At 43.7% G+C, this 288,358-nt stretch overlaps 1 protein-coding gene and 1 pseudogene across 8 annotated transcripts; both read right to left on the bottom strand.

The window, feature by feature from the left end:
* Positions 1–55,833: 55,833 nt before the first annotated feature.
* Positions 55,834–231,637, bottom strand: LCLAT1 (lysocardiolipin acyltransferase 1). 8 transcript variants are annotated; one of them, XM_062209203.1, is made up of 7 exons: positions 231,520–231,636; positions 211,246–211,411; positions 152,925–153,093; positions 140,240–140,438; positions 123,131–123,277; positions 120,259–120,375; positions 55,834–59,662 (listed from the first exon to the last, which is right to left on the bottom strand). In XM_062209203.1, exons 3-7 carry the CDS (start codon positions 153,087–153,089, stop codon positions 59,160–59,162), a joined length of 1,131 nt encoding a protein of 376 aa, XP_062065187.1. In that variant the 5' UTR covers positions 153,090–153,093; positions 211,246–211,411; positions 231,520–231,636; the 3' UTR covers positions 55,834–59,159. The 8 variants fall into 8 exon arrangements, with proteins under 8 accessions (XP_062065187.1, XP_062065188.1, XP_062065189.1 ...); XM_062209204.1 differs by lacking the exon at positions 231,520–231,636 and adding an exon at positions 231,313–231,407; XM_062209205.1 differs by lacking the exon at positions 231,520–231,636 and adding an exon at positions 231,185–231,209.
* LOC133773115 (U2 spliceosomal RNA) lies at positions 149,462–149,573 on the bottom strand (annotated as a pseudogene).
* Positions 231,638–288,358: the final 56,721 nt, after the last annotated feature.

The following is a 288,358-nucleotide window of genomic DNA, read 5'->3' as shown; positions in this document are numbered from 1 at the left end:
CTTGGAGAATTAAAGGTGTTCGTTCACCCGTGTAGGAGCTCACGTGTTCGCAAGCATGCTCTGACCTTCCTGAATCTTACTTCCGGTCGTCCTTACCCAAGATCGCAGCTTTTGGTCCCCTGCAGGTGTGGTGCTGCTCTCTGCCATTCCATCAGAGCCAGAAAGCATGCTGCACACTCCCCTGCCCTCCACAGCCCGGGGACCTTCTCCCCTGCCCTCAGCCAGCTTCCTCACACAGAGTGTTCAGTGGGTTTGGAAGTAGAAAAATAAATGACCAAGCCCAGTTTCCTCTCCATTCTTCCTGTCTACCCGCCTTTCCATCTGCCCATCCATTGGGCTAGCTAGGTCTGAATCAGCTGTAGACAGTCACAGAATAGCAGTTCTTGCATGCCTGGCTTTGTGTGTGTGTGTGTGCGCATGTATGTGTGCAGGGGGGGATGTTTGCACAAAAGCATATGAGAGACAAAGCAGAGACAGGAGGGATGATTAGGAATGAGAGCTTTTCTTGGAGAGAAAGAGCTAGAAATTACATCCGCTCAAAAATATCCTGCCTCCTTCCCAGATAAATATAGCATTGTGAGTGGATGTGTCACTGAACAACCCTTTCAAAACAAATCCGGGAAGAGTCACTGGAAGAGGCTGCTGGTGCGGGCTCTCTCGCCCTGCTTGTAGGTCCTCCAGGGCTGCTCTCCCTCCCAGAGCTCCCGGGTCAGGGAGAGAAGGGAGGAGGGGAAGTGAATGTGCCCTGACCAAGCATCTGGAAAGGGAGAGTAGCAGGTGCAACAGTGCTCTGGAAAGTGACTGCTGGCCAGAAGTCCAAGGAAGAGCTCGAGAGGCCATTTCTCCACGTTACCGAGGAGTGACAGCAGAGGTCAAGAGGCCAGCCGCACAAAGCTGTGCTTCCCAGGTGTGTGGGTGGGGAGCAGGACTTAGCTCCTGGGATTACATTAACTGCTGGTACTGCACAGATACCTCTCAGCCAGGCACAATAGCTACAGCACCATGTACAAGTTGGGTATTAGCTTCAAACAGGCCAACATTCAATTAATCCTGCCAGCAGCCTTCTGAAGTAGGTGTCATCATCCCATTTTACAGATGGAGAGACTGATGACAGGGGTGCTTCAGTGATTTCTCTGGGGTCCCACAGCTGATCATGGCAGAGCTGGGCTCTCTCCTCCAAAGAGTAAGGAGGATGAGGGCCAGCACTGTGGCGCAGTAGGTTAATCCTCTGCCTTCAGTGCTGGCAACCCATATGGGTGCCGGTTTTAGTCCCGGCTGCTCCTCTTCCAGGCCAGCTCTCTGCTGTGGCCCGGGAGGGCAGCGGAGGATGGCCCAAGTGCTTGGGCCCCTGCACCCCATGGGAGACCAGGAGAAGCACCTGGCTCCTGGCTTGGGATCAGTGCAGCTCCGGCAGTTGAGGCCATTTGGGGAGTGAACCAGTGGAAGGAAGACCTTTCTCTGTCTCGCCCCCTCACTGTAACTCTACCTCTCAAATAAATAAATAAAAATCTTAAAACACAAAAAGGAGTAAGGAGGTCCCCGTGCCTTTTGGTGACTCCCCGCAGAGGAGAGCATTCCTGCTGGGTTCCCAGTGCAGACCTGCCTCCCAGCTCTGGTCTCTGAAGGGAAGCTCCTGGGTCCAATTTCCCATGTGAGCGATGAACCAGCAGACAGTCACAAATCCACCAGGAGGGAAGAGGAAGGGTCATTTGCAGTTGGAGCTTCCCAGCTGCTTGCCTCAGTGGGGCACCACTCAAGGCAAGACTCGGCACCTGTCCTTCCAGCTCAGCTCTGGGCCCCAGACCCCTCTCCTACTGACCAAGCAGTGCGACCTTTGACTCTGAGGCCTGATGAAAAGCTAACTTAACAGAAGTGTATTTCTCACAGTTTTGGACTCTGGGAGCCTAAGAGCAGGTGCCGGCATGGTCAGCTTCGGGTGAGGGCTCTCTTCCTGGCCACCTTCTTACTGTGTCCAGACATGGAAGAGAGAAGGCAGGGGAGACATCGAGTGAGTACAAATCTCTGGTATCTCCTCTTACATGGACGCTAATCCTTTTGGATCAGGACGGTACCCTTAGGGCTTAATTTAACCAATTACTTCTTACGAGTTCCCAACGCCCAAACAGCCACTCTAGGGGTTAAGGCTTCAGCATATGAATTTTAAGTGGCCACACACATTCAGTCCATAGTACCTTTGGGGTCAGATACACCCAGGGTCAGTTTCCACTTCTGCCCCTCCCAGCTCTATGACCTTGGGAAAACCCATGCCGTGTGTATGAGCTTCCTGCTGCTGCTGAAACAAATCCCTCCAAACTTTGTGGCTTAAACAGGACAGGTCAGCTGTCTCACGGTTCTGCAGGTCAGACACCAAATCACAGGGCAAGTCAGGGCACCAGAGGGGCTGTGCCCCTTCTGCTCTAGGGGAGAACCCATTTCCTTCCTTTCTCCAGCTTCTAGAAGCTTCCCATGCTCCACAGCCCCTGACCTCTGACTCTGACCCTCCTGCCTGCCTCTCCTGAGGACCCGCTCAGGCAATCCAGAAGAAAGTCCTATCTCAAGATCCCTGACCGAATCAAGTCTGCAGAGTTCTCTTGGTCACTTATGGAAACCAATGCAGATTTTCTGAGGAGCGGGCATTATCCAGCCTTCAGTGCCTGGATTTGTTTATTTGTTGAATGGGAGTGATCACCTGCTCTTCACAGTACTGTGGGAGGATCTGAGCTACTGAGTGCCCAGTACCATTCCTGGAAGAAAGATAAGGAGGAAGCCCTGAAGAAGAGGCCCCTGCTCCCCACCGCCCCTGTGTGGGGTTCATGTGGGATCCCGAGGCCTCGCCTGGGTCCTGGCTCTCACTGGGGGCATTAAGAACCCCTGTTGAAATAAGCTGATGGGTGACTCTGACCTCCCAAATACTATGCCAAGGCTGTTTGCAAATCGAAAGGCTTCTTGGGCAGCAGCAGGAGGATGCTGAGCAGAAATGTTCCGGGACATAAATCCCAAGGTATTTGTGTTGGGAAAGCTGAACAGAAAATCATTGCATCTGCATTTCCCTGCACTGGGGGCTGCTCGCCCCTCTCAGCTTTGGCAGAGACCTATGGCAGCCACCAAGTCTCCCTGGGCACAGATGTAGGGCTGTCACCTGGAAGGAGGAAGGGTAGCCCAGGCTCTCTGTCACTGGAGATGCTGTCCCTTCATCGAAGCCAGGCTCAGGGCCACATAGCAGGGGCATTGTCAAAGTGCCCAGATCAGAAGCCCTATCCCCTGTGAAAGAATTCAAACTCCAAAAGGGGTCCCGATCTTCACGAAGGACAACAGGATGAGCAGGGGCCTGGATCCCCTAGGTAGCACTCCTGATACCATTGGGTTCTCACCCAGCACAGTTTAAACCCATTGTTACCCAATGTTCTCATTAGTAAAACATCTTTCAGCACACCTCCAAGAACGTCTGTGTAGGTTATATGGCATAAATTACTGTCCAGAAGTATTATGCACATGTCAACTCTTTTCCAAAATGATAAGCACAGAAAAGTAAAAGGTTACAAATAAATATAAAGAGAAAGTCAACATTTCGATCCTTCATGCAAGCCAGTGAATTGACACGGCCCACTGTGGCGATCACTGGGATAAATGCCCTTGCACTTGCTCTTCTCTTTCCTTGAATCTGGCTTAGTCCTCTGTTCAGTTGACAGAGAAGGATATATCTCCCTGGCCAGGCAGGCTGGGTGTCTTGCTTCCCCCACCTACTTATAAAACTTCCCAAGGCCAAGAGCATTTATGTCTCTGATGGTGCACAGGATGTAGTGCACAGCTGGTGCCTGGGGTGGGCAAACATTGGCTGAGCACTCACTTTGATCCAGCTTTGTGGTGAGCGCTGGGGTTTCAAAAACAAGACATGGTTGCCAGTGTCTAGGAGTTGATGCTCCAAGGGAGAGATAGGTACACACATGCTACGTTTCTACTCAGTTCCCTGCATGTCGGGGCAGAGGTGTGCTGGGGACATGGAGGAAGGAGTGGTAATCACTCTTGGGGGAAGCGGAAGAGGGATCTCCCATGGAGAAGCAGGTGTTTGAGTTAGGCGCGAGGGAGGTCTACGCTATTGGAGGCAGAGGAGCACAAGTACATGGAGGCATGTGCAAAGGCCAGAGGCGTGAAACAGCCTGGTGTATACCTGATGTACATGGTCACAAGTGGCTATGGCTGGAACTTGGTGAGAAGGGCAGGGACTCACAGAGAGGTGGCCAAGAAGCTGGGCAGGAGGTGGCCGTGACAGTCCCAGGTGGGAAAAGCGTGTGGTCAGTTCTGCCTCTGTGACTCTTCCACCCTCCGGGGCCCGTTCGCAGTGGCTCTTCTCCGTGTAGCTTCAGCCCACTGGGCAGCTTTTGAGAAGGGAACTCAAGCTGTATAGGGAAAAAGCAGCTCTCCCAGCCCTCCTCTGTCTAGGGTGCTGAAGCAGCAAACCCAGGCCATGCCCACAGGGTCAGGGGCAAGTGGGGATCCAGGTGAGCAGCAGGCTTTGTTCACAGAGAGTGGCCACCAGCCCTGCAGGTGCCCTGTGCCACTGCTTCGTGAAGCACAGAGGGATGTTGCTTGGCTTCGATCTGAGAATCTCATCCAGCTCTGTATGGGAGACCCACTTTAGCCTCCATGGCCTTGCTTCTCTATAGAGAGCTGTGGTCCCCAACCCCCGTCTGCTCACTGAGGCGGGAGGCTACGTTCTTTAGCTTTAGGCTTAGATACTGGGCCAGTTTCCAGCACCTGGGACAGCTCTAAGCTGAGTGGGTGACTTCTCTTCTTGCTTTAAATGCATTTATGCAGGTGACTGTTCCAGGCCAGTAGAGGGAAAGTATGAAGACACAGGGCCCCTGAACTTGGAGGTAATGGCTACCCACGGGAAAGGTCCATAAAAAAGAAGACACGCCCCTCACCCCAGCAGTCCTCCATCCTGCACCATATGGCTTTGGGCCTGGAGAACTTTAGTGCTTGGCCATCTGCCTGGGCCCGGAGCCTCCTGGTTTGGGCCTCCCTGTGTGTGGCAAGTGCTCACAGGACTTGGACATGGACTTCTGAGTTACTTTCACTCCAGAGACCGGGAGGAGTTGAAGGTCCTCTGTCGCTGCCTCCCAGACTTGGTGAGAACACGCCTTACTGGGGATGCTGGGAGAGGCAGGAGAGAAGCTGGGAGGACCTGCAGAGCTGGGGCAGGAGGAGCAGGCTGCTCATGTCTTCCATAAAGCTCAGAGCAGGCTTGCTCCACAGACCCAAAGCTGAGGCTCAGAGAGGGGCATCTTGTGTGAGAGCAATTTGAAGCCGGGTTCTGAATAATCCAGACCAGCTTGAAAAACACAGGATGTCGAGGTGCTGCTGGGAGGCCCCCCCAAGCCACAACACACAGAGACCTGGAACAAAGTCACCCTTGGGGGTGGCCCGTTCAGTGCACCTGCTTTGGGTGGTGCCGGGGCAGGCTGGTATTGTCAAGGTCAGAGCCCCACCCTGGGGGATGCCTCACTGTGCCAGGCAGGCAACCGCAGCAGTAGGACCTGGGGGGTCTCCCTGTCCAGGCACAGGATGGCAGGACCCACCACACTGCCCAGAGGATTCCCTGAGCCCTCCAGGGCATCCTGGAAGGAGGAGGGAGCCCAACTAGGAACCCAGCTGGTCACAACGGCTTCCTCTGACCTCCGGGACCTGGCTTCAGCTCCTTACCTGGGCAAGGAACTAGGCTGTCTGCGTGTCCTTTAAGTTCAGACATTCCGGGCTCAGTCTGGGCTTGCTCACCCAGACCCTGTCCACCTGCCAGCCTGAGCCAGGAGCCTGCCAAACAGCCGGCTGCCCGGAGGTGATTCAGCACCCTGGGGGCCCTCTGTGAAGTCATGGATGAGTATGGCTTCCTTCCCAAGGGGACGAGGCAGGAAAGGCATATTTTGGGGGTTGTTCTTCCACCCTCTCACCACCATGGATTTGAGAAGAGAGCACCACCCTCTCTGTCTCGTGCCTTCTGTGGCACCCTGTGAATGAATATGAAACCACATCATTGCGGCAAGGGGCACAGCCACTCATCCAGAGATAGCTCTGTGAGGCTCAGCAGGCGGTCCCATCCCAGCCCTTTGTCCCTGACATCCTGTCATTTCACAGGGCCAGCACCTGGCGCATCCTGCAGGGGCTCTCAAGGGATCAGGGTGCTGTCCCCAGGAGGCCAGAGCAGGCAGGAGGGGTGCTCTGGTCATGGCAGGTTGCGTTAGCTCTCCTGCACCCAGAATGGAAGCTGCAGGTTTCCTATTGTGGCTTTTCAAGAGGGAGGGCCAGGCTCCAAGCCAGAGGTAATGTGGTCAAAATCTAGTGAGGAGAGAGGTGGAGTTGGGGTCTGCCCTGCGGCTCAGCAGGAATTGGAGCAGAGAGTGGGGAGAAAGGGCCTGGCCTGAGCCGGGCTGTTGTGCCAGTGGTGACTAGCAATGATGATCTGAGTGGTGACATCCGCTGTGCCGATCATTTTACGGTAGGGGCTCCGAGGGCCTGGGGACAGGGTTTAAGGAGCACGTGAACTTGGGTGGGAAAGCAGTTTACATCCTTGTTTTCACTATCCTTGGGCTGAAACAGCAGTTGCTGCTACTCTGCATGCAGGGACCAGACCTCGCAGAAGTCACAGACGCATATCCCAGCACAGGGCACTTGCTGCCACCGTCTTATCGTGCCACCCTGTCACTCCCTCCGAATTGTGGCGAGGTCACGGAGGGACATTGTTTACCACCAGGGGGAGGCGCCCCATGCATGCCTTTTTTATTTTTAAGATTTGTTTATTTATTTGAAAGGCAGAATTACAGAGAGACACAGAGAGAGAGAGAGGTCTTCTATCCAATGGTTCACTCCCTAGATGGCTGCAACAGCCAGAGCTGGGATGACCCAAAGCCAGGAGCCAGGAGCTACTTCTAGGTCTCCCACCTGGGTGCAGGGGCCCAAGGACTTGGGTCATCTTCTACTGCTTTCCCAGGCCATAGCAGAGAGCTGGATCGGGAGTGGAGCAGCCGGGACTTGAACTGGTACCCATATGGGATGCCGGCACTGCAGGCGGCGGTTTTACCCACTACGCCACAGCACTGGCCCCCTCCATCCATTGTTGAGAAAGACCAGGAGAGAGAGGGGTTTCTAGCCCTGAGGACACTTCACCTCCAGGTTGGGATTAAAAACATGAGCACAGACAGCTCTAAGTTCAAGTCCTCACTCCACCACTTCCTAGCTGTGTGGCCCTCCAATTCGGTTTTCCTTTCTTAATTAGGAATAATAATAGTCCCCCAAAAAAGGTGGCTTTGAGGATTAGATGACAGAATGCCTGTCAAGGGCTTAGGGTGATCCAGCAAAGCTGCTGCTGCTGCCCAAACCCTTGCCCGGGGGTAAGGTGTGCACCTGCCACAGCCTCCTCCCTCCTCCTTCCACCCCCTTCCTCTCCAAGCTCCCTGAGAGAGGCCACCTCATGCTGGTGGCTCCCGAAACATGGCTTCCTCCCAACCTTTCCAAACATGACACCTGGCACGCCCAGGCTGATTTAGTGGTGGTGGAAGCACAGTGACTCACGCAGACTGCACACTCTGAGGCAATTATGGAACCACCTAATAACTAGCGTGACATTTAGAAAGGGCCCTGGGGCCTTGGGATGACGGCTGCTGTCAGACCTGAGGGTGCTGTGATTTTGCACCTGTTCCAGGAAAGATGCCAGCGACAGGAGATTGTGACCCCGGGTTTGGCGGGCTCTCAGCGTCCTCAGCATGTGTAGACAGAGGCAGATTTACTGCATGAGCTCCAGGGCCCTCACCCACCCTGTCCTAGGTTTCCTACAAGATCTGTAAAACTCAGATTTGGTGGCACTTTTTTTTTTTTTTTTTTTTTTTTACTAAAGAGACCCTCAAAACTGTTTAGTCTCTGGACTCCACAAAACTTAATCCCTCCCTTGGTTTAAACACCAGCTGCCTCCTCCCCTGCTATTGTTGCCATCAAGGACTGGCAGATGGGTTAGGGGCGGAAGTTGTGGATCAGGGTTGCAGTGGGAAACTTAACTGAGTGACTGTTGGATCAGAGCAGAGCCTGGGACTTGGGCCATTAGGAAGTGCGAGTTCTCTGCCCTGCCACCTGGTGGCTGGGAGGCTTGGGCAAGCTACACAGTCAGCAGGAATGTGTGGGTGGCAAGCCTGGCCCACCCACAGCCCCAGGTGGGGGTGAGGGGCACAGGAGATGTCTGGGGGTCCAAGATGACAGTGGCGGTGACCACACGAAGCACCACATTCTCAGTTAAAAGGCTGGAGAGAAATCGGACCTCAGTCCCCACTAGTGGTGGGTGGAACGAGGTACTCAGTTTGTGCCTTTGACAACCGAGGGATGAAACTGGGAAGCACCAGATGCGCCTCCCATCGTTGGTAGGAGCACAGGTGGCAGGGAGGCCGGCACAGCCACCTGCCTGGACACCTGGAGGGCCTTGGTTCAACCTCTCAGCTTCCGGCCTTCAGGAGTACTTTCTGGGACAGGTGATGACAGGTGATGGAGGAAAGGACGTGGTGTGGGCCGGGACAGGAAGGGGAGGCAGGAAAGGAAGTGCAGAGCCTCATCAGCATCCAGGGTGGGCTCGCCATTGCTTCTGTCAAGGACCCCTCCCAGCTGGGCTCAGCCCCAGAGCACCCTGCTGCCTTCCCCTCTACTCCCCACTCCTCCTTGCATCCAATCAGTTGCTCGGGTCTGGAGTTCCCACCCTCAATATCTGTGACTTCATCCCCTCATCTCCCTTGGTACCGGCCAGTCACAACTTTCTGATTTGCACCACAATAGCAGATGCTGGGCCCTGGGCTGCCCCACACAGGAGCCACAGGTGCACCAGAACTCTGTGGCTTCTGCACCCGACCCCAGGGCCTGGCATAGGGGTGCTGGGGCCTCTACATCAGCACCTTGCTGCCCCAGGAAGCCTCATCTGATACTCCGAGGACACAATTCAAATATCCTCATTTGTTGCTGCTTCAGTGTGGGAAATTTAGGAAGCCCCTGTTTCACAAGTGCCCCTTGTGACCCGCTCACACCCATCCTAGGCACCGTTCAGGGTCATTTCCAAGGAGCCTGACCATGAGGGTGCAGCTGCCTTCGGAAGGGAAATCAAGATTCTGCACTATGTGAGAGTTACGGAAATCCACTCCGGGGCCTCAAGGCAGGCATAAAGACCCAGTGCCGGGGGCCTTCCCACAGCCTGAGCTGGGAGTTTAGAGGTTTGTAGAAATACGCTTTGGGGGTCACCAGGGAAGGGAGCTCCCCTCCCCTTCTCCTGGGGTTGTGGCTGTTGAACTGTACTGTGTAGAAACATCACCCACTGCACTTGTGAAAGATGGACCCCAGACCTCCTCACCCTGGCCCCGTTCCTGATCCCAGCATAAATGTCAGCCAGTGGGTTTGCCACAGACCTGGTCGTCTGCATTTCTAGGGAGGACACTGATTGTGGGCACAGGTGAAGCAGTGCTCTGATGGCCTCAGCTAACTGCAGGTTTCACCTGACAGCCCGGAGATGAGACACCTGCAGTGGGCAGGCATCTGTAGGAAAAAGCCAGGTCTCAGCCTGAAACCTCAAATCAAACACATCACGTGGCAAAACGCTCTATGCCTAAGGGATTTTAGAATGCAAGAAGTGTTTGAAAGGAAGACCATCTGGCCATCGAAGGCAACTTGGAGGAACCAAAAGAAGTTACTCAGACCTGACAGCATTCTTCCAGAACAGAAAAGCACATGAAAAAATAGGAAATGCAATCCTATAGATAAAGGAAAATCTTGAAATTTGGGGGAAAAAAATAATTGTGTATCATCTATAACCAAGGCAGCTGAGCAGGCGAACATTGCAAACCGTTCTGTAAACTGTGGCAAGATGGATGTTCTGCGAGGGACGTCAGGTGTGCGTGCAGAATGGTCACGGATTCCCTAGGAGGCTCCCAGAGTGGAGGGGACTTTGACCATGGTGTTCTTTTCCAGCGGGTGGGGGATGCTTCAGCGATAATCCCAGCCCAGCCATAACTGGGACCTATTTCTCCAGCTGCTGGCTCAAACCAGGCAAAGCCTGGTTCACAAGAATGCCAGGAGTGTGTCAGGCAAGTGGCAGTAAGCTTTTGAAATCCCTGTCACCTTGGGGCTGGCACTGTGACATAATGGGTTAAGCCGCCGCCTGCAGTGCTGGCATCCTATATGGGTGATGGTTTGAGTCCTGGCTGTTCCACTTCCTGCTCAGCTCTCTCCTATGGCCTGGGAGAGCAGTAGAAGATGGCCCAAGTCCTTGGGCCCCTGCACCCTCGTGGGAGACCAGGAAGAAGCTCCTGGCTCCTGGCTTCGGATTGGCCCAGTTCTGGCTGTTGCAGCCAGTTGAGGAGTGAACCAGCAGATGGAAAACCTCTCTCTCTATGCCTCTCCTCCTCTCTGTGTAACTCTGACTTTCAAATAAAATAAAAAATCTTTAAAAAAAAAAGAATTCCCTGTCACCTTGCAAGTACACAGCCTCTGTTCACCATGATCTTAGGTGGCTATTCGAACCTTTCAGTTGGCGGATACCTGCCATCCCGGTGAGTGGGTGCTGGGTGCTGGGTGCTCCTTGGCCTCCTTTTGCAGCCAGCGTGAACCATTTCATCACCGTTAGGAGCTCTGCATGGACGTGGAGAGGGGTAGGGAATCTGGGGACTGCTCTAGGTTTTCCTGGAATGTGGCTTAACACAGCCTCAGGAGTGACTGCAGGGGCCACAAAAGCTGTGGTCCTTCCTCTTTGTTCGAGGGGACATGAGAGGCCAGCAAAGCCCAGGAGGTGCTTCTGGGAGGTGCAGAATGGCTTCCTAGCACCTCCTTTGGGCATGGCTCACAGACACACATGCTCACTGACACGTGGGCCTTCATCCCTGGCATCCACTCGAGGTCTCAGGAAGAGGCCAAGAACCAGCATGGAGAAGCAGTTACAGAAGAAACCTGTTTTCAGCTTGTATGTGAGGCTCTGTATTAGACTGGGCTAAAATATCTGCTAGGGGAAGAAACTGGAAAGTGTCAATGGGGTCCTTTTAGGGGTGCACTGAATACACATCTTTTGGTCAAATGCAGATGAACGGGTGTGAAATTGACCATGGGGATGAAAACAAATATTGCTATCACAGATACTCTCTGCTATCCCATAAAAAGACAAAGTTTTTTTTGTTAATCCTGAATCTTATGAAGTGTTATATGATGCTTGGCTACATGTATACAAGGGGTAATGCCCAACCAGGGTAAATGCATTCAACCCTTCATGATTTAACATTTCTTTAGAGTGAAAGCATCCTAAACCCTGTCTTCCAGGTTATGTTAATAGAGAAATGTACAGCACGTTAACATCCAAAGTCCCCTACTGTGCAATAGAATCCCATAGCATCTACTTGTATCTACTTGTATCACATAGTGCCCATCAACCAATCTTTCTCTGTCTCTCCTCCTTCCCTCCCCAGCCTCTGGTAACCACCTCTGCATTTTTAACTTTGATGATGTCTGTTTTTTAGACTCAACACATGAGAGAGATCAAGTGGTATTTGTCTTTCTGTGGGAATGACCTCCAGTTCCATCTATGTTACCACAAACAACAACATCCTGTTTATGACTAATATTCCACTGTGTAAGTGTACCACATTGTCTTTGTCCATTAGTGGACAAACACTTAGGTTGTTTCCATTTCTTGGCTACTGTGAATGGTGATGCAATAATCATGGGAGTGCAGATGTCTCTTTGACAGACAGATGTCAGTTTCCTTGGGTATATATCCAGTAATTGGGTTGGTGAATCATATAGTAGATCCATTTTTAGTTTTTTGAGGCTGCTCCATACTGTTTTCCACCATGATTATACTAATTTACTTTCGTCACATCCTCACCAACATTTGTTATCTTTTGTCTTTTGATAACATCCAACCTTCCTGGAGTGAGCAGATATCTCATTGTGGCTTTGATTTGAATTTCCCTGGTGACTAGTGATGTTGAGAATATTTTCATGCACCTGTTAGTGATTGTGTATCCTTCTTTGAGAAATGTTTGTTTAGATCTACTGTGCTTGTTAAATTGGATTATTTGGGATTCTTGTTGTTGTTTTGTTGTTGTTTGAGTTCCTTATGATGTCTGGATATTCATTCCTTGTCAGATATTTTCTCCCATTCTGTGGGTTATTTTTTCACTCTGTCAGTTGTATCCTTTGCTGTTCAAAATTCGTTGTAAAATCACACTTGTCTATTTTTGCTTTTATTTCTTGTACTTTTGAGGTCTACCTAGAAAATCCTTGCCCATTCCAATGTCATAAAGTATTTTCCCTGTGTTTCTTCTAATATTTTCAAAGTTTCTGGCCTCACATTCATGTTTTTCATCCATTTTGAGTTGATTTTTGTACAAGGTGGGAGATATGGATCTAATTTCAATCTTCTGCATGTGGGTATCCAATTTTCCCAGCATCATTTATTAAGAAGACTATGCTTTTCCAGCGTATGTTCTTGTCCCATTTGTTAAAGATCAGTTGCTAAAGATGCACGAATTTACTGCTGTGGTCTCTGTTCAGTTCCATTGGTCTATGGATCTGTTTCTATGGCAATACCATGGGGTTTTCATTACTGTAACTTTGTAATATATTTTAAAATCGGGGGGAGGGGGGTGGTATTTGGCCTTCTGCTTTCTTAATAGCCAAGATTGCTTTGGCTATTCAGGGTGTTTTTACAGTTTCATACAAATTTTAGTTGTATTTTTCTTTTTGTGAAAAATATTCAGATTTTGACATAAGGATTACAATGAATCTGTAATTTTTTTTGGTAATGTGAACATTTTAATGATACTGATTCTTCCAATACATGAACATGGAGTATCTTTTCCTCTTGTGTGTGTGTCCTTTTCAATTTCTTTTGCCTTTTGTTTACAGTTTTTATTGTAAAGATCTTTCACCTCTGTGGTTAAGTTTATTTCCATTTTTTGTATATATTGGAAATGGGATTATTGATTCCTTTTCCAGATAATTCACTATTGGTTTACAACAATGCTATTGATTTTCGTACTGACTTTGTATCCTGAAAATTTGCTGCTTGTTTATTAGTTATCATACCTTTTTGTGGCATTTTTGCATTTTCTATATATATAAGGTCATATCATCTACAAGCAGTGACAATCTTAATTTCTCCTTTCCAACTTCGATGTCCTTCATTTCCTTTATTTCTTTCTCTTACCAATTGCTCTATCTAGAACTTCTAATACTATGTTGAATAAAAGTGGTGAAAGTGGACATCCTTGTCCCAGATCTTAGGAAAAAAGCCTTAAGCTTTTCCCCATCTTTATTATGTTGAGGCTGTTCCTTCTATACCTAATTTGATCAGTTCTTATCATGGAGAGATGTTGAATTTTAATCATATGCATTTTCTTCATCTATTGAAATGATCACATTTTTTTATTAAAGTAACAATTTATTGGAGACAAAAAATAACACTTCTATATTTCAATACACAGAGAGGATCTTATATAGTGAACAGCATAAACACACCCTTCCAGAAGAAAAAGATCTATTACCCAATTCGCCTGTCCTCCAGCAGGCTGCAATCCAATGGCAACTCATTGTCATCCCGTAAGAAGGTTAAGCAAACACTTATGTGAAATAACATCAAGGCACTTGCTCTGGTTAAACAACACACAATAGACAGCACATCCCTATAAGTCAGCAGCCTTGACAGTAAAGAAAAAGGAAAGGCAGTGATGGGAAAGACTGAACGTTTAATTTCAGTCCCCTATCGCCCTGACATTGTCTGGATTTTGTATCCAAAGTTGAAGGGAGACGAAGATGAGTAGCCAGTTAGAGATTGGCTGTCTGCAAACACTCACTTCCGAGAAACAGAAGCCATGGCGGCAGCAGGACCCAAACCCCGGCTTCCGTGGGATTGGCCTTGGGAAGCAAGGGCCTGTGATTCCAGGGATCTTACTATTTTAGGCATGAGGCAGGGAGTGAGGGACGAGAATCACCCCAAAACAAGTTTATCAAGCCTCAGTAAAAAACCCTTTGTGGCTTAGGCTACTCAGAAACACAGCATCTCTAAAACACAGTTTTCAGGGCCAGTGCTGTGGCTCACTTGGCTAATCCTCTGCCTGCGGTGCTGGCACCCCGGGTTCTAGTCCCAGTCAGGGCGCCGAGTTCTGGGTATTCCTCTTCCAGGCCAGCTCTCTGCTGTGGCCCAGGAAGGCAGTGGAGGATGGCCCAAGTGCTTGGGCCCTGCACCCGCATGGGAGATCTGGAGGAAGTACCTGGCTCCTGGCTTCGGATCAGCACAGCATGCCAGCCGTAGTGGCCATTTGGGAGTGAACCAACAGAAGGAAGACCTTTCTCTCTGTCTGTCTCTCTCTCTCTCTCTCACTAACTCTGCCTGTCCAAAAAAAAAAAAAAGAAAGAAAAAAACCACACAGTTTTCAGAATCCATTACATTCTTCCATTTTACTTCACTAAATTAAAGAATAAAATAAAATCACAAACCAAATAATTCACTATCCAGTATAATGCTTATTTTACTTTCTAAGTGTATGTAACATATTTACTTTAAAATTTCAGTAACAAAAAATTTTTTAAATAGTCCTTGTCAGGATAAAAATTACCTTATAAAAACAAATCTCCCTCATTCCCATGTCAAAATTCTCCAAGTTACTATAAAATTCTTTTCAAACTTTAAAATCTTACCTTTAGCATACAGTATTTCAACAGTATTTTACTTTATCACAACATAGGCTCTAAGAAACCAGCTGGTGTGTGATGCTGTCCTGCTGCATTTTAATTTTCATTGTAATTAGCACCCAGACTTTCTATCATCTCAAATCTTTACACAATAAGGAGGGTGAGGAAGACCAAATTAGTTTGAAGCCTAACAGTTTTCCAGATCCAATTTTACTGGTTTTGCAGTTTTTAAGCCCAGTTTTTTTTTTCAACTTTTATTTAATAAATTTCCAAAGTACAACTTTTGTATTATAGCAACTTTTCCACCCATAACCTCCCTCCCACCTGCAACCATCCCATCTCCCACTCCCTCTCCCATCCCATTCTTCATCATGATTCATTTTCAATTATCTTTATATACAACTTAGTATCAACTAAGTAAAGATTTCAACAGTTTGCACCCACACAGACACACAAAGTATAGAGTTCTGTTTGGGTAGTAGTTTTACCATTAATTTGCATAGTACAACACATTAAGGACAGAGGTCCTACATGAGGAGGAGGTGCACAGTGACAGGCCAGCATTTTGCACAGTTGGTTAAGCCACTGCCTGTGATGCCGACATCCCATACGGGCACTGGTTCATGTCTCAGCTGCTCCACTTCCAATCCAGCTCCCTGCTAAAGGCCTGGGAAAGCTGCAAAAGATGGCCCAAGTGCTTGGACGCCTGATACTCCTGTAGGAGACCTAGAAGAAGCTCCTGGCTCTGGCTTTTGGCCTGGCCCAGCCCTAGACATTGTGGCCATCTGGGGAGTGAACTAGCAGATGGAAGATTTCTCTCTCTCTTTCTCTCTCTCCCCCCTCCCCCTCTCCCCTTCTCCCCCTCTCCCCCTTTCCCCCTCTCCCCCTCTCCGCCTCTTCCTCTTTCCTCCTCTCCCCTTCTCCCCCTCCCTCACCCCTCCCTCTCTCCTTCTAACTCTGACTTTCAAAGAAACAATAAATCTTAAAAAAAAAAAAAAAACCACTAGAATAAATCAAACATCAGGGGAACGCAGACTAAAGGACAGAAAAATTTAAACAAGTTCTAAATCCTGTTACTCAAATTTTTACCATTTCGTTGATCACATAATTTTTGTCCTTCATTCTGTTGATATGGTATACTATGTGGATTTCCATATTTAAAAATATTTATTTACTTATTTGGAGGGCATAGTTAGAGAGGAAGAGAGAGAGAGAGAGAGAGAGAGAGAGAGAAAGAGAGAGAGAGAGAGAGAAATCTTCCATCCATGGATTCACTCCTTAAGTGGCCACAATGTCCAGGTCTGGGTCAAGCCAAAGCCAGGAACTGGGGGCTTCTTTCTGGGTCTCCTACGTGGATGCAGGGGCCCAAGTACTTGGGCCATCCTCTGCTGCTTTCACAGATGCATGAACAGGGAGCTGGATCGGAAGTGGAGCAGACAGGATAGAGTTATAGTGAGAGGGAGGGGGAGGGGGAGGGGGAGGGGCAGAAAAGAGATCTTCCATCCATTGGTATACTCCCCAAATGACCACAATGACTAAGACTAGGCCAGACTGAAGCCAGGAGCCCAGAGCTTCATCTGGGTCTCCTACATGGGTTCAGGGACCCAAGCACTTGGGCCATCCTCTGCTACTTTCCCAGAAACATTAGCAGAGAGTTGGATTGGAAGTGGAGTAGCTGGGACTCGAACCAGCACCTCTATGGGATACCAGTGCTGCAGACAGCAGATCAACCTGCTGCACCACAGCACTTGCATTGTGGTCAAAAAAGATACTCAATATGACTTCTGCTCTTTTAAATGTTAAAATTTGTTTTATGTCCTACCATATGATCCAACCTGGAAAATGTTCCATGTGCTATTGGGAGGAATGTGTGTTCTGTAGCTGTTGGGTAGAAAGCTCTGCAGATGTCTGTTAGGTCCAGCTGATGGCGGGGGGTACAATTTAACTTTGCCCTTTCTTTGATGGTTTTCTGTGTAGAGGATCTGTCCACTTCTGACAGTGGACTATAAAGTCCCCTAGTATGGTTGTATTGGAGTCTACCTCTCCCTTCAGGTCTATTCATGTCTGCTTTATGTATTTGGATGCTCCAATATTGAGTACATATATATACATTTATAACTGCAATTTCCTCTTACTTTGTTGAGCCCTTTCCCATTTTATAATGTCCTCCTTGGTCTCTCTACATTACTATTGATTTAAAATCTATTTTATCTGACTGAAGTGTGGCCGCTGCTCTCTTTGGGGTTCCATTTGCATGGACTACGTTATCCTGTCCTTTCGCTCTTAGTCTATGTATGCTCTTAGAGGTGAAGCATCTTGTGCACTTTATCTCTTTCTATATGGTGCCTGCCTCATTATGTTAATATACTGATTATAACTTCGTAGTCTTTATAATGAAGAGATGAATGATGTGCACACCTTGTTCATATTAAAGCATTGTAAATTTGTTTGCATACTCTGTCTCACTAGTGAATGTGGTACCTTGTGGTACCTTCTTACTTGTTAGCATCTCCTTCTTTCAGTCTGAAGAACTCCCTTTAGCATCCCTGTATCCCAGGTCTGGTGTTGATAAATTCCTCAGGTTTGTTTATCTGGAAATGTCTTCACGTTTCCCTCGTATCAGGAGGACAGCTTTATCCCACATGCTATTCTTGGCTGGCCATTTTTCCCTTAAGTACTTTGGAGTTCTCCTCTCCCTCCTTCCTGGTTCCTAAGATTTTGTCTGAGAAGTCTGCTGTCAGGCCAATTGGGGCCCCTTCATGTGTTAAGTGCTGATTTTCTCTTGAAGCTCTGGGAATCCTCTGTTCATGTTTGGCCTTGGAGATCTTGACTACAATATTCCTTGGAGCCCACTTGGTTGGGTTGAGTCTGACTGGGGGCCTTTGGCCTTCCAGTTCCTGGGGAGTACTGGGTGTGGGAAGTTCATGTTATTATCTCTTTGAATATCTTCTATATCCTTTTGGCATTCTCATGTCTCTCTTGTACCTCCATGTATCAATTATTTGCTGTTTTCATGCTATTTCACATTTTCTATAAGCTTTCTTAATTTCTGTTTTTTTTCTCTTTTCAGCTCCAACTGTATATTTTTAAATAGCCTGCCTTTTAGCTCAGTGACTCTGTTCTGTTTGATTATTCCACCAAGGAAGGTAATGCCTTCCACCACATTTTACATTTTGCTTGGTATGATTTTCAGTTGAAAGACTTCTGCTTGATTTTGTTTAATTACTTCTATCTCTCTCAAATGCTTCTGTCAGAATATTGAACCATTTCTGTGTCTCTTTAATGTCATCAGATTTCCTTAAAATAGCTGCTTTGAAATCTTTATCCAAACATTTGGAAATTTCGGTTCCTAGATGGTTGGTTTCTGGTATCTTCTTTGGTTCTTCAGGTGAGTCCATGTTTTCCTGGAAGTTCTTCATGCTTCTTGAGACACACTGTCATCTACACATTAAAGAATCAGTTATAGCAATCTGGCTTTGTTTGTGGCTGTCCTTCTAGAAATTCTGAACAGTCTGTTCAGTTCTCTGAGTCTATAGATGCCTCTGCCATCTCAGGACTAGGTAGCACCCTAAGTTGTGGTTTACTCCAGGTACCCCATCAATACATGTCTACTGATTTGGCCTAATAAAATTAGCCCCAAATTTGCAGTGGATGGGTTGCTCAGTAGAAATTGGGATAGACTTTTCCCACAAGCCTGTAGTAGGCTCAGCATTCCTTGTCCTGTGTCCCAGAATGTCAAATGCTAGATTTCACCTGGAACCCTCAACCCACCAAGATCAGTGCAACCTAGGAGTAGGAGCAAAGCCCATCCTGCTATGGCCTGTCTGCTGTTGGGGGGGGGGGGGGGCTCCCTGGCAGGTGCCGCTCCTAGAAGCTCCTGTGGTGCTGCCTAGGCTAGAAGACGGTTCAGCCAGAACCCTAGAATCCCCTGGACACTGAAGCACGTTCAGAGACTCTATCTGCCAGCAGTGGCCTGGCAACGGGAGCCACTTCCATTTGTCCAGTGCTGGATTTATCCACCTTGCAGTGAGTCCCCAGGTAGTCCTGAGGTTCCTTACTGTCTGCTCGAGGTGATAGGAGGGGTCATACAGGCAGGCTAGCCTCTCAGTTGCTCAGACCCTTGCTGCGTCACACCTGTGTCTTATAATAACCACTCTGCATTCTTGAGGTACCCAGCTTGTCTGAGGGCGGTGGTAGTGATACACCCCAAAACAAGTTTATGTCCCCAGGGCACAGGTTTCTACCTAATGGTGGGGCAAGCCCAGAGACTGCCCACAGGTACCCATCTAAGAACCAAAACCATTAGGATCTGCCCCGCTCAGAATTGGACCACCCAACCCAGCAGTGAGTCCCTCTGCTGTGGCCCCTAGCTGTCTTCCCAAGCTTGGAGCAAAGTGCTAAAGGCAGCCCCCTGGATGCCCAGACTGGCCCCAGGCCCATCGTACCTGGTTCCCATCATCACAGGTCCCTACAAAATACCTAAGGTTTCAGCCCAGGACACCCAAGGCTGGCAGTGGCACACAGCAAAATAAGTCTGTCCCCTGGGAGCAGAGATCTCGTACTGATGGCAGGCAAGTGTAGAGGGTCAGTCCGTGAGCACCAGTGTGGGGCCAGGGCCTTTGGGCCTCAGCAGGTTCAAGTGCTGACACAGAACCCTGCTCTGAGCCATGAGGCACTGCCCTAAGCTCCCTGTCCTGGCCTCTCCACAAGGCTGGAGTCCGGCTTTCCGGGGGTTTACAGAGGGTTGTTGGAGGCCGCTGACTGTGGGGGCTCCAAATACTCCCTGCACACGTACGGACCTGGGTGCTGAGTGCAACTGCCTTTTTTGCAACGGGCCTGGCACTGGGCTACAGTTTGCTTGGAGGCATCTCTTTGTTGGCCTACTTGGAGCTGGGGACAGTAATGCTTGCAATTTTTCAATGCAACTTTTCTTATGATTATAACAAAGTAGGGCACTCTGGTCTCTCCTCTGGTTTCTGTAGCTCTTGCAAAGGTGGCTTGATGTGTGCAGAGCTGTTCCCATTGGGGTCTCTGTAGGGAGTGGTCACTGGAGCCAGTTGCTCAGTCACCGTCTTGGACTCTCCTGAAATTTTATTTTCAATGTGCTATGTTACACTTTTATGCTTGGAGTGTTTATTGGTCCACATGGAGACTGCAGAGGGATAAGCAAGCATTCCCACAGGTGCACAAGGGTGCCAGGCAAAGAGTCTGGTGGACTATCAAAGCCAAGTAAGCCATTGCACCCAGCAGACAAGGCAAGCCCAAGTGTGATTCCAGGCTTCCACTTGTGCATGTAACCAGCTTTCCCGGCCCCAAGCACACCAATGCACCACCAACAGACTAGCTGTGATTCGGTGAGGCCTACAATGTGTCTACACTCTCCTTCGCCTATTTAGGAATCAGAGACTTGGTCCCTGAACAAAGTATGCTTGTGCTAAATATGCATACTGAGTCACTATGTACTGAGGAGAAAGTGAGGGTACAAAAGCACTGCAGCCAGAGAGGGCCGAGCAGGGCTGGCCGTGGGCACGGGAGGCTTCCTGGAGTGGACAGGACCCTGCAGGGCAGGATGACGGAGTGCATGGCAGAAAACCTTTTCCCATTGATTCCTTTGCAGTTCGCCAGTGCTCAGAATGGACCCCAGGACTAGGCCAGTTTGCTGATTGACTGGACAGGCACAGAAAGGGAGAGACCAAATCCATACCCAGGCCATTGCTGAAGTTCATCTCACAGGGGGAGACCCGAGGCACAGGGACCGCTGGTGGCAGGGTCAGGAGAGCGAGGGCCCCAGTGGCACTGCCCCCGTGCACACACATCTCTTCTAGCACTGGAGAGCCACCCTCCCTTCCCTGCTGGTGGCACAGCGGGATTGGGGCATGCAGGTAGCAGGTAAGGTTTTGTTCATTTCATTTGTTTGAACTTCTTCTCTGGCTTTGCACTGAAGGGGTGCGTGCTGGTGGCAGAGGTAGGACCAGGCCTGCCTTAGACTCAAGCGAGAAAGTCCATTTTCAGGGCCAGGTCCTTGAGCAGCACGTCCATGGCCCACCCACAGGATGTGTGACAACACTGTCCTGTTGCCACTGTGACAGTTGTCACAAGTGTCATGGCCTAAAGCAATGCAGGTTGTTGTTACTCCTAGGCCTCCCTGGGTGTCTGGGGGTGGGGGCTGTCTTCCGTTCTTGACTCCGAGACAAATCCACTTTCTTGCCTCTTCTAGCTTCTGGAGGCCACCTGCACTCCTGCCCTGTGGCTCCTTCCACATTCAAAGCCAGTGGTGGCACTCAGGTCTTTCTCAAGCCACACCACTCTGACCATCTCCTCTGTCTCCGTCTTCCGCTCCTAAAGACCCTTGTGATGACAGAGACCCCGCCCACCTGATCCAAAGTATAACGTCCCTAATGCACAGACTAGTGACTTAACTCTGTCCACAGCCTCGGTCTAACAGAATATATTGACAGATTTGGGGGATTAGGATGTAGACCGCATCGGGAGAGGCACTGTGTTGGCCGAGGTCCCAGGGTAGAATATACTCCATTTGACAATCTGTTGACTCAGTTTATAATTGTAAGTATTTCAAGTCGTACATAGTATGTGGCCTCCGTTTCAACTCTTGCCTCGGACCCCACACGTGGGAGGGGTGCCGTGGTGGAGCAGGGCTCGTCTCTTGGGTGCCTGTCACAGCAGCGCTCAGTAAAGCAGCAACGCCCTGGGCACTCATCTTTGCCCAGCAGTTTCGGTCCTGGCCTCCAGAGGAGCACGTCACCTTCCTTGTCTCATCCCTGCTTCTAACTCAGTTCTCTGACTCCCAGCACATTGCTCTCCTTATGGTGACGTTTCTCATCCCGATGGTAAAATTCCACTTCCTTTGGCTTTCTACATTTCCATAAAAAGGGTCAAAGCAGAGGAAAAACATCCTACTCCCTCCAGCCCAGTGGTGCAGACACATCAAAGGATGCCAGGCCCCTTAGGAAACCAGAGTGTGGCTTACATCATCCTGCAGCAGATTGCTAAGCAACTGCGGGATCAACATCTGTTGCCATGGAGATGCCACATCATCACCATTCATCAGGCAGAGCAGAGAAATGCATCAGGAGGATGAGTAAGCTGGGCCAGGCCAGAGAATAATGAAAACCTGATGGCCATGAGCTGAAGCATGGTATCAATGGAGGGAGAGGTGACTGGGAGAGCCGCTAGAATGAGGAAGAGGAGGAGGACAGGCCCTGGGTGGGGACTAGCAGGGGGTTGCTGGCCAGAAGTGGGCCAAGGTGGACATCTCCTGTCCCAACTCTCCCATGACACAAGAGAAGCCAGGAAGATCTCTGAGAGCTGCCCAGCTCTGTCCACTGGCCCACAGGTCAGGCTTGAGTTGGAGCCCAAGCCCTGTGCCTCCCAGACAGGCTTAAAAAGAAGGAAGTGAGGGGCTGTGCTGCCCTTGGACCTGTCGGTTCTAGGCAAGCTCAGATGGCTCTTGCTCCCGCCCTGGCTCTGGCCTGCTAAGCACACTGCCCTCTGGGAACAGTGGCTCCTGCTTACTTAAGACAAACTCTGTTGCTGGATGGTGTGGCCTTGATGTGGACATGGCAAAGGGGAACGGAAGGGAGTTTGCTTTCCCAAGCACCTGCTGTGTGCTGGCACCATGTTGCATTGCTTATTGCAGGCCCTCTCTGTTCATCCTCAAATTCTACTGTTAGAGCGTGAGCACCTCCTTTTACCGGCAAGGAACTGAGTTTCTGAGAGGCGAGGTGGCTTCTTCTATGTGATCCTGAGAATAGCAAACATTTAGAAGTCACCTGCTGCGTGCCAGGCATTGTCTGAAGCTCTTTGATCCTCATGCCGAATCTTAGGCAGTATATGGTTACCTCTCAGTGCAAGCTCAGGCTGCTCTGTCCCCTGCGCTCCTTGGGCCCCACCATCCACACTGAAGCTAACAGCACGGGAAGTGTGAGGTCAGACACACAGGAGGAGCTGATGATTAACTGGACACTCAAACAGGGATGGCCAGTGGGATGTTTGTGATGTCTGAGAGTAAGATACTGAGGAGCCAGCCATTCTGAGTTCGGAAATCCACCTGCTATGGTGGCAGCTCCTACTTGCAGACTCAGAGAGAAAGCCACCTCCCACCAGACACAGTGCCTGCCCTGCCTGCCTTCCCACGGGAGGCCAGAGCCTGTTTCTAGGCTGGACCGATGCCCACCAAGCATGGACCCAAAGTGAGCGTGGGTTGCTGGGGCTGCCTGATGAGAGAAGCCTCAGGTGGGTTCTGGGAATACATGACTGTCAGAGGCCCCTCCGCCATGGGGAAGAGGAGGACATATGGCAGGTTCCCCTGACACTTGGGAGTCACTGTGACCCTAAGATCAGTGCCTTCCTCTAGGCTGGAGATTTTCACAGGCAGAGGCCTGGTGGTGTGGCCTGCGCTGTCAGACCTCGAGCCAGAGATTCCATGTGTTCCTGGAAAGGAAATAGGACTGTTCCTCCCCTCCCCAGCTCTCGTCACCATCCCACCATCCAGATGAACACCCAGAAGGTCCCCAGGATGCATGAGAAGGGGGACCCAGGTTAGCAGGAGTGGGAGCCACTGTGGCAACTGGGACAACTATTGCAGCACCTGGCCCCAAAACAGGGTCTGTGGGTGTCCACAGACACAGCTGCCCTCCACAGGGCTGGGGGACTCAGCCACAGCGGGCACTGTGCAGAGCTGACCGAGAGCCCCAGAAAACCTCGTGCACATTTGTACAGAAACTACGGCACGATGGGCGCCAACAGCTGATGCGCACAAAGTGGGAGGGGCAATGATTTTTATGGAGGCTGTTGTCACAACAAAGCCACACATTCCAAGTGCTGACACCAATGAAGTGCACAAAGTGATAAAATTTATTGAAAAGTGAGAGTGAGCTCTCTCTTTCTCTCTCTTTCTCTCTCTCTCTCTCTCTCTCTCTCTCTCTCTCACACACACACACACACGTAAGCATGGTTTGCCCCCGACAAATGCCCAGCATGGGTGGTCATTGAGCCAGAAGATGCTCAAAAGCAGGAGTAGGAAAGGGGAGACAGAGTGCCTGAGCTGCTCCTCCAGCCGTGGTCCATGGTGGAAGAGAGAGAGAGTTCACCCAGTTTTCGGTCACTTTTTTGGGCTTGGGGCTCGTGCCTCCAGTTGTGAAGCTACCTGGGAATTAGATGGCACCTCCCCAAGTCCCATGTGGAGCTCAGTATCCATATCTTCATGGTGTCCTCTTCAGGTCACAGATGAAGCAGATGCATCCTGGGAAATGGGGTATTTTGATTGACAGGTAGAGGATCGAATTCCATGGGGGCTGTGACTTCTAGCTTAACAGACCTATCTAGCTGCCTGCGGTCCCATGTCTTGAGTCTTTGTTCAAGTTGGAAAAGCTCCTGTCCATCCTGTGAAGTATCAGTAGAGCGGCATGTGCCATTATTTACTGAGAGCATATCCGTTCAGTGTTTCTGCCAGTCTTTACCCGCACCTGTTCCTCTCCTTTGTACAGGAGTAAGATGGGTGGACTGATGGCTGACTGACTGCTAGGGTCATTCGCAAACAGAGGGGACAGGGCTGAGTTAGTTTTCTTATAACCCTATGCAGTCCTTTTCCTCCAGATACCCGAGAAGTTTGCATTGAAGTCCCTCTTCCCAGATGGATAGAGTTACGTGTCTCCTTAGTAATTTTCCACTGAGAGCACGACCTCATGATTGCACAGCCACCACCCACTGGCGTGTGTAGTGTAACCTCGTAGGTGAGCCCTTCTCTCACAGGCTCGTTAGAGAAGAGGTGGTTAGTTATCTCTGCAGGCTGTGGCAGTAACGCCATTTCTGAAATCTCCTGGGCAGCAGCTCATTGGCTCACTCACCTGCAAGTGTACTTCCTTTGCTCACGTGACTTCCTTTCTTCTGACGTCCCCTGCAGAGCATGACAGTCACTTGCAGATGTCCCCGCACCGCCTGAGGAGAGCTAAAATCTCTTTGCCGTATTTGGAAGGAGAGTTCTTTGCCTCTTTCTCTCCAGATTCTGCATGTGTGTGGGTGTGTGTGGAACACAGGAACAGCCTCTGGAGTCTGCCTGCATCGCAAATGCTTGGCCTTTTCCTAGTTGTGAGCAGTAAGTGCAGCCTTTTTAGCCTAGGTGCTAGAAGGCAGTGCCTGAGCATCTGTGACCTGCGTGATATCCACTGTGGCGATACTGGCTTTTCCAGCTCCTTCCTTCAAAAAGCTACTGCCCTCAGGAAACCACTTGGCATTTGGATTTTCCAGAGGTTCTTCATAGATCAGGCCTGCTGGAACACCCCTGCTGCTGGTGCCGATAAGCAAATGTCTTGTCCAGTAAGAGGACTCTGACGGGTACCCCATGTGTGGCCCATCCAAGTATTCCCTGCCAAACTTGGGGACATGCTCTACCTTGTACTTCAGTAGGACAATGGTCCAAACTGGGGTCTGCCTCACTGCTTGTTAACATCGTAACAAACAACTCAAACTTGGGAGCAGCTGACTACAGGGAAGTACTCAGGGTTGATAGCAAATACGTTCCAGAAGCAAAGGTGTTGGACACTTAGACATCACCAGAACTGGTGAGAAACACGCACCTCTTATATTGGATGTACTAAAGGCAAAGCGAATCTTAGAGAGCAAAGTTACCATCGACTTCCATGATCGTCAAGCTGGAGATCAGACGTTCTGCGTGGGAAGTTAGTACACAGTGACTCCTGCTGTCGGCTTAGCGAATTGCCACTTTCTACTTGTTAGTAACCACCCAGCAGTCCTGATGGGAGAGGCGTAGCCTCCGGAATCCTCAGACAGGGCCATGGGCAGAGTGGGAATTCTCCTCCCTTTGAAGGGGGCGATCTCTCTTTAACGACTACCTTTCTTGATGCCTGCCTTTCTTGCATTGCAGCATGGACCGTGGGGGTCCTCCATGCAGGGACATTCCTTGCTCCAGTGTCTCAGATTTCCACACTTGAAACCCCGATGAGGGCTTTTCAGCCCCACCAGATTGCCTCCTGGGCTGATTCTGAGGTACTGGGATCGAGGTACAGCCATTGCCTGTCCAGGAGCCTGCACTGCCTCCCATGATGGAGCACCCTACGGCTCTGTCTGTATTATCCAACACCTGCAATGCTATTTTTACCACCCAGCTCAGAGTGGGTGTCTTGGGTCCCACGGCCAGCTTGTGAAACTGTACCCTTAGGAGTGAGTCCATAGGAATGAATACAGAGTCATATCCAGATGAAAAGTCTCTCTCAACGTGGGAAGACAAAAGCGGACATGGCTCTGCAGGAGCCCAGTTCAGCCTAGACCTGTGACTTGAATACCTCGTATTAGATGAGATCCAGCATCCCATCTCCTTTTGGCACCCCAAGGTGGGGCTTCTTGCTCCAGCCCGCTTTGGCAACCCCCTTTAGGTGGATCTCTATATAAGGTGCATCATAATCAGGTGCCCCAATTATTTTTTAACTACTGCACCTAGGGTATCTGGCCATTAGGGGGCAGTGCTGTCACTAAGTTTTCAGCAAATCCAGAGGACTCAGTTGACTCGTGTACTCAGGACCTTTCTCTGGTACCTCCCCGCCCCCCGGAATATTTTGGGAGCCAACATCACCGCTGCTAGGGCCTTCAACCTCTAGGAGGCATTGATCTTCAAGCCTGGAGTTTATGCTCCAGGGTGATAGAACCCATCATTCAGAATTCAACTTAAACCCTGATACTTCAATGCCCCAAGTATTTTGGGGGGGCTTGTACCACCTAGTGACCTAGACCCTAGGAAACACTGAACCCCACGCATGGAGTCTATGCAGAGTAGTAACAGCATTTAGCCAAAAACAAACAAACAAACAAAAACACCTGTCATGCTTCCATCACAGCAGTTGGTGCAAGAATCCAAATTCCATTGTTTTCCACCGCCGACTGGCAGCTACAGCAACTGGCTTTATCCAAGCCATTCACTATTTGGTTTTAATTATTTATAAAAATTATCTTCCTATTCAGTGTCACTGATGAATAAAAAGGTAGGTATAAATATTGTGTGTATGTGTGCATATTATTTTTATAGTAAAATGCACAAATGTCTACTCACTCCAGTTTTCAGACTGTAGGCACACGGTTATATTATCTGTGAAAATGTTTCTTCCTGTCTGTTCCTTAGACTTTTATTTCTTTTTCTTATCTCACTGCTCTAGCGTGGACCTAGGATTCTTATCTCACCCCTGATTATGACAGGAGTCCTGGTGTTTCCTTGAGTATGAAGTTGCCTAAAGTTACGACTGGATATTGTTTGTTGAGTAAAGGAAGTTTTCTTCTACTCCTCAGTAGTCAATGATTTTTATTAAGAATGCATATTGAGGGAGGGGTTGCGGGTAGCACTGTGGTGTAGTAGGCTAAACCTCTGCCTGTGGCACCAGTATCCCATTGGGTTCCAGTTTGTGTCCTGGCTGCTCCTCTTCTGATCCAGCTCTCTGCTATGGCCTGGGGAGGCAGCAGAAGATGGCCCAAGTGCTTGGGACCCTGTACCCTTGTGGGGGACCCAGAAGTTCCTAGCTCCTAGCTTTTGGATCAGTCCAATAGCTGCCATTGCCACCATTTAGGGAATGAACCAGCAGCTGGAAGACCTCTCTCTCTCTCTCTCTCTCTCTCTCTCTAACTACATCTCAAATAAATAAATGAAATCTTAAAAAAAATATGGGATATTGGGTCATAACAAGTGCTCTTTCTGCATTTATTGAGATAGTAAAATACCATTTCAACTGTCCATGTAGTGAATTACATGAACAGATTATCTAATATTACATCATCTTTATATTCCTGAGCTATATTCGGTCATGAAATATTTTTCTAGGTATGAATGAATTTCTTTTAATTTTTTTTTTTTTTTTGGTTTGAAAAGCAGAGCTGCCATCCATGGGGTCATTTATCAAATGTTTGTAACAGCTGGGGCTGGCCGGAGCTGGTGTTGGAAACTCAGTCCACGTCTCTCGGGTTGGTAGCCGAGAGCAGTTCCTCCAGCCATCACCACTGTCTCCCAGGGCTACATCAGCAAGAAGCTGGAATCAGACTCCAGAGGAAGGAGTGAAATCCAGGTGTTCAGATGCGAGACAGGAGACCCTTAGGCAGCATCTAAACCACTATGCCAAGTAAACCACCCCAAATTAATTTCTTTATCTGCTATTTTGATCAAGATTTTTGCACTTACATTTTTTAACTTTTATTTAATAAATATAAATTTCCAAAGTACAGCTTTTGGATTTCAGTGGCTTTTCCCCCCTATACCTTCCCTCCCATCCGCAACCCTCCCAATCTCCCACTCCCTCTCCCATTCCATTCACATCAAGACTCATTTTCAATTATCTTTATATACAGAAGATCAATCTAGTATATATTAAGTAAAGATTTCAACAGTTTGCACCCACACAGAAACACAAATTGTAAAGTACTGTTTGAGTACTGGTTATAGCATTAATTTACATTGTACAACAAATTAAGGACCGCGGCTCACTTGGTTAATCCTCCGCCTGCGGCGCTGGCATCCCATATGGGTGCCAGGTTCTAGTCCCGGTTGCCCCTCTTCCAGTCCAGCTCTCTGATGTGGCCTGGGAGGGCAGTGGAGGCTGGCCCAAGTGCTTCGGCCCCTGCACCCGCATGGGAGACCAGGAAGAAGCACCTGGCTCCTGGCTTTGGATCGGCACAGTGCCGGCCGTAGCAGCCATTTGGGGAGTGAACCAACGGATGGAAGACTTTTCTCTGTCCTCTCTATCATTCTGTCTATAACTCTGTCAAATTAAAAAATAAATAAATAAATAAAGCCAGGAGCCTACAACTCAATCTGGGTCTCTCAGATGGGTGGCAGAAAACTTATTTTAGGCATTACCTGCTGCTTTCCAGGGTGCACAGGGAGCTGGAATGGGAAGAGGTGCCAGGATAATAAGCTGAACACTGGAACACTTACATTTTTAAACCGATGTTTATGAATTTCTGTTCTCTTTTACTGTTTTCTTGTTTTGGTGGAAGATTTTTCCAGCTTCATTAACTGAGTGAAGGAACTGATCTCATCTGCTTCTCAACTCTTTGAGAAAGGTCTACTGGGGCCAGCACGGTGGCACAGCAGCTTAAGCCATCACTTGTGATGCTGGCATCCCATGTGGGCACTGGTTCAAGACCCAGCTGCTCCACTTCCAATCCAGGTCCCCCCTAATGCACCTGGGAAAGCAGCAGAAGATGGCCCAAGGGCTTGGGCCCCTGCAGCCCACATGGGAGACCCAGAAGCAGCAGCTCCGGGCTCCTGGATTCAACCCGACATAGCCCTGGCCATTGTGGCCATTTGGGGGGGTGAACCAGTGGATGGAAGATTCTCTCTCTCTCTCTCTCTTTCTCTCTCTCTCTCTCTCTTTCTCCCTGCATCGCCTACTTTTCAAATAAATTTAAAAGGTTTTTTTTCTTTTTTTTTTCAAGAAAGGGTCTATCTAGTTCTGGGATTGTGTCTGGGAAGGAAGTAGAGCAGATAACCTAATGAGCCATCCAGTGAACGTTCCTTGTTTTTATAGGTAATTGTTTATTTAAATGCGTATTTGGGTTTTATAGTCCTCCTTGACCAATATTGTGTTTATATTTTCTCTGAATATGGCCTACTTTTTCTTTGTAAATATATTCACATAAAATTATTCATAATTCTTTTTAAAAATCTGTATTTCTGTTTTTATAATTGTGCACTCATGCCTCCTCTTTTTGCCTTGATAAATCTTACTGGAGACTTTTTTTTAAATCTTATTCATCTCTTCAAAAAACCAGATGTGGGCTTAATTGAGTTTCTCTAGTTTACTTTTATGTTCTGTTCTATTAATTTCCATTCTTGATGTTATTGCTTCTTTCTCTCTGCATTTGGATTTACTCTATTGTCTCTTTTCTTATTCTTAAATTTTATATTAATTCATTAATTTTAAGCCTCCATTATTTTCTAATATAAGATTTCCATCTTTAACTCATTGCACAACTTTTCAACATAATATTTTTTACTAAAACTTACAAAAATTTGCTAATTTCCATTGTGGTTCTTTTATCTGTAACTTGTTCAGAAATGTGTGTGTGTGTTTTCGCTTCCAGAAACATGAGATTTATGTTATTTTTTTCTTCACTGACTTCTGCGTTAATTATGTTGTGATCAGAGACTATGGCCAGCATGACACTGATTCTTCTAAAGTAACTGGGGTTTGTTTTGCTCATTCATAGTTTTGTAAATGTTCCATTGAGACAAATGGGTGATCGAATGGATGGATGGATGGATGAACAGGTAGACCAGATAGATAAATGGAGATAGATAGATAGATAGATAGATAGAATCATTTGTTCCAAGTGTATTTGAGAAGAAAATGCATTCTCTAATTGACAAGTGCAGAATTCTTCATGAACCTACTTAAATCAGGCTTGTTCCTAGTGGTGTTGAAATTCTCCATATCCTTACAGGCTGTTTATGATTTAAGAATTATGAGATGTGTGGAATGTGCTAAATCCAAACTCGCCGATGGTTTGGATTTGCCGAACGCTCTTTCTCATGCTCTCAGACTGTGTCTATTTTGTCCTGGTTACTATGGCTACATAGGATTGCTCTTTGTTCATGCGTCACTGATATATTTTTCCATCCCTTTACCCTTTAGAGTCTTTATTTTTTGTTTCTTGTCTACAGGATACAACAGAATTTTGTTCATTTCAAGCCAACAATTTCTATTTAGACTGGCAAGTTTAGTCCATTTACATTTAGTGAGATGTTTAATACTTTTTGACATGTGTATATACCTGTGGAACCACTACCACATCAAGATAATAAATACATCTGTCATCCCCCCAATATGTCCACATTTCCCTCTGTGATTTCTCCTCCCTGTTCTCCCTAACCCCTATCCCTGAGCAAACACTGACTTGTTTTCTACCACTGCAACAGTACTTCAAAAAGTTCATGGAAAATGAAGTTAAAAGATGTTTATTTTGATGCAAAAACAATTGAAATATTTGCATATGAGGGATGTTCAAAGTTTAAGGAAAATATATATTATGAAAAAAGCTATGCATGGATTTAAGAAAACTTTTGCACCAAATTAAATTTATCTTTAATTCTATTTTCCATGAACTTTTTGAAGTACTCTTATATAGATTAGTTAGAATTTTCTAGAATCTTATATAAATGTAATCATGAAATATATACTTCATGTTCTTCAGTTTCTACATTCATCATAATTATTTTGAGATTCATCCATGTTCTCTCCTTTTGCTGTTATCATTTAAAAGGCAAAGAGAAAGACAAGCAGGCAGACAGAAGGCTCTCTTTGATTCACTCCTCAAATGTCTGCCATTGCAGGGCTGGGTCAGGAAAGCCAGGAGCCAGGAACTCAGTCCAGGTCCCCAGGTGGGTGTCAGGGACCTAACCCCTTGAGCCATCACCTGCTGCCTTCCAGGTTGACCATTGGCAAAAGGCTGGAATCAGGAGCAAAGCAGGGACTTGAATGCATGCTCTCCAATATGATATGTGGGCATCTTCATTGCTGGACCGAACACCAGCCCTTCATTCCCTTTGACTGTTGAGTAGAATTCCATCTGTATGGTTATGCTCAAATTTGTTTGTCCAGTCACCTGCTACACACAGTTGTGTACAAGTCTTTGTTAGAGATATATATTTTTATTTCTCTTGGTAAATACTTAGGAGTACAATGGCTAAATCACATAACAGAGATGTATGTTAATATTTGAAGAAATTGTCAAATTATTTTCCAGAGTGGTCATACTATTTTATAGTTTCATGGGAAGATTCCATTTTTTTCTATGTTTTCATCAAAATTTGGCATGGTCAGTCTTTCGAATTTTAACTGTCCCATAGATGTATAGTGGTATTTCACTGTAGGGGTTTAATTTGCATTTCTGTTGTAGTGATTTTAATTGGCATTTACCTAACCACTAATGATGTTGAATATCTTTTCAGATGTTTGTTTGCCCTCCATTTATCTTCTTTGATAAATGTCAATTCAAACCTTTTGCCCATTTTTAAATTTAATTTTTGTTCCCTTATTACTGAGATTTCAGGGTCCTTTATATATTCTGTACACAGTCCTTTATCAGATTTAGTTTTTCAAACACTTTCTCCCAATCTGTGGCTTGTCTTTTCCATTTTTTAGTAATGTGCTTTGAAAAGCAGAAGTTTTTGTTGTGTGAAGTCAGATTCATTTTTTCTTTTATGGATTACATTCTTAGTGTTAGATTTTGTGAAAAAGTCTTTGCCTATTTGTATGTTTTCTCCTTGAGTTTATATAGGTTTAGATACTATGATTAGGTCTTTTATATGATTCTATATATAATTATACAGTTTTAGATATATAGGACCATGACCCATTTTGAGTTAATTTTTGGATATGGTATGATGTATGGATTAAAATTTGTCATATGCATATGCATATCCAGTTGTTCCAGCCCCATTGAGAAGCAGCGGCTTTACTCACTGTTCAGTTTTGGATTTTGGATACTCACTGTCTCTGAATCGAGCTCCTTACCATGACCTTCCACCAGATGCTTTCGAGAAAGACGGGGCAGGCAGAAGACCTTACATTGGTGGCAGTAGGCTTAAAATTTGGTTATCTGCTCCCATGGAAAGCCCAGCACAAAACTGCAGCCGGTTCCCAGACCCTGCTGTTTTCACCAGGAAAAATCCTGAAGACATTGAAAGAACAGGAAACCTGGTGCCAGGGAAAGAACAACTGCCCTGGATGAAGGCAGAAAAGCCATTTGACATTGGAGGAGATGTCGGACAGCCTCTGCTCCTTGTCTACCACTGAGTGGCCAACACAAACACAAACACCTCATTCCCAGTATTTTGCATGGATACAAAGCTGAGGCATCACTGGGGTTGGGAATGAGGCAGGAAGCTGTCTCCTGCCCCAGAGGCCTCACAGGTCCGAGGCAAGGTAGACATCATAAAAAGAAAAGGCAAGAATAGCAAAGACCAGGTGCATAGAGCCTTCCTGGAACCAAATCTAGTTCAGAAAACCTGAGTATCCCACCTACTCGTAAGGTGCACCTCGTAGATGCGAGTAACTGGCAGTAACAGTCTACGCTGGGGAAGCATCTGGAGTCTTTTCCATGGCACCAGCTGTGGGCAGCCTGTGATTGGCTGACGCTCAGCTATTTGTCACAAAAATATGCTTAGGTCAGTTGCAGTTGGTTTACATACCAGACTAGGCTGCATATACACTGTAGGAATACAAAGCACAGAGGCAGCCTCAGACCAAAACAGGGCCCAGAGAGGTTGCAGGAGCAGCTGGGAGAGCCAAGGCTGTACCCCGGTCTTGTGACCCCCAGATCAGAGCTTCCACTGTCTCCTGCCTGAGACCTGCTTGGCCAGGGGCTGGGAGGTCTGGACCCTGCTTAGGGTTTGCAGGAGGGGAGATTGGCAGGAAAGGGTGTGGGGGTGCCTTGGATTTGTATAGCTGATACAATCAATCATCAATCCTTGGCTCAAGAGGCCAAAAAGCCCAACTATGCAGGGTTTTGATGGGAACCCCAGGCTGCCTACTAGGATCACCCAGCACCCAGTAATGGTTGGAGCCCAGCTGCCTATGATACAGGCCTCTTTCTCTCAAGAACCCGATACAACTTCTGGGAGCAGAGGGGTCACAGCAGCATTCCCTAACCTAATCCAAGTGTGGATCCACCCCTGCAGCCCATAGGCAGGCAAACTCAAGGACAGGCAGACCCGCCATGTTACCCAGCAGACGAGAGTTACGGAATGATGTGATTAGTATGACCCACTTGTGAACCTTTCTTCTTGTTGTAAAAGCAGGAAAGAGAGAGGGTGAATGCCCCAGACCCTGTCCCCAGCCTCTGTCCAGGTCTATTACTAGTGTCGTGTGTGGCAGTCTTTCCAAGTTGTTCCATGTGTAAAACAGCACGTGTATGTACATACAGCAGTTACGCATAGACACGTGCACATTACACTGAGTTTGGATGGGAGCGTCCATCTATTTGTTCTTTTAATCGTTCAAGTGGCCCTGATGTTAAGGCTACAGGCAGGAGCGAATCCCAGGCCAGTCTCTTCAGTCTAGCATCCAGGGATGACACAGCCACCGTCAAATAACCTCACAACATAGGCATGATTAGGAACTGAGAGCCAACGAGGAGACACGTGTGGATGTCTGAACCCGGAGGCCTTGCATGGTGACAGCCACTGCTGTCCTCGCTGAAGGGACCATCACCAGCTCGCTGGAGTCTGCATGTCAAGGCCTAGGCCGGACACTCTCACTCTTGCCTGGGGCTGTCTGTGCCCCAGGCCCCAGGAGGACCCCCAGCCTCTCCTGGAGCCCAGCTCAGCTCCCCTCTGCCACTTGAACACCTCCACCTTCTGCCCCACCTCCTGGTCTTGAAATTCTGCAGTTCGCTTTGGCTCCGCCCTTTCGCTCCCTTGCTTTCTCCCAACCGCTGTCCCTTCCGGCTCTCCTTCTCGGCATCTTCCCAGGCTGCCCTTCTTTCCAACCCCTGGCTTCGCCACCGTCGTGTTCTCCCTTCTGCAAGGTCTCTCAGGAACCCCCTCTCTGGCCTCGCTGACTGCAGGTTGCAGTTTTCACTGCTCTTGGGATATTTCTCTAAACACAACTTGCAGCAATTGGTCCCCTGCCATTGGCATTGCTGGTGTCTCCTTGGCATAAAGCAGAGATCAGGAACCCACACCGTGAAGGGCAGGTGGATGACAGAGAGGAGCAAGCTGGGCATGAGTAGATAAAGGGCCACAATAGGGAATGGTGAGGACTGGGGCAGATTAGGGGATGCTTGTCCTGCTTAGGTGCAGCTACTACCACACAGTCAAGGGAGACCCCAAACTGCCATACCTTTTAGATTTTCCTAAGCTGTGAGAATGAGATCTTTAATTTATTCAAAAATGCTAACTAATTCATATTTTAAATATTCTGTGAATCATTTCCTTATTCCTGCCACTTGGGGCCTTTCCTGGTCTGAGTCTCACCAACAATTCCAGTGCCATCTCTCATATCAAATTTCCTCCCTCTGATGTTTAAAATCGTGCCACACTCCAGGACACCAGGCTCTTGGTCGTCCCCTGGGCAGACACTCCGTGCCCTCCCTAGCTGATGCTGTTCCCTGAACTGCATCGTGTTTTCCCTTCTTTCTTTCTATCTCTCTGTCTACACCCAAACCCTGCCCCCGTGAATGGTCACGTCACTGCAGCCTCCTCCAGTGGCACGGTGTGTGCTGCTGACACCATTCCTTGTCACGTCTTTCCACAATGACTTCCACGATCAAGCAACCCTCAGCTAAGGACCAAAAGCAAACTCATCCGATTCCTCAGTGGACTCAGATGATGAGAACTGGCGATAAAAATCAGGCACAGCTCCCAGAGGAGTCGTTGGAGGTGAGCCACGCGGAGTCTGTGCTGAGTAACCCAGCAGGCATGGCCACGTCGCATCAAGGCCACTGTCAAACGTCTCCACTGGCCCCCGATGGCACAGATAGGTTGGGAATCTGGTTTTTCTCTTCCTTTCTATGCCGTGCACCAGAAGGCCGGTTCAGTCATAAATCTGATAACTTTCCTCTGGAAAAAACCAAAAGAGTGAAGGAGTGCAGACCTCTCCCACGACGGCGAAGCGTGGGTTTGGGAATTTAGGTGCCCAGTCTTTGTGCACCCAGGGGCTGTCTCTTCAGCACCAGTTTCCTGGGTGCCCCACCCAGCTTCCCTGAGGCCTCGGGGCCCAGCTGGAGCAAGCTCGTGGTGCAGCGGAGAGCAGCCTTTGGCGGAGTTCTGAGTCACTGCTGAGCCTCGGCCTAATGCGCTTCACAGGCTGTGTCATTAGTAGCCTGGCCCACTCCTAACTTTGCACTTCCCCCTGGTTTATGGCTAAAAACATCTGTATGGAAAGGGGCCTCGCCAAAGTGTTTGCAGCTCCTTCCCGGCCCCTCCCACTGCACCTGAAGTGCTGGTCCCTTTCCGGCTGTTTACGACTGTTTGCTGTGGAAACGGCTGGATTCATGGCCCAGAAGGGAGCAGGTGCAGAGGAGCTGGGAGAGCAAACGCGCTCCTGTGAGTCAATGCGCCTGCTTCTCATTCTGACCCGGACGAGCTGGGAATGCGGGACAAACCAGCACGCAGAGCACAATAAAATGTGGCCTGCTTTGCCCGGAGGTGTGAGCTGGATGTGAAATGGTCTCCAGATGTGGGCCTGAGAGGCTGAGTTTCTAACAGTTTCCCTGGGGCGAACCCGAGAGGCCCTCACCAAGAGGCAGCTGTGTTTGTTTCTTTGTACACAGGCCTGGTCTTGTGGACCCTACTGCTGTGCACAGCTGCTGGTCCTTGCTTCCTGTACATGCACTGGCCTTGGCCATGGACACAAGCATTTAGAAGGACACAGAACCGTCCCATCCGGTCAGTTGCCCTGCAGGTCCCCCTTCCATGTCTGTGTGTGTTAAACGTTGAGATGAATAGGGTTATTGTGAGGAGTAGGTGAAAGGGCTTTGAGGAGCACTGGGGGGAGGGGCAGTATGCAAATTGGAAGCAATAAATTTGCTGATTATTATTTGTGGTGAAGAGTTATCAAGCAGAGAAAGACCAGCACCTGCCAGGGAATGCGCACATTCTAAGTCTTTGTTCAGATTTGTCAGCCAACAAGCTGTCTGTCTGTGCCTGCTGTGTGGAGAGCAGGAGACTAGGGTGAAGTCAAGGGTCCTCTCTGGCAGGTCCTTACGGTCTTGAAGGGGACACAGAGGAAAGGAGCTGAGGAAGGGAGGGAGCCGTGGTCATGAGGACAGCACACAGGAAGTGTGTGTGTGTGTGTGTGTGTGTGTGGAGAGTGCAGAGAGGTGTTGGCAAGCAGAGTGCAGAATGGGGGGCAGTGAATATGGTGGAAGGTTGAGGGGCAGAGACTGAGGCCCAAGAAGGCTGCCGCTCCCGACACACCTGGCCACACGCATGTGTCTCTCACAGTGGATGGCATTCCTCCTGTGTGGCGCTCCCTGAGAGGTCACGGACAGCAGCTGGCTGATGACACAGAGGTGCTCTGCTTTGGGGCCAGGGAGGTCCCATTGCTGACAGAATCACAGCCCAGCCAGTTGCAGGTCAGTGAAGGATTCCAGTGTCGTGGGAATCCCACTCTCCCAGGCCACTAGGGTTCAGGCTGGTACAAGAGAAAGGAGAGATTTCCTCCCAACAAATACGCACTGATGTCTATAGCTAGAGCTTCCAGACCCTCGTGTTATATATAACATAACCCTTATGTTATTTCTGTATGGGAACTGGGCATCTGCATGGATTATTCTATTATGCCTTCTACCCAAGGTAGGAACAGAGCATGCACAGCAAGTTGCCCAACTTCTCTTTGATAGTTAGGGATTGTTATCCATGTGGGTGTGAGTGTGTGTTTTAAGATTTAAGTATTTATTAGAAAGAGGGAGAGGGAGAGACAGAGAGATCTCCCATCTGCTGGTTCACTCCCTTGATGGCCACAACAGGGCTGGGCCAGGCAGAAATCAGGAGCCAGAAGCTGCTTCCGGGTCTCTCACATGGGTGGCAGGGGCCCAAGCACTTGGGCCATCCTCTGCTGCTTTTCCCAGGCCATTAGGAGGGAACTGGATTGGAAATGGAGCAGCTGGAACAAGAAGCAATGCTCGTACAAGGTGCTGACATCGCAGGCAGCAGCTTTACCTGCTACACCACAATACTGGCCCTGGGGCCCTTATCTTGATCAAGGTGAAGCATAAGTCTCTGACATCCCACGGCCCATCCCCCTACTCCTGCTTGTGGTACATTCCTTGTCTTCTCTGGAGGACCCCTCTTGAAGTTGAAGGGCCAACTTTCCATTGGGAAAGAGAATTTTTAATCCTGGCATTAGAAGGTTTAATGACTGCCTTAAAGACCCCATACCGAGTTCCCATAAGACCTATTGCGAGTTATGCAAATGTAATTCTTCCAGTTTCCTGCCATTCTCCTCATGCCAGAGTTCTTGGGGCAAATCCGCAGATCAGGCACTATTTGACCTGAGGCCCACATATCTAATGAGAAGCAGCTTCGTGGTTCAAACAGCATCCATGTTCTGGTATTTAATGGGCTTCCCAGCACTGCTAATAAAACCCAAAGAGGAGCCTCGTGTGTCCTGAACTAACTCAGCCAGCACAACAGTTGTTGGGGCAAATGAGGCTTGGAGTCTCCGGAGCCTTCTTGTTTCAAGCCAAGAATGGTACAGGCCTTGACTGGCTGCTTTTGCGATCAGTGGCATACTTTGGCACAACTGCTCAGCTGTGACGATTAACCCCGGGGACCATTCACATCTGAGGGAGGCCAAGAGCTTTTCCCAGCTCTGCACTTCCTCGCGAAAGCAGGGTGACACGGGGGCAGTTACCCCTGCAGAGCTGTGTGTGACTGTGATGTGATTCTGGGAGGTCAGCACCCTGCCCACGGTCATTGCAGCAGCCTAAGGAGGCACACACATCAGCCACACACCCCCAATCTTCCCGCTGTTTGCATATTCAGTACCAGGGACCCCTTTTCAGCTTTGGGGGCTGAAATGCAGCTGACCCAGGGTGATAAGTTAAGCACTACAAGCCTGGGAGGAACCCTTCTCAGGAAGGATGCAAGGGATGCTTGACAGGCAACTAGAGATCTCAAAGGAGCCCTTTCTCATTTCTATTGATGAATGGCCCATAGGAGAAGTTTGAGTCTCATTGACCATACAGCATAACAGATTCCACAATTTTATTTTGCCTGCTGCTTTCCTTTTTCAGGTTTTGTCGGTGCTTAACTTCACACCCACCCTATCCAACCATTCCTGTCTTGATTTTCTTCCACTGTGACCATCTTCCCCTTGCCTTTGCCCTTGTCTTTCTCATGACAAGGCCCCCTTCTCCAGGTTACAAGCTACTGATCAGGAATTCCCCGTGAGCACAGGCTCTCAGCATCCCTGGTGGTCTTTGGAAGTCTCCCTTCATTCAGTTCCATAGTTGTGTTTATAGAACGTTTAGGGGAAGAGGTGGTTTGACAGTTCCCGGAGCTGCTGGTGTGTGGCCTTGGACAAGTCACCTTCCCTCTCTGGTTGTCAGTACTAAGGTCAGCTTTGATTTGCTAATAATGATAGGAGGAGACACAGAGGAGGAGGGAGAGAACAGGAGAAGGTCACAAGAAAGAAGAAGTATTTCTGGGAGGCTGGGGGAAAAGGAAGAAGAAAGGGAGTTGGAAAATCCAACTCGGAAACCTGAGAAGAAATGAAGAGGAAAAGAAATGGTTCCCACCTTGATCTGCAGGGGCAGAGGGTTCCTCCAAGGCACTCCCCTGCCAGCGGGCTTCCTGACCTCCAGGTTTTGCTAAACAGGAAGGAACACTTCCCAGCAATGCACTTACTTCAGTCTGACTGTGGAATCCACTCCTATGCCCAGAGATGCGGCAGGCCATGTCTCATGACCCTCCTCTGCTGCCAGAGAGGCATGTGTGAGAGTCAGGGTGTGGAAACATGGCCTGGGGGAGCAGCGCGGGCTCCTGCCCCCTCCAAAGATGAGACCTCGAGACCGCGCTCGTGACTAGAGGCAGAACCCGGGGTGGACTGCATGGCCAGAGTCCTGGGCCAGTTCCTCCGCCTACCTCCAGAGACCTCGTATTTATGAGGGATCGGGCTTAGCCTTTCCACTGGGAAGGGGCTCGGAGGCACGCTTGCAGTTACCGTTTTCAAAGGTTCACCTGGGAAGTGAGCATCATCACCCCCTTTTGCAGGGAGGAAGCCGAGCTCAGTGACATTAACAGGTGCTCGAGTCTCGAGTTCTGCCTGGACAGGTTTTCGTGTCCTACCTCCTTCCTACAGAGCTGAACGGCTTCTCCGTGTCACACTCCACAGTGAACAGGGTATGCAGAGCTAAAGGAGCTAAAACTTCGGTCCTAAGTCTGAGGCACCGGGTATCTGAGGCCTCAGTGATTCTGTCCTTGGCTCTGGAGGTCCTCCAAGGCTGCTTTGCCTTGCCACTTCCCCTGCAGGTTATGGAGGAACCTGGCATGAGCCTGCCCGACCTGGGGGGAGCAGGATGTGCCCTAAGCTATGACTCTGGGGACTCCAGATGAGCCCAGGCGGCCTGTTCTGTGCCCAGCTTGCCTCCTCTTGCAGACTCTCTCCCACTCTGGCCTGGGAAAATGTATTTCCTTACTGCTGAGGGTGCTGTGCGATGATAGGTCTGGGCATCAGCAGAGGTTTTTCCTCTGGTGTGAGGACACCATGGGTGTGTAAGGTGAGGGTCCAAGATGCCTGCATCTCTTTCTGTGTGGGGTTTTTTTGTTTGTTTGTTTGTTTTTTTTTTTTTTTTTTTTTTGACAGGCAGAGTGGATAGTGAGAGAGAGAGAGAGAGAAAGGTCTTCCTTTTTGCTGTTGGTTCACTCTCCAATGGCTGCTGCGGCCGGCGCATCTCATTGATCCGAAGCCAGGAGCCAGGTGCTTCTCCTGGTCTCCCATGCGGCTGCAGGGCCCAAGGACTTGGGCCCTCCTCCACTGCCTTCATTCTCCACTGCCTTCCGGGGCCATAACAGAGAGCTGGCCTGGAAGAGGGGCAACCGGGATAGAATCCGGAGCCCCAACTGGGACTAGAACCCGGTGTGCCGGCGCCGCAAGGCAGAGGATTAGCCTGTTAAGCCACAGCGCAGGCCAATACTCTGTGTGGGTCTTTAAGGAACCAAAGTTCTGCTGGAGGTGATTCCTTGTGACCGTACAATGGTCGTAACTTGTGGTCCTGCGTTTCTCTACCTACTGCGTGGGACAACCAAGGGGGGTTCGTGGAGAGGCCAATGGAAAACTGCTGCTCTGTCTTGTTCCCTTCTCTGTGAGCCCATGGGCCACTCTTGCTCAGGAGGATCAGCAGTCAGGGTGAAAGCTATATGTGATGCCCAGATGGGACAAGCCAGCACTGGCCAGATGCCTTGCATCCGTCTGACACCCTTTGTACCCATGACGATCTCCAGATGGTAAAGGCTACTGCTCCACTTCTGTCTTCCAAATCTCACACCAGTTGCATTCGGCTGACTCTATATACCCTACAACCTGAAGGCATTTACAGAAAGGAATTCTGGGAGTATAGCTCGTGCTTAACCCAATCAACATGGTACCATCTAGCAAAGTGTCCTTTGGCAAGCTTCTTTCCGATGAGCCTTTGTTCCTGATTGTAATACTTATCTCACTCAGATTATTAGAATAAACGAGAAACACATGCAGAGTCTGGCATCCTCCACGTTCTCAGTGTATACTATTTTAATACTATAGAAGGAACCCATACATGCTGATTGGATGAGTGGATTGGAGCTCTTTGAAGAGACCTAGGGGCAGAGGAAGGCAGGAGCCAGAGTGTGAGAGCCAAGATGGATCTCTGTAGACCTCACATGAGAAGTCTGGGGCCAGAATAATTCTACAAAATACCCGTTAGGCATCATCTGGTCAGCCCAGCGCTGGGAATCAGAGAAAGAATGGGCTTGGGAGTCCGGTCCCACTTTGTATGCTTCCATTCACTCTTCCAAGGCCATTCAAGAGATGGGGCTATCCAAGAACAGAAAACCCAAGTGCCAGTCCCAGCCCTGCCACACTGCACTGTGCAGACCTAGGTAAATCCTTTATCTGCATAGTTTCCCTCGTACCATGTGTGCCATGACGTGGCAGGTGACATGGACCTCCTTGTGCCATCCCTCCACAGGGATCTGTGAATGTGGGGCAGAGGGGGCTGGGGAGGTCAGCTTTTCCCTCCTCTTGGGAAGTTCCTGAGACAACACATGTTTGAGGGAGAGCTTTGGTTAGCTCATAGCTTTAGAGGTTCAAAGTCCAAAAGGCATGGTGCAGATCTGTGGTCTGACGAGGGACTCATCTAGGGGAAGAATCCATTCGGTTCCACCACCCAAACCCCATCATTGGCTTAAGTTTGCACCCTCTTAATGCCATTAACTTACAAATTTAAGTTTAAACTCCTGCATGAATTTGGGGACCAAATCATACGTGAAACAGAGCTGGTTTGGAAAATTGACTTCAGACCTCTCTGGAAGGGAGTTATTCCACCTCATGGTCAAAGTTAGACCATGTCATGTGCATGTACAATTTCAGCTGTAGGAATCCCAAGTTTTAGTTGTAGGAGCAAATCTGAAATGTAAGATGGTAAAGGCACAGCCTATGCTAGTTACCAAAAGCATAAATCTTTTTTCATATGTATGTATCCTGTGTCTGTGTGTTTGCTTTTTGATTAACATGTGATACTTTGTACATTTTTATGGGAATAGCACAGTATTTCAGTACATGCATGCAATGTAAATTGATCAAATCAGGTAATTAGCAATTTCTATTTCATTATCTTTTGTATGTTTGGATTCGAATCGCTCCTTTCTTACAGTTCTTCACGCAGTGTGTAATACATTGTTGTGAACTATCGTTACCTCCCTGTGCTGTGGGGCACTAGAACTTGTTACTCCAGTCTGATGGTGTTTTGATGCCCATTGTTCCTACTCTCCTCTTCCTAGACTCCGGTAGTCACCATTTAAGTTCAGGTTGACATTTTAAAACTTCCACATATGATAGAGAACATACAATATTTGTACTTCCATGTCTGACTTATTTCTCTTAACATGGAGATCTCCAGTTCTATGCATTTCACTGCAAATGCCAGGATTTCATTCTTTTATGATTGAATAATGTTCCTATGTGTGTGTGTGTGTGTGAGAGAGAGAGAGAGAGAGAGAGAGATTCCTCTTATCCATTCATCCAATGATTAACACCAAGTAGATTTCCTATCTTAGCTACTGTGAATAGTGCTAGAGTGACTATGGGAGTGTGGGTATCTCCTTGGTATTCTGATTTCATTTCCTATACCTAGAAATGGGATAGCTGGGTCATAGAGAAGGTATGATTTTAGTCTTTTGAGGAACCTCCATAATGGCTCTTTTAATTTGCATTCCTATCATAGCATATAATGGTTTCCTTTTTTCTACGTCCTTGCCAGATTTTATTATTTTTTCTTTTTGATAATAGCCATTCTAACTGGAACAGGATGATATCTATTTGTGGTTTGATTTGCACATTCCTCATGGCTAATGATATTGAGCATTTCTCATTTATTTCTTGGTCATTTGTATTTCTTTTGTGAGAAATGCCTATGTATATCAATTACCTATTTCCTAAAAAGGTTGTTTTGTTGCTGGGTTTTCTTAGTTCCTCACATATTTGGATACTAATACTGTCAGATGAATGGTTTGCAAATATTTCCTCCCATTCTGTTGGTTGTATCTTCACTCTGTTGATTACTTCCTGTGCAAAAGTATGTTAGTTTGATATAATTCCATTTGTCTAGTTTTGCATTTTTTTTGCCTGTGCCTTTGGGGTCTTACCCAAAAAGTTTTGCCTATGCCAATGTTTTAAAGCATTTCCCTATGTTTTATTCTTGTACTTTCATAGTTTCAAGTCTTACATTTAGATGTTTGACCCATTCTGAATGGATTTTTGTACAAGGTGAGAAGTGGTGGTGGTGAAATTTCAGTCTTCTGGATCTGGTTATCCAGTTTTCCCAGCACCTTTTATTAAAGAGGCTGTCCTTTCCCCAGTGTATGTCTTGTCCTTTGTCCAGGGTATGTTTTTTGTTCTTTTGTTGAAAATAAGTTGCCTGTAGATGAATGGACTCACTTTGGGGCTGTCTGTTCTGTCCTGTTGGTCTATGTGTCTGTTTTCATGCCAGTTTCATGCTGTTTTGGTTACAGTAGTTCTGCCATATGTCTTGAAGTCAAGTATTGAGGTGCCTCCAGCTTCATTCTTTTTGTTTGATGACTTTGGCCAATTTGTGTCTTCTGTGCTTCCATTGAATTTTAGGAGTATTTACTTTTCTACTTCTATGAAGAATACCATTAGTATTTTTATGGGGCTTGCATTCAATTTGGAAGTGGCTTTTCATAATATTAATTCTCCCAATCCATGAACATAGGAGGTCTTTCCAATTTTTGCATCATCTTTGATTTCTTTCACTATTGTTTTGCATTTTTCATTGTTGTAATCTCTAACATCCTTGGTTAAATTTATGCCAGAGAATTTCTTTGCTTTTCCTCTCTTTTTCTGACTAGGATACACGGGGTTGCTCTTGTAATTTCTTTCTCAATGAGTTCACTATTGAATATAAAAATGTTTGTGAATGTTGATTTCGTATTCTGAAACTTTCCTGAATTCATTGATCATTTCTAGTATTCATTTGGTGGGGCCTGTAGGTTTTTCTAGATGTAGAATTATACAAACAGGGATAATTTGATTTCCTCCTTTAATGCTTGTATTTATTTTATCTCTTCCCCTTGCCTAGTTTCTCGGCTAAACCTCGGCTTCTGTGCTGTATTGTGCACTCCTTGTCTGTTATGGAGTCATCCCTATGATGGTCCTGAACTAGGTATCATTTCCCTATGTTTTCCATGAGGAGGCTTAAGAAGGCCCAGCAGCCTTGAGCTCTGCCCAGTGCAGGCAATAGACCCACAATGATGCTGGGGCTGAATCCCCGCCCCCATAAATGTCAGGAAGTAACTAGCATGCTAGCTTGCAGTTTGCAATGCACTTCCTCATACTTTATCCACATCAAGGGGTCAGGGCCAGGCCCCTGATTCTCACCTCCTGAGTGGCTGAGCCAGGGTCAAACCCACCTCTCTGAAGTCTACAGACGGTGCCATTAACTTCACACTCTTCCTCCCATGGGAAGGCAAGCAACAGCAGTTCTGCAGAAAATCTGATGCGGGACCACCTCCCATCGAGGCAATCTCAAGCGAAATACTTGAAGCCAGTCATGGATGCCACACCTGGGAGATGGAGGTCATGTACTGGCCCAGCTTCCCTCCATGATGGAATGCCTCGAGATTCAAATCTCGAGGATGGAAAAGGGTAACGGGTTTTTGTTGGTTTTCTGTAAAATTCCTTGCCAGGGTCTGGTCCCCTCCTGTCTGCACAATAGGCACGCCTTCTGCCCGGGACAGCTATGGGTGCACGATGGGTCTTGTGCCCTGCTCCCTGACCTGGTAGAGTTGGGAACATTTGGCCCCAGGGGTGAGCTGTGAGAGAATGCTGTTGACTTGTGCCACTGCCCAGGCCTGATGTGACGCTGCCCCGGGTAGAAGCCGCCCTTTGTGCAGCCTCACAACACCGTCCTCTGGAGGCCTGCAGGCCCCGTTCACGGCTCCTGTCCCCTGACCTTCTTTTCATTCAGCCATGAAGGATGACGCACTGGCCGGCCTCCCCTCCCCTTGGTATTTCCCGTCTCGTCTCAATAAGAGGATTGTGGGGAGGATTCCTGAAGTCAGTGGAGGGCACGTGGCCCGGCTGAGTGACGCGCTCCTGCCACGGAAAAACTGAAGACATTCAGACTACAGCACGTTTGCCTGAAGACAGGGAGGGAATGGGTAAGAAATCATGTGGGCATCTGGGGAAGGAATGCTCCTGGCAGAAGGAGGTAGGGGGCAGAGACTCTTAGGCAGGAGCATGCCCTGCCCCTAGCAACCCCAGGTTACCATCACACAGAGCAACGCTGCTCATCAAATCTAGAAACTATGACCGATGCAGGAATAGTAACTAACTTCAAGAGCAGGTGCAGATTTTGCCAGAATCCCACTTTGCATTTAGTGGTGGTGTGTCCTTCGTCTCCTCTTTCTTCAAGGCCTTGGTCTCCCCTTCTCGCTCACTTTCTCTCTCTCAACTTTATTTACTTATTTTTGAAAGTGTATTTTAAAGTCAGATATACAAGGAGAGACCGAGACAGTGTTGGTTTGCTATACTAATGCCTGCAACAGCTAGAACCTGGCCAGCCAACAACCAAAGCCAGTGCCTAAAACACCACCTGAGTCTCCCCTGTAGGTGGCAGGGACCCAAGTACTTGAGCCCTCACCTGCTGCCTCCCAGGGTGTGCAGTAGCAGAAGCTAGAACCGGAAGCAGAGCTGGGACTTGAACCCAGGCACTCTGATATGGGATGTGGCTGTCCCAAGCAGCACCTTAAATGCCCCGCCCTCTTGGTCTCCTTTTGTCTTTGCTAACCTTGACTCTTTTAAAATGTATTGGCGAGTTGCTTTACAAGATGCCTCTGAATTTGGGATTCTCTGAGGTTTTTCATGATTCGATTAAGGTTGAAGATTTTTGGCAAGGATGAGGTTGTACCTTTCGGGGGGTGGGGTGGGTGCAGGACGTCACGGTGTGTTAGCCTGGTGACACTGACCTTGTCCCTTGGCTAAGGTGGTGTTTCACAGCATTCATCACCAAACAGTCACCATTTCCCCCTTGTAATTGATGAAGACCTCACGGGGCGGTGCTCTGAGGCTGTGCGCACATCCTGTTTCTCATCGTGAACGCATTGACTCACTGAATGTACGATGCTGCAGTACTGATTGTGATTGTGATGAGTTGAGAGGCAGGGGGAGAGAAGTAGGGAATGCTCCTGTTTGCTAGTTTACGCACATTTACCCAAATGCGCACACTTGCGGGAGCTGAGCCAGGGCCAAGCTGGAACCTGGGGATGCTCTTTAGGTGGCAAGAACGGGTGGCAAGAACCCATTTACCTGAGCCATCCCTACGGCCTCCCACAGTCCGCCACGCGGAAAGCCAGAGTCAGGAGCCAGAGAAGGGATTCAAACCCAGGCGCTGTGCTGTGGGGGCCAAGCCTCTGAACCGTGAGAATGGACGCCCTTCTCCTCCAGTGAGTCTTGCCTGGAACAGCTTATTCCTGGGCAGTTTGCCAGGGGTCGCTGTTTCCATCATTTCTTCCACGTGCATCGATTGGAACGATACCATAAGGAAGACTGGTTCCCTCTCCCCATGTATTTATTTCTATCACTATGAATTGATGGGTATTTCCTTTATTCTGTGGGTTATAATCTATTTTTATCATTATTTATTTTTGTTGCTCAAATTGTTCCAGCTTTGACACTTGGGGTGCCTTTGGGTTGGCTCCTGGGTTTTTGCCACGTGCCACGTGGGGAACGCTTCTGAGTGCCGACACTGGCCCGCTGATATTCTGATGGTGGTTCTGGAGCAGAGTCAGCTCTCAGATTGGGTTGAGATCCATGGACACAGCTCAATGCTATCAGTTTGCAGAGGAGACAAGGCTGAGAGAGAGAAGGGGTTTGCTCTGAGTTATATGTTGAGATGGGAGAGCTAGGACTGTGGCCCTGTCTCCGCCCACTCTCCTCTCTCGTCCATAGCTCTAGCTGTCAAACCACACGCCAGGGAAAATGGACGTGCCAGGTCATGGTTCTGACAGTAGGGCCCCCTGTTGGCTCCCAAGACCTTTAAAGGGGCCCATTAGGTCACATTGCGTCTCTGCTCTTCCCGCTGACCGGGTGGTTCTGGGGGAACACTAAGGAACTGGCCCCTTTTCTCATTCATTCTCTCTCAAACGTAGAGTGGGGTGTTCCCGAGGTGACAGGGCACGTGGTATCTAACACAGTGACCACAGAATGAGACCACAGACTGTGAGAATTCAGCTGTCTTTCAGCAACCCAGACATTAATGAGACTGACGAAATGTGAAACTGCGCCGCACTTCTCACTAATTTGCTGTTTTGTTTTGGGAAATGTAGTTATTGTTTAGAAAAAAATGGACAACTGATGCTAATATGTCATAAGTTTATTCTTTTAGATAAATATACACCATGATAAGTACAGTTATTAATGCAAATTATATAATACATGTAATAAGTATATATTAAAATTATTAAATGTTAATTATGAAAATATTTAAAATATTTGTCACAGTGAGTACTGACAGAAATAACCCACAGTCCTCAGTCATTTTGAAGGGTATAAAGAGGCCTCAGGATAAAAACACTTCTTTAAAGAATGTTCTAGAAAGTTTACCTGCTTTTTCTAGAATATTCTGACCAAATGGGTTATAACAACCTAAAAAAGAAGACCTACCTCTGCCACCCTCCAATGCTTTGGGCACTGCTGGAATCTTGGAACGTTTCCATCACCCGTCTCCTTACCACAGTGCCTGCCCCCGCCCTCACTGGGCCTGGGTCCCACTGGGGTGCACAATGCCTGTTTCTCTCCAAGCAGGGAAGGAAGGTTCTTGATCACTTCCCAGAGTAGACAGGCAAGAGCAGTGCACGTGTGGGTTTCTGCGAGATAACAGGACAACTGAAGCCAATGAGGAAGCTAGGCTCTGAAGGGCTGTGACGTCCCCGTCGTCTCAGTGTGCTGCTGGAGCTCAGGGACAGCAGACGCTTCTCAGCCCTTCTTCAGCATCCCACGCAGTGGGAGCAGGGAGTCAGAGCAGTCAGGGCAGGGGAAGCAGGAGGTGTTTGACCTCCGGGGTCAAGCAGGGAGCTGGCAGGTGGATTTTGCGCTCCGATGGACGTGGGAGGGAACTGTTTCTTGTGCACCAGCTGTGTGTCCAGTGCAGAGAGGCACGTGGCCCCTGGAGACAAGGACAGAGGCCTCCTGGGCAGGCTGTGAGCGCCATGGTGAAGGGCTGCATGGAGAGAGCATGGAGAGAGCTTCCCTCCAGCAGGTGCCCCGCAGCCCAGCCAGGATTTCTTGCTGGCCACAAGCATGGCAGAACCAAATCTCCTCGTCAGACTTCTCCAGCCCGGTGCTGCGGGAGTCACCTGCAGGAGAGTCACCTGGGGAGGGTGTCTATCTCCCTTTGGGGGTGGGTGGGGCAGGTGGGCTGCTCCCGGCCGTAAAAGGCGTCCCAGGTGATTTCCATGCCCAGCCAGGAGCTGATCCTACATCAGTCTTGACCAGGTCTGCCAAATCCTCTGGTTAGGACTGGCCACGTAAGTCGTGGGCCTGATGCAAAAGGAAAATATTAGGGTTTCTGTTCAAAAACGACCCAGAATTTCAATAGGGGGATAGCGGAGCATTGAACGGAATGCGGGACCCTTCTGGGGGACAGGTTCAGTGCAGCTGCCCGGGTTGTAGCCAAGGTTTCCCCAGCAACCTCCTTAGAAGGAAGCAGGACTTCTCATCCTTGGTGACTTTCCGGCCTGCTTCCAGGCACGTGCAGCCTCCACGGGGTGAAGTCATCTCCCCAGGAGATGGTGGGCGGGGGAGATGGTCTTGGCTGCACCCCTCTGCTTCCCCGAGTGATCTCATGCTTCCTCAAAGCCCCGTGCCGGCTGTCATCTGGCTGCACGCCCAACCTCACATTTGTCCCTGGGCACCCACACCCTCTGAACAACCCATCCCCTGCCATAGCCCACTCCCTGCGCCCCTGGGGCCAGCCGGGGGAGCGGAGTCAGCCGCACCCACCCCTGGCAGGTGCTGCCCGTTATGGCGATTTCCCCGTGGTGGTTTCCATCATGTGGAATGAGAAGATGGATCCTTTCTCCGGCCAGCCCATGGCATGGAAAATTCCCGTTGTCAGGAGGAGGGGTGTAAAAACGGTTACAGGAAACAGGCTGTGGTCATTTTGCAACACTTTGCGGAAGCTGCACTGCCAGCCACTGCCTGTGACAGCCCTGGGCAGGGGGCCGGGGGTCATGAGTCCCCAGCCTTGCCTGAGCCCACACTGATGTCCTCTCTTATCTACCCTCTTCATTCTGTCCAGCTGACTCCACCTTCTGGAAGGTGGCGCTTCATCAACAATGTCTGGGAAGGAAGGAGTGTGTGTGCTCATGTGCCTGGATGCGTGTGCACACCCTGACAATCTCACCTGTGTGTGCTAAGGGCCAAGAGTAAGGCTTACTTATCTTTGCTCCCTCCCCGGTCGGTCCAAGGCCTGGGTCCCAGATTCAGCGTGCAGATAACAGCTATTTCCTGAATGACTCCCAGTGATAAATCGCTCAGCTTCCAGAACATCTAAGACCCGAGACAGATTTTATAAACAAGGAACAATCAGGGGCCTAGAGATGCGCAAGTCTGAGATTCTAGAACGGGGGCTCGGGCTCGTTGGCTACTCACTAGGATCACCTGGGGAGTGCTGCAGGCTTGGCGGGTTTAGGGTGCACAGCTGAGAAGTAAATCCGCCGTGGGGGTGGGCCCCGGGCAGGTTACAAAGCTCTGCAGGTGCTTCAGATACACTTGGTTGGTGAGCCCTTGCCACGGAGAGGTGGACGCCGGACCAGAGACCTGCTCCCGCATTCCCTGCTTCCCACTAACTTGCTCCCCCAAAGCAGGGGTGCTTGGGAGTCCCTGGCAAGGGACTTCCAGGGAGAATGTTTGGAGGGAGACTTTGGAGAGACCCCATTGGTGGGACAAGCGCCAGGAGTAACTCCGGTTTAGCTGAGATTTCCCGGCCCTGCTGAAGGGCTGCTGCTTTGCCTGGAAGCCCCAGGGCAGGCTGAAGGGGAGCAGCCCCCTCCAGCAAGGTCCCTGAGCCCCTGCAGAGCCCAGTGGGCAGACACAATATGGTGGGAGACAGAAGGGCAGAGGCTGCTCCTGGCACCGAGACCACCGGGCTTCGGCCGAGCCGCTGCCTGCATCAACATCGGAGAGCCGGCGTCGGGTCTGCGAAAGCAGCCTGGAAGCTGCTTGCTCTGAGTGATGCGATCCTTTGCGTCTTTGGTAGTCACCAGGCCATCAGGGAGAGATACTGCGTTCTCACTCCTGGAGCTCCCAAGCTTGCTCTGAGGTAAGCCGTGCCTCTTCCTTCTGACTGACTGATTTCACTTAGCCTGTGTCCTCCGGGTTCGTCCATGTAGCACAGGTAGCGGGATTTCCTCCTTTTCTAAGGCTGAGCTGTGTTCCATTGCGTCTGCATGTGCATCCATTCGTCCGCTGATGAGCGTTTGGGTTGCGCCCTGCTTTGATGGCTGTGCTGAATGCTGCTGTGTTAACGTGGGGGTGCGGGTGTCTCTGAGATGTGGATTTCATTTCTTGTGCGTATACTGCTTTATCCAGGGGAGGGACTGCTGGATCATAGGAGAGTTCTAGTTTTAATTTTTCGAGAAACTTCGGCACTGTGGCCACAGTGGCTGTGCCAGTTTACATTCCCACCGACAATGTGAATGGGTTCCAGCAGGTTGCAGTTTCTGTACATCCTAGCCGATCTTTTTGTTCATACTAGCCACCTAACACGAGTGAAGTTGCGTCTCGTAGTTTTGACTGCATTTCCCTGGGTGATTGATGTTGAGGACCTTTCTCTATGGCTGGCCATTGGAATGCCATCTTCAGAGCGGTGTCTGCTCAGTTCTTGTCTATTTGCATTATTTGGTTTTTGTTATTGAGTAGTTATTGCATATTATTATCAGATGTGTGGTTTCTAAATATTCTCATTCCATCGATTGCCTTTTCTTTCCATTGTCTATTTTCTGATTTCATTGCCTGTGCTTTTGGTGTTATATTGATGAGATCATTGCTAAGACCAATGTCACGGAAATTTTCTGTGTCTTCTAGTGCTTTTAGAGTTTCAGGTTTTATTTTGAAGTTTGTAATCTTTTGAGCTAATTTTTGTGTATGATGGGAGTCCAATTTCCTGTTTTTTTTTTTTTTTTTTTTCCCATGTGGATATATGGTTTTCCTGTGCCATTTGTTGAATACCCTTTGCCCGGTGTATATTCTTGACATTCCTGACTGTCAAGGTATGGCTTTATTTCTGGGGATCTGGAACACTTCTATTGGGAGAAAGTTTCCTTCATGCATTAGTTAGCTTGAGACATAAATCATATAAGAAAGGAAGGGTAAATGTTAACTTATTTTCCTTTAGGTGCCCATTTTCAGAATAATTTAGTTATTTTGCATCATCCAAATGAATCACTATAATTTTTGAGTGTCATTAACTCTTGGCTTTTACCGTAGTTGTATTTAAGTCTACTTCAATTATTCTTATTATTGCTCAAATTGTGGACTAGGTATAGATCTCATTCTTTGAAGAAGGTGTGGTGTTCTCCAGGTTGCTTTTTCCACTTAGTACCGTGTTTTGGGAGCTAACATCCTGATCCATGGATGTATTTGTTCCTTCTGCCCCTAGAGAGCTGCAGTGAGCTCAATCATAGTTACACCAAGGGATAGTTAGCTTGTTTCTAGAATTTTATTCTTACAAGTAGAACTACAATGAAGAGTTGGTGCATGTCTCATAATTTTTTATGCCAGTGTATTTTTTTGGAATTGATTTCTGGAATAGAGATTGTAAGACACAGTTACTATGAGATCATGACAATTATGATGGATACTGGTGAAGTCTCCTCCACAGGGATAATTGGAGGATGGTGAGATCAGTTGGACAAGGCTTTTTTTTTTTTTTTTTTTGGACAGGCAGAGCGGATAGTGAGAGACAGAGAGAAAAGTCTTCCTTTTCCGTTGGTTCACCCTCCAATGGCTGCTGCGGCCGGCGCACTGCGCTGACCTGAAGCCAGGAGCCAGGTGCTTCTCCTGGCCTCCCATGCGGGTGCAGGGCCCAAGCACTTGGGCCATCCTCCACTGCCCTCCTGGGCCATAGCAGAGAGCTGGACTGGAAGAGGAGCAACTGGGACAGAATCCGGCACCCCGACCAGGACTAGAATCTGGGGTGCCTGTGCTGCAGGCGGAGGATTAGCCTAGTGAGCCGCAGCGCTAGCCAAGGCTTCTTGTGAGTACACAGTTTGAGTCAATTTTTATACTTTTAAGAATTCAGGTACTAATATATTTTGGTAAATTGTATCAATTAAAATTATTTTATTCTTGCTCCCCAAAATCTAACTTTCCAGATTTGGATTTGTGTCTAAATTATTGTTGCTGTTCTAAATGTATTTATTTTGAGACACACCAGGCCGGTGCTGTGGTGCAGCAGGTAAACCCGCCGCCTGCAGTGCCAGCATCCCATATGGATGCCAGTTATTGTCCTGGCTGCTCCACTTCCCATCCAGCTCTCTGCTGTGGCCTGGGAAAGCAGTAGAAGATGGCCCACGTCCTTGGGCCCCTGCACCCACGTGGGAGACCCGGAAGAAGCTCCTGGCTTCGGATCGTTGCAGCCATCTGGGGAGTGAATCAGCGGATGGAAGACTCTCTCTCTCTGCCTCTCCTTCTCTCTGTGTAACTCTGACTTTCAAGTAAATAAATAGAAATAAATCTTAAAAGGGAGACAGAGACAGAGAGATCTTCCATCTGCTTGTTCACTCCCTAAATGCCTGCACCAACCGGGACTGGGCCAGGCTGATGCCAGGAGCACAGAACTCCATCCGGGTCCCCCACGTGTGTGGCAGGACTCCTAGTTCTTGTGTCATCACCTGCTGCCTTCCAGGGTGTGCATTAGCAGTAAGCTGGGCCAGGAGCAGACTCAGGCTCTCTAATAAGGTATGTGGGCATCTCAAAGTGCATCTTAACTCGTAGGCCAAATCCCCCACCACTTATTTTTGTTTAGTTAAAAATTTCTACACTCTGCATTCCGAACAGGATGCTTTCTGCATGACTTCCAAGGAATCATCATTAAGAATTTATTGTGTAAAGGCCGGCACCGTGGCTCACTTGGCTAATCCTCTGCCTGCAGCGCCGGCACCCCGGGTTCTAGTCCCGGTCGGGGCACTGGATTCTGTCCCAGTTGCTCCTCTTCCAGTCCAGCTCTCTGCTGTGGCCCAGGAAGGCAGTGGAGGACGACCCAAGTCCTTGGGCCCTGCACCAGCATGGGAGACCAGGAGGAAGTACCCGGCTCCTGGCTTTGGATAAGCGCAGCACCAGCCGTAGCAGCCATTGGGGAGTGAACCAACAGAGGAAGACCTTTCTCTCTGTCTCTCTCACTGTCTACAACTCTCTCTCTGTCTCTCTCTCTCTAACTCTGCCTGGCAAAAAAATAAAAAAAAAATTTATTGTGCAAAAAGAACGGCTGGCCTGAACATTGTTTGGGATGAGAGAAATGATGACAGACCTTTATCTTGGCTTTCCAGAAGCTATAATCCAGCCAGGGTGATAAGACTGAAAAATGACTATAACACGAGATAGTATGCAGGCGATAGTACAGGTGAGTGAGAGCTACAGAGAAATATCAGCTACAACAAGAGCAGAAGGAGGTTTCAGGTTAGATTGATCAGGAAGAGCTTCAGAGAAAAGATGAGATTTGTCTGGACTTGGATTGGTTAAGGAAACTCTTTTCATACGTGAGGCAAAGTTGCAAGGGATCAGGTTTGGGCAAGAGTTACGCTGAGACTGACAGGGTTGGGAACGTGGGTAAGCTGGGCTGGGAGGCACTGGATCCACACTGTCCAACAGGAAGTCAGTAGGAAGCCCTGAGGGTTGTGGGAAGGGAGGTGCCGTGATAGAATCGGTGTGGTGAGATCAATGGCTCCAGCGTGGTGAGACTGCCTGGGGAGTAGGAGTTGCTGAGTGGACACGCCTAGGTTGAGACACTGTGGGTGTTGGGCAGAATGCAAGGAAGGGCTGCCCTGCCCCGCAAAGGGAAGCCCTGGATGGTGGCGGCACCTTGAACCTCCAGGAGGGAGGAGGAGGGAAGAGTGACGATCCTGAGCCTGCATCAGCCAACAGGGAGAGAGTCAGAGCTGCAGAATTTCCACTCCAACTCCTCAAAGGCAAACACACACAACCTGGATTAGCTCGAATCTGGATTAGCTGCCGACAGAAATTGGTGCACCGACTGTTGGTGAGCTTGGGTGTCCCCAGCTCAAGAGAGCCCCTGGGCTCCCAAACAGCTGCTGGAGTCAACAGAGAAGACGGCTGAGCCTCTTCAGGGCCTCTGTCCCTGGGCGGGCCTGGAGCCCTCTCTGGACATCATGTTCCTTGGCTCCAGCCTCCACTGGGAGATTCCGGGAGTTTTACACTTGGAGTGGACATCCGTGGTCATTCGGCCATCCAGTATCCATTCATCCTATTCTCAGAAACAATCTGATTTTTGTTTTAAAATTCGCCCCTCATCCCCAGCAGTCTGTATGTCAGAGGAACAAGCTCCAGCCCTGGCTGCAGGTGCAGGGAGTGACCCAGGGATGTAACCCACAGCACATTCGTGGGCAGTGATGGTCTGGGAGGGAGCACAGACCTGGATTAGATTCTTCTTGGAGAAGCAGTTTCTCCCTCTTTCTGCCAGGGCCCAGAGCAGTGCTGAGGGCATCGGGCCGCCACGTGGGTCCTGCAAGTTAAGTCACCACAGGCAGGATCTAGTGTAAGAATACTGGCATGACGAGTGCACTCACCCGGGGGGCTTCCCAGCCAGCATCTGAAGTACCCTCACCAGAAACCCACCTTGCAGACATGGCTGGAACCCCTCATATACTCCATCAGTGAGACCAGTCACGCTGAGGACAATGGGTGGCTGGAAAGGCCTTGCTCACCTCTCCCTCGGCTTAAATGGTCTAACACCAGTCTGCTGCAAGCCTGAGGCTCAGGCCTTGAGCCTGGCTGTCCTGGGGCCAGGTCCATGCTCTCCTGGTGCTGCACACCTATTTCCCAGGGGCCACGTGGGCCCCCCAGGAATTTCCTGTGTGTCAGTCTGGTTGTACACATTTGTCAGGTTTTGGTCAAGGTTTGCTTTTTTTTTTTTCCTTTTTTTTTCTTTTTATTTATTTTTTGACAGAGTGGTCAGTGAGAGAGAGAGAGACAGAGAGAAAGGTCTTCCTTTACTGTTGGTTCACCCTCCAATGGCTGCTGCGGCCGGCGCACCGCGCTGATCCAAAGCTGGGAGCCAGGTGCTTCTCCTGGTCTCCCAAGCGGGTGCAGGGCCTAAGCACTTGGGCCATCCTCCACTGCACTCCCGGGCCACAGCAGAGAGCTGGCCTGGAAGAGGGGCAACCGGGACAGAATCCGGCGCCCCGACCAGGACTAGAACCGGTGTGCCGGTGCCGCAAGGTGGAGGATTAGCCTATTGAGCCGTGGCGCCGGCCAAGGTTTGCTTTCCTAGTCAAACACACATACTCCTTGACTGTGAGGCGAGGGAGGGTGCACAGAGACCCATCTGCCCAGAGATCCCACATTTGGGGAACGACCAGATGGTCCCCAACAGCTGGGCTGGGCTGGGCTGAGAGATGGAGGAAAATCAAGTTCTGTTGACCGCGACTGAGCCTGTAATTTACTGTGGCCCTGGCCCTGTTCAGTTACAGAGGCAGGACTTGCTTTAGCCTAGGATTTTTTTTTTTCTTTGTCATAAACCTGGGAAAGGAAGGGCCCCAAAGAACCAGCTCTTTCTGAAAACTACATATTGTAAGGCTGTGACAAGGTGGGAGAAACTAGTTTTCACCACTCCAGCAAAAACAAAGTAACATACGCATGAAGTATTTAATTTACTCCACTTTATTCTGGGATGTAGGAGGTTACAGTAACACAACTCACAAACATACCAGTGGACGCTGAAAAACTAAGGCCATCCCGTGAGTCGTTTTTACAACTTGATGTTTTACACATAATGATCTTTTTTAAAAAAATCAATTACCAAAACCAAGATTCTCTTTTGAAAGCACGTTTGAGGGCGGTGCAGGGCAACTTTAGGGCCACAGCCAATCAGAAACTAACCTGTGGCAAAACCATTCCTTTGCTACAGCATGAATGGCAGCGCTGGGGCAATCGCTCGCTTCGCCCCCAGCGCTCCTCTCAGAGGGGCCTGACGGGGCGGCCCGTGTTCGGAGTCCACTGCCCTCCCAGCGAGTAGCAAAAAAGGAAGCTTTACCTAAAAAATGCGCTGCAGAACCCTCGGAGCAAGGGAAGAAAGGGACCTGTAACTAAGGCACTGGAGCACATTATTCGTATAAAGAAATGTAAACAAGTGAACCCCCACAGGCTCCCCGGTGAGCGGCCTTCCCGGAAAGGTGCACAGGAGGGTCTCTGCCAGGGCTTGGGAACGCCTCCCTCTCGGCAGCCTGCAGTCATGGCTGCCAGCATCCGATTTTTGACACGAGCCGCTCATCTCCAAGTGACTCGAGTGGAAGTTCTTTCCCTCTAACCTGTGTTTTCACAGCATTCACAGGCAAGCAAGTATTCTACTAGGATTCTTAAGTCATGGACTCGTTCTAACACTGATTTTTTTTTTTTAAACCTTTGACCATGTACTCTGAATTTTGGAGTTATCTGGGCTTGTTTCCAACAAAGACGCCAGGTCTGAGAACCTGTGACCTCATCAGTGCCTCTCCCTGTGGGTTCGCATTTTATGTGCACTGTAAATGAAGCACACCCACGGAGGACACTTCAGAGATGGACAGCACTGTGCACGAATCCAGAGTCTGCCTCTGAGGGCCTGACCAGGCGTGGAGCTGGAGTCACGTCTGTCTGCACCAAGACATAGCAGAGCTTGCTCAGTCCACAGTCACAGGGGGCAAGGTGTGGACGCGGTAATTCCTGAGGCCAGTCCCAACTCTTGAAGCTAAGGGAATTCACACCCGACACGTGAGGATCAATTTCAGGGTCCTAGGGTCAATCATTATCTGTACAGTTAATTTTTAAGACGCAAAGGGCTTTAAAACACAGGGAAAGAAATAATTGCCAATAAAAAAACAAAACTCACAAAAAGGAGGGACGCTTCTCTTTGGAGTTACCATTTCAAATTCTTTGAGTACAAAAGGTCTATCTCCTCCAGTTTGGGTGCTTTATGAGGGTGAATCTGGGCAGGTGAAATACGGTCTTCTTTTATCTGAGACCCGTGTTAGATGATCACAATGACGTTCCCTTTGGCGCTTCCCCAGGCACAGCGGACGGCCGCTGGGCAGGCCACACCTTGAGCAAGGAGCCTCATGAGCGTGCAGGGGCGGGGCTGCATCACAGGCACTCTGGGAGAAGGCTGGCTGTGCCCTCTTCCCCGGACAGACGCTATCCTGATGGCTCAGCTATTTCTGTGTTTAAATACAACCCAGGGAAGGCTCACGGACACTTAAAGTAGCTCTCTTATGAAGGGGAGGGAAAAAAGTTTTGTTTTTGTTTTTTTTTTTAAACCTGAAACACCATTAAGTAAAAGGGTGGCCTGGGAGCAGAGCTGCATACTAACTAATTAGTAAGCTCCCAGAAGGTTTAAAAACAGCTTGGGGAGACCATGTAAATGTGGGTCAGTGCATCCTGGTAGAAGCACTAGCTAACGCTTTGCAATAAAAACGATGTGTCGCAGTGTCCGGCCCCCGCCGTGCTTTCTCTGACTCTGTTCACGGAGTTCAGCTCACCAGTGTTGCCCTTCTGTGGCAAGGCAGGACCCACTGGCTGGGTAAAAGTCACTGACAAGCAAAAACTGAAGTGTGATGCATGCCCAGGGTACATACAACAACAAGTAGCTCTGGAGGTTGGCTTAATGCGGGAGTGAAGCTGACAGGTTTGCTAACAGCTGAAGGCTCTTCATTGCCTCTTAGGTTTGGCAGCCCTGACCACCATCCCTTTTATGGGAAGAGGGTGTGCGCAGCTCTGCTAGAGTAGAAACCCGGCCACAGGCTGCTTTTGGCTGAGGAGGAGACTGGCGCTACTGAGCCGCTGGGCTTCCCGCTGACTCCAAATGACAGGAATACTGAGGGGGAACAACGTGTCCAAAGTGGCTTTAAATATTGCGGCTGAAAGAAGCCTAACGCTGGAAAGAGAGATCCCTTACATCATTAAACAGGATGCGTTGTGGGGTTACCATTTTGGTTTTAGAATCTGTCACAGCTACAAAGGCTGAATCATTTAGGATAAATGATTTTTGCAAGCAATTTGCTGCCCCTTTTACAAGCAATTTGCTGTTGCTGTCTCTGCAGAAGTTAGATACCCATGCACACACAGAAGACACAATAATCTTCCTTTTTGGGTAGGTTTTAAAGAAATCTCAAAAAGATAGTTTCTTACTACAATAACAGCATGTTCTAAGTGTTTCTTTAAAAAAGTTTGTTACTTCATGAATACCATTTTTAACACCTGCCAACACGCTGTAAGGAAACCGCTAAGCATGCAAGATTGAGTGTAAGTGAAGAACCTAACCTGTATCAGTTCCTATCTTTTAAAGTTCAAGCTAAAGTTTCAAAGTGGAGAGCCTGTGGTTGCTCCCTGAGACATGTCCAGGTCTGAGTTTCCAGAGGAGAGAAGGGCACAGGTGGTCTTGTGATGGCTCCATCAGCACAAGGTATTAAGAAGAACGCAGGGCTTCCTCTCAAAGCATCTGATGTGTTTAGGGAGAAGATGGTTCTGCCTCTGATCTTAGGAAAGGATGGGCTGGGTCCAACTGGCTAGAAAGGAAAGAGGATGATGTCAAGGGAGGGGGCTGGGCGCTGGGGAGGACAGTGCTGGCCTCCAGGAGATGCGTGCTCACGCATTTCAGATCTGCCTGTGGTCTGGGGACTCCGTTAGGAAATAGGTTTGGGCCTTTAAGAAAAACTTATGTGTACCTTGTCTGTCACGAGCCTGATGATTGTTTAATAATATTCTGGCTGGAGTTATTTCACAGCAGTCACTCCCTGCTACATACGTAGTATCGAAATTACATTCAAGATCTAAAAAAAAAAAATTGTGTGTGTAGCAATATTTTCCCCACAAAATTAAGTGCAAAATATCTTTAACAAATCAGATGGTAGTAAGAAATATCTGACACAGTCATGCAAAAATGCATTTCGGTTTACAAAGGCTTAGAACATTTCCAAAGTATCCCCTGGCTCTTGCCCTGTGAGCCTTACAATCCTACTCATTTTTCTTTGAGTTTAAATGTGGCTGTTTGTGTAAAAAACGGTAACATGCAAGTTCGATGATCTCCAGTCCACCAAATATTCTCTCTTGCAGCACGAAGATCACAATGGTGATTATAAAATACCACCGGACAAGACTGTACAGGTATATGAGGAGGCACATGGCAGGGCTGAACAGGGTCCAATACAGTATAGACAGCAGCTTGACCACAAGGACCCTGAGCTCAGACTTGCAAGGGGGAACCAGACTCTGTCCAGTAAAGTAAAAATTCTTCTCCCCCTGATAGAAGGACCGCAGCCTCTCTTCTTTCTCCTCCCACCGCTTGTGGCACCAGAGCTGAAGGTCTTCCTTGGACGTGGGGAGGGTGTCTATCGGATGTCGGTGGACGTGAAAGTGGATTTCCTTGGGAAAGTTGCCATGCAGCAGGTGCTTCTCTGTTTGGGGGATGTTGTGGGGATATGCCACGGTGATGTCGTGGACAGCATCGAGGTTCCTACCTGGGTTTGAAAAGATGAAAACAGGGAATGAGCACTGATCAGTCTGGGCAATAGTGCAGACTCCCACTGCAGGGCAGAACCAAACCACTGAGCAGCCAGGACAGAGCACACTCCATGGACAAGGAGCTGGGGACTGGTGTTCCTGGGCCCCACCAGCCATTTGTAGTGTTGTTTTCCTTTTTTCTGCTTGCTAATTACCACAAAGACATTTAGAAGAAAATTATCCTCACTCCCAGAAATAGTGATTTGCCAGTCTGGAACCACAGGGATACACGTGCTAAGTCATAATGGACCAGGCTGTTGCTTGATGACACAGCTGGTTTCATGTTGTAGTGCCTCTTCCATCTGCAGACCTCACAGCCCATTCATTTTTGCCTGCCAACCATAGCCAGAATCCTTGTGCTATTTGCTGTTTAACTCCATCCACCTCCTCCCATTTTCGTTCTCAATGGAGAAACTAAGGCGTCCTGACCTCTGGCCACGTACGCCACCAAGCCTGATTCAGAGGGAGGCCCTTTCATTTACCCACCACTCTGCCCTGTAGTCAGTGCTTCTGCCTCCGCCTCTGCCCAAGCCCTGCCTGCTCGCTCATGGTTACTCACCTCACGCCTTGGACTGCTCTTCCCACTCAGCCATTCCACATCACTCTTTTTTTATTTTTTGACAGGCAGAGTGGATAGAGAGAGAGAGAGACAGCAAGAAAGGTCTTCCTTTTTGCCGTTGGTTCACCCTCCAATGGCCGCTGCGGCCGGCGCACCGCGCTGATCCGAAGCTGGGAGCCAGGTGCTTCTCCTGGTCTCCCATGTGGGTGCAGGGCTCAAGCACTTGGGCCATCCTCCACTGCACTCCTGGGCCACAGCAGAGAGCTGGACTGGAAGAGGGGCAACCGGGATAGAATCCGGCGCCCCGACCGGGACTAGAACCCGGTGTGCTGGCGCCGCAAGGTGGAGGATTAGCCTGTTAAGCCACGGCGCCGGCCTCCACATCACTCTTACATGTAATCGTGAAACGGTTATTTATAAATAATATTTATAAAGCAGTTATAAAGGGTTTATGCATACACCCCAGCCAGCCTTTCTCTTACAGGTGGTTCTTAATACTTACTGATCAAATATAGTACTGTGTTATTACAAATTGGTATCAAAACACTATGAAGAACTTTTCTTTTTTTTTTTTTAACTGATGTTAGTAAGAAATTAAACTGCTTCTTTCCTCTTGACTGATAGTAAGGGTGTGTGTGTGTGCACATGCATGTCCCTTGTGTGTTGCTGGCATTAAAATATTTACTACATGAATAACAATTTTGAGATGATGATGATGGTGTTGCCAATAGAAAGCTTTCTAAGAGAAAAGTTCTAGATTTATTGTGGTGCCAACCAAGGAGGGCTGTATAAGCAAACTTCCTGGGCACATATCCATAGCACTGTTCATCTGGGCCCTGAACACCCTAAGTAGGGACCTTCCCACTTACAACAAATATTCCAATTACTATTTCAGAAAACTGAAAGCAAACAAACAAAACAGAGCTAAAAACAAATCCCTCTGCCTTAAATCAACAGCCTTTTTCCTGAAAACTCAGATGTCCAGCTTTACTGCAAAGGGCTCTAAAAAGAGCTTTAAGCACCGAGGCTCCAAGCAGCCTTGCCCTCTGTAAATGCTCACCTGGCACTCCCCCGCTACCCTGTGTCATTTCTAGATGCCCATGGAGCTTAGACTCAAGTGCCCAGCGCAATGCCTTATGCTAAAATGCTTCCAGAAATATGTGTATGACCGATATTTTTATGGTCTACCAAGTATCTTCTCATTTAAAACTGTGAGATATAATTATTATTCTATACTGGGTTGCTACAACAGCTTAGTTAAGTAATTATGTTCCACACTTTATTATTTATAGCAAGCTCTTTGCATAATGCTTGGCACGTAAGTTCTTAAAGGTTAGCATCTACTACGACTTCTACATCTAGTGAGAATGACTTGTTCTATATTACATATTTTCAACTTGAGTTCTATGAATTCTTGATCCAGCAATCTTGGGGTGGAAGGCAACAGAGTATCTTAAAAACAGCCTGTTTGAAATTTGGGACTTTGTAATGTTGACGTAATTAAAATGAACGAGGCCAGCGCCGTGGTGCACTAGGTTAATCCTCCACCTGTGGCGCCGGCATCCCATATGGGCGCCGGTTCTACTGCTGGTTGCTCTGCTTCTGGTCTAGCTCTCTGCTGTGGCCCGGGAGGGCGGCCCAAGTCCTTGGGCCCCTACACCCACATGGGAGACTGGGAGGAGGCTCTTGGCTTCGGATTGGCGCAGCTCCAGCTGTTGCGGCCACTTGGGGAGTGAACCAACAGAAGGAAGACCTTTCTCTCTGTCTGTAACTCTGCCTGTCAAATATAAATTTAAAAAATGACCTATTTATAAGCAAGTACAGAACAACACTGCAATGTTCAATATGAAAAGACAAAGAAGTAAAAAAGGAACTGAGTTGATATTAAGCTTCCCATAAGCATCGCAGACTAAGAAATGTGTTCACTCCAAACCGTGAGAGGAGGAGGGAGCAAAAGGCATGCATGTGCGGAAAGGTGTCAGTCAACTGTCTTGTTGAATATTTAAACTTTACGTTCAGTAAATGTGTCCGGACAACACAAAGCCACAGGTAACTCTCCTTCTAAGTGGGAGAGACCCGAACGCTGCAGTAGAGGAGCGAACATCCCACATGGTCCCACTCAAGACCTCCTGGTCCATGGTCTCCAGCCACGGAGAGCCAGGGGAGCTTCCAGAGGGCAGGGAGTCAGTGTGACTTGCACGAGTTGACTCAGATGCAAGTCACAACAAGGGGAAGGAGAGTTTGATTTACCAATTTATAATAGGGTGAAATGTGTATTAAGAAAAAATAAGCTCCTACAATTAGGATTTATACTGCCTTTAAGTCGTTTGGTCTGAAGACAACAGACTTTTAAATATGAAAATTAAGATGGCTGCCATCAGTGAAAGCTATTTTAGAAAGGCTGCAATGCTGTTCAGATGGCTTAAATTACACATCCACATGATATCTGCCTGTCCTCTGCTTATTACCAAGGGCTTAGAATGTGGATTTGTTCTGTTGTGAATACTGGGTCTACTGTAAAGTTTCACACTTCACTGCTTGTTTCACACTCTATAGGAACAAGCACAGCTGCATGGATCCTTAGATGTTTCCCTAGAAGAACAAAGCTCTTGCTTAATATTTCAAATTTCATTTTTTAGTCTCAAATTAAGACTGAGGGAATTTTGAGCACTTTATCCATGTTTAAGTAACCAACATGAGTTTAAAAGCCATGACTGAATTCACAAATGTGTATTACAGAAGAGAGTGTCTCCCAAACCTATGACACTGAACCCACGGTTATCAGAAGATCCCATCCGTGGGAACAGCTCATTGGGAATAGGAGAGAGCCAAATCCGCACGTTTGTATATTTCAAAGGAACGAGCTCAAAGAAGCTTTTGTAGTCTCTCAGGGCACACTGGCGTGAAGAAAGCCTGGCTTGTCCATGACTGCTACAGAAGCCAAGCCAACTGTTCAATGATACACAGAGGAGTAGTTTTTTTTTTAAGCCCAAGGCTCTTTATGGAATAGGAATTTTCAGATACTTCTATTAATCAAGTTTATGTGGAGTATAACTTATTTTCTTTTTAATCTTTTTTTAATTAAATTTATTTCATATTAGCCAGATCCAAACTTCTAACTGTAACTGCACACCTTAGGAAAGTTGTTTGTCACTTAGGATGCATTTGTGTTCCAATAAAATGCTAAGGCTCTTGATCTTGAACACTGATTTTCAGACTTAATACTCCAAGAGTGACAGAAGTTGATTTAGTTAATAAGCACTCATTCCCAGTGCCACTTTGACACAGCTGATAAGGCATGACACTAGTCATATACTCTGAAGAACAGACTCCCCCCTCCAAAGAAACCTTTTATTTAAGGAATATAAACTTTATGCATTTCATAAGGACACCTTTAGGAATACAGTGATCTTCCAACCATTCCCACCCTCCTCCCTCTTCCACTCCCATTATCCATTAAGATCCATTTTTGATTAAATTTATACATAGAAGAACAACTGCACACACACACACACACACTGTTCCTCAACAGTAGAGACAAGGGTGTTCAAAATCATTGCATCTTAAAGTTAACTTCACTGGAAGAATAGACTTGAATGAGTAGATTCTGATTGATTACAGGGAAAGGGAACATTTTTATGCCAAGAGCCATTTGGATATTTATAACATCAGTGCAGGTCACACAAGATTATCAGCTTAAAAAAATCAGCCTGCTGTTGCCTTGGTAAGGCCAGCTGACCATTCCTGATTTAGACTACAATTACCAATTAGTAAGATAACCTTTCAGCTTCAAAACAGGAGGGCACACGTGAAGCACTTAAAATCAACTGTTAAAAATCAAGTAGTGCCATGTTTTTGGTTAGAGAACTGCCTTTGTTTTCATTTTCCCCTCTGTATTAGTTGAACACTTATAGCACAAAGAGGGGAGTCAGATGGTTCCCCATCACAACTCTTATCAGCTCTATGACCTCGGCATGTCCTAGTACCTGCTCTCTTAGGATTTTGTGAGGATCCATTGGAAGAACTTAGAGAAATGTGCTCAGAGTCTTGGTATTGTAGTCATTATTCCTCTAGACAGGACAGTTGCCTTTACTACTTGAAGTTGAATTTGTTTTGACTGTTATCCCTTGCCTTCCTTCTTTCTCTAGATTTCTTCTTTCTTTGGGAGAAAGAGGCACGTTGTGGCTTATTCTCTAGCATGCAGCCCACTCTTAGCACAGAAGCAAAGCTGTTGAGAGGACTGACCTGGGCACTATTCCTCCTTCAGCCCTTGGGCATTTTAAGCTAAGCATGGACAGTAAATTCTCCTATGGTATTCAGAGTTTGAATCTGATGATCTGTGCTCCAGTCACTGGCCACCTGCCCTTTTTTTTTTTTTTTTAAGTAAAAGGTATTACTCCAATCTTTTTCAGGGAAAGAACAATCCTGGGCTTAAAAATCAACTTTCAGCTAACGAGGTGAAACTAAAGATGGCATATTTGCTTATCTGAGCTAATTCTGTTCTTTACAGATATTTTTAGAGACCTCTATTTTCACATTTCTATGCTAAATCTGCTATTTCCATGCTGAATATCTCTTGCAATGGGCACTGGCTCTCTGGATCTTTAAAACAAGTTTAATTTTCTTGATAGGCTGAAAACATGTCAACATTTTCCACAACTTAGCAACACTGGTGCGTTAATAGATCCTCTAAGGCAAAAATGTGAATAACAGTATGCACATGCCAAGGCCAGAGTTTGAAAAAGTAAGTAATGACAAACTGAAATGACAGTTCTTGGAACTCTCCTATATAAAAGATGAATATCAGTGCCTAGTTATTAAAAGTAATTATCATGCCACCAATTTATTTCATGGATCATTTATAAAATTTAAAAAAGTCTAGGTTAATTAAGAAGGCCTGAAATATGAGTATTTTAATATACATAATGAATTAAAAATAAAAGCAAAAATAATTCTGCTACTGTATATTACGCTTCGTAGCAAGTGTCATAAACCTTGCCTTCTCCTGGATCAGGGAAAACTTTGATACTTCAAGGACATTTTATAAACAACAATAGCAGGCACCTCACCTCCTGAACAGCTCCTGTAGGCACACTGTGCTTTATTCTCTAATACCCAGTACCCTCCTCTGCCTGTATGGGGCTGAGCAGAGTGAATCATGACACTCCCCTCTCCCACCACAGACTGCTTCAGGAACACATTCACGATTCAGGTTGCCCTATGAGAGATCAGGGGGTGCGGCCTTTTCTGAGAATTCAGTTATATGCTATCTTATGGATTTATAACAGTTCCTGATATAGTAAAGATGTCTACCCTCTATCATATATGTTGAAAATGTTTTATACTAAATTTGCCACCTGGCCACGAGTGAATGTTTTATCGGATTTGCTCCATTTTCTTTATCCATTCCTGCAGGTTTTCTCCTAGTCAATCAGCAAAGCTCCTTCTTTGACAGATAAATATAAAATATTATTTTCTATATACTGTATTGTAAATACTCAAAATTTTCCTTCTGTTACAGCTTTTGGATTCCTGTCCTGTCTCCCTTGAACCCACATTGTATGTGTATTTTATATTTCCCTTTTAAATTTTTTTTGACAGGTAGAGTTATAGACAGTGAGAGAAAGAGACAAAGAGAAAGGTCTTCCTTCTGTTGGTTCACTCCCCAAATGGCTGCTAAAGCCAGTGCTGTGCCGATCCAAAGCCAGGAGCCAGGTGCTTCTCCTGGCCTCCCATGGGGTGCAGGGCCCAAGCACTTGGGCCATCCTCCACTGCCCTCCCGGGCCACAGCAGAGAGCTGGACTGGAAGAAGAGCAACCGGGACTAGAATCGGCACCCATATGGGATGTCGGCGCCACAGGCGGAGGATTATCCGAGCCATGGCGCCGGACCTCTCCTTTTAAATTCTTTTACATAGACATCACATTTTCTAGATAACTCCACTTTTTCCATAGTACTGAAATACCAACTTGGTCATACACTACATTTTCAAATATAAAGATAACTTGTCTCTCTTCTCTGTTATGCTCCACTGATGTCCTTAGTGACTCCCTATCTGGAAAAGCAAGTCTGCCATTGTATTCTGTGTCATACCGTACTTGGCTCCTCCTGGTCAACTGTATTGAATATTTAACTACACAAACTGTAAGAACACTTAATTCAACTCCAAAACCAATACCATACTGCCTGCTCTCCCCCTAAGAAAATCACATCTTCAAATTAGACTTGGCTTATAGTCACATTACCATTTTGGAAGAAAAGACATTTTTACACTGTCTTGTCATCTAGGAAAAGGGCATGTCTTTTATTTTCTTCTAATCAGATCTAAGTTTTCTTTACACAGCTTCTGCGAGTTTCTTTTACAAAGTATTCCTGAACAGTTCATAATTTCTGTCACTATTGTGAATTGATGTTTTCCTATTTCTGTTTTTAGGCAATTGCCACTAGAATAGAGAAAAGCTATTATACATTTATCTTGGAGTCAAAAAAATCAACTAGAATTAGAAAGAATTTAAGACTCATTTTGACTAATCAGCAGCAAAAACAGTTTTATGTTCAATTTTATTGCTTTCATTAGCATTGATTTAGTGACAAAATGGGCATTTTGAATTCAACCAAAATGTAGGTTTTAGTACTTTAGCATTTGTGACATTTACATGTGTAATATGCATACTGCAACAGAATTATATTTATTTTTTCTAGTTCTCATTAGGGAGTGGCTTGACTTTATCAAATATATTTTCAGCATATACTCATAGGGTCAATTTTTCTGAGTAAATTATTAATTGAACACCTGCGTGGGAGTTTGACCTAGATGTTAAGATGCTGGTGAGGACGTCCACACCCCATATCAGAGTACTTAGACGCGAGTCCTGACTCTGCTGCTGATGGCTCATATGGCTTTGGTCCTGGCCATTGTAAGCATTTGGGGCGAGAACCAGTGGATGGGAGTTTTCTGTCACTCTGCCTCTCAAATAAACGTTTTAAGTAAATGTAAACACATATACAACACCTGTATGAACCAGTCTTAGCTGTCGAATACTAAAAGGAAAAAAGGTCATAAATGCAAACAAAAATAATAAAATCATGTGTAGGCTTCAGGTTTTCTCCATTAAATAGATAACTGCACTATATAATTATAAATAAAGGAATTGAATAATTATCAATAAATTTGAGTTAGTAGATCCGTACAGACCGACACGTTCCTCAAAATTCATGGACATTTATAAAATGATTATTTACTTGGGGGCAAGATTTAGATATATTTTATGAAAATGGAGACTTTACAATTCATACACTCAAATAAAAATTTCGCTAAAATAAAATATATTCCATTCAAGTTGTTTTAAAGATAACCCTTGGATGAGAATGTAAGGGAAAATTCTGAACTACCTAATAGGGAATGACAAAGAGAATGTAAGGGATAGAGTCAGAGCTGTATGCAAAAGAAAAACTTCAGCTCTAACATGCTTCATTACTAAACAGGCCCAGCTACTCATCTTGGAAATTAGAGAAGAAATACAGAGAGGAATCTAACAGGAAATAGGAGAGGAAAGTTACTGGAAATAAAAAGTAATAATTATTTCTTGCCCCAGAATTAATTTACTTTTTATTTGAGTACCCAGGTATGGGCAGGCCAGCCTAGCAGCTGTACTCACATGCCATGTCTGTCTTCAACTCCAGGGAGTTTTAGAATATAAATTGCAAAGCAAAAATGGACAGCAATGAATACAACATAATGTGCTATTTAAGTAAAAGGATAGACAAAGGGTACTAGTTTTTAATTTTTTACAGAATTCCCAGCTCTTATTTAGTGTAACTGCTGCCTAAACCTGTGCATCTGTGGACTGCACTGTTGGTGACATGGATTTTTTGCAGCCAATTCTTTCAAAAAACTAATGCCTTCTTTGTTTTTATTATCATTCTTTAAAACAAAGAGGATGTGTTAAACTAGCATAACACATCAAAAAGTCATTGTGTGAATGCAAGACGACGAACAAAATATATTTCATTTGAGTGTCGGGCTCAACAAACTTGTAAGTGATTTCTGTCTAGCTGTTTTGGCAATATCTAACAGATTCAGATTACAAGTGTCAGCACATGCACAGTCTGCTCCCTTGTTGGCCTCTGAAGTGAAGGGGACTGGGAACTGCAGATGCCTTAGCACTGACTGAAGGCAACTGGCGATGCTGTGTACCAAGTGCCTGCTATGGGCTGGGCATTATTCATTCAGCAAGTCCTACGGTGCCAAACAGGGCTGTAGACGTTTTTGGGGTACACACATAACAGTAGAAGATCCTTACTCCTGTAAATCATCAGGTTACATGGTCACTTTTGAGTATCCTAACTCCCAAGATATTATCCCTCTGGTGCAGTGTTGACACGGCCACAGGCACTATGGGAGGACCACAGTTAAACAGCTCTAGACCTGTCTCCCATGCCTTTCAAACGGGCAGCTCTTTCTAGGAGCTGGCAGCTAGAGAGTGACCTAGGTTTGCACCCAAGCGTTGACCTTGAGCAAGTTACTTAACTCTCAGGGACTCAGAGCCTCATCTGCAAAGTGGGAATAACACTGTCCTTGGAGGGCTAGAGGAAAACAAAGGTGCTTCTTGCTAACCAGTGTGCAAAGGCAGTCTACTATGTTTAGTAGAGAAATGAATCCTGTTCTAAATGAGAAGACTCTGTTGTCTCTATTTAGAATTTCACTTAATCTTTCTTGTACTACATATTTTCATCTCGTAAGTGCATTATGAACACTATCTTGAATAGTTCTGTTTTACAGAAAGTATAAATGAGTGGAAATTATGTAATCTGCCTGTTATCCACTTATAAACAAAGCTTAATTGGCTGCTCCACAGATCTGGAAGCTAGGCCCTACCACCCACTTTGTACATGAGCAGAATCTCTAAACTATAATCTGGTAAATCTGGAAAATATCCAGTAATAGCAATATGGCTTACACCTGTAAAGATATGCCCCAAAGCAAAGTCTAATGTTGCTATTCCCCCTCATTATTGTCTTTGTGATTTTGCATGTAACAGTTACTGGCGATTTCACTGTTTTCTCCTTTGAGAAATAAGAAATTTAGTGAGGATGGTGTACTGTCAAGTGGGTGGGGGCAAGCAGTCCGACTGCAAAGTAAAAGCTGAATGCCTGTTGTGCTGACAGCTCTGTTCTGCCCTTGGCCCTCAACCTGGCCTGAATCGGGAGTCCTTCTGCTCTCAAGGCTGCTGTCATGCTGCCTTAGCCTTGTGCTGCACTTCCTGGATTAGCTTTCTCCTTAAATGACTCAAGAATTAAGTTATCTTTTTTCCATTACTCACAAACCAAAATTCACATTCAGTAAACTGGCCTCAGCTTGACTAAGGATTGAGGATCTTGCTAAAACAAGATTTTTCTCATCAACCAGGATGACTGCAACCCAGCTCTATGCACTCTGCGGCAGAGGCTTACTAATCTTCAAGACCTCCTGGAGCAGGGATGGCGTGTGGAGAGATTCCTGAGCCTGACTGGGTCTATTCTAAGACTGTCTCTCACTTCTGCCCTCTACAATAACCTCATACTCTTCTCCCTAAAACAACCAATTAAATGTCCTACCAGCGAATACATTTCATGACCTTTGTACTGTTTAGTAGATAACAGTCCGAATTCACTCTTCAGTTTTATACTTTACAAGACTTAACAAAACAGAGAGCAGTCATGGTGGTGGTAAAGGGATTATTCAAAAGTTCAAACAGTGAATTCTCAAGCGTAGGCCTCCTGTATGTCCAGTTCCCAAAGCAGCAATGCGGATTTGGGTTCTGTTAAGTGTATGTTTACTTTCTAGTAAGCTGTTGGGTTTTATCAGAAAGGAGAGGTCAGGAGTGATAATCTAGCCCGTCATTTCCTAAATAACTGCTCCATCGAAGCAGAAGAGGCTTGGAGACCAGTAAGGTAAACCAGGGAGTAAGAGACAGATTCTTTCTTTGCAAATACTCATTAGGAGATAGGGAGTAGTGAAAGAAAAGTGCTTCCACCTAGGGATCCATTCCAATGAACTGGCGAATGGATCTGTCAGGTAGGGCTACAGTAACAACCCAGAGACTGGTGACTTATACAATGAACACTTAGTTCTCCTAGATCTGGTGTCTGGTTTGAAGAGGCAATCACTTGTATCTCTACATAGTAGACAGCAGAGAGTGACGGCCTCGTTTGTTTATATAAGGGCTTATTTACAAGGGTTTCACCATCATGAGCTAATTACCTCCAAACGTATCTACTACAACATCACAACAGGGATTCAGGCTTTGACAAAACGATTTTAGGGGGACATAAACATTTATTCTACAACAACATAAAATAGCCACCTTACTAAGACGGAACTTTCTGTTCGATTTCAGTTACAGTGTATGGAGGGTCAACATCTGGTTGAGTAGCTATTGATGCTGAACTGTAAGCTGCAGGAACAATCATTAAGGAGGTAAGCGAGTACATATGCAGAAGGGTGAATGATCACCCCTAAAAGAATGTGCCCTTTTTGGACATAAGGTAGAAGGACAGAGATGATATCATACTTGGTTACTTATGGTCTAATTCCAAAGGGAATGTCCTTAGACAGAAAAGGGCACACGGAGCCACAAGAGGATGGAGGCAGAGGGAAGTTGTGCAGGGCAAGCTAAAGAATGCCAGGAGCTACCAGAAGCTGGAAAAGATAAGGGAGAATTCTCTCCTGGAGCTTTGGGAAGGTTTTGTGGTCCTGCCAGCACCATGATTTTAGACTTCTGGCTTCCAGAACTGTGACAATACAAACTTTCCATATACTTTTCAAAAATAAGTCTTATCTACTTGAAAGGTACAGTTGCAGACAGATCTTCCATCTGCTGGCTCACTCCCAAATGGTCACAAGCCCAGGTCAAAGCCAGGAGCTTCCTCCAGGTCTCCCACATGGTTTCCCAGGCACATGAGCTGGAAGGGAAGTGGGGCATCTGGGATACTGGTGTTAAAGGTGGCAGCTTTACCTGCTATGCCACAACTCCAGCCTTCCTATTGTTTTAAGTCACCAAGTTTGTGATAATTTTGCTGTAGCAGCCTAAAAAATAAATACAGTATAAAGAAACAAATGTTAGGGATTGCTTTGCTTGTAATCTTGATTCTGGGAAAAGAAACTTCTTCAAAAGTTTTATTATAGTTTTGACTTATAAACTGGTATTCTGAAAAACAACAGACTAAAAGCCTAACAGAGAGCATGTGCCTGCGTAGGTGAATGGCAGGTATCTATGTTGAATGTGGGGCACACATTTGATGGCAGTTACTGGCAATCACAGAGACCTGTTCCTGAGCTGAGGGGGGCAGCCATGGTTCTCAACTCCAGTGGCCTAGTAGTCTCTGGAGGAACTGGCTGAAAATAAGAAGTCCTGGGTTTGCTCCCAGAGATTCTCAATTATGTGGTCAGGATAACAGGCACTCCAGGGGTCATGATCTGATATGGAGGTTGGAGTGGGGAAACTGGGAGCAAATTGGGTGATGGGGATAGTTCTACATAGAAAAAGCAATGGGAAGTTGTGTTTTGGGGCTGGGCTCTCTGTGTGGACTTTCAAAACAGACACACCCTCTGGGAGGACTCATAGCGATCATCTTTCGTAAGTGATCACAGAAGGTGGCTAACATCATTATAAAATGTATTTAAAGTGAAAATCTGATGCTCTAATTCACATGAAAGAATTACTCAATTATAATAACTAGTTGCTATAACTTATGCTCATAATGCAAGACTGACTTAGGGCACTGAAAAGAGTGTATTCCCTACTTTGGGAGGTGGGAGAGCAATCTTGTTAGGTAGGAGTACTAACTGGGACAGCAAGAGCGTACAAAGTGACTGGGATTTGGGAGGGAATAAGTTGGACATCATAGTTTTGCCTGAAGGTCCGGGTGGCTTCTAAATTTAGCAATGAAAATCATTTCTTGCTGCATGTGACATACCCAACTTATTGACAGAATTATGTACCCAGGCTAGATTGATGAGAGACCCCGCTGACCTTCAATTCAGCCCAGCTGTTTCTTTTTTGCTGTTGAATTGGAACTAACCAAACATAGGTGCATGAGTACAGTATCAACCTCATTAGTACTAGAATGTCTAGTGAACTTTCCCAATCATAGAAACCTTCACCCGCAGAACAGTGGGGAGGGTAAGAGAATACGGTGGGCTGCACACTTAGAGCTGTGATCTTAGAACCACATGGCTGAGTAAGCTTCATATTACTCCATTTCAATACCAGTATTCACTCAGCTAAGGTTATACTGAATAGCAAGGCTTTTTTAAGCAGTATGTGAAAACGTGTTTCTCAGCCTTTTCCCTACTCCTAGCAGTTTACAAGGGCAGAGGTGCTCATTCAGGGATTAGCTAGGAAGATGTGCTTGAAAAATTAGCCTGAATTTCTCAATCCCACATATCTAAGGGCCACAAATGTGTGCGATGTTAATATGATAGCAGTTGTTAGAGTACGGGAAGTTTATCACTACAGTATGGCAAAGGGAAACAAAGTCGTACAGATTGAAAAGGAAAAGTAAAGCTACCTTTACTCTCAAATCATACAACAGGCTATAAAAAAATCGATTTCTGGAGTTTTGTGGCACAGTGGGTTAAGTCACTGCCTTAAGTGCTGGTTCAAGTCCAAGCTGCTGCAGTCCTGATCCAGCTCCCTACTAATGTGCCTGGGAAAGTTGCAGAAGATGGCCCCAGTACTTGGGTCCCTGTCTCCCATGTGAGAGACCTGAAGTGAGTTCAGCCTGGTCCAGCCTTGGTCATTGTGGCCATTTGGGGAGTGAACAAGGAGATAGTAGGGACATTTCTCCCTAACTCTGCCTTCCCAATAAATAAAATAAATTTTTTTCAAAAATCCATTTATTTATAATACCACTTATAATATCAAATTTATGAAATTCTTGGTGGTAAACGAACAACTATCAAACACTGTTAAGAGAAATTAAAGACGTGCATAAATGTAGAGGTATACCATGTGCATAGACTGGATGAATAATATTAAAATGACATTTATCCTTTAAATTGATCTACAGATTCAAAGCAATACTAATCAAAACTCCTGGTGTGCTTCTTTCTATACATTAACAAACTTTCTACATTTTATATAAAGGAATTAGGGTAATACAGCAATTTTTAGCTACTACCTGATTTTAGCTCTCACTACCAACTTAATGTGGCACACAAAGGAAAGCCAGATTATATAGAAAAATGAAACAGAACGGCAGAAATACACCCTGCACTTCTATGGCCAAATCATTTCCAATGAAATTTCTTGGGTAACTTAGTGGAGAAAAGATGGTCTCTTCAACAAATGGGGCTGAAACAATCGGATATATACATGTAACAGCAAACAGAGTTTGAGGTTTATCCCACATGCAAAAATTAACCTGAAATGGATTATAAATGTAAAAGCTTAAAAACTATGAAAATTCTAAAAGAAATTCTTTGTGACTTTGGCTAAGCAAACAAACAGAATAAAGTGGAGAAACTGTATTCATCAAAATTAACATGCTGACTCAGCGTGAGGCAAGATTAATGAACTGAACAGGCACAGGTTAGGAGAGAATATCTGCAATGCTTACAACTCAAGGACAACAACCCAGTTTTTTTTTTTTTTTTACAGGCAGAGTGGACAGTGAGAGAAAGGTCTTCCTTTTCTGTTAGTTCACCCCAATGGCCGCTGCAGCTGGCGCACCACGCTGATCCGAAGCCAGGAGCCTCTCCTGGTCTCCCACATGGGTGCAGGGCCCAAGGACTTGGGACATCCTCCACTGTCTTCCCGGGCCACAGCAGAGAGCTGGACTGGAAGAGGAGCAACCGGGACTAGAACCCGGTGTGCTGGCGCCGCAGGCGGAGGAATATCCTAGTGAGCCGCGGCGCCGGCCAACAACCCAGTTTTTAAAAATTGTTAAAAGACTAGAATTAACCTGTCTCCGAAGAAGACAGGTTTAATTAACACTGCTAGTTTTTAGGGAAATACAAACGAAAACTACAATAAGATAGGAATGTCTAATATTTGAAATACTGACAAAATCAGGTTTTGGTGAGGAGGGTGAACACCTGGAAGTCACACAGTGCTAATGGGAATGTATGCTAGTACGGCACCCAGCATGGACACAGAATGAGTTTGTTTCCAGTTTTAGGATGCGATCAGTCTATGAGTAGATAAATGATGAGGGAATACCACTGAGCAACAACAAGGAATAAGCTACTGAGAGATGCAGCACTATGGAAGAGACTTAGAAGCATTCTGCTAAGTGAAAGAAACCAGACGGCTACTATGTTATGTCATTTATGTAAAAATCTAGAACAGGCAAAACTAAGTGACAGGAAGGAGTGGTTTTCAGAGGGTGTTGACCACTAGGGGATACATGGAAGAACTTCTGGGAATGATGCACATTTTTGACTGGTTTTAGTTCTGTGATTTGAAACATTTTCCAAAGCATGTCTAATTGTAAACTTAAAATGAGTGTATTTTGCAGCAAGTAAATTCTATTTCTAAAAGCTGTTATTTTTAAAAGTTTCTCGATATTTGCCCTAAACATTTTAAATGATACTATATTGCAAATTTGTACTATGTGCAATAGTCTAAATATGGCTTTATGAAAAGCTGCTTGGATTCTCATCAAACCAAAGTATTTAAAGTTTGAAATAAATCCAAAAGTTATTCATGTGAACCATTTTTAATGATCCTTTTTTTGGTATTGGAATTTTATTGGAAACAGAATATTTTCCTATTTGTTCAAATAAACATTAATATATCCACAAGTTTTGCATCACTCACTCCTTTCCTGGCTAATGCACTATATAATTCTCTGATTAAGGAATTACTCTTAAGTACAATCTGAAATTTTAAAATTTCTGCCATCCTAATTTCTTTCAAGGCCACAAATAGTAACTACCCTATTTTCTTATCGTCTAGAAAGGAAGAAGGTTGGATCAGCATACTTCTGAAGCAGTTACAGATGATTCAATTAGAAGTGACCAAGAAAGTAACAGAGGTGATACAATATATCTGAGGTCAGTATTTTAGAAGCAGATAGCTCTAATTTGTTAGATTACCAGAAAGGTATCAAAGCTTCATTTTACCATACAAAGCACACACACACACCCTTGGCCCCGCCCCATCTCCACATCTCTTTCAATGCCTCCTGTAAAATTCAAAGCAAATATTATAATGACAGTGTGCCACTTAAACTGCTTAGTAGTTCAGGTTTGGAGGATCAACTGGTGTTTTTTGTCAATACTGTGATACAGAAACTCCTAACACATTTGGGAACTAGTTTAATATATGCCCTGCAACCTTCCTTCACTATGACCCAAAACAAGAAAACAACCCCTTCACATACTGCAGCAGTTCAATAGCACCGGGTCGGGTGACAGTAGTGTCAAAAATCACTTTTGTGAACAGCTTCTAAAGTCTCAGGCAGTCCCGTGGATGCAGGTAAGGCCACCTGGGCTGAGCAGGAGACTAACCCAACTGTCACCACTACTCTGTCTAGTGCCTCTCCCCATTCCTAATGTAGCAACGGGTCTCATTGTAGCTCTTTATATAAGTTTATCAACTAACTTATTAAATTCTGATGGAAACAGATTTCAAAAACTTCCAACTATTCACCTAGTAATCTGATTTAATCCTCTTGAAGTATTTTTTGCAACATATAATTTGCCTTTCTCAGATAAATTCATTACCACAGACCCATAAAGCAAATAAGCCAAGCTGAATTTGAATGCCCAGATGCTGAGGTTTTATTTCCTTTCACTTCACACATTTACATAACCCCTCTGGCTGCTGCAGGCTTTCTGGTTTGCTGTGTGCCCCAGAACAAGTTTAGGGAGTTGCTGGAAATGGAGGCTAATGGGTGTCCTTAGTGAAGTCCTCTCCATTAGCCAAAAGCAGGCCCCAGTTGCACTCAGCAATCATATTAATTTCTGTTGTCCAAATTATGCCCCATTTGCCTAGATTTGAGGATTTCATGTCCTTTTCTTTCAAACTTCCAATGCTTCCTTACTATCCTTTATTCGCATACTATATGAGAAAACAAAGAACTCCCATAAGCTCTGGCCACACCTATTATCACGTGAGTTCACACCCTTTACCTTCTCTTTACAGGGATCACTTGTCCATGTTCACACCTGCACCCATGTCCTCTAGCTCATCCCCTCTTGTCCACTCAATGAAGCCGCCCTGCAACACCCTTAAATCAGTTGCTCCTGTCTTGCCTCTCAACGTGTTATAATTTCTCACCTCTTGACCCCCACTGCCTTCAGCTATTACCCATTTCTCTGCTCACTTATGCAGCTATTTCACTTTGAGCAGTCTGTACTCACCATCTCAGTCCTCTCTCAGTTCCCTATTGAACACATGCCAGCTAAACCTTTGCCATCACCATACCACCAAAATTTCTCATTAAGATCACTGGTGACCTTCATGTAATCCACTCCACTGACTCCTTCCCTCCCGACTTCTGCATCTGGCTTCCTGCTACAATATTCTCTTGGCTCTTTTCCAATCTCACAAGCCACTCTTAAGTCCCCCTTGTTGGCAGCTTGGTTCTCAGGTCTCTAAATACTGACATGCCCCAGGACTGGGATCTTACTTTTCTTCATCTACTCTCATTCTCAAACTGGTCTCTTCCAGTCTTACAGCTTTAAATACCAAATAGGTTCTGATACCTCCCAAATCTGTGATTCCAGTCTGCTCTCCCATTCTAGACTCACAGATTTAATAATTTCACATCTCCTCCTGGATGTCTAAGAATCTCCAAGTGTAAACTGAACTGCTTCCTGGTTTTTCCTCCGAAACCTCTGCCTCGCACACTCTCGCTGTTCTTATTCCAATTCAGGCCAAAAGCCTTGCGATCATCATTTCCTCTCATTGTACTCCACATGCAAACCATCAGACAATCTAACAGTTTGGTCTTAAAATATATCCAGAATCCAGTTATTTCTTGCTAGCTCACATTGCCACCGCCCTCACTGGGGACTGCTGTGAAACCTTTCTAACTGCCCGTGTGCCCCCTTCCTCTAGTCAGCTGTGACACCACATCCCACCTGTGTCCCCCCCTCAGGGGCTGCCTGTCTCACTGAGAATGCCAAAACCCTGATGAGGGCCCTCACAACTGGTTACCTGTCTGCCTTCATGGCTGCTGCTGCTTCTACACAAAATGCTCTTTCTCCAAACTCACTTTTTTCAGGGGAATTCAACTACCCTCTTTGAAGGGGCAGGCTTCCCTCTTTCCTGGCTTCATTTTGTCTTCAGGCCTTTCCCATCATCTGACATATTCACTTAGTTATCTGTTTTTCCCTTGCTAAGGTGTAAGTGCCATGGCCTTTGCTATTCTATTCACTGGTGAGTTCCCAGTGCTTCTTCAATATCCGTACAATGAGTAAACTGATGAAGCAGAAAAGGGAGCTGAGCTGCCCTCTCTGGGTGCTTCTGCTTGGGAGCCAGCCTAAGAATAGCACCTGGTCTCACAGGCTGCAGCACAGAAGTGTGCCCTGGGAAACTGTCACTGGAGCATAACTGTGATGAATGACCCTCCAGACCTCGGGAGAGGAGGCAGACAGGAATGTATGCTTCTGCTCTCTGCAAGCATCAGGCATTCTTTTTTAAGCCTCAATGCTGCCATTCTCTATCTGTGCAATTGCAGCTATCTTACTGTTCAAGCCCTGGTGTTCTTTAGGAGTTGTCAGGCAAGCTAGGATAATCAAGTTTCAAAGGCCGCACTGGGAAGCCAAGGTCATGTGTTCGTGGTGTCGACAGCAGGTCAGGGAGCTAACAGCAAGGATATCTATAGAGTGCTTTGAGGACAGGAAGTTAGGGACCCATTCACTCACAAACAGGGGCCTCTTGGAGGCTTAAGGAGCTAGTGAGATTAGTACGTGCCTCTCTCCCCCTGAGGCCGAGATGAATTGTTTCCTAGTTATGGCATATTTGACAATGTTAAACACAATGCTATTTTTAAACTGACATTCTTTCCTGAACTTCTGGAATGTAATTCCCTGTGCTGTGTATCACTTCTCTCTGATAACAGAGAATTTCATTACACAGGCTGGAATGCAGCCTTATTATTAGTTGAAATATTACCGTAGATGCTAATCAGTTCTCAAGGATGTCTTTAAATAGAGCTACCCACCTCGTCACAGAAAGCCTTTTCATTCTCTTTGCTGTTTTTTTCTTTCCACTCATAAGACACATGGGAGTTCCACCAGCTTGAAAATAAATCCCAGAGCCGGCCTTTCCAGCAGTGCGGACAGTTCTCTGAAAGCAAACTGGCCGGCTTACCAAAGGGACATTCTGCTCTCACTACCACTTCTTCTCAGCAGGGTCTCTTTTGCAAAAGTGCCTGGTGTGTCACCAGAGCTGCACCTCCACTCCCCTCATTCTTTAATCACCCTCTCTGCTAAACACCTGGCTTTAACCCTTTCTTTGTGCTGTGCTGTGCCGCTTCCAGAAGCTGAAATCATGCCCAGACCCAGGAAGAATATCAACCTGACTCCAAAGCACCGTCTGCTTTCACCCTACTGAGGACCACTCCCACAAGACCAAAGGAGGGTGGTGGTGCAAGGGTGGGCAGAGTCAGCAACTCTCAGGCACCTGATAACTAGGGGTCCAGGCTGCAGAGGGGCCTCATTGGGATGTGGAATGCCACTGTTTACCTCCCTCCCTCCCTCCCTCCCCAAAACAGGAGCTAAACTATAAATAGGACAAATCATTTAATTTGCTTCATAATGGCCTTTGATACCACATAAAAGGACAGTATTTTCAGGGACTCTGTGCACCAAATTAGAATATATGCTTTGGTTTCCTATGATTAATTAATGTCGCTTTAGTCATATTCACACAGACAGCAATGCGAATTACCTTACAAGCACAGAATGGGGAAGAAGGAAGAGACAATAATAACAAAAAGAATTGGACAAAAGGTCAGAAGAAAAAGGCTAAAATTAGGAGGGAGCTTCAAAAAGACCATGGAAGATGGAATTAAAATACTGCTTTGGGGCTGGGGTTTGGCCAAGTGGATAAGCTTCTGACTGGGATGCATGTTGTAGTGTAGGTGTTCAAGACCTGGCTCCACTCCCAATTCCAGCTTCCTGCTAATGCATTCCCAGGAAGACAGCAGCAGGTGAGTTCAGAGGGTTGGGTCCCTTTCCCATGGAAGACCCAAACTGAGGTCTTCAGGATTCTGGCTTCAGCCTGGCCCAGCCCTGGCTATCACATGTGGGCCTTTGGAGAATGAACCAGCACATGGGAGCTCATATGTTTCTTTACTTCTCAAGTAATAAAATTTCAAAAACATGTATATTGGTGCATAGTTTTTTGTAACACACATTTTTCCATGAAATTTCTGAAGATTGTTCATATAAGGACACATAGTAAAATCAGACTTTAACCAAGTAAGGGAGGAATGTTGATGATGAAGAATGAAGTAAAAAGAGCCCAAACACATTCAATATTTAGCACATATTAAATGCCCAACATTGAAAGACGGAAGGACAGCAGAAGGATGGAAAAGGACAAGCAAGAAATAAGTCCAAGGAGTTGGAAAGTCGTAGTTATGTCCCCGGAGGCCCTTAATTCAGAAGACATACCTAAATATCGATGATCTCCTTGTTTCCATAACACGGAACTTGCAGTAAAACAGAAAAGGCACCATAAATGTGCTAAACAACTAGCTGGAATGAAAACTGATTCCCAAACCCAAGTAACACAAGAATGTACTAACTCTAAGTGCCAGCATTTTAATATAAAACAGAATCAGTGTATGGTTTCCAATGACAGTCTTTAGAGCACTTACTATACTCTTGGATCTAGCAGAGTGCCATCAGAGCCAGGCTTGCATACAAGATCCTAAATACCTGAGAGATTGTGAATATAAAGATAATCTTGATATTTCTAATTCTCTTGCAGTAAAAACAATTTCCACCAGACCTTGATATACAAGTGGATAAATCATGTTAAATTAAATCATTCTCTACTTGGGGAGCTATCTTAATCATAAAGAGATTTAATGAAAAGCCTAAGCTTATACGAATACTCTAATTATTACAGGCTAATATTTGTCCACAAAAAAGAATGTTTCAGGATTAGTCAGAAACCAGAAAAGCCAGAGGCACCAATTCAATAACAGAATGCCTAATTAAATGATAATGGAATCCTAATTATAATGTATTGCTTTGCCTTGCTGGAGATTTATTTAGCACACTCTATTTTACACAGTTCAGTAAGGAAATCTAAATAAAATGCAATTACTAAAAATAAAAAATAAATTAAAACTTTTCAAAAATATCACATGTAACAAAAAGTATAACAGTTAGGGGCAACTGTTGTATTACAGTGGGCTAAGCCACCACTTGAGACACAGCATCCCATATGGGTACTGGTTTGAGTCTCTGCTGCTGTACTTCCAATCCAGCTCTTCACTCATGTGCCTGAGAAAGTATTTGGAAGGTATTTGGGTCCCTACCACCCATGTGGGAGAGTCAAATGGGTTTCCAGGCTCTTGGTTTTGGCCTGGCCCAGCCCCAGTCATTGCAGCTATCTGGAAAGTGAAGCAGCAGATGTAAGATCTCTGTCTCTTGGGAACTCTGCCTTTCAAATAAATACATATATCTTAAAAAAAAAATTAAAGGCCGGCGCCGCGGCACAATAGGCTAATTCTCCACCTGCGGCGCCGGCACACCAGGTTCTAGTCCTGGTCAGGGTGCCGGATTCTGTCCTGGTTGCCCCTCTTCCAGGCCAGCTCTCCGCTATGGCCCGGGAGTGCAGTGGAGGATGGCCCAAGTCCTTGGGTCCTGCACCCGCATTGGGAGACCAGGAGAAGCACCTGGCTCCTGGCTTCGGATCAGCACGATGCGCCGGCCTCAGCGCGCCAGCCGCGGCGGCCATTGGAGGGTGAACCAATGGCAAAAGGAAGACCTTTCTCTCTGTCTCTGTCTCTGTCACTGTCCACTCTGCCTGTCAAAAAAAAGAAATTAAAGTGCAATGGTGCAGCAGGATAACACCCTGACCTGCAGCGCCGGCATCCCATATGAGCGTCGGTTCTAATCCCGGCTGCTCCTCTTCCGATCCAGCTCTCTGCTATGGCCTGGGATAGCATTAGAAGATGGCCCAAGTCCTTGAGCCTCTGCACCCATGTGGGAGACCTGGAAGAAGCTCCTGGCTTTGGATCGGGACAGCTCCGGCCATTGCGGCAATCTGGGGAGTGAACCAGCGGATGGAAGACCTCTCTGTCTCTACCTCTCTCTGTAACTCTGCATTTCAAATAAATCAATCTTCAAAAAACAAAAACAAAAACAAAAACAAAAACAAACAACGGAAGTCCTACTGAAGAAGGTATGACTACATGTACTAAATTGCATATAGAAACAGTTCTTGTCCTATACCCTTCCTAAGTCTATCACTGCCTTATGTACTGACCATTTTGTTAAGAAGATATGTATCCTCCACATCAAAGCTCTAAAAAAAGGTTTAACTGCTCACTAAACTGTGGCTACAATCATGATTATGGGTCCTGTGCTAGCTAGAGCTACCAGGGTCAATTCAAATCCATAGCAGCAACCTCTTGGTGTCAGAAGTTTAGACACTAGTAGAAATCAAGGCATAAATATGTGAATATTAGTAACACAGGAAGGGCACAGAAACTGACACAAAGCTGTAAGGCAAATGAAGTGAGTGTGATAGAAATGAGCACCATTGTTGAGTTCAGAGAAGAACAAGATCAATGTGGGCTGAAATGCATAAACAGCTCTGCATGCAAGCAGGCTACTCTGGGATAACACATGCATGAACCAGTTCCTTGAAATGTAGAAGAAACAGGACCTCCAATATGGAAAATATATTTAAAAGCATCAAATAGTTATGGAAAAACACATGTTTTTAGAAGTTAAAATAAAAGGACAAAGATGTAACAGAACAGAGTTGAAAACTATTCAGGGATATATGGGAACTTAATGTACAATATAGGGGACATCACAAATCCAAGGGGATCCACGGGGGGAAGAAGAAAAGGAAGCACTGGGTAAAAAGGAGTAAACAGTAAAATAACGGAGAACCCGTGCCCAAGACCAATAATGGTATTATTGTAATTTCTGAACCAGAGAACTTCACTATGTAATTAGTATTCTTAATTAACAGACTAGAAACACAATTTGAGCAAAAAAAAAAAAAAAACCCGCTTTAAATTAGCTTCTCTATAGCCTCAAATAAAGGCATATTGAAGAAAAAAAGTTTAAAATTTTGAAACAGGATGTAAAGGTAACACCCCAGTGCTATGGAACACTGTCTTGTCCAGGAAAACCCATTCTAAGCTTGAAGACGACAAATTCTGAGAACAATATTACTTAAATCTTTTGGGTTTTTATGTGTATCATTTCAGTTTTGGGTTGTAGGAGCACCTCTGCTGTGACCTCTCAGCTGTCCTTAACTCTCATGTATCACTCTATTATTTTATCCCCAAGTTGTCTGAACTCTGGGATTAAACACAACTTTTTCTGACCCCAGAGAGTTGTTGTAATGGACGCAGTGTCTTCATTCTGCAAAGTCCACAGTTCTTTATGTGCTCTTCTCTTACAGTACCTAGCATTCTTCTACTTTATATTAAGTGCTGCTATCACAATTCAGTTTCTTGGATTAGATTACATACTACTCAAGGTCAGGGTGTGTGTCTTTCTCACCTTTGTATTCTCCACATGGTTTTGAACACACTATTCATACAAATACCTATTGGGGAATGATTCTTCTGTGTTATGGAAACTAAGAAAACAGAAAGGAAACAACAGTGAAGCCAAACACTATGTCAGGTACTTTCTCCTATTATTTTATTAAATACTCACAATAACCCCATCAACTGAGTCTCGAGGCTTAAGACTTAGCTTGAGTAATTTGTCCACAGTTACAAAACCAGTAAGAGACATGGAAATCCCAGGTCCACTTGATTCCAAAGGTCTCGGTTTAGCGTCAAGAATTTAGCACAGGTGCTGGCACTATGGCGCAGCACGTTAACGCCCTGGCCTGAAGCGCCAGCATCCCATATGGGCGCTGGTTCGAGACTGGCTGCTCCACTTCCTGTCCAGCTCTCTGCTGTGGCCTGGGAAAGCAGTGGAAGATGGCCCAAGCCCTTGGGCCCCTGCACCCGCGTGGGAGACTGGAAAAAGCTCCTGGCTTTGGATCGGCACAGTTTCAGCCCTTGCAGCCAATTGGGGAGTGAACCATCGGATGGAAGACGGCTCTCTCTCTCTCTCTCTCTCTCTCTCTCTGTGTAACTCTGACTTTCAAATGAAATAAATAATTCTTTAAAAAAAATTAGTACTGAGAGACACTCAATATTTCTTATTTTCACTTTGGTAAACTGGAGATGAGACAGAGTCAGTGACTTTTTCAAAGAGTTTTAGGGTAGGCTGAGTAGAAGGACTAAATTTAGAAGCCAAGTTTCTTGCCTCATAGCTTTAGTTGGCTCTTTCCAGGGCATAAAAAGGCTGCAGTGAATTTTCTCAAATTATACTTCTGTATTCCCAAGAAACACAATTTTTAAACATTAAAACCTAAAATATAATTGGTCTTAATTTTCTAAATTTTTTCAAAAATGTTAAGTTTTGCAGCTAAAGCATTTTAAACAAAAATATATAAATTTTATTATACTGCAAATATGAAATTCTTTCCATTTCTGAAACACAGTGCAAGAAACCATCAATTAATGAACATACATTCACCTATGGTGGAAGAAACACACTGTTCTAATTGAGAATATGAGAAAGGATTAGGTTATGGGATGTTTTCTTGCCTATGGTTCTGAACTGGAGAAGCTTTAAATTACTATTCTAGGTATGATTATGAATACTTAATTATACTTAAAGAATTATTTCAGGCTGGCATTGAAATAATTAGTGGGTAAAGTGGCTTAGTGGGTAAAGCCACTGCTTGCAGTTCCAGCATCCCACATAGGGGCCAATTCGAGTCCCAGCTGCTCCACTTCCCATCCAGCTCTCCGCTGTGGCCTGAGAAAGCAGTAGAAGATGGCCCAAGTCCTTGGGCCCCTGCCCTCACATGAGAGACCTGGAAGAATCTCCTGGCTCATGGCTTCGGATCGGCTTAGCTCCAGCCATTTGGGGAGTGAACCAGTGGATGAAGACCTCTCTCTCTCTCTGCCTTTCTATAACTCTGCCTTTCCAATAAATAAATAAATAAATAATTCTTTAAAAAGAATTATGACTGAGTTTTTAAATGATTCCATCATTGACTTGTAATGAAATGATAAGTGATATGGTCTACCACATTCCTGAGGTGAGCTAGATTCTCTTTATTTCAGTGAATTTACGTTGCTTTGTGTAAATTTGCTATTTAATATCAATAAATATCCTTTTTAAATTAATTTATTTGAAAGATAGTGTTATAGAGAGATTTTCCATCTGCTGGTACATTCCCCAAATGGCCACAATGGCTGGAGTTGGTCAAATCAGAAGCCAAGAGCCAGGAGCTTCATCCAGGTCTCCCACATGGGTGCAGGGTCCCAAGAACTTGGGCCATCTTCTACTGCTTTCCCAGGTCATCACAGAGAGCTGGATCAGAAATGGAGCAGCCAGGACTCAAACCGGCACCCATACGTGATGCCAGCACTGCAGCCGGCAGCTTTACTCACTAAGCCATAGAGTCAGCCCCAATAAATGTCCTTTCAATAAAGTTTTTTTTAAATACCCAGCCTGACAGAAAAATTAGAGGTTCTAAGTGAGTAACGGGATGATCGTACATAAAGCAATATCCTCTTGGAGTCCACTCATCTCTTTCTGTAGTTTTATCTGTATGGTGCTACTACTGAACATGCCTGTGACTCCTGGGGGACACTGCCTTTTTTTCTGACACAGAAATGCTTTGTAGTTCTACAGCAGTTGGCTCAACCAGAGTCCCACGATGACTACAAGTCTCTCTGACTTGACACTCTTCACATCACTTTCTAGACGTAGTTTAACTTTCTTAATCACAGGTAATTATGTGAAAATACTGATCACACAGAGAAAATTAAGAAAGAACTTGGTGGAGCCAGTGCTGTGGCATAGTGGGTAAGGTGGCTGCCTGCAGTGCCAGCATCCCATATGGGCACCAGTTCGAGTCCCGGCTGCTCTGCTTCCAATCCAGCTCTCTGCTATGGCCTGGGAAAGCAGTGGAAGACTGTCCAAGTCCTTGAGCCCCTGCACCCATGTGGGAGACCCAGAGAAGGCTCCTGGCTCCAGATCGACCCAGCTCCAACTGTTGCAGCCATCTGGGGAGTGAACCAGCAGATGGAAGACCTCTCTCTCTCTGACTCTGCCTCTCTCTAACTCTGCCTTTCAAATATTAAATAAAATCTTAAAAAAAAAAAAGAAAACTTGGTGACAAAACTACCTTTGATAAGATTCACTCAGAAACACCGGCTTGGATATTTAAAATAAAAATTCAAATTCCATTCTGGTATCTTTCAGTTTAGAAAAATAGCCGAGGGTCAGAGGCCCTTTGCTTCGTATCCAGCAGCACATATAGCTCATCAGAGGCCTTAGAGATCCTGGCCTAAATCCCCAAGGTCAAAGTCAGTCTCACACTAAGCTGTCCCTGCAGGGTCTCTGAGAAGGTGTCATTCCTGATCCTAGTAGTCTTCAAAACGGCTTAAAAAAACTCATAGGATCTGCTCTAGACCTTTACAAGTATGCTTAAATGAGAACTAATGCTTGAGATGCCAAAAGTTGTCACAGACCTTAGGAATTCATCAGTGATTCACATGGGAGTAGGATGCTTTTAAAATCTGTTTCAAAAAAGTGGTTTTTAAAACTTATCAATTCACTCAGAAATTTTACTGTATTGTTTAGGTTTCCCGAGAATAATGTCTGGGGCAGCACAATGGTATAGTAGGCTGAACCCCTGCCTGTGCTGCCAGCATACAAAATGGACACCGGTTTGTGTCCTGGCTGCTCCTCTTCTGATCCAGCTCTCTGCTGGTGGCCCGGGAAGGCAGTGGAGGATGGCCCAAGTGCTTGGGCCCCTGCATACACATGGGAGACCTGGAAGAAGCTCCTGGCTTCTGCCTTCAGATTGGTGTAGCTCCAGCTGTTGCGGCCATTTGGGGAGTGAACTGGTGGATGGAAGACCTTTCTCTCTTTGTAACTCTCCTTCTCAAATAAATAAAGTGTAATTTCTAAGTATTATAAGACTTTTGTATGCCAACAGTCCTTAGTTTAATGCTTACTACAGATACTCAATATACAAATGAGTAGATAACTTAATGAAAAATGTTTAATTACAATGAAGGTGACTCAACCGTAACCACCATTTTCACTGAAGTATCAACTAGAGATATAAAAAAAACTGTGTCGTAACACAGAGACTCTGAACTTAATGTTGTTCATGACTACTTTGGTGTTACCTTGGACAATCAGTGGTAATGGTATGAGACTGGCCAAAAATTAAGGTATTTCCTTTCTTATTGCATCTGAAATATAAAACTAGTTATATCCAAAAAAAATCTCATGATCCACCCAATCAGGACACATACAATGGGGTGCTACTAATGAACTGTGATTTTAATGTCACTAAGGCAGCTAATAGTCCTGAGATGATACCTTGGACTATCATCCTGTGAACAGAACAATTTCAGGAACCCCTGAGAATTATGTTCATTTAAATACCTTTTAATGATTCAGAAATTCCTGATCAAATTCTACCCCACCCCGCCCCCCGCACACACAGACACACTCCTCTCTCCAACCCCAATCTCTGTGTTACAGAGGTTGAAGGAACATGAATGGCACCAGGTCATTGTTGGTGGGAACAGATCATGGATATCCTTTGGCTATGAAGACCTTAAATCTACTGAACTAGCCTTGAAGGAGTCGCATTTTTGGCATTTGTCAAAATTCATAGATGAACTATCTGATTTTCTACATCAAATTTTTGTGTGCCAACTCCTGGAACATTCTGACCTTGAGAATCTATAAGAACGGTGGCACTACTGAAGAAAATGGAGAAGCTGGGTAGAAAGTAACAAGTTTGGTAATAGACATATCACATTTGAGGTGACAGAGCAATATTTAAGTAAGATTTCCCAACCCACTTACAGGAGACACAGGTAGGCTAAGCCTCAGGTTGGTCAGAAGCATAGTTTTTAGAATCATTAACAAACCGATGATAGTAACAGTTATAAGCATGGGAATATTCTCTCAACTATAAAGAGTGAGGACTGAAATTTGGGAAAAGATTTTTACACAGCAGACCAGAAAAGGACAAAAAGCCAACAAAGGAGCCTAGGAAAGGAGAAAACAGTCACCAGGAAAATCAGCAGGATTTTCAGAGGAGAAACAAAGCCCAACATACTCAACAAGGTCCCGGAACAGTGCAACTCTTTCTATCTGGATCTGCTGTAGTGCAATCACTGTGGTTACTTAGGGTGTGCGGATTGGAACACTTTAGTTTCCTTGGCAGCAGCCTCTCGGTTAACTCTTTTGATTAACCTTCCCTTAAGGAAATCAGTCAGACTGCAGTATTTTTGAGAATAAAAATGCAAACCTGGTATTTAAGTTGGCATTTTGAAAATATAAGAGGTAAGTTAGAGGCCTCACATGACACAAAGCATTCTGTCTACCCATTTCTCTTTCAGGCACGAGATTTCGTTTTGATCATTCACTAAAACTGCTATTGCACCTTACTTTCAAGGTGCAGCTTTGAGTTAATTCTGTGAGGCTGAAATTTCCCTACATATCTAAATATTTTAAGTATTTGAACACTGCTGAAACACTAAAGCGATTCCTAAGAATAGCAATACACAGAGAAAATCTGGAGAGAGAAACTAAAATCACAACATGCAAATTGGTCTGTTTTAGAATAAATCTGCATATAGTGTCCTGCAGTGGTACATTTTACAAAGGGAATTAAAGCCATGAAATTAACATTTTAATGAAGCAGGCAGACTATTGACGTCAAGACTACTCACTGATTGCAGCTTCCAGGTGGCCTAATGAGATGAAAATGAAATTTATACCTCCAGCTAGTCTAAACTAGGGCTGTTTGGAGATTATGATTGAATTTAAATGAGAAAATACTGCTGTGTGCAAACATGTTTAGGCTAGAAAAGTACTCTTGGCAAACCTTGGCACTACGTTTAAACTAAAATACTTAAGGCAACACACACACACACACACACACTCACTTTGGTATAATTTTTTTCTAAAGCACTATCCTAAAACCCATGGGAAGTCACTTGTATTTTGGAAAACATTAGAATGACTCATCTTAATTGTATTACAGGTCCATCTAAGAATGAAAAAGGCGTTTTGAGGTCACCTGGTACAAGCTGCCACCTGCATGAACACTGTAAGACAGGGACACCTTGAGGCTGCCTTTTTAATCACATTTGAAAAAATGCTCTTATTACCTGAGATTTGAGGCGTAAATGTATACTCTTGGGACTCCCACTTTTTAGTCTCAGCCTGTCCTCTAAAAACAAACAACATGATAGCCTCATCAACTTCTGTACCTAACAATCCTTCAAACATTTAAAGCAGAGGTCAGCAAAGTACAGCCCATGGGCCAATTTCAACCGCACAGCCTGTGAGCTAAGAAGAGTTTTTATTTTTAATTTTTACATAGTTGGGGAAAAAATAAAGACTAATTTTATGACACACAAAAGTTTTATGAAATTCAAACTTCACTGCCCATAAATAATGTTTTATTGGAACACAGAGCCACTCATCCAGTTGCACTAGAGTGGCAGAACTGATTTATGAGAGTGACCGTGTGGCACACAAAGCCTCGACAGAAAAAGCTTGCCAACCAGGGATTTAAAAGACAGCTTTCAAACCTTCTCTTCATCTTCTGTTCCCTAAGCTGGGACGTCAGTTCTAAAGAACACAGAAAACATTTCTTGACTACTGGATGCCCTCCAATGTGTCCTTGTCGCCCGTAAGTTACTGAAGCAGAGAAGAGAGAGCTAAAGGGCCACACAGCTGTAGCTTAGAGAGAACATCATTTCTGCTCTCTCACGGTCAAGCTAACCCTGCCCTAACAGAAAGCTTGTGGGCATGTGTGCTTCATCTTCCTCCGTGGGAGACCAGCCATAGTCCTCCACTGTCTCCACACGGTCAGAATTCATGGTAAGTTCAATAATCAGTGTTAGTATGACATAGCTAAATAGACACAGTGGAATGGTGTCGTAGTAATTACATGTCTTTCTTGTTCCGCTGATCATTTCTTTGGGGTTAATAATTAACTAAGTCTGAATTCTCTATCAGTACACTTCTCCTTCCTCCATATCAAACACATCAGCCAAACTATTTGTCTCATCTCCTCAGACACTTCTCCCTGCTCTGATCAAGACCGCAGTGCAGACTGAAACCTCCCAGGCCTGTTGTGCAGCTGTTATCCTCGTCTCCCTTCTCCATACTCATCCTAGAGACTCCCTTCTTCTATTGTGTTCCTTCTTTCCTGAATCCGGTATCTTTCTCTGCTTTGATCTGCTACCTTATTTTGTTACATTATATCCTTCATTAGCTCCCTGAGACAGGCACAGGGGAGGTTGCTACAATGTTCAGTCTTCACACTTGACTGAGAATGTGAGCATATTCAGAATTCTTCACTGGAAACCATTTTGCTTCCAACTTGAAGGACTTCCTCCACTTCTTCTACCAGTGTTACTTTGGACAATATGATGTCATCCTAATTTTTTGACTTTGGAAGCTTCTAGGTTTTGCTGCTGGGGTTCTGAAATTCCATGTTGATTCTGACGTGTGACAGATCTTTTTCTTTCATTGTTTATGCCTCCATCTAAAAACTCGTGATTTCTTTATTTTTTAATTCCACAATTTCTTGAAGAATTTCTTTGATTATTTATTCCCTGGGGCAAAGGCTCAGCATTCAGGAAATGTTTTTTTGCATGTTTGTTCCTGGTTCTGTCCTGTTAGTCATGTGTTTTAGGTTTCGCCTATTTATTTTATTTCACTGAAACTGCATAACAGGCATATTCAGTAAAGCTCTATTATCCTAATTGACTACTGAGATGTTAAAAATACTGCCCAGGTCACAAAGCTAATAAGATATGAAATTATGATTCTAACTCAATTATTTCCAATTTCAAAGTCCATGCTATAAATCATGTTTCACTGTCCCTGAAAGAAAGCTGCACAATCCCCAATTCTAGAGATTTTATCTCTAAATTCCCATATAGTGTCACAAGCATTGGATGGGAAATCAGGGCTGACCTTACACTGAGCTTGTGTTATCTGAGGATCAATGTGCTGTCAAATAAAGGTTCCAAGTAGATGACCAGGATGCCAAAATTTTCCACCACTAGGCCACTCCTTTATTGTACAGCATTAAAATAAAAGCTGATGCTAACTAATTATAAAACACAGAAAAGAAGAAAAAGAGAGACATTAGGGAGAAACAGTGATTTATCAGTTTGTGAAAAGCTTTTCCAGAAATGAAGCCTCAAGGTGATGAGTTTGGACAAGCACAGGGTACTAATGGCCAGGGAAAAGCAGCAGAGATGGCCCGAGTCCTTGGGCCCCTTCCACCCACGTAGGAAACCTCATGGAGTTCCTGGTTCCTGGCTTTGGCCTGGCCCAACCCCAACCATCACATCCATTTGGAGAGTGAACTAGCTGATGGAAGATGTCTCTCTCTCTCTCTCTCTCTCTCCTATATAACTTGCACTTTCAAATAAATAACTAGATCTTTAAAAATAAAGTAGAAAAGAATGAAATGAAGAGGACTTCATGAGGATGGCACTGCAAACTAGGGTAAATGTTCCAGCTGCAAATGAGCACGACAAGTTCAAGAGGCCCTGAGAATTCTGGATGAGCAGAACGGAGAGAAGGTAAAGGCATCTTGTTAGCTGGAGTTTAGTCTGACACATAACTGCACTTAAGACATTAGAAATTTGAATGAATGATTAAAGCTTAAGAGAACTTCAGGATCTGCTGTAACGAACAGAGCATGGGCCTAATAAAAACACAAGGAATGGAACAGCAGGCAAAAAGGAAAGTGGTGTGAAGGGCTGCTGTGCACCATTAATAACATAGCACAGAGCAGTCTCAAGAAAGAAAACAAGAGGTGAGAGAGAGAGTTTCAGTGCTGAGAAGCAGGTGTGATACAGACAGCACAGTGAAAATGCATTTCCTTTACAGGGAAGAAAGAATACATCATAAATTTCTCACAAAAGGGCTATAATTAAAATTAATCTTTAAAGAACATCACAGAGAAAGAAAATAGGTCAAAGACAAAACCAAAAAGGTCAATAAACCATTATTTCTGAAGATTAGCATCACTACTTATTTTATGCTCTGTTAAAATATCTGAGGAGATGGGGTGTAGTGGGTTAAGATGCTGTCTGCGGTTCTGGTATCCCATATAGGTGCCAGTTCGAATCCTAGCTGCTCCACTTCCAATCCAGCTCTCTGTTTATGTGCCTGGGAAAGCAGCAGAAGATGGCCCAAGTGCTTGGGCCCTTGCACCCACATGGGAGACCCAGAAACATCTCCAGTGGCTTCGGTCTGTTCCAGCCCTGGCCATTGTAGATATCTGGGAAGTGAACCAGCAGATAGAAGATCGCTCTCTCTGGCTCTCCTCCTAACAATGCCTTTCAAATAAATAAATCTTCAAAAAAAAAAAAAATTGGGGGCTACACATTAAAATTCCAATATGCCATAAACTCCGTAGGTACCTTAAAAATATTCAACAAAGGGCCAGTACTATGGCATAGTGGGTTAAGCCACTGCTTTCAGCACTGGCATCCCATATGGGCACCGGTTCTAGTCCCAGCTGCTCTACTTTTGATCCAGCTTCCTGATAATGTGCCTGGGAAAGCAGTGGAGGATGGCCCAGGTGCTTGGGCACCTGCCACCCACAGGGGAGACCTGGATGAAGCTTCTGGCTCCTGGCTTTGCCCTGGCCCTGCCCTGGCCATTACAACCATTTGGGGAGTATACTAGCAGATTGAAAACCTCTTTCTCTGTCTGCCCCCCTCCTCCCTGTAACTTTGCTTTTCAAATAAATAAATCTTCAAACAAATTCAATAAAGTCTGCTTCATTGGTTTTTCTTATAAAAGTACTGCTTCATTTCAATTAGCAGAACTCCTTAGAGAAAAGAGATCACAACTTTGTACATTGTGCTGAGAAATAAGAGACTTTGCCAGATGCTGGTTAATCCAGCAGTAGTAACTGGTCACTTGGCAACTTAAAAACAAAACGGATTTGTCCTCACAGCTCTGGAGGCTGAAGTCCAAGATCAGGATGCCAGTTTGAGCAAGCTTCAGAAAGTTCACAGAAGAATGGCACTGAGAGGTACTGTGAATGCCCCGTGAGTATTTTTAAGCTCCCTCTTCTGCTGGGCTCCTGGTTCAGAGACTGTCGTCTTCCCTGTGTCCCCATTTAGCAGTAGAGGGAGGGCCTCTTTGGAGTCTCTTTATCACTCATAAGGTCCCTGGCCTCATGACCAGTCACCTCCCAAAGGCACCTTTTTTCCCCATTTGTTAATTTTAATTAATTTTTAGCAGATTCAATAGGAAACAAGTCTAAGAACATGATATTCCCCTCCTTCTATCCCTCCTTTCTTCTACCTTTTTCTTTAGTTTTTTGAGATAACATATTTTAAGTTTACATTATCATAAAAAGGCTTAATACTTCACTGAATAAGAAGTTTAACAAGTAAAAATCAAAAAGATGCTAGTTTAGTGGGAAATAGACAATGATTACAAACAACAACTGAATGTATAAATGACCATTTCACCTACATACAGTTTTTTTGGTCAATTAGTCATTCATAATTTCTTTCAATGAAATGCAACCAATGACAATGTAACATGTAAATATTTCCTGTGTGGTTATAATAATTAAGCTCATTTAGACTTTAAGCCATTTCCTCTCAACAGTTTATGACAAGAATAATTTTATGAAGATTGCAATGCAAATAATTATATATTGCATTTTTTTTTTTTACTGTTACCACAAATCAGGGGAAACATATGATATTTGTGTTTTGGGGACTGGCTTATTTCACTAAGAATAATGGTTTCCTGATGCATCCATTTTGTCGCTGAAGATAGGATTTAGTTCTTTTTTATAGCAGAGTAATATTCCACAGTGTATATATATTACATTTTCTTTATCCTGTCATTGGTTGATGGGTATCTGGGTTGATTCCATATCTTAGATATTGTGAATTGAGCTGCAATAAACACGGGCATACAGATAACAGATAACCCTTTCATATGCTGAGGCATATCCTTTGGGTAAATTCCTGGGAGTGGGATGGCTCCCAAAGGCCCCACATTCTAATACTATCCTATTGACAGGATATGAATGGGGCGGGGTGGGTGATATGCATTTAGACCATAGAAGGGAGATTTTCAAAAAGTTTCATATGGAGTTTGCAGACATTCTAAGATCTAAGTAGTAGTATATTTCAATTCTTGATTAGCTGGCTAGAGACACTCTTAAAAATGGGAAGTTAGCTTCCAATTAAATCATTCTGCCAATATTAAGTGAACAATTTTTCTTCAAATGTGACTATCTTTTGAAAGGAAAGTATAATCAGGGGATGCCGCTATGGTGTAGCAGATGCCGCCTGTAATACTGGCATCCTTTATGGGCTCCAATTCACGACCCAGCTGTTCCGCTTCTGATCCAACTCCCTGCAACATTTCAGGGCAACACTGAAACATAAATCGACAAAAGTAGAAGATGTAACTCTTTGTCCTAAAGGAGACTTAGATCAACTCATTTTTTAGTTTCCCTAAGAGGAGATTTCCAAGGATTGAGAACAATTTTAGAAAATAATAGTTTTATGGATATATTTACTAGAGTCTTTAGTTTAAAAGAAGGAGTAAGGGAAGTAAGTTTCTAAAACCAAACGAGCCCAGTGCCCAAGCTTTGTACTGAATGGGGGTATTCAAGGGAGACAGAAAAGCAGAGGAAGCTGAAGGACTGTCTGTGTTAGCTCAGTTTACTTCCTCAACAGCTGTGGTTACTGCCTCCGACAGTTAGACAGTTACCACAACAGTCAGAACTCGGCATCCGAGTGTAGCAGTGTTATAAGCAATTGTAAACAATGATAACCTCAATGTAAACATTAAAGAAATATACTGCTTTATTTATGAAAATAGTTCCCCTAAACAACCTTTCATGTATTCACCTTATAGGGTGCAACACAAATATTCTACTTCTTAAGTTGATGATGCTAACTTCAAAGCTCAGCAGCTAAAAATTGTGCTTAAATAATTAATAATTATGATGATGCATTTCTGGAACATTAAATGTGGTCCTGGTCCTGAGCTATGTGATTTATTTGTTCCTGACAATAATCCTGTAGGCAAAGGATTCTCATTTCACAGATGGGATAGAGAGAGTTCAGCAACTGGATTTCCACATTCCAATTTCGAAAGTAACTCAACATTTTTTCCCCAATAGCTGTAACATTTTCTAAGGATTGTAGAATTAAAAGGGGGGGGGGGTGATTTTCAGAACATTAAACTTGTAACCACACAGCAGCTTTGGTGTTATAAATCATATACTGTTGGGGCTAGCACTGTGGCATAGTGGATAAAATCGCTGCCTGCAGGTGCTGGCATCCCACATGGCCGTAGGTTCAAGTCCCAGCTGCTCCACTTCCAATCCAGCTCTCTGCTATGGCCTGAGAAAGCAGTAGAAGATGGCCAAGACCTTGGGACCCTGCACCCACGTAGGAGACCTGGAAGAAGCTCCTGGCTCCTGGCTCCAGATCAGCCCAGCTCTGGCCACTGTGGCCATTTGGGGAGTGAACCAGCAGATGGAAGACCTCTCTCCCTCTCTCTGCCTCTCAAATAAATAAATATATTATAAAAAATAAAAAAATTGTATAAATTATTTGTGCTATTTAGACAAATAATGGATGGCTTATTAGCCTTGGCAAGACATTTCCTTTCTGGTTCATTAGTGCTTACTATTTTTTTTTTCTTAACAGGATATTTAAAACACTTTTGAATTTTGCTGCTTTATTTGTGCTAAAATAAACTGATCTTTTTTTTTTTTTTGCATGCTCGAGTACTTGAGTTTTCCATACATACTGAATACATTTCCAAGTCACGACCTGCTGCTAGATCATGAATTCCTGAAACTTATTGAGTTTCAAATAGTGAAACACAGATAATCTGTTTTAACGTTAGGGTTAGGGGTTAGGGTTAGAGTTAGAGTTAGGGGTTAAGGGTAGGGTTAGGGTTAATTTCCAAGCCAAAATAAATTTGTAATTTGCTTATTCATTTCCCTCCTCCATGTAAAAGTCATGCCTTATTCACTCCAGAATATATATGAGGCCCACCTTCACATAAGCATGAGCAATAAACAGGCTTACTGTCTCTTTTGTAGGGCAAATCAAACTTTTGGTTCTTTTAAATTCAATCTTCTTTTTAGAAATCATGTGATTTCTCTGCCACCTATAAAAGCTGCTTCAGCTAAGGAATAAAGAGGCAACAGGTTTTTTTTTTTCCTATCAAAAGCCCTAGTTAGGGGCTGGCGCCGAGGCTCACTAGGCTAATCCTCCGCCTTGTGGCGCTGGCACACCGGGTTCTAGTCCCGGTTGGGACACCGGATTCTGTCCTGGTTGCCCCTCTTCCAGGCCAGCTCTCTTCTGTGGCCAGGGAGTGCAGTGGAGGATGGCCCAAGTACTTGGACCCTGCACCCGCATGGGAGACCAGGAGAAGCACCTGGCTCCTGGCTTCGGATCAACGCGGTGTGCCAGCCGCAGTGGCCATTGTAGGGTGAACCAACGGCAAAAGGAAGACCTTTCTCTCTGTCTCTCTCTCTCTCACTGTCCACTCTGCCTGTCAAAAAAAAAAAAAAAAAAAAAAAAAGCCCTAGTTAGAGCCATTTTAAGGTCAATGGTGGAAGTTAAAAGTAAAGAGCAAGCAAAAATTATTTTTAAGTCATGTTTTAAGCCATATCTTCTTCATCCACAAATGCAGTAAAATCACTACTAGTTTATTCAGATGAAGAATCTTTTTGTGCAGAAAGATCCAGAATTCTTTTTTTTTTTTTTTAAAGATTTTATTTATTTGAAAGTTAGACTTGGAGAGGGAGAGAGGGAGAGAGATAAACAGAGAGACCTTCCATTCACGGGTTCACTCCCCAGATAGCTGCAGTGGCTGGGGCTGTGCCAGGCCAAAGTCCGTAGCCAGGAGATTCTTCCAGGTCTCCCATGTGGATACAGACGCCAAGCACTTGGGCCATCTTCTGCTGCTTTTCCTAGGCCATCAGCAGGGAGCGAGATCAGAAGTGGAACGGCTGGGACTTGAACCAGCACCTATACAGGATGCTGGTGTTGCAGGTGGTGGCTTTACTTGCTATGCCATAAAGCCAGTACCCAGAATTCTTGTAATCACAACAGGTTCCAACATTTGTCTCTAGATAAAGCGGGACATGAAAATGACTTTGTAAATTACTTCCAATGCCCCAGAAAGGCCATGCTAAAGGTAGCTGTCCTTGAACTCCTCTTGCTCTCAAGGAACCAGAATTATCACTTCTCTTTCAAAACAACATAATTTCATAAAATAAAAATCTTAAACACCATATAAAAGGGAGAAATCTTAGTGGGAATCACTTTTAGGATGCCAGGTTTTATTACAAAGGATCACTGTAAAATTGGTTAAAAAAGGAAATACATAAAATTATCTTAGTTTTTTTTTTTTTAATTCAACCATGAGAAGGAAACAAATTATTTAAAAAATCATGCTTGTTTTTCTACCAAAGAAAAAAATTTCAACCTTAATGTTTATTTAAAAATAAAATCTTCAATTAAAAAGCAAATACACATTGGATGAATGGGAATGGCGTGGAAGTATCTGGTTTGTAATTAAATATCTGTCAAAGACAACACACAGGACAGCAAAGTCTGCAAGAGCAACGGCAGACTTAAAGAGAGCCATGGAATCCTGGGCAAAGTTTTATCCCTCAGAGTTGGATATTTTAATGACTTTGAAGAACAAAGATAAAATAGACAATTTTATTTTATTTTATTTTTTGACAGGCAGAGTTAGACAGTAAGAGAGAGAGAGAGAGAGAGAGAGAGAGAGAGAGAGAGAGACAAAGAGAAAGGTCTTCCTTTTCCGTTGGTTCACCCCCCAAAATGGCTGCCATGGCCAGTGCTGTGTCGATCCGAAGCCAGGAGCCAGGTGCTTCCTCCTGGTCTCCCATGTGGGTGCAGGGCCCAAGCACTTGGGCCATCCTCCACAGCAGAGAGCTGGACTGGAAGAGGAGCAACTGGGACAGAATCCAGTGCGCCAACCGGGACTAGAACCCGGGGTGCCGGCGCCACAGGCGGAGGATTAGCCAAGTGAGCTGTGGCACCAGCAAAATGGACAATTTTAAATATAAAATAATCTGTGTGCATACACATTTGCTTTCTGTTTTATTTGTTCTTAAAGAAGACACTCAATGTACTATTTAAATTTGATTCATCCCAATAAATCCAACACTTAAAAAGCAGGCATCCCATTGATACTCTTACAATGTGTGAATTACAGTAATAGGAGAAAGGTGTATTTTTATTTAGCTGATGCGTGACTTAGGTCTCCAGTGAGCAAGGGTTCCTCTAGAATTCTAGGTGATGGCAAGACACTGCCCCTGTTCTCTACTTCTGTCTTGACACGGCACCCTCAGTCACTCTCCTGGCTCAGGATAAACCTTTCCTCAATCCATCCAACTCAAAGTTAATAAAAATATCAGTGTCCGGCTATGGTGTGGAGTACTGCTGAACTGCTAAGTTTGGCCCAAGACTATTTCTGTGGTTGGATGATGAATATGGCCCAAAACTGTCTCAGTATACGGCAACCTGCAAACTACAAGCTCAAGAACATATTTTTATAACAAATAGCTGAGTCTCAGCCAATCACAAGCTGCCTCCTGATCAGACCACATCCATATCAGACAAATGGCGCATCACATCATACCCAAGTAAAGCAAATGCTGACTGCAGTCAGCCAGGTAGTTTCTGTACGTCACTCACTTTTCTGTGGCTCTAAGTATAACCTGCTCACTGTGGTAGACCAGGGCATCCAGAACCAACTTTCATCCAGAATGCTGTTTCATTTTAGAACCTTTTTCTTACGCAAACTCTGTTGAACGTAGTCCATCTCAGATTTTCAAAGCACCCCTACATTCTAGATGAACTACTGTGACTGCTCTGCTTACAACAAATTCCCAGGAGATGACAACATTTTATTCTCAATAAAATTAAATGTGTAACAATATTTCAATTGGAAGGCATTATATCATATTTAAAAAGTATTTCTGAAGCTGTCACAAGATATATGGCAGTAGGAAGTCCAAAGTGATCTTAATAGACATTTAGTTTCTGGAAAAATTGGAAAGCATGCCAATTTGCTAAAGGATCAGTCTGTCAAATAAACCACTTGAAGACTTACAAAATGTACTGTTTACCTACTTCTTGTCCAGCTATTAAGGTTGTAGCAATTCATAATGGAAAAAAAAAATTTTAACAAAATACTTCTGAAGATTCATTTGCTGGATTTCACTGAGCCTTTTATTAATTTGCTACTTTGGATCCAAAAGAGGTAGAGATATGGGGAGATTAAATAGTATGGGAAGAGAATGTGGCCTCAGAAAACTGGGATTTTGGTTCTTGGCAGCTCTTAACAGCTGCAAGATGCATTTTCATCCACTTCCCTCTCCCCACCCCATATGTATGTGCATAAATAATATTGTAGGAGGCTGTGTCTGAGGGCCAACCACAAGAGCAGAAAGTGGTAAAATCACAGATGAGAGCAGGGTGTTTGTCCCGAGGGACCAGGTCTGAATCCTAAAGAGGAATCTAACTGAAAGCTGAAGGAGTGCCTGGCAGGTGAGGCTTCCTTCAGGACAGACGCAGGACAAGACCAGAGAGTCAGGCTCACACGCATGGCCTTCATGGGCGTGAACTGATGTGGTCAAGGTGGACTACAGATCAGTCTTCAAGCAGAAGGCCAGAGTTCCTGAGATAGAAATAAATGGAAAGTACTGGTGGGCATTTGGAGACAGATGCCAGGCCAGAGGAGGCACCGACACAGGGTAATTTGGTATCAATATGATGCTTTCTGTGTCATTAGGCTAGGAAATCTGGGGCTAAGTGAATATACACCTGATTACCTTTTAATTATTAACCTTGTATAAAAATCAAATTGTCCCACTTCTAACAGAGTCTAACTATTTGAGTAAAGGGAGAGCTGTTTTTAAGAAGCTTACTATGAACAACTGAGTTCTTCATACCCTAGATATTGTTACAAAAGGGATGAGGTTATTAAACACCCAAGTTTTGCGTAACTCTTTCACACAATTTACTTTGTTTTCTCTGATAATTATTACTCTGCCATTCCACTACTCTTTTTGAAAAAAAAAATCATTAGATAATGAGACTATTTTTATAAACCTATATTACAAGAGGATTTCTTGACTTCAGAACTTCAAAAGATGAACTTAATACATCCAAGTCGGCATCTTTAGCTCCCAAGATTTTAAATTCAGCGCAGCTAATTTCTACTTAAAGTTGCTCTAGAGTGTTATTCTATTTCTGAGAAATTTTACAGTTACAAATAGTTACTAAAAATAAACTTTCAAATTATAGTAGCTGCATGAGAAATATGTTACATTCTGTATTTTCAACATGGTAATAGTTCTACCACATTTAAGTAACTACAAATTGCCCAGAAGTCTTATAAACCGAGAACCAAAGATTCCTGAAGTCTCAGAAAATCAGAAACACTCAGAGATGTCAGAAGTCACCCACTTCCATCCTCTTCCCCCATTCTTCCTCTGCTGCTTGCCAGGCAGAGAGGGCGTCCAGAGGCAGGGAGTGTGCATCACGGCCAAGGGCTAGGGACGGGACAAAGGGCAAGGGCTGGGATCCAGGAGACTTCAGAGTCAGTGAAATCCAGGGGGTGGGCGCCTGATGACAGAGGGTTGTGAAGTGATTGGAGGGAACCAACAACTTCTCTAAGAAGCCGGTGTCTGAAGGAGAATTAAAGAGCTAGAGGGGAGCTAGAGTAGGGGTGGGTAGTGCATGGAATTAAATAAAGCACCCTTGCAACTGTATCGTGTTTTTTGTTGTTGTTGTTGTCTTTTTTTTAAAAGATTGAAAACATATAAATTAAGTTAAATGCCAAGTAAGCCACAGCTTAAAGATACAGCAATGGTAGGGAAGGCCTGAAGAGTGGTAACGAGCAAAGAATGCTTACAGTTGGTACAAACAAGAATGTAAAAGCTGGCTAGGGAAACACAGAAAAACGGTCAGCTAGCAGTAAGAGTCCTGTTGAGATAAGTAACTCTATTGGATTAAATAGTGCCCCCCAAAATTCAGGCCCACAGGAACCTCAGCATGTGACCTAATTTGGAAATGGAGTATTTTCAGATGTAATTAGTTCAGTCACAATGATATACTGGATTAAAGTAGGCCTTACATCCACTCTGAGTGGCATCCTTAAAGGAATAGACATGAAGCAGGCAGAAGATTAAAAAAAAAAAAAAAAAAAAAAAAAAAAAAAAAAAAAAGGCTGGAGCTATGCTGCCACTGCCCAGGAATGCCAAGGATTGCTGGCAACCACCAGAAGCTAGAAGAGGGAAGAAGAGCTTCCTCCCCAGAGCTGTCAGAGGGAGCATAATCTACTGACAACCTTGATTTCAGACTTTTAGCTTCCAACTGTGACAGAATAAATTTCTATTGCTTGGAGCAACTCGGTTTGTGGTAATTCAGATCAAAACAGCAATCAAGAATTTATGGTGATTTGCAAGGTTGGGTGACTTTGTCCAGCAGAGCCCAATGCCAGTGCAGGTGTAGAGGAGGTAAGCAGCTGACAAGACCCAAGAACGCACCCCTGGGCCTGGTGCTGCAATGCAGTGGGTTAAGCTGCTGCCTGCGACACCGGCATTCCATTTGGACATTGGTTTGAGTCCTGGGTGCCCCACTTCCAATCCAGCCCCCTGCTAATCTGCCTGGGAAAGCAGTGGAAGATGGCCCAAGTGCTTGGGCCCCTGCACCCATGTGGGAGACTCAGATGAAGCTCCTGGATCTTGGCTTCAGCCTGGCCCAGCCCCAGTCATTTTGGCCATTTGGGGAATGAACCAGCAGATGGAAGATCAGTCTCTCTATCTCCCCCCACCCAACTCTGCCTTTCAAGTAAAATAAATCTTAAAAAGAATGTACCTCTGTCAGGTGTGTGGCACCCATGGACTATAGGACTAAGGTTTTGGGGGATACACAGAGTGTAATTAAGATGGGGGAAAAGAGTGAAGGCAGGAAGATGACAGAAAGAAAAAGCAGGAGGGCATCAAAGGAGAAAGATGGCGAGGGAATGAAGAACAGCTGCAAGGGGAGTGATTTACTGACAGCTGAGCATGTAAGAAATTACGGTTAGAGTGACATGTTTTAATTTAATGCTTAACAGGTACAGCAGTCTGAGAAGATAAGACCTAAAATACAAAGTAGTGTGGGATAACGGGGAGATGAAGAAAATAGGCTGTCTACTGTGCAGATGGTGAAATTACCTAAGAGGATGTCTCAACCAGGGTTAGAATGGAAGACTGAGCCAGCTGCTAGCTTCCTCTTCTCCAGTGACACGAAGGCTGAGGCAGAGGATGTAGGGAAGGAATGAATGGTCTGTCGATGGGTGAGTCAAAGTTGCTGTACTTGGATGGCAAAAGGGTAAATGAAACATACACACAGACACACACACACCCCTGCTAACTCCAAGGCACACAGAAGGTAATGAGCTATGAGATACACACACACACAGAGCAGGGCAGGGGAACAGGAACAGCTTTCACATGAGAGGACAAGAGGGAAGAAGTGTGGGGTCAGGAGATGGCTATATTTTAAAGGAGGTAGTAAGGCTGAGAGATGGAAAACACGGAGAAATGAGCTCATCACCTTGATGATCACAATTATTTCTTATTTACCTTATCGAGATGGCAACTTGGCTATTTCAAAAATCATTCTGATAGCTAAAACTCAATCCTATTCATGTTCTTTAAAGTGGCTTAGAGTTTTTTGAAACAGAGCAATATTGGTTTCTTATCAGGAAATTGGTTTTTCCTTCAGCAAACTTCCCTAACTCCCCAAATCACAGGCATTAAACAACACTGTGGGAAGCATTCCCATTGTTTCACTGAAGATCTTTATACCAGAATCTAGAATACTGCCAGTTTGTATGGATTCTACTATTCTAGAAGCCCAATGGCCACAAAGAAGATAAAAGCTGGAATGACTACCATCAGGGAAAGTTTTTTTCCTAAGCTGCATCAACAACTACAACTAAATTCTGCTATTTAGAAAACAAACTTTCCATTTATAGACAGCAAGAAATCCAGGAGGGGCCAGTGTTGTGGTGGAGTAGGTTAAACTACCATCTGCAATGTCGGCATCCCATATGTGAGCCGGTTCGTGTCCCAGCTGCTCCACTTTTTTTTTTTTTTTTAAGATTTATTTATTTATTTGAAAGTCAGAGTTACACACAGAGAGAAGGAGAGGCAGAGGCAGAGAGAGAAGAGAGGGAGAGGTCTTCCATCCACAGGTTCACTCCCCGATTGGCCGCAATGGCTGGAGCTGTGCTGATCCAAAGCCAGGATCAAGGAGCTTCTTTCAGGTCTCCTGCGCAGGTGCAGGGGCCTAAGGACTTGGCCATCTTCTACTGTAATCCCAGGCCATGGCAGAGAGCTGGATCAAAAGTGGAGCAGCCTGGACCCAAACCGGTGCCCGTATGGGATGCTGGCACTGCAGGTGCCGGTTTTACCTGCTATGCCACAGTGCCAGCCTCCAGCTGCTCTACCTTCAATCCACCTCCTTGTTAATGGCCTGGGAAAGTGGTAGAAGATGGCCCAAGTGCTTGGGCAACTGCTACTCACAGGGGAGACTTGGAAGAAGCTCATGCCTTCAACCTCGCCCAGCCTCGGCCGTTGAAGCAATGTGGGAAGTGAACCAGTGGATGGAATATTCTGTCTTTCCCTCTCTTTCTGTAACTCTGACTTTCAAATAAATAAGTAAATCTTAAAAGAAATCCAGGAAACTTTTCAGGACACTGTCAGGGTATGGTCAAATGCCATCACACTCTACACCATATAAAACAGTGATATTCTTTTAAATTTCCTTAAGATTGTGGCATCTGTATCTATCATACATATGCCTTGAGTGGATTTATTAAAGTCACTAAGAAGCCTTCCTTATTAATAAAGCCATTTTGGATGTGAACCAGCCAGCCGGAGCAGCTACTAAGAACAACAATAACTGCAGTTAACAACAAAGCTATTTTTGATAATGTGCACTGTGGGCATAGAAAAAAGGAATCAAGTGCAGGGTAGCCAACAGGCTGATAGTATGGAAAAGAGAGGTCCATGCATGCAACTACAATAAAAACTGGGGTTATCTTAACAGAAGCATGGTTAAGCTGCAAGAAGAACTCAGAGAAGGGAGAGACTAATTCTCACTGGCAGAACTGGAGAAGGCTTCCCAGAAGAGATGCCACAACTAGTAATGACCTTTATCCCTTCATCTTCCAGCACATTTCAAATGTTACAACATTATAATTTCAACAGGGGAAAAAACCAACACCAAAGCTAAAATTCTGTGTAGCTATCCAAAAAAAATATCAAATATAAGATATGGACCAATACTTAGGAGCCTGGAAAATCCAATGGATGGAAAATTGACAGTACTGGCAGAGACTACCACAGCAATGATGGCATTTGGCCTGTCAAGACTTCTTTTCTGAGGCTGGCATTGTGGCATAGTGGGTTAAGCTACTGTCTGCAATGCCAGCATTCCATATGGGCACCGGTTCAAGTCCTGGCTGCTCCACTTCCAATCCAGCTCCCTGTTAATATGCCTGGGAAAGCAGGGGAAGATGGCCCAAATGCTTGAGCTCCTGCCACCACAAGGGAGGCCTGGAAGAAGCTCCTGGCTCTTGGCTTCATCTTGGCCCAGCCATGGCTGTTGCAGCAATTTGGGAACTGAACTAGTAGATGGAAGGTCTCTCTCTCTCTCAGTCTCTCTCTCCCTCGGTAACTGTGACTTTCAAATAAATAAATAAATAAATAAAATTTTTTAAAAAAAATTTCTTTTCCTGCTTTCTCTGTATTTTATCCAGTTTATTAATAACACACTGGCCTTCACTAAACAATACTGTTGGAAAGATCTCAACAATTTCAGCAGACAAATCTGGCAGTTGAGGATTGTATCTGTTCTGAGCACCCCTTTTCTAGGTGAGATTATCATGTTTTAGCTTTATTTTGCCAGGGATTGCACTGGGGGTTGAGGTAGGAAAATCTAGATCCATGTATATGCAGATGAGCCAGTCACTGAAACAAGAAAAAAAATTCAAGTGCAGGCGCTTTAGGTCTTGGGTAGGGACAATGGCAGCCATGGTAGTGATGCAGAAGACTATCTTTGGATGGTCCTTCAGTGAAACAATGAGTTCCATTATGAGTTTACAGAAATGCAATACTTGTAATCCGTATTTCTTTTTTTTTGACAGGCAGAGTGGACAGTGAGAGAGAGAAACAGAGAGAAAGGTCTTCCTTTGCCGTTGGTTCACCCTCCAATGGCCGCCGCGGCCAGCGCATCACGCTGATCCAAAGCCAGGAGCCAGGTGCTTCTCCTGGTCTCCCATGGGGTGCAGGGCCCAAGCACTTGGGCCATCCTCCACTGCCTTCCCGGGCCACAGCAGAGAGCTGGCCTGGAAGAGGGGCAACTGGGACAGAATCCGGCACCCCGACCGGGACTAGAACCCGGTGTGCTGGCGCCGCAAGGCAGAGGATTAGCCTATTGAGCCGTGGCGCCAGCCATGTAATCTGTATTTCTATATCCACGATGGCAAAAGGGGCATAGGAAACATCAGAAAAACTTCTGGTTTAGGTCCTCAAATGAAGGCCAAATAAGTTCTGTAAATTCAAATTAGGATTTTAATATGGAGCTTTATTTTAAAAATAAGTCACAATCTTTTTCATTCATATCCAATGAATAACTGGTTATAACTATTGGCTAATTTAGCTTAAATTTGTGCAGGCCAATACTTTGGACAAAAACACCAAATAGCTAATAAGAGTATAAAATAAAACAAACTGCTTCATAGGAAAGAAAAATAGTCAGCAGAATACAAAGAGCTGAATTATTAAAAATCCTGAAGTCATGAAGAAGATGACCTTTATAAGAGAATAGCAATCTGCTTTAATTTATGGAAATGTTATGAGCCTCTAGCCAATGGGACTTAAGGCTGCATAACATTAAAAATTTCAGGCATGCTCCATCATACTTTGCGACATCTAACATTCTCATTTTTCTGTAATTGCTGCCTCTTTGATGTTTTCATCCTGAGTTTTCCTCTCCTAGCCAAACCTTGTAAGGTCAACAGCATAAGATGTTGAAGTTGGTACACAAAGTTCTTTCAACATAGAACAGTGAGTCACTGAGAGAGAAATGAAATAACAGTTCAAAAGGAAGTCTAACAGGAAGACATTTTTAAAAGATTCTTTGGATGTATGGTATATTACAGTGTTAGCATTCTATTAGAAAATCAAAGAGAAAGCTGTATAAATAAGCAAAGTTGGACAGCACACAGATTGTGCTTAGAATGTCCTAATGGCTGTGAGAAGGCAAGTAAGCCAAATACTAAATATCTTTTTTTTTTAAGAGATCTATTTTGTTTATCTGAAAGGCAGAATTACAGAGAGAGAGGGAAAACGATCTTGCATCTGCTGGTTCACTCCCCACATGCCCACAAAAGCTAGGGGGTTGGGGCAGGCTGAAGCCAGGAGCCTGGAATTCCATCCAGGTCTCCAATGGGGATGATAGAAGCCCAAGTACTTGGGCCATCTTCTGCTGCTTTCCTAGAAGCATTACTAGGAAACTGGATTGGAAGTGGAGCAGCCGGGACTCAAATAAGTGCTCAGATGGAATACTGGCACTGCAGGTGACAGTTTACTCTGTTGCACCACAACACTGGCTTACAACTACTAAATATATTGAGCCACCAAGTTAGGAAGACTACCTACGAATGCAATATATTTCACTGCTGTTGGGTAAAAGATGTTATATAATGCTCTCCAAGTTGATGCCTGTGGGTTATTAGGCTGGTAAGGAATACTGACAAACTTTACTTTCCTCTAAACATCACTGCTCTCTCAAACAACTGGTTGTGGTGGACATGCTCCACTCAACTACTCATTCAATATTTATTGGATAATTGGGTACCACTGTTCTAGGGAGGTGTTGGGTAGGTAAGGAGAAAGGAAAAGGGAAAGTGAAAGAAACAGAAACACCTACAGAACTATAAATTTGACCCAGGGGAATTTACAATCTAGCAAGGATGATACATATTTGCAAATTATGTAATTTTTAAGCATAATTCAAACATGGTAGAAAACAGGGTCAGGGTGAGAGGGAGGCACTGAAAGGACTTCCAGCCGAAGAGATCAAGAACTAATCTTCCTGAGCAGGGAATAAAAGAACAGGTACCTGGTCAAAGGCAGAAGAAGTGGGAGCACTGCAGGTGGTAGGAGGGGGCAAGCCACCGTGGTACACTGTAAAATCACCACTTTGGGTGGAGTCTGAGCTCAGACTTGATCTGTAAGTCAGCAGTACTTTTACTTGGCTTTAGTCAGCTTCATTTTCTCACTTGAATCTCACTAATCACCTTCATTCCCTCCGTAACTCACTCACTGCTATCACTCAATTCCCTAACCTCTGATCTGAGAGAGAACAGAGCCTTCCAGCACAGCCCCTCTCCCTGTCTTGACACTTACTCCCAAACCAAAAAATACTCATTCTCCACACTGCCTCCTGCCTCAGCAAAAGAGGAATCTTCTTCACTGTATTTCTCTTCATATCCCTTCTTAATTTCTCAGAAAACTGATCCATCATTAATCCTTTTATCTTCAGCTTTTCCTCTATTGAATCCTCTCAGGCTTTAAAAATACCCTACTCCCTCTTCATCCTTAAGGTGGTTTCTGGATCTGTTGACTGCTCCAGCTCTCTCCTCCTCTTCATCATAAAACTCACTGTAGGAGTCATCTCAACGTGCTATCTCCACTTACACACAACTTTATTCCTACAAAACTATTCTCTCAGGATCAAGAAGCCTTCATTGTGGGGTACCAGGTAAAGCTGCCATCTGTGATGCCGCCATCCCATGTGGGTGCTGGTTCGAGTCCTAGTTATTCCACTTCTAATCCAGCCCCCTGCTGATGTGTTTGGGCAAAGCAATGGAAGATGGCCCAAACACTCGGGCCCCCATTACCCATGTGGCAGACCCAGAGGAAGCTCTTGGCTCCAGCCTGGCCCAGCCTTGTCAACTGCAGCCATCTGGAGAGTAAACCAGAAAATGGAGGAGATTCTCTCTCTTTCTCTGCCTCTCTTCTGACTTTCAAATACATCATAAAAACAACAACAACAACTATACTACTCCCTCTCTTAGGGTCACCAAATATATTGTAGTTGCTGTACCCAAAGGACTCTTTTCAGATTTTATGTTCAAAGATGGTTTTGGTGTCTGGAATCCATATAAACTGCTGATAACTTAGAAAATGTATATCCACTTTGAGTATCCAAGTTTGCAAACAGGCTAACAATTGCTGAAACAGATTGATTCAGATCAAATCACTATTTGCAAATATAAAATTATGACCATTTGCAGTCATATATACAAAAGGCAAGATTTTTTTAAAAGTCTCAAAACCATTTGTAAAGACATAAATATGACATTCTTCCCTGATTTTTCCCCTAGGATATATAACTATAATTAGGATGGCTCGCACTCTACCTCTTACTATATGGCCTCACATATAATCTGTAAACACCTCATTAGTGGATCAAAGGATATGTAAAAAACATGATGTCTAATTACTGTTACTTTAAACTGATCATAAGTTAGAAATCTCAAAATAAGACAATATTTTGGGATAACCATGATGATGACAGAGCGAAAAGACCTTATTTTATCTGAAAACAAGCAGTACACTGCTTAGGAAGGTAATAAACTCTTTAAGAATACTAAGGAGGCCGGCGCCGTGGCTCAATAGGCTAATCCTCTGCCTGCGGCACCAGCACCCCGGGGTTCTAGTCCTGGTCAGGGCGTCTGATTCTCTCCTGGTTGCCCCTTTTCCAGTCCAGCTCTCTGCTATGGCCTGGGAAGGCAGTGGAGGATGGCCCAAGTGCTTGGGCCCTGCACCCGCATAGGAGACCAGGAGAAGCACCTGGCTCCTGGCTTCGGATCAACGCGGTGTGCCGGCCGCAGCGGCCATTGGAGGGTGAACCAACGGAAAAAAGGAAGACCTTTCTCTCTGTCTCTCTCACTGTCCACTCTGCCTGTCAAAAAGAAAAAAAAAAGAATACTAAGGAAGGAACAATTTACTCACCAGCCTTGAAATATTTATAAAGCCATAAATACTACCTTCACAGCTCCCACTACCCCAGATTCCTTTTATTTTTTACTTTATTAGAAGTGGACACTTCATGGTAACTAAGACTACCTCTCTCATTCACTGTCCAACGAGGCCAGTCTCCATTGCTACATGGAGAGCTAATTCTAACAGTTCTCTCCCAATTTCTTTACCAGCTCAAAGCCTATCATTTCTCAAGATCTTCAACTCCTTTTTAGGCACTACAGATTATAGACCATGAGTAATTTCCACATACTCCTACCTGCTCCCCTACTGAACAGAGGCAAATCATAGCCAATATGATAGACCTATTAAATGATACTTAAGAAGAATGTGCAAAATAGCAATAGTTTGTAACCTAGCTTGATAAAAAGTTTGTTAAGTAAACTCAGATTTGCTGCCCGAGAGGAAAGATAACTGCCTAGAGAAAGCTCACTGCCATTGTAAATCACCAAGAATGTAAAGCAGTAAGAAAACAGCACAAACAGGAAGCTTGCTGTAAAGAGATGCAAGACAGTCATTTTTCAAGTAAAATAGCAGGACTGGCATTATGGCATTAATGGAGAACACTGGCAAACCACGTAAGTGCTGGTTTGTGTTCCTGTTTCCCTTCTTCCAATTCAGCTTCCTGTTTATGGCCTAGGCAAAGCAGCCGAAGATGGTCCCTGCTACCCACGTGGGAGACCTGGAAGAAGGCCATGGTTCCTGGTTCAGCCTGGCCCACCATGGCTGTTGTGGCCATCTGGGGAGTGAACCAGCAGATAGAGGATCTTTCTCTCCCTCCCTCCCTCCCTCCCTCTAACCCTATATCATGTAACTTTCAAATTCATAAGTTTTTTTTTTTTATGTAAAAAGTAAAATAGCAGACTGAAGAGAATCTACACTGTAGACTGCTGCTTGTTAGATTATTATAATCAAACAAGGCCCTAACTTGAAAATGTACTTTACAAAGTAAAGATCAAAGAACTAATATAGATCAGTGGTTTAATCTTTCATTTAATTACCATTGTGGACCACAATGAAATTATGTGGATCAACTGGCCAATATTCACAAAACAAACTAAAATATGCATTTGTTGTATAGATGTACTTTCTGAAAAATGCAATGTTAATAATCTTTCTTTTCTTTTTTTTCTTTTTTTAAATTTATTTATTTTTTGACAGGCAGAGTGGATAGTGAGAGAGAGAGACAGGGAGAAAGGTCTTCCTTTGCCGTTGGTTCACCCTCCAATGGCCGCCGCGGCTGGCACGCTGTGCTGATCCGATGGCAGGAGCCAGGTGCTTCTCCTGGTCTCCCATGGGGTGCAGGGCCCAAGGACTTGGGCCATCCTCCACTGCACTTCCAGGCCACAGCAGAGAGCTGGCCTGGAAGAGGGGCAACCAGGACAGAATCTGGTGCCCCGACTGGGACTAGAATCCAGTGAGCCGGCGCCGCTAGGCGGAGGATTAGCCTGTTGAGCCACGGCGCCGGCCAAATAATCTTTCTTACCAACAGAAGAATCTTTGGAATTTATTCCATGTGATCAACTATAACAAAATTCTTGTGTGGAGGGAATGAGAGCCACTGAGGATATATACATGTTATTCTCCTAGATAACCTTGCTAGGGGCAGGCAGATGGATTAGAAAATGACATCCTTTCAACATCTTACAATACAAAGTACAGAGGAGTGAGCTTATGGCAACTGCACCAGGACTAGTTTTGGTCAGCTGACATTGTTCATTATATAATTTTTTTTAAAAGATTTTTATTTATTTTAAAGACAGAGTTACAGAGAGGTCTTGCATCTGCTGGTTCATTCCCCAGATGGCCACAATGGTTGGAGTTGCGCTGATCCGAAACCAGGAGCCAGGAGCTTCCTCCGGGTCTCCCATGTGGGTGCAGGGCCATCTTCTACTGCTATTCCAGGCCATAGCAGAGAGCTGGATTGGAAGAGGAGCAGCCGGAACTAGAACCAGCACCCATATGGAATGCCGGCGCTTCAGGTCAGGGCTTTAACCTGCTACGCCACAGCGCCAGCCCCTCATTATAATTTCTATATCTAGTTTCATGTTATTTTGGGAATTTTTTTAATCAATATTTATTTTTACTTTTTATTATCCTTAAAAATTATTAGAGGGTATGGCATTGTGGTGTAGCCGGTAAAGCCTCCACCTGCAGTGCTGGCATCCTACATGGGCGCTAGTTCGAGTCCTGGCTGCTCCTTTTCCCATCCAGCTCTCTGCTATGGCCTAGGAAAGCAGTAAAAGATGGCTCAAGTCCTTGGGCCCCTGCACCCACGTGGGAGACCTGGAAGAAGCTCCTGGCTTCAGATCAGTACAGCTCCAGCCATTGCGGCCAACTGGGGAGTGAACCAGTAGATACAAGACCTCTCTCTCTTTCTCTCTCTGCCTCTCCTCTCACTGTGTAACTCTTTCAAATAAATCAATAAATCGTTTTAAAAAATTATTAGAGGGGCTGGTGCCGTGGCTCACTTGGTTAATTCTCCACCTGCGGCACCGGCATCCCTTATGGGTGCCAGGTTCTAGTCCCGGTTGCTCCTCTTCCAGTCCAGTTCTCTGCTGTGGCCCTGGAGGGCAGTGGAGGATGGCCCAAGTGCTTGGGCTCCTGCACCCGCACGGGAGACCCAAAGGAAGCACTTGGCTCCTGGCTTTGGATTGGTGCAGTGCCAGCCTTAGCGGCCATTTGGGGAGTGAGCCAACGGAAGGAAGACCTTTCTCTCTTTCTCTCACTGTCTATAACTCTGTCAAATAAATAAATAAATAAAATTATTAGAGACAAAGAGAGCACACGCACTACCATTTGCTGGTTCAATTCCCAAATGTCTGCGTTGGTTCCTTCCTGGGGCCAAGGAGCCAGTGACTTAATTCAGATCTCTACATGAGGCATAGGAACCCAATTACCTGAGCCATCACTACTGCCACACAGGGTACACATTAGCAGGAAACTGGAGTCAGGAGTAAAGCCAGATTGAACTCAGTCACTCTGATGTACAACATGTTCATCTTAACTGTTAGGCTCATGCCCACTTGCCTCAATCAGGATTCATTTTTAAAAAGTGAAGGCATGGGGCTGGAGCTGTGGCACAGTGGGTTAACACCCTGGCCTGAAGCTCCGGCATCCCATATGGGCATCGGGTCTGGAATCCGGCTGCTCCACTTCCGATCCTGCTCTCTGCTATGGCTTGGGATAGCAGTAGAAGATGGCCTAAGTCCTTGGGCCCCGCACTTGCATGGGAGACCTGGAAGAAGCTCCTGCCTCCTGGGTTCGGATCGGTGCAGCTCCGGCCATTGCAGCCAATTGGGGAGTGAACCAGCAGATGGAAGACCTCTCTCTCTCTCTCTCTGCCTCTCCTCTCTCTGTGTAACTATGACTTTTAAATAAATAAATAAATCTTTCAAAAAAAGTGAAGGCACATGAACTTGGTTTGTATACACATGTATACACACACACACACACACGCAGACACCAGCAACGTTAGTGCTGTTTTAACATCACCTTGCAATACTCAAAACAAACATGAATTTATTATATGAATTTATTTTTTTAAATGTTAAGGAAAGGTCCTAACTGGAAAAAAAATGCCAAGAGTATTTTGAATAATGAAGGAAAAGAAAACTATAAAGAGAAAAGGGAAAAGGTATAGCCTTTATAAATAATGAAATGGATACATGTCCCGAGTAAAGGGGAAACAAGGTAAACCTTTTTTGGACAAACCCAGAAAAGTAATAAAATGCATTCACAATGAAAACCAAAAAGCAGGCATAAGCTCCTGTTAAGATGAATTTCTGAAGTCAAGGGTCTACAGAGTTTCGTCTTGGGCCAGAATTTCATCTTCATTGAGAATAAGTTTTGATTTTCATATGAACAGGAAGCTAAAGTGTATTGTTACATACATTTTGCACCCTCACCTGAAATGCTCTCCTATCTAAGAACCTTCTGAGGACATAAACATTTAGTCTTTCTAAGAACACTTTCCCCTGCCCCGTATGGTAGCCTTGCTACCTACATCCTCTGCTCCTGCTGTTTATCTCTCCGCTTTCCCTGGGAGAACACGCCAATGTATGTAACAATATGCTTTATAGTCAATGTACAGTCTACAAAGTCATCACTCAAAGGCAATTCCACAAATTTTACTTACAAAAGCTTCTTCCACAATTCTGACTTTTAAAATAAACATTTTGTAAATGTCATAGTTATCTGTCAGCATTTTTCAGCATGCTGCTCTTAAGAAAACAATATAAATATAACAGGACACTAATTTTTAGGCATAAGTAATATGAATGGGTAAAATACAATTATACAATTTTCACTCATCTATGAAAATGGTAATCTTCATGCTAATAACAAGCCATGTCTTTTGAGAATTTTTATTAATGGTGCCATAAGATCCCCTATCATTTTAACCCAGGTGTAACTTTCACAACAGTAATCATTTATGATAGCTCACTGGTGTTACAGAAATAGTGTGTAACCCTAGGGCAAAATTTTTCTTAACCATTTGCTAAGCATTGTAGCAGACAGAGAAAAACACAAAAGTCCTGACTATTTTCTGAGAAACATACAGGCCAGCCTCAGTTTGGAGGCAGGGAGGCCTTTAATTCATGTATGCGACCTCACCAGGCTTTTTAACTTCCCAGGAGAAACCTGCTAACAAATTTACTTACTGCTGAAGCCCTTGGCTGTGTACTTAACTTGTGATGTAAAATATCTAGAGAACTGGTGCTTTACAAAGAGCAACCCATCTCATTGTGAACTGACATGCGCTCAAGTCTCAGCGAGTAAAATGCTATTTATGGAGAATGCTCTGAAGGATATGTACTCTGAATCCACAGGTAGCCCCGATGTTTTGACCTTAGGGGAGACAGCTCTGTCTCATTATGCCATTGATCAGAATGGATGAACACTCTAAGGCTATGTGGAACAGCCTAAAAATGTTGTGATCCTTATTAATAAAGATGCTGCTGATGTCATGACAATGCACAATATTCTCTTTGTGAAGAACCAGGAGGATATTTCTCTCAAATCCTTCTGAGATGATACCATTCATTTTCCCTCCAAAGAAGGAGTCAGAAAGCCAGTATTTTAATCATACATATTTATGTTTGCCACTTTGAACTGAGACACAGCAGGGTAAAGAATTACATTGTCTGGCTCAAAAACAACTAGAGAGTTCTTTCTTACCTCCTAGGCACTATTTTGAAGGCTAGAGTGAAAAACAATCAACGAGGTAGATTCTTCTACTACATAGCCAGTGTAGCAGGAAAGCGTTCATACAGGCAACACTATCCAAGTCTAAGGTGACGGGGAAGGCTTCCCAAATGGACTGTCTCCGAGGGGACAGCACAGGCTGAAAAGGAGGAGCTGTACTGCAGCGGAAAAAGTGCAGGTGTGTGTGCTCTGGGAAAGACAGCATTTCAGCGAGGCCAAGACAAATGCCACCACTGGGAAGATGGGCGATAAGGCCAGAGATGGTGCAGTAAATCATGTGAGAGAGCGTCTATGATCCTGGGCTCTGTGAAACTGAAGAACGGTTTTTGCTAGGAGCAGACACCAATTTGCACTTCCTATATTCTAGATACTGTGTAAGAGCTTTACATTCAGGACCTCACAAAATCTTCATCGGAGTTCTAAGAAGCCCTATAAACGAGGCACTGTTACTATTCCTGTTTTACAAATGATGAAACTGGGCCTTCCTGAGGAAAAGTGACTTCTCCAGTCACTTTGCTAAACCAGGAAAAGCCCTGATTCTAACAAGGTCTCTGACTACAGTGCCTGAGCACGTAATTTGGTATGCTGACACCCTCAGTTAGGAAAAGGCTTGATGCTCCAGGATAGCGTGGAGAAAGGACTGAAGCAAGACCAGTGCTAGGAAGAGAGCTGAGCAGGTGAATGGTAACACAGAGACCCAATCAAGACAGCAGTGAGAATGCCAAGGAAAGGACTGATTTGAAAGAGATTTCCAAGTAGAACTGAAAGGCTTGTGAGCAAGGCAGAGGGGGTAAGCCAAGAATGACTCTCAGGTTTCTGGCTTGAGCAATGGACCCAGTGATACACTGTCCTTAAGAAAAAAGCTCTCCAGCCAGACCCCCAGCGCTGAGTAACCTTGGAATAGCTGTTTACTTCTCTGTCCCTCAGTTTCTTCATGCATAGAATGAGAATGGTAATAATGCCTCAACCCAGAATTAAATGAAGTACTTAGAATAATCCTGGCACATAAGCACTCAATGAACTTTAGCTTGGGAAGAGAGGAGGAAAAGCAATTGAGCGGGAATGACAAGTTCCATGCAATATATGGATATACTGAAGCAGAAGTGCCTGCAGGACCTCCAAGAGGCAGAAGGTACACCTATGGCCCTGAACTAAGAAAGGGCTTTTGGAATTACACCTAGGAGGCATCAGCACAGGGGTGATGAGCCAACAATCTGGGTGGTATGGCCCCTGCAGAATGTGTGGAAAGAGAAGAACACGGAACCTAGGGGAGCCTTATGAGGAACAGAGACATGAAGGGATGGATAGAGAAGCATCTGCACAGGAATCTGAGAAGTGGCCCCAGGAGCAAAGAGAAAACGAGAAGCCAAAGGGAGATGGACTATGAAGAATCAACAGTGCCAAATGTTGCTAAAAGCAGAAATAAGATACAGGTGCAAAGTAAGTCATTGGATTGAGAAATAAACCCTTTGCCCTTAGTGACCACACAATGTGGCCTTTACTGCCCTTCCAGAGAGAGGTCAGACCCTGGCAGCTAGTTACTGAAGATCTGCTGTGCTAGAAGTCCTATTCAAGAAGTCGGTCCAGCTGACTGTCGCCCACACTCTTGGAAGAGAATTCTTAGAGGAAGAATATAGTACTTGAAGGTTAGAGAGCAAAGCATTCCTGGCTTTAGCCTAGACAGACATAACCAGAGGCAAAATTTAGAAATTTTAAAGCACAGTTAAGAAAGGCCAATTAGTTCAAATACTTTAGCTTACATTGCATGAAGGGGATTCTGAGTAGTGGAATTTAAAAAGATGAGTACTGTATTATAAACTCATGGTCAAGGAACATGGAAGTAACAAAAACACTTAAACACCTGTCCTCTGGGAAGATGTCTATTCTTGAATCCCCAACTCACACAGCAACTCTTTCGTATCACTATTCTTATGTCTTTCTCTTATGTCTTTAGGACACTTGCAAGTCATATCTCTTAGAATACTGCATTATAATTGGGTTTTCTAACATTACAAATCTCAAGGGAATGGGTTTCCAAGAAACATTTTCTAAACAAATAAACACATTTATGTTTACATTACAGAGGTACTTTGTAAAAACTGATTATCAATTATGAAATGGAATAGCAAGTAGAAACCAGAAGCAGACCAGTGAGAAAATCAGAAATAGAAAAAAGGAAAAAGAATGATAATTCAAACCAACGGGGCCATTGTGGAAACATAGGAAGTGGGATGTCTTGAAATGTCTCCATGGAAGTATCAACAGAATTGGGTGGCTGAATGAAATGGGGCAGAACCTAAGAGTAAGATTCTTTTCAAAGATCTTAAGGAAATGTATACTTTTGACTCAGTAATTAATATTTATAATAAAAAATCATATTCATGCATATTTTGGTATTATTTATAAGGTGGAAAATTGCAAACAATCTTAATTGTTAATAAAACTAAATAAATAGCAGTCCCTCTATCAAACAGGATGTTATGTACACATTAACATGTTACTCTTGGAAAAACTTAAGGATGGGGAGAAAATGTCCGCAATAAATTAGCTAAATTTAAAAAAAAAAAAACATGACCTTAACAAGACAAGCTATATGATTTCACTCTCATTTTGTCTGACAAAAACGTGTACACATTGAATAGGAGAGGAAAACCATGTCGAAAAATGGGCATAGGATGTTTCTGAAAAGTGACTTGCAACACTATGGATGGGTACTTTTATTTTCTTTTTTATAATTAATTCTCCAAAACTTTATCAATAAATAATTGGTTCTTATACGTAAAAACAAATATTTCTTCTATAGAAAGTGAGCAAGTACTGAGAAAATCAAGTCATCAGACTACTAGATACTTGACAGCAAAAATGATGGATCTACAATTTGAAAGGACAGTTTGAATGTCATGTTTTCCTGTTCTGTTTTGATAATTACAGAAACAAAGAAGGATCTAATATAAGAATAAAAAAATAAAAATGGCTTACAAAAAGAAAATTTTTATCTGTATATTTTTCCATTTAAACAAAACTTACTAAAGTTTTAAACAAAACTTTTCCAAGAAATCTTGGAAAAAGCAAAAAAAGCCTACAAATAATAAATTTTGTAGCACTAGAATAGAAAGAACTGCAAACTTACTACACAGTGGAAACTGAGTGAACCAGTCTCCATGGATGCAGCGCAGGGCAAACTACGCTCCACTCAGGACACTGAGAAACACGTTTGAAGGTGGCTGGAAGGGCAGCGATGAGCCCAGAACTTCATCACCGAACAGATAGTACGAGCACGGACCTGAGTACCTACGTTTTTAAAAACTTCAACGAGTGATTCCAATGCGTGGGGAACGTAAAAACAAGCAAATAAGCACCTGGGCACAAATTCAGTGCCTGGCACATGACAGGTACTTGACAAATGTTAGATAGCTGTTTTTATGCACAAATGTAGGACTGTGATCAGTTTCCATAGGGCTTTAATTTCTCACTATATACAGTGACAAGATCTAGGCTACATGGAAAGCACAGAGGCGTTGCTAGGGGATAGCAAGGGTAGGAGAGAAAAAAACAAACAAACAAAAAAAACAAAGAAACCAATGCAAATGCCACTTACAGTCCAATGCAATGCCATGACATTTGAAGATTCAACATGAAGAGATCCCAAGGTCTCTGACATGTGATCAAATACAGTCATGCTGAGGCAAATGTGAGTAAGCTCTGCTTCAGGATGTCAGTCACAAGTCAACTTACTAGCCGCATTTTACAAAGGTTTTCTTATTTAATTTATTATAACAATCAAAAGATTTGTGATAACATGGCCTCAGAAGAAAATCAACTGCTAATCGGCAAAAATATCTGCAGAGCTGGGGAATGGGAAATATCTCAGAAAATACTCTAGCAAATATCTAAGGTCTACTATACACTCACATTTTTAAAATGTGAGAGTAAAATTTAATCCTATTTCAGAGAAACTTTCTGGCAGAGAAAAGCCAAAGGCTGGAGTCGATGGTATATAATGTACTCATTATTTCAAGTTTATCTGCCTCTCTTCCTGGCCTCCTAAAAACTGCAGTCTCTTAGGAAGGGTAACTGAAAAGCAATCGTGGGAGAGGCTCCCTGACCAGGATAAATGCCACAGAGAGCAGTGGCTCCTGCTGGCCACCTACAGTTCTCACTACAGCCACCACAGACAACAAACACACTGCTGATACCACCACAGGTATCAACAGGCAATGGTACACTAAGCACAAAGTCCAAGAAATTACAATGCTTTAATAATGACAATGAACACTGAGCTACCTATGACTAGTATACGGCTTTTATTTCTTAGCTAACCAACCTTTACAGAGCAAATAAGAGCTACAGTAGACCAAAAGGAGAGAGACAAATACATGATTATCTGATAGTTAAGTGTGTAATCTGGATGTTAAGTCAGCAATATTTTCATACTGAATACATACCAAAGAATTTTTTTCAGGTGTATTAGTCCCAATTACCCAGTGGTAGTTTATTTTTATTTCCTAGTAGGAACTTACTTTGTCTTTAATGGTTAACACTGGATTAGTAGAAAGATCAAATTCTTCATTTCTTCATATTTAGAATTTAGGCATAACAGCTGAACTTGAATTAAAATGTGGACTGTTTGACCTTCAATTAAAAAATTTATTTCAACTTAAGTGATGCTTATGAATTTCTGTTCTCTTTTACTGTTTTCTTGTTTTGGTGGAAGATTTTTCCAGGTTCATTAAATGAGTGAAGGAACTGATCTCATCTGCTTCTCAACTTTTAAAAATGTCTACTGGGGCCAGATTGTGGCATAGCAGGTTAAGCCTCCACCTGCCATGCCAGCATCCCATATGATCATCAGTTCGAGACTTGGCTGCTCCACTTCCAATCCATCTCCCTGCTAATAGGCCTGGGAAGGCAGCAGAAGATGGCCCGAGTCCTTGGGCCCCTGCACTCATGTGAGAGACCCAGAGGATGCTCCTGGCTCCTAGCTTCAGCCTGGCTCAACCCCAGCTGCTGATGCCATTTGGGGAGTAAACCAGCAGCTGAAGATAACTCTTTCTCCCCACCCCAATGCTGCCTTTCAAATAAATAAAATGTAAGAAAAATCTTCAAAAAGATGGTTCTCTATTAGTTCCTAGTGGTAGATGGGCACTCACTATAATTCAACTCTGTGTCAGGTTAGTTGTATCCACACAATTTCAAAAGCAAGCCAAATTAACAGGGACAATATTGTTGGTTTACCATACCAATGTTACTTTGGACCTCTGTGTACATCTCTTCAAAATCATGAATGTCTAGTAGCAAAGCAGCTTCAGTGTGGCAGGTTATATCTGAAAGCACATTACAACCCTAAAGGAACATAGTGATGTCATCTAGAGAAAGAAGTATGAGCTTAAAGCTTTTTCTAGATCTCTCAATATTAAGTACAAGCAGTTTTATAACAAGGTGGCAATTACCAGAAGAAAGTGACAATTTGTCCTAGATGTCACCACTATATAACACAGCTTGTTAGAAATCAGAGCAGAGAGCAAAAAACATACTAAAAAGAAGCCTTCATTAGGTGACTGGGCTTTGAATTACTCATGTAAAATTAACACTTCTGTATTATTTCTGCAGAGTTCACTTTCGTATTGGTATGAAGACATGTATATGGGTGGATATAAACATGTACATAAGCAGAACTATATTAAAAGACAATTGGTTTTTTTACATAACAAAAATACCCAACTGAAAACCTTTAAGTGGATGGGATACTGTCAAATAAATCACTTTGTTTTCCATATACCCTTGAATTTACATAGCCTGAAAAGAAGTGGAAGCAGTAGTATGAGCCACAAACTAAAAGTATTTGAATGAAGTTCTATCCTTGACTCACGTGACCTGTAAAGATTTATTAACAACTTTGGATGCCTGTTCCATTTAACTCTAAAATGGAGTTAATCAATCAACCAGAGTTACCTAAGTGGAATAATGAACGCAAAATTATTTCCTAAGCTGTAGAAGATTATAATGACCTAACATGGTGAGAAAATGATTATATTCTCAAATCCTAACAGCCAAATGCATGGGTAGTATAAGAGATAAGACATTTAGATAGCTTTGCCACTGAAGCATTTTAAGTAGGATTATATTAAGTATATGTTATTATTTTCAAAGATGAAAAAAGGAAAAGAAATTCTATTTAATAAAGATACCTCTTATATATCATATTTTAGTATGTGGGGCAAACATTATCTAAAATACAGTATCATAATTCTTATGATCAAACTATGAAATCATTGATTATTAATTGTGAAGGTCTATAGATAAAGTTTAATGACTTTTGCACTTTTATAAAAAAGTACACTTTGAGATGAGTGCTTACCTTCTCTTAGACGGTCTACCACAAAAGTAAAGCCTGTAGTTCTTGGATGTAAGACATACTCATATTTCTGAAGTCCATTCTTTTCAGCAAAATCATTACTTCGAGCCTTGCTATTTTCTAAACAAAACAAAAGCCCATTAGATGCCATTAAAGAGAAAGATATGAGGTAAGGGAATAAGTACAGAATTTCTTTGATACAGATGGCAGTTAACTGCTGCATAATTATGGACTAGAAATACTGAATTAAATGAGAAGACACAAACACTTTATAAGTTCCCGTATAACAACCCCATACCTATTTATTGGAATTATAAATTTTTTCTAATAAGACATTTTTAATGAGTTTTATAGTACTATCCTGAAATTCATACTCAAATCTTTAAAATCCTTTAAAAGATTTTATAAGTCAATATATAATAAAACCTAAAATACCCTAATCAATGAAAGGTTCCATGGCATACTCCTCATATACTAAAGCACAAAGTTCTAATAAAACAAAACTTGAAAACTAACAAAATATAAGGATCTAGACATCCAGAAGAAATAACCAGCAATCAAATACATCAGATGAGATTTTTTTAACCCAATAATTTAGGCCTTCAATGCAAAGTGAAATATTTGTCTTGCTCAAGCAAAGGGCATTCTAACATTACTGACCAGAACCCTACCACAACAGGATGGGCACATGATTAGCACATCATGTACAAACATCTGAACATGGTTTGGCTGAATATAGTCACAGAGTCAAGTTTATGTTCCAACTGTTGGCAAAAGTCTCTTTTTCCATTCCATGAGGTAACTTTACAAGTTCCAAGAAGAACCAAACCAATTATTCAGCAAATACATTTGGAAAAAGTAAAGTGTTCAGAAATTTGGCCTCCACCGCTGCGAGAGATCATGAAATTCTTTCTGATGACAGCAGATGCTAGAACCTGCGATCCTCAGCTGTACCCTGAAATTCACAGACTATTACTCCAAACCTAAAGAAAGATATGGAATAACAACTTTCCTAGCAGTAAATGTAAGACTACTGATTCCTCAAAACCTTAGAAACCATAGATGCATTCCACATCACTGAAGTACCCAAAGAACAACACTCCAATAGATGGTGTTACATCATTTTTTTTCTTCTATTTTAAAAGGTTTATTTATTTGCTTATTTATTTGAGGGTCAGAGTTACAGGGAGAGAGAAGGAGCTACAAAGAGAGAGATATCTTTCATCCGCTGGTTCACTCCCCAAATGGCTGCAATGATCGGGGTGGGCCCATACAAAGCCAGGAGCTTTTTCCAGATCTCTCACATGGGCGCAGGGGCCCAAGCACTTGGGCAATCTTTCTCTGCTTTCCCAGGCACAGCAGCAGGGAGCTGAATCGGAAGTAAAACAGCCAGGACTGGAACAGTGCCCATATGGACACTTAACCCCCGGCACCACAGCGCAGGCCCCAGTGTTACATTGTTTGTGTAACAAAGAAAATGAATCAAAGATTAATCAATTCCTCTTTATAAATTAAGAATATTCTGGGCATGGCACTAAAAGCAGTGTATATATTCACATTACAGGACTGCAAATGGGGTGAGGAATCCCAGAGGCAAGAATGCGTGATTGTTAAAGACTCTTTAGTCTGCTCTTTGAGTGTTTTTTTTCTCTTAGGACTTGGGCTATGTCTCGCCATTCCCTCCCAGCCTGCAGGGTTTCTGATGAGAAGTCTGCTGTGAGTCTAATTGGAGATCCTCTGAGAGTAATCTGACGTTTCTCTCTTGCACATTTTAGAATCTTTTCTTTATGTTTCACTGTGGTGAGTTTGATTACAACGTATCGTGGTGAGGATCTCTTTTGGTCGTGTTTACTAGGGGTTCTATGTGCTTCCTGTACTTGGATGTCTCTTTCCTTCTCCAAACCCGGGAAGTTTTCTGCTGGTATCTCCCTAAAGGCCTTCTAATCCTTTTCTCTCTCCATGCCTTCAGGAACTCCTAGAACCCGAATGTTGGGTTTTTAATAGTATCCTGTAGATTCCCAACAATATTTTTTAGATTTCTAATTTGCTCTTCTTTTCTTTGGTTTGACTGTATACTTTCCTGTGCTCTTCTAAGTCCAATATTCTCTCTTCTACCTCACTGATCCTGTTTTTAAGGCTCTCAAATGTGTTTTTCATTTGTTCTATTGAATTCTTCATTTCATTTTGATTTCTCTTCAATATCTCAATTTCATGTTCTACTAAACCCCTCGTTTCATTTTGATTTCTCCTTAAGATTTCATTTTCATGAGAGATTTTCTGTCCTGTCCTATATGGATTTATTAATTTATTTATTTGAAAGAGAGGCAGAGGCAGAGGCAGAGAGAGAGAGGTCTCTCTGGTTCACTCCTCAAATGGCCACAACAGCTAGAGCTGAGCTGATCCAAAGCCAGGAGCCAGGAGCTTATTCTGGGTCTCCCATGTTGGTGCAGGGGACCAAGGATGTAAGCCAACTTCCACTGCTTTCCAAGGCCATAGCAGGAAACTGGATCAGAAGTGGAACAGCTGGTACTTGAACCAGTGCCCATATGGGATGCTGGCACTGCAGGCAGCAGCTTTACCTGCTGCACCACAGTGCAGGCCCCAACGGCTGACATTTTAAAATAGGTTCTGAGGCTTAAAATATAAAGCTCTAGAAAAGCAAGTGTAAATAACAGGACCTCTTGGTGGTTGTCTTTAGTAAATTCGTTAGGCTGGCAACCAGGAGTTCTAGGTCTTGTGCTTCTGTCTGCCTAAGTCAGACCATTAATCTTGGTGGTATTCAGTTACTGCATCTGAGGAGCAAGTTGTTCAGACTTGATGATTTCTAAGTTTCTCCATGTTTTAAAATTCTTTGAACCAAATCCAAGCCCCTTACCTGTGAGATCAGTTCCTTCTGGGAATATGAGGAGCTGAAGTGGTTCACGGATATCACAAAAATAATCAACCATGTCTTCAAAATGGCTCTTGTCATCCTTCCACTTCCTATGAATGAAGATATAGGCAGCAGCCTGCATGGCCCAACCTAGAATCAATTTAACAAGTACTTATATACAACTCTATTCCCAATATCCACTAATCATTGAATACAATATTTTTCTTGGGGGTCTTACAATAAATTATTCACTATAATAAATATCTAATGAGATATCATAAATTCAACACTAACCTTGGATCAAATGAATAACACACAGACCAGAAAACATTCTTATTAAAGGAGTTTGGTAACCCTAGGATTTTTCAAAACTCTCAAAACCATCTTTCTAAGCCAAAACTATCTAATATAAAATATTTCTTAATAAATTCCCTAATATTTACCACTAACTCATCTAAGATTTAACAATCCTTTTAACCAAGCTACCTGTAAGAGATAATACTTGTTGTCAGTCATACAGTTAGAAAAAGACTGGTCTCTGGTCATATATATGAGCATATTCTTTAATACTTCTCTTTCTGGGGAACAGTGCTGTGGTGTAGCAGGTAAAGCCGTCGCCTTTAGTGCCGGCATCCCATATGGGCACTGGTTCAAGTCCCGCTGCTCCATTTCCAATCCAGCTCTCTGCAATGGCCTGGGAAAGTAGTGGAGGATGGCCCAAATGCTTGGCCCCTGCACCATCATGGGAGACCAGAAGAAGCTCCTGGCTCCTGGCTTCAGATAGCATAGCTCCAGCCATTGCGGCCAATTGGGGAGTGAACCAGTGGATAAAAGATATCTCTCTCTCTCTCTCTCTGTAAGATCTACCTCGCAAATATATAAAAAATAAATATTTTTAAAAAAACTTCTCTTTCAGTACTAGTCAGTCTGTAAATGCAACTGCTATTTTCAATGCCAACCCACTGTAGATTTTATGTGAAAGGAGAGGGAAATTGCACAGTGGCTCACCAGAACATACACTGTGATCACACCACTCTCGCTAGGGCAAAGCCACTTTGCTGATGAAGAGGGAACTCTGAAAAGCCCTGTTTCAGATGGCCATGCATCTCTGCCCAGCCAGATGACTTGAAATATTGTAGGAGATTCCTGGCTCAAGGCAGTCAATCTACAGTGTTGTCAATAGACCATAAAGCATGAGCCAAACACATTATCTAGGCCAAACCAAATGTTCTCTGAGAAAATTCCTCGGACCCTGGCGAGAAAAGAAAACTAGGTTGGTGGTATAATGGACAACCGAAAAGGAAGAGGCAACTGAGGCAAGACAAAGAAAGCACACTGTGGTAAAGGTCAAATGCTTTTGCTATTAAGCCAATCTGCCTAAAACCAGATTTGATTTGTAACAAAAGGTCTCAGTCTCCGTAAATGCTGGCTGGTCTACAGATCAATCTCTTGGATATCCACAAGAGCTCATCTTTCCTACTGCCATGAATGTTTATAATATACTCATTATTTCAGCAAAGGTGGGAGTAGTACTGGTTCACTGCAAACATATAATATAACTGAATAATATTAGGTGATATAAGATGAAATGAAATTAAAATTTCAGGGTTTATAACAAAGTTTTCTTGGAACTCAGTCATATTTCTTTGTTCTGTATACTGTCTATGGCCACTTCTATATTACAATGACAGAAAGAAATAGATATGACAGAGAAACTATGGCCCACACCAGAAGGTTTGCTACCTAACCCTTTACAGAAACAGTTTGCCAACCTGTGGATAGACCAATGGATCAAAATAGAAACGCCAGAAATCAATACAAGCATCTACAACCAACTTATATTTGACAAGGAGCTAAAACCAATCCCTGGAGCAAGGACAGTCTGTCAACAAATGGTGCTGGGAAAACTGGATTTCCACGTGCAGAAGTATGATGTAGGACCCCTACCTTACACCTTACAGAAAAACCCACTTAAAAATGTATTAAAGATCTAAATCTACAACCTAATACCATCAAATTATTAGAGAACATCAAGGAAACCCTGGAAGCTTCTGGCACAGGTAAAGAGTTCTTGCAAGAAAACCTCAAAGACACAGGCAATCAAAGCCAAAATTAACAAATCAGATTACATCAAATTGAGAAGCTTCTGTACTGCTAAAGAAACACTCAGGAAAGTGAAGAGGCATTGGACAGAATGGGAGAAATTATTTGCAAACTATGTCAACTGATATAGGATTAATAACCAATATTTATAAAAAGTCAAGAAACTCCACAACAACAAAACAAAAAACCCTTAGAAGAAATGGGCAAAAGACTTAAAAAGACATTTTTCAAAAGAAGAAATCCAAATGGCCAAAGGATGCATAAAAAAATGTTCAGGATCACTAGCCCTTGGGGAAATGCAAATCAAAACTACAATGAGGTTTCCCCTCATCCCCCTTAGAATGGCTTTCATACAGAAATCAACAAACAACAAATGTTGGTGAGGATGTGGGGAAAAGGGTACCCTAATCCACTGTTGGTGGGAATGTAAACTGGTAAAACCACTATGATAGAGTTTGGAGATACCTCAGAAATCTGAATGTTGACCTACCATATGACCCAGCCATTCCATTACTGGGAATGAAAATAGCAAATAAGAGAGTTATCTGCACCCCACGTTTATTGCAGCTCAATTTACAATAGCTAAGACATGGAATCAACTAAGTGCCCATCAACCAAAGACTGGATAAAGAAACCATGGGATATGTACTATATGGAATTAAAAAAAAAATGAAATCTGGTTATTTAAAACAGAATAGATGAATCTAGAAAACATCATACTTAGTGAAATAAGCCAGTCCCAAAAGAACAAATACCATATGTTCCCCCTGATCTGTGATAACTAATAGAGCACCTAAAAGAAATTCTGTAGAAGTGAAATTGATACTTTGAGAAGCAATGACTTGAATAGCCCTTGTCTCAACTGTCAAGGAAAAGTTTTTTTTTTTCTTTCTTCTTCATACTATTTGTTGAACTCTTTACTTTAGCATAGAGTTAATCATATGTGTATAAAGTCAATTGAAATTGTTCTCAGTAAAAAGAGTGGGGATAAGAGGGAGGGGGAAGCTTGTAACTGTAAAGCTGTGTAGTTCTGCATACATTCCTAAGGACTTACTTCTAAGGGTACAGTTTAAAAACTTGCCATGGGACCCTAAATCCCATTAAGCTGGGTGGTATTAATGCCATCTTAAATGTTAAAGTGATCATATTACGTGTACAGTTAACATACAGATAGGATTAAGTGTTAAAGGGATCATATAAATAATAACAAGTATCTGGCAATAATAATAGAAAGAATTAAAAAGTAGAGAGTGTTCCAACATGGAAAGCAGTTCACACAGCAGACTCATAGAATGACAATCGCTTTAAGTAACACTCTGACCTCAGAATCAGCCCTTAAGACATTCTGGTTTGGCTGAAAAGCCCAAGAGAGCATTTCAGGCATGGAAAGCCAAGATATTGAGGCAAAAAAAATGTCTTACATGAAGGATCTATGTGAGTGAGACCCCAGTGAAAAGAAGTGGCCACCAAACAAGGATGTGCTTTTCTCTGAAGGGAGGAGAGAACTTCCACTTTGCTTACCGCCTTGTCTAAATCCTGATGGAGTTTTTGGATTCAAAAGGCTTCAACAGCCTTGGCAGCTCATGTCAAGAGCCTCAGGTGATCATTAATGTCATATCTAAGAGTGTTAATTGTTGAATTAACAACAGTAGTCACTGTGGACTTAATTCCCATGTAGGCCCTCTGTTTTCAACGAGTTGTAAAATTAACTGTAAATCTTGTTCTCAGTTTGTGTGTGCAAACTGTTGAAATCTTTACTTAGTATAGAGTTGGCCTTCTGTGTATAAAGTTAACTAAAAATGAATCTTAATGGAGAATGAGACTAGGAGTAGGAGAGGGAGGAGGAGGTGAGGTGGGAGTAGGGGTAGGAGGGCAGATATGGTGGGAAGAATCACTATATTCCTAAAGGTGTACTTATGAAATTTGTACTCCTTAAATAAAAGGCTTCTTTGGGGAAAAAAATAAAGACTATATCCTGTTAGTCTTCCTCAAAGGATTTCTTTTGAAAAATGTTTTGAGTTTGCAATTTTCTTGAAATGATTTGTTTTGCTCTCAGTTTTTATGTCTGGTTTGGCTAAATGCAGAATTTGGGGTTCAAATCATTTTCCTCTCATAATTTCAAAGCTATTTTCCACAGACTGCTATAATTTAATGATTAGTAACAAGTCTACTATCAATTTGATTCACTTAGATAACCTATTATTTTCCTTTGGAAGTTTTATGATCTTTCTCTTTTTCCTTGGTTTCATAGAATTTCACCCTATGAATCTAAGTTATGGAACTTTCCTCATAAATTCTGCTCACAGGAGGTAAATGCTTTCAATATTTAAGCCTTTAATATTGGAAATATTTCTTCCAGGATGTAATACAATATTTTTTTCTCCTCTTTACTTTCGTATTTTCGGCATGGAACTTCTGTTAGATAGATGTTAAAACTTCTGAATCTGTCCTCCTACTCCTTTTATTCTGTCTCATTTGACATTGTGTTCAAGCAAAATTCCTTAGCTTGATCATCCAATTCACCAATCTGGTCTTCAGCTATGTCTGTCTTAAGAGTTTATTTCAACAATCTATTATTAATACCTAAGACTTGCAATTCTTTTTCATAGCAGCCATCTTTATGAATAGTATAATTAGAATAAAATGGTTATTACTGAATGTTTACTATATTGCCTGTTGCTATTTTAACATTATTCATTAATTCAATTAATTCTCAAACAACTTTATGTATTTTGTAAAATTATTACCCTTATTTTATCAATGCGGAAATGGAAGCACTTGGAGGACCAATAAACTTGAAAACAGGTATCACTATGCTTCAAATACAGGCATTTCAGTTTCTCCAAATCTGGTATTTTAAATCAATACACTAATTAGCCTCTGCAATGTAACTTGAAAATCTCCAATTTACATAGTCTTAACTGTCCTCAAGAATTGCTTATTTTTTAGAGATTAGACTTTCCACTTTTCAGTAGTAGACTTGCTTTAAAGCTTCTACTTTCTCAAATCTTTATTAATTCTTTACTGTCTCATTTTGTATTTTTTTCTAGACTGAACAAAACTGACAGGTAGAATGTTTCCATTCCAAGGGAGACTACGAATTGCTCTTGCAGGAAGTGAACACTTATGTTTGTTATACAACTTTCCTAATACGTGCATCTCTTCCCAAAACTCCAGAAGGGGAAGTAAATTGGCTGAGTGATTCAGTCTCTCAGTTCTCTCCTCTACCCATAAGCCTCTGCTTTCTCATGTTACATTTATATGTCACTGACATTTTTGAACTGTTTTCTTTCTTTAGCTTAGATGTTTTTCTTTTTTCCTCATAAAAATCACAGAAAAATTTTGCAAAATTTTTATCCCATTTCACTGGTATCAGCGCATAATCTGTCCATGTTTAAAGCAATACTCAGATCTTTCTTGATGTTGTTAAGATCCTGAAAACATATTTTTATGCTATTTCATACTTGTATGAGCTGATTAATGACATTGAAATCACCTAAAATTGGCCTTCTGTTTCCAATAGTTTTCTACCACAGGGCATTCTGTCTTTAACCTTGATTTCTCAAATGAGGACTAGGATTTTGGCAGATTTCTTTCTTTTCTTTTCTTTCTTCCTTTCTTCCTTCCTTCCTTTCTTTCTTTCTTTCTTTCTTTCTTTTTTTTTTTTTGGACAGGCAGAGTTAGACAGTGAGAGAGAGACAGAGAGAAAGGTCTTCCTTCTGTTGGTTCACCCCTCAAATGGCCGCTACGGCCAGCACGCTGCGCCGATCTGAAGCCAGGAGCCAGGTGCTTCCTCCTGGTCTCCCATGCGGGTGCAGGGCCCAAGCACTTGGGCCATCCTCCACTGCCTTCCCGGGCCACAGCAGAGAGCTGGACTGGAAGAGGAGCAACTGGGGCAGAATCCGGTGCCCCAACCGGAACTAGAACCCGGGGTGCCGGTGCCGCAGGTGGAGGATTAGCCTAGTGAGCCACGGCGCCGGCCTTGGCAGATTTCTAGATAGGATCTGTGGATGTCAGCATCGCTCTGCTTCTACTATCTTCTTTCTAAAACCCCATTTATGTTATCAGCATTGCCTTCTCAAAGCAGATGTGAGTAATCCCAAAGCATATGCAATGTTCAAACCTAGTCCATAATTTATGTCACAATCTAGTTTTCTTAGACTCACATTCCCTTTTATCAAGTTTTATGAGTTGGGCTTGAAAGCACTGTTTAATGTATTTTTAACATTAAGTATCCTTTCTCAATAAAAAGTCTATTCAGATTTTTTATCTTTCATTTTTAGTGTAGATGAATACAGTTAAAGGAATCATAAAAACATCTGTACTGCTTTCCTAGTACTCTAAAACCTGAACCTCAAAGGTAGATTCTACTATGGCACTATGAACAGGACATTAGCAGCAAAAAGCAATGTGGAAGAGACAGACAACTGTCTCCCTCAACAAGTTTCAATTCCGAAAAGCGGCCTTGGGTGCAACCAAGGAAATGCTACCCAAAAGCCTCATTTTGGATGAGAATAAGTAAAAGTATAAACAAATGCAAATGTTCTGTAAATATATATCACAAAGATCAAAAGAAAATACTATATTTATTTGTATATAACAATAGTTTGGCTATACAAATAAATCCAGAAATCAATTAACAAATAGTTTTACTTCTCAGAATTTCAATTTCTGCCAGGATACTAAATATTGAATAGACAAAGTTAGGGAAGATCAATCTGTCTCTTGAGCTCACATTACAAGTTAAGTATTACTTTCTACAGTCATCTTCTAGTTAATTTCTATAAAGGCTCCAACTTTTAAAAAAACGAATAGAGGCTTGCAATTCATTTTCTGCCCTTTTTCCTGCAATAATCCTGTTATAGTATTTTCTATATCATTAAGTCTTAAATGTGCCTATACTGAAATACAAGATAGAAATCAAAGTATAAACTATGAGCAAGCAATTGATATTCTACAGTAAACTTAACCCTAAAGTAATTTCAAACTTGAAAATTCACAAAGTGAAGAAAAATGGATATAACCACCCTTACTGCAAAATTTCACCAGACTCCACAAAGACAGAGATTCTTTTATCTACTTGTAGACCACAGACACTTCGGCTTGACATTAATGACATATGCATTTATGATGGCTTTCATGGGCAAAAGGTAAGGGTTCTGGGTTGAAATGACAATTTTAGGGTTCATTCTAATGTAGGATCAAAACTTATCTTTCATACTATGTGAAATTTGCCATTTGACCAATTTTCTACATAATCTACCATTTGAGATATTTATTCTCCTTGCAAAACCAATCCCTAAACTAAGTGCATTACTTACTCTGTACACTCAGAGGACTTTGCCTGAGAGACATCCTAGTCATACCTGCAATAAATGCAGGGCACAGAAAAAACCTACCCTCAAGATATCCATTCTGGGACTGGCCTTGTGGTGAAGCAAGTTAAAGCCCTGGCGCCAGCATTCCATATGGGCGCCGGTTCTAGTCCCAGCTGCTCCTCTTCCGACCCAGCTCTCTGCTATGGCCTGGGAAAGCAGTAAAAGACAGCCGAAGTCCTTGGGCCCCTGCACCCACACAGGAGACCTGGAAGAAGCTCCTGGCTCCTGCCTTTGGATCAGCACAGCTCCGGCCATTGTGGCCAACTGAGGAGTGAACCAGCGGATGGAAGACCTCTCTGTCTCTACTTCTCTCTGTAACTCTGCCTTTCAAATAAATAAATCTTTTTTTTTTTTTTAAAGATATCCACATTCTAAGTCCTGAATTGTGATTATGTTAGGTTACATGGCAAACAGGGAATTAAGGTTACTAATGAGGTATTTTTAAGATAGGGGATTATCCCAGATTCTTGTGGTGGGCCCAATGCAATCACAAGCATCCTTGAAAGTGGAATGAAAGAGGAAGATTCCTTGTCAGAGTGATACAATGTGAAAAGAGCTTGAGCATGCCCCGCTTGCTTTGAAATGGAGAAAGGGGCATTCACCAAAAAAAGCGGGCATCCAGTAGAAGTTGGAAAAGGCAACTGTGGGATTCTGCACAGAGTCTACATCAAGGAATCAGTGCTGCCAATGTCTGGATTTCAGGCAGACAGGACCCACCTCAGCCTTCTGACATGCATGAACGGTAACAGACATTTCTGCTGTTTTAGACTCTATCTGTGGTACAGGCAGCAAGAGGAAACTAACACAGGGCACACTCAGTGCCCTGATCAAGCTAATATCATTCCTCAACAAAAGGAACTAGGGCTCCTTGGAGAAGGGCTGAGCTGTAGACCTGGGGCAGGGAAAATACAACCTGGAGAGTTCTGTAGTACCAGAAAACAAATGAATGAAAGAAAAAAGATGGGAGCATGTCCAAAGCATACAGTTCTTCAAGAACTCTGAATGGCCAAACCTGAAACAATTTCAACAACAAAACAGTGGCAATACTGGTTATTGATGAGTACCTATAGGATAAATGATGGAATAAACAAGCAAAATGGAGAGAATGAACAAATGTTTACAGAACTGCAAAAAATACATGAAAAAATACAAAAAATACACCTCAATCCAAGAGGTGGAATCCCCATGAGCCCTTGAGTGTGGTATGTTATTGGCAACTGGGCCATGGGAAGGGGAAACAGCACTTCTGCAGCAGAGAGACCTGGCAGACATCACCTCAGATGAGTGCTCACAGGGAACACAACCAGGGAGCCTCATGTTGATGCCATGAACCTCCCCGATGAGATGAAAGTGCCTGCACCTCCAAGGTGAAGCCCACAGCACAGCGTCTAATCACGAAAACACATCAGAGACCCAAACTGAGGAAATTCTACACAATGTCCAACCAGCACTCTTCAAAAGGACCACGAGAAACAAGGCCAGACTATCAAAACAGGAAGAAGATTAAGGAAATCAAATGATTGAAAGCAATGTGGATCCCAGAACAGGGTAGAAACTTGGTGAAACCTGAATAAAGTCTGTTGCTTAGCTAACAGTTTTGAATGATTAATCTCTTTCTTTTGACAAACATACTGATTATGATGTTAGCATTAAAGGAAGCTGCATGAAGAAAACAGGGAAATTCTTTGTACTACTATTGTAATTTTCAATAACTTTAAAATTATTATTTTTATATAAAGCTTACCTAAGAATGTCAACTTGTTGATACAAAATTCTGCTTAATTAAAAAATATATAAATGGGCTGGCGCCGCGGCTCAATAGGCTAATCCTCTGCCTTGCGGCGCCGGCACACCGGGTTCTAGTCCCGGTCGGGGCGCCGGATTCTGTCCCGGTTGCCCCTCTTCCAGGCCAGCTCTCTGCTGTGGCCAGGGAAGGCAGTGGAGTATGGCCCAAGTGCTTGGGCCCTGCACCCCATTGGAGACCAGGAGAAGCACCTGGCTCCTGGCTTCGGATCAGCGAGATGCGCCGGCCGCGGCGGCCATAGGAGGGTGAACCAACGGCAAAAAGGAAGACCTTTCTCTCTGTCTCTCTCTCACTGTCTACTCTGCCTGTCAAAAAAAAAAAAAAAAATATATATATATATATATATATATATATAAATGATAGTGACTTACCTCCTAAAATCAAGACCTAATTATTCTTAGATGAAGTTCACTAACTATACCATGTACTTGACTGTAATAGTTGAAGATTATCATTAACAACATTTCTAATAATGAATCTGGCATGAATTTCATTGTGTAACAACAATTTTCAGCTACGTAAGATACCCCTGCCCGGTATTCATTATACAATAGTGTAACACTCAGAAATATCTGACTTCAAGTGAAAGAAAAACATTTCTGTAAGATTTATTATGATTAAAAAAAGGAAAAAAAAAGATATAGCTTTCCTTTTTAACAGAAAATTCATATATATATATATATATATATACACACACACACATATATATATAATATAACAGTCAATTCATTTCCCCCTTGGTACTTGCAGTGTTGTCTTTCTTCTTCAAATCATCATCTCAATTTACAGACACTTAACCATGAGATAAAGAACTGAATACATTGGAATCAAATTATCTGTTGAAATTAAGGTCAGCAAACAATGATAAGGTACACCCAAATCTCTCATCTATTTTTTTACTATTACCACCATGTACCACATTAGCTCCCTGCTAATGTGCCTGAGAAAGCAGCAGAGGACAGTCCAAGTGCTCCTGGCTCCTAGCTTTGGCCCACTGGCCATTTGAGGAATGAACCAGCAGATGGACTATCTCTGACTCTCCTCCCCTCTCTCCGTAACTCTGCCTTTCAAATAAATAAAATGAATCTTTAAAAAGAAAAAAAACAACTGATCACTATGAGATTTATAAGTGACTTTTAAAAAGCTCATGCAAAATGGAATTAAAAGGTAAGTTTGTTTTGGTGCTAAAATGACAATTTTTAATCCATGCATAGTTTTTTCCAATAAAATTAAATTGCCATGAACTTTCTGAAGATCCCTCATACTTTTGCTTCTCCATTTAGAACAAAGCAACTGAAAGCCTTAAAGCTTCTCCTAAATTATTTTACTGCTCTTAAAATCACCCTGTGATGAAAAGCATTCATTTTCAGATAATTTTAGAATGAAATTAACTTATGCAAAGGAATTCCTTAATTTTCTGCAGACCTGAATGTACCGCAAGTTGCAGAGGCAAAATATGCCTCCTAACTCCCATCTGGGCTGTCCAGCAGCCTGCAGCAATGTCAATCTGAACGTGGGCATTAGAAATGCTCCACATCAACAGGATCTGCAATGTGGGTACCAAATGTATTAACTTCAGTAAGTGATCCACTGGACAACCTTAAAGCCCAGAGCCATTTCTCCCAGCCAAGGACCCTGTCAACTTGCACATAGCTCAGGGCTTGAGCTTTGTTTGAAATTCAACACACACATTCAAAACAAAAGCCCAAGTTAAGTTATTTATATCTTAATGCCATTCTAAAAGAACTACTTAGCTCTCTGTGTAATCCCAGAATGAAGTATAATCAGGGTATGCTGCTGGGCACATGATTTAACTGAACTAAACCTTTCTTCCCATCAGGTACGCATGCCCTCTCAACACCCCCACACACACTTTTAAAAAAAGAAAGCCTTGAAAACTCAACTCAGCCAAGCAACTCTAGCAACTTAAACCACAAAACCAACAATTATACAAGAACTTACTTTTCCATTAGTGGTAGAATTGTTATGTATCTGAAAATAAGCAGAGATGTGTGTGGGTTCTAGGCAAAATAACTTAAATACACTTAATATGTTCTGTCTCCTACAATTCATTTGATGGTTTTCATAAAAATCTGATTCATAATAAACCTTCAATAAAATTTACTGAATGAGTGAATAAATCAATGGATACTTTACAGCCTGGTGAAAGGGGGAAAGCAAATTACATTCTGTTATAATAATAACAGAACAATAATCTAGAAGTCATAGAAACAACCTGGGTTTGTGTTCTCAGATAAAGCGAAGTCGAGCCCAAGGCTGGTTCAGAAGCCAGGCTTCACATTCTATCCCGCCACCCTTTGGCTTCCCAGAAGGACTTTCCCACTGCAGAAGCCCCAAGCAACCCTCACAGTAATAATAACCTACGGTCTTGCACAATGCCTAAAGGCTGAAAAGGAGCGGCCCAGTCCCTTATCAAGGAGGAAAAATCTTCCAGAGGCTCTCTCCCTCGGTGACAGCGGCTCCCACAACCACCCCTGCAGACAGCAGGCTGAGAAAGCCCGTATCAGGCGTTTTCATCCTGTCATGGGACTTGTGCAATCACAGGTGCATGGTTAAAATGAGCGAAACACTATCTGTGGCCTTTAGCTGTTTGGTAGTTCATGGGACAACACAGGGAAGAAGGCTGCTGTGAAACTTGCTAGGATTTAGATGCAATGGAAGCCAAAAATTAATCAATTCACTAAAGAAGGCCACGCCCCCAGAAAGTTTGCTGTGAGACTAACAGCAACAGTACAGTTAATAAGCAGCCAGGAACCTCTGACTAGAAGCCCCTTTGGAAATGAAGTCATGGCTGCAGCTTCAGATACACCTGCAGGAGAGACACCTTCTAGGAAGGCCTAAGCAGTGGTTCTTCAGGAGTTAGAGGCACTTCTGCCTACTGTAGCTTTCAAAATGAATGCCCTTGGCCACACCAAAGACAACGACAGAAGTGTCTGGAACATTCCTGCTACTGAGTTTTGTGGTGAGACTTCTCCAATTCATTCATCATATTCTTCCTAGCTGTGGAGCTGGACAGCAGCAGCAAATGTTAGTGAATTTTTCAAAGGGTACACCAAACTTTTTGGAGTAAAAGACAACTTGGCTTTGTTCTAATTTTAGTGAATGCCTACATAATGAAGGAGGAAGCTGAGTAGGAAATTTTATTATAAACTGTAAATATCACAACCAGAACAATATTTGTTCTCTGTACTTAATAAAATTGATATAGGCAGGCAGATGGGATTAAATCTATTAGACTCAAGAGCTGAAGACCACGTCTTCATCCAGCCCCTTTTTGTGATCTCATGTACCTGTACGTAACAACTCCCCCTTTTGGGGAGTGGTCTGGGAAAGAAATCCAGAAATCTAACATAGATTTATGCAAGGTGAGGACTAAATGCTCTACTGGCATTTAGTTTAATCCTAAGAACCAACCAATAAAGCAATACCATGTTTATTGACAATTTACAGTTGAAGAAACTGAGAGCTGGATTCAACAATGTGATCCAACAAATGTTGGAGTTAAATGATGGGGTCTAGCAGGGATGAGCGCAGGTGAAGTCTTAGGTCGCCAGAGTTAGTGGCAAGGCCTCAACTTCAAAGGACAAGGTGCATCAAAGTGTATCCATCTTCCACAAACAATATCCAAACGGGCTTCAGGACAGACAAGAATAACTCCTGTGGACACAGTTCACATCAAGTATTTGGGGTTTTTACAAACAACACACGGAGAGGAAATGGAGACACATTAGCCCTCCAGGGAATGTGAGTGAGGACCTGAAGTTGAAGGCTGACAAACCAAAGGACCAGGCAGTCAGGAGCTCAGCTGAAAACTGGAAGCCATTAGGAGAGTACGAGGAAATAGAAGAGTTTCATATTTTGAGAAAAATTAGATTTTGATCACTAATTGGAAAAGAAAGAAAAAATAATTTCTGTATTACATAGAGAGGAAGGAAATAATCTCCAAATTTTGTGCCAATTCTAAGATCCTATGCTTCTGGAAATCATTTTCTTAACAGTTAAAAATGAATCCTTAAAAAAAGAGAAAGATGCTTAGGCAGTTTCTCCTTTGCTATACAATGGATTAAGATCTTACTGGACAAATCATCCTTGAAGAAAACAATAAACTCTGGACATAAGAGGGAAAATGAAAAAGACGTCTATTTTGATATATTTTTAAAATTCAGTTTCTTATAAATTGCATTTTCCACGAAGATTTCCACATCAAACCTCCTAAACTATCTTCACTTTCAACTACTTTCCCTCTGATAATTTTTTTCTTATTTCCATTCTTTGTTCTCCTGAATTTCTATAATGCCCTTTACTGAATTTTCATTTTACTTTATGTCCTCTTAGGTACCTCATAATCTATTCTTCCTTTCTGAGTTTCTAGTCCCTTTGTTTTTTTACTCAATTTTACTGCCGAGATATTTTGTCTGGTTTTCTTGTCCATTACAATTCTATTTCTCATTCAAAGTAGGTTTTTTTAAACTATACTTGAATAGTGATTTAATTCCGTTTGGAGTGTTGCGCCACCATGTATTTTTTTCTTCTCTTCTACACAGAGATGTCCTTTCTGGACAGATATTTTGATACTAGTTTTCTGGGGAGTTTAAGATTTGGGGGGCCAGGGAGCTGAAGAGAAACTGCAGTTTCGTGGTTCACTTTTTCTTCCCGTAGCTCCTTAGTTTCCTTCCGTGACACACTTTTAAGAGGAGTGCCCTACCTATAATATAGGAAGGAATGCCTCTCTCGGGCTATCTCACCTGGTTATACTGTCATTCAACTCACTTTCCTATTTCCTATTCTCTGTGCTGTTAAGGAGGATGTCCCAAGCCCTGTTCAGTATTGTGACACCAGGATTAGTCTTGGTCTTTCTGGGGATGATTTCATTTGTGTTTCTCCTAAGTTGTCTGTGTTCCTACACTTAAGCTCTTTCCTCACTCTTAGTACCCACAGGTATGCAAAGGTGGAAGGGAAGAAGGAACTCTTTTGGAATTCACTTCTCCATGATATTCTTCTTATTCTGATGAAGAAATGGGTGATATATGGTTTAATTTTCTCTGCTTATTGATTTTACAAATTTTTGGAAGGGTGAAGAAAACCACATTGTAGTACTGTCTCCCAAAAATCTTAGTGAGAAGGCTTTTAAATACAGGTTCCATCTCTATCAGAAATGTATCTGTGACTTTAATTTCACTTTTTACTTTTTGTCTATGTCAGCTTTTTTTTCTTTTTAAGATTTTATTTATGTGAAAGGCAGAGAGACAGAGACAGAGAAATCCTTCATCTGCTGGCTCACTACCCAAGAGGTCACAATGGTTGGAACTGGGCCAGGCAGCAACTCCATCTGGATCTCCTAAAAGGGTGGGAAGGGCCCAGGCACCTGGGGGCATTGTTTACTGCTTTCCCAGGTACATTATCAGGAAGCTGGATCAAAAGCAGAACAGCAGAGACTCTTCAGCAGTCAGAATAGGAAGCTGGTATCACAAGCAGTGGCTCATCACTGCGCCAAAATGCAGGCCCCAGTGTTGTCAGATTTTGTCCGTTACATTTTTCTAAATGACTTTTTAGAATTTTACACATACTTTCAAACTCACTGGCATGAAACTACTGTAATATTCTGTTACTATACTTTATATAAAATCGATAATAAATAAAACATTATCATTCTTGCCTTGGTTTTTTTTTTTTTTTTTTTTTTTTTTTTATAAGACATCTATCAGTTTTTTAAAACACTGAGATCTTGGGACCAGCACTGTGGTGTAGAGGGTAAAGCTGCCGCCTGCAATGTTGGCATCCCATATGGTTGGCAGTTCAGGTCCGGGCTGCTCCACTTCTGATCCAGCTCTCTGCTATGGCCTGGGAAAGCAGTAAAAGATGGCCCAAGTCCTTAGACTCTTGCACCTGCATGGGAGACCCGGAAGAAGCTCCTAGCTTCAGATCAGCCTAGCTCTGGCCATTGAGGCCATCTGGGGAGTAACCAGCGGATGGAAGACTTCTTTCTCTCTCTCTGCCTCTGCCTCTCTGTAACTCTGCCTTTCAAATAAATGAATAAATCTTTTTTTTTTTTTTTAAGAAAAATACTGCAATCTCTAACACGCATCCCATCAAAAGATGAGGTCTAGGGGCCCGAGCTGTGGCGCAGTAGGTTAAGCTTCCACCTGGGTGCCAGCATCCCATATGGAGTCCTGGCTGCTGCACTTCCGATCCAGCATCCCTGCTTATGGCCTGGGAAGGCAGTGGAGGATGGTCCAAGTACTTGGGCCCCTGTACATGTGTGGGAGACCCAGAAGAAGCTCGTGGCTTCAGACTGGCCAGCTCTGGCTGCTGCAGCCATTTGGGGAGTGAATCAACAGATAGAAGACCTTTCTCTGTCTCTCCCTCTCTCTCTAACTCTGTCTCTCAGTAAGTAAATATTAAAAAAAAAAAAAAAAAAAAAAAAGAGGTCTACGCTCCTTCCCTAGAATCTCTGAGGGCACTGACTACTTTGTCCAATAACACATGGCAGATATGATGCTATATATGAATTGTGTGGATGGGCCACAAAACGTCTTGCAGCTACTTACTGGTTCTCCAGAGATGTTTGTTCTGGAGGAAGCCAGTTGCCATGTAAGGCAACTATATTGGAAAAGTGAGAAAGAGAGAGAAAACTATGAGCATGAAGGGAACTAAACCTCAAATACACTGAGTAAGTCGCCTACTACCTCCTTACTAGTCAGCTCTGAGAATAAGGCCAGTCTTTCGCCCTGACAAATCACAAGTCATCTCAGTCTGCTGAGAAAGGCAGAGTTCAAATAGGAAATGTTATAAAGGCCAACCACAGACGTAGATGTCATGGATGTACAGTGGAACTTCATAAACCCATATGTGAAATAACTGGTTTCGATATAGTTACAGTCTGTTCCTCACTGGGCAATTAAGTTTTAACATACAATGTCCAAATATTCCTACTTCTCTATCACATAGTCAACATGATGTTGTATTCTTAACCACTTAAGTAAACATTTCCAGGAACTTTAATATCAAAGTATATAAGCACAATAAAAAGACCAAAAAAGGGGGGGGCTAGCATTATGGTATGGCTGGTAAAGCTGCCACCTAGGATGTCGGCATCCCATACGGGTGCTTGCTCATGTCTCTGCTGTTCCACTTCTGATCCAGTTCCCTGCTAATGGCCTGGGAAAAGCAGTGGAAGAAGGCCCAAGTGCTGGGGGCTCTGCCAACCACACGGGGTACTCAGATGAAGCTCCTGCCTTCTGGCTTCAGCCAGGCCCAGCCCCGGCTGTTGAGGCCATCTGAGGAGTGAACCAGCATGTGGAAGATCTCAGTCTCTGTTTCTACCTCTCTCTCTGTAACACTGACTTTTAAAATAAATAAATCTTAAAGAGAGAGATGGATGGATGAGGGAAATTCAAAAAATAATCGCACCTAGTATAATGTTTGAATGTGAATAAATCAGTCAATTTCAAGCAACTTGAACACTCAAGGAACCAGAACAGACTGTCCTAAATTGCATTACATGCAAGAAAGTTACAGAAGTATTTAATTCATATCCTTCAAAGTGATGTTCATCAGAAAAGATATCTAATTCCTTGAAAATAGTTTATTTTCTCTTTCATAGTTGAGAGATTTCAAAAAATGATTACAATGAAGTCACCTATTATGACCTACGGAAAAAAAGAAACTGGTCTTGTTTTTAAAAAGCCTATTGAGGAAAACATCAGGATGGCTCTTCATATTTAAGGAGAGTTGACCAACTTCTTCTATACTTTTAGGATATATATAAAATAAACGAACCCTTAAAATGGTGCATGAAGAACCTACCAAATCCAGGAACACTTTTGAGGCTGGCTTTGAGGCAAATTTTCTCCAGCCTGAGGTAGCTATATCTCATCAGACAATTCCACAGGAACATCCAGTCCATTCTGGTACGATGGTTCATGATAATGACACTTCTTTCTCCAGGAACAAACGCATCACCTGTTATAATCACTTTTACACCAAACATGGTCTCCAACAATGCCTGAGGAAAAAAGATCCAGATTTTCAGCAATCTAAAGTTAAGATTTCCCACAGATAAAATTCATCATGGTGTATAAAAACTTCCTATGATTTCCAATATATAAAAGTATAGTGTGTCCCATGACTCTTGCTTCTATAACATATCAGAGGGGAAAAGTTAATCTTGAAGAATGAGACTATGAAGCACTATTTCTAATTTCAGTTTTTCTACTCATTTAGGTTTCTGGAAGTTTTCTGACTTTTTAAATGCCAGCTATCCTTGAAATCTTCAAGATATATTATTAAGTTAAAAATAAAATAGTTCAGAAGGTTTAAGTAAGATTTCACTGTCTAATTTTTAAGAAAAAACATTTGTATGATTTTATTTTCAAGAAATAGTCAAGAATTGAACAACAGGGATTGGGCTGGAGAAAAAGTTGAACTTTTCATTTTATACCTTTCTGTACTTTGATCTTTTTTTAAACAAAAATACATAACTGTTTGAACAGTATATAAAGAATGTGATAATTACATATCTACTAAAATGCCACAGCCATAGACCCTTCCAGTGTGCCTGGAACACTGAAGATGCACAAGCATTTGTTAGATTTATTATAGCAATCTTTCTGACGGCCAGGAACATAATACACTTAAAATATTCAGAAGAAAAGTATATTACAGACTGGAGATCTTTAAAGTAAAATAATAGACAAGAAAATCTGAATTATTTAAATTTCAAATTATTTACATGTATCAATTTATTAATATTTGACCCAACTATTAATGGAGGGAAATTAGTCCAAAGGCAGCTAAGGCAAATATTATATTGATCAAAATGTAGCAAACAAAAACAGTAGGAAATACTACAGCAATGAAAATAATTGAACTATAGGTATATAAAACAACACATAAGATAGACACAGGGGCCAGCGCTGTGGCATAGTAGTAGCTGCTGCCTGTGCCACTGGCATCCCACACGGGGGCGGTTTGAGTCCTGGCTGCTCCACTTCTGGTGAAGCTCCCTGCTAAAGTGCTGGGAAGGCAACAGGCTTGGGCCTATGCACCCAACTTGGGAGACCTGGAGGAAGCTCCTGGCTCCTGGCTGTGAAATGACCCAGCTCCAGCCGTTATGGCCATTTAGGGAGTGAGCAAGAAGATGGGAGATCTCTCTGTTTCTCCCTCTGGTCTCTCTAACTCTGCCTTTCAAATAAACAAATCTTAAAAAAAAGATATATACAAGCACAATGTTGAGACAGAAGCAAAACAAACAATAAAGCAAATATACAATGAATGGCCACACAAAAAAGAGATAAATATATTACATATAAATATATTTTACATAAGGATATAATATATATTATATAATTATATAAATGGTAAAATTACAAAGGTGATAACTATCTTACAAGTCACATTAATGGCTACTTCTACTAAAAATGAATTTTGATTAGGATAGGTGGCTTGCTGGAGCACTGGCAATGTTCTATTTCTTGACCTGGGTGATACCTGCACTTAAAATTACTCATTAAAGTACTCATTTGTGTTTTATTACCTTTTCAGGATAACTGTTACAATAAACAGCTTTAAAAAATAATACAATATAACATAATTAGTACTCAAAAACATAATTAAAAAGTTCAAAAAAATTTTAATTTAAGGGGCTGTCACTGGATGTACAGTGCCAGCATTCGATATGGGCACCAGTTCGAGTCCTGGCTGCTTCACTTCCAATCCAGCTCCCTGCTGGGGCTCCTGGGAAGGCAACAGAGAATGACCCAAGTGGCTGGGCCCCTGCACCCATGTGGGAAACCTGAAAGAAGTTCCTGGCTCCTGGCTTCTAATTGGCCCAGCTCCAGCCATTGCAGCCATTCGAGGAATGAACCAGTGGATAAAGGATCTATCTCTCTGCCTCTCTGTAACTCTGCCTTTCAAACAAATAAATCTTATTTAAAAATTTAATTTAAAAAGTACTAGAAAAACCAAAAGAAGTTATAAATGTTAGAAGGTGGGGCTGATACTGTGGCACAGCAGGTTAAGCTGCTGTCTACAGAGCCAGCATGTCATAAGGACACTGGTTCCAGTCCCAGCTGCTCCATCCAGCTCCTTGCTGTGAAAGCAGCAGAAGATGGCCAGGTGCTTGGGCTAGTGTCACCCACATGGGAGACCTGGATGAAGCTCCTGGCTTCAGGTCTGGCCCAGCCCAGCAGTGGCTGTTACAGCCATTTGGGGAGGGAACCAGCAGATGGAAGATCCCTCTCTTCGTCTCTCCCTCTCTTTCTGTAATTCTTAGTTCCAAATAAATAAATCAATAAATCTTTTTAAAAGAAGTTGTAAGCCCAATGTTATAGAGTCACAATATTAACATTCTAACAGAGGAAAACAAGATAATCTAAAGTATCTATAGAAATTCTAAGCGTTTCCATTATAAGTTACTTCTAGACTTTACACCTGGCATTTATATACCTGAATTTGCACATAGGTACTTTGCCAAAAACAAAATGCCTGTCCTTTTCTTTTTTTTTTTCTTTTCTTTTTGACAGGAAGAGTTAGTGAGAGAGAGAGACAGAGAGAAAGGTCTTCCTTTCCGTTAGTTCACCCCCTAAATGGCAGCCACGGCTGCCGCGCTGCACCGATCCGAAGCAAGGAGCCAGGTGCTTCTCCTGGTCTCCCATGCGAGTGTAGGGCCCAAGCACTTGGGCCATCCTCCACTGCCTTCCCGGGCCACAGCAGAGAGCTGGACTGGAAGAGGAGCAACCGGGACAGAATTGGCGCCCCAACCGGGACCAGAATCCGGGGTGCCGGTGCCGCAGGTGGAGGATTAGCCATGTGAGCCACGGTGCCGGCCATGCTGTACTTTTCATCAAATTTTCCCAAAGGTTCTTTTAACTGCTCAAATAATTATAATTCCTATTCCAAAAAGACTCTGGGAAGTTAAGAACCTATATGGAAGACTTCATAATAGAGATGATTATAGCAGAGTGCTCCAAATTGGACCCACAGCAAGAAATATTCTTTTTTCTACTTATAAATTTAAAGGGCCATCAACTACCAAAACATATCACTGAATTCTATGTCATGGCCCAGAAAATGTATGTGAAATCACTACACAGGTTAGTCTGGCTTACCTCCACTCTACTTTCAAATTATATTTACTGTTTTCAGTTTTTGCTAAGAACTGAAATGAAGAATTTCTTTCACATAATTGGTAGGAAGAAGAAATTGATTACTAATTGTGTGATATTATAAACAGAGAAGTGCTAAAAATCTTATAAAACCCAATCCTCAATTCTAACCCTTTATGTGCAACTTCTAACATTGTTTCTATGGATCCTAAACAACATTTTTGCTTCTCATTATGGAAAAAGCCAAAATAAAAATTTCAAGACCATTTGTCCAGGGGCATTTTCTTCTTTGACATCCAGCGTTCTATCAGAATATGTCTGATTATATGTGTCTCCATCCCTTTTTGGCAGTCTAGATCTCAAGCTCACATTAATCATGTTTAACACCAGACAAGACATATCTAGTCAACATTATATACAGCTCCTGCAAAGGCAGAATAACAAATACACTATAGAAAAATAAAGTTGTAACATCTATAAAGAACTCTAGAATTCAAATAGTCCAGATTCAAAAACCAGAAAGATATTATTCTCACATTTCTCTTATTTCATCTACTTTTAGCACAGAAGAAAATAGTTTCAGCAAAAAACTAGTAACTTATATAAAATTTTATAATATCTTATTTCTTCTATTGAACTATGAGTAACAGTCATCTGGATTTTCAGCTAATTGGTCAAAGACTTCTCCTACAATTAGAAATACAGGAGCAATTTCTGAGGAGCTTTTCTATGCCATTGTTCATCATCTCCAGATGTTGCACCGCGTAGGAACACATACAAACGGGCAAGGTTCTTCTCATGATCACAGAGAATCCATTTTGCCATCAGCCATCATTCCCCTTATTCTCATTCAACGTTCTGATAAATCCCTATTTAGTTGGACCTAAGAGTCACTCTGTGTAGCTGCTCATCTCCATGTCTGCTTTGCTTTTCCAGTTCATAGGCCCAGCTCCCTAAATCCCTAGCTATTTAACGTTTTACAATTCACTTTCTTAAGGCCAACAATGTAAAAAAAAATCAAACTCAGCAATCTATTATTGAACACTGTTTTGTTGTAGGGCTGGAATGCTATCAGCAGACTATGGACTAGCCATGTACCACAAAGTGGAAAACTTCAAAATGATCTCTAAATTCCTAAGTAATGATTTATGGTGAAAGGCCAGAATTCCAAGCAATTTTCATAATCCCAGGTAATGTTCTAAAATTGGACTATTGGTTAATAAGTCAAAATTTTGAGAAGCAAAAATTTCTCTCTGTATATGCAGAGTATGACTCTGGCAGTGCTGGTTATGCTGAAGAGAACTGTCCAAAAATGAGAAAGAATGAGGACACATACTTCCTAGTACAGACATGTTCAAAGGAAGGCTGAATGGTTACCTCCCCCCAGTCTGTTCTAGAAGGGATTTCTGCATACAGCAGTGGGAGAGACAAGGTAGCCTCTAAGCCTCATCTAAGATTCTAAAAGATACACTGCCATTCCTCACTTAACACTGAAAATGTGCTCCTTAAAAATATAAGCCAATGGGCTGGAGTCGTGGTGTAGTGGGTTAAGTCACCCTATATATGCACTGGATTGTGGCCACTTGGGGAGTAAACCAGCAAATGGAAGACATCTGTCTCTCCCTCTCAGTAACTATGCCTTTCAAATAAATAAATCTTAAAAATAAATAAATATGACAAAAACCCAGCCAGTAAAATCATTTTTTAATTTTTTTTTTTTGACAGGCAGAGTGGATAGTGAGAAAGATAGAGAGAAAGGTCTTCCTTTTTGCCGTTGGTTCACCCTCCAATGGCTGCTGCGGCCGGCGCATCACGCTGATCCAAAGCCAGGAGCCAGGTGCTTCTCCTGGTCTCCCACGCAGGTGCAAGGCCCAAAGACTTGGGCCATCCTCCACTGCCTTCCCAGGCCATAGCAGAGAGCTGGCCTGGAAGAGGGGCAACTGGGATAGAATCCGGCGCCCCGACCGGGACTAGAACCCGGTGTGCCAGCGCTGCAAGGCGGAGGATTAGCCTGTTAAGCCATGACGCCGGCCAGTAAAATCATTTTAATTCACAAGATATGAAAGAAATCATTTCATGATAATTTCTGTGAAGCAATAACTAGTTTAAGTACATTTATTCTCATTTATTTTTAATGTTTGGAACTGCTTAAAATAAAGCACACTTACAGAGCAGAAAAAACTAAATTTCATATTAAACTCCTTCTGAATTAAAATGATCTGCTCTACTACTGACTTAAAAAAAAATTCCTTTTATACCTAGCAAAGTATGAAATAAGGCACCAGTACTGTGGTATAATGGGTAAAACCAATGACTATGACACAGGCATCCCATACGGCCATCACAAGACCTAGCAAATGGAAGACCCCTCTCTCCTCTTTCAAAATAAATAAATAAATCTTTTTATAAAATGTCTGAAATTAAAAGTGGTAAGACACCCTTGACAGTTTTTCTACATTTCTTTCAACAGAACTTGTTCACTATCTCAAAATTGGAACATCAATTATTCAGTAACCTAACTATAAGGAATTCAACTTTTATCAATTTCTTAACTGAAAGACTCCCTCAGCCTGGTATGCATGACTAGTGAACCAAACAGGTGGGTAACAGATGTTTTTCAAATGTATACCAATTTGGCCGGCACCACGGCTCACTTGGCTAATCCTCCGCCTGAGGCACTGGCACCCCGGGTTCTAGTCTCGGTCAGGGCGCTGGATTCTGTCCCGGTTGCTGCTCTTCCAGTCCAGCTCTCTGCTGTGGCCCGGGAAGGCAGTGGAGGATGGCCCAAGTCCTTGGGCCCTGCACCCACATGGGAGACCAGGAGGAAGCACCTGGCTCCTGGCTTCGGATCAGCACAGCGCCGGCCGTGGCAGCCATTTGGGGGGGTGAACCAATGGAAGGAAGACCTTTCTCTCTGTCTCTCTCACTGTCTAACTCTGCCTGTCAAAAAAAAAAAAAAAAGCATACCAATTTAGTAAGTAGTACAAGAATAGTTGGATCATACACATATATTAAGATCCCAAGTGTTCCCAAGTCAGCTAATAAGGTCAAAGTCAGGAATGGTTGTAATCCATAAGCTGTACTTTGGAAATTAATATTCATTAAATAAAAGTTAAAAAAAAAAGTTAGGAATGGTTGAAATGATCCTTGAAGATCTCACAGGCCGACAACTCCCAAGACCTCAGCACACTATTAGTAGGTCCAACTCAGCTTTGTCCCAAGGCTGGACCACACTGCTATTTCTCCAGCTGAGATCTCGGGGTCAGAGCTGTGGCACAGGTGGTAAAGCTGCCGCCTGCGGTGCTGGCATCCCATATGGGTGCCGGTTCACAGGCCAGCTGCTATACTTCAAATCCAGCTTTCTGCTATGGCCTGGGAAAGCAGAGGAAGATGGCCCAAGTGCTTGAGCCCCTGCACCCATATGGGATACCCGGAAGAAGCGCCTGGCTCCTGGCTTTGGATCAGCCCAGCTCCGGCCATTGCAGCCATTTTGGGGAGTGAACCAGCAGATGAAAGATCTCTTTTTCTCACTCTCTGCCTCTGCCTCTCGCTAACTCTGACTTCCAAGTAAATAAAACCTTAAAAAATAATAATAAGCCGGCACCATGGCTCAACAGGCTAATCCTCCGCCTAGCGGCGCCGGCACATGGGTTCTAGTCCCGGTCGGGGCACCAGATTCTGTCCCGGTTGCCCCTCTTCCAGGCCAGCTCTCTGCTGTGGCCAGGGAGTGCAGTGGAGGATGGCACAAGTGCTTGGGCCCTGCACCCACATGCGAGACCAGGAGAAGCACCTGGCTCTTGCCTTTGGATCAGCGTGGTGCGCCAGCCGCAGCGCGCCGGCTGCAGCAGCCATTGCGGGGTGAACCAATGGAAAAAGGAAGACCTTTCTCTCTGTCTCTCTCACTGTCCACTCTGCCTGTCCAAAAAAAAAAAAAAAAAAAAAGCTCTCTTTAAACACAACAATCATACTCAGCAGAGAACAACTCATATTTCTCATTTTTCCTCACATGAAGCAGGGAAAATTCCTTCTTTTTTTTTTCTTCGTCAACTCTTCCCTCATCCATCTTAGTACATGGAATTAAAGTTGTATCAATAGATGTATGAAGTGATTATACTGCAACTGTAATACTACTAGTAGTAACAGCAATAGAGCCCATAAGCTGTACTTTGGAAATTTATATTCATTAAATAAAAGTTTAAAAAAAAAAAAAACAGCAATAGAGGTGGTAAGGCAATTATTGTAGACTTTTTCTGATGACTTGTCCAGTAAAAATCTACATTTCTTCCAGAGTAAGAGAGTTTGGATTATGTACACAGCTGTTCAAAAAAAAAGGACATTTCCAGGATTCTATTAAGCTTTTACCTGCTCTCGTCAATGGAGCGAGCAAAATGAGCATATACAACTTGCTATGGACTAGATACATGAGTCACTGGTCCCGAGGAAAGCACCTTGCTCGCTGCCTGAAGAAGTCAAATGTGGCCCAATCCAGGTTGGACCATGTTGAAGAGGACAGGATCCAGGTTGAGGCCAGGTGGGGCAGAAAACAGGAAGGCAGAGATCTGAGTCTCTGGACAGCATCAGGCCACAGAGCCACCTTGCCAACCTGGACCTGAGCAGAAACACAGCTCTACCTTATTCAAGCCACTAAATTTTGAATTGTCTTTGAAACAGCACGTTAGCCTATCCCCTAGAACTAACACGGCAAATGTTCACCGTGTAGTCACCAGATGCTAGGCATTCTGTTGAAAAGACGATGCATTCAGATCTCAGTCATCACAGCAAGGCAGTGTTAGTATTCCTTTTGATAGAGGAGAAGAGAAGCTTACGGAGATACTAAGCCGCTTAGTCAAGTTCACAGGACTAGAAAGGATAACGTCTATGCTGATAAGTACTCTGCTTATACTCACTCTTCAATGAAATCAGATGAGCTGGACTCTATCATACATTACAACTGTAATGATTTCTACCAATGTAGTAACTATAAGAAGACCCTCAAAACTCAAAGTTTTGGCAGAAAGGTTCAGCCAAAAACATGTTCACAGGTGACTTCTTAGAAATATGTTTAATTGTTAATCTTATGTGAAATGGGCAGTATACTTCTTTTACTCAATATAAATATCACATGAAGAGATGTCTGGTAAGAGAACAAAAGTGATTAGCAGTACCACAAAATGAATATTTCATATTAATGTTTGAAGGTTGCAAGCAAACACTGGACTTCACATTCTTAAAGCTGACTTTAAAATCTAGCTAAAAAGTCATGGCCTGGAAACCAACTTCTGTCCTCTGACAAAAGAAGTCGTTCAGTCAAATGAAAGCCAGAAATTAGTCAAGTGGTATAAACTTATAATCCAGAAAGACATTTTAGGTCGAGGACTACTCTGTTCACAAGGACAGAAATGCCATATGTCCTGTGGATCACTTCATCCAAGCAAAATGCTTGCTACATGACAGATGCTTAAGAAATAGTACTGGACATTGAGGGTCCTGCTGACTACTTTTACATTGCACCAACGTTAAAAAAACTGCCTTACAGAGTAAGAGGAATGACTTCTGCTTCTAGTTTTGACAAAGTAAAAGGAAATAGTCTTACCCAGCTGATTTAAAGGAAAATATGATCATATGAATGAAAAGATGAGGAATCTCAAGAAAGCCAAGGAACCAATAAAGAACCCAATGTAAATTCCAAACATTAAAAGTACATTATTAAAAAAAATTACTGGATCAATAAAACAGCATAATAGAGATGACAGAAGAAAGGGTCACTGAATATGAAAATAGATCAACAAAAACTACCCAACATAAAAAACAGAGGAGAAAAAAGGAGGAAAATGGAACACAGACCTTGTGACATGAGTAAAAATACAATGTATCTAAAAAGCGTGTAACTACAGTCCAAAAGGGAAGGAGAGAAAGAATAAGGAAGAAGTAACGTCAAGAAATAATGGTACCAAATTTCCCAATTTGGAAACCACAAACCCACTAAACTACAGACAGATCTACACTTGATCTTAGCCAAAAGGCCGAGAAGCTAAACTACAGATCTTAAGAATCTCATGAAACAAAGGAAAATAAATATTTTTTAAAATTACATGTAGGTTTATCATAATCAAAGTACTGAAAAGAATGGTATACAGAAATCTTAAAAGCAACTAGAGGAAAAATTACATTCTACACAAAGGGACGCAACATTATAAATGATGGTCAACTTTTCATCAAAACATTGGAAACCAAAGAAGAAATTTAGAATATGGAAAGAAAAAATTGCCTCCATTCCAGAAATTGTATCGCCAGCAACAATATCCTTCAAAACTAAAAGTAAAATGGAGTTTCAATTTAATTAGAACAGAATTCATCTACAGGAGACTTCACAACAAGAAAAACAAAAAGAACTTCTATATGCTGAAGAGAAATGAAACTCCGATATATAGAAAGAGCACTGGAAATGGAAAATAGGTAGATAAACACATGTATAAAAGACTATATTTTTCCTTAGTTTCTTTTAAAGACATGACTCAGTCAAAAAAATTATATTACTGTATTAGTTTCTTATGTAAGCAAATGTAATATACATGACAAGAACTCAAAGGATGAGAGAATAAATGGAGTACGTTGACACACGGTGCATACTGTGTGTAAATATTAACTGTAAATGGATGGCCCAAGTGCTTGGGCCCTGCACCCGCATGGGAGACCAGGAGAAGCACCTGGCTCCTGGCTTTGGATCAGCGTGATGCGCCGGCCGCAGCGGCCATTGGAGGGTGAACCAACGGCAAAAAGGAAGACCTTTCTCTCTGTCTCTCACTATCCACTCTGTCAAAAAAAAAAAAAAAAAAAAAAAAAAAAAAAAAAAAAAAAAACACCTGTAAATGGGCTGTAATTCACTAAGGATGCATTATGTGAATGTAAATGATATATATGTATGCATGCACACGCACAAATATACATACATAAAGTACAGCTAAAGAGTCAAAGAATTACAAAAATCATTCAACAAATACAAAACAGGAAAAGAGGATCAGAGGGAAAAAAAAAACAGATGTCACATAGAAATAACAGTAAAGTAATACAGAATAATCAAACTGTCAGACTGGATAAAAGAGTTAATCCCAACTATATTCTGCTGACATGAAACACACTTTAAATACGAAACCTAATAGGATGAAACCAAAAGGATTAAAAAAAGTTATGTCATTCAAACAGTAAATATAACAAAATTGGCTATATTAATAGCAGAGACAACTTTAGAAAGAATATGATCAGAGCACAAAGAGAAATATTTCACAATGAAAAAGTCAATGTATTCGAGTATCTATCAATCACCAATGCATATAGGCCTAAATGGCGAGCTTCAAAATATGTAAAGCAAAAGCGAGGTTAAAGAAATGAGACAAGGCACAATCATACTCAGTTTCAACACACACGCCATGCTACTGCATTGAAAGTAGGAATCCTATGGGGGAAATAAAATTATAGAAGATCTGAACACCACTATCAACTTTCTTGGCCAAAGTGACATGTTGAACACTGTACCTAACAACTACAAACACAAATTACACTCTAGAACTTTTAGAATGTTATGCCATAAAACCAATCTCAAGGGGTAGTCATTTTCCTGGACAATAAAATGATGCTGCTTAGGATGCTTGCATCCCATATTACAGTGCCTGGGTTCAAGTCTCAGCTCTATCTCAATTCCAGCTTCCTGTTAATGTACACCTCAGGACACAGCATGTGATGGTTCAGGTAGCTGATCCCTACCACTCACATGGGAGGTCTAGATTGAGTGCCTGGCTTCTGGAGTCCACCCAGCCCAGCCACTGCAGGTGTTTGGGGAATAGAGGGCTTGAATGTGCGTGTACACACACTCACACATACACACACACACATATTCCCACTCTCAAATAAAATATAAAATTTAAATTTCAAAAATCTCAATAGTTTTCAAAAGAGTGAAATTTTACCAAGTTTTCTGACTATAAAGTAATTAAACTAAAAAAGTAACAATAAAATAACCTTAAAACCCTTATATCTGAAAATTAAACTGCATAATAATAAATAACCCATAGATCTAAGAAGAAATCACAAAAGTAATACGAAAATACTTCAAACTAACCAGTAATGAAAAATACAACACCAAAATTTGGGGGATGCAGCTTAGAGAGAAAAGTGTATCTTCACATTAGAAGAGTATTATAAAATTAACAGCTTAAGTTTTGACTTTAAGAAGCTTAAAAAGGAGGCTGGCACTGTGGCGTTAATGGGTAAAAGCCGCCACGGGCAGTGCCATCATCCATATATGGGCGCCAGTTCTAGCTCCAGCTACTCTTCTTCCGATCCAGCTCTCTGCTATGGCCTGGGAAAGAAGTAGAACATGGCACAAGTTCTTGGGCCCCTGCACCCACAGAGGAGACCTAGAAGAAGCTCCTGGCTCCTGGCTTTGGATCAGCACAGCTCCAGTCATTGCAGCCAACTGGGGAGTGAACCAGAGGACAGATCTCTCTCTCTCTCTCTGCTTCTCCTTCTCTCTCTGTAGCTCAACTTTCAAATAAATAAATAAATAAATCTTAAAAAAAAAAGCTTAAGAAAAAGAGCTCACTAAACCCAAAGAAGGAAATAATAAATAACAACAATCAACAAAACAATAGAAAACAGTAGAAAAAAGTAATGAAGCTAAAGTTAGTTCTTCAAAAAAGTTAAAAGAACTGGCAAACTCCTAAGCAAGACTGCTCAAGAAAAAAGAGACTCTGGGGCCAGTGTCATGGCACAATGTGTTAGGCTGCCACCTGCAACACAGGCATCCCATCTGGGTCCCGGCTGCTTCCCTTCCGATCCAGCTACCTGCAAATGCACCTAGGAAAGCAGCAGAAGATGGCCCAAGTTCTCAGGCCTCTGCACCCACTTGGGAGACCCAGATGAAGCTCTTGGCTCCTAGCTTCTGCCTGGCCCAGTCCTGGCCCTTGTAGCCATTTGGGAAATGAACCAGTGGATGGAAGCTCCCTCTCTCTCTGTGTGTGTAACTTTGACTTTTAAATAAATAAATAAATCTTCAAAAGAAAAAGAATTGTAAAAATAACATTAATGCTATAAAATTTCTTAAATCTACCCCTGTAAGATTTGAGCATTTCACTCTAAGTAAATCTCAGTAATGTGAAAGTGAAGCAGAAAATTCTTGAAGTATACAGAAGAAACTTTTAAATCTGAATATGGCTTTTAATGAGGCTTTATCTAAGTCACAAATTATTTTTATTTCCAGAGCCTCTAGTTTTTACATTTCTCCCTTTTAAGTCTAACATGACTCTTATTTAAATAACAAGAAAGGCTTCTGTTCTTCTACAATCCAAGTTGACTCTAACAAAATAAAATCAGTCTGGTGGGAAACTTACCACAGGCAGCGTGAGCCAAGTTGCCACAAGGCGGTTGTTGATCCAGCGGTACCAAGATGGGTTTACAAACATCAAAGGTAAGAAAGGACCCAGCATGAAAATGCTTCCAAAAAAGCTTCCCCAAAACAGAGTGAGTATAAAGTAAATCCCTTTCCATGACACCATGATTCTGAAAGACAGTACAAAGATAGTTTATTATTATACATTTAACATCTCAAACTCAATTTCAGATGATGCATAATTAAAGGGCTAGGGCAAAAGCTCTAATAAAGGTTATGAGAGCTTGAGTTTCAGAGGTGCCCCAGCGTGCGCACACACACACACACACAAATGCCACAGGTCTAACAACTGCCAGTGCATTGGGAATGGACAGTCTCAACAGAGCAGATGTCTAACCTCTGAAAGAAAGTCTATTTGAAGAAGGCTTTTCTTAAAATTAGGCTATTAATAACATAAAACCATGTATTTTCTTTCCCAGAATGTTATCTAACACTAATTCTTAAAATATTCCAGAATTTTTATGCTACCCAGAAGTAGATGCAATGGGCAAAGAAGAGTGAAATGGCTTCCCAAGAGTACATCTAAAAGCAATAGCAATATAATACAGAGCACTAAATTTTTTAACAAACTAAATGTTAATTCTTTAAATATTAGCAAATACAAATAACATCTTTGGGCACTTTGTCAGTTTGAAAGGTTAAGTAGAAATCAGAATCCTCACTGGCTTTATTAAGTTATTTGCCACAGAATTATAGTTGGGAGGTCCTCATATCCAGAATATAATATTGGTATTTTAAAATAAATGGTTAGAAGTACAACTTGAAATGAGTAATTAAACATTTGATTTTATAACCTAAATTGTATTAGAGCAAAAACACGTTTTGCCTCAGGAAAGGAAAATTGTTGGAAACTCTGAAAACAACAATTGCCTTGCAACTTATATAATAAACAAGAAGGGCTGGTGTTTGGCCTAGCAGTTCAGATGCCCACATCTCATGTTAGCAGTCCCAGAGTTCAGTATCTGCCTCTGGATCTTTATTCCAGCTTTCTGTTAACACAGACTATGGAATGTAGCAGTGATGGCTCAAACGATTGGGTTCTTGCCACACAGGTAAGAGACCTGGACTGGACTGGGAGACTGGCTCCTGGCTCTGATCCTAGCCCAGCCCCAGCCCCGGCCCAGTTCCAGCCATTGCAGGCATTTGGGAAATGAACCAGCAGAGATGGGGAAGATTTCTCTCTCCCTCTCTCAAATAAATACGAATTTAAAAAATAAAATAAAGTAAAGTAGATATTCCAGGGATCAAGACCTCTGAAATTTTTAAAAAGAATCAAAATAGGAGGGCCGGCGCCGTGGCTCAACAGGCTAATCCTCCACCTTGCGGCGCCGGCACACCGGGTTCTAGCCCCGGTTGGGGCGCCGGATTCTATCCCGGTTGCCCCTCTTCCAGGCCAGCTCTCTGCTATGGCCCGGGAAGGCAGTGGAGGATGGCCCAAGTGCTTGGGCCCTGCACCTCATGGGAGACCAGGAGAAGCACCTGGCTCCTGGCTTTGGATCAGCACGATGCGCCAGCCACAGTGGCCATTGGAGGGTGAACCAATGGCAAAAAGGAAGACCTTTCTCTCTGTCTCTCTCTCTCACTATCCACTCTGCCTGTCAAAAAAAAAAAAAAAAAAAAAAGAATCAAAATAGGAAACAAATAAAATTTCAAACATCATGGTGCTTAAACAATAAAACAGGTTGAACCCCTTATCAATACAGAATCAAGTTTATGTATTGGGTACATTTCTAAATACCTACCTTTATGTGACAGTGTATCTACAAAATCCTTCAAAACAGAAACAGAATAAATCTTTGCTGAGAATTTTTTTTTTTTTTTTTTTTGCTAAACTCTAGATCCAAACTCAAGAGAAGTGGGGTGAGGAAGCAAAGGTGGAGAAAAAGACCTGTGAAAAGTAGCAGGCCCAGAGCTCACAGAGGGCTTCACACATCAATGTTCCCAGACATCCTCAACAGGTCTTTCTCTGAGGCTCAAGTCCTCTTCTTTGCATTAAGAGATGCTGTAGACAGCTTCACCCTAGTCTTTAATTTAAAGCTTTTCTTAACAGAAAAAAAAGATATTTCTAAATTAAGATTTTCAACTCCTACTCCCCTTTATACCTGCCCCCACCCCCAATCCTGCAGTGCTGCTCCTCAATTTGAAAACGCTGTAACTACTGTTCCCCGCCTGCAGTCATTAGCTAGCTCATCCCTAAACTTCCTGTGAAGCTGTACTTCACACTGTGCCCCGTGTAAGTGGTTATTCCCATCAAAGGCTCTGGCAAGCTTCTTTCTCACTTATACCAATCTCTGATAGAACGCAATTAGAAAATATAAATATAGTTAAAAGAGTTCAACCTCTAATAAAATCTTTTCATTTCACAGTGATGAAATTTAGACCCAGCAGAGTTAAAATGACTTTCCTCAGTCTACACAACAAGCTAGTAGCCTTGAGTCTGTTCTCCCAAGACTGCATTTGGTACAACAGTTAACACACCACTTGGGATGCCCGCACCCCTGCCCGAGTGCTTGGCCTTTAGCCCCGCTCTGCTTCCTGTGCCAGATGCCTCTTACTGTGCACCTTGGGAGGCAGCAGGGATGGCTGGGCCCCTGCCACCTGTGTGGACAATCTAGATTGAGTTGCAGGCTTCTGTCTTCAGCCTGGCCTGGCGCTGGCTGTTGCAGGCATTAGGGGAATGAACCACCAGATTGAAGATCTCTGTCTTTCTCCCTGTTTCTCTGCCTTTCAAATAAACAAAAAAATTTAAATATTTTCTACCCACTGCTTCTTAATTTTTAAACATACACTTAATCACAGATTTCAACAGATATAAAAGGACACATCACATGAACATGACAGGATTACTCAGAGCAAATTTAATCTAAAATTATGTTCCATCCTATTCCTATTTCTTCACTAAACTTCCAATCACCTGCTCATCTTCAGCGGTTCAATAAACACAGACAGGGATCTCTAATGTGTGTCAGGCACTGTGCCAGCTGTTTGGGAACTTGACACTACGAAGCTCTCACATACTTAATGGTCTCTCTATCTCTCCCTTAGGAGACCCTCGGTGACTCTGCTTTGAATCGAGTCCTACTCTTTACCTTCTCCCAAGTATCAAGGTTTTGATGGACAAACTAGGTAAAGAAAAAACCAACTGACAACACCGAGTGCTGAAATTAAGTAACCAGAACTCACATAACATTACCATTGGGAATGCAAGACAGCATAGCAACTCTAGAAAATAGTTTGGAAATTTGTTACAATGTTCAATCCTGAGTTCAATTCTTGGCACTGGCTCCTGACGCCAGCTTCCTGCCAGTGCAGATCCTGGGTGGCAGCAGGTGATAACTCAACTTAATGAGTTCCCGCCACCTGTGTGGGAGACGCAGATTGCATTCCTGGCTCCTAGCTTCCAGCTTCAGCCCTGGTGCAGCTCTAGCCTTTGTGGGTATGTGGGAACTAACCAGCAAAAAGCAGCGTGTGTTCAGGCTCATTTCCTTCTCCTTCTCCTCTCCTCTCTCTATGCCTCTCAAGTAAATAAATTTAACAACAACAACAACAAAAATGTTGAGTCTACGTTTACAATATAACCCATCCAGGACAAACAAAAACATGTTCTCACAAAAACCTGTACATAAATGTTTATAGCAGCATTCCTCATAATCACCACAAACTACAAACAACCCGAATGATGGGAAAGGAGTGACTGGATAAACAAACTGAAGCCTGTTCACACAGTGGAATACTATTCAGAAACAGGGACTTACTACTGATAACACCAGGTGATGGAAGGGATGTGGAGCAACCAGAACTCACATACACTGGTGCTGGGAATGCAAGACAGCGTGGCGGTTCTGGAAGCTTCATAAAATGCACTGTTGCCAAGTGGAAGAAGCCCAGCCTCAAGAGACAATAGGCCTTTAATGGACATTGTCGTGTAAGACATTCTGCACACAGGCAAGGCACAGAGCGGAAAACAGACCAGCGGCTGGCAAAGGTCAAAGATGGGGAGACGATCTGGCTGCTACAGAACAGCACAAGTGAAGTTGTGGGGGAGGAAGAGACCGTTGTTTCCTGATTGCAGTGGTGATTACAAGATCACACATTGGTCAAAAACTCAGAAAATGGGCAGTTTATGTTTTTTTTTTTTAAAGGTTTATGCATTTACTTAAAAGGCAGAGTTACAGAGAGAAGGAGAGACAAAAGATCTTCCATCCACCAGCTCACTCCCTAAATGGGCACAACAGTCTTGGCTGGGCCAAGACAAAGCCAGGAGCTTCTTCTAGGTCTCCCGGTGGGTGGCAGGAACCAAAGTACTGGGACCATCCTCTGCTGCTTTTCCCAAGAAATAAGCAGGAAGCTGGATCGCAAGCAAAGCAGCTGGGACTCCAACCTGCTGCAGGCCTTAGTGTAACCTACTCACCCATACACCAGCCCCAGATGGACGTTTTAAAAAGTGAAGTTTAGAGTGGATGTTTGGCTTAACAGTTAAGATGCAGCTCAGGATGCCTATATCTCATACTGGAGTACATGGCTCTGTTCCCAATTCCTTTTAATTGCTGTTAATGCTCCACTCCAATTTTACCTCCTAGGTGGGAGCAGATGACAGATCAAGTAGTGGGTCTGTGTGGCCTACATCAGCGACCCAGACTGTTCTGAGCTCTCAGCTTCAGCCTGGCCCAGTCCCAACTTTTGCAAGCATCTGAGGATTAAATCAACAGATGGGAGCACATGCGTGTGCATGTGTATGTACTTGCTCTCTCACTCTCTTGAATAAAACAGGTAAAAGTGAAATTTACTGTTTATAAATTAAAAAACGAATTTAAAACTTAACTTATGTGAGATCAACTCTGACAATATTCACTAGGCTTTTAGGATTTGGAAAATTCTATATTTCAATTTTAATAATATCTAAAATTTATCTAGCTTTTAAAATATGCCAGGCAGGGCTGCTGCTGTGGTGTAGCACCAGTTCAAGTCCTGGCTGCTACATTTCCAGTACAGGACCCTGTTAATGCACCAAGGAAAGCAGTAGAAGATGGCCCTGGTCCCTGGCTCCTGGCTTCAGATCTGCCCAGGTCTGGCTGTTGTGGCCATTTGGGGAGTGAATGAGAGGATGGAAGATCTCTCTCTGTGTCTTTTCTTCTCTAACTCTGCTTTTCAGATAAACACATAAATCTTTCAAAAATAAAATAAAATATGCCAGGCACTATTTTGTGTACTATACATGCATGAATTGGTTTAACATTCAAAACAAGCCTATGATGCAGCTATTTTAATTACTATAATTTTATATATGAGAACATTGAGGCATCAAAAGGCTAAGTAACTTGCTCAAGGTTACACAGCAAATAAATGGCATAGCTGGGATTTGAACCCAGGTAATTTGGTGTTAGATTCCATTATCAATTTAAAATGCTATACTATGCTTCTTTTTCAACAATATATTCCTTTTATAAATAAACACACATTAAAAAATTGTCTATAAAACAAAGATGCTATAATTATAAACCAAAATTTTAATATTTTGTGTAAAAATTAATGTAGAAGTTCATAGGCAGGTTTTTTTTTTTTTTTATTTGACAGGTAGAGTTAGAGAGAGAGAGAGAGAGAGAGAGAGAGAGAGAAAGGTCTTCCTTCCATTGGTTCACCCCCAAAATGGCTGCCACAGCCAGCACTGCGCCGATCCGAAGCCAGGAGCCAGGCGTTTCTTCCTGGTCTCCCATTTGGGTGCAGGGGCCCAGGCACTTGGGCCATCCTCCACTGCCCTCCTAGACCACAGCAGAGAGCTGGACTGGAAGAGGAGCAACCGGGACAGAATCCAGCGCCCATATGGGATGCTGCCACCGCAAGCAGAGGATTAACCAAGTGAGCCACAGCGCCAGACCCTGTTTTTTTTTTTTTTTTTTTTTTTTAAAGATTCACTTATTTTTTTGAAAGTCAAAATTACAAAAAGAGATCATCCATCTGCTGATTCACCCCCCAGATGGCTGCATCAGCTAGCCCTAGGCCTGGCCAAAGCCAGGAGCTTCATTCTCGTCTCCCACATGGGCACAGGAGCCCAAGCACTTGGGCCATCTTCTACTGCTTTCCCAGACCATTAGTAAGCGAGATGGATCAGAAGTGGAACAGCCCGGATATGAACCAGCACCCATATGGAATTCCGGTGTGGCAAGCAGCGGCTTTACCTGCTACGCCACAATGCCAGCCCGCTAATGTCTTTCTTATCTTAATATTCCCAGTACCTAGAACCAGAACGCATTGCATACCAAAATGTGGGAGACAGCAAGAAATGGAAGTGGCCAACTTCTGCCAGAAGAAAGTTTGGTTAAATAGCTGGTAAAGTCAATCTTATAAAATTTAAAAATAAAAAGGCCACATCTTTGAATAGTAATTACAATGCTGTCATTTATCATCATTTTGTGTATTTTTTGTACAATAATAATCGATTTCATTCAAAAAGAAGCCATTTGGAAAAGAAATAAGCATAATTTTAAAAGCAGAATATCCATTATATTGGCAAATACAGGAACACAAAAGTAAACCATCTTAAAAAATCATGCCTACTTCAAGTTTAACCTGACAACATTTTCCCAAACAACCACTTTCCCTTCAGAAATTAATAGGATATTCACCAAGCCTAGTTACTCCCTCGTTCATAATGTTAGTCTTGATTCTGATGCATGCTCATGGTACCTAACCTTCTAGAGTTTCTAAGATTACAATGTTAAACAAAATGTAAGTCCCAGCATATAATAAACCAAGACATAGCTCACCTAGACTTTTTATTCAGTTTCATGTATTATTCCTAGAGTATGAAAACATGGGAGGGTATTTCCTGACAAGATCTAGTGGAATCCATTGAGGATACCTATAGTCCCTTGCTCAAGTAAGAAACACATTTGGCCGGCGCCGTGGCTCAACAGGCTAATCCTCCGCCTAGCGGCGCCGGCACACCAGGTTCTAGTCCCGGTCGGGGTGCTGGATTCTGTCCCGGTTGCTCCTCTTCCAGGCCAGCTCTCTGCTGTGGCCCAGGAGTGCAGTGGAGGATGGCCCAAGTGCTTGGGCCCTGCACCCCATGGGAGACCAGGAGAAGCACCTGGCTCCTAGCTTGGGATCAGCGCGGTGCGCCGGCCGCGGCGACCATTGGAGGGTGAACCAACGGCAAAAAGGAAGACCTCTCTCTGTCTCTCTCTCTCTTACTGTCCATTCTGCCTGTCAAAAAAAAAAAAAAAAAAAAACCACATTTTACTTCATAGAATTTTTATTTTAGTCACCAAACAAGCCAAGTGTTAACAAGTAGCATTGCTCTTACAGATTAATGGGGAAAGCAAGTATGCAAAACAAATTAGTGCCACTCACCGTGATGCACACTGAACAGAGAGGTAAAATGAAGTATGTGATAGGTATGGGGGGAAAGGGAAGATGAACTCTGTTAAGAAGGATTAATGAAAGCGGTAGCGTCTTGGGAGGATGAGTAGTTGTGGGGGGCTAGACAGAATATTTCAGGAAGTAAAACAAAATGGCGGTCACAGAAATTTCAAACAGTATGGCTTCATCAGGGAACTCTAATTCATTAGATATTATTGAACCATGGGGTACATACACGTAGAGGAGCCATGGGAAAATACAAGGGCACAGGCCCTGGAGGAAAGTGTCCACACTAGGCCAGGACAGCCAAGAATACCACCTTTAGTAAGTAAATAACATGGAAAAGTCCCCAAGGCATACAACTCCTGTTTTGGGATAACTGCTAAAAATAGTATTATATACATAACAAGGATTCAATCAGCACACAGACTTCTTTGTTGACAGCCTTCTCTGGACTTTAAATCAGACAACACAAGGGACTTGTTGGAAAAAATCCTGGGACTGAGAGATGCTGGTATCAGAGAGGTTTGTAAGCCAAGAGCAATAGAGCCCTCAACAGCAGCTCCAACACTCAACAGGCAGATGATCACGACCACTGTCCTACCCCAACATCACATCCATCAAGTGAAGAGGCTGGGAACATTCCCAGAGGCCTCTGTTACACAGACATTCTGCAGAGACACGGCCTTTCAAGCACCTCAGACCTGACAGGCACTTTACAAAGGGCTCGGGATGCTTACATATTTGAGTCAACTATTCATGAACAACCCACAGATTCATGACATGAATGTAATCTGCAACTTTGTGGAAACTCAAAGTTCAATTGTGAACCCTGTAAAGGTGACGACAACAAACAATTCAGATAGTAAGGACTCTGGCCAACTGCCCAGTATTCTAATCAAGAAGGGTCTTTGTTCTATTCTACTTATTTTACAGGCACCTCTTGGGAGAAGCAATATGCTACCAAGGATTTGTAAATCTGAGGTTCAAAGAGGACCTTCCTATATGTATCCCTTATTAATGTCAAGTGTGACTCACTTGTTCAAGCGTTCTCACTGAATCTAAACAAAACCCCCAGAAGTTAAGTATTGATTATAGTAGCGGTACCCAGAGGTAAAGAAACGAGGGATTTGTTTTTCTTACATAATAAGTCTCTGACACCACTGATACAAAAAAAGGTGAGAAAAAAACCTGTAACTAGGGGGCTGGCACTGTGGCTCACTTGGTTAATCCTCTGCCTGCAGCGCCGGCATCCCATATGGGCGCCGGGTTCCAGTCCTGGTTGCTCCTCTTCCAGTCCAGCTCTCTGCTGTGGCCCGGGAGGGCAGTGGAGGATGGCCGAAGTGCTTGCACCCGCATGGGAGACCAGGAGGAAGCACCTGGCTCCTGGCTTCAGATTGGCGCAGCACCAGCCGTAGCGGCCATTTGGGGAGTGAACAAACGGAAGGAAGACCTTTCTCTCTCTCGCTGTCTATAACTCTACCTGTCCAAAAAAAAAAAAAAGAATCTGTATCTAGAAAACACTGTAGAAAGAGTTCAAGATTCAGAGAAATGGAAAATTTAAAGGGCAAAGAGTAAAAAATAGGTAATAAAGGTATATAATTAAGCATATTGCTTAAGTGATTAAGAAATTCATTTATTCATAAGACTAAAAGTCAATAAAGTGCCCACAAAACCAACCACATTACACTGATGTTATACTTCTTGCACTCTACCCCGCTGACTGGGGAAGCTCTCAATTTCCTCATGATTTTTCAAAAAAGCAGAAAAAGGAAAAATTAACTTATGCTTATTTTTATATATATATTTATGTTTATGCTTATATATCTAACAAGAGTATGGCTTTAAATAACTTCACTTATTTATATATTTATTATAATTATATGTTAAATATTAATATAAATCAAAATTCATTTTAAATTGGGCAAATTTCCAATGAAAAACTCTGACTTGTCCTTTGTAAAATATGGTCACTAATGACCATAAATAATAATCAAGTATCATTTCCTTCTATTTTAACAGAAAAAATAAAAATATTTAAGATATTTAACATTAGCAAGGCCTTAGGGGCAAAGCTGCTTCTCTGTTCTCTACTAAGTCGGTAAATGCTGTAAATGAATACTATGTGATACAGCAATATCTGACCAAACAGAAATGTGTATATTTAACAATTCTATTTCAAGAACTCCACCATGCAAAAATACTCATGAAAGTGCACAAAGGTAGGGGTACAAGGTTGTCCCCTTAAGTATTTGAGATAGGAACAAGGAGAGATAATACCTACAGAAAGGACAGTTTATAGTACTTCTATATGATGAAATACTAAGCAGCCATTCAAAGGGATAAAATGACTCACCATCTGATATGAAAGAATGCCTGTGATGAGTTATTCATTAAATAAATAAAAATCAACTGTAAAATATTATAGATAGCATGATCTCAGGTTTGCCTTCACAAAGTGTGTACGGCTGATGGTGTATGTGAATACAAGGACTGATTTCAACAGATGGACACAGTAATCCCAAGATGCCTCAGCAAAAAGGCTGCCTGTAGACAAACAGTGTCTCCTCAATCCCCTTCCATCCTTCTCTAGCCTCCAAAGGCTTCTCCTTGACGCAATCCAACTGAAAGTAAGAGGACAGGATGGTGCCATCTCACAGGTCAGTCTCCTGGGACAGAGAGCAGAGAGCAGACCTACAGGCAACAGAAACATCTGACACAACACAAGGAGGTTACAACATCTTTTCTGCAACTTCACTGCCTTTTTTAATTATATGCACATTATAGAGTGGTAATCCTGGGTTAGTGTCATATATACTCATATTTTTGCTCTTATTTCTTAATTTTGATAATAATTAATCTTTCAAAAAGAACAGAAAATAATCATTCCAAAATTTAAATAAAACAAAAAAAGTTTACAAAGGTTCAACAAGATTAAAGGAGGTACCTTTCTCTGAAGGGAGGAGAGAATTTCCACTTTGCTTATGGCCCTGTCTAAATACTGATGGAGTCTGTGGACTCAAAAGGATTCCATAGCCTTGGCAGCTCATGACAAGAGACTAGGTGATCACTGACATCATAAATAAGAGTGTCAATTGTTAAATCAACAACAGGAGCCACTGAGCACTTGCTCCCTATGTAGGACCTCTGTCCTTAATGAGTTGTGCTATGAGAATTAATGGTAAAACTTGTCTTCAAACAGTACTTTATACTTTGTATGTCTGTGTGTGTGTAAACTGTTGAAATCTTCACTTAGTAAGAGTTGGTCTTCTGTAAATAAAGATAATTAAAAATGAGTCTTAATGAAGAATGGGATGGGAGACAGAGTAGGAGGTGGGACAAGAGTGGGGGTGGGAGGATGGGTATGGGAGGCAAGAACCACTATATTCCTAAAGCTGTACCTATGACATTTTTATTTATTAAATAAAAGTTTTCTTAAAAAAAAAATAGTGGGATAAGGGCTGGCACTGCAATGTAGTGGGTAAAGCTGCCACCTGTGATGTTGTCATCACATATAAGCGCTGGTTCATGTCCTGGCTGTTTCACTTCCAACCCAGCTCCTGCTGATGCGCCTGGGAAGTGCTTGGGCCCAAACACCTACATGGTAAACCTGGATGAATCTCCTGGCTCTTGGCTTCAGATTGACCCAGTTCTGGCCAATGAGACCATTTGGAGATGGAAGATTCATTCATTCTCATTCATTCATTCATTCTCTCTCTCTCCTATGAAACTCTTTCAAATAAATAAATAAATCTTAAAAAAAAAAAAAAAGTGGGATAAACTGACTGCTATGGTTTGAGCTCTCCTAAGGGTTCATGTGCTGGAAGTTTGGTCCTCATGTAGCAGTGTTGAGGTGATGGAACCTTTAAGAGGTGAAACTTAGTGGGAGGGGGTTAGGTGACAGAGAGAGACAAACCTAGTTCTCAGCAAGACTGGCCCCTACTTGTCCCCTGATTTCCTACACCGCCAGATGTGCTTTCCTCCCACATCTCCCAGCCATGGTGCCGTCCACCATGATAAGAGGCCTGGAGGGGTCCCTCACCAGAGCTGGTGCCATGCTGTTTCGACTTTCAGTCTCCAAAATTGTAGGTTATATAAATCTCTTTTCTTTCTAAGGACCCAGTCTGAGGCACTTTATTACAGCAACAGAAAATGGACTAATAAAGTAACCATCTACACAGTAAATCGTGACTGCTGATTCCTCAAACTGTTTTACTATCTGGGCTTTCCATGGCTGGCAACATGATCTTTAGTGGTAGGTCTACAGAGCTGGAAATGCTCAATAGCTGTGCCATCCAACATGGCAGCCACTTACCACACACAGCCACTGAGCACTTCTCTGGAGAACCTGACCAGGTCATGAGAAAAGACAGAAATAGGAACACTGGGGGATTTCCTAATAAAAGAGTCCACCTAAATAACCTCACAGTGAAACCCAAAGTTCATAAGCCTCACCTACATGGAAGCTTCTCATTGGCTTTTTAAGTAACCCATTTCTTTTTTTTAACTATGAGTAGATACTGGGAAATATGAGAAAACTCTCTAACATGACATTAGAGACTAAAATAAGTAGGGAAAAAAGTATACTTGAAGGAGACAAACTATTCAGGCAGAAAAAAACCTCAAAGAAAACCATCTTTAACATTTTCAGAAAGACAAAAATATTCTGCATCCAAGAAACAAGAAAAACATGTTCTTGTGGGAAAATAAGATGAAAAAAAATAAATATTCAGAAAATAAAGAACTACCATGGAAGTTTAAAACACCAAAAAATGTTTATCAAAAACTAAAAACTCAGTAAAAGAATGAAAGTAGAGCTACAAAAATCTCCCCACAAGCCACGCGGAAGATAAAGAGATGGAAAACAGAATATCAGAGGCCAGAGGCTAAGAAAGAAGGTCCCAAAATTTAATAATGCTCACACAAGGTCTACCAAGAAAGCAGTGAGAAACTGAAGGTGAGGAAATCAGCAGCAAATAATTCAAGATTCTTCAGAATTGAAAAAAATGGTATTCCAAATTAACAGAGTACACAGAAAGCCAGGATAATGAATGAAACTGACACTCAAAAAAAAAGAATCATTAACTTTCAGAACCGAGAAGACAAAGATCAGTCTACAAAATTTCTAGCAAGGACTGGCTTTGGACTTCTCAGCAGCAACACCAGAACCACAACAATGCCTACAAAATTCTAAAGAAAATTATTTCCAACCACTCCATCCCTCATTAGGATAGTTAGCATACAGACACTACCATACCTACAAGGTGTCAAAGCTAATTCCAGCTCCAAAGGTTGAGGATGCAGGAAACAAAGAATCCAAGGGAATCACAAAGATGAAGGGAGATTTCAGGATGACAGAGAAAACATTCAAACCAAATTAGGGGAGGGTAACCCTCAAAGACCCTGAAAGCTGTGTCACCAAAATCTTTCTGACCCAAGAAGAGAATGCTCACGTAAATTCGGCACAAATTCCAATCTGCACTTGGCTTGTTGCCCACATGATAATTCCTGCTTTCCCTTTTTACATGTGGCTTCTGGGTCAACTGAGGACTCTCATTCTATCTGTCCTAAGTACTCTGTTTTGACCCACCTCTGAGAGATGAGAGGGCCTGGTGAGTTCGGTAGCAGAAAATACATTCCCACTGGACAGCCAGCAGACTCCTTGATGGTGATGAGGGCTCATTCGTGTATGAACTTGCCCACTAGCTTCCTCAGAACAGGATGTGATTCACTCTCTGGAAACTGAAGTCAGACTACCACCCAGAGACTCTATGCTTCTGGCGGCCTGCATCTAATGCTTGCTTTTGAAGTTTCATAAAATAAAAAAATTACAAATTGTTTAAAGATACATTCAGATGGTGCAATTTTAAAGAAAAACAAGAAAATTACCAACATATAAGATTAGCAGCTGTGGGGGACACACCAGGGCACTTTTCAAGTAGTGCTCTATTTTTTAAATATTGTGGATAAATATATGTTCACCACCAATGATTTTCAGACTATCAACAGCCTATCTGTGCACATACCATATACCATATACCCTTGTAATTACATGGTACATTCACAACAACAAAAATGTTTTTAGTTGGCTGGCGCCTTGGCTCACTTGGCTAATCCTCCACCTGCGGCGCTGGCACTCCGGGTTCTAGTCCCGGTTGGGGCGCCGGGTACTAGTCCCAGTTGCTCCTCTTCCAGTCCAGCTCTCTGCTGTGGCCCAGGAGGACAGTGGAGGATGGCCTAAGTGCTTGGGTCCCTGCACCCGCATGGGCGACCAGGAGGAATCACCCGGCTCCTGGCTTCAGATTGGCACGCAGCGCCGGCCATTTAGGGGAGTGAACCAACAGAAGGAAGACCTTTCTCTCACTAACTCCACCACCTTTAGTGGAAACCGTAAAGGAACATAGCTTTCACTTTTTAATGTAATTTTACATCACTATTTAAAAAAAAATAAATATATATTATTCTATAATTAAAAATGTTTGAATTACAAAAATGTGAAGAACACATTAATCCACAATAGGATTACTTCACTGTTATAATCTCTAATCAAATAGTCTAATTAAATACAAAACCAATCCTTAAGAGTCAGTTGAGACAAATGTATTTTCCAGTATTACTTCCAAATAAAAAGCAACATGTTGATCTTGATTTAAATGACAAAAGCAAATATTTAAAATGAAAATGTGAACATTAATGGCAATTGCTGCATATAAATATGCATATGTAATAGTCATTATTATAAAATGATCACTTAGCAATGAAAATAAGAATGTTTTAGCAGAAAGCTAAAACAATCATAGCTTGATTACTGGGATCACTCTAACGATGTTCATTGTTCAGATAGTTGAAGACAGATACTCTTTATGCACTACTCCTCTTACAAACGTCACATCCAGGCAAAGTCACACTGATTTAGGTTTTCTGACAAACGTAAGTAAAATACTTATGAACTGATTAGCTTCTTTTCAGTCCATAGGTGTGTGCTCATTTGCACAGGCCCTTCCGATGAACAAATCTGCAGTTTTCTTTAGGCTCCTGTTAGGGAGTTTGTATCTGGTCTCTGTGTGCCCTGCAAGGGCCTCTGGACATGTTTTTCAGAACTCAGTAGCATAAACACCCTAGTCGTGCCTGATGAAATGGCATGCTGCTTTATTCCCCCAGTGAGAATTGCATTTGTTTTCCTTTGGAGTCTCCAAGGACAGAAGGCTCACAGCTAAATTTAACATTCAATTCTAGAAACAAAGATCATGGTTATTATTATTGCTTTCTCCTCTTACAATCTTTTACTTTATTCTCAATGGCATCATCACATAGTATGTCTTTTATTAGAAACCATTTTATATTCTTATAAGAAGCAGACTATTAATTTAAAATCAACTAAGCAGAATATCACCATTAGTGACCTTATTCATATTTGCTTATTTTATTAATTAAAAAAATCAAGGCTATAAAAGCATGGTATCAGAAAACCATTAGAAATTTTCATTTAGCAATTTATATTAAAAATATTATGATGCTGGTACAGAGGCTCTCAGCTGCTGGAGCCCTGAGTTGTGGGCATTCTCACCCTCCACGTAGGTCCCCTGTGTCCCTCCAATTTGCATAATGTCCTCTGCTGTTTTCTCCCTAACTTTTCCCTGAGACTGCACTCTTTCTAGTTTTTTAAAACAGTTTTCTCCTAGACTAGAGCAGCAAGCTCCCTTCCTACTCCACCATCTTAACCCCCTTCTCTGTATAACCATTTTTTGTGAATATTATTGAAATGTACAAACTGAAAAGTACATACATAAATTACAAGTGCACAGTTCCGTGAATTTTTACAAAGCAAATACATCATTTGTAGCCAGCACTCAAATCAAAAAATGGAGCATTATCAGACCCTTACAAGCCCCCTCTGGTGCACCTTCTAGTTTACTACTGCTGTGCCGCACCTCCCAGTAACCATGATTCATCCATCTAATGTTGTAAAGTAATTATAGATGGGGCTAGTGTTGTAGTGTAGTGGATAAAACTGTTGCCCAGGCCGGCGCCACAGCTCAATAGGCTAATCCTCTGCCTGTGGGGCCGGCACACCGGTTCTAGTCCCGGTCGGGGCGCCGGATTCTGTCCCGGTTACCCCTCTTCCAGGCCAGAACCTCTGCTATGGCCCGGGAGTGCAGTGGAGGATGGCCCAAGTCCTTGGGCCCTGCACCCACATGGGAGACCAGGAGAAGCACCTGGCTCCCGGCTTCAGATCAGCGCGATGCGCCGGCTGCAGCGCGCTGGCCACAGCGGCCATTGGAGGGTGAACCAACGGCAAAAGGAAGACCTTTCTCTCTGTCTCTCTCTCTCACTGTCCACTCTGTCAAAAATAAAAAATAAAAAAAAAGAAAAAATACACAAAATTGATATACCACTGACCCAACTAACCAAAAAAAAAGAATAAGAAGACCCAAATAAAAAAAAATTAGATATAAAAAGGAAATGTAATAACAGCACAGAAATAAAAAGAATCATCAGAAATTACTACAAAGAACTGTATGCCAACAAACTGGGAAATCTAGAAGAAATGGGATAGATTATTGGACACATATGACCTACCTAAATTGAACCATGAAGACACAGAAAACCTAAAAAGACCCCTAATCAAGATGGTAACTGAATCAGTAATAAAGACCTTCCCAACAAAGAAAAGAGCCCAGGGCTGGAGGGTTTCACTGCTGAATCTATCAGACATTTAAAGAACTCCAATAATTTTCAAGTTATTCAAAACAATTGAAAAGGAGGGAATCCTCAAAATTCTTTCTACAAAGCCAGCATCACCTTAATTCTTAAACCCAGAAAAGCAGCAACAGAAAAAGAGAACTACAGACCAACTTCCCTGATGAACACAGAAACAAAAATCCTCAACAAAATTTTAGCCGATTGAATTCAACCACACATCAGAAAGATCATTCACCAAGACAAAATGGAATTTATTCCTGCTATGCAGGGATGGTTCAACATTAACAAATCAATCAATGTGATACATCCCATTAACAAAATGAAGAATAAAAACCATATGATTATAAATATAGATACAGAAAAAGCATTTGATAAAATACAACACCTTTTCATGATGAAAACTCTAAGCGAATTGGGTATGGAAGGAACATTCCTCAACACAATCAAGACAATTTATGACAAGCCCACGGCCATCGTCCTATTGAATGGGGAAAAGTTGGAAGCATTCCCTTGTCTGGAACCAGACAAGGATACCCACTCTCACCACTGCTATTCGATATACTCCTGGAAGTTTCAACCAGAGCCACAAGGAAAAGAAATCAAAGAGATACAAACTGGGAAAGATGAAGTCAAACTATCCCTATTTGCAGATGACATGATTCTATATATAGGGGATCCAGAAGACTCCACCAAGAGACTACTGAAACTCATAGAAGAGCTTGATAAAGAAGCAGGATATAAAATCAATACACAAAAATCAACAGCCTTTTAAACATAGACAATGCCATGCTTGAGAAATAACTTCTAAGATCAATCCCATTCACAATAGCTAAAATAAAAATCAGATACCTTGGAATAAATTTAACCAAGGATGTCAAAGATCTCTATGAAGAGTGGGGGGCTAGCGCAGTGACGCACTAGGTTAATCCTCTGCCTGCAGTGCCGGCATCCAATATGGGCACTGGGTTCTAGTCCCAGTTGCTCCTCTTCCAGTTCATCTCTCTACTGTGGCCCGGGAGGGCAGTGGAGGATGGCCTGGGTGCTTGGGCCCCTGCACCTGCATGGGAGACAAGGAAGAAGCTCCTGCTCCTGGCTTCGTATCAGTGTAGCTCCAGCTGTGGCGGCCATTTGGGGAATAAACTATGGAAGGAAGACCTTTCTCTCTGTCTCTCTCTCTCACTGCCTGTAACTCTACATGTCAAATAAATAAATAAAAATTTTAAAATATTTTTTAAAAAGATCTCTATGATGAGTACTAATAAACACTTAAGAAAGAAACAGAAGACACAAAAAAAGGAAAATTTTTATGTTCATGGATTGGAAGAATCAATATAATCAAGATGTCCATTCTCCCAAAAGCAATTTACAGATTCAATGGGATACCAATCAAAATACCAAAGACATTCCTATCAGATCTATAAAAAAAAAATGATTTTGAAATTCATATGGAAACACAGGAGACCTCAAATAGCTAAAGCAATCTTATACAACAAAAACAAAGCCAGAGGCATCACGATATCAGACTTCAAGACATATTACAAGGCAGATAATTTCAAAACAGCCTGGTACTGGTACAAAAACAGATGGACAGACCAAAGCAACAGAACAGAAATGCCAGAAATCAATACAAGCATCTACAACCAACTTATATTCGACCAAGGAGCTAAAACCAATCCCTGGAGCAAGGACAGTCTGTCAACAAATGGTGCTGGGAAAACTGGATTTCCACATGCAGAAGTATGAAGCAGGACCCCTACCATATACCTTACACAAAAATCCATTCAAAATGGATTAAAGATCTACATTTACAACCTAATACCATCAAATTATTAGAGAACATTGAGGAAACCCTGGAAGCTTCTGGCATAGGCAAAGGGTTCTTGGAAGAAAACCTCAAAGACACAGGCAATCAAAGCCAAAATTAAGAAATCGGATTACATCAAATTGAGAAGCTTCTGTACTGCTAAAGAAACACTCAGGAAAATGAAGAGGCATTGTACAGAATGGGAGAAATTATTTGCAAACTATGCAACTGATAAAGGATTAATAACCAATATTTATAAAAAGTCAAGAAACAACAAACAAACAGCCCTTAGAAGAAATGGGCAAAGTACTTAAAAAGATATTTTTCAAAAGAAGAAATAAATCCAAATGGCCAAAGGATGCATGAAAAAATGTTCAGGATCACTAGCCGCTGGGGAAATGCAAATCAAAACTACAATGAGGTTTCCCCTCACCCCCCTTAGAATGGCTTTCATACAGAAATCAACAAACAACAAATGCTGGCGAGGATGTGGGGAAAAGGGTACCCTAATCCATTGTTGGTGGGAATGTAAACTGGTAAAACCACTATGATAGACAGTTTGGAGATAACAGAAATCTGAATGTTGACCTACCATATGACCTAGCCATTCCACTTCTGGGACTTTACCCAAAGGAAATGAAAACAACAAATAAAAGGGTTATCTGCACCCCCACGTTTATTGCAGCTTAATTCACAATAGCTAAGACTTGGAATCAACATAAATGCCCATCAACTTAAGACTGGATAAAGAAATTATGGGATATGTACTGTATGGAATAATACACAGCACAGCGATAAAAAAATGAAATCCAATCATCTTCAACAGAATAGATGAATCTAGAAAACATCATACTTAGTGAAATAAGCCAGTCTCAAAGGGGACTGGTCCCCTGATCTGAGATAACTAATGGAGCACCTATAAGAAAATATGGAGAACTGAAATTGACACTTTGAGAAGCAATGACTTAAACAGTTCTTGTATTGACTGTCAAGGAACAGGTGTTTTGTTTTTGTTTTTGTTTTTTTTTTTTTTGTCTCTTCTTCATACTATTTGCTGAACACTCTACTTAACATAGAGTTAATCATATGTGTATAAAGTCAATTGAAACTAGATCTCTGTAAAAAGTAAGAGTGGGAATAAGAGAGAGGAGGAAATTTATAACCATAAATTGTATAGTTCTGCATACATTCCTACAGACTTACTTCTAAGGGTACCATTTAAAAACTGCCATGGGACCCTAAATCTCATTAAGCTGAGTGGTGAAAATACGTAACCATATTACGTATTGAAGTGATCATATAGATAGGATTAAGTGTTAAAGAGATCATATAAATAAGATCAAGTATCTGGTAATAATAAAAGAATTAAGGAGAGAATGTTCCAACAAGAGAAGCAGTCCACACAGCAGACTCATAGAATGATAATCACTTTAAAAAGCACTCTCACCTCAGAATCAGCCCTTAAGGCATTCTGGTTGGGCTGAAAAGCCCATGAGAGCATTTCAGGCATGGAAAGCCAAGACATAGTGGCAAAAAAAAATGTCCTACATGAAGAATCTCTCTGAGAGAGACCTCAATAGAAAGAAGTGGCCATCAAAGAAGGATATACTTTTCTCTTCTGAAGGGAAGAGAGAACATGCATTTTGCTTATGGCCTTGTCTAAATCCTGACGGAGTTTGTGGATTGAAAAGGTTTCCATAACCTTGGCAGCTCAAGTCAAGAGCCTTGGGTGATACTTACCTGGCAGGGGAGACACCATGATCAAGAGCCTCAGGTGATCACTGACATCATACATCAGAGTGTTGATTGTTAAACTAACAACATGAGTCACTGTGTACTTACCTCCCATGCAGGATTCTGTCTTCAATGAGTTGTATTATGAGAATTAACTGTAAAACTTGTTCTCGAACAGTTTGTGTGTGTGTGCACAAGTTGTTGAAATCTTTACTAAGTATAGAGTTGGTCTTCTGTGTATAAAGTTAATTGAAAATGAATCTTAATGGAGAATGGGACTGGGAATGGGAGAGGAAGGAGGGGGTGGGGTAGGAGTGGGGGTGGGAGGGTGAGTATGGTGGGAAGAATCACTATATTCCTAAAATTGTGCTTATGAAATCTGTGCTCATTATAAAAGATTCCTTTAGAAAAAAAATGGTTATATACATAATAATATAAACTGATACTTCATAAACAATCCAGTTAGATCTATGTAGTTTACAAGAGGAAAAACACACAAATGGTCAATAAAGAAATTTTCACCTTCACCTATTTTCAAGAAAAATGCAAACAACAAAATGTCAATTCCCCCACCATATTGGCAAAAAAGACTTGATATTCTAAAAGTCACTGTCAGTGTCCTTGTCTTCACAGCTGGGGGAAGGATAAAGTGGTCTTGGAGGGTGAGCTGGAAAGCAGCTACTGCAATTCTGAATATGCCTGCTCTCAGATTCCTGCCTAGCATCTATCCAATCAAGCCCTCAACTACATGTACAAAAATGTTTCACTGCAGCATTGCTGGTAACAGAAAAAAAGGAGAAACATAAATGTCCACTGACTTCAGAAAAGCTAAATAAACTGTGGCACACCCACCACCCTGAAGCACTATGATGCAGCTGCAAAGAACAAGGTCAAGCTATAGTTTCTAAAATGAGCAGCTCTCCAAGATGGACTCTGCTGACAGAAAAAAACCATTTTGGGAAGGGGGAGGGACAACTCTCCCTCTAGAACTCTGATCCCATATGGGTTATATAACAAACAGAAATCTGTCAAGGATGCCTGACAATGATATATATGGCAGCCTCGGTGGGATAGGGATGGGATAGGCTGTGACTGCAGATGGCAGGTAAAAGGAACTGAACCTTCCTGTAAGAGCATTTCCACTTGTCACTGACAGGGTAAAAGGGAAAGGCAGAGGAGAAAAGGGGGAGAGGACAAAGCAGCAGCTTAAGCACAGGCAAAATTATTCACTTGCCAGTAATTCCTATTCTTTCACAATCCAAGTAGATTAAATATTGAGGTAGAAATAATCTACAAATATGCTACATTTCAAGCTCAAAGTAAACATCTGCAAATTAAACACCATTGCAAACATAAATTAAGATAGGAATGATTAAAGTATCCTAGCTAACCTAAAACTCAGTGGCTTTAGCAAGCATCCTGGAACTAACAAAGGTCCCTAAAACCATCATTCCATTTACTACAGAGCATTGCTCTCTGTTTCCTTGAAGTTTATTCCTATGTTTTGTTTTTCCTCAAGAGTCATGGAGCTAACCAGTAAAATGTATCAATAAAGAACTAATTAAAGAGGCAGAGGAAGAAAGGAGTTCACTGAAACTAAGTTCATACATATACACATAATACTCAGTCTCTTAAGGATAAAATTCTAACAGAAAAGTCATTTTAAAAGTTACAAAAGCAGAATGGTCATTTCTAACTATACCCATGCCTACTTTAGTCAAAAGTGAGGAAAAGGATAAAGCTATCATATCTGTCTAAACTTACCAAGTTATTTCAATTATTTCAACAAAAAACAAACACCAGTCATTCCACAGACAATAAAATCTCATATATGTTCACTATCAAATACTAGCCATCTTCAGGCAAGACACTATAGAGAAAAGGAACAATTAGTCTGTGCCTTCCTATGGCATATCACCAAGGCTGGGAAGAGTAGAATGGATTTAAAGAAGGAAGAGAGGAAGACAGGGAGAAAAAGACTGAAGGAGGAAGACAAGAAAGCAAGCATATATTAAATGTCAAACTCATGAGAAATCAGTAAGTGTGACAGTTGTAAAATCTTTGAAGTCTAGAGATAGAGCTTTTGACATCTTTTGGTGTCACAGATCATTCCCTTGGTATACCAATGAAGAATGAGTGAATGGGGCTCACTGAGATGGCCACCTGTGACAAAGCTAGGTTAAGATTTTCCTTCTGGGACCAGGTGGATGTTCTTTCCATTAGAAAGGCATCACAGATGGCTATGGCACTGAGAAGCAATCAAGGTATAGACAAGGCCCCGACCTGGAGGAAGGAGAATACTCATTCAAGCTAAGACAAAAGACAAAGACATAAATAGGCAGACGCTTGAGTTATTCTTTGATACACACTGTATAGTGACTGGTGAGTCATGAGGGAGTTTTCCAAAGTTTCAAGATTTCTGTTGGGTTTTTGTTTCTTCCAAATCATTTCAAACAGTATGAATTATTAACAGGAAGATTTTTTAAATGAAATGTCATCCCATTTTTCTGCATAAATGGCAAGTACACTACATTTCCACATTTCCTGTTATTACACAAGGTTTCCTCATAAGATACAAAAGTTAAAACCACATACACCCACACCAAGTGAAACACCACCATATGAAACCATTTCAGCAAAAGCATTACACTAGCTAGAGTAAGCCTCCTAGCTCCTAGTTGTTACCTACAAGATAATCTTCCTTTCCAAATTACTTATATTATAGTCCTCAAAATGTTAAACACAGTTATGATATGACCCAGCAATTCCATCCCTTGATATAGATATTGATACCCAAGTGAAATAAAAACATATGTCCACACAAAAGAATGCAAAGGTATTATGTATGGATTACACACTATTCAAAATAGTCAAAAAGTAGAAGCAACTTTCATTTACAAAATAAATGAAAGTGGTGTATTTATCAGCCAGTATTCTACATCAAAATAAGAAATGAAGTACTGATACAAGCTACAAGATGTATAGAATTTGAATACGGTATATTGGACAAAAGAAGCTAGCCACAAAAGTCCACCTATTGTTACGATTTCGTTTATATGAAATCTAGAGCAGACAGCACTGTAGACAAGGAATAGAATAGCAGTCCCATGGGGCTGGGGACAGGGCAAAGGGGAAGTAACTACAAATAGTATAAAACTTGTTTGGGGGTTAAAAAAAGGTCCTAAATTTAAATAATGGTGATGTCTATAGAACTCTGTGAAGTGTCAAAAGTTATATGAATTGTATGGGATATGTGAATTATAGCTCAAAAGGAAGACAATTAATTAACTGAGGGATTACCAACACATGAATAACTAACCAACTCTATCCTGAAGTCATGAATATTGAAGGAAAAAAGTAAATTATAAATATAACTACTAATTTCTCAAATATTAGAAAAAGAAACATGCAAGTAAAGCCAGAGGACAGTAGGAGACCAAAATCTAAACAGAATGGAATCACCAAAAAAAAAAAAAAAAGACAGATGAGCCCCTCAAAAATGATTAGCAATGGCTGTTCCTGTACAACCAAACTGTGGATGACTGTCTTCCTCCCTCTTAACCCATATTTTCCAAGTGTAAAGAGTATTACTTTTACATGCTAACAATAACAGGGAAAAAATCTCAACAACACTTATTTCAAAGAGAAAAGTCAGAAGCCAGGATTTTTTACATCAAGAGGTTGGACAAGGTCCATCACTAATATATTATCAGTGAAGGTACAGTTAGCCACTAATGAGAATTACAAACCAGTAAAGACACCAATCCAATGTTTATCATATATAAAGAGTTGATATTCTGGCAGCAATCTTTTTCTCAAATAAAATTCCAGTGTATCTAGAAGCATCTAACAAGTCAATTCTAACAAAAGGCTTTCCTGCACAAAAATCACAATTCTTTGTATTATAATTCTTCAAAGCAACACAAACCAATCACATTATTTCTACTAAAAAAAAAACTATAGTTGTCATTATCTTTAAAAAAGTTCAAATTATAGAATAGTATAAACTGAATGAATACACCACTATTTTTCCAAATACAACAAATATCATTCATAATGTTTTTTTTCTTTTAAAAGACACAAGCAAAGTGAAGAAAAAACTTAAGTCTCTTTCTCTCTTGCAATCTATTCTTCACCCAGCAAAGAATAGTTTACCCATAAATGATTCATGCACTGTACTCAAGAGTTTGGCCCCCTAAAACTGTATCCTAAGTTATGTATATGGCTTTTTCTGTAGAGAAGATCCTGATGTTTATCAGAAGACTTCGTAACTCTTACGCAGTTAAGACACTGCTACTTTACAAAACCAACTCAACAGCAGCCTAAAACGGTTTTCCGCTGGAAACAAACTTGAGAAACATTCTCAACTTTAAAGAAATCATCCAGTGTAATTTTCAGTCATGAAATAAATTTGTCAGGTGTCTAGCCAATGAGGCAGAACTAAGGACAAATCATAATTTGTTACTATTCAAGAAAATAAGTTGGTAAGTTAAAAAATGATGAAGAAAACAGCAATAAACACATTAGTTACACACACATTACAGATCTCACTAATTTTATTCATGGTAGGTTGAGTTTTAAAATTTGGGGGATGTCTTATTATTCAAGGCCTCATAACATAGGGAAACAATTTTTGACTTTAAGCTTTCAGACTGAATTTCATCAACCCTGGATTTGGGGTCAATGTTACAAATGTTACAGAAACACTTTTTTCCTGATTTATCCTGAAAGATAATGACTGAGTTTCGATTCATGTGTAAAAGTATTTTTTGTGCATATAATAACAGGGTTAATATCTGGAACATCTGCTTTGCTATTAAAACATTACTTCTGCAACTCTTCTTTTCCCTAGACTAGCAAAATTCAAAATAAATAACAGATGGAGAATTATCCTAAAGCCCTCTCCATGTATTTTAAACTGTTTCATACAGCATGTTTTTAAAATTAACAAACAGTCCGGCATTGTGGCGTATCGGGTTAAGCTACCACCTGGGACGCCAACATCCCATATGGGTGCCAGTTCGAGTCCCAGGTGCTCCACTTCCAATCAAGCTCCCTTCCAATGGCCTAGGAAAAGCCACAAAGATGGAAAAATTGTTTGGGCCCCCACCATCCATGGGGGAGACCAGGATGAACCTGGCAATTGGAGCCATCTGGGAAATGAACCAGAAGATGAAAGATCTATCTTTCTCTGTCACTCTTTTAAATAAATAAATCAATCTTAAAAAAAAAATAAACAAAAACATAAAGGCAAAGTTAAAATAGGCACCCACCAATAAAAACATTATTTGGTAACAAAAGCTCATCACGGCTAAGAATAGCAATTGCTATTCACAGGATTTTTAAAAAATCATTTGTATGACCTACAAATATAACTATGCTATTTCATGGACAAAAGGAGGTAGTTTTCAGAACAGTATAATGCAATCATTACAATACAGGAGACATCTCTGAAAATTCAGTTAATTGAAAAAACATACTGCCTATAAAATCATATATCATGGAAATTCAGAATTCAAAGAGTCTTTAGAGATAATTTAGCCTAGTGATTGGCAATTCTTTTTTGGCCATAGAACCCTTTATTCTAAAATCCCACCAAGAAGTCCTATATGTAAAGCAAATAAAAACAGCAGCTCTTAGAGTTGGTTCCTGTCCTTCTCTTCACCTCTTCCTGGCCCTCTCCTCTCAACCGGGTGTCAAAGGACATCATCTGACCCCAGGCAAACAAACTCTTGTATCTCAGATGAGACAACAGAGATCCAGATTCACTTTTGCTTCAGTTCCTTTTCCTTACTGCTAAGGGAATCTCTTATCTAGACTTATTCTTAGTTCTCTTACAATCTTCATTTAAACTTAATATTCTCTCTCTCTCTCTCTCTCTCTCTCTCTTATGCACACACACACATACACACACATACAATTTTAGAAACTGTAACTCAGGGGACCAGCACTGTGGCATAATGGGTTAAGCCATTGCCTACAATGCTGGCATCCTATAATGGGCAGTGGTTCAAGTCCTTGCTGCCCTGCTTTTGATACAGCTCCCTGCTAATGTGCCACTCCCGATCCAGCTCCTTGCTAACACACCTGGAAAAGCAGTGAAAGATGGCCCAAGAGCTTGGGTCCCTGCACCCAACATGGGAGACCCAGATGAAGCTCCTGGTTCCTGGCCCCGGCTTGGCCCAGCTTTGGCCACTGCAGCCATTTGGGGAGTGAAACAGCAGATGGAAGATTTCTCTCTCCATATTTCCCTATCTGTAACTCTGCCTTTCAAATAAAATCTGAACAAAAAAGATAGAAATAGTGTAACTTTTTTTAAAAAGATTTATTTAATTTACTTGAAAGGCAGGGTTTTTTTAAAAAGATTTATTTATTTATTTGAAAGTCAGAGCTACACAGAGAGAAGAAGCGGGGGGTGGGGGGGTCTTCCATCTGCTGGTTCACTCCCCAAATGGCTGCAATGGCCGGAGCTGGGCTGATCCAAAGCCAGGAGCCAGGAGCTCCTTCCAGGTCTCCCATGCAGGTACAGGGGCTCAAGCACTTGGGCCATCTTCCTCTGCTTTCCCAGGCCATAGCAGAGAGCTGGATTTGAAGTGTAGCAGCCGGCCTATGAACCTGCGCCCATATGGGATGCCGGCACTGCAGGCGGCGGCTTCACCCACTATGGCCACAGTGCTGATTCCAATAGTGTAAGTTAAGAGTGTAAGATTTAGGCAAAAGGAGAACTTGGCTAGAGAATCTGATGCAGATAACTTGCTTGAGTTTTTCAGAGGGTGTTTCTAGAACACTCCAAAACAAGTAAATCATGATATTGAAATATAGGCTATGAGAGTGTGTAACAAGGGCTGTGTGCTTCTCTTGGATGCTTCCTTGACTACATAGTGGTAAAAGAACTAAAATCGAAAAGTTTTGGTTTGGATTTCATTTTTTGTGCCATTACTGGGGACTGAACACATGGAGATAGGAGCTGAAAAGAGGCATGTATGTGACATTCCATGTCGCCAAGGCAGGCAGTAACTTCTTAGATCCAAGGAAGTAACATAAAGATTCACTTTAGCAACTTCGTAATAATATACCCACTAAACAGCATTAAAATAGGATGTTTTTTTATAACCTTCAAAAAGGAGGATGCTAGGCTTTAGCAACACTAAACCACTGTATTTGCATATCACACATGACACAGCTCACAATCACTTTCCCTTACACTCTCATTTGAGCTTGTGGCAACACGTAAGAAAGGAAAGATGAAAATTTTATAAAGAAATAATAGGCTCATGTCCGAAGTCATAAAACCAGAAACACAGGAGCTCTAGAAGTGTGTCTGAATCCGCAGAAGCTACTCCAGAGTTACTATGCATGCATCCACACATCCAGGGGGATGAGAAACCCCATGAATCAAGCGACAATTCTGCGTGGGCAGAATCAGAGGCTCACAGTACAGCATGCTGCAAAAACACCCAGGTTTCCTGCAGCCAGCGAATTGGCAAGAGTGGCGCCAATGTACAAGCATCAAAGTAAGAATAATACAGTTAACCGCCTCATGTAGAAATGAAAAATGGTTTCATGTAAGTATTTGAAAAACTACAAAAACAGTTTTGTTCCTAAGTGCTACTAATAACAAATGTGTAATTCTAAGACAGCAATACCAAGTGCCATCCAACAATGCCTGCTCTGCCCTCTCATCTCTACTCCTGCTTTCTTCATCTACAGAATAAGAAGACTTGATCTAGATCAGCGGTTCTCCATGGGACAGCACTACACTTCACTCGAGCACTGTGGCTATCTGTGGGAGTTTTTTCCTTTCTATCTTATAGCATAATCATACTTCATACTCTATTTTCCATTATTTAGCCTTTTATTACAGCTTAAGAATTATATCAATTCATTTAAATTATGGGAACAAAAATTTCATTAACTAGAGAGAGTACTAAAGACACTTAAGAGAGTACTGGAAATACTTATTATGAAAGGGAAATTTTAAGTTGAGAGAATTAAGAATTCATAAATGAGACAATCTCAGAGGTTCTAATTGTATTATCTGATGATTCTATATATATTTTGAACACTAATAATAAGACAAACAACACTGATAAAGAGAATGCACATGATAATTTGTGGCAAGAACAAAATCTTCTGAATCTGCTTCTGTACTTTATTAAATAATTAAATTTGTAGGAAAGTAATTATATCCTATTTCTTCAGATGATATATGTCAGAACACTATGTACTTTGCTTTTACGAAAAAGCCAAGAATGTCGAGAAGAAAATCAATCTTATACTAGACTTATAAATACAAGTTCAAAAGGAAGCCCTAGGGTTGGCAAAGATCCAGCTCATGTAGCCCAAAAATCAATCTCAAAAATCACATTTTAGAAATCATTAAGATAAATAATTGAATATACTTCCCTCTACTCCCAAACAGAGAAATCTGGGATGAATTTCCCCCAAAAAAGATTCTAAAAAATTTATTGAAAGAAAAGGTGATTCTTTGAGGATCAATTTTCCCATGGGGTATGGGAAGATCCAGATATCACAAAGGCATGATATTCCCTTACTAAGCCATTCCAAAGTAAATGTAGACCATATTATTTATAAGATGCACATTTTTTGAATTGACAGAATGCCCACTACAGGCATTAGAAATGAAGGCTCCCCAAAAAGTTCATGGAAAAAAAGGTACTACGAAAAAACCAATGAATGGATTTCAATTTTTTTGTACCAAAATAAACTTACTTTCAATTCCATTTTCTCCAAACTTTCTGAAGTATTCTCACACAGATACACATATTTATGTACACATCTGTTTAACATTCATAGGTATGTACTTAATTGTTAAAATAAAATTTAATTGCCGTAACAACCTTCACAGTAGGTATTATTGTCCATTTTTACTTAAAAGGAACATGAAGTCAAAACACATTAAATAATACAGGGATTCCCATCAATCAGGACCACATGGAACAGTCTTTAAAAATAAGTTTAAAAGCCTTTGAGTGAGAAGAAAAAGTTATCAAAAATTACACAAACTTGACTGGGTAGAACAGTCCAACTAATATTCATCTACTGACTTAATACATCTAAAGCTATTTTTTAAGGTCCTTGGCGCCCCTATGTTCTAAATGCCTTCATGGGCATTATCTTATTGATTTTCCCATATTTTATCTTATTTGACAGCATAATTGAGATTATTTACCTGGTTTCATAGCTCCCATTAATCCATTCTATAAAGGAAGAAACATAAAAATTACCCATGTCCATTAGGGCTTAGAGAGGGGAAGTGCCCATAAAGGGACCCTATAATGCTGTATTCTGAAGTAATGAAATTAGTCTGTGTCCTCATCGTGGTAGGGCTTACAGAAATGTATACATATATCAACATTCAAAGACACAAGCAAAAATAGGAAAAAATCAGTTAACAAAAAAGTTTAATTGCATCTCCGTAACAGCATCATCTTAACACGTTTGGTAAAGAATATTCTTCCTGTCCTCCACTCTCCTTCAATGCCACAGTTACAGAGTAAGCTATTAGCTCATCAAACAAAATGACTTCGTAGAAATAGCTTAGTCCTTTGATAATTTATTTTTAAATGTAGGTTCCAATGAAAATAGCTGCGAAATAATCTTTTTTTTTTTTATTTGACAGAGTTAGACAGTGAGAGAGGGAGACAGAGAGAAAGGTCTTCCTTCTGTTGGTTCACTCCCAAAATGGCTGCTACGGCCAGAGCCACACCCATCCGAAGCCAGGAGCCAGGTGCTTCCTCCTGGTCTCCCATGCAGGTGCAGGGCCCAAATGCGTGGGCCATCCTCCACTGCCCTCCCAGGACACAGCAGAGAGCTGGACTGGAAGAAGAGCAACTGTGACTAGAACCCATATGGGATGCCAGCGCCACAAGCGGAGGATTAACCAAATGAGCCATGGCGCCAGCCCCCAAAATTATCTTTTTTAAAACATCAGTTAGTTCTGCTAGTCTATCAACATTTAAAAATTCAAATCATTATAACAAAATCAGACTTCAGCCAAGTTACTTTACTCAAGTTCCAGATTTCCTTATGAGTTCCATTACATGAAAGTCAATATTAAGTAATAAGAAAGTCTACATTAAGTCTCTATCCAACAACCATTTCAAAATCAGGAACGACAGACAATTTACTGAGTAGCTATCTCCATAATGTGCCGGCTATGGATGTATTCTCTTTAAACTGGCTTAATTCACTGGACAATCTCACCCCCTCTAGGAGGGAGGTATCTTTCCAATTTTACAAAGAAAAATATGAGGCTCAACAGGTTAAACAATGTACCCCAAAGGGCCAATAAGATAGTGGAGTTAAGATAAGCCAGAACTTTAAAATAAGAGTTTTAGTGTACCTCATAAATAAGGACATTAAGTCATGGAACACAAAATTTATAAACAAACTTAAGAGTCAGTACAAAACACTCATCTGTCATCTCTAAAAATGGACAAATCTCAAATATCTGCCAGTCTCAGATTATGCTAATAATTCATGCACTGGATTTAACTAGCAACAAAGAAAGTAAGCTCCTAAGTTTTTCTTATCACTAAGAACAAAAATATCTAGGATTTCAAGTGAAGAACATAACTTATTTATAATGCCAACATATAAGCAGCAACTCAAACAGAAAGTGTCATACACCCAAAGCTTTTTTTTTTCCCTCCCAACTTCAAACTTCTTAAGGAACTCAAACTCCTACTCCCAGAATTCAAGGTCTTCTATAGTCTAGACCCAAATTCATTTCCATAATTTCCCCTACTTGGCTTCCTAACACTCCCTCCAATCACAGCAGAAGTCTCTTTATGGCCCAAATTCAACTTACACCTCCTCATGTCTAAGCACTTCCTTCTATATCCTCTTTGCTCTGCTTACCATAAGCTGAATTTTCTCCTCCTATAGTAACCCTTTCTAAACTACTAATTCAAAATAGTTTCCTTCTTTTCCCAGAACTCGTACAAAACCTAACTGTCCATTTGCAATTACATACTGTTACTGTGTTGAATTGGTATTTACTTTATTATTTTCTCATTTCTACTGAGCAGGGACCTGTGACATCTTTTCTTGAATCAAGAACAGCATCTCATACCTAGGGGTGGCATAAAACATACAAATTTTCAAGTTTTGGGTTACAAATTAATTTAACACAGTTCTTGTGTTAGTCTGTTTTCCATTACAATAACAAAATACCTGAAGCTTGGTAATTTTAAGGAAAAGAGCCTTCTTCAGCTAACATCTCTGGAGGCACAGGCCACGGCTCTGGGCATAGCCCCCTTGGCTTACCACATCCTAACAGGTGGCATCTGGTGGAAGCACATCCAAGAGGGAGATCACGTGGCAAGACAGGAAGCTCTCTCAAGAACTAAGCAGGGATCCCATAAGAACTATCCAGGGGTCTCGAAAGAACAATAATCCATTTCAAGGACATACCCTCAATGACTTCCTCTGAGGGCCCATCTCTTACAAGTTTCATCACCTCTTAATGTCACCACACTGAGGACTAACTTCCAACACATGAATTGTTGAAGGACACATTCAAACCATATCCACACCACAGCAGTACAGAAACAAGGGTCCATCCACATCGTATGTACAGTAAAATATGTCATGCAGGTGGGCATTTGTCGCGGCAGTTAAGCTGCACTGGGGACACTGACATGCCATTTCGGAGTGCCAATGCTCAAGTCCTGGCTCTGCTCCCAATTCCAGCTTCCTGACAATGCACAATCCAGGAGACAGCAGGTGATAACCCAGTACCTGGGCTCCTGCCACACATGTGGAAGACCCAGATTAAGTTCTAGGCTCTGTGTTTTGGCCTGACCCAGCCATGGCTGCTGGGAGCATTCAGGAAGCAAACCGATGAATGGGAAGACCGATCTGTCTCAGCCTTTCAAACAAATAAAAACTCAACAAAGAAACGGGCATGTATGCTCAACTTAGATATAATATTGCAATTTGCTTTTCAGAATAACAACACTGAAAACATGCACTCATCTTTTTTTTTTTTTTCTAAATTAAAACCTAAATGGTTTCTTGGCAAAGAAAATTCTATAGTAAATCCTTGTATTTCCTTTCAACACCACTCATTTAAAGTTTATTAGTTATTATTTGGACATATACACTTCTGCCTGAAAGTCCAGGCAGACTTTCGATAACATACAAAACTTTATAACAGTAACACAAATCCAATTAACAGGCTGAAAATAAGGTATAAACAACCAACTTTATATGTGTTGACTATTAACAAAAATTTTTCATTTCTTAGGAAATTAAAAAAAAATCTACAAGCAAAATATAAATTACAAGCAGGCTCTAAAGCCACCTTCTAAGCTGGAAAAAAAAAAAAAAAAACAGCAGGTTGTCCATGTACATACAACTATACTAAATCAGAAGTCAGAAGTACAACAAGTCATAAGGTCTTCTAGCTTAACAGGCAACACAACACCAAATCTGGACCCAAATTGTATAATCTAAGACTAATTTCATTATTCACTATACTAACTATGAAGCCTTAAAAGCAAGTAACCTAACTTAACCATCAGTGATAAAAGTACCTACTTTATAGTATTAGTGACAGTATTAAATGAGTTAATATACATATAGTGACTAGAAGAGTACCTGGTAAATAGTAAGTGCCCAATAAATATATTACTACTACTAAATATACTACTGCTGTATTGTTTCAATTAATTTTTCAAACATACTTCACCTATAGCTGAATTGAAGACAGTATATCTACAGGCATACATAGGTTTACCAGGTTTGTGCTATTTTTCCTTTTTCACCAGATTCCTACCCATAGGAACCACACATTCATTTTCTCACATAGAACTCTCCACAACAGCCCTTCCCAGTATGACTATGACCCATATATATTTATTTTAAATCTTTTAGTTATATTTTTAAAAGTAAAGAATACACTTAACCCATGTTTGAAATTTTATCATTTTGACACATAACCTACATTATTTTTTTTTAATTTATTTGACAGATAGAGTTAGTGAGAGAGAGAGACAGAGAGAAAGGTCTTCTTTCCGTTGGTTCACCCCCAAAATGGCCACTATGGCTAGAGCTAGGCTGATCCGAAGCCAGAAGCCAGGTGTTTCTCCTGGTCTCCCATGAGGGTACAGAGGCCCAAGCACTTGGGCCATCCTCTACTGCCTTCCCAGGTCACAGCAGAGAGCTGGACTGGAAGAGGAGCAACTGGGACTAGAACCTGGCGCCTATATGGGATGCCGGCACTGCAGGCGGAGAAGAGAATTACTCAAGTGAGCCAAGGCGCCGGCCCCCATAACCTACATTACTAACAAAATGTTTTGCATATCACAGTGGCTGAGTTTGAGTCCTGGCTCCACTTCTAACCAACCTTCCTGCTAACGTGTGCCTTGGGAAGCAGCAGTGATGGTTCAAATACTTGGGTCCCTGCCATCCATGAGGGAGATATGTTTTGAGTTCCTGGTTCCCAGTTTCGGCCTGGCTCAGCACCAGTCATTCCAGCCAGCCATTTGAGGAGTGAACCAGAGAATGGAAGATCTCCCTCTCCTTCCCTCCCTGTCTCTGAAAACTCTGCTTTTCAAATAAAAAATAAATAAATTTTAAAAAGATTGGGGCTGGCACTGTGGCATAGTAAGTAAAGCCACCATCCACAGTGCCAGCATCCCATATGGGCACTGTTTCGAGTCCCGGCTGCTCCACTTCCCATTTAACTCCCTACTAATGTGCCTGGGAAAGCAGAAGATGCCCCAAGTCCTTGGGCCCCTGCACCTGTGTAGAAGACTTGTTTGAAACTTCTGGCTCCTTGCCGTCATGGCCATTTGGGGAGTGAACCAGCAGATGGAAGATCTCTGTGTTGTCTTTCCATCTCTCTCTGTAATTCTGACTTCAAATAAAATAAATATTTTTAAAGGTTTATAAAAAGAAATTGGATGCTTAAAGTGCTCCACCCAGATCCCTCATGTGGGTGCAGGGGCCCAAGGACTTGTACCATCTTCTTCCACTTTCCCGGGTACATTAGTAGGGAGCTGGATTGGAAGTGGAGCAGCTGCTACACAAACCAGTGCTCACATGGGATATCAGAATCACAGGTGGTGGCATAATCCACTGAGTCACAATGTTGACCTAAGAGTCTAGTTTCTCAAAACACTTCTGAGATTTATTTATAAGGAAGAGTTAAAGAAAGAAAGAGGGGCCGGTGCTGTGGCACAGCAGGTTAATGCCCTGGCCTGAAGCACCAGCATCCCATATGGGCGCGGTTCTAGTCCTGGCTGCTCCTCTTCTGATTCAGCTCTCTGCTATGGCCTGGGATAGCAGTAGAAGATGACCCAAGTCCTTGGGCCCCTGCACCCACGTGGGAGACCTGGAAGAAGCTCCTGACTCCGGATCGGCACAGCTTCAGTCGTTGCAGCCAATTGGGGAGTGAACCAGCAAATGGAAGACCTCTCTCTCTCTCTCTCTCCCTTTCTCTCTCTCTCTCTTTGCCTCTCCTCTCTGTGTTACGCTTTCAAATAAATAAATAAATCTTTAAGAGAGAGAGAGAGCAAGAACTCCCACCTGCTGGTTCACTCCAGAACTGGCCACAATGAACAGGGCTGGGCCAGGCTAAAGCCAGGAGCCAGGAGCCAGGAGCCAGGTGCTTCTCACAAGTCTCCTGGGTGGGTGCAGGGGCCCAAGGACTTGGGTCATCCTCCACTGCTTTCTCAGGCACATTAGCAAAAAGCTGGATCAGAAGTGGAATAGCTGGGACTCAAATCAGCAGCCATACTGGATGCCAGTGCCACAGGCCATGACAACCTGCTGCACCATAGCACTGGCCCCTGAAATACTTTTTATTTTTTTTTTTGACAGATGATGAAACCCAGAGAAGTAAAATAACTTAGTGTATCAGTAGGGGACTGTGTAAAACCTGAGTCCCAAGCCCTCCTACAATGACATTTATTCCTCTTCAATGCCAAACTACCACTAAATTAGCTGAAGCCTATGTTCAAATTATACTGGTTTGAATCCGAGCTTGGCTACTTAATAACTGTGAAATATCCAACCTATTATTTCATGATATGAACACAGGGGTGATTAGAGCAGTAACTACCCATCAAGGAAGGAGACATGAAAACTGGATGAGTTAATATCTTTTAAAATGCTTACAACAGCAACTGGTGCACAGTACACATACTTGGTAAATACTGGCCATTATTAGTTACTCACAGTAGACTGATAAAGTTATATTAAGACATCTTTGGATTTAGATACAAATGCTTCATCTGAAATCCAAGTGCGTGTGACCAGCTTTTTTGCAATGTTTTAGGCATAATGGCAAGTTTCCGATACACAAGCAACCAGACAGTCCTGATGGTTCTCTTAAGTCAGGCTGAGACCAAAGGGCCCTCTGACCCCTGCCTTCCACAGACATCCACTCTCAGCAGAGATCCTCTTCCCCCTTGGACCAGAGGAGACAGCAGGAGTCTGTCCTGCACCTTGCCTCTGTGGGGAGAGGCCATGAAGAAGCTCCACTTCTTGGAGTGGAGATCCCTCCCTTTATTCCACACTGGGAGTGGGGAAGACAAGATCACATTAAATTTCCTATTATTTTACTCCCATTTTGTAAGCTCAGTTGTCTCTGCTGAAAGACCACGCATGTGGAGACGGAAAATCCAGCTATCAGATTTACCTTTGAAACACAAAATTCATCCTCAATCAGATTAAGATACTTACCAAGGTCACAGAGCACGTCAGCAGCAAAGCTGGGCCTAGATCTAGAGACAGTCAAATGTTTTCAACTCCAAATCAAGATGAGGTCATCTGCTAACATCAGTACAATGGTAAACTGGTCAGGTGGCAGAGAGAGAAAACAGACTGAAAGAAAAGTTTGGACCGAAACTGTAAACATGGAATAGAATCTCAAGGCTCTCCTTAGGGTCAATGAGAAGCTGCCTGTAACAAGCAGCATTTTGTAATTTCTTGCAGAAAATAGTGATGGAATTGGAAAAAGACTGAGAAGAGAATTCAGAATTGCTTAGACTCCAAAACAAGCTTTGCACTCACTTGTTACACAACAGAATTCCAGGACTCCTGCCAGCTCTCAAACTCTCAGAATCTAGGAAAAGGGATCTAACTCCATGTGGCCTGGTTGGGTGGGAACCAGGTGTACGAAGAAGTTATTGGGTGCTAAAAAATATTTCCAGAGGAAAAATGAAAGATAGTATCTAGGAGTGAGAATCTTAAAAAAAGCAAGATCCCAGGGAGACAGCCTACAGCAGCCAGGCTGTTTTGAAGATAAATCATTACAAGGAAACAGAACGAAAGCCGGGTTCCAGGGTCAGTGTGTCAGACAATTGTCATGTTGGGATATGGCTGCAAAGTCAGCTGTCTCAACTTCAAATCACTCCCTACAGAGCACGAATCCAACACTTTTTCCTCCTCAGTGAAGAATGAACAATCATCTACTGTTTCTTTAGCAGAAAGCTAGGAGGATTGCACATAAACGACCAGATGTTAGTGTTGCAATTTTTAAAAACTTACAGCCAAAGCAATCTTGCACAAATTTACTAATATTCATAACCATCACTGTGTTCCAGAGGCTATGGGCCTAACTACAACACAGTTCATGAGACCTACTGTAATAACTACTACACAGCCAGCGTTTTCTACAGAGCGCAGTAAGGAAAAGAAGGGTTCTTCCCTGCGGAGATGCTAAAGACCCGCAAAACATGGATGGTTTTCTTATTAACAGGTTTATTCACACAGCAGAAAATGGTATGCTATAATCCACCTACATAAAACCCATTCCATTCACGCACACAGCTCAGGGGTTTTTAGTTTACTCAGAGCAGTAACCAACAAGCACGTGCATTTCAGAACACCGCTGGCCTGGGGGGCACTGTGTGCCCCACTGCTTAGGCTCTTTCTCCTACTCTTCTCTTACTCAGCTGGTTCAAGTCTCAGCCCAAAGGTCACTTTCTCAGGAGACCTCCCCTGATCATGCAATTTTTTTTATAACTTTTATTTAATGAATATAAATTTCCAAAGTACAGCTTATGGACTACAATGGCTTCCCCCCCACCCGCTCCCTCTCCCCTTCCATTCACATCGAGATTCATTTTCAATTCTCTTTATATACAGAAGATCAGTTTAGCATATATTAAGTAAAGATTTCAACAGTTTGCACCCACATAAAAACACAAAGTGAAAAATACTGTTTGAGTACTAGTTATAGTGTTAAATCACAATGTACAGCACATTAGGACAGAGATCCTACATGAGGAGTAAGTGCACAGTGATCATGCAATTGAGAACTTTTTTTTTTTTTTAACATTTTACTTATTTATTTGAGAAGTAGAGTCACAGACAGTGAGAGGGAGAGGGAGAGGGAGAGGGAGGGAGGGAGGGAGAGGAAGAGAGAGAGAGAGAGGTCTTCCATCTGTTGGTTCACTTCCCAAATGGCCTCAATGGCTGGAGCAGAGCCGTTCGGAAGCCAGGAGCCAGGATCTTCCTCCAGTCTCCCACACAGGTGCAAGGGCCCAAGCGCTTGGGCCATCTTCTACTGCTTTCCAGGCCACAGCAGAGAGCTGGATCAGAAGTGGAGCAACTGGGACTCGAACCGGCACCCATATGGGATGCCAGCACCACAGACGGAGGATTAGCCTACTGCACCACAGCGCCACCCTGCAATCGAGAACTATTAACACCAACCCCACAGAACACACTCAGAGCACCATTCATATCCCCCACCATCCTTCCACCTCACACCCTATCTTATTTTTCCAGACACTGATCACATTTAGCATCTCAAACATTGCATTTATTTTCTGCAAACTCCAGGAGGGCAAAAAGCCTTGCCTGCTTTATTTATTACTGTGCCTTGTCCCCCTCTCTCCAGGCCTACAACATGGCTTGCTGTAAAAGTTCAATGTTTGCAGAAGGCAGACAGGGAGTGAGAGGAGAGAAAAGGAGCAGCTGCTCCACTCCGGATTCCGCTATCTAATGCTTGTTTCCCATTTATTAAATTGTGGGTTTTCTGTAACATTGTCTCCTTTACAATGAAGAAAGCCTAATGGGAAAGTTAAAATAAATGAGGCGACCCAAATTCAACACTATTGTGGACCCTACTATCTCTGCTCTGAAGATTCGTTCCCAACTTCTCATTCCTTCAGGTTTTTACTAAGTTATCTTAGCTCTGTACCACAGGAAATACAAAAGAAAGAGAAGATAGTCGCTTACTTCCAAAGGCCTGCCGACCATCTAGGTGAGCAAGACATGTCAAATGCATACTGTCGTTTTGTATTTGACTTGAAAAAAAAAGTAGACAGCAAATACTTGCACCCAGTAAGTGTCAACAGACTTGGAGAGAAAGAAAAAATGATTTTCTAAGTGAACGAGAATAGTATGCAACCACTTCCTAAAGGAAGCCATGTTGTTAGAGTTCAAGTAACTGAGGTAACAAACAGGACCAAACGTGAAACACACTCCTGCATAGTTATTTATTGCCGACATAGCACTCACACGGTAAAGAAGGAGGAGAATGTTGGGACAACCTCCCACAGAGCATTCAGGAACTTAGGCGGCTTGTGCACAGCTGTGTATTCCCCTAGTGTAACCTCACGGTACACATCCGTCTGCCAGAAATTGAAGGAATATGGAGGAACACAACATCACTTCCTGTCACATTCCACCATCTAAAGCACAGTCAAGTGGGAAATGAGCACTCGCTCCCAGCTCAGAAGAAAAGGAATGCTAGTGACAGCTGGTAGTCCCTGCTGCAAGAAGGGTTTAAATTAACCAGGAAGGGCAGGTGGAATGTAACCAGGAAGGAGGAAACCATATGAACAAACCGGTAAGTCAAAGCCAAGCAAGAGTCTGCCAGGGTGAGAGGGCAAACTGACTAGATTCTAGAGACCAGTGAGACAAGGTAAGACTGGTCAGGGCCATGGTTCCCAAAGGCTAAACTGAAGATCCATCCTCAATATGTGTCCAAATTACTACCAGTCTACACTGAAGTGAGAAAAGCACAAGCTCATAACTTGTCAATAATACAAACTTAGTATTATTTTACAAATCAATTTTCTGTGACTTACATATAATGTCTTATAAAATGAAAGTCTCATGCTTTTTATATTAAAAATGTTTTAAAACATGTCAGTTAAGACCATTAACAGTATTTTCTATGATAACATTCTTTCTTGACTATTATAAATTCAGTCTTTACCCTGCAGGCAATAAGGATTGACTTCAACTTTCCAGTTTATTATATATTTTAATGCTTTCACCTTCAAGTTTATTATATATATTTTAATTCTATAATATTTTCTAACAAGCCTTTATTGCTTTTGGAAATTAGAAAAGACTTGCTCCTAAATATTCATAAAGAGTTTAAATATAAGAAGCAAGAGTTATCTGACAGTAAACAGAAAGGCTTATCAGCTCACATGTATAAAATATATGCTCAAAAAATTGAAAAAAATTATTTGACTTACCTGAACTCAATTTCAAGTTCTTACATAAAAATGAAACATATATGACAAATATCAAATTCCAAAAGGGAATTTAGGAAAGTAGTTAATTGGCAAGCTAGAAAACAATCTGCTGCTAAAGCATTAAGCAATTAAAATAACTACTTTTAGCCTAAAAATGGCATAATCTATCATTCCAATCATTTACTATAGGTTAAAGGGAGAAATATTTAGTTACTATTAAAAATAGTCATAAAAAAGGTAAAATGCTCTTTTTATTGAGAAATTCCAGCACCATCATTCAACTATAAGATAAGAAGAGTTTTATTGGAATAAAACAGTGTTAAATTTAAAGACTAAAGAAAGCAAACATTTAGAAACTGCTTCTGACAAATGGAAATATGAGCTTATTAAAAGCAGAAAGCTAATTCCTAGTATAATGAAACCACAGTTCCATGAAAACTGTTTCTTCTACCTTCCCTTCTACATGCCATTAATGTCAGGGGTTGAAAAAGATGATACTGCTCTGCATGCCTCCTTAGAAATGAAGAGAAAAAAAGCTGTCAGAAAAATTAAAATGCTGCAAATCCCATTTACCGGAAATCTGGTGTACTGCTTCGGTAAGTGCCAACCACGCATGTAAATGTCAGCCATACAGCTTTCCAGTCAGTTTAGAATTATTCAGCTAAGGGGGACCAAACCAAATGAAGTCAACCACGCATGGAAAACATCTGCAGATAATTTCTAAAGTTAATGGTTCCCAATAGTAGTATGTATCTCTTATCATAAAGCTTTCCATGGAAAAGATTCAAGTGTACTCTGCTGAAAGATCAGGCTGAGTTAAGTGACATTATTATTTTAAAAAACCACTACTACCACATAGCAATCTATTAATGTTCAGATAATTTAATTAGTCAGATTCTAAAGAACTTTCTGCTTCAGTAGAAGTTAGTGGATTTTCTAAAATTTGATATCACATACTATGAGCATAGTAAAAGATAAATAGAATGAATTTCAGGCTGCTGAAATTCAATTTACCATACATTTGGAAAAATAAAACCACATTTGATAAACAGTTTAATTTAATCATTTGAAGATGAAATCACTTTTTTTTCATTTACTTACTTTTTTTTTATTTAGTAAATATAAATTTCCAAAGTACAGTTTATGGATTACAATGGCTCCCCCCCCCCATAATTTCCCTCCCACTCCCACCCCTCCCATCTCCCACTCCCTCTCCCATTCCATTCACATCAAGATTCATTTTCAATTATCTTTATATACAGAAGATCGATTTAGTATATATTAAGAATGAAATCATTTTTTAAAAGAATGCCCAGTAAATATGTTACTAAATGTTATGCTCTCATACAAGTGTGTAAATAGTTACACGCCCTGATCATACTACCTTTAGTCACATTAAAATTTTATGGCTCTAGACAAAGAAACAGAAACTAGATTTGTATTAGGGATTTTACTGTGGACAACACAGCTCTTGCCCACAACACTCTTCTAGTGCTATTAACTTACAATTACAATAAAGTAAAACTGGCTAATAGCAAAACCAAGAGATCTATGACACTGAAACAAACACTAAAAATTTAAATTAAGAATCTCAAAACTAGGATCCCAGAGTATAATAAGTAAATAGATGAAAAAATTATTTTGGAATGAAACCTGTTCACCTCAGAATGATTGATTTTGAGAAGACTATAATACTCTAACAACTTTAAAGTATTTTAAAAATTCCTGTATGGCAAATTCCTACAGAGCCTTCAGCACATTCTACTGATTATCCTCAATAATTGGTACCCAAATCTGCAAAGTCAGAAAATGCATTTGAGTTTCTGAAGCAAATAAAGTCGCAAGGTTCTTGCTGTGAAGATGACAGGTCAGCAAGCAGGGTCATCTGGACTTGGTGGAAAAGGAAACTAATTTTCTTGGAAGACAATCTTAGAAAGGCAAGGCCCCCCACAGCGACTTCTCTGAAGCAGGATTCTCATTTGGATACAAATATAACTCAATTGTACAACTAAAATCTTGTCCAACACTCACTTTACCAATGGGAAAACAAAGTTTCCAACAGGGCTAAAAAGTTGACCCAAATCACTACTTTGCTCAGTGGCAAGCTTAAAAGCCATGTCCTCCAATTCCTAGTTCAGTGCTTTCCCACATGCTAACTGCCTACAGACTCCAAGACTTGAAAAGAGCAAAGCAGACTTCCTTTAAAGCCCATTAAGGGTTCTTTGTCTTAAATGCAAGTTAGCACAACGAGGAATCTCCAAAATTCCATTAAAATGTGCAAATTAATCTTAAAATGCACACACACACACACAGTGAAACAAATTCCAACTGTCATGGAGAAGGCAGGGGAAAATTACAAAAAAAAAAATCAATGAAAAGGGTGGATGATGCAGTAGGCCAGGTCCAAAGTGGGCAGGATCTAAACTAGGTCTGTCTTGTAAAGCCAATTTCTTACAGCTCAGTCAAAATATATGGATGTGCTTTTTCTAAAGCATTACTTTTAAATCAAGGAAGAGCTGTCATCACCCCTGCTTAATAGTATCTGTTGGACGTTTACTCTGCCAAGCACTCTGCTGCATTACCTCCTTTAATCTTCACAGCCCCATGGAGGCTCGCACATCATCTCCTCATCTGAAAGATGAGGAAACTGAGTACACCAAGGTTAAGTAATTTAACCAGAATCACAAGGCTCAATAGGCTGTATTTTCCAAAGATGGCTATAACAATACCTCCCATTCTATATATTCTCCTTTTTCTTAACAAACTTCTTAAATAGTGTGTTTCACAGGGGGGGAAAAAGTGATATAGCCAGAGTTCTCAAATATCCTGCACCCAGCTTCCCTATTAACACCTTACATTAGTACGTTCCATCTGTCACAACTAATGAACCACTACTATTTTATTTTTATTAACCCAAGTTTGTTCTTTTACCTAAAGTCCTTGGCTTTTACCTAACGTCTTTCTTCTGCACCAGGGGCCTATCAGGATACCATATTACATGGACTCACCATGTTATCCCAGGCCCTCTGAGCTATCAGAGTTTCTTGGACTTGCCTTGTTTTTGATCGCCTAGAAAACTGAAAAGCTGAGGCTGGACCTTCAGTGTGTCTTACTCCAAACAGGGTAGTTCTTAACCACATGCCCAGATAATTTCCTGTAACCCAAACTGTTTGTCCCTCAATCGTTAAACGTCTATGTGCTTATCAATGCAGTGGGCTGATGTGTCACTCTGGGAAAGTACATCCCACAGTAATATTCTCTTCTAGTAACTGCATTACTACAAAATATTCAAAAGGATATATGAATGAACTGTCATGGTATACATGCATAAGATCATGTAACTCTAAAATAAAATGTGAATCCAAAAATATAAGTAGCATTAATCCCAGTGATAGAACCAAGCAGGCTGTATATCACCCTATTTTTAAATAGCCATACATCCTTTCCACATTGTTATATAAATACATAAACTACAGACTTTTAAAACTAAATAATTCCTACTGGCTTTCATGTAATGGTACGAGTATTTATAAAATGTTATTAGATTTATTATACAGATTTTAGGATTAAGTTGTAGCCAGTGCTAATTATAACATGCCTGGAAAAAAAAATCTAACCTACACTGATTAAAATTCTATTTATAAAAGGAAAAATCTAAACCACAGAAATAGTGCTTAGTTTAGAACAAGAACATGCACATAACTGCCAAATTCAATCCCTATTTAGATGCCTATCTTACTGAAACACTGTAATTACAAGAAACCAAAATGAATTTTTAAGTGTTTCAAGATGAAATAGTCTTTGCACAGTCTTCAAGGCATATAATTACTTTCCTGAAAAGGTAAATACTTGAAGTTTTAGTTTATTATAATACTAACACTAGAAGTTAACACAGATTGAACATTCAATTTTACTCTAAAATGGGAACCACCTATGAAATTCATAATCCCTTAAATTAACAAATGTTAACCAAAGAAAAAATGATAATTGGGAATCAAAGGCCAAAGATAACTTCCTGTAACCACTTATGGATAAATCAAGCCCCAAGCTAACTGAATGAGTCTGTAAGACTTCCATACATGCATGTAGGGTAGCAAAGTATACATCTCAACTGGCAGAGAAATGCGTCATCACCATACACAGTCTCCACTTCTTCGCTTCCCATCCCCTCTTCTGTCAGCTACAGTCAGCCTTTTGCCTCTACAATTCCACCGAAACCATTCTGGCTAAAAAGTCTACTTCCATGTTCCCATGTTCAATGGCCATCTCTCTGTCTTCACGCTTCTTCTCCCCTTGGCAGTATTCCACAGGCTCAGCCGTCCCTCCATGAAACGCTATCCCCCCTTGGCTCTCAGGGGCACTCCCTCCAGAGCTGCTCTGCCCTCCCTGAGATCCCCTGCTGCTCCTCCTCTCCTGGGCCTCCAGAAGCTGGCACTTCCTACCACCCAGACACAGTCGCCTCCTAGGCTCTATCTTCTTCCTCCAGGTTGCCTTTCTGCTGATCTTTATAAACAATCCTCTCCTCTGCTCTCTACACTGACGGATGCATCACCTGACCCTTGGGTGTCTAGTAGTTTCCTCAAACTAACACACCCAAAGTCAACGTAAAGAATTCCACCTCCACCTGTTCCATTGCTCCCGGTGTTTCTTAATCTCAGTAAATGCTATCAGCATCCACCCAGATGCTCTTTATTTGGATTAAAAGTGTCAAATTTAAACACTAAAGAAAGTGAACTTCTAGGAACTATTTCTGACCATGATGATCAGGTTTCTGATCAGCCTAGAGAAGCCAACTTCACTTAAATGGACTTTAAAATAGTACTAAAAACACCAGTCTTTAACCACTATAAATAAAAACCTAACTTGGAATAATTATTTACAAACTACATCCTCTGTTCCAATTTCAAGCATTAACTCTCACAAGCTCAATCCCATCTCCATCTTTTCTCCCAAATTCCTCTGTGGCAGGCTTTTCCCTAATGTTTTAGTATCCCACACCAGCAATTCATTTTATGTTCCCAAATCCTGGGCCACAGAACTCAGACCGCAACAAAATCCCTCATCCCTATTCCTCAAATACCTCTTTGAGATTTTTCACTGCAAGAAAAAATTTTGGGAGGGGAGAGAAAAAAATAAGAAAAACAAGCAGGAGAAAATAATAAAATTCCAAGAAATCTTAAAGAAGTTATTCCATCTTCAACAAAAGCTACATGGGATCAAATAGGATTTTTCTAAGCTCTTACTTTTCTATGAAACATTCTTCTCCAGAGTCCTGGTCAGTCCTTCAAGACTTATAAAAATCCAAAACCAGGTATTTCTGAGTGTCTCTCCTTCCATTAAGAGAGCTTCCTATTTGATGTCTTCTCACATTTATTTTTACTGACATTCTAAATGCAACGATATGGTGGCACATGGATAACATCAAGTCTTCACCTAAGAGGCTTGTCAGCCTATCATGGTCACCATTAATCCATATACAAGTTACAGACTATACACAAATACTTTGCAGCAAAGAACTGGCTGCAAAAATGGATACCAGACAAGCTTCCAGAAATGAGAAAAATATTCCATATGTATCCCCTTGTTTTGTAAGGTTCATCTTATCTTTCCAAATAAGACTGAAGATGCATCCTGTGTTCTGCCTACACAACACTGACCTGACTACACCATAAACGGGCACAATCCAGACTATCAAAAAGTCAGCTCTAATTTGGTTCAATTAATTTCCTTATGCTTGAAGAGATCAAATTCCACGTAGTCTAGATCATGAAAACTGAAAGGACAAGCACTAAACTGGCCTTCAAATCCAATGAAAAGGTAGGTAAATGACTCAGAAGACCAAGAGAAACCTAAGTCACAAATACCCTCAATGGATTTTTAGGCACAGGAAGGAGCCTAAGGAATGTGCCTCTCTAAGTCTCAAAGAGTCTCAAAGTCTCTGTCTCAAAGAGTAAAATGTTCCAGGAAAATAAGAAGGTAAGATTATGATTCTGTCAAATAAGTCTTTAAAATAAATACCTAATGTGGGCCCAAAACTCAAACTGCAAAACTCAGGTACAAATTATTAAATATCAAACCATGTAACAATGCACCCAAAAAGTAATGCAGGGTAACCTGACACAGACACCAAACTAAGCACTTTACCAGAGCGCTCTCAACCCGTAAACAATTGAAAATTACCTTAACTTACCACTACCATTTTTACATAAGTTTCCACCACTTACTGGGTGACCTTGGGCATATTATTTAACCTCTCTCTCTGGGTCTTAACATCTATACTAGTGAAATAGTACTAAAAATAGGACCTACTTCAGGATTATTGTGGGGATTAAATGACAAATTAAACTATTTTGAGCAGCTCCAGGAACAGAGCAAATGGTCAACAAAGCTTAGCTACTGTCGTATTATTTTCTCCATATTGATGCTTAAGCTTCCTGAAATCATGTCCATGGCTGATACTACACAACCCCAAGCATCACTAAACAGCCAATTAGTGCTCCACATTATTAGTTGAGAACTAATCAAAACCTTAAAACTGAAGGAGATTTATTAGACATGTCAGTTTCAGTTAATTCAACAGTAACACATAGAGAGGAATATAAAATCATTTTTTGAAGAAATGTGCCATTTCCACAAAGCATATAGAAGTTATAATTTCTAGGATGTTCCTTCTGAAGATTGCATTATATGGATTACTGTCGCTGAATAATGTTTCTGAAAGGCTACTAGAGGACATCAAATATTGGGAGAAACTGTAAGAAAGAACCATTAAAAGGAAAGAATCATTCAGCATCTATTCTAGCTAATAGAGAAATATTGCATCCATTTGTGTAAACATGCATGCTAATTCAAAAAGTATTCTATTTAGATGTGCATTATAGTTTTAGAAAGAATTAAAATAAAGATTTTGATGAGTTAGGTCATAAAATCACAGTACTATGCTTACATGTTCTAGTGTATAATCCAGATTACTCTAAAGCCTGGGCGCTTTCCAAACCCATCGTATAGCCTCCCAATAATTTTATGTAATTTTAATAATTATATGTTTATAAAAGAAAAACATAAACGTCAAATAACATTTATTATTGCTCCTTGAAGCCAGACTCCAAGTCACCACTAACTACCCCAAAAGACTTAATGCCAAATGGAAAATTCTAAGACTAGAATGGGAAAATCCAATTCATGATCTTTGTATAACCAAACATTAAACTAAAACCAAATTATTTTTACAAGCTCATTCATTAACAAGATCACAGTACAACTCTAAGTTCATCAGGTACCAACATGGTCCAGATGCTTACTCATTGCAAATCACAGTAACATGCACAGGAAAACACAACTGAAAACCAGCACACCCATCTTCATCAGATTCTGCTCTATGGAAGCTATTTTACAATTCTGGAAGCCATAAATAACTGACATGCAAATTCTTTTTTAATATACATTTTCTATAAACTTTTTTAAAAATTTATTTACTTGAAAGTCAGAGAAAGAGTTGGAAAGAGGGACAGAAAGAGAGGGAGAGGGACAGGGGGAGAGAGGCAAAGGGACAGGGGGAGAGCCTCCATCCACTGGTTCACTCCCCAAAGAGTGTAAGTAGCAGACTACTTGAAAAGAAATAGGAGACACTGAGGCTTCAGCAGGAAGTCTTTACAATGCCATGGTTACGCACAATACCTGAATGCTCAGTTGCATTCCTACGGAAAAGGACTGAGCATTTCTTTATACATGTCTTTAGTTCCTTTGTCTCCCTTAAATGACTACATACACACATCTGACTGGATGTTCTCAAGCTATATAGGTATACAATTATGCAAGGGAACATCGTTACTGTTCATGTTTAGCTAGTTTCCCTTAATGGACCTAACATTTCTTCCCCATACATAGTAAGCTATACACTGACTGGCACTGGCTAGCACCATCACACCATGCGGACAGGCAGATGCTGAAATCAATTATAAGCAAGTAGACAGGGTTGCCTTCCATCCAAGATCAGCCCCTTCTCTTCCCCTGTGTCAGGAAGGCCCCCATCACAAGGCCAGCAATGGCAGGGATTAAGCCAGGCTGGAACTCAACCCAGGTCTCCCACATGGTTGTCAGGGACCCAACTACTTGAGCCATCACCTGCTGCTTTCAGAGTGAGTACCAGGAGGCGGTCAAATCAAAAGCAGAGCTGAGGGCGCCACGCCCTGGCGTAGCTGGTAAAGCCACCACCTGCAGTGCCAGCATCCCAAATAGGGGCCAGTTTGAGTCCCGGCTGCTCCACTTCCAATCCAGCTCTCAGCTGTGGCCTGGGAAAGCAGTGGAAGATGGCCCAAGTACTTGGGCCCCTGTATCCGCATGAGAGAGCTGAAAGAAACTCCTGGCTCCTGACTTCGGATTGGTGCAGCTCTGCCCGTTGTGGCCTGGGGAGTGAACCAGCAGATGGAAAATCGATCTCTCTCCCCCCTCCCTTCCCCCTTCTCTTTTTGCCTCTCTATAATTCTGCCTTTCAAATAAATAAATAAATCTTAAAAAAAAATTTTAAAAGGCAGAGCTGAGACTTGAACCCAAGGGCCTCTATATGGGATAATGGCATCCCAAGAGGTATCTTAACCAGAGTTTTATCCTATCAGCTACTGCATTCAATTGACTTCCCAGCCTCTCCTACCCAACAGACCAGTTTTGTCTCTATTTGCAATGTATTTCAACATTCCTTTCCTCCACATAAATTTGTGAATTATTTCATTGTCACATTTCCTTTGAGCCATTTATACCATTGGATGATACTCTGATTATGAGTTAAATAAATCCTTAACATGTTTTTTTATTTTTTATGACTGTATAAATCATTATACTCTGTGTAATACATTAGACAATAACTTTATTACTATTGTTAAGACACACCTAGATATCGATACAAAAAGATACTCCAAAGAGCAAATGGAAATCAGACTAGAAAGATCCATTTTCCAATGTGAATTGATAAACAAGCCTTTTGTTTCTGAAAAATAACTCCCTTGTGAGTTTCTCTGGTTTGTTAAGTCATAGCTCTGAGTGAAGTGCAGAGCTGACACCCAGACTGTGGATAACCTTGAAGTTGGTGAACTCCAGCAACACTAACAATCTGCTGCCCATTTCCCCTCACTATACACACTGTAATTCCTTTTAAAACAGTTACAACAACTGAGGAAGAGGGTCCAGTCCACAGTATAATTCACCACAGAACACATACTCACTCTCTCTCTTTCTCTCACACACACACGTAGGTAGAATCTGCTGTTTCTGAAAATGTCCAATACCTGTGACTATATCCCTACCCATCCACTCCTCCACAAAAGGAGGTAAATCACATCACTGAAGAATAAACAAACCCAAAAGCCTTTGCTGAGTTTCATAAATTCTCAAGAAGACAATTATGGAGACTTATAACAGGGAGAGAGAGAGAGAGAGGAAAAAAAACGTGTTGTCAACGAGGATGTTTTCAGATGAAACAAATTAGGATAAATGAGTGGCTTCCAAGCCCACTAGGATTTCCTCCAACTACCTGCTCTTTATCTGAAGGACACACACACACAAATGTTTTAATTTTAAAAAATCACAGATTTTGGTTCCTCTTACTAATAAGTGACAGACAACCTGCCCTCCTTATTCAGAGCTGTCTCATACATATTCATATTCACAAGAACACTGGAAAACATCTGTAGCAAAATGGAATTATAAGATACTTATTCTGGTGCAAAAAACTTGAAACATAAGTGTTTTTTTCACAGTACACATTTTCCATGAGGGTTTGGCGGACTCCCATATATAACTGTCTCTGATATATATTAAATCACATAAATGAAAATTCTTATCTTCCAATACCTTTCCAAGATGAAAGCTATCTTTCCAAGATGAAAATCTGTGCTCCTTTAACTGCTGAGGCCATGGATAAACTGTATCTAAATAGTAGATATATTAAGAACAAGAAATCATTTTATTGTTTTCTGAATTCCAAAGGGAATGGAGAAAAAGGTGTAATTAGTATTTATTTAATGCAAAGACAGTGCCAAGCAACACACTGGTCCACAGCCAATCTTCTCTCTTCCTCATCTCTGCGACGTGAAAGTCTCAGTGAACGCATTAGCTGAACATGGCACAGAAGATTCCATTACAAGGTTGAAAGTGTAGGGGGACTGGAAAGACTTACTGAGGCAAAATCATTCTAATAGAATTCTTGGGTTTTTCCTCCTAAAAATATCCTGGAAAAAATGAAAATTTCTGAAATGAACATGAAAGGTTATCACTTCCTATATCCCTGCAAAAAAAAATTCTGAAATCCAGCCTAAGAGAAATATTTTTCATAAAACCTATCTGAATGTCATTAAAATACCCACCAAAAAAGAAAAGTAACAGGATAGTTTACCAGAAGCAAGAATATGCAGTCAGACTCTAGGAGTACTTCCATTTTATAAGAAAAGAAAAAAGTTTCCATTTTTTCTAAGCAACCTCTGACGTAGCACTACTAAGCAGTGTAGGCCTGGGGGAAGGTTGGCAGGGGGTGTACTGGCAGAGGTATAAACATTTATCTCAAATCAAGACAGAAATAAACATATGAAAAATAAAATCTTAAAAGATTTAATCCATGGAAACTGTCCATTTTTACAAACCAGTGGTAAAAAGCAAAGTCTTGGGTAGCATTTGGCCTAATAGTTAAGACCTCCACCTGCATTCTGTATCAGGGTATTTCAGCTCCAGCTCCTGACTCCAGCTTCCTGCCAATGCAACTCCAGGAGGCAGCAGTGAATGCTCAAGTAGCTGCATCCCTGCCACCCACACGGAACACCTGTATTGGGTTCCTGGCTCCCAGGTTCCACCCATCCCAGTCCTGACCGTTATGTACATTTGGGGAGTAAACCAGCAGACACAGTGTCTCTGTCTGGGTCTATGTCTCTGTCTATCTCTCTGCCTCTTATTTAAACAAATAAAAGTGATGCCTTCAAAAGCAGCTGTAACTCTCAATTCCAACAAGTTCAGAAGGTTAAAAACAAAGAAAGCAGAACCTTCTAATCAACAAGGCCAGAAGGTGTTGTCTTCTTAAACTCCTTTTTCATAAGTGATTTCTGTATATTCTGGATCATGTAAGCCCTAGATATAAAAATTAAAATCATGTGAAAATGACTTTGATTCTCAATTTTTAGACTACTTCCTATAAACTGGCAAAAAATCTTACATTAACTTCTTTAAAGTTTAGCAATTAACTCCACATAGAAAAATTATAATGTTTTAAAAGAAAAAAAAGGGAATTTGTGAAAAACACAACACTAGGATCACACTCAAGGATGAAGGACTGAAAGCTCCCCCCCTAAAATCAGAACAAGGCAAGGACAACTGCTCTTACCACCATTACTCAACACCACACTAGAGGTTCTAGCCATGACCATTAAGCAAGAAACGGAAACACAGTTCATTCAAATCAGAAAAAAGAAATGCAACTATCTCAATTTGTACGAGACATGATCCTACGAATAGGAAATTCCTAGGAAACCACAAAAACACTACTATCAGAACTAACAAATTCAGCAGACTGCAGAGTACAAGATCAACAACCACAAATCAACTGTGCTTCTAAACACCAACAAAAACTAAAAAGGAAATTAAGAAAACAATTCTATTTACAATAACATAAAAAAGAATAAATATCTGGGAATAAACTCAACAAAGGTGGGTGAAAAACTCACACACTGAAAGTATAAACCACCACCAAAAGAAATAAAGAAAACCTAAAATATGGAAGTACATCAATGTTTATAGGTTGAAAACCATAATGCTGTTAAGATTGTAATACTACTCAAAGCAATCCACAGATTCAAAACAATCTCTATCAAAATCCCAAAGGTCTTTTTTTTTCTTAAGCAGAAAAACTCATACAGAATTGCAAGGAGGTCTATGTAGCCAAACAATATCAAAAAGGAACAAAGTTGGCAGATTCACACTTCTCAACTTCAAAATTTATAACACAGTTACAGTAGTAAAAACAGTATGCTACTGGCATGAGGAGAGACTTGTACACCAATTAAATAAAACTAAAAGTTCAAAAATACACCCAGGCATCTATGGCCAACTCATTTTCAACAAGAGTGCCAAGACCATTCAATAGACAAAGAGTAGCCTCTGCGACAAAGGGTGCTAGAATTGGACAGCCACACACCAAAAAACGAAGTTGTCTTCAAAGTCACACCAGAAACAAAAATTCACTCAAAACGGATCAACTACCTAAACAAAATAGATAAATCCTTGTAAGAATCTTCATGATCTCAGATTTGGCAAGAGATTCTTACTTAGATATAACATCAGTAGAAGGGGCAACAAAAGAAAAATAAACACATTGAACAACATCAAGACTGAAAACTTCTGCAGCTGGAAGACCACTATTAAGAAAGTGTAAAGAGAAACCAGAGAGTGGGAGAAAAATTTTCAAAGTCAGGGGTCTGGTTTCCAGAATATATAAAGAACTCTTACAATGCAACAACAAAAAGACAACTTTCAAAAATTGGCAAAGGACTCAAATAGACATTTCTCCAAAAAATATACAGAAATGGTTGATAAGCATGAGAAAGATGCTCAATGACATTACCTTTAGAGAAAGGCAAATTAAAGCCACAATGAAATACCAATATGTATTGGTGAGGATGTGGAAAATTCCACTTCTAGGAATAAGAATTGAGAACAGGTACTCCAAAAATTATCTGCATACCAATGTTCATGGCAGCACTATTCACGTCAGCCAAAAGGTGGAAACAATGGAACGTCCAACAATGAACGAATGAGTGAACAAACTGTGATGGCTACCTACCATAGAATATTACTTAGCCATTCAAATGAAGGACTGAAACATGCAACAAGGGATGAACCTTCGAAATATTGCACTAAGTGAAAAAAGACACCAAAGGTCCCATTCTCCTATTATTTGATTTCATTGATATGAAATAGAATAGCTAAATTCATAAAAACTGAAAGCAGGTAGGTGGTTCCCAGGGGCTGGAGAGAAAAAAGGAGTAACTGCTTAAATGGTACAGTTTCCTATGGATGAAAATGTCTGAGATCGGTGGGAGTGCTACAACCCTGAATGTACTAAACGTCTCTGATTTGTTCACTTTAAAATGGTCCATTTTGTGGTAAGTGAATTTTGCCTCAATCAGAAAAAAATCCATAGACATATCTCAAATGAATGAAACTAATTACAAATTATCTATTAAATCATGGTGGAAATCTCAAGTAATTTTACAGGGTAATTTCTGCCTATAGCACAATAAAATTAAGAATTATAATAAACTCAAAACGAAGAACCCTAATGATCTGGAATTTGTACACTTCCCTAAATAACTGTCGAGTTAATGAAAAATATTAAAATTACAACAATTGTAGTTCTCACACAAATGTGTACATCCAGATTAGCTAGGAGATTTGTTAAGAATAGAAGTGTTCGACCTCCCACCCAGAAATTCTCATTTGGTAGGTCTTGAGTAGGGTCAGACCAACTATATTTTTAATAAAGCCTCTATTAATTACAGTAATTATAGCTTATTATTAATAAGAACTCTAGCTGAGCCTGACACATCAAAAGTTTAGAATGCACATAACCAAATATTTAGAAAAAAAATAAAGCATCGAAGCATCATATATCAAAAGTATGGGATTCATACAAAGCTGTACTCAAATATACTGTCTAAAACAAACGCAGGCACAAGCATTTGGTGTGTGGCAGTGAAGACGCTGGTTGGGGCACCTGCAGCCCATATCAGAGTAACTGAATTCAAGTCCTAGCTCCAGTTTCCAATCCCAGGTTCCTGCTAGGTGCACCATGGAGAAAGCAGTGATGCCTCAAGTGGGAGGAGTCTCTTCCACCCACATGGGAGACCCAGATTAAGTCCCCAGGGCCCTGCTACACCATGGCCCAGCCAGGTGTTGCAGCATTTGGGAAGCAAACTAGCACTTGGGAGGTCTGTCTTTGTATCTCTGCCTTTCAAATAAATATGTTAAAAAATAAAATATTTGGCCGGCGCCGCGGCTCAATAGGCTAATCCTCCGCCTTGCGGCGCCAGCACACTGGGTTCTAGTCCCGGTCGGCACCGATCTTGCCCCTCTTCCAGGCCAGCTCTCTGCTGTGGCCAGGGAGTGCAGTGGAGGATGGCCCAAGTGCTTGGGTCCTGCACCCCATGGGAGACCAGGAGAAGCACCTGGCTCCTGCCATCGGAACAGCGCGGTGCGCCGGCTGCAGCGCGCCTACCGCGGCGGCCATTGGAGGGTGAACCAATGGCAAAAAGGAAGACCTTTCTCTCTATCTCTTTCTCTCACTGTCCACTCTGCCTGTCAAAAAATTAAAAAAATAAATAAATAAAAATAAAATATTTAACTTAAATATATAAACTAAGCGATCAAGTTAACAAAGGTATTATTAAAGAATACAGGAATATAGAAATATATAGAAATATATGACAGTAAAAATATGATTAGAAAAAAGAAAAACAGCAAAGGTTGGTGATGATGAGAACTAAAAATTCTGAAAAAACAAAGAATTCTCAAATAGACAAAAGCAGAATTGGAAAAGAAAATTATTTGTTTAGAAAGCACGAAAAGTAATGAAATTGTCAGCAAACTTAAAAAATACAACTTTTCCAGGCAACACAAAAGCCATCTATATATGGTTATTACATCAAAATCATCAAAATGTGGAAGAAATTTTGTTAATAAAAATTAGAAAAATTTAATTACAGCATTGGTCACACTCTACTATCCGTTGAAAACTATCAGATTTTGTAAAGTAGGAGGTAGGTTTTAACAAAATGCTACGAACTTGAAACACTTCCTGTTGAAGAGAACATTTATCTTTCATGCAGCTTCACGAACAGAACTGAACAGGCATTATTCAGAGCAAATCTCTAAAGAATCTACATGATTCCAAGTCATTCACTTTCCATATTTAAAAAACAGTCAAAACATTTCCCAATCAATTTCACAAACACCACTGAAGTTCACTTGTCATATTTCTTTTTTAAAGTAATTCGGCAGAGTGTTTAATTTGTTAAGAAGCAATAAATGACAGTCATTAGCAAAGGGCTGCCAAGACTCAACAGTTAGTAGTAGTAACGTAAGGGCCAATATGGTTACATCAAACTTTTTGGGTGTGAAAGGAAGATGACTACCCCCCTCCCCGACATCCCTCTTCTTAGGGTGTACGGCAATTCTCACAGTCCTAGAGGCCAAAAGCCGGAAATCAGCACCCATGGGCTGAAGTCCAGGTGTCAGAAGGATCACGCCCCTCTAAAGGGCCCAGGCAGGGATCTGCCTCAGGTGGCTGCAACTCCTGTGGCTGCTGGAATTCCTGGGCCTGTGGCCCCATCAGGATAATCACCGCCTCTTGGTCACCCTGCCCCCAAATCGTCTGCATATGTGTAATCTCCCATTGCCTCTTTCTAAGGATACCTATGACTGCCCACGCAGATAATCCAGAGCAACCGTCCCGACACAAGATCCTCTGTCTTTTTTGGTAACTAGGATTTGGATTGGGATCCCTTTTGGTGGAAAGCACTTTGCAGCCTACCATACGGGGCCACCCTAAAAAGTAAGCAAGTCAAACCTAATTTGGTGAGGAATCAGATCATCTTAGTCTCCAGATATTGCAACACAAGGTCACAGGCCTTCTGACCCCGGGTACTATAAACACGTTACTAAATCAACTCAGCAAACTATCACAAAGCACCTGGATTTGTCTCTCAAGCTTATAGGGAAAGTTTTGCTTACTGTGTGAAAAGAGTAAAAATCTCAAATTTTCTAGTCTCTCCAGAACTATCCACATGCATTATTTGATATGTAAACACAATAAAAACTAAGTTTTCTTTCTCTTCTATATTGGTAGAGAGGTCTTTTTGTTGGCAGGATCTTCTTATTACCACAACATACTTTACAGGATTGGGCAATAATTAAGTGTTTTCAAAAATTTGAGACAAACTACTTTCCAAAGGCACCAACTTATTTTTATCCTCTAAATCTTTCCAGACACACAATCTCCAGGCCCACTAGCCCTTGAATCTACTCCAGAACCAAGAAGTTTTCATTCCATAAAATCAAAATAAATTCCAGATGAATTAAAGAATTACATGCTAAATATAAGAGCCTCAAAGAATTAGAAATAAAATATAACAACAGGAAAAACAGGCAAAGAACCAAAACAGCCACATATGAAAAGGCTCACTTAAAAGTAACACACAAAGAATTTAAATTAAGGCAATGTGACCATGTTTCCCACTACTACTTTTTTGTAACTGACTGTGATACTACCTAGCAAAGGTGAATGTATAGGATAACAGGTTCTGTTCAACATACTACAACTGAGAGCATAGACAGACATAGCACTTTAAAATACAATTTGGTACAGCTGGTCAATTTCTAATGGTGTACATATTTACCCAATAATTTCATTCTGATATTTTATCCTACAAAAGTATTCACAAAAGAAAATATAAAATTGCTCACTAAAACACTGTGTGGAGGTAATAGTACAGGGAGCTGGCACCGTGGCTCACTAGGTTAATCCTCTGCCTGCATCCCATATGGGCTCCGGGTTCTAGTCCCGGTTGCTCCTCTTCCAGTCCAGCTCTCTGCTGTGGCCTGGGAGGATGGCCCAAGTGCTTAGGCCCCTGCACCCGCATGGGAGACTGGGAGGAAGCACCTGGCTCCTGACTTCGGATCGGCGTGGCTCCAGCCGTAGCGGCCATTTGGGGGGTGAACCGACGGAAGGAAGACTTTTCTCTCTCTCTCTTTCTCTAACTCTGTCAGTCAAATAAATAAATTAATAAAAAAGAAAGTAACAGTACAAATGTCCATCAATACAGAAATATCTGAATTATGGTATGGTCACATGATGGAATCTTATGCAGTCAGTGAAAAAATGAGGTAACCGGTACAAACTAACATTTTAGAAAGCTAGCTTTCTGAAAATAGGGATAGTCTGACTTCCTCCTTCCCGATTTGTAAGCCTTTGATGTCTTTTTCTTGCCTAATGGCTCTGGCTAAAACTTCCAGGAGTATACTGAACAGCAATGGTGAGAGTGGGAATCCTTGTATAGTTCCAGATCTTAGATGGAAAGTTTCCAACTTTTCCCCATTCAGTAAGATGCTGGCTATGGGTTTGTCATAAATTGCCTCGATTGTGTTGAGGAATGTTCCCTTTATACCCAATTTGCTTAAGGTTTTCATCATGAAAGAATGCTTATTTTATCAAATGTTTTCTCTGCATCTTTTGAGATAGGTTAGCTCTTGCTATAATCCCCCTAGGTGGACTCTGTAATCTCTGGTTTAATGTCACTAATTTATAGCTAGAGTTTTTAAAAAGGTCTAGAATTCCATATGAATACAATTTTGGCCTTAATTCAGATAAAGGTATGACATATTATCACCTGCTGTTTGTTAACGTGATGTATCACACTGAGTGATTTGCAAATGTTGAACCATCCCTGCATACTGGGGATAAATCCCACTTGGTCCAGGTGAATGATCTCTCTGATGTGTTGCTGGATTCGATTAGCTAATATTTGGTTGAGGATTTTTGCATCTGTGTTCATCAGGGATATTGGTCTACAGTTCCCTTTCTTTGTTGTATCTTTTTCTGGTTTCGGTAGTATAGGGTTAACCTTATGATAAGTAAGCTGAAAGTGGATCTTTGTAAAAATTAAGAGTGGGAATGGAAGAGGGAAGAGGAAGAAGGATTGGAGCATGGGCAGAAGGGAGGAGAAGGTAGGCAGTATCACTATGTTCCTAAACATGTATATATGAAGTACATGAAACTTGTATAACTTAAATACAATTTTTTAAAAAACAAATTGAAGCTAATGGCAATACTGAGGGATTTCAGATGAACAGTGCACGCAAGGAGATCATGTGCCCACAGATGGAAAACAACATGGCTAGAAGTAATTATCCATATAATCCAATCACTTCCCCATAAAATCCTCACCACTGCAACAGGGGATACTAGCTAAAGTATCATTCTGTGTACTACAAGACTCAAAGAAAAGCAAGTTACTGCACACAGCAGAAGGGCTAAGGGCTGAACTGTACAAAACCGTCCATTTTGTATTCTGGATTCCAAATAAAAATGTTACCTAATTTGTAACAGGGAGGGAAATGCTGGGTCTTGTTCCTTGACTGAAATGTACCATTTTATTTTCTAACAATGGAAAAATTATATAGTGTACTTCAAAAAATTCATTAAAAATAGAATTAAAAGATAAAGTGCTTGGATGCAAAAGAAATTCTAAAATCCAAGCATTTTTTCATTTTTTTAGAGATTTATTTATTTATTTGAAAGTCAGAATTCCACAAAGAGAGAGGAGAGGCAGAGAGAGAGGTCTTCCATCTGATGATTCACTCCCCAATTGGCAGCAACAGCTGGAACTGTGCCAATCCCTAGTCAAGAGCTTCTTCCTGGTCTCCCACGCGGGTGCAGGAGCCCAAAGACTTGGGCCATCTTCTACTGCTTTCCCAGGCCATAGCAGAGAGCTGGATCAGAAGTGGAGCAGCTGGGTCTCAAACCAGCACTCATATGGGATGCCAGCACCTCAGGCCAGGGCTTTAACCCACTTCGCCACAGTGCCAGCCCCAGGTTTTTCATTATACACATTTCCCATGAGCTTTTCGAAGACTCTTTTTTTTTTTTTTTTTTTTTGGACAGGCAGAGTTAGACAGTGAGAGAGAGAAAGGTCTTCCTTCCAAATGGCTGCTACGGCCGGCTCAGCCGATCCGAAGCCAGGAGCCAGGTGCTTCCTCCTGGTCTCCCATGCGGGTACAGGGCCCAAGCACTTGGGCCATCCTCCACTGCACTCCCGGGCCACAGCAGAGAGCTGGCCTGGAAGAGGGGCAGCCGGGACAGAACCGGTGCCCCAACCAGGACTAGAACCTGGAGTACCAGCGCCACAAGCGGAGGATTAGCCTAGTGAGCCGCAGCGCCCGCCAAAGACTTCTAATGCATGAATTTCAAAATATTTTGCATCAAATAAACTCATCTTTTAATGCCATTTTCCATGAAGTTTCTGAAGTTATGGAGCAAGCACAGAACAGGACAGAACACAATATAAATAGGAGCAACTAGGATCAATTCAAAAAGCTTCGTGTCCAGATACACAAAGCTAAAAACCTCAAGCCTGGAAACTATTACACAGACTTACCTAAAGCGTTTACAATCCTGCTTTCAGAAATTACGTTCAGTAGCTAGAAACTGCTGTGTTAATTGCCCATGGGTTCAGAAGTATCACAGCTAATTTTTCTCTGGAAAACACATCTCATCCTTTGTTGCCAGCTTCCCTGAATAGAGTCCCAACTCCGTCCTTCAGCCTGTGAGTAGGAGAAACGGGAGAAAAACAAGAGAAAGCAGACTTTGATGATAACGTACAGGGCTCAGCGGATAGTTCACTGTGCACACAGGTTACAATGAACCCACATTCAAGTTCTAACTGGTTTCATATACAAGCAACCAAGGCCAGGGAACTGTGCTGGTCACTGTGTTTAGGATGGGAATGCCAGAATGCGGTCACAGCCCACTGGGAGTCCCACCCCTACAGGCTACAGGGAGAGGGAGAAGTGAAATCTAACACAGGCTAGGTTGCTGGAGCTGCTTCTTCCTCACAGTAATACCCATAGCCAGAATATGAACAGCAAGGGCAAAATCTGAGCCCACATCCCAACCTCAGCAGGAATGGGAAAGGGACATCTGGGGTATTCAAAGTTCAATGATGGCTAGAGGAACCCAAAGACCTTCCTAAAGAAAGCAAGCAGACCTGATCACACCCTCCCTGCTTCCTACATCCTGACTTTAATGCCAAATTACAGGGACTGTTTTGTTTTCCATAAAACCCTAAGATATATTTGCAACGGGCAGGCTGCTATTTTTGTTTAGAGTAATTTCCTCATATCAAAATGAATGCTAGTTATAAATCCAGGTATCTACATATAAACTCCCTATGGCTCACAGGGTAGACTTGGCATGGAGGCTTGTATTCATTATCCTAATGTAACAATAGCCAAGAATGTCCTGGGCTTGAACCACTCCAAGGCCCCCTCCAATTACACAGGGCACAGTAGACCAAGGTCTTCCCTTGGAATACTGCTAATTTCTGGGGAACTTAAATTCTGGCCTCTTCTAACTAAACCAATTCACCCAAACAGGACTCCCACCCATCAGCACCTTTTTCCCCTACCCTTACAAAAAAGCCCATAAGTAAAACACTTGTAAACAGTGGAGATCTCAATTTAAATAACAGACATCCTTCCAGTTCCTCCCTCTCCTCAGTTTGCTCACCCAAAAACTGCCCTTGAAACTGAAAAGGGTTATTTCTCAATTAAGCAAAATCCAGCGCTTTCTGGTTCCTGCTCCCTGAAGAACATGTCCAAATCTGCCAGGTGCTTAGCAGCTAGAACCCTTCCATCTACCTAGATCCACTCTCCAAACGGGTTCACCGCAAAGGTGATGATAATTCTTTTACCCCTGTTAAGCTACACTACCAGCCCTAATGCTTCTCCCTAGTACAAAGCCAGGCAGGCAAGAGTTGGGCAATCAGTGTTCACTGAACTGAATTACCAGGCTGCTGTTCTAACAATGGCTTACCAGGTCAAACTCTCCATTTCCTTTCTCAGAGCAGCAAGGTCACCACTGCATATTAAAAATATCCTTCCCTCTGAGAGTAACGATTGTCAGCTACTTCATTTCATCCTTTCCAATTATTGCCAGTTAAACATGACTTAACAACTAAGTTAAAAAGCACCTTATTTTATTTATTTATTACATTTTACAGATTAAGAAATTAAGCCTCAGGATGGAAAATCATTGCTTACAGCATTCTAATAATAATAACAACAATAACAAAACAGATTTCTTAGAATGCATGAGGTGCTGTGTGAAGTATGTTACTTGAAATATACTTGGAAAGAAAATAGCACTGCATTCTTTATTCACAGTGTGTAAACAGGCTCATGTTTAAAAACAAAATTCCTTGGCCCAATCACAGTGATAGTAAATACTACCACTGGCATCCAAGCCCAGTGAGGCCTCCTCAGAATTCAAGCTGCTAAAGGATAACTGCAACAAACAAACGAAAGGATAACTTAGTGTCTCTCATGCAAATATAAAATGAGTATGTTTAGGATGTTAATTAATTCATTAATTAAGCAACTAATAAAATGTTCCAGAGCAGACACATATTTAGGCACTGAGGAGTATGGAAATGAATTTGCTTAACTGATACAAAATTGGCTTCTTCCACAGAAAATGTAAAGAAATCCATTGCACTTCATTCCAACATAATCCTAAAAGCAATGGAAGCTGCAGACCCCCAGAATCAGATACCCATGAAAAGTGCTCCAGACGACACTCAGTTTTCCACTGAAGACCCCCCAAATCCATTCAGTACATCTCAGGCTTTCACAAGTTTTCCTTACATACATTCCAACCATTATGCACAGTGCTTTTTTTCCTTCTTTTGGCTAAGGATCAACACCTCTAGGATCTCTGACAACTACAAGAAAAAAATTGAACTATCCTTCTCCATGAAACTAATTTTTCACTAAGACAAGTTTTCTCTACCACAAACTAAACCTGAATTTGGTTTTATTATGCATTTGTATCTAAATGCAGAAATAAATTACTTCACTGGATTGTCAGACCTTTAAGAGATTTAAAGCTAAAGAAGGTGTGGTTCTATTGCACAGTTTGAGTCCTCTCTGGAGAAACAAAGGTACAGTGACAGAATGGGAGAAAATATTTGCAAATTATGCAACTGATAAAGGATTAATAACCAGAATCTACAAAACATCAAGAAACTCCACAACAACAAAGCAAACAACCCATTTAAGAGATGGTCCAAGGACCTAAATAGACATTTTTCAAAAAAGGAAATCCAAACAGCAAACAGACACATGAAAAAATGTTCAGGACCACTAGCCATTAGGGAAATGCAAATCATTACCACAATGAGGTTTCACCTCACCCCGGTTAGAATGGCTCACATACAGAAATCAACTAACAACAGATGCTGGTGAGGATGTAGGGAAATAGGCACACTCATCGACTTTTGCTGGGAATGCAAACTGGTAAAGCCACAATGGAAGACAGTCTGGAGATTCCTCAGAAATATATATACTTATATTATATATAATATAATATATATAATATAGCCCTACCACACGACCCAGACATCCACTCCTCGGAATTTACCCAAGGGAAATTAAATTGGCAAATAAAAGAGCTATCTGCAGCTTCATTGTAGCTCATTTCAAAATAGCTAAGACAGGGAATCAATCTAAATGCCCATCAACAGAAGACTGGATAAACAAATTATGGAATATGCACTCTATAGAATACTACACAGCAGTTAAGAAAAAAAAATGAAATCTGGTCATTTGCAACAAAATGGAGGAAGTTGGAAAACATCATGCTGAGTGAAATAAGCCAGTCCCAAAGGGACAAATATCAAATGTTCTCCCTGATCTGTGACAACTGAATGCCTAAAAGGAAACCTGTAGAAGTGAAACTGACACTATGAGAAACAATGACTTGATCAGCCCTTGTCCTGTCAAGGAATAGCATACTATTTTATTCTTTTTAGTATTTTCTTTTTCTATTTAATAACATTGGCTGAACTCTTCAATTAACACACAATTATTCTTGGGTGTTTAAATTCAACTGAAAATTGATGCCTGTTAAAAATAAAAGTGGGAATAAGAGAGGGAGGAAATGTACAGTTCAGCCCATGCTCACTCAGACTTATCCCTAAGGGTAAAGCTAGAAACGTGCCATGGGACTCCAAATCCCATTAAGTTGGCAGGTACCAATGCCATCTTACTAGTTAAAGTGATCAGTCTTAGTTCATAATTGATCATGAAGATAGGACTAAGTGTCAAAGGGATCACATAAATAAGACCAGCATCTGCTAATAATAATTGACAAAATTAGAAAGGCAAGAATGATCTAACATGGCAAGCAGGATACACAGCAGACTCATAGAATTGCAAATGCCCTAAACAGCACTCTGACCTCAGAATCAGCCCTTAAGGCATTTGGATCTGGCTAAAAAGCCCATGAGAGTTTCTCAGGCATGGAAAACCAAGACACTGTGGCAAAAAAATAACCGAAATGAAAGACGAGTGAGATCCCAGCTGAAAGAAGGGGCCATCAAAGAAGGAGGTACCTTCCTCTGAAGGGAGGAGAGAATTTCACTTCGATTATGGCCTTGTCTAAGTAATGTCAGAGTTTGGGAACTCAAGAGGCTTCCATAGCCTTGGCAGCTCATGACAAGAGCCTCGGGTGATTACTGACATCATAAATAAGAGTGTCAATTGTTAAATCAACAACAGGAGTCACTGTGTACTTACTCCCCATGTAGGACCTCTGTCCTTAATGTGTTGTACTATGAGAATTAATGGCAAAACTAGTCTTCAAACAGTACGTTATACTTGTGTGTGTCTGTGTGGGTGCAAACTGTTGAGATCATTACTTAGTGTAGAGTTGATCTTCTGTATATAATTAAAAATGAATGTTAATGAAGAATGGGATGGGAGAGGGAGTAGGAGACGGGATGGTTTGTGGGTAGGAGGGTGGTTATGGGGGGAAGAACCGCTATAATCCATAAGTTGTACTTTTGAAATTTATATTTATTAAATAAAAGCTTTCTATAAAAAAAAAAAAAAAAGAGGAGGAAAGAAACAAAGGTACAGTTAAACTGTCACTTCCAAGTAACAAACCCAAAACCCAACTTTTTCAGTGCCTTACTGGCCAATTTACACCCTATGTCTTCTTCCACAGAAAAGTAACCCCAGTCCAACTTCTGTTTCTAGCAAGATCAAGCAGATAATATGGCTAAGGCCAACTAAATCCCAGGCCATATGTAAAGCCTAAGAAGCCTCTAAAAGTGGACAGGGCAGCAGACCGGCTAAGGAAGGACCTTGGGACCCATGGAAGGGGGCCCCCGTGAGTCCTGGGGTTGAAGGGTGGTTTCCAGCCTCACAAATAGCTGAGGAAAGCAAGAATGCAGAAATGCCAATGGAAGATGACAAAAAATGAAAACTCCCTGTTCTCAAGTCAAAGGACTGAAAAGAGCAGCATAACGAGCAATTAACCTGCATTCGAGCCAAAAACCACAGAAAAAAGCGTGGCCCACCCCTCCCCCAATGGCAAAGGCCAAGTAAGGTGCCTAAATGCCCACCTTCCTCAAGCTGCAACAGTGTCTCCTCACCTGCCTCCCTACTGTCCTCACCCCTCCTCCTGTACAGATCAGAGAAGGCCCGACAGTTCCTGGCCAAGGAGTCCTAAGATCTTGTCCCCTGCTCAGAAATGTTAGTAGAGACCACTGGGACAGCACAGATGTCTTTCCCATTGGGCCATAATGAGACACTTCTTCTCGCCCCCATGGGTGGGGGCAAGAGGAATGATGAGGTCTAGAGAGAACCAGGACTTCTACCCAGTAGTGTCAGCAAAAGCCACGCATGTCCATGGAAGCCTGGAGAGGAACAGAAATTACCAGTCCAGCCCAGCAGCAAGGGAGTCCAGTTTTGTGTGTCCATGGTCCAATTCCTCAAAAACACAATTAAAACTGACCTTTTGATCAGCCTGGTAAGGACATATTAAGTAAACTCAACTCAAATTTAAAACCTTCCAAAAAAGACATCTGACCAGACTGTTTCATTAGTGATTGCTACCAAATGTTTAAAGAAGAATTAACACCAATTCCACATAATCTCGCCCAGAAATCAGAAGAGGGCAAAAAAAGAAAGTTGCAGGCTAACACTGGAATATAGACACAAAAGTACTTAGCAAAGTGTTAAAAAAAGAATTCAAAAATATGTTTAAAAAACTTGAGTTTGTGGACGGTGCTGTGGCATAGTTGGCTAAGCCTCTGCCTACAATGCCGGCACCCTATATGGGCACCGCTTCAAGTCTCGGCTGCTAGGCTTCAGATCCAGCCCCCTGCTAATGTGCCTGGAAAAGCAGCGAAGATGGCCCAACTCCTTGGGCCTCTGCACCCACACGGGAGACCTGGAAGAAGCTTCGGCCTGGCCCTGCCCTGGCCATTGCGGCCATTTGGGGAACAAACCAGAAGATGGAAGACCTCTCTCTCTCTCTGCCTCTCCATCTGTCTGTAAATCTACCTCTCAAATAAATAAATAAATCTTAAAAAAGAAGTCTACCTCTAGTCTCATGGAACTAGTAAGTAAGTTCAGCAATGTTGCTGATACAAGATAAACATTTAAAAATAAACTATTTCAAAAAAGAATCAACAAAATGGGAGAAAAGCTTTGTAAATTGTATCTATCATAAAGGATTTTTATTTAGAATACTATAACCCAATAATCAAAAGGCAAATAACCTGATATAAAATCAGGTAAGGTAAATAAGTAAACACGTCTCCAAAAAAAAAAGAAAACATACAAATGCCCAATACATACAAGAAAGAATGCCTGATATCATTTGCCATGAGAGAAATGCAAATCAAAATCACAATGAGAAACCACCTCTCACCCAATAGGAAGACAATTTTTCTAGAATGCTTCTAACCAAAGACAGGAAAGGTGGGGATTGGGTGCAGTGGTTAAGCCCCCCACTGGGATGCCTGCATGCCATATCAGAGTGCCTATGTGTGAGTCCTGGCCCCACTCCAATCCCAGCTTCATGCTGGTGCACCTGGGACGCAGCAGATGATAGGTGATGACTCACCAGTTGGTCACTCAAGTGGGGTCCCTGACACTCAAGTGGGAGACCTGGATTGGGCTCTTAGCTCCCAGGCATTTGGAGTATGAGCCAACAGATAGGAGGTTAACTCTCTCCCTTCCTTCCTTCCTTCCTTCCTTTCTTCCTCCCTCTCTCTCTCTCTCTCTCTGTGTGTGTGTGTGTGTGCATGTATCTGCCTGTCAAATAAAATAAGTAAATAAAATTTTTAAAGATTTTTTTTATTTATTTATTTATTTGAAAGAGTTATATATAGAGAGAGAGACAGGGAAAGAGATCATCAATCCGCTGGTTCTCCCATCAGATTGTCACAACAGCCAAGGGTGGGCCAGGCTGAAGCCAGGAATCAGGAGTTTCATCCATGTTTCCCACATGAATAGCAGACAGATAGTAACAGGTATAATGGAGACCTGCATACACTGCTGGTGGAACTGTAAAATCATACGGCTACTACAGGGAACTCTGGCAGTTCCTCAAAGGGTTAAACACAGTAACCGCATGACCCAGCAATTCCAGTCCTGATAAACAAGAAAAGCAAAAAGAGACATCTACATAAAACTTCTACATGAATGTTCACAGCAGTGCTACTCTTAATAGCCAAGAACAATTTGTCCATCAACTGACACGTGCCTAAAGTCTGGCATAGCCATCCAATAAAACATTACTCGTCCAAGGAATTAAGTCCTGCTACCACATGGATGAACCCTGAAAACATTGTGCTAAGTGAAAGAAGTCAGTCACAAAAGACCACATGTTGTATGACTCCATAAATACAAAATGTTCAGAGTAGACAAATCTAGAAAGAAAGTAAATTAGTGGCTGTCTAGGGCAAAAGAGACTGAGAAGAAGAGAAGAATGAGGTGACATTGGTAAAGGATATTGGGTTTCTTTTTGGGGTGGTGAAAATGTTCTAAAGTTAATTGTGGGGACAGCTGAATAACTCAATGACTTTATAAACCACTGACTGTCAGACCTCCAGCTAATTTTTGGTAGAAACTGACAAAGTGACTCTAAAATTCATATGAACTTTTCAAGAGACTCAGAATAAACAAAACAATGTTGAAAAAGAACAAAGTAGGACTCACACTTCCTATTATCAAAACTTAATAAAGGGGCCAGTGCTGTGGCATAGCAGGTAAAGCTGTGGCATAGCAGGTAAAGCCACCGCGTGCAGTGCCAGCATCCCATATGGACACCAGTTCGAGTCCAGCCTGCTCTACTTCTGATCCAGCTCTCTGCTACGGCTTGGGAAAGTAGTGGAAGATGGCCCAAGTCCTTGGGCCCCTGCAGCCACATGGGAGACCTAAGAGAAGCTCCTGGCTCCAGATCCACTCAGCTCCGGCTGTTGTGGCCATTTGAGAAGTGAACAAGTGAATAGAAGACCTTTCACTCTCTGTCTCTCTCTCGCTCACTCATTCATTCTCTGCCTCTGCCTCTCAAGTAAATAAATAAATCTTGGAAAAAAAAACAAAAAACCTCAATACAAAGTAATAGTAATCTAGACAGTATGGTACTGCAGGAGAATACATATATAGATGAATGAAGAGAATGGAGATTTCACAAACAAACCTATGCGTCCCAACAAGGACACTGCTGAGTATTCACCCCAGTGAAGTAAAAACTTACATTCACACAAAATCCTGCACGCAAACATAAATGGCAGTTTTGTTCCTCACAGATGGAAACTAGAAATCACCCAGATGTCTTTCAATGGGTACACCCATACCAAGAAATACTAAGGATACTGAGGAATACTAAAGAAGGAAAAATAATAGTAAAAAACTGATACACACAACAGCTTCAATAACTCCCCAGGAAATTACGCTCAGTGAAAACAGCCAATCTCCAGCGTTAACTACTGTGTGATTCCACTTATACAACATTCTTCCAAGGACAAAACTATAGAAATGGGTGTTGTGGCACAGCAGGTTAAGCCACTGCTTGCAACACTGGCATGCTCTATGAGCGCCAGTTCCAATACGGCTGCGCCAATTCCAATACAGCACCTTGTTAATGTGCCAGGAACAGCAGAGGAAGATGGCCCACGTGCTTGGGCCCCTGCCACCCAAATGGGAGAGACAGTTCCAGGCTCCTGGACTCAACCTCTTCCAGCCCAGCCGTAGTAGCCATTTGGGGAATGAACCAGCAGATGGAAGCTCTATTTCTCTCTCTGTAATTCTGCCTTCCAAACAAATAAATACATCTTAAAAAAATAAAAAAGAAAAGAAATGCACAACAGATTAGTGATTAGCAGAGATCAGAGACCAGCTATGTGGAGCAATCAAAGGGCAACAAAAGGAATCCTGATGACAAAACTGTTCTGTATCTTGGTTGCATCAATGCCAACATTCTGACTGTAGTAACTTACGGGTTTCGTAAGATGCTACCATTGGGAAAAACTGGGTAAGATGTTACCACTGGGAAAAACTGGGTAAAGGGAAAAATAGGATCTCTGTATATTATTTCATACAACTTCTTGCGACTCTACAGTTACCTCAAAACAAAAAGTCTTAACAAGAAAAGGAATCTCTAAACACAGCTGTGTAACGAATCCATGTAAACATGGGACATGGCTATTGAAACCTTGGACAGTAATGGATCCCTCTCCTCTTAATTGCCAGCTTCCCTTAGCTGCCTAACAAATACCACTCCACAATAGTCAGCCTGCTATCCCATAATAGTTGCCTTCACTAAAACTTGCTGTCTTTTAGGGGGGTCCTGATAGAACCAGCTATATCTAAAATCACAGCTGGAGTCTATACAGAACAATTCCAGCTGATGGACAGCTTCCAGTTCATCATATGCTGAACGACACATGCACCCAGGATGGTTTAGAGGCCATCTTTGAACTTGCAAGGCCTGCGGAAGCATAGACCTGCTGTGGGACTTTCCACACCCTGCTTCCCTTCACCTGCTGTGTGCCCTCAGACACTTTTGCCCGACTTGTGGTGATTTGTTATAGCAGCCCTAGGAAACTGATATCAATACCCACCTATCTCCTAGAAATGTTATAAAAAACTAATAAACATATATAGAAAAAGTGCTTGCGAAGTTTGAAGTATAACTGCAAAAGAGAAAATTGGATAAAATTTTAGAGTTCTTAATTGAAAATAATACAACCTTTCTATTTCCTTAAGTGCAAAAGTAATTTAAATAAAAAGGGAAATAAACAAAGCTTTGGTAACTACCACATCCAACGCCTCCTGGATCAGCCCACCCAACAGCAAGAACTGCTTATCACACCAGCTCTAGCAAAGGGAAGACTCCAACCTAATTAACTATGACTTTTAATATATGTCTTCCTGGAAGGCAAGAGGAGTGGAATTGTACTGGCTTCATTACTATCATAAATAAACTCGGCAAAATAAGGTCACTTTGCTACTCCCTGAACTATTCTGGATTATTTCAATCTACTTCTCTAATCTCCTCCCATTCTTACAGAACAAAGCAAGCATAAATCTTCCTTTAACCAATTATTCTTAATGAACAACCATGCTGAAATACAACTGAAGTTCAAATATGCAGTTAATGTAACAAGGATCTTATCCCAGTAATTCACAAACTCCAGTTTAAGCACCTCATCACAAGATACCATTTTGAATTTGCTTACAACACAAGCAATAAACCTGTTAATAAATTTTCACTGAATTCCAGGATACAATGGAACATGAAAGAGTACTGAAAGAGTGCTAAACCAATCACAGTAATATATAAGATGGTTTCAAAAATAAAAGAAAGATATCTCATTTTAAATTCCCATACTATGGACAGACTAAGCAGCTGCCAAAAGCTATGTTCAGCATTGATGTTCATATGCTTTGGACATGACTGTGATGCAAAGCATACTCTTGTTCAAGTACTCAGCCCCTTCTACTTAAAGCCTCACAGGCCCTGTATAAACTGGATGAAAGCAGGTAACAGCGGACCCTGAAACTAGGCTGCATAGTTTCAAATTCATGTCATTTAACTTCTTTGGGCCTTTCATCACACATGAGGACAATAAGAGATTTAGCTCATAACGAAAGCTGTGAGGATTAAAGGAGTCAAAAATGTACAGCCCTTGGAACAGAACCTGGTATGTAGTAAGCATTCAAAAAAATGCTAGATGCTATCATTGCTATAATTACCGACTTAACAAAAGGCACACAGTGGTGAGTTCGGTCCGGCAGTTAAGACATCATTTGGGATATCCACCTCCCACAAAGGACTGCCAGGGTTCCAGTGCCCACTCTGTTCCCAATTCCAGCTTCATGTAAATACGCTCCCTGGGAGGCAGCCCACAATAGATCAAGTGGTTGAGTCCCTGCTATCCATAGGGGAGACCTGGACTGAGTTCCTGGGTCTGGACTCATAGGCCAGGCCAAGCCCATCCATGGGCGCTGTAGGCATTTGGGGAGTGAACCAGCAGATGGGTACCCTCTCTCTGCCCTTACCCTCAAATAAAGAAGACTTCTAAAAAATGAAGGAGAGGGTCACCATTACTAACTATGGACCTCATAACAGTTTCACAGTGGCCATGTCTACTTCTCATCAAAGAAAGCCTAGAGGTAATGAAGTCTCTTCACTGAAGGCATTGATTCACTGACACATCTCCCCCTCTAGACATTAGGCTCAAGGACAGAAAACATGTCCGATTCAATGCTGTCCCCATCACAAAGCTCAGGGTGGGCATGTAGAAATGTTCAAGCCACTCATAGGTACCACCATTTCTTCTCTAACAAGGCTACACAGAATAAAATTTTTAAAAAATTTAAGGAAAGTATTTGTGTGACAACAGTAGAAATGGGAAGAGCCATAGCTTCCTTCATGGAGATCCCTAAACACTGCTGTGGAAGAAGTTTCCAGCAGGTTAATGACCTTCTTCTCCCATACTCCTAGTGCCACAGAGCAGTAAGAACAGCGGCCACATCAAAGATGGAGGTACCTTCACTTCAATTATGGCCTTGTCTAAGTAATATCAGAGTTTGGGAACTCAAGAGGCTTCCATAGCCTTGGCAGCTCATGACAAGAGCCTCGGGTGATTACTGACGTCATAAATAAGAGTGTCAATTGTTAAATCAACAACAGGAGTCACTGTGCACTTACTCCCCATGTAGGATCTCCGTCCTTAATGTGTTGTACTATGAGAATTAATGGCAAAACTAGTCTTCAAACAGTACATTATACTTGTGTGTGTCTGTGTGGGTGCAAACTGTTGAGATTGTTACTTAGTGTAGAGTTGATCTGCATATAATTAAAAATGAATGTTAATGAAGAATGGGATGGGAGAGGGAGTAGGAGATGAGATGGTTTGTGGGTAGGAGGGTGGTTATGGGGGGAAGAACCGCTATAATCCACAAGTTGTACTTTTGAAATTTATATTTATTAAATAAAAGCTTTCTATTAAAAAAAAGAATGGCAGCCACGGTTCACGTCTCTCCCCTCTTTTTCTCCTATTCCCAGCTGTCACCCCACTTTTCCTTTATAACACCACTAGTAGACAGCAGGTCAACAACATACTACCTCCCAGCTCCACGAGTGCTCCCAAGGGAATGATTACAGACACTTAGAAACATAAAATGGATGCGACCTCTTATTTGAGATGAAAAACTAAGGGAAGCACAAGCATCCCTCTGCCCACTTCCCTAGAACAGTGACACCCAACGCAGATGAGGCAGACTGCAGGTGAAGGGGTTACTCAGCCACTGTCTGCATCCACTGGAGGCTGCCCCTCCGGCCTCAGGGGGCACTTCAGAGCCCTCTCGGACATTACCTCACCACTGCAGCAAGCTCACCAAAGGCTCTTCTGAGCTCCATTACACCTCTCAAAACCTTGCCGTCCAACCACCAGGCCTCATCACTGGAGAGCAATTAGAGTAACAGGGGAAAGGCCACACAGTGATGACTGTGTCTTAAAAAAGAACCCCATTTCAGAAGGATGAAAAAGAACTGATTAGAATTTTCCCAAAAAGAAGTGAAAATTATTGATTCACTTTCACAGTGCTATCATGTATTACGCTGCCCTTATGAAACTAGGCTACACTTACAACACTACACTAATTCTCAGGATCAGGAAATAATGGACTGGTTGGGGATTTGGGCATAATTTTAGGCCCAAACTATAAAACAGTACGATATGATAAGCTTGATTTCACATTTTCCTTTTGCAAGACAATTACATAAAAGTCATATTATAAAAAAAAAAAAATTTGGATTTTTTTGGATTTCATCATTTTGCTCTCCCTGGAGCCTCTCACACCACTTAAGTTCTTTCAAAGCACCTCTCATGATCATCCCCGCTGGTTTCCTCACCAAATTAACTTTTTTTAAAAAAATATTTTTATTTATTTATTTGAAACTCAGAGTCAGAGATAGAAGGAGAGGCAGAGTCAGAGAGAAAGGTCTTCCTTCTGTTGATTCACTCCCCAAACAGCCGCAACAGCCAGAGCTGTGCCAATCCGAAGCCAGGAGCCAGGAGCCCCTTCCTGGTCTCCAATGTGGGTGCAGGGGCCCAAGGACTTGGGCCTTCCTCCACCACCTTCCCAGGCCAAAGCAGAGAGCTGGATCGGAAGAGGAGCAACCGGGACTAGAACCCGCGCCCATATGGGACACCAGAGCCACAGGCAGAGGATTAACCTACTGCGCCATGGCACGGCCCCCAAATGAACTCTTATTAGAGCGTCTTTTAAAAAAATTAAAGTAGGGGCTGGCACTATGGCATAGCAGGTAAAGCCAACACCTGCAGTGCCGGCATTCCATATGGACACTGGTTGAAGTTCCAGCTACTCCACTTCTGATCCAGCTCTCTGCTTACTATCCTCACCCTGTCTTTTATGACCTTGTCTAAATATGATCAGAGTCGGTGAACTTGGAAGGCTTCCATAACCTTGGCAACTCATGACGAGAGCCTGGGGTGGTTACTGGCGCCATAAACTAGAGTGTCAATTTGTTGGGTCAACAACAACTTGCTCCTCATGTGGGATCTCTGTCCTTAATGTGCTGTACATTTTGATTTAATGCTATAACTAGTACTCAAACAGTATGTTTCACTTTGTGTTTCTATGTGGGTGCAAACTGTTGAAATCTTTATACTAAATTGATCTTCTGTATATAAAGAGAATTTAAAATGTATCTTGATGCAAATGGAAGGGGAGAGGGAGCGGGAGAGGGGAGGGTTGCAGGTGGGAGGGAAGTTATGGGAGGGGGAAGCCATTGTAATCCATAAACTGTACACTGGAAATTTATATTCATTAAATAAAAGTTAAAAAAAAAAAAAAAGGTGGGTTTCCATCTGAAGTAGTTTTTTTTTTTTTTTTTGCTACCAAAGAAAGTCAACTCAAATTAGGAAGTAAATTACAATAAAACAAGGGATCATTGTTACTGGGTGAGGGTGGAAGAAGGTGAAAACGTCCAGTCCATTTCTCATCTGCTCAGCCTTGCTTACCTGGGTGAGCCAGTTGCCTAGAAACTGGTATGATTAAGATCTGCACATGGATATCCTTAGCTGTCATTATTATTATTGTAGGTGGGAGACCTACAATAAGCCCCTGGCTCCTGGCTTCGGATCAGTATAGCTCCAGCCATTGCGGCCATCTGGGGAGTGAACCAACGGATGGAAGACCTCTCTCTCTCTCTCCGCCCCTGCCTCTCTGTAACTCTGCCTTTCAAATAAATAAATATTTTTTAAAAACTAAAGTATAATAAAGTACACAAATCTTAGGTGGACAGATTAAGTTGTTATATATGTATAGATACCCATATAACTACCACCCATCCCAAGATATGGAGCATTTCCAACACCCCAGAAAATGCTGTTGTGCTCCTTCCCAATCACAATACCACCAACACCTAGGAGTAACCACTAGCACCAGTTAGTGGTTGCACTTTTTTGAATTTCATTTAAATGGAATCGTGCAGTATACTGTCTCAGGTCTGACCCATAAAGTTTCTGAAAACTACCCTTACTGATGTTTGTATCTCCTTTACGGCCTTTGTAGTGTTTTAGTTTATAAATATATTACAATTTATCAATCCACTCTACTGCTGATATACATTGAGGTTATATCCAATTGGGGATATGAATAAGGTGTGATGAAAGTTATTTTACATGTTTTTTAGTAGATATACATATTCATTTCTCTTGGGTATAGTTAGGAATGGAATTACTGGATCATGGGTAGCAGGAGACAGTTTTCCAAAGAGACAGTACCAGTATGACAGCACAGAAGAGATGTAGTTGGTCTCCATTCATCCCAACACAAGCATTGACCATCTTCTAAATTTTAGCCGTTTTAGAAGGTGCAAAGGAGTATCTCAGTGAAGTTTCAGTTCATATTCCCCTGTTGACTAATAAAATGCATACTGGCCAATCAAATATCCTCCATGAGAAAGTGCCTGTTCAAGACGTCATGCATTTTTAAATTATTTTTCTTACTGATTTTACACACACACACATCCTGGGTATGAGTCCTTGGTCAGATATATGAATTGCAAATTTCTTCTTCCCGTATGTGTTTGGTTCATTATCTTAATGGCAACTTAAGATGAAGAGAAGTTCTCAATTTTAATGAAGTCTGAAAGCAAACCTACCAATCATTTTTATGGTCAATGCTTTCTAAGTCCTTCTCAGGCAATCTCTGCCTACTCTGCTCACGAGTTCGTTCACCTGTGCTTTTGGTCTGAGCAGGCCCCTGGCTGATTCCCGGAACCCTGCATCTTTGGCAAGGTTTTCCCTCTGACCTTGCATCATTTCACACCGCTTTCATGCTATGGTATCAGGTGCTGACAAAAATAACGTTATGAATTCAGTTTCAGTAATGATCAGTTTTACAACCAGAGAATTTAGCAATGATTACTTCTCTGTATTAAATGACTTCTGAACAAAAATCTAATGCCCATTATCCTAGCATTTCCTCTGAAACATTACTTCTTCCCACTCTAGTTAAACACAGTCACAAATAACTCCCTGCTTTATCCTTCTGCCTACATTAATTCATAATATCTCCAATTCCCAATCACATGGTTAACGAAACAAGCAAACCCCACTCTTTTCTCTGCTGGCCGCGTAGGCACTTCCCTCCCCAACTCTGTCCGTCTTCACACCCAACTGGCCGCACATTCCACTGTCAAAATGGGTGTGCAGTCTCAGCTCTGCTCTGCCACAGCCACTGCTCTGGGCCACTCCTGTGTGCCGTAGGAAAACTGTCCCTAACTGCTCTCCTTACATTCTGCCTCTCAACCTGTCACCAACGTCACCTCTCAAGAACGTAAAACTTGATGGTGTTCATCTAATTCAAACCTTTCTGGTCTCCACTGCCCCCAGGACAGGGTCGTCTCTTACCTGAGAATCACAGCCTGGCCCTCACTCCTAGCTGCTCTCCCAGCCACTCCTCCCACAGTCCGGTCTCACTCCTGGACAGCTGTGCACACTGCTCCTCCTAGCTTTCCACTCTGCCCTCCTTTCTCCTCGGCCTCCTTCCTCTCTCGGCCAGCCCACCTCGGCAGCAGCACAGTTCCCCTTAGAAGGTGTTCCCACAGCGCTCTGCACCCACAATTATATCTGAATCTTTATCACACTGCAGTAGTTAATCATTTGTCTCATTCACTCATCTGCAAACTGCTGCACTTGGGCTTCCCCTTTGAACTTCGCCAGGACAAAGTCAGAAATTAACCTTTACATCCTAACAACTTGGCAGGCTTACTGCACAAAGGTTCAGTGAATGTCCTAGCTACTTTTATTCATAATATCTTTTTCTCTATAAAGACTATAAAAAATAGTACAAGTATGACCAAGCAAAGAACCTAATCAAAATAATTTTCTTTTAAAAGTAACTTGGGGGAGCCGGCGCTGCGGCACAGCTGGCCTGAAGCGCCGGCATCCCTTGTGGGCGCCGGTTCTAGTTCCGGCAGCTCCTCTTCTGATCCAGCTTTCTGCTATGGCCTGGAAAAGCAGTGGAAGATGACCCAAGTCCCTGGGCCCCGGCACCCATGTGGGAGACCTGGAAGTAGCTCCTGGCTCCAGATCAGCGCAGCTCCAGCTGTTTTGGCCATTTGGGGAGTGAACCATCGGATGGAAGACCTCTCTCCCTCTCTCTCTCTCTCTCTCGCTGTCTCTGTCTCTCCCTCTCCTCTCTCTGTGTAACTCTGACTTTCAAATAAATAAATAAATCTTTAAGGAAAAAAAAAAAGTAACTTAGGGCCCAGCGTTGTGACATAGCGGGTAAAGCCACCGCCTGCAGTGTCAGCATCCCATATGAGCACCAGCCCAAGTCCCGGCTGCTCTACTTCCTATCATAGCTCTCTGCTATGACCTGGGAAAGCAGAAGAAGATGGCCCAACTCGTTGGGCCCTTGCACCGACATGGGAGACCCAGAAGAAGCTCCTGGCTTCCGATTAGCCCAGCTCCAGCCGTTGTGGCCAACTGGGGAGTGAACCAGGGGATGGAAAACTTTTGCCTCTCTGTAACTCTTTCAAATAAATTAATTAAAAAAAAAAAAAAAGTAACTTAGTAGGGCTGGTGCTGTGGCCTAGTGGGTAAAGCAACTGCCTGCAACGCCAGCATCCCATATGGGCACTGGTTTGAGATCCAGCTGCTCCTCTTCCAATCCAGCTCCTTGCTAATGTGCCTGGGAAAGCAGAGGATGACGACCCGAGTGCTTAGGCCTCTGCACCCACATGGGAGAGCCAGAGAAAGCTCTTGGCTCCTGGCTTCAGTCCAGCCCAACCCTGGCCATTGTGGCCATTTGGAAAGTGAACCAGTGGATGGAAGATTGATTGATCTCTCTGTGTAACTGTGCCTTTCAAATAAATTTTTTTAAAAAAGCAAATCTTGAAAAAAAAGAAAAAAGTAACTCAGTAAATTATTCTTTTAAAGAATTTATTAAGGGGCCGGCACTGTGGAGCAGTGGGTTAAAGCCTTGGCCTGCAGTGGCGGCATTCCATGTGGGCGCCGGTTCGAGATCTGGTTGCTCCACTTCCTATCCAGCTCTCTGCTATAGCCTAGGAAAGCAGCAGAAGATGGGCCAAGTCCTTGGGCCCCTGCACCCATGTGGGAGACCCAGAAGATGATCCTGGCTCCTGGCTTCAGATCAGCTTAGCTCCGGCTGCTGCAGCCATTTGGAGAGTGAACCAGTGGAAGGAAGACCTTTCTCTCTGTCTCTCCCTCTCACTGTCTGTAACTCTACTTCTCAAATAAATAAAAAATCTTTAAAAGACAAAAATAAAAAAAGAATTTAATAAAAACTGAAATCTTAATTATCGACTTAAGTTCCTGGCGGAATGAGTCACAACTCTGTTCTGAAATACACTTTCAAGTATATGCATCAAAAGTAGGCTGAATACAGCACTTAGAGTAATTACTAACCAGCACAGCATCAAGACTGGATGCAAAATGGAAAGAATCACAATTATTAGTGATACAACTTCAAGATAACAAAACAACTCCCTTGAAATTTTTATTCATACAGTTCCCCCACATATAATAAACCAGTATAATACAGGAAGTCAGTAAGCATGATGACTAAGATCTCAGGCCGGAATCACAATGAAAGCTTCGGGATTTCGGACAAATTTCTTAAACTTCCGTGTGCCTCAGTTTCTTCATCTGTGAAATGGAGAGGAAACGTACGCAGCCGGTGCTGCTGGATGACTGTGTTACCATGCACAAGTTGGGCTCTGGGTCACAGCACCGTGCAGAACTCGCAGCAACACAGGTTAACTACTGTCGCTGTCCTGTTAACTTTAGAAGACCTCTTCACATATCCTGTCTTTGTCCCCCTCACAGCAGGGCAACGAGACTGCTTGGACAAGGCTGCTGGCCCCTAGAAGCCACACAAAACCTCCATGCTAGGTTCAACTGACCAAGTCTCCGTAGATCTCGTCTGGAAGAGATACCTTTGCGTTTTCCTCATGGGCTGTCTCCAGCTGCCAGCAACAACCAGCAGAAAGACCTGGTGGAACCATGCCATCTGCTCCACCTTTGAGTAGGAGCCTCACTTGCCCAGAGCCTGGCACACAGTGGGCACTCCACAGACAGCAGCTGTTCACCACCCCACCACAGAGGGCTGCTGGGCTGTCTCTGTTCCAGAACGAGATGCTCCATAAAAATGGAGACCACCACTGAAAACTGGTATTATGCTTCTCTGCCACACAGTACAATGGCTAGAGGAATTTTTTTATTATTATTATTTGAGAGGTAGAGTTTCAGACAGAGAGGGGGGAGAGACAGAGAGAGGTCTTCCATCTGCTGGTTCACTCCCCAAATGGCCGCAACAGCCAGAGCTGGGCCAGACTGAAGCCAGGAGCTTCCTCTGGATATCCCATGTGGATGCAGGGGCCCAAGGACTTGGGCCATCTTCCACTGCTTTCCCAGGCCATAGCAGAGAGCTGATTGGAAGAGGAGCAGCCAGTGCCCATATGGAATGCGGACACCAGAGGCAGATGTTTAGCCTACTAAGCCACAGCGCTGGCCCCAACTATAGGAATTTTTTTTTAAAGTTTTTTAAAATGCAAATAGTTTGCTTTCCACTAACTCTCAAGAAATACAAATTTTGCAAAAAAAAAAAAAAAAAGGAAAAAGAAAGGAAGAAAAAAAAACACTTTCATCAAGACAGTTAAAAAAAAAGAACCGACACGAGTTATACAAGGGAACTGCAAAAAATTCATGGAAACATAATTAAGAGAAAAAATGTATTCTGCTGCAAGCAAAATGTGAAAGCCATGCATACAAGGACTATTCCAAAAGGCCATGGAAAAACGTGTATTATGAAAAACCTACACATGGATATCAAAACTTTTATCCATCAAAATAAACTTTTGATTCCATTTTTCATGAACTTTGAGAACTAACCTCCTATTGCAAAACCTGGTGTTTCTTTGCCCCGATAAGGGCCTGAAGTGAATGAATAAATACTTCATCCTGGTAACATCTTAACCAACACTATCTTCAGTATTTTCCTTGGGCTTACACCAAATGCCTACCCCCAGTTCCCTTTGCAGTCATGCAATGCCCAGCTACTGGAACTTCAAGGGCAGATGCAATGCTTCCGAGGGAACCCCACCTGAACCAGGTTAAGTACCAGGTGGAACGGTTCCTAAGCCCCATTTAAGTGCCCCATGGTTTCATTTCTTCTCTACAAATGGGCAGCTGGAGGCTAGGCTACAACCTGAGACCAGACTTGCCATCAGCCCCCGGCCAGGGCCCATCTTTCCTTCGGTGGCAGTGCCACGCCGACACGAACGGGCCCGCCTCTGGCACCGGGAGGACGCACAGGTAAGGAGGTGCCTGGCCCCTGCCCTGGACGGCGCGCCTCCAAGCCTTGCACGTGTCGGCCACCTGGGACGTCTGTGCACAGGGGACTTTAACAGGAGCAGCGCTCGAGCTGTATTGGGGACGAAACGGCTCCTCGACTCACCCAGGTAGGGGCAGGGTCCCCAAGCTCCTTAGGTAACCATCGGCAGGACAGCCGGCCCTCTTGCCCCGCGGCCACCTCGCCCTCGCAGACCCGGCTCGCGCGGCCCCTCGGCGCCCGACGCCTCTCACCTGAGCCGGCAACACCGCCACCTGCGCCAGGACCCCAAGTTCCCGGCCAAGTGTCCGTTAGCGGGGGCCGCAGCGCGGGGGAGGCCCACGGCTCAGGTGGAAGCTCCCGGGCTCCGGCTCCCCCTCCGCCAGCCCGGAGGTTCCCCCCGCCGCCGGCGCCATTTTCCTCGCGCGTAACCCGCCCCCCCGACAGGTCCAGCCTCCCACCTGTGACTGGCAGGAGACGCGGCGGGACGTCGCGGGGGGCGCGTGGGCAAGCTGCGGCCTCCGCGGGGGTCACAACCTGCGGCCAGAACCCGCCGCTAATTCATCCCGGAGCGAGGAGGCGTCCGGCCGTCGCCCTAGTAATGCGTCCCAGCAGGCTCGAACCTGATTGGCTGCGGGCGCCGTGACGCAGCGGCGTCCCCGGCTGCGTGGGAAGCCCGGGTGCCCTGCGCCCCGCCCCTGTCGCGCAGCCCTGGGGGACCCCGAGCGTGGGTCTCGGAGGGCTCCTTTAAAGGAGCCGCGCTTGCTTCCTCGCCGGGCCCGCAGGAGAGGCAGCGCGGGAGGGAGGCGTGCTGCGGGAGCGGGACATTGAGACATTTAAAAAAAAAAAAAAATCAGAATGCAGAGGAGGTCCTAGACCCAGGTCCCTGCGGTGCCTGGAATGGCGAAGTGGAAAACAAACCTGGGATTTAAGTTACAAGCCTAGATTCCATGCGCGAACCTGCAGGGCAGGTCCGGAGCGTGACCAGAGCTGGACAGCAGGCTGGCGCGGGCCTTCCCAGCGCGCGTGCCCGCCGCACCTGCCGCGGTGTCACCACAGCCCTCAGACCGTCGCCGCCCACGCGGTGTGTGTCTGTCCCCGGACCTACCCCAGCCTCAGCCCCTGGGTGGCGAGGCTTAAGCTTAAGGCCTTTTCCGTTTCCCTTCTCGTGGAACAGACAGCACAAAGCCACACACCACGCCGAGAGCCCCTGCTCCGTCCTGTGTCTGTGTGTGTCCCAGACAGGGTACAGAGAGGAGTGAGTGTGAAGACGGTGCCCGGTGCCCCTCAGCACAGAAGTGATGGCCTGAGGATAATGGCCCTGTGGATGTTAGCTGGGTAGCTTCAGTCAAGTGAAGTTGCGGCTGCGAATTCCCTGGGAGGCGAGGGTGCCCGTGTGCCTCTCCAAACTCAGCTTTTACGACTCTAATTTTGCTCAAGAGCTCTCGACAATTTCAGTCGTGCTACAGATTGCGTTGTCCAGTGAAGAGCAGCAGAACCAAAGCCAATTCTGCCTGTTAGCCCTGTGACTTCGACTTCATTTTATCCTTAAGACTGGTGAAATAAAAAGGTCTCTCGGTTGTTTGTGTTTGTTTTAATAACACAATTAGCCTGGCCTTGCTCCAGAGCCCTAGAGGGCCGCCCTGTGACTTCTTTTGGAACTTGCCAGAGGCTCTGCTGACCTTCCTGCTGCACACACACACACTTCTGCTATCAGGAGATGTGTGGGGTGATGTGGCCCAACAGGCCGGGCTGCTCCTACCACAGTGTGGGCCAGCTGCTGAGCCCTAATGCTCTGAGCACCTTCCACATCAGCTAAGTAGGTGGAGCAACTGGACTCCCAAGGGCAAAATATGCTGATTCCTAAGCCTGAAGGCATCACCTCTGTGTTTTGCTGCTGTCTTAGTGGTAGGAGGTGGCAGGTGCGCCTGGACAGAGTGTCCCACCATGCCCTAGATCCCTCACTGGGCCACTCACCTTCCAGATGAAGTCTGTGCTTTAGGTAAGAGTTGTACCAAGATTCTTTTTCTTTGTTTTCTCGTTCGTGATCGATGCTAACACAAGATTAGCACAAAGGGAACCTTGATAAAGGGTATGCAGAAAAAGCTCTGTACTCTTTTTTGCATCTCTAAGTCTAAAATCATACCCAAAATATTAAATCATAATTATCATTTACAGGGAAGGGCAAGGGGAGAGTGAGACAAGGAGAGATTAGTCCATGACTATGAAATTACAAGCAGATAGGAGAAACAGGTTCTGATGTTCAATTACATGGTGGTAACTACAGTAAATAATAATGGATTTTGTATATTTCAAAATAGCTAGAGGAGGGGATTTCAAAAGATCTCACCACAAGAAAAAAGGATGAGTAATGACATGATGGATATGCCAATCACCCTGACTTGGTCATTGAGTAATAACATATGCATGTATTGAAGTAGCTCCTACCCCAATGCACAATTATTACATCAGTGAAATAAATAACCTTGGCACAAAAAAGTATTATTTAAATAGATACCTTGGTACCTCCCAAATAAATTATTAAGTTTTATCAACCTAGAAAGCTCCTGAGTTTTTGTAAGGTTTACCGTCCCTCTGGGATGTATGTGTCTCATGGGGCATCCAGAGGGCTTGTACTTCTTGTTCATCAGATCCAACTAACAAGAGATTTCAGCGTGGCAGACCAATGCGATGCCAGATGGTTCGGGTCCCTTTGGAATACGTGATGCCAGAAAACAAGAAAACACATGGAGCCCTAAGCAAGACTACGAGCAGAATGCTGCCTGTCCATGCAACTGTTGTTTCCCCGGGTGTGGTGTTGCTTTTGTTTGCCGGCTTGTTGGCGAGGAGGTAGGGACAGCAGGTCCAGGGACCTGTGCTTCATCTTTGCTGAGGCAGTGGCTGTCCCTCCACAAGCTAAGGATGAGAGTGAAGGTTCTGTCATTCAGGAGATTGGGGAAGTACAGGGCCCACTAGGACAGACCTGGGCACGACTCCATTTATTATCTGAATCCAATGCGCTCCTACTCTAAGGCGGAGGAGAACATGAATTCTGTTGGTCGTAACACAGTCCTAACATCAGGGTGAATTTTATAGCAAAGAGGTTTATCTTTTCTTAAAAGATCTTCTGGATATCCCCACCAACATAGCCTTGTATTCAGCATCCCTCAAAACATCGGGGTATTCTTCTTTTCCCAGTCTATACTCGCACAAAGAAATAACCACAAATCGGTTTGGAGAAAGACTGAAAGAAATCTAGATACACTGGCTGCAGAGTTCTAGGTCCTTCCTCAGGGGCACAAGTCTCTCCATTATGATTTCCATCAGAGGGATGTCTGAGCCCAGCCTCTACTCATCCTGTCTTGATCTGTTCTGATTATATTTCAGCCATGCCCTTTCTGGCTGCCCATATATCTTGTCCTAGAAATACTGTGTTCTATTAGCCAGCTCCATAGGGTCAGGCCAGGTCCCCTGGTTGCGACTTTGACCTTCTTGTTCAGTATGGTAATTAAGTTGCCATTTGCTATGTTTTGAACACGATTTATTCCCTCTGAAACTCATGTTGATATTTAATCCCATCATGAGATTATATGAGGGTTGAGACTTGATCCATATGATATTTAGAAGTGATTAGGACTAGACAAGGTCATTAATGTGGCCCCCGTGATTGAACACTGGTGACTCTGTAAGGAAAAGGAAAGAGACCAGCAGGTGTAATTGTGAGCTTGCGCATGCGAACACACACACACGCGCGCGCGCGCGCGCGCGCGCGCGCGCTCCCTGTCTCTTGCCTTGTGACGCTCTGCACTTCCTCAGGACTCTGCCAGCAAGGTCATCACCAGATGTGGCCCCTCGACCTTGGATGTCCAGAACTGTCCACCAAAATAAACTTCTTTGGGGCTGGCACTGTTTGCAATGCCAGCATCCCATGTCTGAGTGCTGGTACGAGTCCCGGCTGTTCTGCTTCTGATCCTGGTTCCTGGTAATGCTCCTGGGAAGACAGTGTTAGATGGCCCGAGTGCTTAGGCTCCTGACACCTACATGAGAGACCTGGATAGACTTCCTGGCTTCTGACTTCAGCCTGGCACAGATCTGGCTGTTGTGGCCATTTAGGAAGTGAACCAGCTGATGGAAGATATTCTCTCTCTCTCTCTCTCTCTCTCTCTCTCTCTCTCTCTTTTCTGTCACTCTGCCTTTCAGATAAATAAATAAACTTTTTTTAAGAAAAGATAAACCTCTTTGCTATAAAATTCACCCTGATGTTAGGACTGTGTTATGAGCAACAGAACTCACTAGCACATCATTGCTGCTCACAGTTGCCCCTGCTTCTCCCCGTTGTTATCACGGAGTCCTGTGCTTTGACAGAATCTTGTTACCATCAGAGGACAGATACCATTGAGCTTCTTGGTGCCCCTAACTGGAGCCCTTATGAGCATCTTGATAAAGAGAATGTCGCCCCAGCCCTGCTGAGGAACACAGTCGGGGGGAGTGTTCTGGTCCTGTCTGGTGGATGCACATAGCATACATATTCCCTTCCCTGAGTTTTTGATTCCTACAGCCTCATCCTATCCTGCCAGTTTCAGCATCCCTACTTTATTTAATGTGGCCATTAGCCTTTCCCAGCTTCTAAGAACTATTCTAGCATTGTATTAGCACTGGTTCTCAGAGCGCTTGCCTTAGTATAAAATACTGTGTTGTTTGCCTCTTACTGGTAAGTTGTCCTAACCCAGGTTTGTATTGTCGCCCTCCTTAGTGCAACTCCTTCTAGATCCACACCTTGGCAGTTTTCTTGCTGCGAACCAGGTCCTGTAGTCCCTGAGGAACACAATCCTTTCTCTCCCTCTGTTGTCCCAGAACATCCCTGTCGGATCAAGATGGGATTTGACCCATCTTTGGGCTCTGTATAGTCCCCAAGAAAGACTGATCCCTGTCTTCCAGCAAGGTAGAGGCTCTCTTTTGCAGTTCCAGAAGTTTCGGTGGGATCCAAGGGCTGCAGGGTTGCAAATGGACTCAGATAGCTCAACCTCAAGTCTCCAGTGTCTCCTCTTTCCCTACCAAGGTGCCGCCTTTGGTGTTGGGGAGTTGCCTAGGCTGGGAATTGAGCCTCCTCTGAAATCCTACACCTCTCCCAGCTAAGGCCTACACCTAGTTTCCAACTCTGGCTGGGGTGGGTGATGAGAACTCTTTCAATGTGGCTAAAGAGGCCCTCAGACTCTCACCTGTTGCTTGCTTAGCAATGGCCACCAAGTCTGTGATCCTTAAAGTCAGCCATTTCTCCAGTCCTCCCAGAACCACAGGCTGCACCATCTGGTCCACCCCCTGTCTTCTGCATCTTCAGCTGGCTCCGCACAGGTCGTCAGCCACAGCCTAGCAGCACTACCAATACGCCACCTGCAGAAGCGATGGTGTGGGTCCTTGTGGCCACCCTGCCACTGGGGGCTCTATCCTCAGATTCCCAGCTTTCAAGTCTCATTCCTGGGCTCAACTCTCTTAGGGAGGCTTCCTGGAAACAGAACTTGAAGAAGAATCCTTTTTGTGACGATTTTTCAGTAGGATTTCTTTTATTATTATTTTTTTGAGAGGCAAAGAGGCACAGTCAATCTGATCACCTGAGCCATCACCACTGCCTCCCAGGGCTGCATTCGCAGGAAGCTGGAGGCAGAAGGCAGAGCTGGCATCACCAGTAATTCTTCTGCAGAAGTGCTCTCAGGAGAAGGGGAGTGAACAAAGCAGAAGATGTGGGCAAGAGAAAAATGAAGCCAGGATCTGGTCTCAGCTGGAGATGAACTTCACCTTGACCCCCTAGAGAGAATGCAGCATGAATTTCCCCACCAGCTGAGCCAACCTTGATACCAGGAGGGCATGAGGGTTGATCGTCTCATGTTCCTGTTTCCACCAGTTGTGGACCTCTGGCTGCCCAAGGCGAGGGTGTGAATCATTGTTTGGCTCAGAAAAACCCTCTGGAGAAAGAAGACATTGGTGAGCATCAGCAGCAGTGAGAGGGGTGCCCCATCTGGGATAGGCACGAACAGCACCCACGGCAGGCACGCCGTAATGCTAAATCCACTTAGCTTCTTAGAGTCCATTTAGGATTATACAGGAGGTCCTCAATAAGTCTGTGGAAAATAGATCTTATGAAAACTATGCATGAATTTTTGTAAAATTTGTTCCAAAATAGACTCAGCTTTTAATTTCACTTTCTTTTTTTTTTTAAGATTTATTTATTTATTTGAAAGTCAGAGTTACACAGAGAGAGAAGGAGAGGCAGAGAGAGAGAGAGAGAGGTCTTCCATCTACTGGTTCACTCCCCAGATGGCCGCAACGGGGCTGCGCGGATCTGAAGCCAGGAGCCAGGAGCTCCCTCTGGGTCTCCCACATGGGTACAGGGGCCCAAGGACTTGGGCCATCTGCTACTGCTATCCCAGGCTATAACAGAGAGCTGAATCAGAAGTGGAGCAGCCGGGACTCGACCGGCATCCACATGGGGTGCCAGCACTGTAGGCGGTGGCTTTATCTGCTGCGCCACAGCACTGGCCCCTAATTCCACTTTCCACAAACATTTGGAAGTATGCTTGTGCATGCCTAGAACCTCCACAAAGGCTACAGAGGAAACCAGCACCGCGCCTGCCTCTGGGAGGAGGAGCGAGACACCAGCACACCGACACATTGCTGTATCCCCTTGTGCACCCCTGGGAGTGTGCCCAGGGGCATGTATCACCTTCTGAATTTTCACAAGGAAGACATTTAAATCCCCTTTTCTGTACTGACACATGTAGGAGGGCATGTCAATCTGCCAGCAGGAGCCTTCCCGACCCCTATGCCAGTCCCTCAGCCTCGCCGAGCTGTTTGCCTTGGGAGCAATTTCAGGTGACAGAGCAGGGCACTCTGCAGTGCTCAGGGAGACACAAGCTGGAAACCCCAAGTTCTCATTCTTGTCGTGTTGGGGTGCTTACTCTGCAGTTGCTTTCTCCTCTTCAAAATGTGACAGTAGCGGGTGAGGTATGTGCTCAGTAAGAACAGGCCCCCGAAAAGGGCGCAGGAAGCCGCGGCCAACAAAGGTGGAACAGCTCTCTCCAGTGCTCTCGAGCAGAAAGGGCTTGCAGCCAGTGCCGGCCAAGGCCACAGACATTTAACTTGGGGCCCAGGGCAGCCCACATCTTGTAGTCCTCGGGCTCCCTGCTTGCAAAAGTCTCTATGACTGAGCCTTATCACTGGTAGCATCCATTATCCAATGAGATGCTGGAGTTCAAATGGCACTTGAAATAATTGATTTTTATTCCCTGAGAAGTAAGCTACATCTTAGCAGTTCGGGAGACTGGGTGCTGGAATGAATGGTTTGGAAGGAGAAGAAAATTTGTGCATACAGGAACCGCGGTGGCACCTGATCCTGACTGCTCTCTGTGCCCCCGGTGTTCTGCTGACCTGCCCTGCTCTGGCCTCCTGGCTGCCCTTTGTCTCCAGCAGGATGAAGCCAGCAGGTGGCTGTGGCAGGGCTCAGCAGAGTGGGCTGAGCAGCAGATCCCCCGGCTCCCTCCCTTGCAGGCGGCAGTGACTATACCCCACTAAGGTCACAGCTTCTTATCTACAGCTCATCTGGCACTGAGTTCTGGGGCCTTCTCCCTTCCTGTGTCCCTTCCAGCAGAGCCCTGTGTGACAGCCTCAGGGCGCTCCATTACCCTCCCTTAATCCCCCTTAATCCTGACTCCTTGTTTGCAAAGTCCTTTCAATTCTCTTCAGTCACCCTCTCTGGGCCAAACCCTATTACATTGCCGCACCAACATTTCACTTGGTCTAAAGAGGTTGGTTTTTTTTCTTTTTGTTTGTTTGTTTTGTTTTGTTAAATGCCAGAAAGTAAATTTAGAACCCTGGCAGTGAGCCCCTCATCCAATATAGACATAAACAGTTCCGCTGCTTCTCATTGCAAACCCTCCGTATCAGTAAGGAGCGCCTCCAGCAACAAGTGACAGTGTGGTAGCTTTCCATCACTGTCGCCAAATACCTGTGAGGAGCTACTTATAAAGCGAAGAGATTTCTCCGGGGTCACACTTTCAGAGGTTCACAGTCCAAGAGTGGGCAAGTCTGTCAGTTTGGCCGCCTGCTGAGGTTGGAGGACGATGATGGCGGGCAGAGGGACCGTCACACGGTGAGCCAGGGAGCAGAGAGAATGGCTGGGCCCCACTCGGCTTTTATAACCAACCCTCTTGTGGAATTACCTTCTGAGGGCAAACCCCTAGTGAGCTAAGGACCTCCCACCAGGCTCACCCAGACACCACGACCGGAATGTTTCCATGCTCTTGAAATTAACTGCCTTGTGACTTTGGCATTTAAACATCTGTGTGAGTATGGAAGCCACAGCCTATTCAAACTATGGCAAACAGCAAACTCAGTGAACAGTGGCTTAAGCCCCAGAGGCATTTATTGTTACTTAACTTAAGGTACTGAAATAGGCAGTCTCAGCACTGACTCTGTAATTATAAAGTGATATCAAGAACTCGTGTTCTATCCATTTTTCTGCTTTGCTTTCCTCAGCATCTTGGCACAAAGTTTTTAATGCTTATTACCTCATGGTTACAATATGATTGCCACAATTCCAGATATCACAGTCCTATCCAAAGGCAAGAAAAGGGCCATGAACCAGAAATGTAGAAATAGCTTTTTTCCCCTGGAGTCTGCTAAAATTATTCAAAGTAACCTGTCCCAAGAGAGTTCATCCTGCCTTGCCATCTCCTCCCCCTGAAATTACATTTTCTTCCTCCTACTTCTGCCTCCGGACGGACCCCAGGGCTTCCCTGGGGCCTCACACGGCCTGATATACACCCTACTCTTGGGAATTGTGAGTAGCAAACTACCTTTTCAATGGCAGTCACCTCCTGCTCTGTTGGCCTCACCATGCTGGAATAATAACACCTAGGTTTTAAAGCAAACCCGTCACTATAACCCACTGCCCATTTGTCCTCTCTTCCCAGGGAGCAGTTCTGTAGGGTCGCTGGTCCTGGCCTGCCCTTGCGCGGGCCTCTGTCTTTCCCCAGAAATGCTCATGTCTCCCACAGCACTCCCACTGGAGCGCCTACAAGACAAACAAATCTTTCCCTGCTAAAGCTGGCCGCCTCTAGAGGACAACTTCAGTTATGCCAAAGCAAACCTGCTGTGGGGGTGGGAGAGCAAGGAATTAGAGGCATTGTGGGACAAGAACTCCATGTGCCACAAACCAAGTTATTTAGTCTTACTCTAACCCCAGAAATCGCCTACCAGTATTATCCTCATTGTGTTGATGTGAAACTGAGGCCCAGGGTGTCCGTTTCTTATCACTTCTGTAGCAGATCACCACTAACTGAGTGGCTTAAAACAATACACGTTTGGGGTCAGCGCTGTGGTGAGCAGTTACGCCATCACCTGCAGTGCGGGCATCCCATATGGGTGCCGGTTCGAGTCCCGGCCGCTCCACTTCTGATCCATCTCTCTGCTATGGCCTGGGAAAGCAGTAGAAGATGGCCCAAGTCCTTGGGCCCCTGCACCCGCACAGAAGACCTAGAAAAAGCTCCTGGCTTCTGGCTCCTGGCTTTGGATCAGCGCAGCTCCAGCCATCGTGGCCATTTGGGGAGTGAAACAACCAATGGAAGACCTCTCTCTCTGTCTCTGCCTCTCTGTAACTCTGCCTTTCAAATAAATAAATATATATTTAAAACACACACACACACACACACATTCATCATCTTATGGGTCTACAGCTCAGAAGTCCAAAATCAATTTCTCTGGACTAATGTCAAGGTGACGTGGTGGTAAAGATTAGATAGATCATTTTAAGTCCATGAGCTGGAAGCCACACCTAGTTTGCTTTGTGTTATCAAGTTCATCTACCTGCCAATCAGGGTTCTCCTCCCCAGGAAGTACCTCCTGTTACCTGGAACATGGGGCTGGTACCGTGGAAACACCTCCATTTTTTCCCAAATGCATAAAAGTCCAAGAAAAATGGAAGTGCGCTCTCTCTCCTCCAGGAGAGCAGAGCAGGGTAGGATAATTCCCTGTCGTTGGCCCCATTCTCCCTTAATAAAGCCCTAATGGGCCTGTGTATTTTTCTCACTTTGTAAATAAAGTTTATCACACTGCCTGTCGTGTTTGGGCCTGTATTTAGAATTCTTCTCTGAGTAAAAGACAAAAACCTAGAAAAGTAATTTAGGCCTTAACCCAGCCCATAACGAAGGAGTTGGCAGTGCTGCTCCAGGGAGAAGCCTTTTCCTCTCCCTCTTTTCCTTCGAGTGGCTTCTGTTTTATATATTTTGGGGCCCTGTTCTCCGTATTTAAAGCACATCCCTCTGAACTGTTTCCAGCATCCCATCAACTTCTCTGCTTCCATAGTGCAATTTCTCTTGGCCTCCCTCTCCTGAGAACATCTGTGGCTACTTTCAAGACCTGCCACATTACCCTGGATAATCTCCCCTCCATAAAATCGTTAATTTAGTTATGGCTACAAAGTTACTTTTGCATCTCAGAGAACATTCTGAGGTGACAAGAATTAGCGCCTGGATATTTCTGAAGGCCATTATGCAGCCTCTGGGGAATGTGGTACAGCCCTGGGTTTTCCTGGACCAGCGTGCAGGTGCACCCAGCGTTCCATTTCTTCAGGCTTTCCGGCTTCAGGAGACCACCTGAATTCCTGGCTTTGCGGCTCCTTCTTCTGACCTCATAGTCAGTCGTGTAGCATCTTCAGCTCTTGCTGAAAACTCCAACCCTGCGTCCATCTGCATGGCTCTTCTCTCACCCTGACCCTCTCCTAAAGTTAGGCCCGGGATATGCCAGGAAAGTGTCATTTGCAGAGTCCCCTTGGCCACATAAGGTAACTCAGTCTGAGCCTTGGAAGAACAGGACATGAGCATCCTTGGTGGGTGGGGAGGGGACGTTATTTCTGCCTACCACTCTCAGAAAGTAGCTCAGTGGTCACGGGGGACCAGCGTGGAGTGGGGTAGAGAGGAGAGGCTAAGGAGCAGAGCAAAGCACTTAGTGGTAATGGTTATGATGATCTCCATGGGATATTGGCTTCATGGATTTCAGGTTTTGACGTATGTCAAAACTTGAATTTCATACTTTAAATGTGTGTCGTGTATGTCCATTAAAACTCAATAAAACTGTTTTAAAAGCCAAATGAAAAAAACATGCTGCAGTCCAGAGATTGTGGTCAAGATCGCAGAACTGGGCAGTGGAGCAGCCCAGGCGCCCACTCAGCCCCGTCCAGCAGGCTCGGGTGCCAAAGCCGTGCCTGAGACGGCACAGCCCTCCCTTCATTCTCTCTCCTGTATAACTGAGATGACAATATTTTCCCCTGTGGGCTGTGAGTACGTGTGACATGTTCAGTACCCACACTCCCCTTCCAGGCCAGCTGATCAGCCAGTTGCTAGGTATGTGAGAGCATGGTCTGTCTTACAGAACCTCATCTGGAGGAAATACCAAACAGAGCCACCCAAGTCATATTCAGGCTTTGCCCTCAGATAGCATCAGTTATAAATGCCCCAGGCTCTAAAAATGCATCACGACACATAAGATCAGATACAAATACCTTATTCTCCAATACCTAGGCTGGTTCATTGTGTTGCCTAGTGAGGAGAGACAATACCCAGAACAAACAGGAAGCAGTAAGCATGCAGAGGCTGCCCCATGGCTACAAACAATGATAAAACAATGACTGTACCCAAGGTTCCCAGGTCCTTTTGACCTAGGTGCCACACTTGGTCCACGGTGGTGACATGAAATGAGTGGCACTCCAAGCCAGCCAAGAAACCTGAGTCTTTTTCCAGGGTTTTTGCAAAAGAATAAAATATCATTTATGTGTTTCTATCATTTGTCATCTAAGTGTTTGTTTATGCAATGATACATTTTATGCATGAATCAACTGATAATGTCTTGAAAAAAAAAAAAAAGATTACATTTCCAGTTTCCCCTGGAACTTTGCACGGGATATTCTATAACAAGACGGCTCCGCCCTGGATGGGGCTGCCCTAGGCTTCTGCTTCATGCTATAGAGTTCACCTTGGATTCATTTCCTCTTTCTTGATGTCTCCATCTTTCGCCACTAAGCCCACGCATGTTAGATGATCATATGTAGCTTGTGTTAGCCACATCAATCAACTACAAGAAGAAGAAATAACTCGAGTAAAGAAGAATATGGTAAGAATGAAAGGAGAGAGTAGCTGATGACACAACCCTTAGTCTAGGGTCATAAAGTGCTATTACCCACAAGTCGCCACTCTGAAGTGAATTTATGATTTATACTCATGGGCTCGTAACTCCTAAGTAAAGAGCCAGTGATCAACTTCCGCTGCCACTAACAACTGTACGTTTAAGGCAAATACGTTTAACTTCTCCGAGTCTCAGTTTTCTGATCTGTATGGTGAGTACAAGAAGGAGTCCCTACCTTGAGCCGGTTCTGTGAGGCATTAACTCATGTAGCAGGTGCACAGTCGACTCTCCCTTCTCTTTCTCTCACCACTCATTATCTAACAGGGCTGATGAATTTGCTCCAACTAAATGCCTCAGGGGAGGTGAAAATGTGAACGCCTGTGAACCTAGAAAGAAAGTGCTCACACACCCGTGACTGGTGAGGAACTATTAGTCCTCAAAAGCACCCTGAGTAGGCAGGGGTGGCCTGCAGCCGTGTTTTGGCACTGAATCATGTCCTGTTTTGCATTGTTCTCTAATTGCTTCAAGTCATTTCCCCTCTCTGGGATTCGATTTCCTAGCTAGTTATAGCATGAGCTTGGATAAAATCCTCACCAAGCCCCATCTTCTTCTCAGTTCTCTTTTCTTCTCAGATACCTCTATGTACATAATAAAAAAACTGCAGAAAATTGTAACAGCAATGGAGAGCTAAGCAAAGCCCTTACCCAGGAAGCAAGTTCTGGCCAGAGTGGAGCTCAAGGTGAGGGTCTAGGCCTGTGGCTGCTGCCCAGGACCCTCGCTGTGCTGGGCATCCCGTTACAAAGTCCTCATCCACAAGACCCACTCCCTTCCTGCCCCTCCGAGACCATGTGCTGTCAAAAGAGGAACCTCTGAGCTCCAGGGGTTTACCCGGCACTCAGAACAATCTGGCTTGAATCCGTTGGTTCAAGTATTTGCAGTTTCCGCTGTTTGTCCTGGGGTAACTGAGTCGCACTTTGGGCTTCCTCTCAAGGACGTCACTACGCGTGAGAATCACCTGGAGCGCTTTTAAAATAGCAGAGATCCGAATTGCATTGGTTTGGGGTGGGGCCTGGACAATGGTTTTTTGTCTTTTTTTTTGGATCTAGGTCAGATACTACAGTGTCATTGCTGAGGCCCACACCTGATTTTCTGAATATACCTACAATTGTACCATGACAGGCCCTTAAGCACGACAGGTGCTGGATCAATAAACGGATGACTGAATAAATGAGTACGTGATAATATAGTAGAAAGTTACTGGACCATGTTCCCAGCTGTGGCCCAATTACTATGTAAATACTAGGGGATCTCAAAAAGCTCGTGAAAGAGAACATGAAATTTAAAGAGAGGAAATTTTGAAATCCGTGCATAGTTTTTTCACAAACTTTTTAAAGATTTCTTCTATCAGTCATATGACAAGAGGATAGTAGCACCTGCTTTATCTTATGCACAAACCTCCCGTGAAGATAGCAAATGTTAAAGTGCTCTGCATATTTGTACCTGATATAATTTTAAGAGATTTTTAAAAGTGAGACACAGCAGTTGTCCTTGCCACGGGTTTCTCCATCAAACCTCCAAACATGGATTAATGCAAAAAGTGACAGGTGGGGCCTGGAGGCAGGGCCTCGGTGATGAGGGGACTTCTGGCGCTACCGGCTGTGGCCTTGTTCCCCCAGTTTCAGCCCAGCACGGCCGCTCTGCTTGGGGACGGCTACAGACTGAAGTTCCTGACTCCCTCCTCCGATTCAGGCACGGGAACATAATCTCCAGTGGGAAGGTATCTGGGTGATGGTGGGGAGGGGGCATTTGGGGGTCATTAGATCCTGAGGATGGAGACACAGAAAAGAGACCCCAGAGAGCGCCCTCTCCTGTCCAGCGTGACGGCACAGCAGAAGGCAGCACGACTGAACCAGGAAAGGGGCCGCCACCTTGAGCTTCTCCACCTCCGGAACTGGGAGCAGCACGTGCTGGTGGTTTATGCTCCCCTTAGCATACAGCATTCTGTTACAGCAGCCCGAACGAACTCGGACAAGGACCTCTGAGCCATGCTCACTGAGCAGCCTTCACAGAAGCCTCCCCCCCGCCCGCCCCGCCCCGGGCCCCTCCCCGGCTGCCCAGCACAGCAGTGGCTCCAAGGAGGTACCTGGCTCTCTGAGCGCAGCTTTACCAGATGCCTCTGTGTGTTGAGTTCTGGCAATCCTCTGGACCACCCATCTGATGCTGTGGAGTGGCTTCTGGGAAGGGACGTGGATCTGCTGGCTCTTCAGTTTGGATGTCCCCTGCTGCTACCTGGGCGAAGCCCCCACTCCCCCTTGCCCCCAGCAGCTCAGGGCCCCCACCAGCCCGGCCACTCCCTGGCCCCTCCATGAAGGAGTATGTGGAATTCAAACAAAACACATGGTGCTTGCCCAGGCTCTTGCTGTTTTTATTTATGTTTTTAAATAACTTGTTTTTCTCATTATTACAAAACAACACATGTTCGTTTGAAAAAAAAATTGGAAAAGCCAGGCCAGCAAAAATTAAGTACAAATCTTCCCTACATGCCTCCATGTAAGAGAAGTACTGTTTACATTCTTAGTTCTATGTATGTGCAAATACATCTTCAGAAAAATGGCATCATCCTGTGCTTGTATCCTGCGTTTTCCCTGAACAATGCCTCACTGCCTTAAATGGTCATCTTGCACTACTATTTGCACTATAGCTTATCTCCATTCTCAAGTGTCTACTTCTGTGGCCATTAGTTGCTTCCAGTTATTTACATACCAAGAAATATAAATCAGAAGAAGCCAAGTTAATCCACAGCGCAGAGGGCTTTTGTAGCTAGCTGGTGTAGTGGCGATCTCTGCTTTGACTGGTGATGTCTGCTGAAAGACAAACCCTGCATCTTATGAAATGTTTGTTTCATCCAGAGCTGCAGGGCTCAGGCTGTAACAGAAACAAAGAGTTTATGGAGCAACCATACCCTTAAAACGGCTGCAGTTTCTATGGAACTGGAAAATTCCATTGCCACAGCCAATGTCAACAGCACAGGCAAGAAAGGAATGTAGGAATTCAAAAGGGAAGAATTTGATTAACAGAGACTATGGGTAATTGGCAAAAACTCTATGAAAATGACCAGAAGGCGCCAGCTTCCAGGATCAGGGTCCAGAAATTAGAATCCAGGCATTCGCCCTCCCTGAAGGGGATAAAGGACGAGGCATGTAATACATGTTTGTGTAAAGAATGAACCTAGGGTAGGATTCAAGTTCTGGCAGCGATGGAACTAGCTAACGGCACCCCAGGAAGCTCCCCAGCCTTGCCTTAGGGCCTTGTCTTCCCCTTCCTCCTGTCTTACAATGGCCAAATGCCCACACGTCCGCCCCTCCGGCTATCTCATGACTCCTGCAGATGCAATGCCTGAGACCAGAACGAGACTCCTGCCCAGGAGAGGAGGCAGGCTTGCAGGGAGAGCAACAGGAATCAGAAGTAAGGATCACACATCAGACAAGGGGAGGCCAAATTCAGATAGCTAGCTTCTAGGTTCATTCCTTTTGCCAAGATGATTGCAGGACGTCTTTGTTTCCTGATGTATTCCTCAACCATCCATGTACCAAAATGCCACTCTGAGTAATTTCCAAGGACTACCTAATTATATTTTATTTTAAAAGTTCTCTCCTGCTAGGCCGGCGCCACGGCTCACTAGGCTAATCCTCCACCTGTGGTGCCAGCACACCAGGTTCTAGTCCTGGTCGGGGCGCCGGATTCTGTCCCAGTTGTCCCTCTTCCAGGCCAGCTCTTTGCTGTGGCCCAGGAGTGCACTGGAGGATGGCCCAAGTGCTTGGGCCCTGCACACCATGGGAGACCAGGAGAAGCATCTGGCTCCTGGCTTTAAATCAGCGTGGTGCGCCAGCCGCGGTGGCCATTGGAGGGTGAACCAACAGCAAAAGGAAGACCTTTCTCTCTCTGTCTCTCTCACTGTCCACTCTGCCTGTCCAAAAAAAAAGTTCTCTCCTGCTGTTTATAGGAAGCATGTGATACTTTCACGTTGTTTAAGAATCAGAGGGGCTGGCGTTGTGGTGCCATGGGGGAAGCCACGCCCTGTGATGCCGTCAGCCCATCTGGGAATACCAGTTCAAACCCTGGCTGTTCTGCTTCTGATCCAACTCGCTCGTAATACACCTAGTGCTTGGGCCCCTGCCACCCTAATGGGAGAGACTCACATACAGTTCTGAGCTCCTGGCTTTGGCCTGGCCCAGCCCCAGCTGTTGTGGCCACTTGGGGAGTGAATCACTGGATAGAAGATCTCATTCTCTGTGTCTCTGTCTGTATCTCTCTCGGTCACTCTGCCTTTCAAATAAATAAAATAAATCATTAAAAAATCAAACAGGACTGAGGGGTTAAACTGAACAGTAACAGTCACTTCAGTCACTTGCTTCTCCCTTACCAACTCCCTATCCCACCCTCACCCATATTCAGATCTGGCAATGACTCCTTTTTTTTTTTTTTTGCAGTTCTTCTAGCACTTGGCTCCCTATTTCTAAATATTGTTCTTATATTGTTATTTCCAAACCCTTCTATTTTCAACTTTATAACTCTCCTTTTGTATGTACATGTAGATCTCTTTTTAAAAATCACAGTTGTATTGAGCTATAATAGGCATCAGATAAGCTACACGTATTTAAGTGCACGATTTGATATATTTGATTGTCGAATGAACCCATGAACCCATCACCACAATCAAATCCATGAACACATCCCCATCACCTCTGCAGGGTTCTCACATGCCTTAGTGCCCCCCCACACTGCTTCCCTGCCACCATAACTGGACAACTGCTCCTCTCTTCCTTTGTCACTATGGTTACTCGGCCTTGTCTAGAGTCTTAGAAGGGAGCCACACAGTATATCTTTTTTCTTTTTTGGCTTTCTTTCTTTCACTCAACTATCACTTTGAGATCCATCCATGCTATTGCATGTATCAAGAGTTCATTCCCTTACATTGTTGAGTAATAGCACACCATGTGAACATATCACAGTTTGTTGTCTATTGGCTGCTAATGGATATTTGAATGTTTCCCATTTGTTTGGCTGTTCAAAGCTTTGCATGGACATCTGATTTTATTTCCAGTGAGTAAACACCTAGGAATGGAGTAACTGGATCATATGATGCATGCATGTTTAACTTTAAAAACACCTACCAAATTGTTTTCCAAAGTGGTCCTACCATTTGGTATGATAGTACCCCAAAAAGTTCATGGAAAATGGAATTAAACAATAATGTAAATTTCCATTAATTTTTTAGAGACCCCTTGTATTCCCACTGGTAGAGTGAGAGTTCCAGTTCTTCCACATGTTTTTGCCAAATTTGATATGGTCAGGATTCTTAATTCTAGCCATATCAAAGTAGTGGCACCTCACCATGGTTTTGGTTTGCATCTCTTTGGTGCCTAATGATATGTATCATTCAGTATCATTTTATGTGCTTATTTATCATTTTGTATCAGTTTTTGGCAAGCTTCCTATTCAAAATATTTTGGTCATTTTATTTTTTAAAGGTTTATTTATTTATTTGAAAGTTATAGTTACACAGGGAGAAGGAGAGGCAGAGAGAGAGAGAGAGAAAGGTGTCTTCCATCCACAGGTTCACTCCCCAAATGGCCACAACGGCTGGATCTGGGCTGATCTAAAGCCAGGAGCCTGGAGCTTCTTCCAGGTCTCCCACACAGATGCAGGAGCCCAAGGACTTGGGCCATCTTCTACTGCTTTCCCAGGCCATAGCAGAGAGCTGGATCAGAAGTGGAGCAGCTGGGACTTGAACCAGCACCATATGGGATGCCGGCACTGGAAGCTGGAAATCACCTCCTGGCTTCACTGCATGAATCACCCCCTGTACCCATGGCCACCGTCTACACCAGACAGGGAGACTGGAACTAGTCAAAGGAATCCCAGGAGTCCTGGAACTACTGATGTTCAGGAAGTGTAGCCAGAGATTTAGCACATGGAGATTCAGGAAGGAGAGGGCACTGGGAACTGTTAAAAAGTAAACTTACTTCAATTTTGATTTAGGAAGCTGGAAAGTTCCAATCTGTCAAAACATCCCCAGGGGGACAGGAAGGTAGAACTGGAACTTCGAGTTCTGACATGAGAGAATCACTCCACAGATCATGTCTGGTACTTAGCCCTTGACACCCCAGAGATAGCTTCAGGTTGGAAGAATACACAATACAGGGCAGCCTGGAACTATTGCAGATCCCGGGAGCAAAGAACAAAAGTACGAAGCATCACTTCTGAAAGTCAGAGAGGGAGGTGAGCGAGCCAGGCAGCTCCTCTGTTGTGTCTCCCAATCTCCACTGGCAAGTAGAGAACCAAACCGTTCTCCCCTGATGCATCAGATTGCAAAGCATACACTGGCAAATCCAAAAATCCTATCAGAGAGAATCTGAAACCGAGACAGGACTCCGAACACACACAAAAGCAATTGCACAGGTGACGAAGAGAAGGAGGCAGGGGAGTGGTCCTGTAATAAAGCAGCCTGCTCGCAATCTTGATAAAGAAAGCAGAGTAGTTATTACCTGGGCTCGGCCATCAAGATAAAGACTGGCGGGTAAGCTGGGAGAGTGCAAGGGAAATGTGACAGCTCGCTGAGGGGCTCTGCGCGTGAGAGCCAACAGGAGCTCAGTAAAGTGATAATCTTGCGGCTGGCACAAATCAGGGCTGAGATGAGAATGACCTCTAAGGTCAGATCTGAGGGGCAGGAGGAAAACTGGCAGCAGCAGAACACGGCTTGGCCTGCGGGCAGGAAAGAAAGGGAGCAATAAAAGCAAGGTAGGAAGAGAGTGTGGGTGAAGAACTGCCGGAAAGAGATTTGGGAGAGCGACCTTTTATGACTTGCGGAGGCCGACAGCCCATGTATCATATCCAGGTTTCCTGATGCTACAGTGATAACAAAGGCAAAGCAATAATACAGGACAAAGCAATCAAATAAAAAGAGATTTATTTCATTTAGTGACTGGGTCGGCAAAGGCAGAGGTGGTGCAATGCAAATAAACGGTGGAGACCTGTGTCCCTGAAAGTGTGAAAGGGAAGGAAAGCAAGGGGTGGGAAGGAGTAGATGGGGCAAGAAACCAGAACATTTTGTGAGCCATTGGACAACTGGAAACTGCAGGGCTCTTGGTCCTTTTCCAGAAAAGAACCCTATCAGCCTATATGGTCATGTCCCTGAACACACGTGAACACACGGGGCCCCTAAAGCCAAGGATGGTCTAGGAGCCCAAAGCTGCCCGACCAAGCGCCACAGACAGCTTCTGAGACTCCCAACCTGTGCAGCCCCCGAGGGAGGAGGTCCAGGAACTGGCTGATGAGACTTGGCGCTGGCCTTTTTAATCCCTGGAAACTGAGCATGTAGGACTCTGCAGGGATTGAAATCTTCGTACGTCTGACGCACAGTCCTCGACATCCAGGCCCTCACCTCCTCTTCACGCAGGTCTCTGCTGGATTCCTGGCTGGGCGCTGCACCACCACTTTCCTACACAGTCCCGAGCCTGCTGCTTCTAATCCTGCCTTATGTGTTTCACTCTCAGACCACCCATTGGCGTCCTATCCGGGTTTCCAGTACCAATGAATATTTACTAGTGACAACCACTTAAGATTGGGAGTAGGCTGCACTTGCAAGCAGATACTTCTCTCATAGCTCCCAGAAAATTGAGGACCCCTCCTTTTATATCATCATCACCATCATCATTATCCAAACAGATATTGGGCTCTTGTGACTCAACTAGCCCAAGATCATTACATACAAGAGTATCACACAGAGCTTGTGGGAAATAGAATTAAAAGATGTTTGGATGCAAAACATTTTTGAAATCCATGTATGTGAGGGGTCTTCGAAAAGTTCATGGAAAATGAGTGCTATGAAAAAAAAATGCAAGGAAGCCCCATTGACCATTTTCATTGTACAGAACAGGAAAATGCGGCTTCATTTGCCCAAGATCAGACACGTGGGGAGTGGCTGACCTAGTGATCCAATTCAGAGCCTGCCACCTTACCTATTAGGCCACACTCCTGCTTAAAATCTTCCACTTCTCCTTATCCTCTTATTTTTCGGAGCTCAAAAATGGTATGAGCTTCTCTATAGGCTTGGGCTACATATTCAGTACTTGCTCAGCATGTATTTGTTCAATTTCCTTGAAATGAGCTTGCTAATTCCCACAGTGGCATTATGAACCCCGAATCTGCTTTGGAGGATTTCATCTTGATCACTTCTTGCTTCTTTTACACTTATTTTCATTTTATGTGAAACAGACAGATGAACATCTTGCATCAGCTAGTACACTCCCCCAAATGCCCACAACAGCCTGCAGCCAGGAATCAGGAACCCAATCTGGGTCTCGCAAGTACTCGTGCCACCACTGCTGCCTCCAAGGGTGTGGACTAGTAGGAGGTAGAGGACCCAAGTGGAACCAGGCTCCAGTGGGCGTCCCAAGCAGGGTCTTAACCCACTGTGCAAATACCCACTCTGATCACTTCTTCCAGCAGCTGATGTCCTTGCAAAGAGCTGGCCAGCCTTGAGCTGTGGGAAGTAACACTTTCCAAGCCTCGGGCTCTGGGCCACCATAACCCAGTCCGAGGGGAAGCACAGGGCAAATTCTCATTTTTGGCAACTCAGTCTTGTGCCCACAGTGGGAGGGGACATGCGAGGACTCAGCCATGCAGGCGGCTGCCAGCTTCCCTTGGTGCCTTGGCACTTGTTCTGATTGTCGTGGAAAAGCTGAATCCAGGACGAACATCTGCCCAGGCTAGTCGTGGAGAGGAAACAGCTTTGGTTAGCTAATTAATTGCTTTTTCATCTGCGTCAGATGATTCTGTCTGAGCACACAAGGGCCTGGGGGCCTGGTTCTCTGCACATTTCCTCGGTGGGGAAGGTGGGCGATCGTCCCTCCCAGGCCACGACCCATCCTCTCTGGCTGACTTAAGAGCTGGCTTGTTCTTCCTTAAAGGAATGAGCATCAGACCTGAAGGCCTCTCCAGTCCAGGATTTGGGGGAGTAAGTTCCCACATGGCCTCTCACTGGAATCTACTTTACCCAGGATGCGGCAGGCACACATTACATGCTCTGTGGTGCACTGCAGGTGCTCACCATTCTCCAGGAGCTTACAGCCTAGTTTAGTATATGTGTGTGCGTGCACGTGTGCGCATGTGTGCTGGTGACAGGGAAGGACAGCAGATAAGATTTATAAATATCATGGGCCAGTACTGTGGCATACCAAGCCGCTGCCTGCCATGCCAGCATCCCCTATGGGCACCGGTTCGAGTCCCAGCTGCTCTACTTCCGATCCAGCTCTCTGCTAAGGCCTGGGAAAGCAGTAGAAGATGGCCCAAGTCCTTGGGCCCCTGCACCCGCATGGGAGACCTGGAAGAAGCACCTGGCTCCTGGCTTCAGATCTACCCAACCCCCTGGACATTGCTGCCTTTTGGGGGGAGTGAACCAGCAGATGGAAGATTCATTCTCTCTCTCTCTTTCTCTCTCTCTCTCTCTTTCTCTGTCTCTCTCTTTCTCTGTCTCTCTGTAACTCTGCCTTTCAAATAAACAAATACATCTTTAAAAAAGATTTGTAAACATGAAGCCCTGAGGGGACCCCCCCATAAACGTTCAGGGGCTCACGGCTCTGGAGGCCTTCAGAGGTAGGAAGATCCATTTGGGCTGTAAGTCCTTGAAGGACGGAAGAAATTTAGAGAAATGACGAGGGTCTTCACACTTACAAAGGGGTGGAGGTGGGAGTGAGAGGCATCAGGATGAGAAAGCATAAGCCCCTGTGGGGCAGTCTGGGCTGTGTGAAGACCAGCCCCGGTGCAGCCAGGGTTCATGCAGAAGCCCAGTGTCCCACCCTCCCAGCATTTCTCCAGCGCCTGCACAGTCTTACTGACCCGAGTCCCCCCTGCACCCTGCACACAGTTCTCTGAGCTACTACTGATGCTCGAGTGCTTTTGTCCACTTATCCCTGAGTTCCCCCACCCTACCCTGTGCTTCTAGACAGGGATCTCCTTAGAGCTGAGGACCATAGCTTGTCTGTCCTTGCTTGGCGCAGAAAAGACTTTCAATAAATGTTGCATAAACGACCGACTGAAGATATGGCTGCAGGTGCGGTAGAGGGAGCAGGCTTGATCCAGAGTGGACTTTGCTGCTCATGCCAGACATTCTAGCTCATTCCACCCTGGGATGGCTACCTGTGGCCTCTTGGCTTACTTAATTTATTCTACCATTGTATATTCAACAAATGTGTTGCAGACACTGGATAGGACCCTAGGATACAACAGTGGTAAGACAGATCCTCCTGCCCAGGCAGAGCTGACATTCTGGTGGGAGAAACAACATACCAGGCCTTCTGCAGAATTTCTGGGGAGATGTGGGGTCTTTTCTTTAACCAGCAAGAAAGAGGGTCGTTAGGGATACCAACACAGAAAGCTTTTTCTTTTTCTCTGTAGCCTCCCTCTTCTTGTCATGACATGTCAAAACTTGCTGTTTAATGTCCTAAGAAAAATTACCACTTAAAATCATCATAATAAAAAATCAATTAAATAAATGAAAATAAAAACCTTTAAAAATTCTGAAAATAAAAAAAAAGCTCAAAAGGCTTCCATAGCCTTGGCAACTCATGACTAGAGCCTAGGGAGATTACTGACACCTTAAACAAGAGTGTCAAATTGTTAAGTCAACAACGGGAGTCACTGTGTATTTACTTCTCAGGTGGGATCTGTCCTTAATGTGTTGTCCAATGTGAATTAATGCTATAACTAGTACTGAAACAGTATTTTGCACTTTATATTCTGTGTGGGTGCAAACTGATGAAATCTTTACTTAATATATACTAAATCGATCTTCTGTATATAAAGATAATTGAAAATGAATCTTGATGTGAATGGAATGGGAGAGGGAGCAGGAGATGGGAGGGGTGCGAGTGGGAGGGAAATTATGGGGGGGAAGCCATTGTAATCCGTAAACTGTACTTTGGAAATTTATATTTACTAAATAAAAAAAATTAAAAAAACAAAAAAAAAACAAACAAAAAAAACCAGAAAATGATCATCATGAATTTTAGCATTCATCTTGATTGTTCAATGCAAATTTTAAATGCAAAATAAGAACATTTAACGACATTACATAGTTCATATTTCATGGCTCATGTGTGCATATGGAATCAATTTTTACCAGAACAGTGGAAACTGCATGAAACTAATTCAATTGTTTTTATTTCATGTCTTGGTGCAGAACATTCTACCAACACTCTCTGACTTTAGCTCACTGGTGAGTGAGGAAGATCTGAAAGCAAAGGGACTGGAAGTTGCCCTGTGCCCTCCTTCGCTTCTGTGCCATTATTTTCAGTGTGTGTGTGTGTCTGTGTATGTGTGTGTCTGTGTGTGTGTATCTGTGTGTGTGTGAACTGAGGTGCTGACAGTCCCCACAGGATATCCAGAAACTTGCTGCAAACGCAGAAAGAAGTCGCCACGACTCTGTAAAACCAAAGGAGGGGCCAGCGCCGTGGCTTAGCAGGTGAAGCCACCGCCTGCAGTGCCGGCATCCAATATGGGCACCAATTTCAGTCCTGGCTGCTCCACTTCAATCCAGCTCTCTGCAATGGCCTGGGAAAGCAGTAGAAGATGGCCCAAGTCCTTGGGCCCCTGCAACCATGTGGGAGACCTGGAAGAAGCTCCTGGTTCCTGGTTTCAGATCGGCCCAACTCTGGCCATTGCGGCCATTTGGGGAGTGAACCAGTGGATGAAAGACTCTCTCTCTCTCTCTCTCTCTCTCTGTGCTTCTGCCTCTCTGTAACTCTCTGCCTTTCAAATAAATAAATAAATAAATCTTAATAAACAAACTACAAGGGACCCAGGAGCCCTATCACATCTTCTTACTTCTGTTACATCCTTGCACTCTATTAGGATTGGGTTGGAACGCGCCCTTGTGGAAAGCTCCATAGGTTTAAGGAGAACAACAAAACCTCGGACCCTCTTGCCACTCTGACTTTCCCAGGGTGCTTCTTCCTACAACAGAGCTCTGGGAAGTTTATGACTGTCTTGCAGGTGTTCATCAGAAAAACTGAAACCAAGAAGGCCTGCTCACTGCCCTGGCTCAGTGATACAGGCATTGAAGGAGTCTTGATTGACAATAATGTGTGTGCACACGCATGTGTGTGCGCATGTGTGTGCACACATGTGTGCATGTGTGTGCATGTGTGTGTGTGCGCGTATGCGGTGTGTGTGTCTGTCTTGGTGGTCAGGTCGTTGGGGTGACACTGGAGGATCTGTGATGATACCCGTGGGTGGTGAGTGCTCATTGTGTCTGGGTGAGGCGCGGATGGGGTGTGCGGGATGTTCTCGTGTGTGTGTGAGATGTGTGTGTGGTGCTTGCAGCACAGGCTTTGTGTGTCTGTGTGGTTTGGGTGTGGGGCGTATGGTGTGTCTGTACACGCATGGTACGTGAAAATGAGTCTGTTTTCGTTTTCTCGGCACACTCCTCCTCGGGCTGTGCAGCCTGTGTCTTTTGTGTCCCCTGAATCGTCAGTCTGTTCTCATATTCTTCTAAGTAAAATAACATGCAGCTTTTTGACGTCCACAAACAAAACCTAGTGGTTTTTATCTGAGTCAAGTGCTCCCTGAGGCTTTGTTTTTTTTCCCTCTTCTTCCTTTAAATCTATTTTATGCGTTGGAGTTAGAAGATGACATCTTGTTACATCATGTTAGACAGCACCATAATTTTTTCCAGCGAACCATTTCCAATCTGGCTAAGCAGACAGAAGTGAACAAAGACAGACAACCCGGCGTAAATAAAGGAGCGCCTTGTGGTCCTGCAGCATGAACCAGAGGAGCCTTGTCCCCAGACCCTGGGCCTGCTTGCCATCAGATCCAGGATGGAGAAAGCCGTGCAGACTCACAACTCTTCCCCTGGTATTGCACAGTCTTTCTCAGCTGGCAAGAGGATGCTTGGTGGGGGAAGGAGCCGCTCTGGGGGGAGGGGTCTCTCTGCAGGGGAGGGTGCCCTGGGGTAGACTGAGGTTTCCTATCCTATACACAGGTCAGGCTTGTCTGTTTGCTTGTCAGCTGCAGCTGCTATTTATAGCCCAGTCTCTGTTTGCCATTGTACCTGTCACCCCTGTGGTCAGCTCAAGGCCTGCGTTTGAAAAGCCTGTGTTCTCTGCTCAAGTTCAAGCTCATCACAGAAGCTGTCCTTTAGGAAACTCAAAGGCAAAGGCTCTTGAGGGCTCTCCCCTTGCCCTGGGATGCCATGCATCAGCTCTGATGTCTGGGATCCTTCAATCCTGCCTTGCGTCTACACTCACTGCCTGTGTGGTGGCCACAGTTTGTTCTGGGTGGGGGTGGGGCTGTGTCCCTTGGATCTCACTGTGCATGATCTGTCAGAGGGCCCCTTACAAACAAATCTCATCATGTCAGGTTTTGGCTTGAAAAACATTCCTGGGCTCCCTAGACAACTGTGGCACAGAACCCTAGGGTCTACAAAATCAAAGAATATAAGGATAATGAACTGAGAGCCAGGTGATTTAGTGATGGGCCATAAGGCCATGCGGCCCTGGGCAAGTTGGTGAAACTGTGTTCATTGCTTCCTGTTCCTTTGCAGAGAATACTTGTCTCAAAGCCAAGCTGCAAGGACTGAGATGAGATAAAAAATGAGTGAAAATAGGCTAGAAAGTTCCCTAGCCTGTATTCTACTGCTTCAGCTTCTAAGCCTTCTCAGAAGGAGGTGGTAACAAATGAAAGAAGAAATGAATCCAAATGCTCTGTAGATCGAGAAAAAGATTTCTAGGTGTGACTCAATCAGCCAATGAAGAGATAAAAAGTGATGTTTTAAATTAAAGAGTAGGGCCAGGCATTGTGGCATAGTTAAGCTACCACTTAGAACACTGGCATCATAGAGTACAGGTTTGAGTCCTGGCTACTCCATTTCTGAACCTGTTTCCTGCTAATGCATTCTGGGAGGCAGTGAACGATGGCTCACATGCTTGGGTCTCTGCCACCCAGATAGGGGACCAGCATGGAGTTCCAGGCTCCTGGTGTCAGCCTTGCCCAGCCCTGTGTGCTGCAGGCATTTGGAGAGTGAACAAGTGCGTTCACTCTTTTTCTGTTGTTGTGCCTCTCAAAAAAAATAAGAATGCTTGAAATTGAAACATAGCAAGTATTTGTACATACTGTAGACTTAGTATAAGTCAATAAAGATTAGTTGAACACATATTACATGCCAGTCAAGATAGTTAAAATCAGAGATATCATGGGAAAAAAAAGAAATAATTAAAACACCGTAAGTCTTATGACAAAAAAAAGGTAAATAGATCAAAACAGCAAAAAAGAGAATTCAGAGCTCCATCTTACTGTATCAATTTAAAATGTGATAAACAAGAGGGTAAGATAAGGTTTTCACTGGTCATAAATTTGGAAAATGATTTATTTAACTCAATATTTCACATATCATAAAGGAAGCATCAGTTGGCTAAGAATTATATATAAATGGATAAAGTATAGGACAAAACTACAAAAATCAGTTTGGAGGCATTGCTAAATCAATGGAGAAATAGCTTCTCAATTTCAAAGCAATGCAAGGGATCACCAAGGTTGACAGGCATGGATAAACACTTTTTGAACCCTCAAAGAATGAAAACTGGCACCTCTAACATAAAATGGAGAAATATTTCCGTCCCCACATTAAGGATATTGACACTTTATATAAATTATTTATTAAAATAGAAACGACACATTGAGATCTCAAGTAGGTAGATGAAAACAACAACTGAGATGAATTTATAAGAGGGAAAGCAAAGAGGACACGCCTTTGGCCTGGAGGCTGAGACACCCACATCCCATACTCCAGTGCCTGTGCTCAGCGTCTGCTCTGACTCCTGATCCCAGCTTCCTGCTGACGTGGACCCTGGGGGACAGCAGTGATGGTCAAGTGATTGGGTTCTTGCCACCCACATGGCAAGAAACTATGGACTGAGTTCCTGGCTCCCAGCTTCAGCCTGGTCCAGTTCTGGGCAGTGCAGACATTTGGCAAGTGAACCAGTGGATAGAGGCTCTCTTTGTCTGTCTCTCATCTCTCTTATCTTTATCGTCAAATAAATGTAGATTAAAACAGCATTGAAATGTCTATTTGCATTGTTAAATCAGAAGAAGTAAAAATATGACATCTGGTAATGTTAGGTTATGGATGACACTGGAGACTCACACATTACTGGGGTCGGTATGAATTCTTATAACTCTCTTGGAAAATAAAATGACAGTGCATATAAAAACCCAAAAAGGGGCCGGCACTGTGGCGCGGTAGGTTGATCCTCCACCTGCGGCACCGGCATTCCATATGGGTGCCTGTTCTAGTCCTGGCTGCTCCTCTTCCTTACTAGCTCTCTGCTATGGCCTGGGAAAACAGTGGAAGATAGTCCAAGTCCTTGGGCCCCTGTATCACATGGGAGACCCAGAAGAAGCTCCTGGCTCCCTGCTTTGGATCGGCTCAGCTCCAACCGTTGTGGTGATTTGGGGAATGAACCAGTGGGTGGAAGACCTTTCTCTCTGTCTCTCCCTCTCTCCCTCTCACTGTAACTCTACCTTTCAAATAAATAAAAAGTAAATAAAATCTTTAAAAAAAAAAAAACATAAAGCCGGCGCTGTGGCACAGTGGGTTAACACCCTGGCCTGAAGCGCCGGCATCCCATGTTGGCGCCAGTTCGAGTCCCAGCTGCTCCACTTCCAATCCTGCTCTCTGCTGTGGCCTGGGAGAGCAGTGGAGGATGGCCCAAGTCCTTGGGCCCCTGCACCCACATGGGAAACCGGGAAGAAGCATCCGGCTTCTGGATTCAGATCGGCGCAGCTCCGGCCGTTGCAGTCAATTTGGGGGTGAACCATCAGATGGAAGACCTCTCTCTCTCTCTCTCTCTGCCTCTCCTCTCTCTGTGTAACTCTGACTTTCAAAAAAATAAATCAATCTTCAAAAAAAAAAAAACATTAAAATATTTATACCCTTTGAGTTAGATGTTGTTCTCCTAGGAGTTTATGCTAAAGAAAAAAATCAACAACAAAAAAGCAACACAGTTGACATTTTAAAACATTTGCATAATAGTCAAAATTGATACTAAAATGTATAAAAAAGAGGTACAGTTGTGAAACCCTAGGAATATTACACAGGTCTTAAAATAATGATTATAAAAGGGTTGTTATATAGAAAAGGCTTATGATAAAATAATAAAATATATAAAGCTTAATATTGTATGAATATAAGAAATATAATGATGTAGAATGAGCAATTTTATACATTTAAACAAAACCAGAATATGCAAAAATGTAAAAATGTTTTATTAGGGCATTAAGATTATGACTGTTTCTAATAAAAAAAACTCCTTAGTTGTGCTATGTCCATTTTTATTTCTTGGAAAAATTATTTTTTAAATTGACAAGTAAAGCTTGTATATATTTTTGGTGAACAACATGATATTTTGATATATTCATATGTACACACTGTAGAATGGCTAAGCCAAGCTCTTTAACATCCGCATTAGTTCACATACTTTTTCCTATTGAGCACACTTAAATCCACTGCTTCAGCAACTTTCCAGTACACAATGCACTGTTACTAAGGGTAGTCACCATGGTGTCCAATGGAGCTCTTGACTTATGTGCCTTTAAGCAGTATCTCCCCAATTCCCCCATCACTCAGCCTCTGGTCAACACCACTTCACTGTGTTTAAGCTTGACATTTTAACACTCCATATGTAACTGAAGTCATGAGATCTTTGTTGTCTTGTACCTGGCTTATTTCACTTAACAAAATGTCCTGCAGGTCCATCCATGTTGTCACAAGTGATAGGATTTCCTTTTTTTTAAAGACTGAATAGTGTCCCTTTGGGAAATACACCCTAATTGTTTAGTCCATTCATCTGTTGATGCACACTCATTTGACTTCATGCTTTGTCTATTGTGAATAATGCTGGGATGACCTTGAGAGTAAAAATGTCTCTTACTTCACATCCTTTGGATATATAGCCAGTGGTGGGATTACAGAACCACATGTCAGTGTAATTTTTCAAATTCTGGGGTGTCTCTATACTATTTTCCATAAGGTTGTACTAATTTACATTCCAATTAACAGGTGTAAGGACTCTCATTTCTCCACATCCTCATCAACATTTGTTATTTTTGGTCTTTTTGGTAGTACCCATACTGTTATGCTACTAGATAGATAGATAGATAGGATAGTGTTATCACACTCACAGGTGTGAGGTGACATCTTATTGAGGCTTTAATTAACATTTCCCTGATGGTGAATATTGCTGAGCATTTTTTCATATATGTTTCGGCTATTTGTGTGTCTTCTTTTAATAAATGCCCATTCAAGTCTTTTGCCCATTTTTAATGTTTAAAACCTCAGCCCTGTCAGAATGGCTGAAACCCAAAACACAGAGTAACAAATGCTGGCAAGGATGTAGATAAAGGGAAACACTTATACACTGTTGGTGGGACTGTAAATTCGTGCAGCCTCTGTGAAAACCTGTGGAGATTTCCTTAAAAACTAGCAATAGACTTGCCGTACGACCCAGCAATGCCACTATTGGGCATATGCCCAAAGATTTGAACACAATGTACTAAAGAGATACCTGCATTGCCAGGTTTATAGCAGCACTGTTCACAATAGGCAAAATTTGGAACCAACCAAGGTGTCCTTCATTAGATGAACGGGTAAAGAAAATGTGGTGTAGATACACAATGGACTATTATTTAGCTATAAAAAATTAGAAATTCTACCATTTGCTGTAAGATGAATGCAACTGGAGGAAATCACATCAAGTGAAATATGCTGGACCCAGGAAGACAAAAACCATGTGTTCTCCCTTATATGTGGGAACTAAAACTTAAAAAAACAAACAAAAAAGAAAGGAAGAAGAAAGAAATGTCTGTGTGTAGCAGTACTGCAGCAAATATAGCTTTGTAAAACTTTGTTTTATAATTTTGTCAACCCACTGGCCAAGAATGTTATACTACTATAGTTTTAATGATCTGTGATTACTTTAAAATGTACTGTATATGGGTGAAATGGTCATTTTTCCATTCAACTACTGTTTATAGTCATCTATATTCCCACTAAATTAGGGCCTTTTTGCTTTTTACTTGTCAAACTTCTTATTCTGTGAAGTATTAAGCCTTTCTACTGTAATGTAATTTAAAAATATGTTCTATCAAAAACTAAGAAGAAGAAAGAAATGGAAAAAGAAAGAGGGTGGAAAGACAGAAAGGCAGAGTGAGTGAGGGAGGGAGGAAGGTAGCATTATTATGTTGTTAGAATTGTATCTACAGGGTCTGGCCCTGTGGATCAGTGGGTTAAAGCCCAGGTCTGCTGTGCCAGTATCCCATATGGCCACCAGTTTGAGTCCCAGCTGTTCCACTTCTGATCCAGCTCCCTGGTAATATGCCTGGGAAAGCAGCAGAGAATGGCCCAAATGCCCTTGCACCCACATGGGAGACCTGGAAGAAGTTCCTGGCTCCTGGCTTCAGCCTGGCTCAGTCATGGTTGTTGCAGCCATTTGGGGAGTGAACCAGCAGATGGAAGACCTCTTTCAGACATAGCAACAAAGAGAGAGGGAGAGACAGAGACAGATCTTCCATCTGCAGGTTCACTCCCTGCTTTGCCACAACAGCTAGGTCTGGGCCAGGCTGAAGCCAGGAGTCTGCAGCTCCATCCTGGTCTTGAGCATGGATGGCAGAGACCCGAGAACTTGGGCCACCTTCTGCTGCCTTCCCAGGCACGTTAGCAGGAGCTGGATCAGAAGTGGAGCGGCTGACAGATGTCAGCGTAACAACATCTCCCCTCCACTTTGCCTATTTTTTTAAAACTCAGTTGTTTTCTTCATATTGAGGGTTTTTTTTTTTTTTTTTAGCTCTTAAATATTTTGAATAGGGAAAAATACTAAAAATAAGCAGAGGAAACTTCTCATTGATCTGAACTTGAATTCTGTGTGTACTCCTCCTTAGTTTTTGCTATCTCTATTTTAACCTACTGCTGTGCCCATTCCTAACTCCATCACAAGGTACATTCTGATAACCTGGCTACCTATCGGCCTTCTGCTGTAGCTTCCTGTGTCACCACTACCCTGGCAGAAAACAAGGAAGGAAGGAAACACTTTCTTCCAATCACAATGTGGTTCCAAGACTCCCAGATCCCTTCTTTCTTTCTTTCTTTCTTTCTTTCTTTCTTTCTTTCTTTCTTTCTTTCTTTCTTTCTTTCTTTCTTTCTTTCTTTCTTTCTTTCTTTTTTTTGACAGGCAGAGTGGATAGTGAGAGAGACAGAGAGAAAGGTCTTCCTTTTTGCCGTTGGTTCACCCTCCAATGGCCGCTACGGCTGGCGCATCTCACTGATCCGAAGGCAGGAGCCAGGTGCTTCTCCTGGTCTCCCATGTGGGTGCAGGGCCCAAGCACTTGGGCCATCCTCCACTGCCTTCCCGGGCCACAACAGAGAGCTGGCCTGGAAGAGGGGCAACCGGGATAGAATCCGGCGCCCCAACCGGGACTAGAACCCGGTGTGCCGGCGCTGCAAGGCGGAGGATTAGCCTGTTAAGCCGTGGTGCTGACCCTTCTTTCTATCTGATGGAGAAAGCACAGCGATCCAGCCTTTGTCATGTGCTCAGCTGTTCAGCTGTCGTGGGAAGAAAGTTCAGACTAGTTGTTCCCAATACAGCCTCAGCATATGCAACCAGAAGAAATTCAGTGCTTTCCTTCATAGCTCTTTCTCTATTTTCTAGATCTTTTCTTAGGGCCAACCTTAAGTCATTCTTCTTTTCTGTAAGTTGACTCTACATGTACCTGCAAGTCAGTCCATCAGTCTTTTAGTAACAGATGCTGGTCCAGGCTCACTATTTACAAAGATGAATAAGGCCCAGCTCGTGGTCTCAAGGAGCTTGCTATCCAATGGGAAAGACTTTTGTCTATACAAATATTATAGGTTTCACGTGTGACATCTGGCATCACCCTTTGGGAAACAGAGGGTGTTGGTCTAATCTGGAAATTCAGAGATGGCATGAATGGGACTTGGCTCTACAGAGAAGGCTGGTGTGGGGTCAAGAAGGATGGGATGGGATGGGGTGGGATGAAGAGAGGAAGCTTCAGAAAAAGCATTAGTCAAGACTGGCCCAAAAGAAAGCAAGGTGGCATAAGGAGTGCTACTTTCCATCTCCATGGGTGTTTTTAAAAAATACATTATTTTACTTCTTAAAACCAGGACCCATGCTCTTCACTCCTTTTCAAACATCCAGCTCTGCTAGAGAAGCCCCTCTCTCCAGCAGCCTGGTTCACCTACACTCCCGTGCTCCTCCTTAGTGCACCTGCTGCTGCTCTTTGCCTCTCCGCCCTCCTTCCAGAGCTTGCCCGTGCTATGCCCTCCTCCTGGACCCCATGTTCACATCTCCCAGAGCTCAGTCTGTGTCTGGTCACTGGATTGGGGCAGGGAGGAGGAGAAGAAGGAACTCTCTCCAAAGCTGCTCCCATTACCAATGCTGAGCAATCATCCAGACAATAAGTGACTCTCATTTTTGTGTAACTGATGATGGGTTCTAACAAGATGTGCCCATTTGCAGAGGGTTAAAAAGTCATTTTTCATTTGGCTTTCTCCTATCTATTTATGTGTTCTCCTTCCCAAAAATCAACTCATGAATTTATTTTCTAGTCATTTTAGCCTTATGCTCTCAGGTTGAAAGTTGTGGTTAATTTTCCTTGGATGTGTAGGAATAAGTCAGATTGATGCTATATTTATATTGTTATATTTAAAAAAAATAAATCTGGGGACTAGTGTTGTGTCACACAGTTAAGCTGCCATTTGCAATGCTATTATCCCACATCAGAGTCCAACTCCAGTCCTGTCTGCTCTGCTTCCAATCTATCTTCTTGTTAACATGCCTGGGAAGGCAGAGAGTGTAGCCCAAGTGCCTGGGCCCCTGCCATCCATGTGGGAGACTGGGATGGAGTTCCTGGCTTCTGGTCTCAGCCTGGCCCAGCCTTGGCTGCTGTGCCCATTTGGGAAGTGATCTAGCATATGTAAGATGTCTTCTTCTCTGTGTCTCTCCCTTTCTTTCTGTCACACCGCCTTTTAGAAAAATAAATAAATCTTTGTTTAAAAAATCTGGAACTATAAGATTGTCTATATTCAAGGAATGAGCCAATGACTTTATCTTAGGTGTCAAATTCAAGAAATAACAGTTTATAAAAGAATAAGGAAGGGTTTGGTGTTGTGGCTTAGCAGATAAAGTCACTGCCTGCAGTACCAGCATCCCATATGGGCACCAGCTCAAGCCCCAGCTGCTTTACTTCTGATCTAGCTCTCTGCTAATGTGCCTAAGAAAGCAGCAGCAAATGGCCCAAGTCCTTGGGCCCCTGCACCCATGTGGGAGACCCAGAAAAATCTCCTGGCTCCTGGCTTTGGCTTGGCCTAGCCCTGGCCATTGGGGAGAGAACCAGCAGATAGAAGATCTCTCTCTCTCTTTCTCTTTCTCTCTATCTATCTCTTTCATATAAATAAAATAAATCTGAAAGAAAGAAAGAAAGAGAGAGAGAGATAGAGAAGAGTTAGTTTCCAGCAAGAATGCTAAGATCATTCAGTTGGGAAAGAATAGTGTTTTCCACAAATGATGCTAGGAAGACTCAATATCCACATAAAACAGAATTAATTTCAACACCCACTTTATACCAAATACAAAATTAATTCAAAATAAACCAAAGACCTACATATAAGAGCTAAAACTCCAAGAGTCTTAGAAGGAAACATAGGTATAAGCCTTCATGATCTTGAATTGGTATGACACCAAAATAACAAGCAAAAAAAATTATATAAGTAAATTGAACTTCACAAAAAGCAAAGACTTTTCCATTGTCTACTATCAAGAAAACTTGAAAGCAGCCCACAGAATGGGAGAAAATACTTGAAAATCATATATCTGATTAATATGTCTGAAATATATTAAGAATTCTGACAACTCAATAACAAAAAGACACCACAACTCAATTTAAAAATGGGCACAGGACCTGAACAGGCATTTCTCTAATGGAGATAAACAAATGTCCAATAAGCACATGCAAATATTCCCAATATCATTAGTCATTAGAGAAAAACACAGCTCACATCTGAAATGAATTTCATGTCAGTTTTTATAACCATTAGGATGGCTATAATGAAAATGAGTAAACCAAAAGCCACCAAGTTGATGAGATTTGAAGCACTAAGAATCCCTAAGCACTAAGAATGAAAATGACACAGCTGCTGAGGAGAGCAGTTTGGCAGTTCCTAGAAAAGTTACACATAGAATTACCAACAACCCTATACACACAAGAATTGAAAACATGCATATACACACAAACTTGTACACCAGTGCACTAGTCATAACAGCCCAAAAGTGGCAGCAGTCTAACACACACTCATGGAAGCATGTATGTGGCACATCATGTAATGGAATACTATTGGACCATGAAAAGCAGGGAAGGGCTAGAAGGCAGGCATTTAGCCTAGCAGCCAAGATGCCCACGTCCCATATTGGAGTGCCCAGGTTCGATCCCTGGCCTGGCTTCTGACTCATTTCCTGACAATGCAGATCCTAGGAGGCAGCAGTGATGGCTCCATAATTGGGTTCTTTCGCCTCATGTGGTGGAATCATACTGCATTCTTGGCTCTTGGCTGTAGCCTCAGTCCAGGCCCAGCTGTTCCAGGCACTTGGAAAATGAGCCAGGATATAAGTGTGCTCTCCCCCCCGCCAAATAAAAACCTGCTAAGTACTGATATAGGTTACAATATAGATGAACCTTAAAAACATTATGTTAAGTGAAAGAAGCCAGACACAAATGATATGATTCTATTTATATGAAATATCCAGAGTAGACAGAAAATAGATTAGTGGAAGGTCTGGGAAGACAGAGGAGATGGAAATGAGGAGCTCAATGGATACAGGGCTTTTTTCTTGGTGGGGGTAGGGTGGGGTGGAGAAAGTGCTTTATGGCAATGATGGTGGCATGACATTGTAAGTGTACTAAAAACCACTGAATTGTACACTTTAAGATGGCAAATTTCATGTTAACTTGTTCATAAGGAGGGTCTGTACCCTTCACTGCACTGGGTTTAAGCTGTCATTTGGGATTCCACTGTGGCCGTAAGTGGTAGGATGCTATTAAGAAGCACTTTTCAATGCTCGATTCTTGACCAGGACTGGGTAGGGAACAATAGAAACAAGACACAGGGCCTCTCCTATGACAGAGGTGCTTGCATCCTGCCGGGGGACATACTCACATTCCATAGACTAGGATGCCAGCCAGAAGATTGTCAGCGCCAGAGTGGGCATGGTGGGTTATCCTGACCAAAGGGAGGACTTTTGAACTGGGCTTGAAGGTGGAGCAGGAGGCTGACAGGCGGAGAAGAAAGTGAGAGGTGTTGCAGGCAGTGGAGCAGCCTGAGCAAAGCTTTGCAGGTGTCTGAATCCCTCGGCGACAGTCACATTACCGGAAGGCCTGACGTGAGCCATGCGTTCTCGCTCCTCCCAGCACTCTGCTGCTGCTTTTATGAAACGTCACAACCATGATCCCCTTTGGTCCTTGGTTCTTGTCTCCCAGAATATTTGAGCGTTCAGTGTACAAGCAGAGAAACAGAACCATGACTCTTGAGCCTTGGCAGGGTTTGGCAGGGTCTGCTCTGTTCCCTTCTGTGCACGTCCTCCCTGTGGACGTCGGAGCACCTGGAACATGTTTGGCTGGGGTGTGCGGCTCTGCTGCTGCACTCCGTCCCTCCACGGCTTGAAGCCACTCTTGGCTTCATCCTCCTGCCAAACAGATGGGCCCTCATTCCCTCTTGCAGAGGCTCTTGCCTGCTGGAGGAGGAAACGGGGGTGGTGGAACAGAGACCGACCCATCCTCTTGGGAAGTCAGCCATCTGGCTCCTTTGGCGAGTGGCTTCATTTGGCTTCAGTTTGGATTGGGAGCCCGTTGCCTCAAAGGGGGTGGGGAGCCAAGTGCTCCCGTGGGAGGAGTCTGGTGCCTAATGAACTGCTCTGTGGGTAGAGTTCAGCAGAAGGCAGACATATTTTCAGCATGGAGCTGTGCAGCTTCCAATCCCTCCCATATACGCTCAGAGAGTGAGCCTCCTGAGTGTGTGTGGCTGACATTTGCTCCCTGGTGCGCCAGGCATAAGCTTGTCTTATTGTATTTGTAATTTTGTATCTTCGGAGTAGAACTGATTCATTGCATTGCCTTACGAGTGCCCTGGGCAGTGGCGACGTCCCTGAGCAGACTTCTCCCTAAAACCAGAGATAATCCCCAGCACCGGAGATCCAGCGTGATGAACCAGTCAATGCTGCCAAACCTCCCACGCTTATGGGAGATCAGCAGTGGGAGACATCTGGTCTCAGGCCACTCTGCTCAGCAGAGAATATTGTTCCACCTTGGAGTGGCTCATGGCAAAGGAGACCCATCGGCCTGCTGGAGGGACCAGGCCCCCTGCCCGGTGAGCCTTGAGTAGAGAACAAGACAGCATTGTGATAGGCTCTCCCAAAATCCAGACTGAAAAGAGACATAGATGTAACACGGACTTGTCCTTGAACCAGTTGCTAATCATGTTTCAAACCCAAGTAAACTCTTCCCCCACTGGTTCTCTGAGGACTACATGCCCTGACAATGGAGACAAGAACCAGATGTGCGTGGAGGGGTCAGTCTGTGCTGGGAGGGGGTGAGGCGGGGAGGAGGGGAAGTGGGCCTGAGTGTCATTACTTGGAGGGGTCAAAGGGTCAGTGACAGTGGCAAGAAACAGATTTTTCCAGCTGCTTTTGGGCTGAGATTTGTACTGCATAATCTGAATGCTTTTATCTGTTTCTGAAAATAGACAGGAATTTTTTCCACAGGCTGCTCCAATCTGGCTGTGGAGACTGAGGGAGGATCACAGGGAGACAGTTGTACAAGGTCCAGTAAGTTTGTTTGGTGACCCCCACCCCACCCCTCACTAGCTCTTCTCCATGCTGGTGCTAGGGAGCCACGTTATCCTAAGACTTTTCAGCAGCGAATCCACAGGTGACAGAAATACTTTCCCTTCTGAACTTTGTCTAACTTCTGCTCTATTGAGCCATCGTTCCTTACTTTGCTTAAATAGATGGCAGCTAAAAGGCAAAGCTTTGGGGAGTCGGAAGCACCTGCAAAGCCTTGGGGCATCGGAAGCACCTGCTGACACCTGGTTCCTGGAGGCTGTCCAGAGTGACCAGTGTGAGAAACATAAAGGACACAGTCGAAAGGAAACAGTTTGATCAGAACGGACAGTTTACGCCTGTTGCCAATGCCACAGGTCATATTCCCCACCTCTGTCTTGGATTTCGACTACAAAGAAGCATCACAAATTATCTACAAAGATCCTCTGGAAGGTTAACTCTGGATTAGTTCAGACTGCATCTCCCAGCAGCTGGTCCCTCTCATCTGACATCAAAAGCATCTTGAGCCTTCCGAGTGAACCAAGCAACCAGCAGGAGAGTCTCTAACATTGTTTACATAGCATTTTCTCTTTCCAATTATGCGTTAATTTCTCCTTGTGACAAGCCTATCTCATAAACATGGAAACCAAGACACAGAAAATGAAAACAATGTTACAGGTCACCAATGTTACAGGTCACGTGGTGAGTCAGAAGGGTAACTGAGGCTAAGACAAGGGCCTCCTCCCAACCCCCACAGATGAGTGTATCTAGATACCACCTCTACTTATTCCAACCATCCTTTGCGATTGCCATTCACCCACTTGCCAAGAAGAGGCATTTGTTGGTGCTGAGCCAACCTCATTTCTCGAACCTGGTGTTTCTTGGGCTATTAGGAAACTGATGGGAGTCTTCGAAGTTGGTAAGTTCCGGGGGCTTCTTGGGAAGGTTCTCCCAAAGCAGAGCTTGTCGTGAATGGAGGGGAGAGAAGAGTGCCAGCTTATCTTGGAATGCTGCCCACATGCCAAGTCTCTGAGAGGCCATTGTTGTCCTTTGGACCGCGGAGCCCACAGTCAACTCAGAGGAAAAAGAGCAGGAATGCAAACTCCTGTCACCTAGTGCAGCCAATAGGTCTTCTTGGGTAACTCTTATTGAAAACTACATCCAGAAAATGTGTCTTTGAGTCAATTCCTTTTTATTATTTCTAAAATAAATCTTAGACTAGGCCACTGAAATACCAGGTTTTTTTTTAAAAATGTATTTATTTATTTGAAAGGCAGAAATAGATCTCCCATCCACTGGTTCATTCCCCCAAGTGCCCACAAAAGCTAGAACTGGACTAGGCCAAGGCAAGAAGCCTGGGTCTCTCATATAGGAGGCAAGATCCTAATTACTTGAGCCATCATCGGCTGCTTCCCAGGCTGTGTGTGAGCAGGAGGCTGGAATTGGGAGCAGAGCTGGGCCATGAACCCAGGTACTACTGATATGGGATGAGGGCAACCCAAGCAATAGCTGAACTGCTGAGCTACATGCCCACCTCTGGCCACTTTCTTACTGATGCAGTTCTTTCAGCTCTAGGTCATACTGGACATCAAATGAGGACCTTGTGAGTCACCCCCCAGAACCCCACGCCTGGTGCCTGTGGTAGCAGGAAGATTGCTGTCATCTATGGGAAGGTGATTTCAGTCTGCAGGGAGTATAACACTGGGTGTCTCCTAGGTGTCAGCCATGGGTCATCAAGGGAGAAGAAAGAAAGGAATGGCAGAGGGCCGGCGACGTGGCTCACTTGGTTAATTTTTCGCCTGTGGCGCCGGCATCCCATATGGGCACCAGGTTCTAGTCCTGGTTGCTCCTCTTCCAGTCTAGCTCTCTGCTGTGGCCCGGGAAGGCAGTGGAGGATGGCCCAAGTGCTTGGGCCCTGCACCCGCATGGGAGACCAGGAGAAGCGCCTGGCTCCTGGCTTTGGATTGGTGCAGTGCCAGCCTTAGCGGCCATTTGGGGAGTGAGCCAACGGAAGGAAGACCTTTCTCTCTGTCTTTCTCTCACTGTCTATAACTCTGTCAAATAAATAAATAAATAAAATTATTAGAGACAAAGAGAGCACACGCACTACCATTTGCTGGTTCAATTCCCAAATGTCTGGCGTATCTCCAGCCGAAGCGGACATTTGGGGGGGTGGGGGTGAACCAACGGAAGGAAGACCTTTCTCTCTCTCTCTCATTGTCTAACTCTATCTGTCAAAGAAATAAAAAAAATTTTTTTAAAAATGACATTATATATATAAAAAAGGAATGGCAGAGATCAGAGGAAAAAGGACAGAGATACAAAGCTGAGAGCCTGGAAAGAAGCCAAAGTAATGCACACATCTTATTGGGGAGACGAGTAATGGCTTTTGAAAATGACAGGGCAGGCCAAAGAGAAAGGGGAGAAGGGTTAGCAGAGAGAGTGGAACACACACTGGTGCCTCCACCTGCCACGCCCAGACCTCACCATGGAGCTGGGCAGTCTGACTCTCCCCGGACAACCAAGCCCAACACAACATAGAGCTCCAAAGGGAAGAAGAGCAGGGAGTCAGTTGGTTTCAGGAGTCTGGCAAAGAAGTGGGCTGGAGGCTGACTCATCCCACTCTCCTGCAGGCACCCAGCTCACACAGAAGCCTGCAGATGAGATCATCTGGTCGTGACTCGTACAAGACTGATTTGCTGGCATACGGAGCCAGGCACTTATCAAAATTCTTCCTTACCTTCCCCAGCATGGCTCAAGGTGGGCAGAATTGCAGCTCTTTTATAATACCAAATGATGCTACGGCAAGGGAACAAATGAAGTACAGAGAAGGGACAGACTTTGGAAAGGATGTTCCATTTAAGAGAAATAAACAAGCAAACAGGTGGTGTTGTCCTTGATCCTTACAGTGTGAGGAAAATATATGGTTGCTGGCAACTGAGAGATACAGGTTTGAGCCACTTACTTAATTGCCACTTAAGCCACTGCTTCATATCTTTGATTCTCAGTTTTTCATCCGGACAGTGGGTGCTATAGTTTGGATGCATTCTTTCCCCAAAGGTTCCTGTGCTGGAGGCTTGTCCCCTGTGTTGATGTTGGGAAGTGGAGGAACCTGCAGGAGGTGGGGCTTAGTTGCATAGTAATTAGGTCATTGGGTGCCTTCAGGAGGGTGCACATAATTCTTATGTGGTCACTTTGTTCCTGAGAGACCAGGTTGTTATAATACAGAAAGTCTGGCCCTTCCTTGCTGTCTGCCTTCCCGTATCACCCTCCGCCCTCGGCCTCTCCTAGCTCTTCCACCATGATGTCATCCACTACGATGCCCTGAGTGGGACCACACCAGAGGCTGAACCAACAAAGCCATTCATCCATTTGGTTTGGAGAGGCAGGGACTGATTCAAGGTCACAATGGATAGAAACTGGTGGCAGAGCTGAGACTGGGTCACCTCACTTCCCAGGCAACACTACCTCCTCCTACCTGCTTATCTATTTATACAGGTGATCCTGAGAGCTCTTGAACATAGTCAAGCACACTTCTCCCGCTAAAATTGCTGCCTGGACAGTCCTTGTCTGTGCTGCTGCTTCAGGAGAAAAGGTACAGGTGAAAAATAAATGACCCAATGGTCTCTCCCTGTCTTCCTTCTGCTTTCCTTTGCCTGCACAGGCCGTGGGGCAAAGCAGCCAGATTCTCCATCTCTTGGGTGCTAACAGGGGGCAGCAGAGAGACTTCTTACAGATGTGCCGGTGGCTCCATCCAGCTTTCCTGGTGAGCTTTCTCTGCTGTGCGGAGGAGGAGACAGCCATGACTTGCTGCAATGGAATGCCCTGACCGCTCACCTCTGCTTGCGGGAATCCATCCAGTGACTGTGCAGGAAGTTGTCTCAACACTCTTTGCTCATAGGAGGTTTAACACTGGGCAGAACCTCAGGGACAACTGAGCTATCAATGGAAACTGAGTCAACTCCTGGCCAGTAATGGACCAACCGCTTTTCCATAGACCTTGAAGCCCATCTAGAAAGCCCTGTGGGAAGAAAGGGAGTTGGCTCCATTCTAAGCTGTGGCTGCTTTATGATAGGGTCAGGCTGGGTGGTTTCTGCATCTTTTATAGGCCTGGGAAATCTGCAGAGGTAGAAGCAGCAGGGCAGGGCAATTAAGAGCGAAGGAGAAGGGGAAGAAATGGAACTGGCAGGAAACTGCTTGGGACCACACCCTGAGCCCCATCTTCAACCTCATGCCTCTCCCCTGCAGATGGCAGAGAGGAGAGAAGGCCAGGAATGGGTGGAGACACGGGACACCTGTTCTCTTTCCATGCCCAGGGCAGACTTCCCTTTTAGCAAAGGCTGCGTAGGTGCTTACCGGGACAGAACCTGGCTCCTAGATGCTGGCTCCCCAATACACCCAGGCGTGGAGGCCTCCATGCCAGTCAGGTCTCTTCAAGACTACGAGCGTGAACCCCGGAGCACTAGCCAGTGTTCTCCCAGGTCTAGAATGAGGCTGCTTGACCCTCAGCCCGGGCTGCTGTGGGGTTGGGTTGTATCTGTGTACTCAGGAAAGGGTGGGTGAGCCTAGCGTGGGATATAAGGAGCCCACTGAAGTTCCAGACAGAGGGGTTCCCCTCCGACCCCCTAACATGTTCCTGGGTTATCACCTCCCTGTCCACTTTCAGTCTGGCCCCAGCAAGGGATGCAGCTCAGGGTCTGCAGTCTGGGAGGCAGGCGGCCTGGCCAGCCATCTTCCACCCCCCGCCCCACCCCCGTGCATGCCTGCAAGGTTTCCACTCCTGACTGCCTCTATCAGCCCAGCCTCATTTCCTTCCACGGCAGGTCCTTGGAGCCCAGGGCTGAGCTGGTGCTGCTCTAAAAATAACTGTGTCCGACTGATGAGTGGGAAGGCATTTGCTCGCCTTTTCCTGCCTCGGCTTCGGGGCCTGAATCATGTTGGGAAATGACATTCTGTTAACACAAGCACTTTTGTTTCCTCCTGTGTGCTCGCACCATCCGGTGAGGGCCCTGGCCAGGACGGGCTTTCAATTTTTAAAGTCTCCCCAGGGGTCCCTCCCCCCCCCCCCCCACTGACTTTAAGGAAAGCTGTTGACAAAGAGAAATGGACTGGCAAGTTCTGTGTCTCCCCAGGGGATGCTAAGGACAAGCTGGGCCCCAGGCTGTACAGACACCTCCCCACCCTGACTTAGCAGTTCAGACCAGGAATGTCTCCCTGAGTGGGGAGCTCAGCACCTGGCTCTGGCTGTCGAAGGGAAAGTGAAAGGGACCCAGGCAGAAAAAACTGAATGTGTTCATGAGACCACCTGGGGTCGGGCTCCTGGGTAGGCAGAGCAATGTGCAGTAAGCGTTTTGCTGACATATTGTAGAACCTCCCCTATGGCAGATGAACTTCTCCTGATCTTGGCCCAAATTCCATAAAGCCAAGACCGTGCCTGGCTCATCCGCACATCCCCCTAAGCCCTAGTCAGGGTGCATGGCATAGAAGAGTATTTGGAGAAGGGCTTTCAGGTTTGAGCAGAGATAAGTGGAACCTAGAGGGGCCTGGCAGGAGAACGGGGGTCACAGGCACCTTTGGAAGCACGGAGGGAGGGGTCTTTGGAATCTAGAGTTAAGCAAAGCCCTCATGCCAAGCCTTGCGATCATTTCTCTGAGCCCTGATGCCTCCCAGCCCCCAGGCCCCTTGGGAGCCTGTGGTTCTCTGGAGTGAGGGGTTGACAGCTCACCCTCTGCAGACAGCTTCGCCCAGCTCTGCCCAGGAAGCCGCCCACCTCCTCCCTGCTTCTCGTTCCCATTGTTCTGCTGGGATGCATCTTGGGTCTTGGTTTAATGGAACCTGAGCTGAATGACTCGTTCAACCTCCTGTTGAACAGATCCTCTTAACCTTGAACCGGTTCTCAAAGGAAATGACAGGCTTTGGGTTAAGCTGTGAGCCCACAGGTGATTAGAGGCACAGGAAACACGTTTCCCAGTTCCCAGAGTGCCATGCTTGACTGGGTCCGAGCAGCACCGGCACCCGCTCAGGACTGTCCCTTGCAGCTCTGTGTCTGCGCATGTGTGGGGACACCGGACAGTGTGGGAGGCCCGGCATGCCGCAGTTCCCTGCTCCCTCATGTGTCTGCCCTATGCCCATCTCCCTGGCCTCCACGGGCCTGCTCTGAAAGCAAATGGGGAGCACATAGGCCTGAGAGCAGAAGCGCCCCTGGTGTGCATCTGAGGAGGCCAGGAGAAGCTCCCCAGATGGTAGGGAATGGTAGTGGCAGAGAAGTCATGGGTTCATGTACACAAGGGGCCGAGCTGGGAGACTCTGGGCTAGAAAAAGGAGCAAACAGCACAGGGTACTCTGAGATGCCCGCTCTGAGACTCGGGGCATAGAGATCCATCACCCATGACCCACAGCCCTCAGGTGCCAGAGACTGATGGAGGGGTGGGAGGAATCTGGGCCTGGGAAGGAGGCCTGGGCTCTGGGCTTCTGCTAAAGTGTGTCTGTCGGTGGGGGTGGGGGGCCAGGGTTGATCTCTGGTTCTGGGATGCTGGCATACTCTTGTATTCAAAGCTGGATGAATCCGTCAATAGGAAGAAGGGGGCAGCCTCATCACACTGGTGCTGACAGCCCAGGCGGCTCCTGAGCAGGCTTCCCTCTGCCCTTTCCCTGTTTGGATTCTTCCTCCATAACGCCTTGTTGCAGGTCAAAGGTACTCTTTCTTCAAGAGTCTGGACCCCACCTTGGTGGCTAGACTCCTTACCTTCCACCCAAACCCCTCTTATCAGGTCTCCCTGCCCCACTCTCCTCCCCTCCCAGTTGCCCTTAGATGCAGTTTTTCAGCTGTTTCCATCGCTGACCACTGAGCAAGACTACCTCGGGATCTCTGGACTTTGACAGAGGTCAGGCTGGACTTGACTTTGGATGCTGCCCCGGGCACTGTGCACTCTCTCTCCTGCTCTCCCATTCTCAGACGTTTGTTCAGAGGTCTGCATGTTTCTCCTGAAAATTCCTGTGTTGGAAACTTAACCCCCAAATTCAAGTTTACGGCACTTCCAAGTAGGGCCTTTGGGAGGTAATTGGAGCTAAAAGGGATCATGAGGGTGAGACCCATGATGTCATTACACTGGCGGCTTTGGGAGAAGAGGCAGAGGGACCCCAGCATGCTCACTCTCGTGGTCCTTCATCATGGGATGCCCTTGGCCACGTCCTGGCGCAGCTAGAGGGTTCTTGCCAAAGGCTGGCATTGCGGTATTGGATCTCACAGCCTCCAAAGACTGGGAGAAATCAATTTCTTTTCTTTGTAAGTTACTCAGGCTCAGGGATTCTATTATAGTAACAGAAAATGGACTAGGACAAGGGCTGTGTCCCTAATTTGGGGCATTCTTTCTCCCAAGTCAGCTCCCTGGGGGTCTCTGCTCCTAGCTGCTCTCCAAGACTCGTTTGTGGCCACTCCATGCAGATCCGTCCTGAATCAACTAATATTCATTTTGTCTTTCCCCGTGTTTCCTTTTTGGACACATGACTCTTTGTATCTTTGCCTTCTTAGTCTTGCCCTTCCTCCATTTTCTATTTTTCACTCTAGCTCTTATACTGATCAGCAGGGGTAACACAGAATGGTATCGCCAAGGGCAAGAGCACATGCTGGCTGGAACCCCTCCACTCCCAGCCCACAGTTACCACACAATCTCCAAGTCTGGGGAGCCTCACCCACTACAGGTTCAAATGACTGGTAGATCATGGGGACCATGGTGGATGTTTCAAGAGTGTAGGCAAAGCTCACCTTAGAAACGTTCAATGTCACATAACTAATAATTGACTGAACCTGGGTTTGAACCCTTGTGTTTCTAGAAATCTCCAGTGCTGATCAATGCAATGCAAGCATACACAGCACCAGCTTTGGCAAAGTTCTCTCTATTTTTAGGAGTCTCCCCCTTGCTGAGGGTTAACTGCTCACGAAGTTTTGGGTCTATATGTGAAAAAGCAACCCAAGTCTATGCAGCAGGCGGCGCAGGCTGCTAGCTCTCTCCTTTTCTTCTCTGTCTCTAGAAGACAACCAAATAGCCCTGTTCTGATGGCTGTCAGAGAGTAACTATTCTAAAATTAAAGGGCAAGCGTGTCTTTTCAAAACTTTTTTTAAACTTGTACCCTGTAACTTAACCTTTCCCTCAGTGAAGGAGGCTTCTAGGAAAGCAGGTTTCACTGCTATAAAGATAGATGAAAGGCTAAGCAGGGGCGCAAGCCCTCCCTGGGCCACGGCTGGTGCCTTGACAAGCCATTTATCCTAGGGCATCGCCTGGCTGGTAGCCAGGCCCTCCAGCGGAAGATCAGCCGAGGAGAACCCCGAGAGAGGTGGGGGACCCCCAGCATGGGTCCTCTGCTTCCCAGACAGGGCCTTCCAGCATCTGGTGGATGTGCACAATTAGCAATGCTTTTGAGGATAATGATTTGGTCTCATGGAAAAAGGAGAATCGGTCCAAGAGAATGTCTGGTGAACTTTGCCATCCCACCCTGCACTGAGCCTGCACTCATGTAAAATCATTAGGCAGCTGCACGGTCATTTTACAGCATCTTCCTCAACAGCCAACTCGCCATTGACTCTAGTCCCAGATTCCAGCCTTCCTCAGACAAAAGGAGCCCTGCTGTGGGAGGAGCTGGGGGCGGGCAGACGGGAGAGAAGTGCAGATTGCCCAGACTGGAAGCACCCTTTCGATGTCTTATCCCAATTCTCATCTTGTACATGAAAAACAAACAGACAAACAACTAAACAGACCTGCCGTCCCAAGAGAGGAAAATTGCCCAGTGGAAGAGCTGGGATGAGGGGAGAAGACTCTCCAGCCCCAGAATCCCAGGCCAAGTTACTCACCTCTTGGGGCTGAACAGCCCTGCCTTGTCCTATTCTTAGGGAACCCCTGAGAGTGAGGTCCCAGGCCAGGGAGCCAGTGATGGAATCTCTTTAGTGAAAGAACTGAAACTGTGTTGAGAGGGTCAGTCAGGAGGAGGAATCTGATGTTCAAGAGGGCACCTGGGGAGGGGACAGTGGCATATTCTTTCACCAAAGGTTAATTCAAGGTTAAACAAGAGGAAGAGAGTTGCCCAGATCTGTGACCCAGGCGACAACCTGTATCATTGCCATGTGTTCGGAGGACCACATAGACAAGAACAAATAAAGTTAGTCTTTCAATAACAAGTCTAAGTCAGCCACTTAATGTGGGCCATTGTGCTATTGTGCTTCGTGCAGGAGAGCACAAAGTATGGCACACACATGCACACACACAAACACACACGTGCCAGAGAATGTAGCATTTCATAAAGCTCAATTCATTAGAAGAGCATGGCCTATCCTTCCGGGCTGTTGTGAATTAACTTTCTCGATTTTTAACACTGCTCGATAAAAAAATTGACAACTAAATCAGGGTTCTCTTGAGTGTTTTTGAAACTGAACTGGTTGGTGAGATCCAAATATCTAGCAACTACAGATGTTGCTGAAAGGTCCTAGACTCTTGGGACAGAAATACATGGGTTCAAATCCAAGTTCAGTCATTTATTAGCTATGTGACCTTGGGACAGCTTCTTAACACTTAGAGTTCAAGTTTACTACGTGTGATATGAAAAGTCCCCAGGACAGGGAGGTTCCCTGTGGGAGTGCACACCTGTGGAAATACTCACAAATATTATTCTCCAGCTCGTAGAAACATGCTATTTGTGTTTGTATTCGCACACATGTGCACTTGCAGTGTGCTAGGGGCTGTGTGGGAAATAGGATACCTTGAATAGCCTTTGCTCTCGATGAACTAAAAATGTGGCTGGTGAGAGTCTACCCCACCAGAAATCACGAGAGATGGAGAAAGCATAGCATGTCTTTCTTCTTCCCCTGAACAGTGTCTTTGGTTTGGTAACGATGACAGGAATTTTCAGATACTGCTTTTCCACAGTTTACATTATATTGTTTTTCCATGGCTGGTTTCAGTTTATACTAAGGCTCCCTCAAAGCTCATAAAGTTCCCTTTAAAACCTCATAAAATTTCACCTGTGGATGTTTATTGCCCACAGGATGTGAGCTATGTCCGTTTGGTTTTGATAGATTTACCATTATTAAACCTGGGCTCCCATTTCCCTGCAGTCCTATGAAGATGACTGCCTCCCGATTTAGCACAGTGGCCAGTCCCCTTTTATTTCCCCCAGTAAGGAAATAGTTCAGCTCCCTGGCATTGGGCAATGCTTCTTAGCTCCTGGCTCTTGAGGTCCAGGAGTTTGTTCTAGGTCTAGGTAATGGGAGTGCTCCATGAAGTTCACCCCAAGCTCACTCCAGTTCCCAGCCTCTTCCCAGATGCCCCTTGCAGGACCCACCCATGAGTGTTTGCTGACCTGCACAGTCAGAGACCCTGGAGACCTTACAATGACGTTCAAGAAGTTCCTGTTAAAGTCACAGGCAATTCTCGAGTGCACAAAATCAGTGCAAAGGAACCCTTTCTATTGACTTGAAATTCATTTCCTTGGGACATTCACTCAATGGCTGCAGTCCTATATGAGAATCCTACAAATACTTGCAGAAAGACATCATGCCTCTACTGTAACCTTCTCTTTTCTAGGCCAAACACCACCACTCTACTGAATCTGGCTTCAAAGACTACTTTCCAGATTCTGAGCCATCCTCATTAGCCTCCTGTGGGTTTCCCTTTGGATTTGCGTCTGAACTGCACTGAAGTCAAGAGGAGTCTTTAGGGCTACATCTGCATGAGTAATAGACTTGGCCATATGGAGGCAGTTCAAGGGTGGCCAGAACGTGCCCAAATTCACAGCAGGTTCAGACTCTGACCAAGTCAAGTCCAGCTCTGGGACATCCAAACAGGTAGACAGAGGCCCTTGATTTGAGAATCCAGAGCAATTTGGGAGTGTAGGATGAATAGCCAAAATCAAGGGAGAAGCAGAGATACGACTGGGATTCAGTGGCGCCTGCCCCCAGAGGTGACTGAAGGGCCTCAGCCTCACTCAAACCCAAGGGGCCCCTGGTCCTGGATTTGACTGATGTGTGCCAGGCTCAACGAGGAAACTGAAAGTACAGTCTGAGTCAAGGATTGTTATTTTATCTGAAGCTTTCACAGGGGGTAAGAGCAAAGATGTTGCCCTATGGTTTTCAGGATTTTTGTTGGAAGTGAGGGCATCTAACTCACACTGTCTTAAACCCAAAGGAAATGTATTGGCTCCTATAACTCCAAGGTACTCGTCCTGAGGGTAATTCCTACTTCAGGATCGGTTGGACCCAGGCGAGTCTCTTTCAGCCAGCTCCAAGTTGATGTTCCTTTCAGATAGATGTTTCCAAGAGTAGCTTTCAGCAGTGTGTGTCCCCTCCCTCCCAGCTTCAAAGTGAGCTGAAAATGAGCCTCTTTTCCCAAGAATTCTAAAGTCTCAGAACTAGTCTCTAAGCACATTTCTGGAGTGCAAGGTGGTGCTGTAACCATGGAAGGCTGAGAATGCTGGAGGAGTGGGATCCCAGAGGGCAGTGGGGGTGTGCTCTGCTGAGGCACACACAGTAGATGTCTACACGCAGCCTCACTCTGATCAGCCAGAGATGGGGTGGGGGAAAGCTGGCTGACGAGCTGAGGACACCTGCCACGTGGAAGACCTTCTCTTAGTCAGAACAACCCAGCAGTTCAGACATGAACCAACCAACCAGGGTCCCAAGGAGACTCTATCTCTGTATTCCAGGCCCTGCCCTTGAATGAAAACTCAAAATGGAATGGCAAGTGGCCCTCTGCAACCTCAGCCCCCACACTGGGCCCTCAAGTAAAGCCCCTGGCTCCTCTGTAAAGGACCCACACGCTGTGCCCATGCTTACTCAGCTGCGGTATGTTCTATTTAGGAGTTTGCTTTAGCTGTGTCCCTTTCCGACATCAGGGGACTTTTTGCAGGGTCAAGAAAGAACACTTAAAGCAGCCTGGCTCCTCCCCATCTTTCTCTTCCTCTGGAAACAATCACAACAAAGCCTCATCATAATTTTAAAACTCAAGGCTTGGCTCAGTTTGGTAAGCCTGGGTCTGACTGGGACATAAATGCCAGTGCTGAACTCGGCTCAGCCCCAGATCCCCGCTGAGTTGTTTATCTTTGCTCGATCTTAATCTCAGCTCTGGACAGGGAAGGCTTCTGGGGATTGGGGCAGTGCTCGGGGCAGGGGCTTCTGCGAGAGTCAGAGCGAGACTTGGTGCCCCCCACCCCTCCCCAGGGCATTCTCCTTTCTTCTTTTAGACAAGAATCTGCTCTTTCCTTCAACTCTTCCACTCTTCAAGCTGGAAACTTCCCTGACAAAGTAAAGACAGAGGTGACAAATCATATATGGGTCACATCCTTGTTCTCCTCCTCTTGGCTACCCTTAGGCTAGGCAGTCTGGAAGACATCAAATGATTCAGAAAGTGAGCTGAATGGGTTCTTCATGCTTTACATTTGGTGCCAGGGAGCAGAGCAGCAGCTGATGCAAGAACTGGACGGAGCAGGAGTTGAGCTTGGAAAGCCACACAAGAAAAAAAGATGAAAAAGCCCAACAATCGCTAGGGACTCCCACAAAAAAGCCTTTAGAAAAAGTGCTCAGTGAGGGACCTCGGCACAGCTGTAGCTCTTTGATTACTGCTAGAAGCCAGGCAGGGCTGGACACCACTTGAGTACGTGCCCAGTCAATGCTTACAGGATTTCTGTTCCAAGGGCCTATTCCTGTCGTGGGCCACTGAAAAGGGAGTAATGGCATTGGGCACTTGGGGCAGTTGATGGGGCTCAGCCAAGTCTTGGGGAGTGAGCAAATGTCTCTTATCACGTGCACAGGTGACAAGCAGGCATATGGGGAAAGGCCCATGTGTGACAGTGACATGCAACCCTGTTCTGTAGCACCATCATAGCCTGTGCATGCTCCAGGGCTGATGGCTGCTGCAGGCCTGGTCTAGGGAGCGGAGAAGACTCAAGGGGTCAAGGCAGATGCCTCCGTTTTTCACAATCCCTCAAGAGCCTGACCTTCCACCCCTCCTTATCCTCCCCCAGGCCCCTGATCTTCTCCAGGATCCTGCTCCATCCATTCCCACCCAGTTCCAAACCAAGGGACCCTTCCCTGGATTCCCTGGGGGTGGGGACTTAAGTGCGGTGGTCTGGTCCCACCCATGCTCTTCCCTGTCAATGAGGAGCATAAACTCTCTGTTTTATTTCCTGAAGAGCTGCCTCCTTGGGTTATCAACCTTTTCTCTTCCTTTAGTAGAACTCTGCATGTATAATTTTTTAAAAGATTTATTTATTTATTTGAAAGGCAGAGGTACAGAGAGGCAGAGAGAGAGAGAGAGAGAGAGAGAGAGAGAGAGAGAGAGTCTTCCATCTGCTGCTTCACTCCCCAAATGGCCACAACAACCAGAGATGGGCCAATCCAAAGCCAGAAGCCAGGAGCTGCTTCTGGGTCTCCCACACGGGCGCAAGGGCCCAAGGACTTGGGTCATCTTCTACTGCTTTCCCAGGCCGTAGCAGAGAGCTGGATTGGAAGTGGAGCAGCTGAGACTCAAACCAGCACCCATATGGGATGCTAGCATGGCAGGCAGCGGCTTTACCTGCTATGCCACAGCACCAGCCCCCGTGTATAAATAAAAAAAAAAAATGGTTTTGGGGCTGGCGCTGTGGGTAGTGGGCTAAGCCTCTGCCTGTGGCACCAGCATCCCAGCTGCTCCTCTTCCAATCCAGGTCTCTTTTATGACCTGGGAAAGCAGTGGAAGATGGCCCAAGTGCTTAGGCCCCTGCACCTGCAAGAGAGACCTAGAAGAGGCTACTGGCTTCAGATTGGCCAAGCTCCAGCCCTTATGGCCATTTGGAGAGTGGACCAGTAGAAGGAAGAACTTTCTCTCTATCTCTCCCTCTCTTTCTCTGTAACTCTACCTCTCAAATAAATAAATAAATTTAAAAAAATGGTTTCCAACAAGTTTCTTTAATTTAGAATTTGGAAGTTAAAATGAATTAAGTATAAAATTCCCCTCTTTGCATTAATAAACCAGATTCTCCCCAAAATGGCATAGGTGTCTTTGGGAGAATTAAGACAGAGAAAACATTAAAAAGGAAAAGCACAAAGATTGACATTTTCTTGTGTAACCACACTTCATTCTTATTGGTCCTTTGTAGCCAAATAATTCAGTAGCAGAAAACTGATCTCCACAGATAGGCTTTCTTTAGGAATGGAACCATCTCATTGAGCTGTTTTTCACATACCATACAGTTCACTTGTTTTAAAGAGTATGACTCATTTTTTTAAATCTTATTCATAGAGTTGTCACAATCTTTTAATACAAACAGTGCTTTCGAAAATCGACAATGGTTATTTTGTTAGTTTTTGAAAATTCTACTAGAAGTCTAATTCAAATATGCTAACCCACTCAGTATCAAGCCCAGCTCGGAAGCATTTGTAGGGAGCCAGTGCCACATCTCCACTCCAGCTTAGGAGAAAGGGAGCTTATTTTTATGAGCGAGCCCGGTCCTCGACATCAATTTTAGCATGTAACCTTCCCAAGCAGATTCTCCCGGAGGGGAGGATGCTCGCCTCATTTTCTGGATGCAGTACGTGGGGTTCTAAGTCACCGAGCTAGGAAGCAGCTGAGCTGCAGACGTTAACACGAGTCTAGGAATCCCAGGCCACACAGTGCAATGCTCTTCCCTCTGCCCCACACGGCAACTGAGCACAGAAGAGGGCAGGGGAGTTGTCCTGGCAAAGTCACTCTACCTCCCTGGACCTAGATTCCCAACTGGACTGTTCTGAGAGCCTCTGTCTTCATCTGCTTTCTGTTGCTATAACAAAATAGCTGAGAGCAGGTGCCTGATAAAGAGGTTTATGCGGCTCATGATTCTGGTGGCTGGAGGGCCCACCAGAACCCTGTGTTGCTAACAAATGTTAATGATGATGATGTGTGTGCTGCTCTCAGACTCATCTGTAAGTCATCTTGGACATCTCCATGACAATGTATAGAGTGCTGCCATTCTAATGGCTGTAGAGCATCTTGACGTGGATACGCTGTTTTGGATTGTCTTTGCCCAGTATTTTTGCATCACTGTACAGGTATCTTCATATTAATTTCATGAATTGAAGCTCATGCATCAGTGGACTTGCTCATATCCTCTTTCCCCAGATATTGCTAATCGTCTTCCAATTGGAGAACACTGTTTCCAACACCCACCAATGAGAACTGAGGCTGTTTTCTCATCTACCAACCAACGCTAGATATCGTCATTCTTTTAAACCTTTGCCAGGAGGGCTTTATTGGAACAGGAAAGAACAAGAGCAAGTTCAAAGAAGGAGGCAAGAAGGCATGAGAAAATGCAGGAAAAGCTTCAAGAAGTCCAAGGAAGCAGGGGGATGCTGAGGCAGCAGTTAAGGGGACCACACACAGGCACTGTCCCTACCCTGCTCTTCCCCCTGCAAGGGGAGGGCCCTCCAGGGCCAAACCCCAGGAACCTCCCTTTGTCCAGGCTAGTGGGTCCCCAGCTCACCCAGGATCTGGATGATTCTGAAGACACTCATTGTCCAGGGTCCCCAGATCTGAACTCACGGCACTGGGCCATGTCGCCTGTCCCTTTTAGAGGAGGCTCATGACAAAGTCTTGTCCAAACCTGTGCAGTTTCAACCTATGGCCACTGCAGACAAATCAGCGACTCCAAGCCACATTTGAAAAGACCAGCGGGGCATAGCTGTCCTCTGAGGGGTTGCTATAGGGTGTGGTCCCAAAGGTTGGGGTGCTGGAAGCAGTGTTGGGGTGGTGGGAACTTTAAGAGGTGGGGCCTAATGGAAGGTTATGAGGTCACAGGGCACCGTCCTCATGGAAGGGATTCATTGCTGTCTCAAGAAGTGAGTTAGTTTTCAAGAAAGTGGGTTGTTGCAAAGCGAGGCTGTCCCACTTGCGTGGCCTAAGCACATGGCCATCTCTCAGCCACATTGTGACACAGCCGGGGCCCTCAGCAGGACTTCTGGCACCAGACAGACACGGCTTTGGAAGAAAATGCACAAATCTTGTCCCCGCGCCACACACCTAGTATGGAGGAGAGCTAAGATGTGTGTCACCCTGAGCTTGCTGATATAATCACATTTGTGCAGAAAAGGCGAGGACGATATACCTGTGTACAAACGTTAGGACCAGGTTTGAGCGAACGCAGGTTTGCGTGGTGAACCACTCCTGAGCTTTCTGGACTCCTTGAGTGTTTGCGTTTTCTCCTCCCACCTGCTGACAGTTAATCACCCCTTCCGGGGCACTTCCAGAGCCACTGGTGAAGACCGCACATACCCACCTCGAACCCGCATCTTAAACATCAGTGTGCACATTTGTCACGCTCTCGCTATGCTCTGTCCTCCCAGGCTGAGTCTAGTTCACTTGGTTTTATAATCCTAGTGCCTGGTACAGAGAAGTCAGATGGCCTCAGAACATTGGTTGAAACTCTAAGAGTGTTCCACACTGACCGAGCCAAGGGCCAGGGGGTCAGACTCAGAGTCGAGGTCAGGGTAGGGGCGAGCACCTGGCACAGGGGTTAAGGTGCGCTGGGACGCCCGTGTTCTGTATCAGAGTGCCTAGCTGGAGTCCCAGCTCTGCTCTGGATTTCAGCTTCCTGCGAACATACATCCAGGGAGGCAGCAGAAGATAATTCAACTAGCTGGGTCCCGGCACCCACGCTGGAGAGCAGGATTGAGTTCCAGGCTCCTGGTTTCAGCCTGGCCTGTTCTGGGTATTTAGGGAGTGAATCAGCACATGGAAAATCTGTCTCTCTGTCTCCTTCCATCTCTCTTTTGTCTCTCTACCTTTCAAATAAAAAAAAAGTGAGGATAAATAAATAAGGTTGTTTTAAAAAGATATCCAGGTAGATGGCTTCTACCACTATGCTGGGCCAAGGGCCTGCTGGGAGCAACCACAGGTGCTCTTCGAATCCCCAGAGCACAGCTCTGAGCCCCAGATGGAAGCCTCCATGGGGCCAGAGCAGATTCGCAGGGAAGCCGGGAAGCCGGCAGCCTCAGGCCCCTGGAAGTCCCTGTACTAACTTCGCACTTGTAGTTTTGCAACCTTGATGCTAGAAAGTACCTCCCCTGCTCCCCACCCCAACCCCTACCCCAATGCATAGGATTCAAACTTCACAAACCCTGGGTCTCCACCCCCCTCACTCCCATTCCGAATATCTTCTCTGTCTCAGACGTGGCCTTCCCCTCCCAAGGTGGTCCTTTCCCAAGTGCCCATGTAAACGCCAGGTTTCCTCCTTCTGCGTTACCCCCTCATCCATCACCTTAATGGTCACCATCCTCATCCTCACTTCAAAGCAATGTTCCCTGGGAAGGTAGCTTGGGTGTCTGGGGTCTCCAAGGGTGTTCAAATATTTCAGGAGGCCCAGGGGAAGAGACATATGTGTTGTCACCAGACCTCAAAGGTCACCTGAAATGTCAACTGGTGTTGCAGGGGCCTCATGTGGGGACACTGGGCACCACCTGTTCATCAGAAGCCTCATTGGTGAACACATTCATCTATGATTCATTAGAACGTGCCGAGCAGTGTCATCCAATGGGGTCATTAAGAAATGTCATTTCATAGCATGGAGGCCAAATCTTTCAAAAGCAAATGTTGGGTAGGGGGCCTTGGAAGTAAAACTACTGGAAATTGCCCCCCTTTAAATCTTCACTCTCCAGACAATTTTTCAAAGGCAGAGCTGATTCCAGAGCTCCCAGGCACACAGGGCAGGGGAGACGGAGCAGAAAACACGTGCAGCTCTGCCACTGCCAGCGTGGGCTCCTGGAAGGCCCTCGTGGAGGGAGTCTGGTGGTTTCCATGAAGGGAGTGGTGCTTGAATGGCTCCTGCACGACTCTCCCTGTGGCCTGGCTGTGGTGCTCCAGCTCCTCTCATGCAGTGAGAGAAGCTGCGTTGCGGTGGCCTCTGGTTTACGAACAGTTCCTCTTGGGGCTGGTGCTGTGGCTCAGCGGGTAAAGCTGCTGCCTGCAGTGCCAGCATCCCATATGGGCGCCGGTTCACGTCCTGTCTGCTCCACTTCCAATCCAGCTCTCTGCTGTGACCTGGGAAAGCAGTAGAAGATGGCCCAAGTCCTTGGGCCCCTGCACTTGCGTGGGAGACCCGGAAGACACTCCTGGGAAGGGAAAAGAGTAGACAGACCGTGATGAGAGCAGGGAGAAGGAGAGTGCATGAGAGGAGACCTTGAAAACCTTTTCTGTGCAGCCATCAGGACGCAGAACAAACCCGGGGTTTGAGAGAACCTCCGGAAAGGAATCTGGTGCTTTTCCTGCGAATGTGGCCAGATGTCCCCCTCAGCCCCAGCCCGGCATTTCTCCACCATGAGACCCCACTTCACCCACACGTGTTATCAGTCTCTTACACCCACTTCGTGTGGCCCGATGAAGTGCCATGGATCGTTCAGGATCGTGGTGGGATTTTGCGAACTCAAAACAACACATAGCCGAGCAATTGCACAGCTGATGCCTGAGATACCACCACCTGTGGGGTGAGCCGGGGCCAGCTGTGGAGCAGCTGCACCCCATCAGCCCTCCGCGCCCGAGGTGGAACACAGCTGTAATTCACCAGGCAAGATGCGCGCCTTGAGCTGCAGCAAAGCCCAGCAAAGCAGCGGCCCAGGCTCTTGGCCTGGGTGTTCTTTATCTCCCCAGTTTTATTATAAATACACTCATATAAAAATAAGTACCACTCTACTTTTGTATAACACTTTATAATTTAAGCATTTCCCGTGCATTATCTCATTTGATCCCTGAGCATTTAAAATTGTTTAAAAATTAGCTCCACATTAAATGTATTTATAATTTTCCCCACTCTGACCCACATATTTTCCACAAACATTGTCTATCACTTTCTTATAAATGCAGCGCACGCCAAACCGTTCTTTGCACCTTTTTTTTCCTCTGTCCCTTCCAAAGCTGCCTTTCCTCTCGGGCCAGTTCTCTTGACACTGTAATTACAGGTTTTGACAATCTTGCTTTCCTGCCTACATCGCCACAATGGTAATCCTTTGTTCTCTCTTCCACTTGCTGTTGAATACAGGCTTGTGTCTCGTACCTGTCACCTGTCCTCCCACACTGGCCCAGCCAACTGTCACCAGGACCAGAGGACATTGAGAGGCACAAAGACAAGGTGCTGCCCATCTCCTCCTCCTCCTGCCCCCTTGCCCGGCAGCTGCTTTTCTCTTCCCCACGATCGTAGCCTTGGCCCTGGCTCTTCCAATGCTAGCTGGACAATGTTGGGATGGTTATTTAACCTCCCTGAGCCCTGGTTCCCTGAATCGTATAGTCAAGATGCTGGTAGAACCCTCTCCAAAGGTGTACGGTAGCACAGTTGTCCCACAGAGCCTCACGCCCAGCGAAGCAGGAGTGCCCAGGCAGGTGAGTTCCTCGTGTCCCCATTGCAGTCGCCTCTCTTGCCACTGCCTGGGAGCTCGGCTTCACGAGAACACTGGGCTACGGAATCACAAGGCCTACGTTTCATCCCAACTTTTGCCTGCTTGGACAAGTCGTCTGCTTAGGTGTCATTTAGCACACACAGAAAAGGAAACAATCAAATCCCCCGAACTCCTCAATCAACATGGTTGTAAAGATCAAATCAAGGTATCTAAAAACGTCTTCCAAACGGAAAGACGAAATGCCCACACGCTGCTGAAGGATGAGACATTCCCCAGAACGGAACTGCGTGGTCCTGTGACTTCCCCGCAGCTTCTTAAGGAGCTTTTGCAAAACAGCAGGAAAACGCGCACGTCCTAGGATGTTTCGTCGAACCATTGTCTGAGTGTGCAGCTCAGCCGTGTGACGTGCGTTCACAGCCCGGGCAACCTGTCTCCAGAAGCGCTTGGTCTTGCGAAACGAAGGAAGCGGATGTTGACAGCCCTTTCGTCTAGGACACAGGCATCTAACGTGGGTCCTTCTACGTGAGCCTCTACTGGGGCGGCCAGCAGAGGAGGGTCTGAAGATGACCCAGGATGGGCCCGTGCGCTTCCCCTGGAATCTGCTTCGGGGCATTGCTTCCTCAAGGAAACCCCCTTTTCCTGACACTTTGGCAACAACAGAATCAGAGTTTGACTGGCAATGTTGCATCCTTTGCTTTCTCCTAGAATGATAATCACTACCACCCTGAGACAGTTCCCATGGCTTGTGGCTGGCCCTATCCTGGACTGGCCCCTCCTTTAGTCCGGAAGATGTTGCACCCACAT

The sequence above is a fragment of the Lepus europaeus genome, chromosome 13 (genome assembly GCF_033115175.1).
Source record: "Lepus europaeus isolate LE1 chromosome 13, mLepTim1.pri, whole genome shotgun sequence".
Taxonomy (NCBI): Eukaryota; Metazoa; Chordata; class Mammalia; order Lagomorpha; family Leporidae; genus Lepus; species Lepus europaeus.
This window is presented reverse-complemented; position numbering and strand designations above follow the sequence as displayed.

What these genes read in the sequence shown, in the direction of transcription:
- LCLAT1 (XM_062209202.1), bottom strand. Translation starts at nt 165,979, where the DNA reads ATGTATTTTCTGCTACCGAACTCACCAGGCCCTCTCATCTCTCAGAG. An exon ending in CTTGGCTCACGCTGCCTGTG is followed by an intron (nt 140,439 to 152,924) that starts GTAAGTTTCCCA and finishes TTTTTTCCTCAG; the next exon opens with GCATTGTTGGAGACCATGTT. An exon ending in AGAAGGAACTGATCTCACAG is followed by an intron (nt 120,376 to 123,130) that starts GTAAGGGGCTTG and finishes TGTTTTGTTTAG; the next exon opens with AAAATAGCAAGGCTCGAAGT.